This window comes from Pseudophryne corroboree, chromosome 2, assembly GCF_028390025.1.
Source record: "Pseudophryne corroboree isolate aPseCor3 chromosome 2, aPseCor3.hap2, whole genome shotgun sequence".
Classification (NCBI taxonomy): Eukaryota; Metazoa; Chordata; class Amphibia; order Anura; family Myobatrachidae; genus Pseudophryne; species Pseudophryne corroboree.
Genome location: NC_086445.1, coordinates 162,751,337 through 163,039,694, shown reverse-complemented (window position 1 = coordinate 163,039,694; position 288,358 = coordinate 162,751,337). Strand labels below are relative to the sequence as shown.

General features: G+C 46.3%; 1 protein-coding gene and 1 long non-coding RNA gene across 3 annotated transcripts; both read left to right on the top strand.

The window, feature by feature from the left end:
* The first annotated feature begins 68,096 nt into the window (after positions 1-68,096).
* Positions 68,097-92,492, top strand: LOC135050597 (uncharacterized). The gene is made up of 3 exons (XR_010241689.1): positions 68,097-68,185; positions 68,351-68,742; positions 92,001-92,492. It is a non-coding gene; the product is annotated as an uncharacterized LOC135050597 (long non-coding RNA).
* Positions 92,493-105,631: 13,139 nt separating this feature from the next.
* On the top strand, positions 105,632-268,251 carry WDFY2 (WD repeat and FYVE domain containing 2). Of its 2 annotated transcripts, none has more exons than XM_063951956.1 (12): positions 105,632-105,652; positions 192,215-192,282; positions 213,085-213,158; positions 223,805-223,859; positions 226,855-227,005; positions 230,175-230,287; positions 232,744-232,870; positions 238,564-238,669; positions 248,931-249,032; positions 250,359-250,489; positions 250,611-250,719; positions 264,694-268,251. In XM_063951956.1, the coding sequence occupies exons 2-12, from the start codon at positions 192,231-192,233 to the stop codon at positions 264,721-264,723; spliced, it is 1,050 nt and encodes a 349-aa protein (XP_063808026.1). In that variant the 5' UTR covers positions 105,632-105,652; positions 192,215-192,230; the 3' UTR covers positions 264,724-268,251. The 2 variants fall into 2 exon arrangements, with proteins under 2 accessions (XP_063808026.1, XP_063808025.1); XM_063951955.1 differs by lacking the exon at positions 105,632-105,652 and adding an exon at positions 155,865-156,166 and having other exon boundaries at positions 264,694-268,250.
* Positions 268,252-288,358: the final 20,107 nt, after the last annotated feature.

Genomic DNA, 288,358 nt, shown 5'->3' with positions numbered 1-288,358 from the left:
TGGTGAGAGAAAACTATTAGTAGTTTGTCCTGCATCTGAGTAATTAAATGAGGTGTGTGAGGAAGAGTGGTCTTCCCCCGGTAAGAAATTGATAATTTCTACAACGGTTATTGGCAGCGTACCCTTTCCCGCCAGAGGATAGGTCACGCGGGGAAACACCCCATAGGGTAGATACAGCGCTTACACGTTTATCAGAAAAGGTGGCACTACCGTCTCCGGATACAGCCGCCCTGAAGGAACCTGCTGATAGAAAGCAGGAGGTTACCCTATAAGATATGGTCACACACTAGGGCATTATATTGCGACCAGCCGTTGCTTCGGCATGGATGTGCAGTGCTCCCGCTGCGTGGTCAGATTCCCTGTCGGAAAATAACTATGGATAGGGACAATATTTTGCTGAAAATAGAGCATATAAAAGACGTGGTCTTATACATGCGTGATGCACAGAGGGATATTTGCCGGCTGGCATCAAAAAATAAGCGCTAGGTCCATTGCCGCCAGACGGGGGTTATGGACTTGGCAATGGTCAGGCGATGCCGACTCGAATCGGCACATGGAAGTTGCCCTATAAGGGGGTAAAACTATTTGGGGATAGTTTTTCAGACCTCGTTTCCACAGCTACTGCTGGGAAATCGATTTTTTTGCCACAGGCTACCCCACAACAAAAGAAAGCACCGTATCATCAAGTACAGTCCTTTCGGCCCCAGAAAAGCAAGAGGGCTAGAGGCTCATCCTTTCTGCCGAGAGGCAAAGGTAGAGGAAAAAGCTGCAACACACAGCTAGTTCCCAAGAGCAGAAGTCCTCCCTGCGTCCGGTAGGTCCACAGCATGGTGCTGGGGCTGCTCAGGCGGACCCGGGTACGGTGGGGGCCCGTCTCAGATATTTCAGCGGACAGTGGCCTCTCTCACATGGATCCCTGGGTCCTTCAAGTAGTATCTCAGGGGTACAGGCTGGAGTTCGAGACGTTCTTCCCCCCGCCGTTTCCTAAAATCTGCCTCACCGGCACCTCCCTCTGCCAGGGAGACGGTGTTGGTGGATATTCAACACTATAATCACAACAAGTGATTGTCAAGGTGCCCCTCCTTCAGCAAGGAAGGGGTTACTATTCCACAGTGGTTGTGGTACCGAAACGGTTCGGTGAGACCCATCTTGAAATTAAAATACTTGAACTTTTATATCAGAAGATTCAAGTTCAAGATGGAATCGCTCAGGGCGGTTATTACGAGCCTGGACGAGGGGGATTACAGGGTCTCCCTGGACATCAAGGATGCGTACCTGCATGTCCCCATTTACCCCCTCACCAGGAGTACCTCAGATATGTGGTACAGGACTGTCACTATCAGTTCCAGACGCGGCCGTTGGAGTTGTCCACGGCACCGAAGGTCTTTACCTAGGTAATGGCCGAAGTGACGATACTCCTTCGCAAGAAGGAAGTTTTTATTATCCCGTACTTGGACGATCTCCTGATAAAGGCGAGGTCCAAAGAACAGTTGGTAGTGGGGGTAGCACTCTCTCGGGAAGTGCTACAACAGCACGACTGGATTCTCAATATTCCAAAGTCACAGCTGGTCCCGACGACACGTCTTCTGTTCCTGGGAATGTTTCTGAACGCAGACCAGAAAAGAGTGTTTCTTCCTGTGGAAAAAGCCGAGGAGTTGTCATCTCTAGTCAGAGACATCCTAAAACCAGGACAGGTGTCGGTACATCAATGCACACGAGTCCTGGGAAAAATGGTAGCTTCGTACGAAGCATAATTCCATTCGGAAGACTCCACGCAAGGACGTTCCAGTGGGACCTGTGGGACTAATGGTCCGGGTCCCATCTACAGATACAACAGCGGATAACCCTGTCAGCAAGAAACAGGGTGTCGCTGCTGTGGTGGCTGCAGAGGGCTCATCTACTAGAGGGCCGCAGATTCGGAATACAGGACTGGGTCCTGGTGACCACGGATGCCAGCCTTCGGGGCTGGGGTGCAGTCACACAGGGAAGAAATTTCCAAGGAGATTTCGCTTCACATAAATATTCTGCAGCTAAGGGCCATTTACAATGCCCTAAGCCAAGCAAGGCCCCTGCTTCGGAACCAGCCGGTACTGATCCAATCAGACGACATCACGGCGGTCGCCCATGTAAACAGACAGGGCGGCACAAGAAGCAGGATGGCGATGGCAGAAGCCACAAGGATTCTCCGATGGGCGACCTACACCCAGGAGAATGGGGACTTCATCCAGAAGTTTTCCAAATGCGGGTAAACCGTTGGGAATGACCACGGGTGGACATGATGGCGTCCCGCCTCAACAAGAAGTTGAAAAGATATTGCGCCAGGTCAAGGGACCCTCAGGCGATCGCTGGGGACGCTCTAGTGACACCGTGGGTGTACCAGTCGGTTTATGTGTCTCCTCCTCTACCTCTCATACCCATGGTACTGAGAATAATAAGAAGGCGAGGAGTGAAAACCATACTCGGGGTTCCGGATTGGCCATGAAGAGCTTGGTACCCGGAACTTCAAGAGATGCTGGCAGAAGACCCTTGGCCTCTGCCGCTCAGACAAGACCTGCTGCAGCAGGGACCCTGTCTGTTCCAAGACTTACCACGGCTGCGTTTGACGGCATGGCGGTAGAACACCGGATCCTAAAGGAAAAGGGTATTCCGAAGGAAGTCATCCCTACCCTGATCATAGCCAGGAAGGATGTCACCGCAAGACATTATCGCCGCGTTTGGCGAAAATTTGTTGCTTGGTGGGAGGCCATGAAGGCCCCGACGGAGGAATTTCAACTATGTCGATTCCTGCACTTCCTGCAAGCAGGGGTGACGTTTGGGCCTCAAATTGGGGTCCATCAAGGTCCAGATTTCGGCTCTGTCGATTTTCTTCCAGAGAGAACTGGCTTCACTGCCTGAAGTTCAGACTTTGGTTAAAGGAGTACTACATATTCAGCCTCCTTTTGTGCCTCCTGTGACACTTTTTGGATCTCAACGTGGTGTTGGATTTCCTAAAGTCGCATGGGTTGAGCCACTTAAAACCATGGAGCTAAAGTATCTCGCGTGGAAAGTGGTCATGCTGTTGGCCTTGGCCTTGGCCAGGCGTGTGTCAGAATTGGCGGCTTTGTCATGTAAAAGGCCTTATCTGATTTTATATATGGATAGGGCAGAGTTGAGGACTCGTCCTCAGTTTCTCCCGAAGGTGGTCTCAGGTTTTCACTTGAACCAACCTATTGTGGTGCCTGCGGCTACTGGGGACTTGGAGGATTCCAAGTTGCTGGACGTAGTCAGGGCCCTGAAAATTTTATTTTTCCAGGACGGCTGGAGTCAGGAAAACTGACTCGCTGTTTATCCTGATGGCACCCAACAAGCTGGGTGCTCCTGCTTCTAAGCAGTCTATTGCGCGCTGGATTTGTAGCACTATTCAGCTGGCGCATTCTGCGGTAGGATTACCGCAGCCTAAATCAATAAAAGCCCATTCCACAAGGACGGTGGGCTCATCTTGGGCGGCTGCCCGAGGGGTCTCGGCTTTACAACTTTGCCGAGCAGCTACTTGGTCAGGGGCAAACACGTTTGCAAAATTCTATGAATTTGATACCCTGGCTGAGGAGGACCTGGAGTTCTCTCATTCGGTGCTGCAGAGTCATCCGCACTCTCCCGCCCGTTTGGGAGCTTTGGTATAATCCCCATGGTCCTTACGGAGTTCCCAGCATCCACTAGGACGTCAGAGAAAATAAGAATTTACTTACCGATAATTCTATTTCTCGTAGTCCGTAGTGGAGGGATGCTGGGCGCCCATCCCAAGTGCGGATTGTCTGCAATACTTGTACATAGTTATTGTTAACTAATCGGGTTCTTGTTGTGAGCCATCTATTCAGAGGCTCCTCTGTTATCATGCTGTTAACTGGGTTTCATATCACAAGTTGTACGGTGTGATTGGTGTGGCTGGTATGAGTCTTACCCGGGATTCAAAATCCTTCCTTATTGTGTACGCTCGTCCGGGCACAGTATCCTAACTGAGGCTTGGAGGAGGGTCATAGGGGGAGGAGCCAGTGCACACCAGGTAGTCCTAAAGCTTTCTTTTTGTGCCCAGTCTCCTGCTGAGCCGCTATTCCCCATGGTCCTTACGGAGTTCCCAGCATCCACTACGGACTACGAGAAATAGAATTATCGGTAAGTAAATTCTTATTTTTTTTATTTTAAAGAATCCTGTAAACTTTATTTTCGTTTAAGACCTACTTCCTCTGGTACTGAATCTCAGCGGGTTGGGATTATTATTTCTTTACTCCAGGGGGATCCTCAGACCTGGGCATTCGGTTTAAGAGCAGAGGATCCTGCGTTGTTGTCAGACGCTTTCTTTAAATCTTTAGGGCTTTTGTATGATGACCCAGATAGAGAGGCGTCCGCTGAAAGTCAGCTGCGCGCTCTCAAACAAGGTAGAAATCCTGCAGAGGTTTATTGTACTGAGTTTCGCCATTGGTCGAACGACTGTGGCTGGAATGACCCAGCCCTGCGCAGTCAGTTTCGCCTCGGCTTATCAGAGTCTATTAAAGACAGTCTCCTCCAGTACCCCGCTCCTGAGACTCTCGATAAACTCATGGAGCTTTCTATTAAGATTGATCGTCGTCTCAGAGAGCGGAGACAACGGAGTTAGGGTGCCAGGGGCTATTTTCCATTCCCGCTCCCTTCCCCAGCATTACGTTCCAGTGCTCCGGTCCTCGCAATTAGATCTCCTCAGACCAGAGTGCTGGAATCATAACATTCATCGCACAAAACCTCTGTGTGTGAACCGTATTTCTCACACATGATATACCTTGCCGACCCTATTGGCCGGTTTACTAAATCAACCTGAACCAGGGTTGATCGTCCCTTACCTGAACAACTGGCCCCCATCTTTGCATGTGTTGCTTTCACTACCTCTGACCTTCAAATCAGGGTCTTCAGCGAACCCTTACAAAAACCAAGTTGCCCGGGGTAAGCCGACGGTGAAAGTTCGACCGAGTGCTTATACCCACTCTTCGCCCACGTTGGCCAGTACTTCAATCACTGACTCAGAGCTGCTGTACCCAACCTAGGGCCCCTATAAACCTTTATTTACTGGGGCGTGTGGGAGTAGGTTACCCGTCCCCAGCAAGTATCGGTTGTTAGAGAATTCCTGAGTGACCAGCGAACCTCCCTTAAAATAAAAAAATGACACAAATCACGTTAGAATGTACAAATAGCGTTTATGACCCCTCTAGCGTACGCAAATGGTACTGGGTCAAGTTACAAACTAATGCACACAATTACATGTGGTACAATCGTACTGCACATAAGCAACTAATCTTATGTGTGGAACGACCAATGGAATCGAAAATTACGGCTGCGAATTCCTTCAGCCAGAGCTTGATGGCCTATATGGGTACCGCACCAACCCTCCTGTGGTTGTGCTTCTTGACTCTATCTATAGCGGACTTCCTAGTCTGCTGTACCTAGACCTCCTGGTCTGTCTCTCTGGACCTCCTGGTCCGTGACCTCCTGGTCTGCTATACTCTAATGCTCTTATTTCAATATTTAACAAGGGATGCCTCCCAAGCCACCACGCGCTGTCACTTTCACGGATGTACCTCTACGAGAACTCGATTTCTAGGTTCCAACAAAAATGAGAAACTTATATATATATGCACACACTCTTTCACCTCATATACTCTTTACTTTCGTTTCTGTACAGAAATCCCTTTCATTCAGTATCGCAGTCTAGTCCCAAAGGAGTTACAACTAGAGAAGGATGTATTACGCTAAAATTTAGGACACTGAGATTGACTTGCGCTATTATCGCGTTGCTTCCGTATCGCCTACTAAAACAATACTATCGTGTGATTTGTATCATGTGGGCGTACCCATACGCTCCGTTGCGTAATATACGCTACGTGTGTAAGCCCTTGCGTCACGTACGCTTGTCCCGCCCTTTGTTAGGGACACGTGTACACAGGCCAGACACGTCCACAGTAACACAAGTAACACGTTTTTATCAATGCAAATGATATTTAACTGTAATCATTTACTGAGCACCACACAGAACTTCCTTGTATCTTAGGCAAAGCCGTGTGCGTGTTTTACAAATTACTTCCTTACGTATTAATTTTACTTTTAACTACCAATAGCAACAAATCTTTCTCAGCACGTTATCAATGATAAATGGCAAAACAGGAAGGTGAGATGTGAAATTACACAAATGAAAAATGCAGGTGTGTGCGTGTGTTGCGTACGCAATGTGTATCAAACAGAAATAAAACAGTTTTAAAAGACAATAGCGTACTGTTCTTACCTTCCGGTTCCGGATTCCACCGGCACTCCTACAGCATAGCGATGCAGATGCTTATCTAGTCAGCACTACCGTATCCCTCACCACCAACACGGATACAAAGGGATACTACCTTCCCGCCCTTTGCTGACAGATAAAGTCTGCTTGTGTTCGCTAGAGCGGATATGTGGAGGACGGACGAGCAGCCAATTGATAAAGCTAATTATTTATCTTATAACATTCACTATATATTGGTAAGAGACTCAGTACGCAATGGGCGTACGGGGTACCGTAATGGTACGCACTTAGCGTAGCAGACGCTAGGCCGTGGTCGAGACGCACGAGTGGCACGTTCGCTCACGGCTTACGCTGGGTATCGAGCACGCTATAGGCGGCCCGAGCACCGTAATGCTACGCTACTAGCGTAGCGGACGCTGTGTCCACGAGAGGAACACGAGCGGTGCAGACGCTCACAGGATGACACACAGTAAACCTTGTATGCAACACAATGAAAGGCTAAGCCTATACTGTAAACCTTGGTCTTGTAATGTTAACACAATGTAACGCTGATTAACCTCTATTATATAAAAGCTGCTTGAGCGATTGAGACGCTCAGAAACCCTCTATACTAGCTAGTGAAACACAGACACCTTGCTGAGGTTCCAACACCTTTACTAAAGAGATTTAGCTATGTAAAAAGGGGAAAACAGTTAACAGCTTATACACTACAGCACTAACATAAAACACCTAAACAGAATAACTGAAAATATACAATATACAACAGCGTCTTAATCCTAAACAATAACAGTGAGAGAGAGAGTATGGCAAATACAGACAGAGAATAAGATGGTTACAGAGAACTTACACACGTGGGGAATGATCGCTAGCGCAGTCCTGGAACCAGCTCTCTAGTTAGTCAATGATGAAAACTTTTGTGGAGAGAAGACTGAGCTGGCCCAGGCTGGCTGTTCTTATATACACTACATACAGTATACTACAAAGGGCCCTACAATCTCATTGTTCATTGGACACAGGAATCTGTCTTCACATTATAACAAAAGGTCATAGGTTGATTCGAACAGGTGGGCTGTGACCATTTCAAACTGCTCAGGTGGGAGGGAGTCTCAGGTTTCCCGCCGCATGGATAATGAACTGCAAATACAGTAAATGTCCATAAACTTCTTATAAACATAACTATACGCAGGAGCGATTAATCTCTTTCAAACCAACACCGGAATGTTACTAATAATATACTCTACCGTTGCATACTAAACACCACTGCTCAAAACCTGTCTGACCCTTCGTATCATGTAAAGAGGGATCTCTCTGTCCATGAACCAGTTACACTAAACAAACTTACTGATATTATTAAGGGGACCATAACCTATAAAATACACTATTTAGATTAACTATGTAACGATCGTGTCGCCCGCCAGACGCACACAAACTCTACCGTAAATGCGCATACCACGTGCCTGAGCGCACGACCGTGGAGGCGCCGTCACGCAACTGCAAATATGCGCACGCACGGGAGAGAATGTGCACGTGCGGCGGGCAAGCGCATGGGGTTAGTACAAGGCATCATAGGTCGCTATATTTTTCGACTTTGACACCCTCATCTCCCTTTCTCTCTTGCTCCCTGCCACCCTCTCTCAGTTTCTCTCGTTCTCTCTTTTTCCATTAAATCCTCTCTCTCTCCCTCTCTATCTGACCCCTTCTCTCTCTCTCTTATTACTCATCTCTCTCCTTCTCTCTCTCTCTCTCTCTCTCTCTCTCCCACTAACACTCTTTTTGTCTCTCACTCCCCTCACTCTCTCTTCTGCTCTCCTAAGGAGCACTGTAATGACATTGGCAAAGGAGGGGCCCTTTCAAGATTTTGCTATGGGACCCACAAAGTTCTAGTTACTCCCATGGGAATGGGATAAATCAGGAGCAGACTGACATACAGAACAGAAAATCAGTAAAGCTTTCATAATCACTGCAGTTTCAGAAATCACTGCAGAACAGAAATCACTGCCGAGCAGAAATCTCTGCAAACCAACGTTGGAGGCCATGGCTAGTAACTGTCAGTGTAGGTGCAGTGTGACAGTTGATCCTCCAACTCACTGCTCTAGACCTCCGTTGCCCTGACAAGTTGAAACCTAGGCAAAAACGTAATCCTGGTCAAACTGCACCACCATGCTAAATGTATTATTTATTTATTTATTTATTAACAGTTTCTTATGTAATGCACAAATTCCGCTGCGCTTTACAATTGGAAACATTGATAACATAACAAAACAATTTGAAACAACAGTGAAAAAACAAGATTGGGTAACAACAATGACAGTCGAAGAGGTAGAAAGGCCCTGCTTGCAAACCTACAATATATAGGGAAGTAGATAGATAGATAGATAGATAGATAGATAGATAGATAGATAGATAGATAGATAGACACATTAGAAAATGAATGTGCCATTGCAAACCTGCAAACATTTTGCATGTATCATACCTTATGACTACAGACGTGGAAAGTAGTGGACAGGCGTGTTCTCGCATAGGCACTGCTCAGTAAAGGTGTGTTCATGCAGATATGTTGCACACACGCCAGTAGCTATTTATTTATGCGCCCTTCCACTTGTTAGGAGGTGTATCTTTTCCATATGCAGGGCAGGTGCATAAGCTAACCTATGCGGAAGTTTATGAACCTTGAGATGTATATGGCTCTGCATATTGGGGGTAATTCCAAGTTGATCGCAGCAGGAAATTTTTTAGCAGTTGGGCAAAACCATGGGGGTAATTCCAAGTTGATCGCAGCAGGAAATTTTTTAGCAGTTGGGCAAAACCATGTGCACTGCAGGGGAGGCAGATATAACATTTGCAGAGAGAGTTAGATTTGGGTGGGTTATTTTATTTCTGTGCAGGGTAAATACTGGCTGCTTTATTTTTACATTGCAAATTAGATTGCAGATTGAACACACCACACCCAAATCTAACTCTCTCTGCACATGTTATATCTGCCTCCCCTGCAGTGCACATGGTTTTGCCCAACTGCTAACAGAATTCCTGCTGCGATCAACTTGGAATTACCCCCCATGTGCACTGCAGGGGAGGCAGATATAACATTTGCAGAAAGAGTTAGATTTGGATGGGTTATGGGGGGTCATTCCGAGTTGTTCGCTCGCAAGCTGCTTTTAGCAGCTTTGCACACGCTAAGCCGCCGCCTACTGGGAGTGAATCAAGGCTTATCAAAATTGCGAACGAAAGATTCGCAATATTGCGAAAAGACTTCTCTGTGCAGTTTCTGAGTAGCTCGAGACTTACTCTGCCAGTGCGATCAGTTCAGTGCTTGTCGTTCCTGGTTTGACGTCACAAACACACCCAGCGTTCGCCCAGACACTCCTCCGTTTCTCCAGCCACTCCCGCGTTTTTCCCAGAAACGGCAGCGTTTTTTCACACACTCCCATAAAACGGCCTGTTTCCGCCCAGAAACACCCACTTCCTGTCAATCACATTACGATCACCAGAACGAAGAAAAAACCTCGTAATGCCGTGAGTAAAATTCCTAACTGCATAGCAAATTTACTTGGCGCAGTCGCACTGCGGACATTGCGCATGCGCATTAGCGACTAATCGCTCCGTTGCGACAAAAAAATAACGAGCGAACAACTCGGAATGACCCCCATAGTGTTTCTGTGTAGGGTAAATACTGGCTGCTTTATTGTTACACTGCAAATTAGATTGCAGATTGAACACACCACACCCAAATCTAACTCTCTCTGCACATGTTAAATCTGCCTCCCCTGCAGTGCACATGGGCCCTCATTCCGAGTCGTTCGCTCGGTATTTTTCATCGCATCGCAGTGAAAATTCGCTTAGTACGCATGCGCAATATTCGCACTGCGACTGCGCCAAGTAATTTTACAATGAAGATAGTATTTTTACTCACGGCTTTTTCATCGCTCCGGCGATCGTAGTGTGATTGACAGGAAATGGGTGTTACTGGGCGGAAACACTGCGTTTTAGGGGCGTGTGGATGAAAACGCTACCGTTTCCGGAAAAAACGCAGGAGTGGCCGGAGAAACGGGGGAGTGTCTGGGCGAACGCTGGGTGTGTTTGTGACGTCAAACCAGGAACGACAAGCACTGAACTGATCGCAGATGCCGAGTAAGTCCGAAGCTACTCTGAAACTGCTAAGAAGTTTGTTATCGCAATATTGCGAATACATCGTTCGCAATTTTAAGAAGCTAAGATTCACTCCCAGTAGGCGGCGGCTTAGCGTGTGTAACTCTGCTAAAATCGCCTTGCGACCGATCAACTCGGAATGAGGGCCCTGGTTTTGCCCAACTGCTAAAAAATTTCCTGCTGCGATCAACTTGGAATTACCCCCATTGTGGTGAGAGGGCTTGTGTCTCACCACAACTGCCCACATTTCTGTTGGATCAGCTCCCTCCAAGGGAGAGGAAAACAAGAGCTGCACATTATGCACTTGCAGTACAGGTACACCACCGATTTTCCAGCAACCGATAATCCGGAACCGCTTTTAAGCCGGACAGTTTTGCTTTGTCCGGATTAAAGGGGGTTAGGGACGTCTTTTAGTCCGCATCATTTTCTGCGCATGGGCTAACATGCAATACGCGCAAGTGTCAGTGGGTACAGCTTCCACGGACACTGCAAGTGACACAGCAAGCATTGGTGGGGCTGTTATGGCGTCCAAGGTCAAAGCAACTACCGTACATAGGCAGAACACAGCGTGCACAAGTGTTAGTGAGTACAGCTTCTGAGGGCACTGCAGGGGACACAGCAAGCATCGGTGGGGCTGTTATGGCGTCCAAGGTCACAACAAGTACCGCACATGGGCGGAACACACAGCATGAACACAGTGATGTAACTAGATGTTTTAGCGCTATGTGCAAGAAGCAGCATTGCCACCCCCATATTTAAAACAGGGCCAGTGTGCGCAAAAAATATAGGGGAGTGGCTTCACGGGGAAGGGGCATGGCCACAAAAATAATACCAATTCCTATTACGCAGCACAGTAGTCTCCATTATTCAAATTATGCCGCACAGTAGTGCCAATTACACACATTGCACTAGGTAGGGCCCCTTTTACACATTACGCTAGGTAGAGCCCCTGTCACACATTACTGCAGGTAGTCATATTTTGCACATTACGACAGGCAGAGTCCCCTTTTACACATTGCGGCAGGCAGAGCCTCCTTTTACACATTACGGCAGGTAGAGTCCCCCTTTTTACACATTATGGCAGCAGAGTCCCCCTTTTTACACGTTATAGCAGCAGAGTCCCCCTTTTTACACATTACGGCAGCAGAGTCCCCCTTTTTACATGTTACAGCAGCAGAGTCCCCTATTTAAAATTACGGCAGCAGAGTCCCCTCTTTACCCATTACAGCAGCATGGTCCCCTTTTTACACATTACGGCAGCAGAGTCGCCTTTTTACACATTACAGCAGCAGAGTCCCCTTGTTTACACATTACAGCAGCAGAGTCCCCATTTCTCTGACGTCCTAGTGGATGCTGGGGACTCCGTAAGGACCATGGGGAATAGCGGCTCCGCAGGAGACTGGGCACAAAAGTAAAGCTTTAGAACTACCTGGTGTGCACTGGCTCCTCCCCCTATGACCCTCCTCCAAGCCTCAGTTAGATTTTTGTGCCCGAACGAGAAGGGTGCACACTAGGTGGCTCTCCTGAGCTGCTTAGTGAAAAGTTTAGTTTTAGGTTTTTTATGTTCAGTGAGACCTGCTGGCAACAGGCTCACTGCATCGAGGGACTAAGGGGAGAAGAAGCAAACTCACCTGCGTGCAGAGTGGATTGGGCTTCTTAGGCTACTGGACATTAGCTCCAGAGGGACCGATCACAGGCCCAGCCATGGATAGGTCCCAGAGCCGCGCCGCCGGCCCCCTTACAGAGCCAGAAGACAGAAGAGGTCCGGAAAATCGGCGGCAGAAGACGTCCTGTCTTCAACAAGGTAGCGCACAGCACTGCAGCTGTGCGCCATTGCTCTCAGCACACTTCACACTCCGGTCACTGAGGGTGCAGGGCGCTGGTGGGGGGCGCCCTGAGACGCAATAAAAACACCTTGGATGGCAAAAAAAAAAAAAAATACATCACATATAGCTCCTGGGCTATATGGATGAATTTAACCCCTGCCAGAATACACAGAAAAACGGGAGATAAGGCCGCCGAGAAGGGGGCGGAGCCTATCTCCTCAGCACACTGGCGCCATTTTCCCTCACAGCTCCGTTGGAGGGAAGCTCCCTGGCTCTCCCCTGCAGTCACTACACTACAGAAAGGGTTAAAAAAGAGAGGGGGGCACTAATTACGTGCAGTATTAAAAATACAGCAGCTATAAGGGGAAAAACACTTATATAAGGTTATCCCTGTATATATATAGCGCTCTGGTGTGTGCTGGCAAACTCTCCCTCTGTCTCCCCAAAGGGCTAGTGGGGTCCTGTCCTCTATCAGAGCATTCCCTGTGTGTGTGCTGTGTGTCGGTACGTTTGTGTCGACATGTATGAGGAGAAAAATGATGTGGAGACGGAGCAGATTGCCTGTAATAGTGATGTCACCCCCTAGGGGGTCGACACCTGAGTGGATGAACTGTTGGAAGGAATTACGTGACAGTGTCAGCTCTGTATAAAAGACAGTGGTTGACATGAGACAGCCGGCTACTCAGCTTGTGCCTGTCCAGACGTCTCATAGGCCGTCAGGGGCTCTAAAGCGCCCGTTACCTCAGATGGCAGATATAGACGCCGACACGGATACTGACTCCAGTGTCGACGGTGAAGAGACAAATGTGACTTCCAGTAGGGCCACACGTTACATGATTGAGGCAATGAAAAATGTTTTACACATTTCTGAGTACGAGTACCACCAAAAAGGGGTATTATGTTCGGTGAGGAAAAACTACCTGTAGTTTTCCTGAATCTGAGAAATTAAATGAGGTGTGTGATGATGCGTGGGTTTCCCCCGATAACAACTGATAATTTCTAAAATGTTATTGGCATTATATCCTTTCCCGCCAGAGGTTAGGGTGCGTTGGGAAAAACCCCCTAGGGTGGATAAAGCGCTCACACGCTTGTAAGAACAAGGGCTCTACCCTCTCCTGAGATGGCCGCCCTTAAGGATCCTGCTGATAGAAAGCAGGAGGGTATCCTAAAATGTATTTACACACATACTGGTGTTATACTGCGACCAGCAATCGCCTCAGCCTGGATGTGCAGTGCTGGGTTGGCGTGGTCGGATTCCCTGACTGAAAATATTGATACCCTAGATAGGGACAGTATATTATTGCCTATAGAGCATTTAAAAGATGCATTTCTATATATGCGTGATGCACAGCGGAATATTTGCCGACTGGCATCAAGTCTAAGTGCGTTGTCCATTTCTGCCAGTAGAGGGTTATGGACACGACAGTGGTCAGGTGATGCGGATTCCAAACGGCATTTGGAAGTATTGCCTTATTAAGGGGAGGAGTTATTTGGGGTCGGTCTTTCAGACCTGGTGGCCACGGCAACAGCTGGGAAATCCACGTTTGTACCCCAGGTCGCCTCTCAACATAAGAAGACGCCGTATTATCAGGCGCAGTCCTTTCGTGGGCAAGCGGGCAAAAGGTTCCTCTTTTCTGCCCCGGGACAGAGGGAGAGGAAAAAGGCTGCAGAAATCAGCCAGTTCCCAGGAACAGAAGCCCTCTCCCGCCTCTGCCAAGCCCTCAGTATGACGCTGGGGCTTTACAAGCAGAATCAGGCACGGTGGGGGCCCGTCTCAATGAATTTCAGCGCGCAGTGGGCTCACTCGCAATTAGACCCCTGGATCCTTCAGGTGATATCTCAGGGGTACAAATTGGAATTCGAGACGTCTCCCCCTCGCCGTTTCCTAAAGTCGGCTTTACCGATGTCTCCCTCTGACAGGGAGGCAGTTTTGGAAGCCATTCACAAGCTGTATTCCCAGCAGGTGATAATCAAGGTACCCCTCCTGCAACAGGGAACGGGGTATTATTCCACACTGTTGTGGTACCGAAGCCGGACGGCTCGGTGAGACCGATTCTAAATCTAAAATCTTGAACACTTACATACGGAGGTTCAAATTCAAGATTGAGTCACTCAGAGCAGTGATTGCGAACCTGGAAGAAGGGGACTACATGATGTCTCGGGACATCAAGGATGCTTACCTTCATGTCCCAAATTTACCCTTCTCACCAAGGGTACCTCAGGTTTGTGGTACAGAACTGTCACTATCAGTTTCAGACGCTGCCGTATGGATGGTCCACGGCACCCCGGGTCTTTACCAAGGTAATGGCCGAAATGATGATACTCTTTCGAAGGAAGGGAATTTTAGTTATCCCTTACTTGGACGATTCCCTGATAAGGGTAAGATCCAGGGAACAGTTGGAGGTCGGTGTAGCACTATCTCAGGTAGTGTTGCGGCAGCACGATTGGATTCTCAATATTCCAAAATCGCAGCTGATTCCGACGACTCGTCTTCTGTTCCTAGGGATGATCCTGGACACAGTCCAGAAAAAGGTGTTTCTCCCGGAGGAGAAAGTCAGGGAGTTATCCGAGCTAGTCGGGAACCTCCTATAACCGAGCCAAGTCTCAGTACATCAATGAAAGGGTTCTGGGAAAAATGGTGGCTTCCTACGAAGCAATCCCATTCGGCAGATTCCACGCAAGAACTTTCCAGTGGGACCTGCTGGACAAATGGTCCGGGTCGCATCTTCAGATGCATCAGCGGATAACCCTGTCACCAAGCACAAGGGTGTCTCTCCTGTGGTGGTTGCAGAGTGCTCATCTTCTAGAGGGCCGCAGATTCGACATTCAGGACTGGGTCCTGGTGACCACGGATGCCAGCCTGCGAGGCTGGGGAGCAGTCACACAGGGAAGGAATTTCCAGAGCTTATGGTCAAGCCTGGAGACATCACTTCACATAAATATCCTGAAGCTAAGGGCCATTTACAATGCTCTAAGCTCAGCAAGACCTCTGCTTCAAGGTCACCCGGAGTTGATCCATTCGGACAACATCACGGCAGTCACCCACGTAAACAGACAGGGTGACACAAGAAGCAGGAGGGCAAGGCAGAAGCTGCAAGGATTCTTCGCTGGGCGGAAAATCATGTGATAGCACTGTCAGCAGTATTCATTCCGGGAGTGGACAACTGGGAAGCAGACTTCCTCAGCAGACACGACCCCCACCCGGGAGAGTGGGGACTTCACCCAGAAGTCTTCCACATGTTTATAAAACTCGACAAGTATTGCACCAGGTCAAGGGACCCTCAGGCAATAGCTGTAGACGCTCTGGTAACACAGTGGGTGTACCAGTCAGTGTATGTGTTCCCTCCTCTGCCTCTCATACCCAAGGTACTGAGAATTATAAGATGGAGAGGAGTAAGCACTATATTCGTGGCTCCGGATTGGCCAAGAAGGACTTGGTAACCGGAACTTCAAGAGATGCTCACGGAGGATCCGTGGCCTCTACCTCTAAGAAGGGACCTGCTCCAGCAAGGACCCTGTCTGTTCCAAGACTTACCGCGGCTGCGTTTGACGGCATGGCGGTTGAACGCCGGATCCTGAAGGAGAAAGGCATTCCGGATGAAGTCATTCCTATCCTGATCAAAGCCAGGAAAGATATAACCGCAAAACATTATCACCGCATTTGGCGAAAATATGTTGCGTGGTGCGAGGCCAGTAAGGCCCCGACGGAGGAATTTTCAACTAGGTCGATTCCTACATTTCCTGCAAACAGGAGTGTCTATGGGCCTGAAATGGGGGTCCATTAAGGTTCAAATTTCGGCCCTGTCAATTTTCTTCCAAAAAGAACTAGCTTCAGTCCCTGAAGTTCAGACGTTTGTGAAAGGGGTACTGTATATACAGCCTCCTTTTGTGCCTCCAGTGGCACCTTGGGATCTAAATGTAGTTTTTGGGTTCCAAAAGTCACATTGGTTTGAACCACTTAAATATGTGGAGTTAAAATATCTCACATGGAAAGTGGTCATGCTGTTGGCCCTGGCCTGGGCCAGGTGCGTGTCAGAATTGGCGGCTTTATCCTGTAAAAGCCCTCATCTGATTTTCCATTCGGACAGGGCGGAATTGAGGACTTGTCCTCAGTTTCTCCCTAAGGTGGTTTTCAGCGTTTCACCTGAATCAACCTATTGTGGTGCCTGCGGCTACTAGGGACTTGGAGGACTCCAAGTTGCTAGACGTTGTCAGGGCCCTGGAAATATAGGTTTCCAGGACGGCTGGAGTCAGAAAATCTGACTCGTTGTTTATTCTGTATGCACCCAACAAGCTGGGTGCTCCTGCTTCTAAGCAGACTATTGCTCGTTGGATTTGTAGTACAATTCAGCTTGCACATTCTGTGGCAGGCCTGCCACAGCCAAAATCTGTAAAAGCCCATTCCACAAGGAAGGTGGGCTCATCTTGGGCGGCTGCCCGAGGGGTCTCGGCTTTACAACTTTGCCGAGCAGCTACTTGGTCAGGAGCAAATACGGTTGTAAAGTTCTACAAATTTGATACCCTGGCTGAGGAGGACCTGGAGTTCTCTCATTTGGTGCTGCAGAGTCATCCGCACTCTCCCGCCCGTTTGGGAGCTTTGGTATAATCCCCATGGTCCTTACGGAGTCCCCAGCATCCACTAGGACGTCAGAGAAAATAAGAATTTACTCACCGGTAATTCTATTTCTCGTAGTCCGTAGTGGATGCTGGGCGCCCATCCCAAGTGCGGATTGTCTGCAATACTGGTACATAGTTATTGTTACCAAAAAATCGGGTTATTGTTGTAGTGAGCCATCTTTTCTAGAGGCTCCTCTGTTATCATGCTGTTAACTGGGTTCAGATCACAGGTTATACGGTGTGATTGGTGTGGCTGGTATGAGTCTTACCCGGGATTCAAAATCCTTCCTTATTGTGTACGCTCGTCCGGGCACAGTATCCTAACTGAGGCTTGGAGGAGGGTCATAGGGGGAGGAGCCAGTGCACACCAGTTAGTCCTAAAGCTTTCTTTAGATGTGCCCAGTCTCCTGCGGAGCCGCTATTCCCCATGGTCCTTACGGAGTCCCCAGCATCCACTACGGACTACGAGAAATAGAATTATCGGTAAGTAAATTCTTATTTTTTTATGCATTATGGCAGCAGAGCCCGTGGGGTGGGGGTTTAGAGAGAGAATGAGAGTAAGTGTGTGTTGGATCCCGCAGTCAGATCCTCCTCCCCCTAATCCGCCAACCCAGCTACCTGTTTTTGCTGGGATGCCGCTCTGCCGCCGCCAGCTTCTCAAAGTATGCTGCTTGGCCGGCGGCCAGAACAGAGACATTTTGTCAGCATGAGAGGAGGAGGGGGGGATCCTCTCCTCCCCGCCCCTCCCCACCCCTGGCTCCTCCTGATACCTGCAGCAGCCACGGGGGACGAGAGATCGCAGTGTCAGATCCCCAGCAGGGAGCAGGCTGTGACATCAGGCTAAGAGTTAATGTCACAGCCTGCTTCCCGCCGGGGATTTGACACCACAATCTCTCATCCCCGGTGGCTGCTGCAGGTCTCAGGAGAGGGGCAGGGAGGAGAGGATCCCCCCTCCTCCTCTCATGCTGACAAAATGTCTCTGTTCTAGCCGCAGGCTGAACGGCATACTTTGAGAAGCTGGCGGCGGCAGATCAGCAGCCGCAGGGCTTCCTTGCAGAGCGGCGGCTGGCATGAGTGTCAGTGTACCAGCGGCCTTGCAGGTGTGCTGGCAGATGGTGCGCCTTCTGTGCATTTGCACTGTGGGCAAGGCACAATCGGCACACACCTAGTTACGGCCCTGCATGTCAGTGAGTACAGTTTAGTGACTGTTTCATTTACTGTTAATGTTTGTTCAAAATGTACTTGATACCTGTTTTGCTTATAAACAGTTTTGCATACACTACTGTGTTTATTCATTAATTAATATTATACTGTAGCATATATTTTACTAATTGGACAGAAAGAAATACTGGCGCCGGCTGGATCTCAGGAGCTCCTGAGGAAGCTGGCGGCGATACAGACCAGCGAAACGCGTTGAGCCCTTCTCCTTTCTGACCACGGGCACTGCACCTGTTTTTCTGAACCATCTGGCAATCTTTGGACTTTGAATCCTCCAGGATCCTTACAAACAGCATCCATCTGGAGTCTCTGTTTATTCCCCTGCTGCTAATGGACCTCGATCTGCAATTGAGAACCAAGGGGCCTTTCTTCTGAGACCATGGTAATATCTATACCCGAAACTATATGAGGATACCTTGGTGGACTGAGTCCTAGTCAGAATATCAGTGCTTATTGCCTTATTGGAAACTTAAGTGGTCTTAAGATAATTTGAGAGACTCTCAACCTTTATCACTGATTACCCTCTTGATAATACACATGTTCTAATTTCTAGATTGATTTTAATAAATGTATGATTAATTTTTTATTTGATAAAACTGTATCCGTTCTTTATTCTGAGATCCAGCCGGCGCCAGTATTTCTTTCTGTCCTGTATTCAACTTTTTGGGACTAACCATCCCTATACAGGCTGCCGTTGACAGCGCACTCACCTATTGTTTTATATTTTACTAATTATTGCTTTAGAAATGTTCTGAAGGTTCAAAATAAGTAAAAAAAATGTTTCCACCGTTAATCCGGCAAAATCGATAATCCAGCACAGCACCAAGGGAAAGATAGAAGTCCGGGTTTTCCAGCTCACCCAGAGCCAGCAGGAAGTTAGAAGCAGAAGAGGGGTTTAAAACTCTCATACACCCAACGCACATTGCACTGATGCCTGTTAGAGGCCAGCAAGTAGGATGCAGTTTGTAGTGCCAGGGACTGTGGATGGTGGCTGTACCAGGAGAGCATGGCAGATGGTGGCTGCAGGCCGTTGCAGCAGAATGATTATTGAGCATGGGAAGTGCTAAGACCTTTTATGTTCATTTATTTATTTTCTGTATGAACCTGTGTGACCAGGCCCAAGTCTGTGTATGCCATGCACAGTGTCTGCTGCCAGAAAAGACACGGTGTTTCACCAGAAAACCTGCCTACCAAGTCCTTATTTCAAGTACCCATTTTACAGTATGTGCACAAATATGCTATTGCCGCATGAATTTTTCCCCAATAATTCATGTCTATTTTGCTAACAACTCTGCATTAGCCCCAAAGACAGGCATGTTTTATTTTTGCAAGCACAGTGCATCATAGCTAATTGTTACATCATGGCACCGACGGATTTACATCTCTAAATCAGCGCTTTCATGCGCTAATGTTTAGTTGAGCGCAAGTTGTCCATAATCACGCCCTCATTGCATGCATGTGCTGAGTTGTACACAGATAAACTAGCACGCCGTCCATGTCTATACACTTGGCATCATAGCTGTCATAATTATCAGTGCACACATGCACCTTGTGTCAGAGCTATAACTAGAGGCATGCAAGCAGTGTCAGTAAGGAGACACTCCAGACAGGCACCCCACAGTCTCTGCAGGACCTCTGAGTGTCCTGACGACACTCCAGACAGTGCTGCACTTACTGGCACTAGTGACCCCACTCCCTTCGTAATGCCATTGGTCCTGTCGCCAGTGGCTCCACCTCCTTTTTTTACAACTACTGGATATTAGGCATGGTCAGGGCGTGACTGGCACAGGGTGCCGTGCAGCCCCGTTAAAGTACTGATCCTTGGTGCAAGGGATCCATCCAACACAGGTGTATCTATGGGTATGCCCATTTGCTGTATAGCCCACAGTTTCCTTCAGCACACCCTTGATAAATGTAGCATACATGCCAGTAGAAATACTGCTGAATTGCGGCATTGCGCACAACTCTGTAAATGCATGCATTTAGCTATAGTACACACATAGGGGGTAATTCCAAGTTGATCGCAGCAGGAATTTTTTTAGCAGTTGGGCAAAACCATGTGCACTGCAAGGGAGCCAGATATAACATGTGCAGAAAGAATTAGATTTGGGTTGGTTATTTTGTTTCTGTGCAGGGTAAATACTAGCTGCTTTATTTTACACTGCAAATTAGATTGCAGATTGAACACACCACACCCAAATCTAACTCTCTCTGCACATGTTATATCTGCCTCCCCTGCAGTGCACATGGTTTTGCCCAACTGCTATCAAAATTCCTGCTGCGATCAACTTGGAATTACCCCCATAATGCAAAATTACGCAAGATAAGTCTGCAAAATGGCACACATTGGGGGTAATTCCAAGTTGATCGCAGCAGGAAATTTTTTAGCAGTTGGGCAAAACCATGTGCACTGCAGGGGAGGCAGATATAACATGTGCAGAGAGAGTTAGATTTGGGTGTGGTGTGTTCAATCTGCAATCTAAATTGCAGTGTAAAAATAAAGCAGCCAGTATTTACCCTGCACAGAAACAAAATAGCCCACCCAAATCTAACTCTCTCTGCACATGTTATATCTGCCCCCCCTGCAGTGCACATGGTTTTGCCCAACTGCTAAAAAATTTCCTGCTGCGATCAACTTGGAATTACCCCCATTGACTTTCTCATCAGCCCCTTTGAGTTTAATCCATGCCTACTTCATTACTTTTATCCTAATAAATTCCTGTGTGTCCCCTCTGTTGTAACTTGTTATTATATGTTATTCAGGGAGATGAGAGCGCAGATTATAGGGTATTCCCCAGGTGCCTCTTCTGATCTCACTGTGAGATTCATGCTGCTAACACTGCTGCTAACACTGCAGTCAGCAGGTATTACTTGCTGAAATCAGCAGTGTCCTGAGAGGGCGTTAGTAAAAAGTATCACTGCAAACGACTGTTCAGCAAGTTTTGATTATCCTCATTACCTCCAACAGACCTTATTTACTGTAACAAATTTTATTTTCATCATGAACTGGGAAGTATACACTTTATGTCATGTTTCAGAATAGAGCAATACTGACAGCCTGCACTGCTGGGAAATGAGACTACAGTTATATTGTATGACCCATGGCTACATCCACAAATAATACATATACTATGCATATACTATATATACTGTATGTAAACAAGCCATTTATATTACTACAGTAATATGCAAAATATACCAAGTTTATCAACAATAACATTAAAGGGATTGGAAGACACAACAACCAAGGACAGGTCTAAGTAAAATTGTCTTAAACATATTGAAATGGCTATTTATCTGTTTAGTTCTTGGACAACAGCAGGCGATATGCTTTGCCATTCCGCCTTAAGTACAGTGACCAACTGTGACACTGAAGAAGAACATGTCTGTCTAGAATGCACCCGTTGCTCCAATTCGTCCCAGAGGTTCTCAATGGGGTTAAGATCTGGACTCTGAGCTGGCTAGTCAATCCCCAAATTTTCTTTATATCAGCGTCGCCCCGGAAACATGACATTTCACAGCCTACGATGATCCCCTTTTCAAACTCGGTTAGCTCCTTCCGCAGGGGCAGAATTCTCAGAGGCAATGAAGATGCCTGCCCGGCTCCAAGCCCTGAAGGGGCACCTGCATGTACAGGAGCACCTGTGTGGCTCACAGCAGGATGCAGGTGTGACCACTGCTCTTCCAACAGAGCTTTGTGACGCATCCACTGCTGCTGTAGAGTTAATCGTCTCTGTCCCAGGAGCCCTGCTAACACCTGCAATAGGGGACAGGACATCTCCAGCCTGGTACTGCTAAGCCTGTGCAGCAGCAAGCAATGGTGCACCCGTTGCTGCTACTGGACTATGAGATGGGACCCACCAGTGAACGTTGATTCTGCATGCTGCAGACTACTGAAGACCTGGACTTCAGTGAGGGGCACTCTCCTCCCTATCCTCCCCTCAGACAAACAGCAGGCCAGGCAGCACTGGCAGGAGACCTGAGTGCCCGTCGTGGACCAGATCACCCGCCAGAGGCCCGGACTTCAGTGAGGGGCTGGAGAGGCACGCACTGCACTCCCCCGCCCCCTCTCAGACACCCAGAAGTCCAGCAGTAGTGAGCACTACAGGGTGCATTACGTGTATCTTGCACTGCTGGGGCTTTAGTGTAACTGGCACTACAGGGGGCATTACATGTATCTGGTACTATAGGGGCATTATGTGTAACTGACATTAGAGGGGGCATTACATGTAACTGGCATTACAGGGGCCATTACATATATCTGGCACTGCTGGGGGATTACGTGTAACTGGCACTACTTTGGGCATTATGTGTATCTGGCACTAGTTTGGGCATTATGTGAAACTGGCACTATAGGGGCATTATGTGTAACTGGCATTAAAGAGGCATTATATGTAACTGGCACTACTTTGGGCATTATGTGTATCTGGCACTATTTTGTGCATTACATGTATCTAGCACAATATGGGGCATTATAGGTAACTGCCTTTAAAGGGGGCATTATGTGTAACTGCCATTACAGGAGGCATAATGTGTATCTGGCACTGCTGGGGGGATTATGTGTAACTGGCACTACATTGGCCATTATGTGTATCTAGCAATATAGGGGGCATTATATGTATCTGGCATTAGAGGGGGCATTATGTGTAACTGGCATTACAGAGGACATTATGTGCATCTGGCACTGCTGGGGGGTTATGTGTAACTGGCACTACTTTGGGCATTACATGTATCTGGTACCCCTGGATTATGTGTACCTTGCACTACAGGGCATTACGTGTAACTGCCATTACAGGGGGCATTACATGCAACTGGCATTACAGGGGACATTATGTGTATCTGGCACTGCTGGGGGATTACGTGTAACTGATATCACTGGGAGTATTATGTGTAACTGGCGTTACAGGGGGCATTACGTGTATCTGGCAAAGTACTGGTGGCATTACATAAATTTGCCACTGCTGGGGGATTACGTGTAACTGGCATTACAGCTGGCATTACATGTATGTGGCACTGCTGTGGGTATTATGTGTATCTGGCCCTGCTGGGGGCATTATGTGTATATGGCACTGCTGGGGGCATTACGTGTATCTGGCCCTATACTGGGGCATTACGTGTATATGGCACTATACTGGGGCATTACGCATATCTGATACTTTACCTGGGGCATTATGAGTAACTGGCACTATACTGGGGCATTACATTTAACTGGCACTATACTGGGGTTATTATGTGTATCTGGCACTGTACTGAGGGGCATTATGTGTAAGGAGCACTACTGTGGGCATTATGTGTAAGGCTGCCAATTGTGTGTAATATATAGTTGTGAGGCCACACCCACTTTCCCAGGTGCTGGGGGGGGTTACTTCAAAAAATCTCACTCAGGGTGCTAGTAGGCCTGGAGCTGGCCCTGCCAAGGGGGGTCCAATCACTTTTGTTTACATAGTGTAGCTAAAATGTGGGTTGGCTGCAGGTTTACTGTGCAAGGAAACGGACATCTTTTTTCCAATAGCACTTACAGGTGGAATTTGTTTCTACGTAACATGTAGCACTAGTGTTTTTTGTTAATTGGAAAAGCAAGAATCAAAACAAACCTGACATGCAGTTTGGCTATAAAGTCATATGTTCACCTTTTCTGATAGTGTGGTCCCAAAACATTGACATTGCTGCTAGGGCAGAGTACTGTATGTCACATGACGTTATGGAACAGTTTTAGATATGTTTTGTTTCATTGCTATGTGAAATGCAAGTAGCGGGTATTATAATATCACCTGAGCGGCTTTGCTTATTATTGCAATGAAACGTAATCTGTTTATTGTATCTGCGCTTCTCCATAGTAAAGATTACCTTTCTGTATATATTTAATTCTTGGTATATTTTCTGTCTGCTGGTTTTTATAACAACAGAACAACACAGACATATTGGGGCTGTTGCAGTGTTGTATTGCATTTCACTCGCTCTCCACTTGCCGTAAATCTGCGATTGTAAAAACTGTGGTCCATTACATTCCCTCTAAATGTGACACACATCTCCCCTGCCGCTGCTGCTCAGTTTATATCTGAGCAATAGTGTACGCCTTCAATGGGCCATCACAAAGAATTGACTGTTAATAATAACTCTTCAAAACAAGTAATGAAAGCCATGCACAAAGCATCCATTATAAATCTCTCACATACCAGTGGCATACAGCCCCTTGTTGCTCCCATATTTAATCCCTAATTTTCAGTTATGAAAAAATGGAAGTAGTCATAAAAATCTTTTTATATCTATCCTATCATTCCTAGAATATTAAAACATCTGTCTTCACTGTAAAAATCAGTAATCATTCTGCTCACTGCATACTGCCATATTTATGCTAAATTCCATCCCACACACCCTCGGATCAACACAGAAACCACCTTCTTAGTCTCAGTGTATACATCTGCCTTTTGGTAGCTCCTCTACCTGTTCATGTTTTATCCTTTTTTCAAAACACACAATAAGTAAAGTATTTCTATAATCATATACAGTATTTTTCTCATCATACCTCCAGCTTTGTCAGACATCACCATGGCAGCATCTACTGTATATGTAAACAGCATAAAATACCAAACTTGTCACTTTTATGAATTATGAATAAATACTTTTTGTATTCTACACTGCTGTACAGATCATAGGGAGATCTGCATAACAGATTACCATAAAAAATGTGATGAAATAAGTGGTATTTCAGCGTCTACAGCGTGGGTGTATTCATCCTTGTACATTCAGAAGTACAGATGTCAAGCAGCATACCTCCCAACATCTATGTGAGAGATCAACGAGGGCCAAAGGCGTGGCCTCGTGGTAAGGGGGCGTGGACTCGTGGTAAGGGGTTGGGCCTCGTGGCAAGCGCCGCTGTCACAAGCCACACCCCCGTTTTAGTCACTGTCTGGGGGCATGGACAGCGCTCAGTGAGCTCCTGGCCATTCCCTCCTGTCCCTCTCTGTTGGGGAATAGATGATGTGCGCATGCACACAACATCTTTTCACCACTGCTCTGCTTAGAGGGGATCTCTCAACTGCCCCCGCCCACCGTGGGACACTGTGGCCCGCGGGTGGGACAGCGGCACACACCGTGAAAAAAGGACTGTCCGGCCAAAAACAGAACAGTTGGGAGGTATGTTCAGAAGCAGGCCTAGTGAGTGGTTAGGTTAAGGCTGGGTACAGATTAGAATAGAACAAAATGTACCCAGATGATATACCGGCCGATGGGCTGACAAATCGTATGCGTGGTCCACACGAGAACCATGTAATGAAGGACGGAACAACACCTCATTTCGTCCTTCAGTACACTGCACAGTGCTGCATGCAATATCATCCTGTTGGCAGGGCCGTACTTGGGGGGGCCTAAGGGGGCATGCGCTCCGGATGCAGGATTTAAGGGGGCACCAAGGAGTTACAGTGAGACAGCAGACAGCTCCCAGGGCAATGTATCTGACCCACCTGTCTGCTCGCAGCTGGCTCCGACGCTGTGCGAGTGAGCTCCAGTACCTGGGATCGCGCAAAACTACTGCCTTGCCCCGGGTGACGAAAATCCTAGTTTCGGCCCTGCAGTTGGCCATGCAGCACGGCCTGCTGGAAGCTATCGCATGCGACCATGGGAGCGCGCAGATTGGTCGTACACAGTGAAAGATTTGGCCGATATGTCATTCCAATTCAGCCAGAAACTACCTATTGGGCCGATCACTCCAGAAAGCCTTTTCTCAGCTGATATTGTTTCCTAGATAAATTAAATGTTGCAATATTATAAGCATCAAACACAAACACACAAAGGGGAAAATTTAATTCAGCACAATGCACAAAAATTACTGCTCCGGACCGTCACAAATCACATCCACAGTGGTGGCATAGGACAACTTGCGATATAGAAGCTATAGTAACTGGCTGATATGCACGCAGTGGGGCATCTCGATAATACCCGGTGGCACTTAACCAGCATTAATATTCCCTCTTAAAATGTAATTTTAGACGTCACTCTTTGGATCTGAAAAATTTAAAAACTTTTTAACTATTTTTCTATGGTCTTGGTAAGTGAGTAAAACGTATAGGATGCATTATAGTATGGAGATACAGCGCAACAGTTAAAATCTGTGGTTCGGCAAGTATGAGTACCCATTTTACACAATCAAACAGTGGATGAAAGCTAAGTGGCTCCATTTGGATATACCGTAAAAAGTTTTGAAAATGATTTACATTCAGGTCTAGATTCATATTTTACCCACCCCAAGCCCATTGTTATGCTGCGGGGTCAGGGTGCCATTCCAGGCACCCTGCAAGCCTAATGCTGGTGCAGTGGAGCAGCAACATTTCCACCCCGCAGAGCCCTACGTCCTGGGTGATGGCACCCCTCGCATACCCTAAAGTTATGGCGCGGGAGTGTAGGAGTGAAAGTCTTATTAGGGGAAGACCAGTGAGCAGCGAATACATCATTATTATAATGTTATTTATATGCTACCACCAATTACACAATGTCATTTGTAGATCTCAGCAGTCCCCGGCCCATTGATTTTACAAATTAAGGGGGGCATGTACTAAGCAGTGATAAAAGTGGAGACGTGAGCCAGTGGAGAAGCTGCCCATGGCAACCAATCAGCTGCTCTGTATACTTTTATAGTATGCAAATTATAAATGTTACGTCAATGCTGATTGGTTGCCATGGGCAACTTCTCCACTGGCTCACTTCGCCACTTTTATCACTGCTTAGTACATTTCCCCCTTAATTCCATAACACATAAGTAAATAGGGAGAACACCCAGGCCCGAAATATGAACATCGGCACTGTGTGCAACTCTGAATCAGACCCACAGACTCCACACAGCTAAGGCCTTGGCCAGAACTAGAACTCACGACTCCAGTGCTGTGAGTCATCAACGCTAACCTCTGTGCCGCAGTGTTTCCCTGCAGGGATACACAATTCTCTGATGTTACTCTTTTGAGGAAAGTTGAGTAAATGCATTTCTCAGCTTAATGAACAGCCATATAGTGCCTGATTCTGATTTGCATGTAGTCCACACCCAATGCTGGTATTCACATAGCTGAATGATTTCTTAGCAAAAATTAAAATTTCTATAAATCTCAAAATCTCATACATTTACATTTCACAGAATGTAGGCACAAAGGCTCTGCTATGATTGGGATGGATGGTAGCAGAAATGTTGTGGGAAGTGATGGGCAACCCTGTGCACAGAGTGGGAGGTGGCTAGAAATGCATACAATAATGGTCCATTCAGTGGGTGTTTTATGGAAGCGTTGCGAGCATGTGAGACTAAGTGGCTACTTACACAGACGCACTGCTGCAGGCATATGTGGTTGTATTCAGATGGGGAGCCACAGAGAGAGGGTCGGGTACTCTTTACCCGGACCTGGGCCTGTCGGAGGGCCCCCCCAACCTGCACCGGCACTTCGGGCAGGGAGAGAGAAGAGACTGCCGCTTCTGTAGCAGCTTCTCTGTATGCCTGGCACCTGAGACCCAAGACAGAGCCCCCGGCGCTTAGCCGTCTGGACACTGAGGCGGGTCTGGAGTGCTGTCTCTGATCCCTGGAAGCACCAGGTCCATGCTTTGGTGAGTGCCGGGGACAGCAGCAGCACTGAACCAGGGCACACGGACAAGGAGCAGCTTCATGACAAGGGGTCAGGTAGGCTTCAGGGCTTTGTCTCCAGCAGGCTGGAGGTTGCTATCTTGCTTCAGGTCAAGTGATCCAGTTTCAGCCAACCCTGGCCAGTTTGGGAAGCAGCTGACGCTTCAATCCAATCCACAGGCTACCACAGGTATAAAATTCAGAGGTTTGCTGTGCTCAGGTTGCCAGTGTCATAAACCACACAGCTCTGTGTGTGTGAGCTTGTGCCTGTGCTCCCCAGAGAACTAGTTGGCATCCTAGTTGTTTAGACCTCAGCTCTGTTGTTGCTGTTAAAACCATTCATCAGTTCTAGTCCAATAATACCAACCATCGGTTCCAGGCCGATAATACCATTCATCGGTTCCAGTCCGATAATATCATCCCGCACCTCCAGCAAACTCAGACCCTGGGGCAGATGTATTAAGCCTGAAGTGATAAAGCAGTGACAAGTGCAAGGTGATTATAACGCACCAGACAATCATTACAGGTTTGAAAAATGACAGTTAGGAGCTGATTGGCTGGTGCATTATCACCTTGCACTTATCACTGCTTTATCACTTCTCCAGGCTTAATACATCTGCCCCCCTATTACATATACCCCTTAGTTCCTTTCAAGAAACAATTGTGGTAGATCTTTATTCCATGGTATGGACTGGAATTTTTGGGTTGTAAAAAGTAAAAATTTCAGCCACAGGAGGTTAACAGAGAAGAGCACTAGATAGTACTGGAGTCACCTGATACCCGTCCCCATTCACACTGCACCAAAAACTCGGTATTGACCCGGTACTTTGCCTCATCAACACGGGTCACAGTGCAATGTGGAGAGGGTTGTTCCCAGGTAATTACCGGGTCAGGCGCAGTGTGAACCTGGCACCCGTTCACAGCATAGGGAGAGACGGCGCTGGAGATGATGTCAACTCCAGCGCCGCCTCCGCCCGAGCCCCTGATGCCGCCTCTGGCCCTGCCCCCGGATGGCAACCCGACCCGACATATTGTTCACATTACACAAGTCCAATGCCGGGTCACACCCAGGAAGGATCCGGCAATGGCAATGTGGACGGGGCACTAGATAAACACATCCATACATTATGTAATAAATGAACATAAGCAAGGTACAGCCAATCAGTAATCAATCTGAAGTGCTTTCAAACTACCAAAGAACAGATATAAGGGGGCAGAGCCGTCCCTAACCAATATGATGCCCTAGGCAAGATTTTGGCTGGTGCCCCCTGCCTCTGACCTTGCACCTCTTTCCCAGCACCATCACCCTTCACCCATAGCAGTCCTTGTACCCCCTATATTTTAAATAGGAACAGTTCGCACATTTGATGCACAGCCCAAAAAGGGGCATCTTCTTGCTGGGAAGGGGCATGGCCACACAATAGTAACCCCAATTCCAATTACGCCACACAGTACTACAGCTTTATTCACATTTTATCTTGCGATAGTGTCCATAATTCATATTACATCCCACAGTAGCATCACTTTACCTTATAAACGTTACTCCTCACAGTAGAGCCCCTTATTCACATTACATCACACTAAATTGCTCCTTATTCACATTACACCACACCTTATTGCTCTTTATTCACATTAGACGACACAGTGGTGCCCTTTCTATATGCAACGCCAAATAGTAGAGCACCTTATACACATAATGCCACACATTAGTAATTTATTTATACACAATTCCACACAGTAATGCCCCTTACACATATGAGACACATTAATGTCCTTATAAACATAATGCACCTTACACATTATAAAAACCTTTATTAATGCCCTTTTACACATAATGTCCCTTACACATATGCCACACATTATTAATGCCCTTATACACATAATGACACACATAGTGCCCGCTACACATTTGCTGCACATTATTAGTGCCCCTATACACATAATGACACACATACAGTAGTACCCTGTTACACATATGCCGCACATTATTAATGCCCTTATACACATAATGACACACATAGTGGCCCTTTACACATATGTTGCACATTATTAATGCATTTTTACATGACACACATAATGATCGTTACACATATTCTGAACACTACTGCACAACCAACCCACTCACATGCACACAGCGCTCACACTGCCACTAACACTGTGACCTCTGCCTCTGCTTGGATACAGATGTGTCCTCACAAATATTGCATCAATGCTAACGTCGGGCACCTTTTTTTTTTTAATGAAAATGCATCTTATTTGCATTGCTATGTGGCTAGGATGCACAAGCAGCTTCTGCTGATTAAACTGATATGCAGCATGCCAATATACTGTGTGAGACTGTGGCTGTATCTGCATATGAAATGGTACACACAGAATATAGGCATGCCACATATCATTTTAATCAGCAGAAGCTGATGATGCCCTAGGCATATCAAATGCCCTAGGCAATTGCCTAGTTTGCCTATGCCTATGGCCGGCTCTGTAAGGGGGTATATTCAATTGAAGTCGGATCCATTCCGACATTCATTTGTCGGAAAGGATCCGACCTGGGCTATTCAATGCAATCTCAATTTGACTTTTAAAAAAGTCGAATTGAGATGCGGGAGCTGAGACGGGGGAGAGCCGCGGGCAGACGGGGGAGAGCAGCGCTACAGCAGCAGCTATATAGCCACTGCTGTAGCTCTGCTCTCCCCCGTCTGCCCGCGGCTCTCCCCCGTCTCTGCCTCTCCCTGTCGCCGCATCACAGCCGCCGCTCACGGCAGCGTCCACCCGGCTCCAGCAAGCGAGACCTCGCTTGTTGGAGGTGGGTGGATGCTGATGTGAGCGGCGGCTGTGACACATCCTCCGGCGCTGCTCTCCCCGTCTCCGGCGCGGCTCTCCCCGTCTCCGGCGCTGCTCTCCCCGTCTCCGGCGCGGCTCTCCCCGTCACCGGCGCTGCTCTACCCTATCCTGCGCTGCTCTCCCCGTCTCCGGTGCTGCTCTCCTCGTCTCCGGCGCTGCTCTCCCCATCTCCGGCGCGGCTCTCCCCGTTACCGACGCTGCTCTACCCATATCCTGCGCTTCTCTCCCCGTCTCCGGTGCTGCTCTCCCCGTCTCTGGCGCTGCTCTCCCCGTCTCCGGCGCGGCTCTCCCTGTCTCTGCTCCCGCATCTCACTTCTACTTTTTTCAAAGTCGAATTGAGATGGTCGAAAAGGGGGCCAAAATCGGTTTTGGCCCTGTTTTCGACACAATTTCTCAACTTGTCGAATAATTTGGAGTTAGATTGAATAGGTTGGAACCCCTTCCAACCTAAAAAAGTCAAAAACTGCCGTCTTTTCGACAGACGGCAGCTTTCGGCTTCAATTGAATATACCCCAAAGCCTCAAAGGACAAACATTTGTCCATGATAACTTCATAGAATTAAATATTCCAAAAATAATTTGGCTTAGCATTTCTCATATATTTTTTGGGTGTTTTAGAGAATTAACCAGGCTAGAGTTAGAATGGGAAACACATACAGACTTGCCAATATTTAGAAATAACCAGCTTCTGTGCAGACACCACTAAGCACTTTAAAAGCGGTTTAGTATAGGTGGATATCTGAACAGAGGCAGAACTCTGGAAGGCAACGGAGTCAGCTGCAGCCGGGCTCCTGCTTTGAAGGGGGGCACCTCTCCTCTTGTTCCGTGTGTTCAGCGACATTAATCAATTAAGTTAAATGACAGCAGCCGGTATCTCTTCCGTAGCCGACTTCCCCACTAGTCACTACACCTTACAAATCACACCCTCTTTATTATAGATACTCTGGAACCAGACACCTTACTGATGAAACTATTTGCCCCTATAACGGAAGCATGAGTATTCTAACTATATCAAGTTATTTCTCAATTACAAGTAACTTAATGGGGGTCATTCCGAGTTGTTCGCTAGCTGCATTCGTTCGCTGTGCAGCAATGAGGCAAAAAAACGGCACTTCTGCACATGCGTATGCGGCGAAATGCGCACGTGCGGCATAGTATTACAATGAACGATGTAGTTTTACACAGGGTCTAGCGATGCTTTTTAGTTGCACTGGCAGCCTCAGAGTGATTGACAGGAAGAGGGCGTTTCTGGGTGTCAACTGACCGTTTTCAGGGAGTGTTCGGAAAAACGCAGGCGTGGCTGGGCGAACGCAGGGCGTGGTTGTGATGTCAAATCAGGAACTGAATGGTCTGAAGTGATCGCAAGCGCTGAGTAGGTTTGAAGCTACTCTGAAACTGCACAAAATACTTTTGTAGCCACTGTGCATTACAATCGTTCGCACTTCTGCTAAGCTAAAATACACTCCCAGTGGGAGGCGGCATAGCGTTTGCACGGCTGCTAAAAACTGCTAGCGTGCGATCAACTCGGAATAACCACCAATATACTGTAGTTAGAATTCTCATACTTTCTATGCAAGAGCAGATATCTCCATCAGTAAGGTGCATGCTTCTAGTGTAATAGGTTGTGGGTTCTAATCCTGGATATGACACTTGCAAATTAATTGTCAGAAAAATAATAAGCATTGTGAGTGACTGAGCAGATCTATGTGGTGTGTGGCTGGACCCCTACATAGATCTGCCTAGTTGCAACGGTTTTGTAGAAGCTTCATATTGTCAGAATCTGCAGGCTTGCTATGCAGGAGCAAATATGTATATATATATATATATATATATATATATATATACTACCCGGTAAAGCGGCACTCAGAAATTAATCACGTCTTGAAGCAGAAGATTACAACGTTTCGGAGACCTTTATTCACACTCCGTCATCAGGTGAAACAAACATACAAAAGACATACCTTAAATAGAATCCCCACCACGAGTGACGCTAGGCGCGCGGCTCCGGAGAGCGGGCGCCCGCTGATGACGTCCGTACTCCTCACAACCACGGAAAGGCCTCCATGTGACCCAGCATGTGATTTCAGAGAGTGGACGCTCGTAGATGACGTCTGCTCCGGTCCTAGCAACACCATAACGATCACTGTAAACAAAGCAAAAAATACATTACATTTAAAAACAAAGGGATATATCGGAATCTGTGTCAGGGACACTTAGCAAAACACTCCCTTCCATGCAGTAAGGCTGAAAATATCTAACCGGCAGCAAAATACATCTTATACCAAACCCCTTATTAAACAGAGAATCACATTATAATCGATGGGAGTACATACAAACTCCACAAGGATGTAAAAACCATATTGCAATCTACAGAAAGCAATGAAGACCAGGAGTTTCATTTAGACCTCTAGGTGAAAGTGTTCCTAGCTCATGGATCCACCGTGCTTCCTTCTGTAAGAGGCGTAGAGATCGATCCCCACCTCTAAGCCTAGCCGGTTCATGATCTATGATGATATACTTAAGTGATGCCAAACTGTGGCCAGCACTTAAAAAGTGTCGTGCCACAGGTTGGTCACTATTGCCAGAACTAAGAGCATTCCGAATTGCCAATTTATGATTGGCCATGCGCTCTCTAAGAGTACGGTCAGTTTTTCCTATGTAGTTTTTACCACAAGGACATACAATCATATATATTATAAATTTTGTGGTGCATGTAACTCGATGTCTGATCTCGTACTTCCTACCACTATGTGGATGTGAGAAAAATTTTCCCACCATCAACGCACTACACGTGACACAGTTAAGGCACCTAAAGCATCCTTTTTTAAGGGTCATAAAGTTACTTTGCATACTCTGATGGGATTGAAGACCCGTAATGTCCGTTTTCATTACCCAGTCCCTGATGTTACGTCCGCGTGTATAACATGGCATGATAGTTGTGTTACCCAAATTTAGATCTTGATCGGTGGCAACTATAGGCCATAACTTCCTTGCTACATTGATCACAACTCCACTAGCGGTACTATAATGGTTAACCCAGGGCATCCTGCTAGATAAATAATAAAAAATAATAAGCATTGTGAGTGACTGAGCAGATCTATGTGGTGTGTGGCTGGACCCCTACATAGATCTGCCTAGTTGCAACGGTTTTGTAGAAGCTTCATATAGTTAGAATCTGCAGGCTTGCTATGCAGGAGCAAATATGTATATATATATATATATATATATATATATATATATATATATATATATATATATATATATATACATACTTATACATCAGTCGGCACTCCTCGGTACAAAAACAACAATGGGCCTCCGTGCCAGTTCATATAGACAAATACACCCTCCAATGAAGAACGGCACTGAGAGCACTTTTAGCTGGTAGAAAACTTGTATTCACAGCAACAGCTGTTTCAGGGTCTCAGCCCCTTCCTCGGGCAGAAATACAAATTTACAGGACAATTTGTCCTGCACATTTGTATTTCTGCCTGAGGAAGGGGCTGAGAAACTGAAACAGCTGTTGCTGTAAATACAAGTTTTCTACCAGCTAAAAGTGCTCTCAGTGCCGTTCTTCATTGGAGGGTATATATATATATATATATATATATATATATATATATATATATATATATATATATATGGGCACCAATATTTTTCTAACCTCTGGGCAACTGGGACAAACTTACGCCACTGTATCTGAATATTATATTGCCATGGTATTATATTGCGGGATAAGGTGTTAGTAGTAAATTCTAAAGTTACATTATTTGTACACAACATAATAGTGTATTCAATAGAGATGAGCGCCGGAAATTTTTCGGGTTTTGTGTTTTGGTTTTGGGTTCGGTTCCGCGGCCGTGTTTTGGGTTCGAACGCGTTTTGGCAAAACCTCACCGAATTTTTTTTGTCGGATTCGGGTGTGTTTTGGATTCGGGTGTTTTTTTCAAAAAACCCTAAAAAACAGCTTAAATCATAGAATTTGGGGGTAATTTTGATCCCAAAGTATTATTAACCTCAAAAAACATAATTTACACTCATTTTCAGCCTATTCTGAACACATCACACCTCACAATATTATTTTTAGTCCTAAAATTTGCACCGAGGTCGCTGTGTGAGTAAGATAAGCGACCCTAGTGGCCGACAAACACCGGGCCCATCTAGGAGTGGCACTGCAGTGTCACGCAGGATGTCCCTTCCAAAAAACCCTCCCCAAACAGCACATGACGCAAAGAAAAAAAGAGGCGCAATGAGGTAGCTGTGTGAGTAAGATTAGCGACCCTAGTGGCCGACACAAACACCGGGCCCATCTAGGAGTGGCACTGCAGTGTCACGCAGGATGTCCCTTCCAAAAAACCCTCCCCAATCAGCACATGATGCAAAGAAAAAGAAAAGAAAAAAGAGGTGCAAGATGGAATTATCCTTGGGCCCTCCCACCCACCCTTATGTTGTATAAACAAAACAGGACATGCACACTTTAACCAACCCATCATTTCAGTGACAGGGTCTGCCACACGACTGTGACTGATATGACGGGTTGGTTTGGACCCCCCCCAAAAAAGAAGCAATTAATCTCTCCTTGCACAAACTGGCTCTACAGAGGCAAGATGTCCACCTCATCTTCACCCTCCGATATATCACCGTGTACATCCCCCTCCTCACAGATTATCAATTCGTCCCCACTGGAATCCACCATCTCAGCTCCCTGTGTACTTTGTGGAGGCAATTGCTGCTGGTCAATGTCTCCGCGGAGGAATTGATTATAATTCATTTTAATGAACATCATCTTCTCCACATTTTCTGGATGTAACCTCGTACGCCGATTGCTGACAAGGTGAGCGGCGGCACTAAACACTCTTTCGGAGTACACACTTGTGGGAGGGCAACTTAGGTAGAATAAAGCCAGTTTGTGCAAGGGCCTCCAAATTGCCTCTTTTTCCTGCCAGTATAAGTACGGACTGTGTGACGTGCCTACTTGGATGCGGTCACTCATATAATCCTCCACCATTCTATCAATGTTGAGAGAATCATATGCAGTGACAGTAGACGACATGTCCGTAATCGTTGTCAGGTCCTTCAGTCCGGACCAGATGTCAGCATCAGCAGTCGCTCCAGACTGCCCTGCATCACCGCCAGCGGGTGGGCTCGGAATTCTGAGCCTTTTCCTCGCACCCCCAGTTGCGGGAGAATGTGAAGGAGGAGATGTTGACAGGTCGCGTTCCGCTTGACTTGACAATTTTGTCACCAGCAGGTCTTTCAACCCCAGCAGACCTGTGTCTGCCGGAAAGAGAGATCCAAGGTAGGCTTTAAATCTAGGATCGAGCACGGTGGCCAAAATGTAGTGCTCTGATTTCAACAGATTGACCACCCGTGAATCCTTGTTAAGCGAATTAAGGGCTGCATCCACAAGTCCCACATGCCTAGCGGAATCGCTCCGTGTTAGCTCCTTCTTCAATGCCTCCAGCTTCTTCTGCAAAAGCCTGATGAGGGGAATGACCTGACTCAGGCTGGCAGTGTCTGAACTGACTTCACGTGTGGCAAGTTCAAAGGGCATCAGAACCTTGCACAACGTTGAAATCATTCTCCACTGCACTTGAGACAGGTGCATTCCATCTCCTATATCGTGCTCAATTGTATAGGCTTGAATGGCCTTTTGCTGCTCCTCCAACCTCTGAAGCATATAGAGGGTTGAATTCCACCTCGTTACCACTTCTTGCTTCAGATGATGGCAGGGCAGGTTCAGTAGTTTTTGGTGGTGCTCCAGTCTTCTGTACGTGGTGCCTGTACGCCGAAAGTGTCCCGCAATTTTTCTGGCCACCGACAGCATCTCTTGCACGCCCCTGTCGTTTTTTAAAAAATTCTGCACCACCAAATTCAAGGTATGTGCAAAACATGGGACGTGCTGGAATTTGCCCATATTTAATGCACACACAATATTGCTGGCGTTGTCCGATGCCACAAATCCACAGGAGAGTCCAATTGGGGTAAGCCATTCCGCGATGATCTTCCTCAGTTGCCGTAAGAGGTTTTCAGCTGTGTGCGTATTCTGGAAAGCGGTGATACAAAGCGTAGCCTGCCTAGGAAAGAGTTGGCGTTTGCGAGATGCTGCTACTGGTGCCGCCGCTGCTGTTCTTGCGGCGGGAGTCCATACATCTACCCAGTGGGCTGTCACAGTCATATAGTCCTGACCCTGCCCTGCTCCACTTGTCCACATGTCCGTGGTTAAGTGGACATTGGGTACAACTGCATTTTTTAGGACACTGGTGAGTCTTTTTCTGACGTCCGTGTACATTCTCGGTATCGCATGCCTAGAGAAGTGGAACCTAGATGGTATTTGGTAACGGGGGCACACTGCCTCAATAAATTGTCTAGTTCCCTGTGAACTAACGGCGGATACCGGACGCACGTCTAACACCAACATAGTTGTCAAGGACTCAGTTATCCGCTTTGCAGTAGGATGACTGCTGTGATATTTCATCTTCCTCGCAAAGGACTGTTGAACAGTCAATTGCTTACTGGAAGTAGTACAAGTGGGCTTACGACTTCCCCTCTGGGATGACCATCGACTCCCAGCGGCAACAACAGCAGCGCCAGCAGCAGTAGGCGTTACACGCAAGGATGCATCGGAGGAATCCCAGGCAGGAGAGGACTCGTCAGACTTGCCAGTGACATGGCCTGCAGGACTATTGGCATTCCTGGGGAAGGAGGAAATTGACACTGAGGGAGTTGGTGGGGTGGTTTGCGTGAGCTTGGTTACAAGAGGAAGGGATTTACTGGTCAGTGGACTGCTTCCGCTGTCACCCAAAGTTTTTGAACTTGTCACTGACTTATTATGAATGCGCTGCAGGTGACGTATAAGGGAGGATGTTCCGAGGTGGTTAACGTCCTTACCCCTACTTATTACAGCTTGACAAAGGGAACACACGGCTTGACACCTGTTGTCCGCATTTCTGGTGAAATACCTCCACACCGAAGAGCTGATTTTTTTGGTATTTTCACCTGGCATGTCAACGGCCATATTCCTCCCACGGACAACAGGTGTCTCCCCGGGTGCCTGACTTAAACAAACCACCTCACCATCAGAATCCTCCTGGTCAATTTCCTCCCCAGCGCCAGCAACACCCATATCCTCCTCATCCTGGTGTACTTCAACACTGACATCTTCAATCTGACTATCAGGAACTGGACTGCGGGTGCTCCTTCCAGCACTTGCAGGGGGCATGCAAATAGTGGAAGGCGCATGCTCTTCACGTCCAGTGTTGGGAAGGTCAGGCATCGCAAACGACACAATTGGACTCTCCTTGTGGATTTGGGATTTCAAAGAACGCACAGTTCTTTGCGGTGCTTTTGCCAGCTTGAGTCTTTTCAGTTTTCTAGCGAGAGGCTGAGTGCTTCCATCCTCATGTGAAGCTGAACCACTAGCCATGAACATAGGCCAGGGCCTCAGCCGTTCCTTGCCACTCCGTGTGGTAAATGGCATATTGGCAAGTTTACGCTTCTCCTCCGACAATTTTATTTTAGGTTTTGGAGTCCTTTTTTTTCTGATATTTGGTGTTTTGGATTTGACATGCTCTGTACTATGACATTGGGCATCGGCCTTGGCAGACGACGTTGCTGGCATTTCATCGTCTCGGCCATGACTAGTGGCAGCAGCTTCAGCACGAGGTGGAAGTGGATCTTGATCTTTCCCTAATTTTGGAACCTCAACTTTTTTGTTCTCCATATTTTATAGGCAGAACTAAAAGGCACCTCAGGTAAACAATGGAGATGGATGGATTGGATACTAGTATACAATTATGGACGGACTGCCACGGTTAGGTGGTATAAAAAAACCACGGTTAGGTGGTATATATTATAATAATAATACAATTATGGATGGACGGACTGCCTGCCGACTGCCGACACAGAGGTAGCCACAGCCGTGAACTACCGCACTGTACACTGGTTGATAAAGAGATAGTAGTATACTCGTAACAACTAGTATGACACTATGACGACGGTATAAAGAATGAAAAAAAACCACGGTTAGGTGGTATATATTATAATAATAATACAATTATGGATGGACGGACTGCCTGCCGACTGCCGACACAGAGGTAGCCACAGCCGTGAACTACCGCACTGTACACTGGTTGATAAAGAGATAGTAGTATACTCGTAACAACTAGTATGACACTATGACGACGGTATAAAGAAAGAAAAAAAAAATACCACAGTTAGGTGGTATATATTATAATAATAATACAATTATGGATGGACGGACTGCCTGCCGACTGCCGACACAGAGGTAGCCACAGCCGTGAACTACCGCACTGTACACTGGTTGATAAAGAGATAGTAGTATACTCGTAACAACTAGTATGACACTATGACGACGGTATAAAGAATGAAAAAAAAACCACGGTTAGGTGGTATATATTATAATAATAATACAATTATGGATGGACGGACTGCCTGCCGACTGCCGACACAGAGGTAGCCACAGCCGTGAACTACCGCACTGTACACTGGTTGATAAAGAGATAGTAGTATACTCGTAACAACTAGTATGACACTATGACGACGGTATAAAGAATGAAAAAAAAACCACGGTTAGGTGGTATATATTATAATAATAATACAATTATGGATGGACGGACTGCCTGCCGACTGCCGACACAGAGGTAGCCACAGCCGTGAACTACCGCACTGTACACTGGTTGATAAAGAGATAGTAGTATACTCGTAACAACTAGTATGACACTATGACGACGGTATAAAGAATGAAAAAAAAACCACGGTTAGGTGGTATATATTATAATAATAATGCAATTATGGATGGACGGACTGCCTGCCGACTGCCGACACAGAGGTAGCCACAGCCGTGAACTACCGCACTGTACACTGGTTGATAAAGAGATAGTAGTATACTCGTAACAACTAGTATGACACTATGACGACGGTATAAAGAAAGAAAAAAAAATACCACAGTTAGGTGGTATATATTATAATAATAATACAATTATGGATGGACGGACTGCCTGCCGACTGCCGACACAGAGGTAGCCACAGCCGTGAACTACCGCACTGTACACTGGTTGATAAAGAGATAGTAGTATACTCGTAACAACTAGTATGACACTATGACGACGGTATAAAGAATGAAAAAAAAACCACGGTTAGGTGGTATATATTATAATAATAATACAATTATGGATGGACGGACTGCCTGCCGACTGCCGACACAGAGGTAGCCACAGCCGTGAACTACCGCACTGTACACTGGTTGATAAAGAGATAGTAGTATACTCGTAACAACTAGTATGACACTATGACGACGGTATAAAGAATGAAAAAAAAACCACGGTTAGGTGGTATATATTATAATAATAATACAATTATGGATGGACGGACTGCCTGCCGACTGCCGACACAGAGGTAGCCACAGCCGTGAACTACCGCACTGTACACTGGTTGATAAAGAGATAGTAGTATACTCGTAACAACTAGTATGACACTATGACGGTATAAAGAATGAAAAAAAAACCACGGTTAGGTGGTATATATTATAATAATAATACAATTATGGATGGACGGACTGCCTGCCGACTGCCGACACAGAGGTAGCCACAGCCGTGAACTACCGCACTGTACACTGGTTGATAAAGAGATAGTAGTATACTCGTAACAACTAGTATGACACTATGACGACGGTATAAAGAAAGAAAAAAAAATACCACGGTTAGGTGGTATATATTGTAATACAATTATGGATGGACGGACTGCCTGCCGAGTTCCGACTGCCGACACAGAGGTAGCCACAGCCGTGAACTACCGCACTGTACTGTGTCTGCTGCTAATATAGACTGGTTGATAAAGAGATAGTATACAATACATACAACAATATACTACTATACTGGTGGTCAGGCACTGGTCACCACTAGTCACACTGGCAGTGGCACTCCTGCAGCAAAAGTGTGCACTGTTTAATTTTAAATTAATATAATATTATGTACTCCTGGGGGCTCCTGCTATAACAACCTGCAGTGCTCCCCAGTCTCCCCCACAATTATTATAAGCTTTGCCTTTTATACATTGATGTGCAGCACACTGGGCTGAGCTGAGTGCACACAGACTGAGTCACACTGTGTGACTGGCTGCTGCTGTGTATCGTTTTTTTTCAGGCAGAGAACGGATATAGCAGAGAACGGATATATTATATTAAAATAAATAAAAGTTAACTAACAACAACTGCACTGGTCACTGTGGTAAACTCTGTCTGACTCTGCACAATCTCTCTCTCTCTTCTAATCTAATTTCTAATGGAGAGGACGCCAGCCACGTCCTCTCCCTATCAATCTCAATGCACGTGTGAAAATGGCGGCGACGCGCGGCTCCTTATATAGAATCCGAGTCTCGCGAGAATCCGACAGCGTCATGATGACGTTCGGGCGCGCTCGGGTTAACCGAGCAAGGCGGGAGGATCCGAGTCTGCTCGGACCCGTGAAAAAAACATGAAGTTCGTGCGGGTTCGGTTTCAGAGAAACCGAACCCGCTCATCTCTAGTATTCAAGTGTTAAGAATAGAGTCTGCACAGTATTATTAGTAAATGTAAAATTTGCATTTAACATGTAAAATACAATTAAATTCCAACACAAACAGAAATAAAAAAAAAGTACAATTTTAATTAAATAAAATGCAAACATCTTTTTTCTTCCCCATTCAAAATTAAAAGGAATTATCATTAATTTGTACAGTCCAAATGCAAATATCAATTAAGTACTAGGAATAGATGGACACAACTTCATCCGTACTATCACTGGGTTGGTTCAGACGCAATCAGCCAATTAGAAGCAGCTGACTATATTTAACGTCATCAGTGTGTATTTTGCCCCAGGGATCAAGCACATATTAGAGATCCTCTTCCCAACTGATGCATATGCCTCTGTGTCCAGGGGGGTAATTCAGAGTTGATCGCAGCAGCAAATTTGTTAGCAGTCGGGCAAAACCATGTGCACTGCAGGGAGGGGGAGGGGTAGATATAACATGTGCAGAGAGAGTCAGATTTGGGTGGGGTGTGTTCAAACTGAAATCTAAATTGCAGTGTAAAAATAAAGCAGGCAGTTTACCCTGCACAGAAACAAAATAACCCACCCAAATCTAACTCTCTCTCACCTGCAGTACACATGGTTTTGCCCAACTGCTAACAAATTTGCTGCTGCGATCAGATCAAAACCAAATAAAAATAGGCAGAGAGAATAAAATGGCTAGGAACAGAAAAAGCACAAACAAAACTCTAAAACCTATGTGTGCAAATGCTAGGAGCTTAGAAAATAAAATTCCATAACTAACTGCAATAATGACAAGGGATGATCTAGATACTGTGGCAATTACAGAGTCATGGTGCAATGAAAATCTTGACAGGGACATAGCTATACCGGAATATACTGATATACTTTATTTAGGAAGGACAGAATTGGAAAAATCGGAGGAGGGGTATCAATGTATGTAAAAAAAAAAAAGTATAAATACTACCTTAATACAAAGTATTGAAGAAAAAACTGAGGCCCTTTGGGTTACCATAGTAACAGGGAAGAAGTCTATTATTCGGATTGGCGTGATATACAGGCCAACAGGGCAGGAAGAGGAACTGGACAAGAACCTATTGTAGGACATAACTAAAATGGCATTAAAAGGAGAGATAATAATCATTGGAGACTTTAATCTTCCTGATGTAAACTGGGAGGTGTCTGTTGCTAGTTCCACTAGAAGTAGGGACATTTTAAATTCTCTTCAGGGAGCATCCCTCCACCAATTGGTGAGGGAGCCCACTCAGAAAGACGCAATATTAGACCTAATACTTACAAATGGAGACAGAATATTGGGCGTAAAAGTGAAAACTTGGGATCCAGTGATCATCAAGCAGTATGGTTCAGCAAAAAGACAGAGACTGACTCACCCCATACAAAAACAAAGGTGTTGGATTTTAGGAAGGCTGATTTTGTAGGGATGGGAAAATGTGTAAGCGATTCTTTGGCAGAGTGGAGGAACTTGGAAGCAGTGCAGGTGAGGTAGGAAACATTAAAAAGTGCAATATTAAAGGCAACAGACCTTTGTATCAAAAGTGTTAGGAAAAACACAAGGAAAAGGAAGTCAGTGTGGTTTGCGAAAGAAGTAGCAAATATTGTGAAAGCAAAGGAGGATGGCTTTTAGGAAATATAAGCAGACACAAAATAATGAAGACAAATAGATATCTTATTAGACAGAAGGAGACTAAGAAGGTAATCAGATGTGCAAAGGCACAAGCTGAGGAGAAAATGGCCCAGTCAGAGGGTAAAGGAGGCAAAACTTTTTTTAGGTATATAGGCGAAAGGACCAAAACAAAAGGCGGAATAATAAAACTAAAGACAGAGACTGGGAGTCTTGTTGAGGGAGACAATGTAATAGCTGATCATCTTAATCATTTTTGCTCAGTATTCACTACTGAAAGAGAGGGGAAGGGGCCACAGCTAAGTTGCAGGGATATTCAGGAAAATTAAACAAGTACATTTACAGAGGAGAAGGTACTAACAGAACTCTCAAATCTGAAAGTGGACAAATCTATGGGGCCAGATGGGATACATCCATAGATACTAAAAGAACTTAAAGAGGTGCTGGTAGCACCATTGACAGAATTATTCAACCAGTCATTAGCAACAGGAGTAATTCCAGAGGACTGGAAAAGGGCGAACGTAGTCCCACTGCACAAAAGTGGAAGCAAGGAAGAGGCAAACAACTACAGACCAGTGAGTCTTACATCAGTAGTAGGGAAATTGATGGAAACACTCTTAAAAGAAAGAATTGTGGACTATGTCAAATCCAGCAATTTACAGGATCCCAAACAGCATGGATTCACTGGGGAGATCATGTCAAATAAATCTTATTTACTTTTTTGACTGTGTGACTAAAGTGATGGATAAAGGTGGAGCCGTGGATATAGCTTATCTAGACTTTAGTAAGACTTTTGATAATGTTCCACATCGCAGACTGCTAAATAAACTTGAAAGCTTGAGATTGGATACTAGGATTATTGAATGGATAAGATCTTGGTTGCAGGATAGAAAATAGAGAGTGGTAAATGGAGTGCATTCACAGGAGGGAAATGTTACCAGTGGAGTACCCCAGGGATCTGTACTTGGCCCAGTGCTTTTTTTTTTTTTTTTGCTTTTTTTTTTTCTTTATTTATTGAAGCATTTCCTTAAAGAAAATAGCAATAAGTATAGGTACATTGTGAATAATAACAGAAAAAGAGAGAGAAAAAACCCATAATGTAATAGATACAAAACATAGTGCATGGTATAAGGAAGGGCACAAATATGAATAATTTGTACAATATTATAAAATAGCAAATAGCATCTGTAAATACGCCATGAATCTTCTGAGAGATGGGGACACTCCCCAACTACTAACTATCGCTAACAAGAGTGATGGGAGGGTCATTAAGAAAAATCCTAGTTTCACACCAGAGTGTGCTACGAAAACAAGAGCTAATGGCCTCATTAATGTGAGTAGGAAGTGTTTCAATAAAACTTTCCCATGTTGCGAAGAAGGATTCGGTGCGAGATTCTTTTTAAAGTGAGGCCTCCAACCAATCCATATGACAAATATAGAATAGCTTTTCCCTGAACATTTCTAGAGTCGGGACAGAACTATGAACCCACATGTGTAAAACAGCTTTCCTGGCTGCCGATGAGATTGCTAAAAGTAATTTTTTTACAGGTTTGTGAGCTCTAATACCAGGGGGTAGGATACCAAATATAGCCCATTCCGGTGTAAAAGGGATGTAGTTCACTAAATGTTGGGAGGCAAAGCGCCATACTGCTATCCAAAACCGTCTCAAGAGTGGGCAGGCCCAAAAACAGTGGTAGAGATCTGCCAATTGATGGCCACATTTGGGACAGGAAGGATCACTTAATAGGCCTATTAAAAAACCTCTGTGGGGAGAAATATAAGATCTGTGAAAGATATTAAGATACATTTCTGTGTATTTAGCAGCAGGGAACGTAGCTGTTCTAACCGTTGGGCTATGCCAGTTTTATATGCAGAATGGTCTAATATAGTGCGAAGTTGTGTATAGTAAAATGAAATGGCACCTTTGGATTGTTCCGGTCGCAATAGTATTCGGTCCAATTGGCTGTCCCAGTCAGTCGCAGGCAGTAGTCTGGAAATTTTGCTAGCATAATGTTGGGCTTGAAAAAAAGCAAAGTTCTGGGGGCCAATATATGGGTATTTAGATAGGGCCTCCGCGTATGTGAATGGTCTATGGGATCCGGGATTCATGAGCTGTCCTACATTGCAAATTCCTAACGATTTCCAGTCACGGAAAGGGTAGGCGGCCTCTCCATTTTGAAAACTCTGGTTTTGTAGAAAAGGTAAATGGATAGATATGTGTTTATGTAATTTATATTTGTGCCTCAGGGATAGCCAAACTTTCCTCGTAGTCATTAGGAGGGGATTATTAGTTAAGTCAGTGGAAATCTCAGCATCAGTCAGGTGAAGAAAAGCAATCAGAGACATATGAGGAATGAAATTTTGTTTGAGAAGTGAATCAGTGGATGTTTGGGTACTAGACAACCAGTCCTAAATATATCGAACATGGGAAGCGTAACTATACGTCAGAATGTCTGGAAAGTTGACCCCCCCCCCCCATTGTTTTTAGGCTGACTTAATTTAAATAGGCCAATTCTCGCGCGCTTATTGTTCCAAATAAATTTTCTAAAGGCCGATGTTATCTGTAAGAGGTCTTGTCCAGACAACAAAAGGGGGAGAACTTGTAATGGGTATAGGAGTTTTGGGAAATATATATTTTTAATTATATTCGTCCTTCCTAAAAAGGAGAGTTGTAAATGGACCATCGCCTCAAGATCCCTTGTAATTTTGGAAAGTGTTTTCCCAACATTAATATCATAAAGATCTGCGACGTTTTTGGGAAGGAGGACACCCAAATATGGGAGTTTCTTTCTGGCCTAATTCAAAGGTAGCTGTGCCGCCCACAAGGGCCTATAAAAGCCTTGTTTCAGATAAAGCGCACTAGATTTTTCAAAATTAATAAAAAAGCCAGAAAGAGATCCCACCCTATCAAGCAATTCTAGCAGTGTTTTGAGGGAATGTTTAGGATTGGACATGTGAATCAAAACATCATCCGCAAATGCAGTGAGTTTCACTTCCATCGAACCCACCGATATACCCTTCAAGGTTGGCCAGGAATCGATTATACGAAGTAAGGGGTCAAGGGACAAATTAAAAAGTAGGGGGGATAGAGGGCAGCCCTGGCGGGTACCTCTAGACATAACAATAGGGTCGCTTCTCGTGCCGTTTACTAAGAGGAAAGTCGTGGGGGAACTATAAAAGAACTTTATAAGATTAATAAAATTTGGTCCGAATTTTCTAATCGACTTTAAATAAAAAGGACCAGGATACTGTATCAAAAGCTTTCTGAGCGTCAAGGCTCAGAAGCATATTGGGAACGGTAGGATTATTATTGGAAGCAATAATGGAGGCAATAGCTGTGCGAATACCTTTAACTAATTGTCTGCCTCGGGTGAAACCTAGTTGGTGAGATGAGCAAAGGGAGGAGGTGAATGATTGTAATCGAGAGGACATAATCTTGGATAGAATTTTAAAATCCACATTTAGTAGAGTAATGGGACGATAGGAACCCAGTAGTGTAGGGTCACGGTCGGGCTTTGGAATAAGGGTAGTAAAGGCAGCATTAAAAGAGGGATAGTATGGGCATTTTTTATGGATAGTGCAATATAGTTCTAGTAAAGCCGGTACAATGTCAGTGGACAGGATTTTAAAATATTCTCCCACAAATCCATCTGGTCCCGGGGCTTTGCAAGTATGTAGGGAAGAGATTGCCGACCTTATTTCCTCCTCGGTAATTTCCGAGTCTAAAAGATCAATTTGATCTGGGTTTAGACTAGGCAGATTTGCCTCTCTGATGATATCGTCTAAGGACTCTGGGGTCGATGGTCTAGCGGAGTACAGATTACAATAATAGTCATGAAAGGCCCTTGATATATCAGATGTTCGTGTCAGATAAGGGGAAGACCCAGTCCCTTTAATAGAAACCATATGGTTTCGTCGTTTATAGCCTTTAGTTAATGAGGCCAACAAACGTCCCGTCCTGGCACCCCACCTGTAGTATTTATTTTTCCTGAAATCTAGACGCGATTGAGCTTGGGAGAGTAGGAAATTTTCCAGTATAGATTTAGCTTGATTGTAAATAGTGAGTTTTTCCTCCGAAGGATCTGCCACATATCCAGCAAACGCAGTTTGTAGCGTATGGGAGAGGGAGTGATATTGGTCTTTTTGGATTTTATTACGACCAGATACATATGAGATGATACTACCTCGCATCACCGACTTCGATGCTTCCCAGAAAAGGATCGGGTCATCACAGTGGGCGATGTTGTTATCAACATAGTCTAACCAGTTACGCTTTAAGTATTCTCTAAATTTTTCTGATTGGAATAGATATACAGGAAATTTCCAAGTGCGGTGTGTGGGACCCATATGTGGTAGTCTAAACGAAAACTCAATCGGTGCATGATCCGAGACCAAAATTTCAGCAATATTTGCGGAGGTCACCTCGGATATCAGAGACTCCGCTACTAAAAAGTAATCTATGCGGGAGACTGTGCGGTGAACCCCTGAATGGAAAGTGAAAGATTTATCTGATGGGTTAAAGAGTCTCCAGACATCAGTCACTTGGAGCTCTAACATAAATTTCACAAGTGTAGACCAAATAGCAGAATGTCGGTTGGACGGAATCGGAGTCTTATCCAGGGTCGGATCATGCACCGTATTGAAGTCACCCCCGAGCACCAGTGGGAAAACCTCCCGCTGCTGTATCAAAAAGGTCATCTTAGTCAAGAATTCCGACACTTGATTATTGGGAGCGTATATATTCAAAAGGGTGTATGTGGCATCTCTGATCTTGACATCAATCAACAAGTAACGGCCATTAGGGTCTGGGACAGTATTCAAAATGGTGTACGGGAGATGACGTGCAAAAAGGATGGCTACTCCTCTAGTCTTATTGACATATGAGGCCGAAAAGCAATCACCTAACCAACCAACGCGAAGAGAAGAACCCTCACCCTCCCTCCAGTGGGTCTCCTGTAGAAAAATGATGTCTGGGCTAAATTTCTTAAGGTGGGATAGGACCCTTTGACGCTTGATGGGGGAATTGAGCCCGCCCACATTCCATGAAAGACATTTAATTGAATCGTGGGGGGGTGAGTATGGTAAAGTGTGTGTGTTATTCGCTATCATCCAATCCCAACTCTCGCTGCGCAAAGTTCACAATACAATCCCATTAATATATGTCGGGGCCCCCGGTCCCAGCAAGCAGGGAGCAACCCACAAAATATAAACATGGCTAAGTGTCCCCATCTCTCCACCACCAATGCACCAAGATATGACATAGAAAATTGAAATTTTGGTAGGTTAAACATGTCACAAGTACCAAAAGACAGAGAATCATGCTTCAATAACCTTTTCTGAATTTTCTTAAACCAGAAATTCGCTTGGAGGGTCACAGTAACGGTACTGCAACCGACCATGAGAATCAACAAAAAACAAACAGGAAATAAGATAAGGAGAACTGGTCTCCTAAACGATAACATAATAACAGTGAATCATGAAGGGGCGAATGAAAGACAAGGCCCTGTCCCCCGCTGCCAAATGGAAAATAGAACTAAAAAAGAAAATCACTTATTTTGGCATACACATTCAGCGATTGGGGGATCTTAGGGACAATGTTGCTGGTGAACTTTGTGAGGAGGGAGAGGACAAAAAGTGCCTACGGGCCACGTCTGGGTCATCAAAAAATATGGTACGGCCATTATCAGTGACCCTCAACTTGGCAGGGTAGAGCAGGGCAAAACGTTTTTGCGATTCCACTAGGAATTTGCAAACTGGTGGCCCTGCGTTTTTGGGTGACCGCCACTGAGAAATCCTGAAAAATTAAAATGCGGGTACCATCAATGACCAATTTGCCCAATTTCTTATATGCTCGTAATATTATTTCCTTCGTCCTATAGTCAAAGTAGCGGGCCACCACCGGTCTGGGAGGGGGATTAGGACCATCCCTCTCAATTCCCACCCTATGGACCCTTTCAACCTGAGGAAATTCCATCTTGTCAAATATACAAAGAGCAGGGATCAGTTGAGATGTTAGGTAGTCACCTAGTAGGGAGGGTTTGACATGTTCCGGGATACCAATAAAGCGAAGGTTATTCCTCCGATTTCTATTGTCTAGATCATCTAGTTTGTCTTGGAGCTCCTGAATCATGCCAATGGACGAGTCAGCCGAGGACTCCACGGTATGGACCGTGTCCTCCAGGTCACTAACTCTCTGCTCCACCTCTGATATTCTTGAAGTATTTGAGGCCACTTCACGTAGGGTGGACTGAAACGAGTCCCTAAACTCATCTAATTTCCTATCAATATGGGGCATGAGAACCGAAAGAATCTCTCTAGCAGTTTGGGACACTGGGGAGGTCGTGTCAAGTTGGGGCGTAAGGTCGGGGTTCCCAGCCATGTTCGGCATGGGTTGCGACTGAGAAGGGGAAGAACCACCCGTCTTATGTGACTTCCTTCTGACCATGTTTTCTGAAACAGTCTTATTCAAAAACCTCTCCATCAATTATGAAGTGCTTATCAGAAGAGACCCAAAAGGGTCAGACAAAGTTCACCAGTAAATAGAGGTATCAGATGAGATACATCTGAAATCGTAAAGTATAACGCCCCAAAGGGGTATATAAAATGTCACATAACAAAATATGAATCACACACCCCCTAGTTACATAACTACAAATCAACGAACAGCAATCCCTGATACTCTAGTGGAGGGAGTGCTGACACCGAAGTGTTAAATATTACATACAGAGGAACAGTTGTATATAGGATAACTGAGGCAACGGTAAATAATAATGCAAATAATTATGTATATGGTGGGTATAGAGGTATACAATAACAATGTTAACGTATAATAAAATATTATACCTACGGACGCTGCAAATAGTGGATAGGAGCAATAATATCTATGACGGATTTGAGGTAAAAGCAGAACAGATTTAACAAAAGCTGTTAAGAAAATAAAAAGAAAATAATAATACAAAATGGCCACAAGGCGTCAGTATCCACCAAGCCAAACTATAAGGCTATGTGACAAGCCGTGAATGTAAATACCTGTAGCACTGCAGTAATGAGGAGACAGGCACAGCCAGAGCAAGTTCAGGGTGGGGAGGAAGAAGAGAAGGGGTGATAGCAGAGTAGTAGGAAAGGAAACAATAAGAGGGCAAGGTTCGTAACAGAGAAGGGAATAGCTCAAGGGAGAGGCAAGAAAGAGTAGGAGGCAGAAGAATGTAGAAGGAATGGTCAGTGAGCAGCAAGTAGGGAGGGTACTATGGATATCGAATGGAGCCCCTGTGAGGAGCAGTGGATCAGCACCATAGGGTCCCAGAGAGTTTCAGGGCCAGTGACAGCGCTAATGAAAAAGCTCCACAAGTGCCTCCGTGGAGCAGGACACACAGTCACATCAATCAGTAACCTCCCAGGGCAACAAGGAGACAGCACAGCTCCGAAGGTAAGTGTCCAGGACACAACAACGCTATTCCAGGGGTAGAACGTTGGCGTCTCCCGGAACAAAGCAGGTGAAGGGACCGGCTAAAGCCTCCGGCCGCAGCAGCGGGTGTCGCCCAGAGCAGGAGTCCCGCACCTCCGAGGGCATCCAGATGGGGAGTAGCAACCAGTCCTCCAGGGAGATCAGGGCAGCGTCCGCAATGAGGAGAATCTCCGGGGAGCCAGACACACCGAGCGGCGGGACCAACGGGGTGCTGCGGGTGGCCAGACCCACGGAAGTCAGCCCGGCAAGTGAGCAGGGGCGGATGGGAGCAAAGCGACTGCCAGGGTGACGGAGCCCCGATCACCCCAGTCCGCAGGCCGTCAGCACAGTTCCAAGCAATAGGTGTGGGCGCCGACCTCCACACTCACCGGCCCGTCAGCGTATCAGGCGTCCTGGAAGCAGCTCCACAGGCACCCGTACAGGACTCCCGGTCAGCCGGCGGGGAGATGGTGGTCCGAGGGGACGAGACAGCGGCCTCCCCCGAGGCCCGAGCAGGGGAGCGGCAAGCCAGCCGGCAATGGCCACAGGGTAACTCAGACGGGAGGGCGGGGAGCGTGGGCGCCCAGAGCAGGAGTCCCGCACCTCTGAGGGCAGCCGAACAGGGAGTAGCGACCAGTCCTCCAGGGAGATCAGGGCAGCGTCCGCAATGAGGAAGATCTCCGGGGAGCTAGACACACCGAGTGGCGGGACCAACGGATCGCTGCGGGTGGCCAGATAAACGGAAATCAGCCCGGCAAGTGGGTAGGGGCGGGTGGGAGCAATGCGACAACCAGGATGACGGAGCCCCGATCACCCCAGCCCGTAGGCCGTCAGCACAGTTCCAGGCAATAGGTGTGGGCGCCAACTTCCACACTCACCGGCTCGTCCGCGGATCAGGCGTCCCGAAAGCAGCTCCACAGGCACCCGCGCAGGACTCCCGGCCAGCCGGTGGGGAGATGGTGGCCCGGGGGGATAAGACAGCAGTCTCCACTGAGGCCCGGGTAGGGGAGCGGTGATTCAGCCGGTAACGGCCACAGGGTAACTCAGACGGGAGGGTGGGGAGCGTGGGCGCTCACCACGCGGCGGCCCAAGCACGGGCCCGACTCCGGGGAACAGGGCTCCCACCCAATGAATCTTTCCGGAAAAGTCACTAGCAGGTACCCCAAGGCTAGGGGAAGGCAATCCCGCATATATATCCCGAGTTAGTGATTGGGAAATCAACAGATGGTAATGGATGGGGCTATCGTGAGCAGAGCTCAATTAAGATGTGGCCATCTTGGATGCGCCACCCACCGGAAGTCGGCCCAGTGCATTTTAATATCTTTATTGGTGACATTGCTAATGGTATTAAAGGGAAAGTATGCCTGTTTGCAGATGACACAAAGGTATGCAACAGGGTAGACACACCAGGTGGAGTAAAACAAATGATTGAGGATCTAGGTAGACTGGAGGAATGGTCAAGAGTGTGGTAATTACAGTTTAATGCCAAAAAATTTAAAATCATGCACTTGGGTCTCAAAAATCCAAAGGCTAAATATAGTATTAATGGCACTATACTGGAAACTACTGAGAAGGAAAGAGATCTAGGCATCACAGAGGAATCAGCAGCAGAAAGAATGACGTAATAATGCCACTGTATAGGTCATTGGTATGGCCTCATCTAGAATACTGTGTTCAGTTCTGGAAGCCATATCTTCAAAAGGATATTAATACATTAGAGACTGTACAAAGAAGGGCAACTAGAAACATACCTAGAAAGACTAAGAAATTTCAATATGTATAGTTTGGAGCAGAGAAGGGAAAGGGGGATATGATAGAAACTTTCAAATATATAAAAGGTTTTAACAAAGTCCAGGAGGGGAACATTCTCCAAATGAAGAGCAGCAATAGGACACGAGGACATGCACTGAGGCTGGAGGGGAAGAGGTTCAGGGGAAATTTGAGGAAAAATTACTTTACAGAAAGGGCAGTGGACAAGTGGAATAGCTTCCCATCAGAGGTGGTAGAGGCTAAGACAGTATAGCAATTTAAACATGCATGGGATAGACATAAGGATATCCATACAAAGAAATGAGGATCAAATAAGGTTTAAGATAAAAAAAATCTGTTAAAAAAAAAAAGGGGCAGACTAGATGGGCCAAGTGGTTCTTATCTGACGTAAAATTCTGTGTTTCTTTGGGGGTCATTCTGATCTGCTCACACGCCGCCGTTGTGGGGCGCATGTCAGTGTGCCCAATTGTAGCCCTGCAAAATTTTGCGGGGCTATGATCAGGTCTGAATTAGACCCTTTGTTTCAACTCTGAATTACCCCCCAAGTCTTATATTTCCCATCCTCTTCTGCCACTGTAAATGTTGGGATTTGTGCAAGGAATGGGCAACCAATATGTAATAAAGGTGCAAGTGTATGTCTTTTATATGCGGTACAGAAATGGTATATTATATTACAAAAAGTCTGCATACTTCCAACTGTATATGATCGCTAAATCTCTAAGGGGCCTATATATCACCATCTGCATCCTTGGATGCGGATGTCATGTGATAAAATCGTCAAAACTCGCACTGCGATAATTGATTAAATCGCAGGGATGTATCAATTATGCATGCATGTATCAATTATCGCATGCAGGGACAGAGCTTGGGAGCAAACTCTGTCCCTGCGATGACACTCTGCAGCATCATCAGGGTATTTTTCGTAAAAAATACCCCAATGTCCTGCTGCGCATGCGCCACCCCCACCGACTTCACCGCTCGGTTGCAAACTGCTCCAGCTGTCTTAGGTTAGATGGGTGACTTCTCTAGACTGCATGTTTCATCACTTTCCATAGATGTTCCATAGGATTCAGAACATGGCTGTTGTAAGCCACTTCAGAATAGTGCAATGTTTTGTTCTTGTCCATTCTTTATTTTCTTTTTTTGTGTGTTTTGATTCATTATATTGACCTGCAATGGAGACAGAGGTTTCTGACACTGAGCAGTATGTTTCACTCCAAAATGCCTTTATAGACTTGAGATTTCATTGTGCCCTGCACAGATTCAAGGCACCCCGTGCCAGACGCAGCAAAGCAGCCCCAAAACATAACCAAGCCTCCTCCATGTTTCACAGTAGGTATGGTATTTTTTTCTTTGAAAGCTTAATTTTTTTTCATCTGTGAACAAAAAGCTGATGTGACTTGACAAAAAGCTCTAGTTTTCACCCATCTGTTCAAAGGACAGTCTCCTAGAGATTGTGGTTTGTCAGTATGCATTTTAGCAAATTCCACTCTGTCCTTTTAATGTTTTGTTTTGTTTTTTTCAAAAGTGGAATCCTCCTAGGTCTTCCATGGAGTCCGCTGTCACTCAAAATGTGTTGGATGGGGTGATCAGACACTGACATACCGTAACTTTGGATATTTTCCTTGGCTATTTTTCTACCATTCTCACTATCCTTCTGTTTAATCTGGGGTTGATTTTACTATTGCGTCCTTGTCCGGAGAGGTTGGCTACAGTCCCATGGACTTTAAAATTCTTAATGATATTTGCAACTGTAATCAAGCAGATTGGAGATGGTCTCATTGGGGTAAATTTACTAAGATTCGTATTTTCCCGTTTCAGGTCAAAGTTCAATCACGAAAGTGACGTCACCGCTGAGCAGAAAGTTCCCACCATTGGTTACAATGGAGCGCATAGGCGCTACATTGTAACACTGCCGTGTGCCGCCTGTCATACAGTACAGGAGCACACAGCCGATCAGGAGGGTGCTACAACGTAGCGCTCCCTGATTGGCTGAAGAAACCCACTTAGACATCAGTCAGAGTGGGTTTCTGGCATTCGGGGAAAGGAGTCCCATGTGAAAACATGGGGCCCCTTTCAGTTCGTGGCTCGGCTTTCCGTTTTGTTATTTTATGCAAGTACCTGGATTACAAATGGTTGCCCCGAGGACCTGGGACCCGGGATCTGGTGAGTAGAATTTATTCAACAGGTACCCCTTGGATTCTACTGGAGAAGAGGACAGACCCTCGTGTGAACATAAGGTAAGTATGTATGTATGTTTGTGTGCATGTATGTAATAAATCTTTACTTTCACGGTGTGTGTGTCTTGTCTTTTTTTGGGTATTTTTTTAGTAATAGTACTACAGGTACCAGCGGGCCCGTTTGTCCGCCGCATGCTGGTACTTGTGGTTCTCCAAGTACCAGCATGCGGGGGAGGCTTGCTGGGCCTTGTAGTACTGCTACTAAAAACAATAGCTTTTCATTATCACAAAAGGCTATCAGCCCCCCCATCCGCAGCCCATTGGATGGGGGGGGACAGCCTCGGGCTTCACCCCTGGCCCTTGGGTGGCTGGGGGGGGGACCCCTTGATTGAAGGGGTCCCCACTCCCCCAGGGTACCCCGGCCAGGGGTGACTAGTTGGATTTTTGATGCCACGGCCGCAGGGCACTATATAAAAGTGACCCCCGGCTGTGGCATTATCTGTCCAGCTAGTGGAGCCCGGTGCTGGTTTTAAAAATACGGGGGACCCCTACTCTTTTTGTCCCCCGTATTTTTGGAACCAGGACCAGGCGCAGAGCCCGATGCTGGTTGCTTAAATATGGGGGAACCCCTGTCAATTTTTTTCCCATATTTCTGCAACCAGGATCGGCTCAAAGAGCCCGAGGCTGGTTATGCTTAGGAGGGGGGACCCCACGCAATTTTTTTTGAGAAAATAATCACTTTCCCACCCCTTCCCACTGATATACATGCACGGATCTCATGGATCCCTGCATGCCTATACAATCACGGATTAAAAAAGCAGGTCAGTTTTTTTTTAGCACTTTTTTACGAGTTGTAATTTTTCACGGCAGTGTTTGTTTTTTTTTTGCTTTGCACTTCTTAGTAAATTACCGAGATTCATACTTAAACAGCCGCGTTTTGACCGATGGTGTATTCATTTGTATTTTTTTTGTTGGACTTCCAAAAAATTACGAATGCCCTCATCACTGCCGAGATTATTGCTTAGTAAATTACCGAGATGACACTTTGATGAAAAAACGGCATCTCGGTCAAAATCGGGACCTTAGTAAATTTACCCCATAGTCTTTACATTTAACATGCTTGTATAGAATTTTCTTTCTGATCTCCTCAGACACCTCTCTCTTTTGCTTTCTCTGTTCATGTTCAGTATGGTGCAAATGATGATATTAAACAACGGAGTGAACACTTTTTTCCATTTAAATAGGCTGATTAAAAGATTGAAGAATGTGGGGACGTGGCCTGACTGGAGAGGTCTTGCAAGATACAGGTGGAAAGAGCTCCTGTTAAAATCATCTCTTTCCACTGCCTGTGCCAGCTGTTTTGACTCCCTGTGACCCCTCTTTGCCTCTCTGTGTGCCTGGGTACCTTGGTGTAAGGTTGCAGAGCCAGAGGGCCATTATTCTGGTCTTCACGGGTTGCAGCCTGCCAGGGCCGGCCCTAACCAATATGATGCTCTAGGCAAGATTTTGGCTGGTGCCCCCTAGCACCACCACTGGTTGCACCTCTTTCCCAGCACCATCACCCCTCACCCATAGCAGTCCTTATTTTGGTGTTTGTACCCCCTATATTTTAAATAGGAACAGTTCGCACATTTGGCGCACAGCCCAAAAAGGGTGTGTTTTTGCTGGCAAGGGGCATGGCCACACAATAGTACCCCCAATTCCAATTACGCCTCACAGTAGTGCAACTTTATTCACATTTGATCATGCGATAGTGTCCATAATTTATATTACATCCCACAGTAGTATCACTTATAAACGTTATTCCTCACAGTAGAGCCCCTTATTCACATAATATCACATTGAATTGCTCCTTATTCACATTACACCACACCCTATTGCTCTTTATTCATATTAGATGACACAGTAGTGCCCTTTCTATATGCAACGCCACATAGTAGAGCACCCTATACACATAATGCCACACATTAGTAATGCATTTATACACATAATTCCACACAGTAATGCCCCTTACACATTATTAATGTCCTTATAAACAATGTGCCTTACACATTATGACAACCTTTATTAATGCCCTTTTACACATAATGTCCCTTACATATATGCCGCACATTATTAATGCCCTTATACACATAATGACACATAGTGCCCCCTACACATTTGCTGCACATTATTAGTGCCCCTGTACACATAATGACACACATACAGTAGTACCCTGTTACACATATGCCACACATTATTAATGCCCTTATACACATAATGACACACATAGTGCCCCTTACACATGTGTTGCACATTATTAATGCATTTTTACATGACAGGGGAAAAACTATGTGTTCCCTAATGCACACCGAGTGAAAAATATTACTACATAATAGTCAGATAATACGGAGATCTTAGTTGCGTATATCTGCAGATATAGGGTTAAGCCCCCAGGCCGATCGACAAGGCTTCTCCATCACTGGGGGTCCCTAATACTAGGTATGGGTCCGGGGTGCAGGACCCCACGATGTCGGCACAGGTCGGCCACCCCAGGTCAGCACACAGGTGAGAATTAATAGGGGTTAATAAGAAGCACAGAAGTGCTATGTAAGTGGTGTGATTAAAATAATATATACAAAGTGATAGGGAAAATCATAAGTGTTAATAAAGTGTTAGGGTGTGCCGACCCGAAGCAGCCCAGCCATACCGACACAGGGGCCACCGCACCCCACACCCACCCCATAAATAATTACAAATATGTCTGGGTTAAATTCCCAGTGTGAGGCCACATGGTAATGGCTCCTACAGCATCTGAGAGCCAGCTTACCTGGGGATACCCCAGGCTTCCCCTATGGCACTCTGGAGTCAGCAATCCCTCCTAATGCTGACCCATCCATGCCTCTCTAAATACAATGCACAAAATGGAAAGCTGCTCAATCAGATTGTAATGTCACTCAGGTGCTGAAAGGGAGGGGTAATTCTGTGTAGGAAAAAACTATGTGTTCCCTAATGCACACCGAGTGAAAAATATTACTACATAATAGTAGGATAATACGGAGATCTTAGTTGCGTATATCTGCAGATATAGGGTTAAGCCCCCAGGCCGATCGACAAGGCTTCTCCGTCACTGGGGGTCCCTAATACTAGGTATGGGTCCGGGGTGCAGGACCCCACGATGTCGGCACAGGTCGGCCACCCCAGGTCAGCACACAGGTGAGAATTAATAGGGGTTAATAAGAAGCACAGAAGTGCTATGTAAGTGGTGTGATTAAAATAATATATACAAAGTGATAGGGAAAATCATAAGTGTTAATAAAGTGTTAGGGTGTGCCGACCCTACACAGAATTACCCCTCCCTTTTAGCACCTGAGTGACATTACAATCTGATCGAGCAGCTTTCCATTTTGTGCATTTTTACATGACACACATAATGCTCCTTACACATATTCTGAACACTACTGCACAACCAACCCACTCACATGCACACAGCACTCACACTTCCACTAACACTGTGACCTCTGCATCTGCTTGGATACAGATGTGTCCTCATAAATCTTGCTTCAATGCTAACGTCGGGCACCTTTTTTTATGAAAATGCATCTTATTTGCATTGGTATGTGGCTAGGGTGCACAAGCAGATTCTGCTGATTAAAATGATATGCAGCATGTCTATATACTGTGTGAGAGTGTGGCAGTATCTGCATATGAAATGCTATACAGAATATAGGCATGCCGCATATCATTTTAATCAGCCGAAGCTGCAGATGCCCCTAGGCATATCAAATGCCCTAGGCAATTGCCTAGTTTGCCTATAGCTATGGCCGGCTCTGCAGCCTGCACCGGGACCTACGGACGCAGTCTCCAATTTCCCTGCCTGCCTGCCACGGAGCTCCGTTTACCACGAATCCCGCAGTTACTCACCAGGACCTGTGGCAGTCACTCCGCCCACCTAGGGCTCCACATATCTTCCCCCTAGACTACCAGTGATGGGTGGACGAGCGGCGGGGACCCGGGGGCAGTGTCCGGGAGAAGACACAGCGCCGCACTTCCAGAGCTCTGCCTGTGGCTGCCTGCCTGACGGGTGGCTGGTATCATAGCGGATAATACAAGGACAGTGGGCATCCAACCCTTCTCTGCCCTCACCATACCTCCCAGCACACGTTCCTCTATATGTGTTCTATGGGGATGACACAGAGAGACCTGCAGTGACTGTAACTGTGTGCAGCATCTAACTCTGTTCTCAGTATACAATCTGTGGACCTCCAAGTTGTGAGCAATCACCTTCCTACCCGTTAGGCTCGCAGTTCTCCTGGGAATCTGCTCTCTCCTACCCACTCCCCTGTTAGTGTCCTCCTCTTGATTGATATTGCACATCTACTGCTATATAGTGGCACTCCTGGACAATTGTTGATTTTAGGTATCTCTACCTACACCCCGTTTTTTGGAACGCTGCTCGCCCTATACTCCTTTTTACTATAGACTCCTACTCCAGTCCTTCACCACAAAGTGAATTATGGTGGTCATTCCGAGATGATCGCTAGCTGCTTTCGGTCGCTGTGCAGCGATTAGGCAAAAAAACTGCAATTCTGCGCATGCGTATGCGGCGCAATGTGCATGCGCGACGTACTTTCACAACGGCCGTTGCAGTTTCACACAAGGTCTAGCGATGCTGTACAATCGCACTGCTGGCCGCAGAGTGATTGACAAGAAGTGGGTGTTTCTGGGAGGTAACTGACCGTTTTCGGGGAGTGTGTGTTAAAATGCAGGCGTGTCAGATACAAACGCAGGCGTGCCTGGGGAAACGCAGGCGTGGCTGGCCTAACGCAGGGCGTGTTCATGATGTCAAAACAGGAACTAAATAGACTGCAGTGATCGCAAGCTAGGAGTAGGTCTCGAGCTACTCTGAAGCTGCACAAAATTATTTTGTAGCCGCTCTGCGATCCTTTCGTTCGCACTTCTGCTAAGCTAAGATACACTCCCAGAGGGCGGCGGCTTAGCGTTTGCACGGCTGCTAAAAGCAGCTGGCGAGCGAACAACTCGGAATGAGGGCCTATATCTCCTCTACCCCACCATGTCCCCGTATATGAAAGGTGGACTGTGTGCTTTTGGTCACTTGCATTCTCTATATGTTATAGTGTTTCCTTGGTGATGCTGCTGGTCGGATCACCATGACCTTCAAGGAACTCCAACACTATTATTGTTTGTGATGCTCTCTCAATTACATAGTCCAGTCCCCCACACTTACTGGAGGTGTTGCCTGTGACTACGGATACACACAGTTGAAAATTTCGGTCATCCATGTGGATTACAAATGCATTCCATTCTGGCCGCTGATCCTTCATAATTCCATAATGTAAATCTTCACCATCCGCAGCTGTACTAATGGCATCCAATACTAATGGCATCGTTACCTCCCTCATGGTCTCCTGTACCTGTAAATAATATTATGGACAAATTCTTAAACTCCTCTACATCGAAACCTCAACGCTGTAAGAGTGGGAATAAACGAGGTGAGCCGTGCCCGCAATCTGTGTTGTCGTTGCCTGCTTCAGATTGCTTGGATACAGCAGCAGATCTCCAAGTTGCCATGCCTCCGAAAGCACCTCCCACTCCCCCTTCCTACGCAGAAATAGTGAAGGCAATTTAAAAAAAAATGGTGGAGCCTCTTCTACAAACTCAGGTAGACAAATTTATGTCAGCTGTGTCTGACCTGAAATCGGAACTTGGATCCATGTCACGCCGGATTTCGGAGAATGAATATAGGATTGGAGTGAATTTCAAGGAAATCGAAGATCAGGTCACCTCTCTTTCTTCTTCTCGCCAACATATTAGGCTAGATGTAATAGGGTGCGATTTTTTAGGTGTCTAAAAAATCACACCAAATCGCATGTTTGTAATTTGCGATTATTTGACTAAAAGTCGCAAATGTAAAAGGGTGCGAATTTTAAGGTTAAAATGGAATTTGCATGTGGGTGACCTCAATTAACTTTGCGGTTATCCGCAGATCCCAATATTCCCACTATTGACTATAATGGAGTACCGCAATCCTCCATTACAGCCAGTGTGCTCCGCCTGATTGACAGGCCAGGAGCGCACAGACAATCAGGAGAGCACTATGACAGGAGTCACAGGGGGTCCCGGCATTCTGGGAAAGGGGATCCATGTGTAAACATGGATGCCCTTTAGTGGCGTGTGCCGGGTTTTTTGCATTTGTTTTTTAACCCATGGATGCCTACATGGGGAAAGAAGAGGACCGATCTTCACTGAATTATAGGTGAGTATATTGGTTTCTTTTTTACAGGTACCCCAATGGATGCTACTAGACAAGGGGACTGATGGGCTCCGTGGGAAACTAGGTCAGTGTGTGTAAGTGTGCATGTATGTGTAAATAAATGTATACTTTCACAGTGTGTGTTTTTATTTGGGTATTTCTTTTGTTGTGGAACAACAGGTACCAGCAGGTCCGTTATTTCCCCGCATGCTGGTACTTGCTGTTCTCCAAGTACCAGCAAGTGGGGGAGGCTTGCTGGGACTTGTAGTTCCACAACAAAGGACAATATTCTTTATTTTTACACAGTTTTGGCTATCAGCCCCCATCCACCACCCAGGGATGGGGAGGTCAGCTTTGGGCTTCACCCCTGGCCCTTGGGTGCCTGGAAGGGGGGGCCCCTTGATTTCAGGGGTCCCTACTCCACCAGAGAACCCCAGCCCGGGGTAACTAGTTGGGGGTAGTGATGCTTTGGCCGCAGGGACCTATATAAAAGTGTCCCCCAGCTGCGCATCACCTCCCTGGCTAGTGGAGCCCAGTGCTGGTTTCAAAAATATGGGGGACCCGTACTTCTTTCCTCCCTGTATTTTTGGAACCAGGACTGGTCCAAGAGTCCGGTGCTGGTTGTTTAAATAAGGGGAACCCCCAATCAATTTTTTCCCTGTATTTTTGCAGCCAGGACTAGCTCAAAGAGGCCAACGCTGGTTATGCTTTTGGGGGACCTGCACGTCATTTTTTAAAATATATTTTAACACTTTCTTTACTTTCTCTTATGTCCTAGAGGATACTGGGGTCCACATTAGTACCATGGGTATAGACGGGTCCACTAGGAGCCTTGGGCACTTTAAGAAATCAATAGTGTGCACTGGCTCCACCCTCTATGCCCCTCCCACCAGACTCAGTTTAGAAAACGTGCCCGGAGAAGCCGGTTATGCTTAGGGAAGCTCCTGAAGAGTTTTCTGCATTTATTTTCTTTGTTATTTTGAGGCAGGTCTGATTGGCACCAGACTGCCTGCTTCCTGGGACTTAGGGGGGAGAACGACCCAATTTCCTAAAGAGTTATTGGTCCCGTTTCTCCGCTGACAGGACACTGAGCTCCTGAGGGAGTCATTCGCAAGCCCCACCATGGCGAGCGTACCCTCCCGCAGCACGCCGCCACCCCTAACAGAGCCAGAAGATAGAAGAGTGGTGAGTACAGCACCGGCGTTTCGGTTAGCAGATCGCCGGCAGGAATGGCGGCACAAGGGTAGGAGCGCAGCAGTGAGTACAGGTTGCGCTCCAGAGGGCTCAGCAGGACATACAGAGTAGTGTGTCCCGCTGTGAGGGGCGTGCTGAGCCATCACTGATTATCCACACTGGCTAACATGCCTAACAAGGATTTTAACCCTCTGTTAGACACAAAAATACCTCAGGCCTGTATAAAAAAAGCGGGAAGCCGAGCTCCATTAAGGGGGCGAGGCTTCACTATGAGCGGATCCAGCAGCTCTCCAGCACCATTTTCCCTCTGCAGCTTACACTGACAGGATTCACAGGGAAGCGCAGCTCCTCCACCAAGACTCCACATCTCCTCAGGGTACCAGGGGGTCTTAGAAGGGGGGGGGGGGGGGGGGGGAGTGCTGTAAGATACTAATCACTATTAAGGGACTTAGTGTGGTGACCCAGCTAAGTTTTACTTAGCTACAAGGGCGATGTGGGCTAGCTCCATCTTCTGTGTCTCCCTGCAGGCTCTGTGTGGGTTAAACTGTGTTTCACCTTCTGTGTGTGGTGTGGTGTGTGTGTGTCCCTTCACATTACCATGTCCAGGGACAGTGGCGGATTTAGGGGGGGGGGGGCACCAAGGCACGTGCCCCCCCTGTCATTTTTAGTTGATTTTTGTATTTTTATTTTTATTTTATTTTGTGCGCACGCCGCAGCCCTCGCGGTGGCTTGGGGGCGAGGGGCTGCGGGGGCGCCACTGATTTAGTGCAGACTGACATGCGGACGAGCGTCCGCATGTCAGTCTGCGGTCTCGTTTCCTCCCCTGCTGTTAGGAGGGACACGGAGGGCACAGTGCACGCCTCCCTGAGTCCCTCCTGGGTCTCCGGCGGCCGCGGGTCTCATAAAGGAAGTGCCGTTCGTGAGCACTTACTTTATTAGAGTGACCCGCGGCCGCCGGAGACCCAGGAGGGACACAGGGAGGCGTGCGCTGTGCCCTCCGTGTCCCTCCTAACAGCAGGGGAGCGGGGGGAGCGGCGGCGGCGGAGGAAGCGGGGGGGGGGGCGCACTGAGGGGGCATATCTGGCACTGGGGGGGAATATCTGGCACTGGGGGCATATTTGGCAGGGGGGGGGGAGAATATCTGGCACTGGGGACATATATGGCACTGGGGGGAATATCTGGCACTGGGGGCATATATGGCACTGGGGGGGGGATATCTGGCACTGGGGGCATATGTGGCACTGGGGGGGGAATATCTGGCACTGGGGGCATATGTGGCACTGGGGGGGAATATCTGGCACTGGGGCATATGTGGCACTGGGGGCATATATAGCACTGGGGGGGGATATCTGGCACTGGGGGCATATGTGGCACTGTCGGGGAATATCTGGCACTGGGGGCATATGTGGCACTGGGGGGGTATATGTGTACCTGGCACATGGGGGGGGCTATATTTGGCACTGGGGGCATGTGAGTACCTGGCACCGTGGGGGAATATCTGGCACTGGGGACATATGTGGCACTGGGAGCACAGCCCTAGCAACAAGGACTACCTCCTAGCAACGAGCATGACACCCAGTGCATGAAACCCCTGGCAACGAGCATGACACCCAGTGCATGAAACCCCTGGCAACGAGCATGACACCCAGTGCATGAAACCCCTGGCAACGAGCATGACACCCTGAGCATGAAAACCCCTGGCACCGTGCATGGAACCAAGAGCATGAAACCCCTGGCAACGAGCATGACACCCAGTGCATGAAACCCCTGACAACGAGCAGGTATTTGAAAAGTAATTAGAAGCCTTACTGTAGGACTTAAAGTGTAATGGGCATTACGGTGTGTGGCATAATGTATCACGGACATTGCGGTGTGTGTCATAATGTGTCACAGGCATTACGGTGTATGGTATACTATATCGCTGGCATTGTGATATGTGGTATAATGTCTCAGGGTGATTGCAGTGTGTGGCATAATGTATCACGGACATTGCGGTGTGTGACATAATGTGTCAGGCATTACGGTGTGTGGTATACTATATCACGGGCATTGTGGTATGTGGTATAATGTCTCAGGGTCATTGCAGTGTGGCATAATATATAACGGGCACTGCGGTGTGTGGCATAGGGTATAACGGGCATTGCGGTATGTGTCACAGGCATTACGGTGTATGGTATACTATATCACGGGCATTGTGGTATAATGTCTCAAGGTCATTGCAGTGTGTGGCATAATGTGTCACAGGCATTGTATGTGCTATAATGTATCGGGCATTGCAGTGTGTGGTATAATGTATCACGGACATTGCAGTGTGTGTCATAATGTGTCACAGACATTGTATGTGCTATAATGTATCAGGGGCAGTGCAGTGTGTAGCATAATGTATAACGGGCATTGCAATTCCTGTCATAATGTGTCACAGGCATTATAGTGTGTGGCATAATGTGTCGGGGGCATTACGGTGTGTGGCATAATGTGTCGTGGGGCATTACGGTGTGTGCATACTGTGTCATGTGCATTATTGTGTGTGGCATAATGTCTAAGGGCCATTGCAGTATGTGGCATAATGTATACTGGGCATTACTATAAGGAGGAAAAATGACAAATAATGTAAGGGGCATGAATCAGGATTATTTTTCTTTCCTGTGGTGGCCAACGTCTGGGCGTGCAGGTTGCAAAACTGGGGTATAAGGTAGTCTTTTCCTGCAATACCACGCCCATTCCAACGAAGCCACGCCCATTCCAACGAAGCCACGCCCCTTATGGTGCCCCCCCCCCTGTAATTTTTTTCTGGATCCGCCCCTGTCCAGGGACTGTTTCCTGCACAGCAGAGTGTCTATCCTCCCCCAGAGACTCTCTACCATGTACCCAAAATAGTACACATTCTCAGGCTAGTGTGGCAGACCCCCCATTGTTAGATTCCATTAAAGGGATGATATCTAATATTTCTACAAAATTGTCCAATAATGAGAGAGACGCAATTCTTAAGATAGTCTATGGATGAACTGCTGAATAGGGATTCAGTTCCCATACCAGCATCTCAGACCCCTGCCATTTGCCCACAAAAGCGTACTTTGGCCCAGCTCATACAGGCTGATACTGATGACGATACATCAGACCCAGAGGAGGGTGAAGTGGATGCGAGTGGGGGGATGCAGTCCTGTCACAAGGAATACAGGCCCTTATAGGAGCTATTATAGAGGTCCTGCACATTCTTGACAAGGTGGCGGAGGTAGAGGAGGAATCTTATTTTAATGTAAAAAAGAAATCCTCAGCTACTTTTCCTGCATCAAAGGAATTGAATGCTCTCTTTGAAGAAACTTGGGCTAATCCTGACAAAAAGTTTCAGATCCCTAAAAGATTAATTACATCCTTTCCCGTTCCTCTGGAAGATAGAAAGAAATGGGAAAACCCGCCGATTGTGGACACATTGGTGTCCAGGTTGTCGTGTAAGATAGTCTTACCTGTTCCTGGGGCAGCATTCTTAAAGGACACAGCTGACCGCAAGATTGAGACCACTCTCAAATCTTTATACACTGCTGCAAGGGAGGCCCAGAGATCCACTATTGCTTGTGCATGGATCACTAAAGTCAGGTAACCTAATTGACAGATTAGATTCCCTACCCGGGGGGGAGATAATTTTACTCCTACAGCATATTCAAGACTCTGCTAACTTTATGGTGAAGGCCATAAAGGAAATTGGTTTGCTGAACGCACGCACCACTGCCATGGCAGTGGCATGGCAGTGGATGCGGATGCGGATTCCAGGAAAGGTGTGGAAAGCCTGCCATTCACAGGTGAGGCCCTTTTTGGAGATGAACTAGATACGTGGATAGCCAAGGCCACGACGGGTAAGTCTACATACTGTTATGAGCCACGGCAGTGGCTCATTCCTGTTTTACATTTTGGTTATGTATTTTGTGTTATACTTCTGTCTCTGTTCCCCGTAGGTGTCATGGGGTGTCCGGTGTCCACCCTTAAGGAGGGGGTACTGTTATGAACCACAAGCAGTGGTTCATTCCTGTTCATGTATTTTATGTTATAGTTCTCTTGCAGGCCAGGATTTCCTTTGCTCTGGTTTAGAAAGACTCTTGTTGGCCGTCGGTGGTGAGTCTGTGTAATTGCAGCCTGCTTCAATGTGTTTAGCCTCACCTGTCTGTTAATTGCACCTGTCAGTTTGGAGTCATGCAGCTGCACATAATTAATCAGGGTCCCTGCTGTGATTGGAAGAAATCCTTGTTATATTCTGTCTCAGTGCATTACACAGACGCCGGTGATAGTTTCATACCCTCCAACATGACCCGCCCCACTAGGTACAAAATGCTCTGTTTCTGGACTTCCCTCTTAATTTATTATTGCCATCACCTGTGAAGAAACAGCTTTCTTATCATTTAACTAGTTCAACACAGGTGATGGAAATCATAAATTAAGAGGGAAGTCCAGAAACAGAGCATTTTGTACCTAGTGGGGCGGGTCATGTTGGAGGGTCTGTAGTTTCTGTCTATCTGCTTCCAGCCTTGAAGCATTCTGATCCAGTGTCTGATCCAGCTTCTTGCCTTGAAGCGTTCCTGTCCTGAAGTCCAGTGGCTTTGTCTGTTCCTGATCCTGATTCCATATCCTGTTCCTTGGTGTCCACTGCGGTATCCGTTCACATGGTCGACCATGTTATGGTCGACAGTCATTAGGTCAACCACTATTGGTCGACATTGACATGGTCGACATGGACACATGGTCGACACTTGAAAATGGTCGACACATGAAAAGGTCGACATGAGTTTTTTTACTTTTTTGTCTTTTGGGGAACTTTTCCATACTTTACGATCCACGTGGACTACGATTGGAACGGTAATCTGTGCCGAGCGAAGCGGTAGCGGAGTGAAGGCACCATGCCCAAAGCATGGCGAGCGAAGCGGTGCACTAATTGGGGTTCCCAGTCACTTTACGCAAAAAACGACACCAAAAAAAGTTAAAAAACTCATGTCGACCTTTTCATGTGTCGACCTTTCATGTGTCGACCATGTGTCCATGTCGATCATGTCAATGTCGACCAATAGTGGTCGACCTAATGACTGTCGAACATAACATGGTCGACCATTCATACCAGAACCATAATACACAATATGGGGTGGTGTCTATCGATGTACAGGGCGCATATAATAGGTTTTTTAAAACATTGAATACATCCCTCAAGTTACTGAGAAGGTGGTAAATCCTCCATACGAAGACTTGACGGATTTTTCTGAAATCTTCTCCCTCCTCTCATAGAATCATATAGAGATCCACGTGTTCATAAAAAACAGAAGTAAAGAGAAGATGTGTAGGACAGTTTTTCTACCAATAGACTATTTCCACAACTTAGGAAAGAAGGAGGGCGTACCCCACTCACACAGAAACAAGTGAGTGGAAACCCATAAAGGTATCTTTGCACAAATAAGGTTTGACTTGCAGGGGCGTACCCAAAACTCACACAGATGGAATGGTGGATAATCACATAAGGGTATCTTTAGTAAATTTTCAAATTTGTTGGATGCGTACCCCAACTTACACAATCAGCAGTCTGGCCACACACATAAAGGTATCTTTTGAATATTCTACCAACATGCAAGATGCGTACCACAACTCACTGGATATGGAGATGTTCGACTCCTATAATGGTATCTTTTTCCACAGATTGGAGAATTATTTCACACAGGATGCACACGAAAACCAGGAAAAAGATGTTCCTCTTTGTTCGATTTAAAAGGGTTTATTTCCCAAAAACATCAAAAGGTAAAAAATATGATAATACAAATATCACAAAAAATAAACAAAAATAAAATTAAAACTCTAAAAAACCAGTCCAGTTTTTTAAAAAATCCCAGGCTACTCACAGTACTGTTTTGTTCAACGCGTTTCGGTCTTTAAATAGGACCTTTTTCAAGAACTGTCTGTACTGTGGGAAGTCTGGATATTTATATCATAGACATCCAATGGGCGAGTAGTAGGAAATTACATCATTAATTGATTATTTAATTACGTCACTTTAAAACTTCAGAAAAATGCATTAGACCTTATATAGAATGAGACTTCAATATATTAAATGCTGTTTTTTGATATCCGGCATAAATTATGATGCTACAAAAGGTCTTAAATCGACCATAATAAAATCGACCGGTGGGAATTATGGGAAATGTAGGAAAAGAGGGCTAGACTTTCTACCCATATAAGGAGTTCCGCCGGATGTTCTCGATTCCCGCAGTTAAAGGGAAGGGTTATAATGATCCAACAGCATGACCATGTCAACATAGTACCATCACAATACATAAGAGTCTGAGACAAGTGTGTGATATAACAATTTTTTGAGTTCGTTTTTCGGCCGCGATCGGGTGATGCCGCTGAGACTTATGGGGGATGTAGTTCCTTTACGGGGCTTCTGTGTCCTTATATGGAGATCCGCCGGAAGTTGAATGGCGGTTGTTCTAATACATCCTCCATGGTCCCCTCAGATTAGTTCCGTGCTTCTTATGTAGACCGGAAGTGACGTTCCGCATGATCAAAATTGTCCCAAAAGGATCATGGGATATGTAGTTCAGCGGCAAACGTATAGGAACTCCAGAGATGTCAACTAAATGACCAATAGAGTATATAAAACGGGTATTAATAAACATATAACACAAGTAGAAGTTATTCTAAGATGTTTACATGCATAATAGTACAAAAAAGGTTATAATAAATAATGTCATTTTATGTCTTTTTTTTTTTTTTTTTTTTTTTTTTTTTCTTTCTTTTTTTTTCTTACCGGAACCGTCCACTGCTCAGTCGTTGGAACTCTGCCTGTCCTCCGGTCCTGAGAGCCTGTGTCAGCTACATTGGGGGTTCCTGTCCGTTTGCCAGTATTTGTACCGGTTCCGTGAGTAGCGGCTTTGCCACGTCCGTCGGCCAAGGCCGCTGTATTCTTTAAAAATAAGAAAAACCACGCTGTTACCGGGATTTTTTTTGTGTCTGAGCAGCCACACGGTCCGTGCACTCTCAGCCACACAGAGCGCACAGAAGAAGACATCCTCCGTCCGTCCTCACAAGCCGGGGTCCCGAGCGTCCGCAGCCGCACAGCTCGGCACACGGGAGACGCGGCTAAAACGAACAGCTGTTTGCGGAGAATTAACAGCTAGCCGCCAGGAGTGAAGATCCGCCCCACCACTACCAAGTACAAGGTGGGTAGCATAGGGACAGATAGGAATTTCCTTCCACCCTGCACAGAGACTTTAACGGAGCTAAGAGCCGGCAACACATAAATCCGGCAGGACCAATAACAAAAAATCCAAAAGGGGCTGTAAACATTTGCTAACTCCTTTTTATTACAGGTATTGCACTACAGCATTGTAAAAATTAATTGTTGCAACACATTTATACATTGTTACAAGCGCTGTATTCTTTAGTTTCTAGTTACTGGTGTTTTGCAGAAGGTTCTGCATATGCTGTCACCGCCGGTACACAACAGTATTGTGTCGGCGTGTGGACAGCATTTCCTTTGTTGTTTATCCTGGCGGCTGTGCCGCATATACGTTTAGTTTTAGGTCTCTTTGTAGCCCCTAGCTCTCAGTTTGGTTTAGTTAGAGGTCCCCTTGTTATCATCCCGTCTCGGTTTACGCCTTGTCTCACATTAAGACCTGGGGGCATCGGAGTTGGGCAGACCTAATCCGCCCTTCAAACGCGGCTGCCATAGGCCCAAGAAACCACAGTCTTGCAGGCGTAAACTGACCACGTGGGTGAAACAACGGAGGTAGGTTGCTAAGGGTTACCATCACACCTGGCCATTATTTCAGCGTCACGTTCTGGTGCTTTGGAGTTTCTACACTACACCTCTTTGTTCAGAGCACCAAGAACGTAACACATACCTTCCTTCCACAGCAACCCCAGTTAGGAAAACCTACTCTACTCCAACTCTGCAGTCCTTTCAAACAGCGAAATTCAAAGGCAAATCCAAAGATTCTTTTACAGCCTTCAAAGGTAATAGAGGTAAACCCAGAAAACCAGCAGCTGCAGGTTTTCAGGACAGACCTCCGGGTCTGCTTCCTCACAGCCTTCAGCATGACGGTGGTCCGCACTGCCTGAAAGACAGGCAAGTGGAAAGCTCTGTTACGTTATTTCAGTCACGTTTGGGCAACATCTTGCCAGGATCCCTGGGTCACAGACCTTATCACCCAGGGATACAGATTACAGACTGGATTTTCAGGAACTCCCACCTCACAGATTCTTCAAATCAGGCTTACCAGCTTCTCCGGAAGCAAGTATGACTTTACAGGCAGCAATTCAAAAACAGGCAGCAGACAGGAGCTTTGTCTTTCTTTTGGATGCACCTTCTTCCCACCTGGATTCTGGACCCTGGACTCACCAATAAGAACTCCGGAATTTGCATGCTCAGGTGATATACTTCAGGTGTCCAGATCGGGGTGGTTTGATCGTGCACCCATGCTCCTTTTTATTTTTATTGTATATTCCTGCGTGAATATTTTATTGAATTTTATGGAATAAATCCTTTTTGCACTGACTTTTCATCTGGTATTTGAAGAGTGAAAGATACCGTGATAGGATTACACACATCATTTTTACCGTGAGTTGGGGTACGCTGCAATCTGTGGTCTTCATTTAAAGAAACCTTTATGAGTTTAATTTCTCTCCAGTCACTGTGAGTTGGGGTACGCCCTCTAGACTACCCTTTGTGATTTCACATAAAGATACCTTTATACGATTGTCACACCCATTTCTACTGTGAGTTTGGGTACGCTCTTTGTTCTCTGTTCCCTAAAAAATTGGTGGAGGCTCAACACTTACTTACCCTTTGAACTGAGAATCACTAGGGTGAAATGTGACCCGGCTAAGACATACTACACCATTGTATCATATGTTTTTTTGCATGTTATCATTCTGAATGTGGATTGAGAATTGAAACGGTCCCCATAAGAAGTGGAACAGAGGAATAGTGGATTATAATACACTCTCAACACAACCATTCATAAAGGGAAGGTTTGCATTTCATTCCCAGCGCTTGATATATATGTTGCCCAATTTTTGTATTTTCAGTTCCAGGCCCTGCCATTTGGCCTCTCCACGGCACAGAGGGTGTTCACCAAGGTAATGGCAGAGATGATGTTTCTCCTCCGAAGGCAGGGAGTGAACATAATACTGTACCTGGACGACCTTCTGATAAAAGCGCCTTCCAGGGAGAGGTTGTTGGGCAGCATTGCCCTCTCAACCCGACTACTTCAGGATGGATGGATTCTGAACCTACCAAAATCCCACCTGGAACCAACACTGAGACTTCCGTTCCTGGGGATGATGCTGGATACAAAGGAACAGAAGGTATTCCTTCCGTTGGAAAAAGCATTGGTAATCCAGTTAATCGTGCGGGATGTTCTGAAACCAGCCCGAATATCGGTGCATCTATGCATTCGCCTTCTGGGCAAGATGGTCGCCTCTTGCTCTGCAGTACAGAAGGTTTCATGCGAGGCCCTTCCAGCTGGATCTGCTGGACAAATGGTCTGGATCACATCTTCACATGCACCAGAGGATACGTCTATTGCCAAAATCCAGGATTTCTCTTCTGTGGTGGCTTCAGACTTCTCACCTGACCGAGGGTCGAAGGTTCGGGATTCAAAATTGGATTCTGCTAACCACATACGCAAGCCTCAGAGGTTGAGGAGCAGTCACCCAGGGGGAACAGTTCCAAGGAAAATGGTCAAGGCAGGAAACCATTATTCCGATCAACATTCTGTAACTAAGGGCCATATATGATGCCTTTCTATAGGCATCACATCTTCTTCAAGGTCACGCCATTCAAGTTCAGTCGGACAATATAACGTACATAAACCGACAGGGCAGAACGAAGAGCAGAGCAGCAATATCAGAGGTAACAAGAATTTTCCTCTGGGAAGAAAGGCACACTGTGGCGCTGTCGGCAATCTTCATTCCAGGAGTAGACAACTGGGAAGTGGACTTCCTCAGCAGACACGACATCCACTCGGGAGAGTGGGGCTTTCACCCACAGGTGTTCGAGACCTTAACACGTCGGTGGGGAATTCCACAAATAGACATGATGGCCTCTCATCTCAACAAAAAGCGAAAGCAGTATTGTTCCAGGTTGAGGGACCCGCAAGCAGTGGTGGTGGACGTTCTGGTGACTCCATGGGTCTACCAGATGGTTTATGTGTTTCCCCCTCTTCCACTGATCCCAAGAATTCTCAAAAGAATAAAAAGGGAAAAGATTCAAGCAATTCTCATTGCTCCGGATTGGTCAAGAAGGGCCTGGTACGTGGATCTGCTGGAGATGCTCCTAGAGGACCCGTGGCCTCTACCTCTTCGAGAGGATCTTCTACAACAGGGGCCATTCGTCTATCAAGACTTACCACAGCTACGTTTGTTGGAATGGAAGTTGAGCGTCAAATATTAGCCCGGAAAGGCATTCCGGACAAGGTTATTCCAACCCTGATCCAAGCCAGGAAAGGGGTAACGTCTAAACATTACCACCGTATTTGGAAAAAATATGTCTCGTGGTGTGAAAACGGGAAATTTCCTGCAGTAGAATTTCAACTGGGATGTTTTCTCCTTTTTCTACAGTCGGGTGTGGATGTGGGCCTACGTTTGGGCTCCTTGAAGGTCCAGATTTCGGCCTTATCCATTTTTCTTCCAGAAACAATTAGCTTCCCTCCTTGAGGTTCAGACATTCTTGCAGGGAGTTCTGAACATCCAACCGCCCTTTGTGCCTCCCATGGCACCTTGGGATCTTAACGTGGTGTTGCAGCTCCTACAATCGGAACGGTTGGATCCTTTACAGGAGGTTGACGTAAAGTTTCTTACGTGGAAGACCGTTATGCTGTTGGCCTTGGGAACTGGGGGCGTTGTCTCACAAAAGCCCCTATTTGATTTTTCATGAAGATAGAGCTGAACTCAGAACTCGTCAGCAATTTCTTCCTAAGGTGGTGTGTGCATTTCATATCAACCAACCTATTGTAGTTCCGGTGCTTGCTGACACCTCTGCTACCTCAAAGTCCTTGGATGTTGTGAGGGCTTTGAAGATCTATGTGAAGCGGACGGCTTGTCACAGGAAATCTGACTCGCTGTTTGTTCTCTATGATCCCAAGAAAATTGTGTGTCCTGCTTCAAAGCAGTCTATTGCGTGCTGGATCAGGCTTACTATCCAGCATGCTAATTAATCGGCAGGATTGCCGGTTTATAAAGTACAGGCCCACTCTACTAGGTCGGTGGGTTCTTCCTGGGTGGCTGCCTGGGTTGTCTCAGCTTTACAGCTCTGCCAAGCAGCTACTTGGTCGGGTTCGAACACGTTTGCTAAGTTCTACAAGTTCGATACTTTGGTTTTTGAGGACCTTCATTTTGGTCAATCAGTTCTGCAGGAATCTCAGCACTCTCCCACCCGGTTTGGGAGCTTTGGTACATCCCCATGGTACTAATGTGGACCCCAGTATCCTCTAGGACGTAAGAGAAAAATAAGAATTTACTTACCGATAATTCTATTTCTTATAGTCCGTAGTGGATGCTGGGGACTCCGAAAGGACCATGGGGGATAGCGGCTCCGCAGGAGACTGGGCACAAAGTAAAAGCTTTAGGACTAGCTGGTGTGCACTGGCTCCTCCCCCTATGACCCTCCTCCAAGCCTCAGTTAGGATACTGTGCCCGGACGAGCGTACACAATAAGGAAGGATTTTGAATCCCGGGTAAGACTCATACCAGCCACACCAATCACACCGTACAACTTGTGATCTGAACCCAGTTAACAGCATGATAACAGAAGGAGCCTCTGAAAAGATGGCTCACAACAACAATAACCCGATTTTTGTAACAATAACTATGTACAAGTAATGCAGACAATCCGCACTTGGGATGGGCGCCCAGCATCCACTACGGACTATGAGAAATAGAATTATCGGTAAGTAAATTCTTATTTTCTCTAACGTCCTAGTGGATGCTGGGGACTCCGAAAGGACCATGGGGATTATACCAAAGCTCCCAAACGGGCGGGAGAGTGCGGATGACTCTGCAGCACCGAATGAGAGAACTCCAGGTCCTCCTCAGCCAGGGTATCAAATTTGTAGAATTTAGCAAACGTGTTTGCCCCTGACCAAGTAGCAGCTCGGCAAAGTTGTAAAGCCGAGACCCCTCGGGCAGCCGCCCAAGATGAGCCCACTTTCCGTGTGGAATGGGCTTTTATAGATTTTGGCTGTGGCAGGCCTGCCACAGAATGTGCAAGCTGAATTGTACTACAAATCCAACGAGCAATCGTCTGCTTAGAAGCAGGAGCACCCAGCTTGTTGGGTGCATACAGGATAAACAGCGAGTCAGATTTTCTGACTCCAGCCATCCTGGAAACATATATTTTCAGGGCCCTGACTACGTCCAGCAACTTGGAATCCTCCAAGTCCCTAGTAGCCGCAGGCACCACAATAGGTTGGTTTAAGTGAAATGCTGAAAACACCTTAGGGAGAAATTGAGGACGAGTCCTCAATTCTGCCCTGTCCGTATGAAAAATTAGGTAAGGGCTTTTATAGGATAAAGCCGCCAATTCTGATACACGCCTGGCTGAAGCCAGGGCTAACAGCATTACCACTTTCCATGTGAGATATTTCAAGTCCACAGTGGTGAGTGGTTCAAACCAATGTGATTTTAGGAATCCCAACACTACATTGAGATCCCAAGGTGCCACTGGAGGCACAAAAGGAGGCTGTATATGCAGTACTCCCTTGACAAACGTCTGAACTTCAGGAACAGAAGCTAGTTCTTTTTGGAAGAATATCGACAGGGCCGAAATTTGAACCTTAATGGACCCTAATTTGAGGCCCATAGACAATCCTGTTTGCAGGAAATGCAGGAATCGACCCAGTTGAAATTCCTCCGTAGGGGCCTTCCTGGCCTCGCACCACGCAACATATTTACGCCAAATACGGTGATAATATTGTACGGTTACATCCTTCCTGGCTTTGATCAGGGTAGGGATGACTTCATCCGGAATGCCTTTTTCCTTCAGGATCCGGCGTTCAACCGCCATGCCGTCAAACGCAGCTGCGGTAAGTCTTGGAATAGACATGGTCCCTGCTGGAGCAGGTCCTGTCTTAGAGGTAGAGGCCACGGGTCTTCCGTGAGCATCTCTTGAATTTCCGGGTACCAAGTCCTTCTTGGCCAATCCGGAGCCACGAGTATAGTCTTTACTCCTCTCCTTCTTATGATTCTCAGTACTTTTGGTATGAGAGGAAGAGGAGGGAACACATACACTGACCGGTACACCCACGGTGTTACCAGAGCGTCCACAGCTATCTAAGTTGTCAAAACTTCTTCTTTAATCTGTCCCTTGACCTGGAGCAATATCTGTCCAGTTTTTTGTTGAGGCGAGACGCCATCATGTCCACCTTTGGTTTTTCCCAACTGTTTACAATCATGTGGAAGACTTCTGGGTGAAGTCCCCACTCCCCCGGGTGAAGATCGTGTCTGCTGAGGAAGTCTGCTTCCCAGTTGTCCACTCCCGGAATGAACACTGCTGACAGTGCTATCACATGATTTTCCGCCCAGCGAAGAATCCTTGTCACTTCCGTCATTGCCCTCCTGCTTCTTGTGCCGCCCTGTCTGTTTACGTGGGCGACTGCCGTGATGTTGTCCGACTGGATCAATACTGGCTGACCCTGAAGCAGAGGCCTTGCCTGACTTAGGGCATTGTAAATGGCCCTTAGTTCCAGGATATTTATGTGAAGTGACGTTTCCATGCTTGACCACAAGCCCTGGAAATTTTTTCCCTGTGTGACTGCTCCCCAGCCTCTCAGGCTGGCATCCGTGGTCACCAGGACCCAATCCTGAATGCCGAATCTGCGGCCCTCTAGGAGATGAGCACTCTGTAACCACCACAGGAGAGACACCCTTGTCCTTGGAGACAGGGTTATCCGCTGATGCATTTGAAGATGCGATACGGACCATTTGTCTAGCAGATCCAACTGAAAAGTTCTTGCGTGGAATCTGCCGAATGGAATCGCTTCGTAAGAAGCCACCATCTTTCCCAGGACCCTTGTGCACTGATGCACTGACACCTGGCCTGGTCTTAGGAGTTTCCTGATGATAAAGCTAAATATTTATCTTATTTAAAACCCTTTAAGAGGCCTAAGAACACTGTACGCTATTGACGTATGGAGTACCGTAAGGGTACGCACGTTGCGTAACAATCGCTTAGCCGTGGCCAAGAGATCACAGGCAGGCACGCTATTGGCTGCTGACTAACGTAATGGTTCGCTATAGCGTAGCGGACGCTCGGGACCACGAGGAGATCACCAGCGGCGCAGACGCTCACAATGTTAAACCTTTATATCTAAACCATAAACAATGTAATATGCAGTAAAACCTTAGTGTAGAGATAGGGTGTAGATGCAACACAGTGTAACCTTATTAACTTAAAAGCTGTTCGAGCGTCACCGACGCTCTGAGAATACTTAACACTATAATAAATACACAACTACTGGGCTTAGGGTCTAACGCCTTATGAATATGTTATACTTGCAAAAAGAATAATACAGTACAAGTCATACACTACAATATAACATAGACTACCTAACCAGAAAACTACACGTGAAATACAATATCAGTACAATAACTATATAAGAGAAACGAGAGAGAAAGAGAAGAGACAGAGAGAGATATGGCCCACAATAACAAGAAATACAATATGATTGCGGAGAAAACTTACGCACAAAGGGGAACGATCGCATGCGCCTCTGGACATCCAGCTCCCGATTATCAGCAATGAGAACCGTTGAAGAGTGAGAGCTGGATGTGATCGGCTTGTCTATTTATGCCCCACACACAATACAATTCAATGGTCCCTACAATCTCATTGTTCATTGGACACAGGAATTCCTCCTCGCATTATAACAAAAGGTCATAGGTTGATTCATACAGGTGGGCTGTGACAATTTCCAACTGCTCAGGTGGGTGGGAAACTAGGTTTCCCGCCGCATGGATAAGTAAGTGCAAATAATAGTAAATGGACATAAACTTCTTATGTCCATAACTATTCGCACGAGCGATTAATTCGCTTCAAACCAACACCGGAATATTGCTAATTAAATACTCTTCTGATGGATACTAAACACCACTGTATTACTCCTGTCTGACCCTTCGTATCAAACAAAGAGGGATTTCTCTGTCCATGAACATGCTACATTAACTAAACTTTCAGATTCTATCAAAGGGACCATAATCTACAAAATACATTATATGGTGAAAATATGTAACGAACGAGTCGCCCGCTAGACGCATACAATCTCTACCATAAATGCGCATACCGTGCGCCCGCGGGTGCCCGCAACAGCGAGTATGCGCACGCACGGGAGAGCGCACGCATGCGCAGCAGGGACACATATGAGGTGCAAATATGGCAGTGTGCATCGTGATATTTTTCTGACTTTGACAGTCCACCCTTTGGCAGTCAACAATAACTGCCACTTCCTAAAACATTTCAAAAAGAGAAAAATATATGTCAAGTGTAAATACATTTCCATGGTTGGGTAGGGGAGGAGAGGAGAAGGTAGGAAAAGGGTATGACCTAGTGAGATAGCAGAAGCATGTGTGTATGAATCCGTGTTTGGGGGTCATGTATCATCGTGCCGTACGTGTTTTAAATCAAGCTTCGAGGTATTGCGAAGTATACATTTGAATTCCTTCTTATCCCGTGGTACGGGTCTGTGGATGGGCTGTCAAACTTTACCGAGCTCTTTTCGGCTTTTGGTTGCAACAAAATGGGGGAGCACCTTTTAGTTGATGATACATGAATGGGGGAATATGTGATTGCTGATATCTGTGCTGGTATTCTCTATCGACTATGTGTGTAATTACCTGAAGGTTGTAGAGATGAAGAAAAGACATAATTACGGTAAATGCAGTGGTATTCTATGTCAGGTTAATGAACATTTGTCGGTTGAAGTCTTGTTCGGTGTCTGTTGAATGTGGTCTTCTTTGTGCTTTTGCCAAAATGGTGTGGGCAAAAAGCTTTGTCAATGTCCATAGACTTACAAAAGTGTTGGGCTAGCGTAATTTTAAAATTTCTAGGGAAACTGGGGGTCTATGGCATAGTTCATCAAATCTCTGTGTGTAAGGTTGTCAAAACTTCTTCTTTAATCCATCCGTTGTCTGTATACAGGATCATCAAATTCCTCGTCAAAAGTGGGTCTTTTTACCTTGGAAAAACCGGAAAAACAGGTGAAAGAAACGGACCGTAGAAATCGCATTTTCATCACATCATTGTTTCTACAGTTGGGTCATAAATCAAATCCATTGGAATTACAATTTCCTCACTCCTTAAACTCATCACCCTAGTACTTCGTTTGCACTTCATTAAAGCCTGACCGCATCTAAATATCAAGCCAATCGTTATGATAACACCTAAGATACATAGGAGAAACTTCCCTACATTCATTATGACTCCTTGAGCCCATTCTCCTAAACCAGAGAACCAATTTCGCGGGTTCAACCATGACACCCAACCAGTCAGCTCATTACCCACAGCAGCAAGGGTGAGATTGTGTCTCCTGCGAAATTCCCATTTTAATTGGAGAATATCGTCCATCTTTTGGTCTATGACCTCGACCGGGTCCTCGGTGCTATTCGTAATATATGTGCAGCATTTCACGCCGTACTGCGTTGCCAGTGTGACACAATATCCACCTGTCACTGCCATTAGATAATTGAGAACCATTCTATGCTGAACCAGTTCTGTTTTATAAGCTTGAAGCTCTCTTCCAGTATACCTAAACGTGTCATCATAGATTTTCTGTGATATTGTCTAACAAATTTGCGAGCGCAGATATGTATTTATAATTCAACACTCCTCTGGCGGTGCGAGTGATGTCTAACGCAAGTAGAAACTGAATCCCGGTGGATTCATGGATCATGTCAGAGACCGGATGCTCTGTTCTTTCTATCAGGTGCCGTTTAACTACGTGCTCGTAGTGGGTATGAGTATAAGGAGCTTGGGCAACACGGTGTATATCTTTCATTTTGGCATGTGATACAGTCATTACTTCAGGCAGTACTTTTCCAATATAATACAATCCTTCAGAGTTTGGGGCAAGCCACTTATACGCCTTCCTCCCGCATATGAAATATGCATCATCGGGGAGAACATATGGGACGGAGTAGGACATAACCATATTACACATCTTCCATGTGAAATCTCCTAACCCTAATTCTCCCATCTGTCTAGTACACGTATCAGCTTGTACGATATGTGCACAGTATCCTGGTGATACCTCTCCAACTCTCGTAATCCTACTTCCTAGGGTATACCTATATCGGAAAGATTTTCCTCTACTGGCTATGTGGCGTATAAGCTCTGTATCTGTAGGCATTCTATCTGCTCTATATGAAAAGGTCATGGTTTGGTTACTCCATGACACTTCCCAATTTCCCGGCTTTCGGGGATTGGAAATGTTAAAACATATTAGGGCTCTATCCACATGATATTGGTGGAGCTTCAAACTAGGAGGACTGGAGATATTAAACCTCCTGTCCACCGGCCTCCCACCACTTAGCTCAAGTACCTCCCCTATCGTTAAAGGAAATGGTACTAGTCCTGATTTGCTATGACCTTGAGGTACTTGAGAGCATACCCAACAATCTGTTTGATTTAACACACTACCCACTAAGGAGTGATAGTCACTCAATGGATGCCGGTCCATGTGGATATTAAAACTGGATTGGCATTTCTTGATGCACCCATCCTCAACCACATTGTCACAGAGCCTACAGATACAGTTTTCTTCAGCTAACAATCCTTCACAATTCCTTCTATGGTCTATGTTATCGGATCGTTTTCTGATACTCGCCTTTGCTTGTTGATTATGTTGTTCTCGGAAAACTACGCCTCCATCTCTGTCATCAGAACCCATTCCAGAACCTCTCTCGACCTCCATGGTACTCTCGCCGGAACAGACTGCTCTGGTCAACATCATGGTCAACAGGAAAATCCGGATCACAGTCTCTTGGGGCAAGTCCATCTTATAGGAGGAAATGAAGAAGAATGAGAAGGGGGGAAAAATAATTTGAGGGAGAGGGGATGGGAAGTGGAGAAAAACAATAAAAGGAAACAGGGAATCGACAACTGCTTTTGATCTTGTGATTCTCAATGCTCAGGTGCCGCCTCAGTCCTCCTGGAACACACTCCAGTGATACAACTTCCTCTACCGTCTGTTCCTTATCACGGGACCTCTCTGGATCAGCAACCTTCTTACAGTGGGACGAATGAACCCAAGTCTCTCTCTCGGCAACCTTCAAAGCTGTAGTGCTAGTCAATAAGACTTGGTATGGTCCTTCCCACCTGTCAATAAGGCAACCTGAGCGTAGAAAATTCCGTATCATTACATAATCCCCAGGTTCAATGTCATGACAATTACTATCTGGTAAATCAGGAATCACTAACTTCAAATTATCATTTTGATTCCTTAGCTGTTTACTCATGTTAATCAAGTATTTTACAGTCACTTCATTGTTACACTTCAAATCATCCTGAGGGTTAATCATAACATGCGGTTGTCGACCAAACAAGATTTCAAAGGGAGACAGATTAAGAGAGGACCTGGGAGTGGTTCTGATGCTGTACAGTACAATGGGTAAAGCTTCTGGCCATGTCAATCCTGTCTCTGCCATAACTTTGCTCAGTTTATTTTTAATAGTGCTGTTCACTCTTTCCACCTTCGCACTCGCCTGTGGACGGTATGGAGTGTGCAGCTTGCTATCAATTCCCATCAACTTACACATTCCTTGAAAGACATCACCTGTAAAATGGGTACCCCTATCACTTTCAATTATTCTAGGGATACCATATCTACATACAAATTCCTGCACAATTTTCTTAGCAGTAAACATAGCGGTATTTGTGGCCGCAGGAAATGCTTCGACCCAATTTGAGAACACATCTATACAAACAAGTACATATTTCAAATTTCGACAAGGGGGTAATTGGATAAAGTCAATCTGTATTACCTGAAAAGGTCCGCCTGTAGGTGGGATATGAGATGGTTCTGTTGGTATTGCCTTTCCGATATTCTTTCTCAAGCATGTAAGGCATGACATTGCTCTCTTACTTGCATGAGATGAAAATCCTGGGGCGCACCAATATGCTCTTACCAACTTGCACATTCCTTCCTTGCCCAGATGAGTCAGCCCGTGAGCTGCCTCAGCTAAACATGGGAGATATGCTCTGGGGGCCACCGGTTTACATTGTCCATCCGTCCAGAGTCCTGAGGACTCCTGGCCATATCCCTTTGCCTTCCAGACTGCCTTTTCCTGTGTGGAACACAAATTTTGCATCTCACACAACTTCTGTGTGTTGATGGTATTAAATACCATCAGTTGTGTGGTGTCTGTCTGTCTGGGGGTACCAGCTGCTAACTTAGCTGCTTTGTCTGCTCGGCTGTTACCAAGTGATACTGGGTCCTGGCTATATGTGTGTGCTTTACACTTGATAACAGCCACTCTGTCGGGTTCCTGTATCGCTGTTAGAAGCCTTTTTATGTGAGTTGCATGCGCTACCGGTGTACCAGCTGCTGTCATGAAATTTCTGAGGCGCCATAGGGCTCCGAAATCATGGACTACCCCGAATGCGTATCTAGAGTCGGTGTAGATATTGGCTGATTTGCCCTTAGCCAATTCACATGCTCTGGTTAGGGCGACCAGTTCAGCAACCTGGGCTGAGTGAGGTGGGCCTAGCGGTTCTGCTTCTATGGTGCCTTGGTCATCTACGACTGCGTATCCAGTACACAAGTCTCCCGAGTCTGACTGTCTGTGACAACTACCGTCCGTGTAGAAAGTTAGATCTACATCTTCCAGTGGGTTGTCACTGATGTCAGGCCTTGCGGTAAAATTTTGGGTCAAATATTCCATACAATCATGTGTGTCCTCCTTTGTATTAAATCCTCCTTCCCCACCACTCTCATCCTCCACCCTTTGTGCCTGTCCAGGCACACCTGGGAGATATGTTGCAGGATTTAATGCACTGCATCTCCTTATGGTGATGTTTACGGGGGCCATTAGTGCCAATTCCCATCTTGTAAACCGCGCTGATGAGACGTGCCTGGTTTGGGCAGAATTTAGCAAGGCTGACACTGCATGTGGTGTATGAATTGTGAGGTTGTGACCTAGCACTACATCTTCGCTTTTCGTTACTAGCAATGCTATCGCAGCAACGCTTCGCAAGCATGTGGGGAGGGATCGCGCTACCGTATCTAGCTGAGCGCTGTAGTATGCTACTGGCCTGCTGGCATCACCGTGCTTTTGGGTTAAGACGCCTGCCGCGCAACCAGCACTTTCTGTTCCGTACAGCTCAAAGGGTTTCCCATAGTCTGGCATACCTAATGCTGGTGCCTGCGTTAGGCACTGTTTAAGTCTCTCAAATGCCATCTCGGACTCGTCTGTATGTGAAATCCGATCAGGTTTGTTTGAGGAGACCATCTCCTGCAAAGGTAACGCCAGAATGGAAAACCCTGGGATCCAGTTACGGCAATACCCACACATTCCTAAAAATGTTCTGATCTGTTGCTGGGTTTGTGGCAGAGTCATGTCTCTAATTGCTTGAATTCTATCAGCGGTCAGGTGTCTCAGTCCTTGTGTTAGGCAGTGTCCCAAATATTTTACCTTAGTTTGGCATAATTGCAACTTGTCTTTGGAAACCTTGTGTCCTGTGTCTGAAAGATGAAACAGGAGCTGTTTCGTATCCTTCAGGGATGCTTCCACTGAATCAGAACACAGTAGTAGATCATCCACGTACTGTATTAATACTGATCCACTCTCTGGTTGGAAAGACTGTAAACAATCATGCAAAGCCTGGGAAAATATACTTGGACTGTCTATGAAACCTTGTGGTAATCGAGTCCATGTGTATTGGACTCCTCTGTATGTGAATGCAAACAAGTATTGGCTGTCAGGGTGCAGAGGTACCGAAAAGAAAGCGGAGCAGAGGTCAATAACAGTGAAAAATTTCGCAGTGGGAGGGATTTGCATAAGGATGACAGCTGGATTTGGCACTACGGGGAACTGACTCTCAACTATTTTGTTAATCCCCCTTAGATCCTGCACTAGCCGGTAACCCCTCCCCCCACTCTTTTTCACAGGGAAGATGGGACTATTGGCAGTGCTGGACGTTCTTACCAGAATGCCCTGTTGTAGCAAGCGCTCTATTACTGGGTAAACTCCTAACTCCACCTCTGGCTTCAGAGGGTATTGTGGGATTTTTGGAGCTATCCCACCATCTTTTACTTGCACAACTACTGGAGCTACGTTTGCCATCAATCCAGTGTCTTGTCCGTCTTTAGTCCAAAGTGACTCTGGTATCTGGGATGTCATTTCTTCTACTTGGGATGGAGTCCTATTTGTCATAATGGTATGTGACATTAATTTTGATGGGGAGTCTAACATGTCTCGCACTTCCTGAGCGTGATTCTCAGGTATGTCCAAGAATACACCTTCAGGAGTACAATAAATGACGCACCCCATTTTACACAATAAATCTCTTCCCAGGAGATTAGTCGGTGCCGATGCAGCCAGCAAAAAGGAATGCTTGGTATGTAAAGGCCCTACTGTAATCTCGGCTGGTTTGCTAACAGGGTAGTGCTGGACTACTCCCGTTACCCCTATGGCTGGAATTGTCTTACCAGTGGTTCTCATGCCCACTGTCGAATTTATCACTGATTTGGCCGCCCCCGTATCTACAAGAAAGTTTAATGATTTACCAGCTACATTGATTGCAATTTCGGGTTCACTTCCAAGATTTGCAATCAATTTTACTGGCTGCAGATTACAGGTATGGCCACACCCCTATTGGGTATGGTGACCTCCCTGAATCCCGCTGGCAGCAACTACTTGTGAAGGGGTTAAATGGGAACTGCCAGGAGTTTGCCAGTCTCCTTTTGGGGGATATCTTTTTGTTTCCCCTGTATGTGGCTCATAACTCCGTCTCTGTGGACCCTGATCCCAATTTCGTGTGTCATGTCGTTGTCTAGGGGGTTGGTATGATCTTTGTGAATTTTTCGCTCTACAGTCTCGTGCTATGTGTCCCTGTTTATGACAAAAATAACATGTTACCACATTTGACTTACCCACAGGGTTCGGTGATCTATACAAAGGCTGCTTTGTGGTCAGGGCCTGTATACTTACGGCCATTAACTTATCACCTTGTGACTCCCTGTGTCTGGTGATATTCCGGTCGTGATCAATAGCAGCCTCTCTCAAAGTAGCCACCGACAGACCTCGCCAACATGGTTGCGTGGTCTGTACCCTTGTCTTTAATGCTTCTTTTAAACCATCCATTAGCACAGATACTGCTACTTCTTGATGATTTGCATTGGTCCTAATGTCCTCTATGCCAGTGTATTTTGCCATTTCTAATAATGCCCGGTGAAAATAATCAGCAGCTGTTTCTGACTCTTTTTGTTTAATGGAAAAAATTATATTCCATTTGGCTACAGCTGGGAAATACTCCTTTAACTGTAAATTTATTCTTTTTACATTGTCTTTGTTGTACACATCTGTAAGAGGTACATCCTGATCCAATCCACAGTCAGCTTAAAATTGAGCTGCGTCGACATTGGAGGGTAAACATGCCCTCAGCAATATCTGCCAGTCTTTGTTATTGGGCTCTAAAGTGTTCCCTAGGTCTCTGATGTATTTCTGGCTAGCAACTAAGTCTTTTCTAGGATCAGGGAATTCAGACACTATGGTTCTTAATTCCATTCGGGAAAACGGGCTGTACATGGCAATGTTCCTGATAGGAGTGACTCCTGTAGTGTCCGTTTTCCCATTTGGAACAGCTATTACCCTCACGGGAGCAAGTTTAACAACATCATTCTGTGTAGATTCTACAGTCTGTGGTGAAATGGTTTCAGCATAGTGTATGGTGCCGTACTTACCCGTTGATACGACCTCACCTGTCCCTCCGCTAGGGGGCTTTGTTACTAATCTTATGGGTTGGGCCGTGCCTACTGTTGTTTCTGATATGGTGGCTGCTAGAGAGAGCGCAGATATTGTTGCCGATTCGTCCTCTTGATCACACTCCTGGGGAAAGTTCAAAACAGGGTACAACTTGCACGGGTTAATACTTGCATTGGTTAACTTATTAACATTATCCTTAACATTTATACAGTTGCTAAGTGCCTGTTTGTTACCCCCTAATGCGTCATTCTCCGCAACCAATTTCTCTCCTGATATGTATGGTGGCGGCGGGGCCGTGGCTACCAGTTTCCTGATAGGATTAGATCCCGCCGCCAGAGCCAATCCTCTCTGTATTTCACCCTCCTGTTGCCATAACTGCAAATAATCATAATGTTGGATTCGTCTCTTTGTTGATTTAATGAGACATATCCTCCTCCTTAAATTTTGCAACACTTCTGGGCTAAAGCTACCTACTCTTGGGAATTTCTCCCCGTCATGTACAGTCATTCTCTCCCATTCATCACATAAAACCTCTGTGTGTGAACCATATTTTTCACACATTACGTACCTTGCCGACCCGACTGGTCGGTTTACTGAATCAACCCGAACCGAGGTTGATCGCCCCCTTCCTGAACAATTGGCCCCCATAACTTGCAGGCGTTGCTTTCACCACCTCTGACCTTCAATCAGGGTCTTCAGCGAACCCTTACAAAAAACCAAAATGTTCACGATAGGCTGACGGTGGCGGTTTACCGAGTACCCCACTCACTCGCCCAGGCCGACCAATACGACCTACACACTGCCTTAGCGCTGGCGTACTCGACCCAGGGCCCCTATGAACCTTCGTTTACTGGAACATGTGAGTGTGTTCCGCAGAGCATTGACCCTTTCCAGTAACTGTTGGTTGTTGGACAATTCCTGAGTGACCAGCGAACTTCCCTTTTAAAAAATAAAAAATTACACAAATCACGTCAGAATGTACAAATAGTGTTTATGACCGGGTTCGTACACAAATGGTACTGGTCAGACTAACTAATGCACACAATTACGTGCGGTACAATCGTTCAGTACATAAGCAACTAATCTTATGTACGGAGCGACCAGTGGAATCGACATTCAGCAGCTGCGAATTCCTTCAGCCTGAGCTTTATGGCCTATATGGGTTCCGCTCCAACCCTTCTTGGTGTTGGGCTACTTGACTCTATAGCGGACTTCCTTGTCTGCTGTACCTGGACCTCCTGGTCTGTTATGCGACCTCCTGGTCTGACCTCCTGGTCTGTTACAGTATGACCTCCTGGTCTGCTACACTCTAATGCTCTTTATATGTTTAACAAGGGATGCCTCCCTAGCCACCATGTATGTCACTTACACGTATGTACTTCACGAGAACTCGATGATTTCTGTGGTTCAATCCCCAAAATTGTAAAAACTTATATAATTGCAAACACTCACTCACCACATGTACACTTTTGTTTCTATTTCTGCGCAGAAATTTTCTTTAAACCAGATGTGTTGTAAATTTGGAGAAGGATCTGTTAGTCTAAATTTCGGACACTAAAATAAACTTGCGCTATTTATCGCGTTGCCACCTTTTCGCCTGTTAAAATAACACTAGCGCGTGATTTGAGTTACGTGGGCGTACCCGGGTGCTCCGTTGCGTAATATACGCTGCGTGCGTCGGCCTTTGAGTTGCGTACGCGAGTCTCACCCTTTGTTAGAGACACGTGTACGCAAAGCAAATATCCACCGTAACACAATGTACACGTTTATCAATGTAGATGATCCTCGATCATCTACCGAACCCCACACCAATCTCTCCTTGTATGTTTAGGCAGAGCTGCGTGTGTGCTTTTCACTTTATCCCTTAATGCATTACTTTTACACTTTAACTATGAAATAGCGACAAATCTCTCTTAGCACGTTTATCAATTATAAAATGGCAAACAGGAGAGTGATATATGAAAATACACGAATGAAAAGAAATGCAGATATGTGCGTGCGTACGCAAGATAGAAATAAACAGTTTTAAAAGACACTAGCGTGTTGTTCTTACCTCCGGTTCCGGATTCCTTCAGCACCCTTTACTAAGCGAAGCAGACGCTTATCCCGTCAGCACTGCGAAGAATATGATCTCCCGCCCTTTGCTGATGGATAATGTCTGCTGAAATTACCTAGCAGAGATATGTGAAGGACAGGACGAGCCGCCAATTGATAAAGCTAAATATTTATCTTATTTAAAACCCTTTAAGAGGCCTAAGAACACTGTACGCTATTGACGTATGGAGTACCGTAAGGGTACGCACGTTGCGTAACAATCGCTTAGCCGTGGTCGAGACGCTCAAGCGTCACGTTCGCTCACGGCCAAGAGATCACAGGCAGGCACGCTATTGGCTGCTGACTAACGTAATGGTTCGCTATAGCGTAGCGGACGCTCGGGACCACGAGGAGATCACCAGCGGCGCAGACGCTCACAATGTTAAACCTTTATATCTAAACCATAAACAATGTAATATGCAGTAAAACCTTAGTGTAGAGATAGGGTGTAGATGCAACACAGTGTAACCTTATTAACTTAAAAGCTGTTCGAGCGTCACCGACGCTCTGAGAATACTTAACACTATAATAAATACACAACTACCGGGCTTAGGGTCTAACGCCTTATGAATATGTTATACTTGCAAAAAGAATAATACAGTACAAGTCATACACTACAATATAACATAGACTACCTAACCAGAAAACTACACGTGAAATACAATATCAGTACAATAACTATATAAGAGAAACGAGAGAGAAAGAGAAGAGAGAGAGAGAGATATGGCCCACAATAACAAGAAATACAATATGATTGCGGAGAAAACTTACGCACAAAGGGGAACGATCGCATGCGCCTCTGGACATCCAGCTCCCGATTATCAGCAATGAGAACCGTTGAAGAGTGAGAGCTGGATGTGATCGGCTTGTCTATTTATGCCCCACACACAATACAATTCAATGGTCCCTACAATCTCATTGTTCATTGGACACAGGAATTCCTCCTCGCATTATAACAAAAGGTCATAGGTTGATTCATACAGGTGGGCTGTGACAATTTCCAACTGCTCAGGTGGGTGGGAAACTAGGTTTCCCGCCGCATGGATAAGTAAGTGCAAATAATAGTAAATGGACATAAACTTCTTATGTCCATAACTATTCGCACGAGCGATTAATTCGCTTCAAACCAACACCGGAATATTGCTAATTAAATACTCTTCCGATGGATACTAAACACCACTGTATTACTCCTGTCTGACCCTTCATATCAAACAAAGAGGGATTTCTCTGTCCATGAACATGCTACATTAACTAAACTTTCAGATTCTATCAAAGGGACCATAATCTACAAAATACATTATATGGTGAAAATATGTAACGAACGAGTCGCCCGCTAGACGCATACAATCTCTACCATAAATGCGCATACCGTGCGCCCGCGGGTGCCCGCAACAGCGAGTATGCGCACGCACGGGAGAGCGCACGCATGCGCAGCAGGGACACATATGAGGTGCAAATATGGCAGTGTGCATCGTGATATTTTTCTGACTTTGACACTGACTAGGTCGGATAACTCCCTGGCTTTCTCTTCCGGGAGAAACACTTTTTTCTGTACTGTGTCCAGAATCATCCCTAGGAACAGCAGACGTGTCGTCGGAATCAGCTGCGATTTTGGAATATTTAGAATCCATCCGTGCTGTCGTAGTACTATTTGAGATAGTGCTACTCCGACCTCTAACTGTTCTCTGGACCGTGCCCTTATCAGGAGATCGTCCAAGTAAGGGATAATTAAGACGCCTTTTCTTCTAAGAAGAATCATCATTTCGGCCATTACCTTGGTAAAGACCCGGGGTGCCGTGGACAATCCAAACGGCAGCGTCTGAAACTGATAGTGACAGTTCTGTACCACAAACCTGAGGTACCCTTGGTGAGAAGGGCAAATTGGGACATGGAGGTAAGCATCCTTGATGTCCAGAGACACCATGTAGTCCCCTTCTTCCAGGTTCGCTATCACTGCTCTGAGTGACTCCATCTTGAACTTGAACCTTTTTATGTAAGTGTTCAAGGCTTTCAGATTTAAAATGGGTCTCCCCGAGCCGTCCGGCTTCGGTACCACAAACAGCGTGGAGTAATACCCCTTTCCCTGTTGTAGGAGGGGTACTTTGATTATCACTTGCTGGGAATACAGCTTGTGAATGGCTTCCAATACCGCCTCCCTGTCGGGGGTAGACGTTGGTAAAGCAGACTTCAGGAACCGGCGAGGGGGAGACGTCTCGAATTCCAATTTGTACCCCTGAGATACTACCTGCAGGATCCAGGGGTCCACTTGCGAGTGAGCCCACTGCGCGCTGAAATTCTTGAGACGGGCCCCCACCGTGCCTGAGTCCGCTTGTAAGGCCCCAGCGTCATGCTGAGGACTTGGCAGAAGCGGGGGAGGGCTTCTGGTCGTGGGAAGAAGCTGTCTGTTGCAGTCTTTTTCCCCTTCCTCTGCCCCGGGGCAGATATGAGTGGCCTTTTGCCCGCTTGCCCTTATGGGGACGAAAGGACTGAGCCTGAAAAGGCGGTATCTTTTTCTGCTGCGAGGTGACTTGGGGTAAAAAGGTGGATTTCCCAGCCGTTGCCGTGGCCACCAGGTCCGATAGACCGCCCCCAAATAACTCCTCCCCTTTATACGGCAATACTTCCATATGCCGTTTGGAATCCGCATCCCCTGACCACTGTCGCGTCCATAATCCTCTTCTGGCAGAAATGGACATCGCACTTACTCTTGATGCCAGAGTGCAAATGTCTCTCTGTGCATCTCGCATATATAGGAATGCATTCTTTAAATGCTCTATAGTCAATAATATATTGTCCCTGTCCAGGGTATCAATATTTTCAGTCAGGGAATCCGACCAAGCCACCCCAGCACTGCACATCCAGGCTGAGGCTATTGCTGGTCGCAGTATAACATCAGTATGTGTGTATATACTTTTAAGGATATTTTCCAGCCTCCTATCTGCTGGCTCCTTAAGGGCGGCCGTTTCTGGAGACGGTAACGCCACTTGTTTTGATAAGCGTGTGAGCGCCTTATCCACCCTAGGGGGTGTTTCCCAACGAGCCCTAACCTCTGGTGGGAAGGGATATAGTGCCAATAATTTTTTAGAAATTAGCAGTTTTTTGTCGGGGGTAACCCACGCTTCATCACACACTTCATTCAATTCATCTGATTCAGGAAAAACTACGGGTAGTTTTTTCACACCCCACATAATACCCCTTTTTGTGGTACTTGCAGTATCAGAGATGTGCAAAACCTCCTTCATTGCCGTGATCATGTAACGTGTGGCCCTACTGGAAAATACGTTTGTTTCTTCACCGTCGACACTGGAGTCAGTGTCTGTGTCTGGGTCCGTGTCGACCCACTGAGGTAACGGGCGTTTAATAGCCCCTGACGGTGTTTGAGACGCCTGGACAGGCACTAACTGAGCTGCCGGCTGTCTCATGTCGTCAACAGTTTTCTGTAACGTGCCGACACTGTCACGTAATTCCTTAATTACGGCCATCCATTCAGGTGTCGACTCCCTAGGGGGTGACATCACCATTATAGGCAATTGCTCCGCCTCCACATCATTTTCCTCCTCATACATGTCGACACACACGTACCGACACCCAGCACACACACAGGGAATGCTCTGATAGAGGACAGGACCCACTTAGCCCCTTGGGGAGACAGAGGGAGAGTTTGCCAGCACACACCAGAGCGCTATATATGTATAGGGACAACCTTACAATAAGTGTCTATCCCTTATAGCTGCTTATATCTGTTATTTTGCCAAATAAGTGCCCCCCTCTCTTTTTTACCCTGTTTCTGTAGTTGCAGGATGCAGGGGAGATTCTGGGAGCCTTCCTACCAGCGGAGCTGTGTGGGAAAAATGGCGCTGTGTGCTGAGGAGATAGGCCCCGCCCCCTTCACGGCGGGCTCTTCTCCCGCTTTTTTCTGGAAAACTGGCAGGGGTTAAATACATCCATATAGCCCAGGAGCTATATGTGATGTATTTTTTGCCAAATAAGGTAAATTCATTGCTTCCCAGGGCGCCCCCCCCCCCAGCGTCCTGCACCCTCAGTGACCGAAGTGTGAAGTGTGCTGAGAGCAATGGCGCACAGCTGCAGTGCTGTGCGCTACCTTATGAAGACAGGAAAGTCTTCTGCCGCCGATTTATGGACCTCTTCTTGCTTCAGCATCTGTAAGGGGGCCGGCGGCGCGGCTCCGGGACCCATCCATGGCTGGGCCTGTGATCGTCCCTCTGGAGCTAATGTCCAGTAGCCTAAGAAGCCCAATCCACTCTGCACGCAGGTGAGTTCGCTTCTTCTCCCCTTAGTCCCTCGATGCAGTGAGCCTGTTGCCAGCAGGTCTCACTGAAAATAAAAAAACCTATTTAAACTTTTACTCTAAGCAGCTCAGGAGAGCCACCTAGATTGCACCCTTCTCGTTCGGGCACAAAATCTTAACTGAGGCTTGGAGGAGGGTCATAGGGGGAGGAGCCAGTGCACACCAGCTAGTCCTAAAGCTTTTACTTTGTGCCCAGTCTCCTGCGGAGCCGCTATCCCCCATGGTCCTTTCGGAGTCCCCAGCATCCACTAGGACGTTAGAGAAATAGGATTTTAATTACCTACCAGTAAATCCTTTTACCGCAGTCCATAGAAGATACTGGGCACCCGCCCAGTGCTTCGTTTTCCTGCACTGTTACTTTAAGTAATGTTGTTGGTTCAGCTGTTGCTGTTCCAGTTCAAGTTTGGTTAGCATGGCTTTCCTCTTGTTTGTGTGTGCTGGTTCGAATCTCACCACTGTTCTGTTACATCCTTCCTCAGGATATGTCCGTCTCCTTGGGCACAGTTTCTAGACTGAGTCTGGTGGGAGGGGCATAGAGGGAGAAGCCAGTGCACACTATTGATTTCTTAAAGTGCCCAAGGCTCCCAGTGGACCTGTCTATACCCCATGGTACTAATGTGGACCCCAGTATCCTCTACGGACTTCGAGAAAAGAATTTACCGGTAGGTAATCAAAATCCTATTTTCACTGATCTGTGCAAGCTTCTCCAAAAATCGCCAGTCTAAACCTGGTCTATTATTCTGGCGATTTTTGGTAAGGTTTTGTGTGTAAGTGAAATAATTGCATCCTATTACATTAGCGATTTTCATTGTTTTAAATTGGAAAACATCTGGATGTGATTTTTCACTTGCAATTTTTGGTATATGTTCAAAACTTGCGATTTTTAACAAAATTGCAAGCTATTAGATTTGAAATGTTCAAAAAACGTGCAAATTTGCGGTAAAAATCGCACGTTTTCCAAAATCGCACCCTATTACATTTAGCCTATGATGTTAAAAATTGACGATATTGAGAATAGATTGAGGCTTATTAATCTGAGAATAGTGGGCCTTAAGGAGTCGTTGAAAGGTCCTGAACTCTTTAAATTCCTTCTTTCAGATTTACCAGATTTATTGGGCATCCCAGAAGAATCATCTTCTCTTAAAATAGAGAGAGCTCATAGGTTGGGCCCACCACGCGATTCCAACCAATCTAGACCCCGCCCAGTTATCTTTAAGTGTCTGAACTTTCGACATAAGGAACTGATTTGGTCTGCCGCCAGGAGTAAGGGACCTCTTCACTGGGATGGCCAAAGACTGTTCCTATTTCAGGATTATTCCGCAGAGGTTTCAAAGGCCAGAATGGAAATGTCATCAGTTTGCTCCCAACTACTGAAGAATGGCACTAGATTTGCTCTTCTTTATCCTGTGCGGCTGCGCATCTTCACTCCACAAGATCCGAAGGATTTCACGTCAGTGGACTGTGCTAAAGACTTTGTGTCCGAAACTATGGAATCTTCGAGAACGATGTCGGCTTCTTCTTCAGTCTCTGTGGATCATAATGATTGAACTTAGGTCATATGGTTTTGTTACTCTTTCTTAAGCCCAGTACCCACGGGCCGATGCAGGAGAGATGTGTGCTGAGCGAACCGCTCAGCACACATCTCTCCTGCCGCTCAGCACAGCGCGATCTGTGTTGAGCATGCGTGGGGAGACGGGGGGGGGGGCGCTCATTTCACCCAGCGGGTGAAGTGAGCGACCCGCTAGATTGGCCTGCATGCAGGCCAATCTAGCAGCAGCGATAGCGATGTGCGGGGCCGCGCATCGCTATTGCTGAGGGGGCTACACACGGAGCGATCATGCTGATATTCTAAGCAATCTAGTCAGATTGCTTAGAATATCGCTCCGTGAGTACCCCCCTTTATGATTGTTTCTCCCTCCCCAATGGATTGAGATGCTTATAATTTCTCTGTAGCGAGGTTATTGATTGAAGATTACTCCCCCCGCTCAGGGGCATAGTTATTCCCTAGGCTTGCTGATTCTGTATTGCCTGGTTACTGTTTATTATACATCACAACTGCTAGATGTTAGTAGCTTATGTTACTGTGTGTTGATGAAAATATTTTAATCTTTTGCTCTTGTTGTTTTCTCTTTGTCTTCTTTCTGTTCTTCCTTCTTCTCCTTCTCTTTCCCGCTACAACGTCCTTGTTGCATGGGTTGCTGGGTCATATGATTCCTTCCACATTTACTCGCTTATTTATTGTTTTTCAAGTGTTGCTGATGTATACTGTCTTTAGTGCCATGATGATGGATGGAGCTACCATTCGTAGGTTCATTACTGTTTTCGCAATTTCTTTTATAGATTGGATAAATGTTCCGTCTTAATTTGTACTTTTGGAATGTTAGGGGTATTAACTCCCCTATCAAGTGAAGACGCATTCTTACCTATCTAAATAAAATTAAGTCAAATGTTACAGTACTGCAAAAGACCCATTTGACGCCTACTGAACATGCTAAACTTGGTATGCTTAGACATGAGGTTCTTGCTTCCTTCTCTTATACCTCAAAGTGAGGGGTGTTGCGATACTTATCCGTAAGGGTTTTAAGTTTGACATCCATCATCAGGTTATTGACACCTTAGGTAGATACATTATATTGGATATTACCTTAGAGGGTTCCAGGTCTACTTTATGCAATGTTTATGCTCCTGCTGTATATGATAAAAAAAATTATCTGGAGATAAGGAATCTTTTACGGCCTTACTCGCACACCTCCCTTATTTTAGGTGGGGATATGAACCTAGTCTCCTCACTGGTTTTTGATAAAAAGGGCTCCTCTTCTCCGAGTACCCGGATTTCCAAGGTTAATTTGGATTATGTATCTGAACAATTGAGCCTGCTTGACATATGGTGAATACGTAATCCCATCGAGTTGGAATATACTTGTTACTTGTTGTTACTCGACAATTTATAATTCCTTCTTGCGTACTGACTATTTTGTTGTGTCCACTGATCTGTCCCCCAGGGTCATTGAAGCGAATATTAATCCCATCAGCATTTCGGATCATGCTCCTATTTCTCTTCTATTACAGGGTAAATTTACTTTGGGAACTAGCTCCCATTGGAGATTTCCCGCTAAACTGGCACCTTCTCAAAGTTTACAATCTATGCGGATAGTTTCCTGGGATTCCTATTGCTTTAATAGCTCTGATCATGTGTCAGATCCAGCCTTGTTCTGGCTGGCTGCCAAAGCTGTCCTGCGGGGTGATATAATAGCATATATCAGTGCCGTAACTAGGCATTTTAGCACTGTGTGCAAGAAACGGCATTGGCACCCCCCCCCCCCTCTATGGAAGATAGGGGCAGTGTGTGCCATAGGCGCGTTAAAAATATATAGGGGCATGGTTTCATGGGGAAGGGGCATGGCCACAAAATAATACCAATTCATACTACGGTGCTGTAACGATTTCTAGGGTTCTCTGTGTGTGCGTATTTGGAAAGATGTCAGCTGAAGCCAGGTGAAAATTAAGTAAAGTTTATTGTGGAAAAGTAATCGTAAAAATAAATATAAACTGGATTCTTGATTGCATGGAACAAAACACGATAAATGGAATATTTCAGGTTAAACATAGATGCAAAATAAACATGAAGATATCCGGGTTTAAATCAAGCAGGGGAAAAATAACATACCAAAAACGAAGTGATCAGGCAGGAATGGAAACAAACTGCAAATAATAGTCCAGGAATGTAGATGCTGAACCGGCAGGGTAAAAAGTCCAGAAGCAAGGCACATGAGTTAGCAAACTGCAGGGAAGTCTCCAAGATGCATATAAGGCAGAATCTGGACAGGGTTACTGGAGAGAGCCCAGTCTCACTCCATACGGAACCACAATGATCTGCAACTAGGTGCCTGTGAGCTGGAGTTAAATAGCAGCACCAGGTGTTGGGCTGCAGGTGCACACAATCAGGTAATTACCCTGCAGAGGCAGTGTGCAACTGCCATTCAGACCTGAGGCAACAAGTGAGACCCCTAGAGGCAGGAATGAGGTAATGCAAGGCAAAACAAACACAAATATTCCTAACATTATCCCCCCCTTAAACTGGCGGATTCCAGACGCCTCAAAGTTCAACTTCTCTTCTTTTTTCCTCTTTTCTTTTTGGGTTGCCTAGACCTACTAGAAGGTGTCACAAAGACACTACTTGGCAATACAGGTCCATCAATAACAAGTCTAGGATCATACAGAAGCTCACTCTCAGAGTCGGAGCCACAACCCAGCGGTAGAACTGACTTCTTATTTTCCTGTATGGAATCAAGAGCGGATGGTAAATTTGTAGATGCTAAACTTGCCGAGCAATCTGTGTGAACACCTAGAGATACCTGCCCACATCTGAAAAACTGAGGGTGCTCCCCAGACTGCAAAGGCAGGTTCTCAGACGTGCACACCTTAATAGACTCATCTAGGAGAGTGAGGACAGTTGGTGGACAGAATCTTTCGGTCACAGCTTTGAGGAAAGCGGGCAAATCTTGTAACACTGGATCTCCCTTATCAATAAGACCATTTACCCACTTCAAGGCCCTCCCTCTGAATCTCATACATAAGTTAGCAATGATATCAATAGGGGACAAGTCATCAAAACTCAGAAAATATCTGAAGAGAGCTAAACAGTGAGAAATATTTCCGTAAAAGTAAGGCAGTTCCTCAACGACTTGGGTTTCCAAATTAGATTTAACATCAGGGAGGATAGACAACTGTGGCCTCCCAGACAAGACGGACTCTTCTTGCACCTTAGACGGGGAAGTCTCAGATGGCCTCGGCTGGGCAGATACCTCGGGCAAATCTTGGATCTCGGGCATGGCAGGCACCTCTATCTGGTGCTGGACAGGCGGAACCCCCTCCTGGGGCTGGACAGGCGGAACCCCCTCCTGGGGCTGGACAGGCGGAACCCCCTCCTGGGGCTGGACAGGCGGAACCCCCTCCTGGGGCTGGACAGGCGGAACCCCCTCCTGGGGCTGGACAGGCGGAACCCCCTCCTGGGGCTGGGCAGGCAGAACCCCCTCCTGGGGCTGGGCAGGCAGAACCCCCTCCTGGGGCTGGGCAGGCAGGACCCCCTCCTGGGGCTGGGCAGGCAGGACCCCCTCCTGGGGCTGGGCAGGCAGAGCCCCCTCCTGGGACCGGACAGACCTTGGCCGGACCTCTGGCAAGGTGGACACCTCTCAGACCTCTGGCAAGGCGGGCACCTCTCGGACCTCTGGCAAGGCGTGGACCTCTGGCAAGGCGGGCACCTCTCGGACCTCTGGCAAGGCGTGGACCTCTGGCAAGGCGGGCACCTCTCGGACCTCTGGCAAGGCGGGCACCTCTCGGACCTCTGGCAAGGCGTGGACCTCTGGCAAGGCGGGCACCTCTGGCAAGGCGGGCACCTCTGGCAAGGCGGGCACCTCTGGCAAGGCGGGCACCTCTCGGACCTCTGGCAAGGCGGGCACCTCTCGGACCTCTGGCAAGGCGGGCACCTCTCGGACCTCTGGCAAGGCAGGCACCTCTCGGACCTCTGGCAAGGCGGGCACCTCTCGGACCACTGGCGAAGGGGACACCTCTCGGACCACTGGCGAAGGGGACACCTCTCGGACCTCTGGCGAAGCGGACACCTCTCGGACCTCTGGCGAAGCGGACACCTCTAGGACCTCATGCCGTGAGGCAAGGGCAACAGGGACCTCATGCCGTGAGGCAAGGGCAACAGGGACCTCATGCCGTGAGGCAAGGGCAACAGGGACCTCATGCCGTGAGGCAAGGGCAACAGGGACCTCATGCCGTGAGGCAAGGGCAACAGGGACCTCATGCCGTGAGGCAAGGGCAACAGGGACCTCATGCCGTGAGGCAAGGGCAACAGGGACCTCATGCCGTGAGGCAAGGGCAACAGGGACCTCATGCCGTGAAGCAAGGGCAACAGGGACCTCATGCCGTGAAGCAAGGGCAACAGGGACCTCATGCCGTGAAGCAAGGGCAACAGGGACCTCATGCCGTGAGGCAAGGGCAACAGGGACCTCATGCCGTGAGGCAAGGGCAACAGGGACCTCATGCCGTGAGGCAAGGGCAGCAGGGACCTCATGCCGTGAGGCAAGGGCAGCAGGGACCTCATGCCGTGAGGCAAGGGCAGCAGGGACCTCATGCCGTGAGGCAAGGGCAGCAGGGACCTCATGCCCGAAGGCAAGGGCAGCAGGGGCCTCATGCCCGAAGGCAAGGGCAGCAGGGACCTCATGCCCGAAGGCAAGGGCAGCAGGGACCTCATGCCCGAAGGCAAGGGCAGCAGGGACCTCATGCCCGAAGGCAAGGGCAGCAGGGACTTCATGCCCGAAGGCAAGGGCAGCAGGGACCGACACCCCTCCTGGGGTCGCAGGGCCGGACACCCCTCCTGGGGTCGCAGGGCCGGACACCCCTCCTGGGGTCGCAGGGCCGGACACCCCTCCTGGGGTCGCAGGGCCGGACACCCCTCCTGGGGTCGCTTGGCCGGACACCCCTCCTGGGGTCGCTTGGCCGGACACCCCTCCTGGGGTCGCTTGGCCGGACACCCCTCCTTTCGAAATTTGAGCACCACAGTGACATAACTGAGCAGAATTTGGCACTATGGCAGAATGAGGAAAGCTCTTTTTATGTTTGCGAGCAGGACATAACTGAATAAAATGTCCCGACCTGCCGCAATAAAAACAGAGCTTCTTATCCCTTCTATGTCTCCTTTCTTCCTCAGAGAGGCTGGGTCGTGGAAAACTCCAAAACTTGCCTTTGCTTACGCTAGAAAAACAGCAGCCAGAATTGAGAGCACCAGACTGATCTTTTCCCCTTTTTTCCTGCGTCTCCTTAAAGGGAGCAGGTAATCTTACTGAACCTTCAGGCAGAGCAGACAGTATCTCTGAAGACAGGATTTGAATACCCTCCAGTTTCTCTCTGAAATCCACCAGCAATGCAGGACTCAAAAACGGCAAAAACTTGAGAGGCAGGGAACCTTTCTGAAGTGAAGCCATTTTATGAGATTCAGCTGAATCAAAACAAAACTCCTGCACACGTTTATTTTGGCAGATCATTCTGTAACGATTTCTAGGGTTCTCTGTGTGTGCGTATTTGGAAAGATGTCAGCTGAAGCCAGGTGAAAATTAAGTAAAGTTTATTGTGGAAAAAGTAATCGTAAAAATAAATATAAACTGGATTCTTGATTGCATGGAACAAAACACGATAAATGGAATATTTCAGGTTAAACATAGATGCAAAATAAACATGAAGATATCCGGGTTTAAATCAAGCAGGGGAAAAATAACATACCAAAAACGAAGTGATCAGGCAGGAATGGAAACAAACTGCAAATAATAGTCCAGGAATGTAGATGCTGAACCGGCAGGGTAAAAAGTCCAGAAGCAAGGCACATGAGTTAGCAAACTGCAGGGAAGTCTCCAAGATGCATATAAGGCAGAATCTGGACAGGGTTACTGGAGAGAGCCCAGTCTCACTCCATACGGAACCACAATGATCTGCAACTAGGTGCCTGTGAGCTGGAGTTAAATAGCAGCACCAGGTGTTGGGCTGCAGGTGCACACAATCAGGTAATTACCCTGCAGAGGCAGTGTGCAACTGCCATTCAGACCTGAGGCAACAAGTGAGACCCCTAGAGGCAGGAATGAGGTAATGCAAGGCAAAACAAACACAAATATTCCTAACAGGTGCACAGTAGTCTCCATTATTCAATTTACGCTGCACAGTAGCACCACTACACCAGGTAGAGCTCCTTTTACACATTACTGCAGACAGTCCCACTTTTTACACATTACGGCAGACGGCGTCCCTTTTTTACACATTACGGCAGACAGCGTGCCCTTTTTACACATGATGGTGAGAGAGATGTATTGAGCTTAAGCAGCTATCAGCCATTTTGTTAAGTAGCAGCCATGATGTAGTGAATAAGAAGTATGCTTTGCTGGAGAAATCATGATAATGCTGACATTTCATAGTTAGTACGTTCTGTGGGAAGCAAGGTCGTAGCTATAATCTTGAAAATATGTTATTAGACAGTTGCTCTGTGTTTAGACTTCTTGTGAAGGACACGAAGGAGGGTGTCAGAGAGGAGTTATGAGAAGAGATGCATTATTGTTTTAAAATGTGACGTGAATCAAGTGTTCATGCAAGTACCTTTTTGCTATATAACGCCCTGCTGATTAAACGAGCTTGAGTCTCATTTTGCCGACATAACCGTGTGTGTTGTCTGCTTCCTGGGATTCCCAATCGATTGGTAAACAAAAGGTAACAAACAGACAATTGAAGGGACTTGATAAGAGGAGGCTTATCTCTGACAACGGCAGACAGCATCCCTTTTTTACACATTAAGGCAGACAGCGCCTTCTTTTTACACATTACAGCAGACAGCGTGCCCTTTTTACACATTACGGCAGACAGCGTGCCCTTTTTACACATTATGGCAGACAGCGTCCCCCTTTTTTACACATTACGGCAGACAGCGTCCCCTTTGTACACATTACGGCAGACAGCGTCCCCTTTGTACACATTACGGCAGACAGCGTCCCCCTTTTTACACATTACGGCAGACCGCGTCCCCCTTTTTACACATTACGGCAGACAGTGTCCCCCTTTTTACACATTACGGCAGACAGTGTTCCCCTTTTTACACATTACGGCAGACAGTGTTCCCCTTTTTACACATTACGGCAGACAGTGTTCCCCTTTTTACACGTTACGGCAGACAGTGTCCCCCTTTTTACACATTACGGCATACAGCGTCCTCCTTTTTACACATTACGGCAGCCAGTCCCCCTTTTTACACATTGTGGCAGACAGAATAGATAGAGAGAGAGATAGCGATATAGCTAGATAGATAGATACTTACCATCTCTCCCCGCTGGCAGTCAGGCTCCTCTGTGCTGGCAGATCCCGGGCAGGAAGGAGGAGGAGGGAGGGGGACTGGAGCCGCAGCAGCACTATGTATTTGGTGGCGGCGCCGCTGCAGCAGTCCCCTCTCCTTCCACAATGGCTGGCCGCCGCTGTGAATGCTGGGATAAGGGAAGCGCATCCCAGCATTCACAGCAGCACCGGGCAGCCAATGCGGAAGGAGAGGGGACTGCTGCAGCGGCGCTACTACCAATTACAAAGCGCTGCTGTGGCTCCAGTCCCCTTCCCTCCTCCTCCTCCCCTGCTTCCGGCGCTGCTGCTCTCCTCCAGCGTGGCACACGGGCGCACACAGCACAGAACAGGCGGCTTGTAATGAGTCAATTTGACTCATTACAAGCTGCTTGCCGTTGCACCCTCAGGGCAACTGCGCTGTGTGCCAAGCACACCTGGCACACACGTAGTTACAGTGCTGGCATATATGACAATATATAAGAGGGATCAGTACGCTGCTCATAGGGAAGCACAATCCACACTCACCACTTCCTTCCAATCTTTCAACGCTTCACCCACTTTAGACAATAAACAGAAATATAGGGAAGCTAAACAACATTTTGATCACACTTTCACACAAATGGATAATAGGTTTCTTACTGCGGGCAAATATAAGTTTTTTTTCAGTATGGGGATAAACCTAGTCGTTTACTCTCTAATCTTCTTAAATCTGAGGGAGGTCCCCCATCATGTATCGGCTTTAAATGACTCCGATGCGAATATACAGTTTGAGGGGAAAGTGGTAGCTGACATTCTTCATTCTTTCTATAAGGATCTATACTCACAAGGTGACATTGATCTTGACAACAAATGCTCTTTTTGGGAGAATCTCCAGCTGTCACAAGTATCCTCTGATCAGTCGTACTCCCTTACTGCGCCTTTTACTGTTACTGAAATTGTAGAAGCTAATTAGGCCCTCAAAACTCTAAAATTGCTAGGTCCAGATGGTCTGTCAGGTGAATTCTTTAAACTGCTTTCCCCTAAAATAGATGAATCCCTGACCGCCTTCTATAATTCTATTATTTCGAACCATACTATTCCACATTTCAATACAGCTCTGATTCGTGTCTTACCCAAGCCAGGTAAAGATCCTCTTCTCCCTTCCTCGTACAGACCTATTTCCTTACTCAACGTGGATTACAAACTGTTCACCAAGTTTCTGGCTGACAGATTGAAATCTATATTGCCTGGGATAATCCATAAAGACCAAACCGGCTTTATCTGGGGCAGACAATAAGTGACTAATATCCCTAAGGTTTTGACGGTTCTCCAGTTCTTGGTGGGTGCTGAGGTGGGTGATCCCACACTATTGTCATCACTTGATGCCGAAAAAGCCTTCGACCTAGTGACCTGGGATCACCTGTTTGAGATGCTCCGACGATTGGATTCCCCGAACAGTTTGTGAACATTATATGTATCATATACCACAATTCTTCTACCCAAATTTTTACAAATAGATTTCTCTCTCAACCCATAACAATCCATAGAGGAACTAGGCAAGGTTGCCCATTATCTCTATTACTTTTCGCGACTGTGTTAGAACCTCTGGTCATTGCCCTGAGACAGCAATCAGCTTTCTCTGGGATATCGGTGGGAGGGAAGGAGGTTGAGATTGGATTATTTGCAGATGATATGATTTTATTTGTATCCAACCCTCGTACTCCATTCTGGCTATTTTTTACATTATACACTGCTTTAGTGCATTTGCTGGCACCTGAATAAATGTTCATAAATCTGAGCTACTCCCTCCAACTAATTTTACTGACCCCCTTCTTTATGCTGATTTCTCTTCTCAATTTACCTTATCCCCAACCAAAATTAAATATTTAGGAATCTATATCCAACCGTAACTTCATCAGCTGTATTCGATTAATTATACCCCGCTTATTAACAAAAAATTAAAACACGTTTAGAATATTGGAAGGACCTTACACTTTCATTAATGGGTAGGGTCACAGTGATAAAAGCCATTATTTTTCCCAAACTGGCCTATTTGCTTCAAATGCTCCCTATCTCTATTACTAGAAAGGATTCTATTCTCTGCTTGCAACTATTTTCAAGATTTATTTGGAAAAGCGGTAAGCCTCATATGCCCAGAGCCCGAACATATGTCAATAAACGATATGGTGGTCTGAGTATGCCCAGCGTGATGATGTTTGCCAGGTCGGCGCTTTTTAAATTCGCTTCAGATTGGCTTCTCCAATCGGAGTTGTTTACAAATTTGGAGCTGGAAGAAGCCTTGTTCTTTCCATATTCGCCAGCGGCGCTGCTTCACACTTCTCTCTCTAAACTGCCGCATGACATAAAGAGTAATGTTTTATTTTGGTGTACCTATAAAGCTTGGACTTCTATTCATAAAATGTTTGGTAATAATCCTTTTGAATCCTCACATATACCTATATGGGGCAATCCTAATTTACCCTGTCATTGGATAATAGACACTTTTACACATGGAAATGCTGGGGAATTACTGCTATCAAAGATGACTTTGATCTGGTGGACAAATGATCTCTCTTACACAGCTACAAGACAGATTTTCATTGTCTCGCTCTCACTTTTTTTTATGCATCTCCAGCTGCATCATTACATCCGATCCCTCACAGATCAACTAGGTAGATCATTGAACAAACCTATAGTTTGTGATACCATTGAGATTTGTAAATGTAACCCATTCAAGATACGTTATCTTTACAATGACCTCTTAGAGGCGACCATCCCCGCTTGGTCTTCTCTTTCTTTAAGCTGGAAAAAGGAAATTTCGGATGCACCCTTGATGGTGGAGATCTCTGCAAATACTGAGTCAGTCTTGAAAGTTTTGAAATCTGCTAAAGTGCAGGAAATACATTTGCGGATTATAAATAGAATGTAGGTTTCACCCTCTCAAAGGAGGCATTATCATCCTGAGGAACTAGGCCTTTGCCCTAAGGTTGGAGCTAGTGGAGCTTCCTTTGCTCATAACTTTTGGTTTTGTGAGAAAATAAGAAAATTTTGGTATAAAATCCTTCAATATTTGAACCATTCTCTCGGGGTGAAACTTCCTAGGCAGGCTGACCCTCTTCTATTTGCAGACTTCTCGCCTTGGGTGTTGCAGTTTGATCTCTCTCCTGTAGTTCCCTTATTGACAGTTATGTTTACGGTAGCGAAACATGTAGTATTAAGGCATTGGATTTTCAAAACAGCTCCGACAGTCGGAGAGTGGGGATCAGCTCTCTTAGATGTTTTTTTTTTTTGTGAGAGGCGTATGGCCACTTTCCAGATTGACAAAGGAGTGGAACTTTTCCATTAAAAAAATGGTGTGTTTATATAGATAGCCTGCCTTTGGACACTCGAAATGGTATCTGGAAGGTTTTCCAGGGTACCTACCCCATAGTACATGATTAACCGTATTACCGGTGTTATCCCCTAAAGCCCCCTTCTTCGTGATATATGCATCTTACGACATTCCTTCATATATGGGCTATGAACCTCCCCTACACCTGTAATTGTATGTCTTCTCCCAGCTTCTACTTTGTACCTTATCTATTGTGGTATGTATGCTTGACCCTTCTCTACTTGACAATATTTCATGTCCTTAGTCTTCTTCTCTTTCTCTTTTTTCTCTTTCCTTTTTCTTCTTCCTTCCTTTTTCTTTCTCTTTCTTATTGTATTTACTCTTCTCTTAATGTTTAATTTTTGTTATATTCTATTTACTGTTGTAACAATTGATATGTACTTTGTGTTTATTTACTTGTGCCTAATGGGGTGTTTTGACTCTGTTCTTTTATCTTTCATTTGTGCTTGAATTTCTTTCTTTCACAAAAAAGATTTTTTTTTGCCATTACCTCTGTTATCTGATGGCTGTCTAATAAAAAGTTATATTTAAAAAAAAAAAAAGATTGAAGACATGTGTGATGCTGATCTAAGAAAGTAATAAATTTGAAATAATCAAATTATGTATTTTATTTTTAATAAGAGGTACCAACAAATCTGTCCAGGTCATTTTAGAATATCTTTGGAGAATAATCAATAAATTATATTTTATCACAGCTTCTTTGATTTTTTCTATAACATACCAAGAGCATGCAGGTATACATAAGGCAATAGTTTTGTTTTTCTTTTTTTATTTAATCACTTTTCTGGAGGAATGACGCATTATTTCAATGAGTTGTAAGGGTATTAACAAATTTGTCCATGTCTGTATTCATTTAATGTATAGACACAGTGAAAACCATGTTAAAATCCTATATAATAAAAGGCTAAGTGGGTATGCAGTTAGGTCCGTTTTCTTTGCCTTGACAAAAAAACTGGACTTGTCACGATTTTTAGGGCGAATGGGGATTCACCCTATTCAATAACAGGGTTATGTATTTTGCCTAGGTGAAAAATTCAGCAGAAGCAAATCCACGTTTTCTCACCTGCGCTGGTAAAAACACAGGTCGTTTATGCAGATTTTGAGGCATTTTTTGCCAATGCCTTTTCATTAAAAAAAAAAAAGGTGTAAAGGCATTGGTGAAAATTTCCCTAAAAATCGTGTGAAAATGGCCTCAATTGAATAGGCAAGGGGGCAAAATCAATAGCTCTGAGATTACTGGAGCTAATTGAAAACCTCCCCTAAGGCTACTCCTCACCTCTATGGGGGCGTTTTGCACACCAGCAGCCACTACATAGTGCCTGATAGAACAAGTCAAGTGTTGCTTCATTCGGGCGTGCACAGCCACCAGTGGTGACATTACTGATATATTGTTCCTTAATTTTGAAGGGCTGGTAACTAAGGGGATCATTCTGACCCGATCGCACTCTGCAGTTTATTGCAGTGGTGCGATCGGGTCAGAAGTGCACATGCGCCAGCGCCGCAGTGTACCGGTGCATGGCCGAAGGCCGTCGCTGCGCTACGATCGATGGGTGGGGGGGGGGGGGGCGGTCCGGCCAATGCAGGCATGGCCGGACCGTGTGGGGGGGCAGGCCGCACCTGCTGCGTGACGTTACACGCAGCCGCTGCGGGCTGGGGAGCGACGAGTAGCTCTCGGCTAGCACGCTAAAGCTGCACTGGCCGGGAGCTACTCCTAAAGTGCAAAAGCATTGCCGCTGTGCGATGCTTTTACACTTCTGCGGGGGGGGGGGGGCAGCACTGACATGCGGGGCGGACTAGCCCTGTGCTGGGCGTCCCCCCGCATGAGTATGGACATGATCGTAGCTCTGCAAAATTTTGCAGGGCTGCGATCAACTCAGAATGACCCCCTAATTTCATAATATATTATATTTATACAATTATAAGAACAAGTAGCAGATCGGACTTGTGCTGGTTCGCTCTATAGAGTCACAGTAGTAAGAGGTTTATAGCTGTCTCTTTTTGTTCATCAGCTGTAAATGTCACTAGAATCAATTAAAAGGTGATTATTTCAGGAGAGTCAATAAAAAGCTTCTAGGACTTAGTTGTAATGATTTTCTGATGAATTATACACAGCACGTAGTGTGGAAATCAGATAACAAGCAGCAGTATTTACTCTCATATATTCACCTTTCTATGTATGTACTCAGTGGCAGGGCTGGATTAACAATGGGGCTGATGGAGCTGCAGCTCCAGGCCCACTCTCCCAAACAAGCCCACAGCATCTTACAGATTTCTATGATGCTGTAGAGATAGGTTTTTGTTTTCTTCTACTGCTGCACTGCTTGCAATAGTGTGCTAGGCCCCTCCCCCTCCGGCCTCAACAAACACCTCCCCCTTCACCGGCAGTATCAGACAGTTGGCTGCTTGCCTTCTACGAGCCTGCCTCCACTGGTTTACTGGTCCCCCATATTCAGATGCGGTGGTTGATCCCTCCTCCATACACAAGCTGCCCTGCTGCTACATTGTAGTGAGTAAGCATTGATGTCCACATACCCCCTCCCATCTCTAGGAACAGGCCCGCCCCCTCCCCCCCCCCCCCTCCTCCTGCTGCTATATCCCCCAGCTGCCTCCCTCTTTTCTTGTACTCCTCCCATCCCCAGACCCGCCTCTCCTTACCCCCCTGTCCTGTAGGTTGGTTCTAAATCAGAGTGGGAGAAGGGACCTTCTGACGTCACTAGGGGAGGAGACACGCCACCAGGGGGAGGAGCTATGGCCGAACGGGGTACCCGAAAAGTACGCTCGCCACGCTTCGGGCTTGGTGACTCGCTTCACTCGCCACCTGATTACTAAAGGTAAGAGTTGGTGGCGTGGATAGTAGAGGAACTATCCCGCTGGCCTAGCTCCTCCCTCTTATGTCGTGGCTCCTCCTCCTGATGTAAAAGGTCCCTAAGGCCACTTGAATCTAGCATCTACCCTGTCCTGTTTGAGCCTGCCCTCGCTATACTCTGCTTTGAAGGCGGGGCTTCTGTGCACGCAGCCAGGAACCAGAGGAAACTGAAAGAGACACAGGCACAGGGCCATTTCTTCGGGCAGGCGAGCAGTGCAACCGCACTGGGCGCCCGCTGCGGCACTAACTGTGGCTCCCTGCTTCCCCCTCCTATTTCTCTCGGGGGGCGGAGTTTCACGGAATGACGCGGTTGCGCTGTTACGTCACGACGCAACCCCATCACTCCGCGAAACTCCCCCCCACCCAGAGCGGAGTACAGAGGGGGATCCAAGCTAGGAAGAGGGAAAGGCCGGCGCGAGGAGCGACTGTTGAGGCGGGCCGAAGAGCGGTAATCGCCTGTGTAAGTATTCTCTCTCTCTCTCTCTCTCTCTCTCTCTCTCAATGTGTAAAATGGGGACACCTGCCGAAATGTGTGAAATGGGGACTCTTGCCTGCCGTAGTGTGGGGATTTAATGTATCAAGGGCATTGCGGTCTGTGGCATAAAATGGTGCAGGGGGCATTACTGTGTGGGGCTTAATATGGTAGAATTTTTTTTTCCTGTGGTGGTCGTGATCTGTTGGAGCAGGGTCAAAAACTGGATTGTGAGGTAGTCTTTTCAGACGAGGCCATGCCCATTTAAATGAGACCACACCCATTTAGATGAGGCCACGCCCCCTTGTTGGGTGCGCGTGCAAGTTTTTTTTTTTTAACTAGGTGTGTGGGGCATTTTTTTTTTGTATCATGGGGGAGCGCATTTTTTAAATCTCGCACTGGGAGCCAAATTGGCTAGAAACAGCCCTGCACAGGCATCCTCATTAAAAGTAAGTGCATGTGGAGGGTATGATCTCATGTAATGGGAGGGAGGCTTAGTGGAGTGATGTGATGTAGTGTGGGGCATTAGTGCTGTTATTTAGTGTGTGTGTGTGTGTGTGTGTGTGTGTGTGTGTGTGTGTGTGTGTGTGTGTGTGTGTGTGTGTGTGGGGGGGGGGGGGGGGGTTAGTGCAGTGGTGTAGTGTGGACCTAGGATGTTAGTGCTGTTATGTACTGTGTATGTGTGTGGAAGTAGTGCAGTGATGCAGTATGGGTAGGTGGTGTAGTGTAGAGTAGTGCATTAGTGCTGTTATATTCTGTGTGTGTGTGGGGGGGGGGCAGGATAGATATGTAGAATGAGTAGGTGGTGTAGTGTCGGTTGGGGTGTTAGTGCTGTTATGTAGAGTGTTTGTGTGGGGAGGTAGTGTAGTGCTGCTTTGTAGTATGGGTAGGTGATGTACTGTGATGTACAGTGATGTACTGTGGAGAGTCAGTGGGAGCCACGCATAGGCGGATTCGGGGGGGATACTTTTATTTTTATTTTCTGCAGCTGCACACACCTGCTGGTCTGCCCGCCACCAGGAAAGGCTGCTGGCTGCCAGTCAGCCTGTCAGCCCCTACTCTGGACAGCTATGCATGCAGCCCAGTTCTGCCTCCCTCTACTGACTAGTACATCATTGTCTCCCTGCACACACTTGACACTGTGCGGTGAAGATGAGCCTAGCAGCCACCACGCAGACTACGAGACACCATTCACACCCACCAGTGCCAGTCCGGGAGATGGACACCCTGCGCTGATGAGGGACATCACCGACCAGACATACAGCCTAGCCACCGGTCAGAGGAAGCTGCAGTCTCTGGACTACCCGCCAGGTCAGCCACCACCATGAGGACGCCAGTGTCGTGGTCCAGACGCCCAGCAGGACACACCATAAGAAGGATGCTGCACCAGTCGGGACAGGCACACCCCAGCTTTCCACAGTGAGGTGAGCATTACAATGAGTCCAGTCACTTGAGTTCAGCAGCAGCTTCATTCAGTGGTACAACTCCACCGACTCCCCCTGTGTAACCCTGGCCTGTCCCATTACATAGCTGAGCTAGGCCAAGAGGGTGAGAGGAGTGCAAGTGGGTGACTAGGCTGCTAAGGGGAGCGGGTGACTGACTAAACTGAAAGGAGCACAGAAGGCAAAGTTTGACATGAGGGGGAAGAGGAGGAGGATGCTGGCTTAAGGGGATTGGGTGATGCTGAGAGGCAGAGAGTGAAGGGTGGGAGGCTGAAAGACACAGACTAAAGCAGGGGTGGCCAGACTTTTGGAGTCGGTAATCTACTTTGAAAGCTGAAAAGCTTTTGTGATCTAACTACACAAGATAATTGCACGCGCCCCAAAAAGGGGGTGTGGTATAACAAAAAAGGGTGGTAGCCTTGCTGCACAGGGCGTAATGACTGTCTCACATGAATTTACACATTGGCCCCACAGGTAAAAACCTCAAACACATATGCTCCCACAGTGCCATATACACATATGCCGCTACAGTGCCAGATATGCCGCTACAGTGCCACATAGGCCCCCACAGTGCCACATAGGCCCCCACAGTGCCATGTGCCCACAGTGCCAGATACACTTACTTTAGCTGGCTGTTTCCCCACTGGCTGGATCTTGCTCCCGTGCCTGCCTCCGCTTCCCACCGCTGCTGCTGTCCTGCTGCCGCCGGTGCTGACTGGATTAAACCAGATACAGTAGGCGCACACGTCCCATTTTTACACATTACGGCAGACAGAGTCCCCTTTTTTTACACATTACGGCAGACAGCGTCCCATTTTTACACATTACGGCAGACAACGTGCCCTTTTACACATTACAGCAGACAGTGTCCCCCTTTTTACACATTACGGCAGTCAGCGTCCCCTTTTTTACATATTACGGCAGACAGCGTCCCCTTTTTATACATTACAGCAGTCAGCGTCCCCTTTTTACGCATTACGACAGAGTCCCCTTTTTTTACACATTACGGCAGACAGCGTCCCCTTTTTACACATTACCGCAGACAGCGTCCCCTTTTTTATACATTACAGCAGACAGTGTCCCCCTTTTTACACATTATGGCAGACATCGTCCCCTTTTTTATACATTACGGCAGACAGCGTCACCCTTTTTACACATTACGGCAGACAGCGTCCCTTTTTTATACATTACAGCAGACAGTGTCCCCCTTTTGACACATTACGGCAGACAGTCCCCCTTTTTACACATTAAGGTAGGTAGATAGATAGATAGATAGATAGATAGATAGATAGATAGATAGATAGATAGAATAGACATACTTACTGTTTCTGCTGGCTCAGGCTCCTCGTGCAGCTTCTGGCAGATCCCGGGCAGCCAGGGAGAAGAAGGAGGAGGAGGAGGGAGCCGCAGCAGCACTGTGTAATTGGTGGAGGCGCTGCTGCTGCTGGCCCTCTCCTTCACCATAGGCTGCCCTCCGCCGCTGTGAATCCTGGGAAGCACATCTACGATCAGATCTGAATTACCCCCATAGTGCAGTAATGTAAAGGGAGGTGGCGCAGTAATGTAGTGTGAGGATACAACACTGAAATGTGGTGTGGGGCAGTAGTGCAATAATGTGAGATGATAGTCAGGGGTGGTCGCTCAATGCCCTGCTCTCATGAGGTGATGACACCTATCAAGATTGTGTGTGTCTCAGAGAATGTCACTGTAATGTGTCCCATAGAGCTGTTGACACCTTGCAGTACTGTTTTGAGCAAATCTGTATAAGCACTTGCCTGCTTGCTTACGCTCCTAGGACCACTCATTCTCCACAGCAGCGAGCGGCGGTAAAATCACCTGAACCCATAGAAGGCCACCGGCAACTGTGTGGTGAACTCAGACAGCTCCCACCAGTGACCACTGACCTACTACAGTGTAGGAATGGCGCTCCCACAGCTCCAGTGGAGACATCTGGCGAACTACAGTTAGCAGAAACCACGTTACAGTGCAGCTTACTGTTCGGGGCCTCCCCTGCTAGAAGGATGATGTTGGTCGCTCCCTCGACCATGGCACACCCTGTTGGAGCCGTCCCCTGCAGTAAGGATGATGCAGGCGCTCGTCCACTTTGATCCAACCCCACACTGGAGGCAAGCATTGTAGCCTTGCATCCCCTCCCTCTTCTTATATTGATTGGGGCCCCACAGGTTTGTTGCCCAGAGGCCTTACAAACCTTAATCCGGCCCTGAAGGTAGCGCAGTAATGTGGTGTGGGAAGGTAATGCAGTAATGTGGTGTGGGAAGGTAATGCAGTAATGTGGTGTGGGAAGGTAATGCAGTAATGTGGTGTGGGAAGGTATATATATAGTGCAGGAATGTAGTTTGGGGAGGTAGTGCAGTGAAATAGTGTGGAGATGTAGTGTTCCCTCTAGAAATTGAACACTACGGCATCTTTACATGCTGGGAGGGCAGGAAGCGGACAGCTGTTTTAGCTGGGTACCGCAGAAAGGGCAAGACGGATTTTGCCCTTAAAAAATCGGGCAGGGAGCGGCGCCCTGCTAAAACAGCCTAGTGTGAACACTAAGATATAATGTGGGGAGGTAGCATAGTGATATACTGATGGGATGTAGTGTGGTGACGTAGTGTACTAATGTAGTGTGGAAGGTATAGTGTGGAGATGTAGTGAGAGTAGGTAGCATAGTGATGTAGTGTGGGGAAGTAGTTTGGGGAGGTAGATATTGTGAGGGAGTGCAGTGTGGGGAAGTAATGTAGAGGTGTAGTGTGGGGAGGTAGCGAAAGGATGGGGTCTATTTACTTAGCATTGGATGGAGGTAAAGTGGATGGAGATAAAGTGCCAGCCAATCAGCTCCTAACTGTCATTTTTCAAACCCAGCCTGTAACATGGCAGTTAGGAGCTGATTGGCTGGTACTTTACCTTCGTACACTTTATCTCCATCCAAGGCTTAGTAAATAGGCCTCATAGTGCAGAAATGTAGTGTGGGAAGGTAGTATAGTGATGTAGTGTGGAGAGGTAGTGCAGTGAATGGTATGTCACCACACCCCCCTACCCACCTGGAAGAACTTCTCTATGGCACTGATCACACTACCTGCGACAGCTCATAATAGGCCCTTCCAAAATGTCAGCTCCAGGCCCATGTGGACCTTAATCTGGCACTGCTCAGTGGTTGTGTGTGAAGCTTCACAGGAATGAATAGAAAGATCATCTGGAAGATGTTTGTCTGCTCCTGAACTTATCCGTCACTTTCTTACTTAACTAAGTTCAATTAATTATCATTTGTTATATATAATTTTGTGTATTATCCGCATCGCAGGCACAGCGACCACTCACAGTGTACTACAGATGCTGGGCTGTGACTTTAACCACACTGGAATCATACCATTTGTGATTGTGAATTTTGTTTTTGCAGAGTGGGAATGGGAATATCCAGGGCCACAGAGATCTCAGATGGGCCCCAATGCTGGTAACGCCTTGACAGGTTCCCTACAGAAAGGCAATGCTCTATTGCTTTGCAATTAGGGGGCATGTCTGTGCCCCTTGGGGGCAATCTTGGACTCTCAGGCCATGCCCAGATACTTTGTACCTGCCCCACCCACCTCTTGGCATCCCTGGGAAAATGCTTCCTCTCCTCCACTATATCTCATTTCAATAATCCGGGTCAGTAAACACAAATCTTGTTTCTGTACTTCTGCAAACTGTGATGCATTGGTGCACCTACAGTACCTTGTAACTAGGAATATCTTCCCTCAGGCCAACACCTACTCTCTGCCTGTGCAAATTGCTAATTATCCGTAATGTACCCAACTCATTTTGCAGACCTATGCACCTCTCTGGAAATACAGTGTCGAAGTCAAAAATATTACATACAGACAACATACAAACTCCAAACTGAGAGGTCTCTGTTTGTGCACAAACATGCAGTATGCACAGCTATCTATGGTAGCCTATGCATTTGCACAGAGAAGCCACAAAGACATATTCAACACATATTTCATACAACACATAAATTGAACATGTCAAGCACCAGACATTATAATGTATTTATATAAGAGAGTTATAACATCAGATATATATGTATTATTGGAACGGAACAAGATAAACATGTCATGCTTGGTGTCAAAATTATCAAGGGGAAAAGCGTGTTAATTTGATAGCTGTGGTTAGATTGTAGCACATTGCAACGATTAGTTATGATTAAATGTAGGAATATGAAGCCACAAGTCTAAAGTGAACAAAAGAATCTTCCTGGAAGACAGCATGGCTAACCCCTCTTCAAGGCTGGACGTTGCTTGCATATGAACTGACCAATTACACCTCATGAATGAGAGATTTTCCTCCCCTGGACCAATAACAGAAGACTCAGTCCCAGACATGTACTTTCCCCAATACACAGTATATAGGTATTTCACCTCACCCAAGAAGTTCTGTTTTCTGCTGCTGTTGTTTCGTTGCTGTTGGGGCAGATTCTAAAATGGAGACGACTGTTCACTGAGCATGGGACAGGGTGAAGTATACTGGCTGTAATTGATCCTTATGTAACTACAACTGCTTCTTGTGTAATTGTAACTCTGTAACCATATTTATATATAACTATAGATATATATATATATATATATATATATTGTACATGTGTTATATTGTATGCATACCCTTTTAATATCAAATATATACATCTCTGAGCGTTGGACCTCAGCCATTGTTGTGCGATTGCTTGTTTTCTCTTAAGGTATGTAGTGTTTGTGATGTACAGCGCACTTTTATCGTATGTGGTAATAAGATGCGCCTTGCGTCTGCAGTATATATTAACGCTGGCATTTTAAATATTTATAAGAAATAATCTGAACTTCTCAACTGTCATATAGTAGATCCAAAGCTTAATTTGTGTTATGGAAGTAAATGACCTCCAGTGCTCAGGAGCAGACAACTGTCTGTTAGATTGAATGGGTCTAGTGAATTTCCCTGTGAGTGGATATCATCCCTGAAAATGATTTTACTAGACTATAAGGACATTTTTCCAGGCTATATGTTATCACTTTTTTGTTACAATCCAAACTAACATCAAATTAAGTTAAGCAAGTGAAACGAGCGTAGGAGTACCAACAGGGACGCTGAGACGGGAAATAGGAGTGGGTACTAATTACCTGAGCCCATTAAGGGGGCAGGGGCATCTGCTGATGGGGAATAGTGTTTTCTATTATTGTTTTCTGGAGGGAGCATGGCCACGCTATCTGTCCAAATGTCTACAATATAAATGATGCCTCACAACCACACATCTCCTCTTAATTGGAAAAAGACTTCCCAACAAGGAAGAATGAAAAGAACAGTAGAAAATTGCTAGTGTAGCTGGGAAGTAGCAATATTTCACACAATACTAATGGGTAAAATTCATATTTTTAATAAATAATAAACAAATCCACCAAAATAAATAAATAAATAAAATACTTGCATATATTTAAAACTGCATTGCGATTAGTGGTCATATTATCAGGGGACCTGATAAATATGAGAGCCTGGGGGCCCGGCCATGGGTTAATACGGCCTGCCTCCAACATGACCCCTTTCACCAGGTGCAAAATGTCCTGTTACTACATTTCATACTTAATAGGATTGCAGTCATATGTGTTAAATCACTTTTCTAATCAATTAGTTTTACACAGGTGACTGCAATTATAAAATAAGAGGAAAGTTCAGGAGTGGAGCAGAACGTTTTGTGCCTGGCAGATGGGCTTATGTTGGAGAGTTTGGTTCCTGGTATTTGTTAATTATACAGGCTCCACTCTGACAGCACTGCCTGTACATTCTGTCTATCCTACCAGCTCACTTGTTGAGAAGCCAAGAACAATGGGGGTGATTCCAAGTTGATCGCAGCAGGAAATTTTTTAGCAGTTGGGCAAAACCATGTGCACTGCAGGTGTGGCAGATATAAAATTTGCAGAGAGAGTTAGATTTGGGTGGGTTATTTTGTTTCTGTGCAGGGTAAATACTGGCTGCTTTACTTTTACACTGCAATTTAGATTGCAGATTTAACTCACCACACCCAAATCTATCTCTCTCTGCACATGTTATATCTGCCTCCCCTGCACTGCACATGGTTTTGCCCAACTGCTAAAAAATTTCCTGCTGCGATCAACTTGGAATTACCCCCCAATGTTAACCTGCTTTTAGTGACAACCAGACCAGCCACAGAATTGGGTCTAGTGACAGCCAGGCAGCGCTATCAAGTGTAGTGACAGCCATAGCAATGGATTTAAAAGCATCCTGTCCTGATCTGATATAATGTACCCACAGAGAAAGAGCCAAAAAAGGGGGGTCTGTATACGTGGGTCTGGGACTCCGGGTCGACAACAAAAAGGTCGACACACCTTAGGTTGACATGGACAAAAGGTCGACAGGAACAAGGTCGACATGGAAAAAGGTCAACACGAGTTTTTTATGTTTTTTTGGTGTCGTTTTCTCTGTAGAGTTACCGCGAACCCCAATTAGTGCACCGCGTCCCCTCGCATGGCTCGCTTCGCTCACCATGCTTCGGGCATGGTGCCTTCGCCCCGCTACTGCTTCGCTCGGCACAGATTACTGTTCCAATCGTAGTCCATGTGGATCGTTAAGTATGAAAAGGTTCCAAAAAAGAAAAAAAATTGTGAAAAACTCATGTCGACCTTTTTCCATGTCGACCTTGTTCATGTTGACCTTTTGTCCATGTCGACCTTTTGACAATGTCGACCTAAGGTGTGTCGACCAATTGTTGTCGACCTTTTTGTTGTCGACCTGGAGTCCGGATACCGGATACGTAAGATATCGCAATTTCCCACCTACATACCCTCCAATTGCACCTTTTTAGAAGGTACAGTACCTTTTTTTTTATGGTCTGTACCGATTTTTGGCTCTCCAAACTTCCTTTGAAAGCATAGGGAAAAGGATGTGGTCACGCCCCTTTACCCGCGGCCACGCCCCATTTCCTAATTTATACCGATTTTTATGTGTAAAAATGTTGGGGGGTATGCACCTATGTTTACTAAAACTTTATAAATTATGCAGCAACTCCACAACCACTTTGCCAATAATGTAATCCTATGAATGCAATTTAGACGGTTAAAGAAATGCATTGGTTGCTATTAGTTACTGCACCTTTGCACTTTGTTAGGGAGTACTTTACTCCCAATAATGAGCTTTCCCAAAACAATTTAGAAAATGAATAATCTTGTGGTAGGACTGGAGTTCCATTTGCATGGTACAGAGCCAATGGTGACCCCCATGCAAATCATTTAAGGGGCAGGACATAGTAGGATAAATATTTGCCACTTAATGACATTACTCACTGGGTGACAGTTATAAACGCTAAATAACAAGTAGGAGGACTGAAAAACTGGCACTTGTCCTAATCTAACATCAGACCTGGCATAGAATAAACAACAAGCGCACGATGCCATGCGGGAGACATTTATGAATACAGCTGTGGCTGTTGTGCACAGTATATATATATATATATATATATATGTTACCTGTATTCTACCGTATTCAATATAAAATACTTTTACTCACACACAAGCCCCACCAAACCAAACTAACCAACGTACATCATTTCGCTTATCTCAAAATATCTCCCAACCCGACCTCTTCACTCTTCATAAGATCTGCGTCTCTCATCCATACTCATTACTCGCTCCCACCCACGATTGCAGGACCTTCTTCGGGCTGCACCCACTCTGTGGAATCCCCTACCACCCACCATAAGACTCTCCTCTAGTCTCCAAACCTTTAAGCGTTCCCTGAAAACTCACCTCTTCAGGCAAGCATATCAAATTCCAGATCCGCCCACATAACTGTCATAAACTTTCCTATCAAATTGGATCCACTCTGCATAGTCCACACATATCCTCACATGTCTTCTCATTCTTCACTTTCCCTTCCTCCTGACCCCAGTTCATCATTGCTATGTGACCATATCATGCAGCCCCCCAAGTACCTTTGCAATCTGGTGGACAACTATGCAATAGATAGCTCCTATCCTTGTGTATCCATGCCTATTTTCAGATAGATTGTAAGCTTGCGAGCAGGGCCTTCCTACATCTTTGACTGTTTGTTATTACCCAGTTTTGTTTTATCATTGTTGTTTCCAATTGTAGAGAGCAATGGAATTTACTGCGCTATATAAGAAACCAGACCCTCCAATATGACCCGCCCCACTAGGTACAAAATGCTCAGTTCCTGGACTTCCCTCTTAATTTATGATTTCCATCACCTGTGTTGAACCAGTTAAATGATAAGAAAGCTGTTTCTTCACAGGTGATGGCAATAATAAATTAAGAGGGAAGTCCAGAAACAGAGCATTTTGTACCTAGTGGGGCGGGTCATGTTGGAGGGTATGGGAAACTGTTAATAAATAAATATATATAAACATACCTCCCAACATGACCCTCTCCAGGAGGGACAAAATGTTCTGCTCCTGGATTTTTAATTTATAATTGCCGGCACCTGTTTTGAACAGGTTAATGGATAAGAAGGGTGTTTACGCACAGGCGATGGCAATCATACATTAAGAGGGAAGTCCAGAAGCAGAGCATTCTGTCCCTCAAGGAGAGGGTCATGTTGGGAGGTATGTATGTATATATACTAGTGATGAGCGGGTTCGGATCCTCGGAATCCGAACCCCCCGAACTTCAGCCTTTTTACACGGGTCCGAGGCAGATTCGAACCTTCCCGCCTTGCTCGGTTAACCCGAGCGCGCCCGAACATCATCATCCCGCGGTCGGATTCTCGCGAGATTCGTATTCTAAATAAGGAGCCGCGCGTCGCCGCCATTTTTCACTCGTACATTGGAAATGATAGTGAGAGGACGTGGCTGGCGTCCTCTCAGTTTTATTCAGGTGGCTGCAAATATCTGTGCTCACTGCTTTATTGTGGGGACTGGGGACCAGCAGTATTATATAGGAGGAGTACAGTGCAGAGTTTTGCTGACCAGTGATCAGTGACCACCAGTATTATACGTTCTCTGTCTGAAAAACGCTCCATATCTGTGCTCAGTGTGCTGCATATATCTGTGCTCACACTGCTTTATTGTGGGGACTGGGAACCACCAGTATTATATAGGAGGAGTACAGTGCAGAGTTTTGCTGACCAGTGATCAGTGACCACAAGTATTATACGTTCTCTGTCTGAAAAACGCTCCATATCTGTGCTCAGTGTGCTGCATATGTCTGTGCTCACACTGCTTTATTGTGGGGACTGGGAACCACCAGTATTATATAGGAGGAGTACAGTGCAGAGTTTTGCTGACCAGTGACCACCAGTATTATACGTTCTCTGCCTGAAAAATGCTCCATATCTGTGCTCAGTGTGCTGCATATATCTGTGCTCACACTGCTTTATTGTGGGGACTGGGGACCACCAGTATTATATAGGAGGAGTACAGTGCAGAGTTTTGCTGACCACTGATCAGTGACCACCAGTATTATACGTTCTCTGTCTGAAAAACGCTCCATATCTGTGCTCAGTGTGCTGCATATATCTGTGCTCACACTGCTTTATTGTGGGGACTGGGAACCACCAGTATTATATAGGAGGAGTACAGTGCAGAGTTTTGCTGACCAGTGATCAGTGACCACCAGTATTATACGTACTCTGTCTGAAAAACGCTCCATATCTGTGCTCAGTGTGCTGCATATATCTGTGCTCACACTGCTTTATTGTGGGGACTGGGAACCACCAGTATTATATAGGAGGAGTACAGTGCAGAGTTTTGCTGACCAGTGACCACCAGTATTATACGTTCTCTGCCTGAAAAATGCTCCATATCTGTGCTCAGTGTGCTGCATATATCTGTGCTCACACTGCTTTATTGTGGGGACTGGGGACCACCAGTATTATATAGGAGGAGTACAGTGCAGAGTTTTGCTGACCACTGATCAGTGACCACCAGTATTATACGTTCTCTGTCTGAAAAACGCTCCATATCTGTGCTCAGTGTGCTGCATATATCTGTGCTCACACTGCTTTATTGTGGGGACTGGGAACCACCAGTATTATATAGGAGGAGTACAGTGCAGAGTTTTGCTGACCAGTGATCAGTGACCACAAGTATTATACGTTCTCTGTCTGAAAAACGCTCCATATCTGTGCTCAGTGTGCTGCATATGTCTGTGCTCACACTGCTTTATTGTGGGGACTGGGAACCACCAGTATTATATAGGAGGAGTACAGTGCAGAGTTTTGCTGACCAGTGACCACCAGTATTATACGTTCTCTGCCTGAAAAATGCTCCATATCTGTGCTCAGTGTGCTGCATATATCTGTGCTCACACTGCTTTATTGTGGGGACTGGGGACCACCAGTATTATATAGGAGGAGTACAGTGCAGAGTTTTGCTGACCACTGATCAGTGACCACCAGTATTATACGTTCTCTGTCTGAAAAACGCTCCATATCTGTGCTCAGTGTGCTGCATATATCTGTGCTCACACTGCTTTATTGTGGGGACTGGGAACCACCAGTATTATATAGGAGGAGTACAGTGCAGAGTTTTGCTGACCAGTGATCAGTGACCACCAGTATTATACGTACTCTGTCTGAAAAACGCTCCATATCTGTGCTCAGTGTGCTGCATATATCTGTGCTCACACTGCTTTATTGTGGGGACTGGGAACCACCAGTATTATATAGGAGGAGTACAGTGCAGAGTTTTGCTGACCAGTGACCACCAGTATTATACGTTCTCTGCTTGAAAAATGCTCCATATCTGTGCTCAGTGTGCTGCATATATCTGTGCTCACACTGCTTTATTGTGGGGACTGGGGACCACCAGTATTATATAGGAGGAGTACAGTGCAGAGTTTTGCTGACCACTGATCAGTGACCACCAGTATTATACGTTCTCTGTCTGAAAAACGCTCCATATCTGTGCTCAGTGTGCTGCATATATCTGTGCTCACACTGCTTTATTGTGGGGACTGGGAACCACCAGTATTATATAGGAGGAGTACAGTGCAGAGTTTTGCTGACCAGTGATCAGTGACCACCAGTATTATACGTTCTCTGTCTGAAAAACGCTCCATATCTGTGCTCAGTGTGCTGCATATATCTGTGCTCACACTGCTTTATTGTGGGGACTGGGAACCACCAGTATTATATAGGAGGAGTACAGTGCAGAGTTTTGCTGACCAGTGACCACCAGTATTATACGTTCTCTGCCTGAAAAACGCTCCATATCTGTGCTCAGTGTGCTGCATATATCTGTGCTCACACTGCTTTATTGTGGGGACTGCGGACCACCAGTATTATATAGGAGGAGTACAGTGCAGAGTTTTGCTGACCAGTGACCACCAGTATTATACGTTCTCTGTCTGAAAAATGCTCCATATCTGTGCTCAGTGTGCTGCATATATCTGTGCTCACACTGCTTTATTGTGGGGACTGGGGACCAGCAGTATTATATAGGAGGAGTACAGTGCAGAGTTTTGCTGACCAGTGACCACCAGTATTATACGTTCTCTGCCTGAAAAACGCTCCATTTCTGTGCTGCGTTGTAGTATATAGTAGGAGTACAGTGCATAATGTTGCTGACCACCAGTATATAATATATAGCAGTACGGTACAGAAGGCCACTGCTCTACCTACCTCTGTGTCGTCAAGTATACTATCCATCCATACCTGTGGTGCATTTCAGTTTTGCACAGTTTGCTGACCACCAGTATATAGTATATAGCAGTACGGTACAGTAGGCCACTGCTCTACCTACCTCTGTGTCGTCAAGTATACTATCCATCCATACCTGTGGTGCATTTCAGTTTTGCACAGTTTGCTGACCATCAGTATATAATATATAGCAGTACGGTACAGAAGGCCACTGCTCTACCTACCTCTGTGTCGTCAAGTATACTATCCATCCATACCTGTGGTGCATTTCAGTTTTGCACAGTTTGCTGACCACCAGTATATAGTATATAGCAGTACGGTACACAGGCCAATGCTCTACCTACCTCTGTGTCGTCAAGTATACTATCCATCCATACCTGTGGTGCATTTCAGTTGTGCGCAGTATATATAGTAGTAGGCCATTGCTATTGATACTGGCATATAATTCCACACATTAAAAAATGGAGAACAAAAATGTGGAGGGTAAAATAGGGAAAGATCAAGATCCACTTCCACCTCGTGCTGAAGCTGCTGCCACTAGTCATGGCCGAGACGATGAAATGCCATCAACGTCGTCTGCCAAGGCCGATGCCCAATGTCATAGTAGAGAGCATGTAAAATCCAAAAAACAAACGTTCAGTAAAATGACCCAAAAATCAAAATTAAAAGCATCTGAGGAGAAGCGTAAACTTGCCAATATGCCATTTACGACACGGAGTGGCAAGGAACGGCTGAGGCCCTGGCCTATGTTCATGGCTAGTGGTTCAGATTCACATGAGGATGGAAGCACTCATCCTCTCGCTAGAAAACTGCAGTGCCACTCCTAGATGGGCCAGGTGTTTGTGTCGGCCACTTGGGTTGCTTAGCTTAGTCACACAGCTACCTCATTGCGCCTCTTTTTTTCTTTGCATCATGTGCTGTTTGGGGACTATTTTTTTGAAGTGCCATCCTGCCTGACACTGCAGTGCCACTCCTAGATGGGCCAGGTGTTTGTGTCGGCCACTTGTGTCGCTTAGCTTAGCCATCCAGCGACCTTGGTGCACCTCTTTTTTTCTTTGCATCATGTGCTGTTTGGGGACTATTTTTTTGAAGTGTCATCCTGCCTGACACTGCAGTGCCACTCCTAGATGGGCCAGGTGTTTGTGTCGGCTACTTGTGTCGCTTAGCTTAGCCATCCAGCGACCTTGGTGCACCTCTTTTTTTCTTTGCATCATGTGCTGTTTGGGGACTATTTTTTTGAAGTGCCATCCTGCCTGACACTGCAGTGCCACTCCTAGATGGGCCAGGTGTTTGTGTCGGCCACTTGGGTCGCATAGCTTAGTCATCCAGCGACCTCGGTGCAAATTTTAGGACTAAAAATAATATTGTGAGGTGTGAGGTGTTCAGAATAGACTGAAAATGAGTGTAAATTATGGTTATTGAGGTTAATAATACTATGGGATCAAAATGACCCCCAAATTCTATGATTTAAGCTGTTTTTAAGGGTTTTTTGTAAAAAAAACACCCGAATCCAAAACACACCCGAATCCGACAAAAAAATTTTAGGGAGGTTTTGCCAAAACGCGTCCAAATCCAAAACACGGCCGCGGACCCGAATCCAAAACCAAAACACAAAACCCGAAAAATTTCCGGTGCACATCACTAATATATACTGTGTGTGTATATATATATATATATATATATACACAAGTCGAAGGGCGGCACTCACGAGACTTCCAAACACAGAATGAATCAGACGGACAGCGTCACAGTGTTCAACGTTTCAGTCTATTTGCAGACTTTTTTCAAGAACAAGTGTACAACATAAGTGAACATACCTTAAATAGGGTGGTCCGCTCGATAAGCCGTGCCCAGCTCCCGGCCGCCGCCAGTCCCCACTAAGCCGCGTCATCACAAGGCGCGCTCACACCTTCCCGCCCGCCGGACGGGCCGTACGTCATCTGACGTCATCTCCACTTCCGGCATGAATGGTTGGAACGCAGCGCTTGAGACGCGTCGTGCTGGGGAGAGAGACACCTGCTGGTTACCATGGCATCAAGTGAACACACAACACAACAAACTAATACACGTGTTTAAGAAGTGATTGAATCCTAGTCATTCACTAAGGAAAATAAATGTGAAAAAAAATGTAAGAATGTTGCATATTACCACATAGATGAACATGAGCAACATATTAGTGTGGAAGTGGGTGCAATTAAAACCACGCTACCAGAGCGTGCGATATATGATGTATACATAATTATACAACCCAGTGAGGGAATATATAAATTTAAACTACACAAGAATATAAACTAACATGATGCATTCAATATGCTAATATTCTAAACATGGTATATGATAAAACATATAATTGTTGTAATCACTCATTGCCAAGGGCACCAGATGATGATTGGCCCCAAGTTAGAAACTTAATTATCATGGATGGGAAGTACACTTCAACTTATGATATCAGCACCTGCAAAACTGTATTTTACATATGTGCACACATAAAGCCTTATTTAAAGGACCAGTGTGAGTGTCACATATAGGTGGCTGAAATGGCCATCAAAGTGGCCCTATAATCGAATACCTCAACACTCCTAATCAGTGCTGGAAAATACAATACACCTTAAAGAAAACAAGAAAAAGACAAAGACTCATTCAAGCCATACGGTGAAACAGAATTCATGCGATGAATCCATTTGGCCTCTAATTGCAGTAATTTCCTATCACGATCACCTCCTCGTATAGATGGGGGAACATGGTCGATCAACTTGTATACTAAAGAGGATAAGCAATGTTGTTTTTCTTAGAAATGTCTGGCCACCGGTTGGTCGATGGCCTTCCCCTCCAGGGCCATGCGTATGGCAGACCTATGTTGGGTCATTCTCTCCCGTAGAGTACATGATGTTTTCCCAATGTATACGAGACTGCAAGGGCACCGTATCAGGTAAACCACATATCGTGTAGTGCAAGTGAGGACATGATGGATTGCCATCTTCTTGCCTGAATACGGGTGTAAGACATAGCTGCCAGTTTCCAAATATCTGCATGTCGTGCAGCCAATACACTTATAGCTGCCTGCCTTCTTGGTTAGAAAGTGTGCTGGATTATCACCAGTGGGGGTTTCTACATTGTTGTGCACTAACCAGTCTTTAAGATTTCTATTCCTCTTATAGCCCATCATGAGTTTGGACCCTTGTAAAGCTGGCGACGCTGGATCAGTGTTTACAATTGGCCATAATCTTTTAGATGCTGAATTAATGGCCTGAGATTCAGTGTTGTAGTTATTTACAAAGATGGTGTGCCGCCCTTTCATCTTGGGTTTGTGATTTTTCAACTGTTCCCGGCTTAGTTGCAGAACCTTGAATTTGGCCCTGTCCAGTACTTTCTTGGAATAACCTCGAGATAGAAATTTAAGCAGCATCTTGTCGATTTCCTCCGCGGCCAGCCCCTCCTCAGTGGTAATTCTGCGAATACGCAAGAATTGTGAATAAGGAAGGCCCATCTTGAGGGCCACTGGGTGATGACTCTGTGCATGTAATGCATTGTTAACATCAGTGGGCTTGATGTAAATAATAAGAATTTACTCACCGGTAATTCTATTTCTCGTAGTCCGTAGTGGATGCTGGGAACTCCGTAAGGACCATGGGGAATAGACGGGCTCCGCAGGAGACTGGGCACTCTAAAGAAAAGATTAGGTACTATCTGGTGTGCACTGGCTCCTCCCTCTATGCCCCTCCTCCAGACCTCAGTTAGGGAAACTGTGCCCGGAAGAACTGACATTACAAGGAAAGGATTTTTGGAATCCAGGGTAAGACTCATACCAGCCACACCAATCACACCGTACAACCTGTGATAACCTTACCCAGTTAACAGTATGAACAACAACTGAGCCTCACTCAATGGATGGCTCATAACAATAACCCTTATTTAAGCAATAACTATATACACGTATTGCAGAAAGTCCGCACTTGGGACGGGCGCTCAGCATCCACTACGGACTACGAGAAATAGAATTACCGGTGAGTAAATTCTTATTTTCTCTGACATCCTAGTGGATGCTGGGAACTCCGTAAAGGACCATGGGGATTATACCAAAGCTCCCAAACGGGCGGGAGAGTGCGGATGACTCTGCAGCACCGAATGAGCAAACACAAGGTCCTCCTCAGCCAGGGTATCAAACTTGTAGAACTTTGCAAAGGTGTTTGAACCCGACCAAGTAGCCGCTCGGCAAAGCTGTAAAGCCGAGACCCCTCAGGCAGCCCCCCAAGAAGAGCCCACCTTCCTTGTGGAATGGGCTTTTACTGATTTTGGATGCGGCAATCCAGCCGCAGAATGAGCCAGCTGAATCGTGCTACAGATCCAGCGAGCAATAGTTTGCTTTGAAGCAGGAGCACCCAGCTTGTTGGGTGCATGCAGGATAAACAGCGAGTCAGTCTTCCTGACTCCAGCCATTCTGGAAACATATATTTTCAAAGCCCTGACTACGTCCAGCAACTTGGAGTCCTCCAAGTCCCGAGTAGCCGCAGGCACCACAATAGGTTGGTTCAAATGAAACGATGATACCACCTTCGGTAGAAATTGGGGACGAGTCCGCAATTCTGCCTTGTTCATATGGAAGATCAGATAGGGGCTTTTACATGACAAAGCCGCCAATTCTGACACACGCCTAGCCGATGCTAAGGCCAACAGCATGACCACTTTCCACGTGAGATACTTTAGTTCCACGGTCTTAAGTGTCTCAAACTAGTGGGATTTCAGGAAATCCAACACAACGTTAAGATCCCAAGGTGCCACTGGTGGCACAAAAGGGGGCTGAATATGCAGCACTCCCTTAACAAACGTCTGAACCTCAGGCAGTGAAGCCAGTTCTTTTTGAAAGAAAATGGATAGGGACGAAATCTGGACCCTTATGGACCCTAATTTTAGGCCCATAGACACTCCTGACTGTAGGAAGTGCAGGAATCGACCCAGCTGGAATTCCTCTGTAGGGGCTGTCCTGGCCTCACACCAAGCAACATATTTTCGCCATATACGGTGATAATGCTTTGCTGTCACGTCCTTCCTAGCCTTTATCAGCGTAGGAATAACTTCATCCGGAATGCCTTTTTCCGCTAGGATCCGGCGTTCAACCGCCATGCCGTCAAACGCAGCCGCGGTAAGTCTTGGAACAGACAGGGCCCTTGTTGCAGCAGGTCTTGTCTGAGAGGCAGAGGCCATGGGTCCTCTGTGCGCATTTCTTGCAGTTCCGGGTACCAAGTCCTTCTTGGCCAATCCGGAACAATGAGTATTGTTCTCACTCCTCTTTTTCTTACAATTCTCAGCACCTTTGGTATGAGAGGAAGAGGAGGAAACACATATACCGACTGGAACACCCACGGTGTCACTAGCGCGTCCACAGCTATCACCTGAGGGTCCCTTGACCTGGCGCAATATCTTTTTAGCTTTTTGTTGAGGCGGGACACCATCATGTCCACCTGTGGCAGTTCCCATCGATTTGCAATCTGCGTGAAGACTTCTTGATGAAGTCCCCACTCTCCCGGGTGGAGGTCGTGTCTGCTGAGGAAGTCTGCTTCCCAGTTGTCCACTCCCGGAATGAACACTGCTGACAGTGCTTGCACGTGATTCTCCGCCCAACGAAGAACCTTTGTGGCTTCCGCCATTGCCACCCTGCTTCTTGTGCCGCCCTGGCGGTTTACATGGGCGACCGCCGTGATGTTCTCTGACTGAATCAGCACTGGTTGGTCTCGAAGCAGGGGCTCCGCTTGACTCAGGGCGTTGTATATGGCCCTTAGTTCCAGTATATTTATGTGCAGACAAGTCTCCTGACTTGACCACAGCCCTTGGAAGTTTCTTCCCTGAGTGACTGCCCCCCATCCGCGGAGGCTTGCATCCGTGGTCACCAGGACCCAGTCCTGTATGCCGAACCTGCAGCCCTCGAGAAGATGAGCACTCTGCAGCCACCACAGAAGAGACACTCTGGCCCTGGGGGATAGGGTGATTAACTGATGCATCTGAAGATGTGATCCGGACCATTTGTCCAGTAAGTCCCATTGGAAGGACCTCGTATGGAACCTGCCGAAGGGAATGGCCTCGTATGAGGCCACCCTCCTTCCCAGGACTCGAGTGCAGTGATGCACTGACCCCTGTTTTGGTTTTAATAGATTCCTGACCAGTGTCACTAGCTCCTGAGCTCTCTCTATCGGGAGATAATCCTTTTCTGGTCTGTGTCTAGGATCATGCCTAGGAGAAGCAGATGAGATGTAAGAACCCACTGCGACTTTGGAATATATAGAATCCAGCCGTGTTGCCGTTACACTTCCAGAGAAAGTGATACGCTGTTCAGCAACTGCTCTCTCGATCTCGCTTTTATGAGGAGATCGTCCAAGTACATGATAATAGTGATACCTTGCTTCCGCAGGAGCACCATCATTTCCGCCATTACCTTGGTGAACATTCTCAAGGCCGTGGAGAGACCAAACGGCAACCTCTGAAATTGGTAATGACAATCCCGTACCGTAATTCTGAGGTACGCCTGATGAGGTGGATAAATGGGGACCTGAAGGTATGCATCCTTTATGTCCCGAGTCACCTTTCAGGCTTGCAATAACCGCTCTTAGCGATTCCAACTTGAACTTGAACCTTTTCGGGTATATGTTCAGGGATTTTAAATTCAATATGGGTCCCACCGAACCGTCAGGTTACGGGACTACAACATGGTCGAATAATAGCCCCCTCCTTGTTGAAGGAAGGGAACCTTGACCACCACCTGTTGAAGATACAATTTGTGAATTGCAGTTAACACTGTTTCCCTCTCGTGGGGGGAAGCCGGCAAGGCCGTCGGTGAGGGGGCATCTTCTCAAAGTCCAGCTTATATCCCTGAGACACAATATCGATCGCCCAGGGATCTAACAGGGAGTGAACCCACTTGTGGCTGAACTTACGAAGGCGTGCCCCCACCGGGCCTAGCTCCGCCTGTGGAGCCCCAGCGACATGCGGTGGATTTTTGTAGAGGCCGGGGAGGACTTCTGTTCCTGGGAACTAGCTATGTTGTGCAGCTTCTTTCCTCTGCCGCCGCCTCTGGCAAGAAAGGACGCACCTCGGACTTTCTTGTTTCTTTATTCGAAAGGCTGCATTTGATAATGTCGTGCTTTCCTAGGCTGTGCAGGAATATAAGGCAAAATATTAGAATTTACCAGCTAAAGCTGCGGAGACCAGGTCCGAGAACCCTTCTCCACACAATCCTCAGCCTTCCATATGCCTCTTAAGTCGGCATCATCTGTCCAGTGCATATTCTACAGGACACGTCAAGCAGAAATCGACATAGCTTTGACTCCAGGACCCAGTATACTCATGTCTCTTTGGGCATGTTTTATATATATATATCTATCTCTTAAGAGAGCATCTTCAATATGTATATATCTATATATATACATATATATATATATTTATATGCATACTAGGGTCTCAATCTCTGCTGATAAGGTACCTGTCCACGCTGCCACAGCGCTATAAACCCATGCCGACACAATCGCCGGTCTGAGTCGTGTACTAGAATGTGCACGCTATCTGCAGGATCCCTGAGAACAGCTAGTGCTACCGTCTGGGCAAACATGACACCCTAGGGGAAGATTCCCATCACATCCTGGCCCTAGTGGGGAAAGGATACTGCCCGAGAATTCCTTGTGGGAAGCTGCAGTTTCTTGTCTGGAGATTCCCGCCCTTTTTCCTCATGAGAAGAGGGAAATTTACCTCAGCTTTCTTCCCCGTAACATGTGTACCCTTGTGTCAGGGACAAATGAGTCATCAGTGATATGCAAATCATCTTTTATTACAATAATCATATATTGAATACCTTTCAGCCATTTTGGCTGTAACTTTGCATTATCGTAGTCGACACTGGAGTCAAACTCCGTGTCGACATCAGTGTGTATTATTTTGGATAGTGATCATTGTGAGACTCTGAAGGTCTCTGCGACATAGGGACAGACATGGGTAGATTTCCTGTCTGTTCTCTAATCTTTTGTGCAATAAATTCACCTCAGCACTTACACATATCCAAACAGGTGTCGGCGTTGTCGACGGAGACACCCTCTCACACACATATTTTCTCTATCTCCTCCTTAGGGGAGCCTTTTACCTCAGACATGTCGACACACGCGTACCGACACACCACACACACAGGGGATGCTCTATTTGAAGACAGTTCCCCCACAAGGCCCTTTGGAGAGACAGAGAGAGAGTATGCCAGCACACACCCCAGCGCTATATAACCCAGGGATTACACTACAACTCAGTGTTTACCCAGTAGCTGCTGTATATACAAATTTGCGCCTAAATTTATGTGCCCCCCCCCCCCCCCTCTTTTCACCCTTTGTGTATCTGGATACTGCAGGGGAGAGCCTGGGGAGCTTCTTCCAGCGGAGCTGTGAATTGAAAATGGCACTGGTGTGCTGAGGAAGAAGGCCCCGCCCCCTCAGCGGCGGGCTTCTGTCCCGCTTTCTGTGTGAAAAAATGGCGGGGGTTTTTACACATATACAGTGCCAGACTGTATATATGTATTTTTATTGCCAAAAGGTACTTCAATTGCTGCCCAGGAACCCCCCCCCCCCAGCACCCTACAGTGACCGGAGTGTGTAAGTGTGCTGGGAGCAATGGCGCACAGCTGCGGTGCTGTGCGCTACCTTAAATGAAGACAGGAGTCTTCTGCCGCCGATTTCGTCATCTTCAAGCTTCTGTTCTTCTGGCTCTGCGAGGGGGACGGCGGCGCGGCTCCGGGAACGGACGATCGAGGACAGGTGCCTGTGTTCGAACCCTCTGGAGCTAATGGTGTCCAGTAGCCTAAGAAGCACAAGCTAGCTGCAAGCAGGTAGGTTTGCTTCTCTCCCCTTAGTCCCACGTAGCATTGAGTCTGTTGCCAGCAGAAGCTCACTGAAAATAAAAAACCTAATAAATACTTTCTTTACTAGTAAGCTCAGGAGAGCCCACTAGGAGCACCCAGCTCTGGCCGGGCACAGATTCTAACTGAGGTCTGGAGGAGGGGCATAGAGGGAGGAGCCAGTGCACACCAGATAGTACCTAATCTTTTCTTTAGAGTGCCCAGTCTCCTGCGGAGCCCGTCTATTCCCCATGGTCCTTACGGAGTTCCCAGCATCCACTAGGACGTCAGAGAAAGAAGTGCTGAGGTCTGTTCCGTTCCAATGTACATTCACATCCAGGTAATGAATTTGTTGATGATGGCATTCAAATGTAAATTTGATGTGTGGATGAACCCCATTCACCTCCTTCATCAGCTCAATGAAGCTGCTTTCTGGACCTGACCATATCAGAAATAGGTTGTCTATATATCTCGTAAAGAATAGACTATGTTGCTGGAACAACAAGTGCTCAAAAAATAGCTTTTTCTCCATCTGGAACATGTAAATGTTCGCATAAGAGGGTGCCACATGACTTTCCATGGCACAACCTCGAAGTTGGACATAGAATTCCCTGTTAAACAAAAAATAGTTACGGGTGAGAGTCTTTTCCATTAAGTCCATGAACACCTGAATAGGTGGGCCGTTATACTCTGTGCTGTTTATCAAGAAGTCCTTCAGATACCTCAACCCTTCTTCATGCGGGATACTGGTATACAGTGCCACAACATCCACCGTGCACATTAGGATGTTCTCTGGAAGCTTACCTAGATTCTGTAATTTATCAAGAAAAGTGTTAGTATCTTTTAGGTATGTGGCCTCCCGCTGTACCAGTGGTTGTAAGAAGTGATGTTCCCAGAAAGCACACAAGCGGCACTCACCACACAATTTCCTGAGGTATCCCTAATATACAGCCTGCCAAAAATACATAAGTCGCTACAGAACCCACCGGGTCGCCCAATAATCTCTGCCAGAAATTCTCTATACAGTAGAGTTTCAAAATATCTAGACCACTTCTTACAACCACTGGTACAGCGGGAGGCCACATACCTAAAAGATACTAACACTTTTCTTGATAAATTACAGAATCTAGGTAAGCTTCCTGAGAACATCTTACTGTGCACGGTGGATGTTGTGGCACTGTGTACCAGTATCCCGCATGAAGAAGGGTTGAGGTATCTGAAGGACTTCTTGATAAACAGCACAGAGTATAATGGCCCTCCTATTCAGGTGTTCATGGACTTAATGGAAAAGACTCTCACCCATAACTATTTTTTGTTTAACAGGGAATTCTATGTCCAACATCGAGGTTGTGCCATGGGAAGTCATGTGGCACCCTCTTATGCGAACATTTACATGTTCCAGATGGAGAAAAAGCTATTTTTTGAGCACTTGTTGTTCCAGCAACATAGTCTATTCTTTACGAGATATATAGACGACCTATTTCTGATATGGTCAGGTCCAGAAAGCAGCTTCATTGAGCTGATGACGGAGGTGAATGGGGTTCATCCACACATCAAATTTACATTTGAATGCCATCATCAAGAAATTCATTACCTGGATGTGAATGTACATTGGAACGGAACAGACCTCAGCACTTCTATTTACATCAAGCCCACTGATGTTAACAATGCATTACATGCACAGAGTCATCACCCAGTGGCCCTCAAGAGGGGCCTTCCTTATTCACAATTCTTGCGTATTCGCAGAATTACCACTGAGGAGGGGCTGGCCGCGGAGGAAATCGACAAGATGATGCATACATTTCTATCTCGAGGTTATTCCAAGAAAGTACTGGACAGGGCCAAATTCAAGGTTCTGCAACTAAGCCGGGAACAGTTGAAAATTCACAAACCCAAGATGAAAGGGCGGCACACCATCTTTGTACATAACTACAACACTGAATCTCAGGCCATTAATTCAGCATCTAAAAGATTATGGCCAATTGTAAACACTGATCCAGCGTTGCCAGCTTTACAAGGGTCCAAACTCATGATTGGCTATAAGAGGAATAGAAATCTTAAAGACTGGTTAGTGCACAACAATGTGGAAACCCCCACTGGTGATAATTCAGCACACTTTCTAACCAAGAAGGCAGGCAGGTATAAGTGCATTGGCTGCACGACATGCAGATATTTGGAAACTGGCAGCTATGTCCTACACCCGTATTCAGGCAAGAAGATGGCAATCCATCATGTCCTCACTTGCACTACACGATATGTGGTTTACCTGATATGGTGCCCTTGCAGTCTCGTATACATTGGGAAAACATCATGTACTCTACGGGAGAGAATGACCCAACATAGGTCTGCCATACGCATGGCCCTGGAGGGGAAGGCCATCGACCAACCGGTGGCCAGACATTTCAAAGAAAAACAACATTCCTTATCCTCTTTAGTATACAAGTTGATTGACCATGTTCCCCCATCTATACGAGGAGGTGATCGTGATAGGAAATTACTGCAATTAGAGGCCAAATGGATTCATCGCATGAATTCTGTTTCACCGTATGGCTTAAATGAGTCTTTGTCTTTTTCTTGTTTTCTTTAAGGTGTATTGTATTTTCCAGCACTGATTAGGAGTGTTGAGGTATTCGATTATAGGGCCACTTTGATTTTGATGGCCATTTCAGCCACCTATATGTGACACTCACACTGGTCCTTTAAATAAGGCTTTGTGCGTGCACATATGTAAAATACAGTTTTGCAGGTGCTGATATCATAAGTTGAAGTGTACTTCCCATCCATGATAATTAAGTTTCTAACTTGGGGCCAATCATCATCTGGTGCCCTTGGCAATGAGTGATTACAACAATTATATGTTTTATCATATACCATGTTTAGAATATTAGCATATTGAATGCATCATGTTAGTTTATATTCTTGTGTAGTTTAAATTTATATATTCTCTCACTGGGTTGTATAATTATGTATACATCATATATCGCACGCTCTGGTAGCGTGGTTTTAATTGCACCCACTTCCACACTAATATGTTGCTCATGTTCATCTATGTGGTAATATGCAACATTCTTACATTTTTTTTCACATTTTTTTTCCTTAGTGAATGACTAGGATTCAATCACTTCTTAAACACGTGTATTAGTTTGTTGTGTTGTGTGTTCACTTGATGCCATGGTAACCAGCAGGTGTCTCTCTCCCCAGCACGACGCGTCTCAAGCGCTGCGTTCCAACCATTCATGCCAGAAGTGGAGATGACGTCAGATGACGTACGGCCCGTCCGGCGGGCGGGAAGGTGTGAGCGCGCCTTGTGATGACGCGGCTTAGTGGGGACTGGCGGCGGCCGGGAGCTGGGCACGGCTTATCGAGCGGACCACCCTATTTAAGGTATGTTCACTTATGTTGTACACTTGTTCTTGAAAAAAGTCTGCAAATAGACTGAAACGTTGAACACCGTGACGCTGTCCGTCTGATTCATTCTGTGTTTGGAAGTCTCGTGAGTGCCGCCCTTCGACTTGTGTGCATGCTGGAGTTTTTGCTTCATGGAGGGCACCGGAGCGACATACCTTTTGGTCAGTTATGCGAGTGCCGACTTCATTGTTTGATATATATATATATATATATATATTCACACACAGATACATACACAGTATATATACTAGATGAATACCCATGCTCTGCTATGAAATTTCAAGTATTTCCATGTGTATAACCTTAATTTTGAAGGACTTCCTGGTAAACTAGACGTACGACAGGACATGCTCCGCCCACCGCTGCCAGTCTTTGTCAGGCACCTCTGAGAGGTCCTTTCTCGGATTGATCCTGTCAAAAGGCTGGCGCTGAGGAGAAAAATCCGCCACCTTCTCTGCCTCGTCCTGCCTCTGATGCTGCCCTGCTCAGTGCTGTAAATGCTGGGACGACAGGCTAAGCTCCGCTCCCTGTATGTTAAATATGTAAGGCAGTGGTTTCCAAACTTTTTTGAATCACGGTGCCCTAGAATATCAGAATTTTTTTCACTGCATCCCTAGGACAAAAATTTCTTACTGAGAAATTTAGAAAGACATATTACATTAAGAAAGATTGCGTTTATATGTCATCCTTAGGGTCAGTTGTGAGGTGAGGGACATGATTTGCTTCTGTTTGGCCACATATTTTATGACTGGCAGCCACCAGCACTGGTTTTGCCTATTATATTGACTATGAATAATTTGAATTGGTCCTGGACCACCAACCCAGGGCACCCCTGCAGGTCTCCCGAGGCACCCCAGGGAGCCACGGCACACAGTTTGGGAACCTCTGATGTAAGTTTTGCAGGGATAGGCTGTATTCTCCAGGGCCCTAGGTCTCCTTGCTTAGCTTCTCACTCTCATGAGGGCTCCTCCTTTGAGGTAAACAGGTTAAGATTTTGCACAACACTTAAGGTCACTGGGAGAGCAGTCAGTACCCTTTACACAGCAGATAAGCAGTTGCTGACTATGAAGCTTTCCTTTAATGCATTTAAGAGTCAAAATTTTTATGTCTCCTTTCCTCCTATTACATACCCTCCAACTGTACCTTTTTTTTTTCTTTTTAATGCAATATTTTTATTGAAAAGAAGTCGAGTAAATCAATACAGGTCAAACAAGAGATGATGACACCCAATAAATTCAACAGAGCATACATGATATCCCGTAGGATATGTAAAAGCATAAAAAGAAGAGGGGTGCATCAGCAGTACAAAATAAATATCGACAAAAATTTTCTGTAATTTTACGAGTCGAGAAGAGAAAAAGAAAGAGAAGAGCAGGGATGAAAAGAGGAGGAAGGGGAGAAGAGGGGGGATGGTAAGGGAGGGGGAGACCACTAAGGAGGGTATCCATGGTTCACTCGCGGGGTTTGACACCCAACCAATAAGGCTTCGGCAGAGTATATCACACCCGGACAATAATAGGTTTTAGCATAAGTGAACCAGGGTTCCCAAATCCTCATATATTTATCCGATCTATCACGCAAGGATGCTGTAATTTTCTCCATCGTGGAGATATACCATAGTTTGGACAGTAACATGCTCCTAGGAGGGACATTGGGCTTCTTCCAGCACTTAGCTAGCACACATCTAGCTGCGTGAAGAATGTGGAGTACAAGACTATTCGCATAGCTACTAATATTAGACAAAGGAAGGCCCAGCAATGCTGTCCAGGGACCCAATGTGACTTGGGTGCCAAGAACAGATCCAATCCAATTGCTCCACTTGGACCCAGAAGGAGCGGATTTTGGGGCAGGACCACCAGATGTGTTTGATGTCGCCAGTCCGACCACACTCCCGCCAGCACAGTGGGGAGGACCCAGGGAAAATCCCATGCAATGTCGCTGGGACCAGATACCATCTGGTATATACTTTATAGGAGTTTTCCTTAATTAGCGAGGACTGGGCGACATTCTGCCTAATGATTTCCCAGGAATCCTCCCCAGGTGGGGGGCCCAAGTCCTGCTCCCACTTACTTTCATGTGGCAGTGTGTCTGCTGATTTTAGGGAGCGTAACAACCTATACAATATAGAAATAATACCCTGTCGCTTAGGAGAGTAGACACAGAGTCGTTCAAAAGGGGTAAGTTGGCGGATAACCTTGGATTTTGGAAGGGAATTGAAAAAAGAACGGAGTTGTAGAAATTCGTATAGAGCAGGTTGGGGGATATCAAATTAGTCACTTAAAGCGTTTAAAGAGCGCCACGAAGAACCGTCAATAAAATAAAAAACAAGTACCGGACGTGGGTTCAGGTGAAACCACGAATGGGAACATAAAGCGGAGCCAGGGGGGAAATCCTGGTTATCCCAAATAGAGGTGATGGGGGATGGGAACGTAGAGAGACCATAATGTCGAATGCAGAAAGACCATAGGGAGCAAGTGAGTTTTGTAGTGGGAGCGCATGATTGTATCTTCTGATTAGGTTTAACGGGTGCAAGTAAGGAAACCAGGGTAGAGACCTTGGCCGACAGGAGTTCAATTTGTATCCAAGGTAGGTGGGGTGTTTGGGAGAACCAGGTAAGAGCCTGGCTCAAGTGAGTGGCATGATAGTATTTGCGAATATCCGGTAAACCTCTGCCACCCGCCACCGGATCCCTTATCAGGGTGGAGGTCTTAACTCTGGGAGGTTTATTGGCCCATATCAATTTTAGGAAGAGTTTCTGCATTCGACACAGAGCCGGGGATGCGTACCGGTATCGTTTGGATCAGATATAAAAGCCTGGGTAAGATGTTCATTTTCACTGAGACTATACGTCCAAACCAGGTCATTACCTGTTTGTCCCAAGCTCGCAGATCCGATTCAATATACTTAAAAAGGGTTGGGAAATTTTCTGAATACAGAGACCCATAGGAATTCGTGATAAACACACCTAAGTATTTAATTTTCTTGGAGCGCCAAGTGAAGTTAAAATTAGCGGCAAGGAGAGACCTGGTTTCCTCATTAAGATGTAGGGGAAGGGCTTCCGATTTGGAGTAGTTAATGCGGTACCCCGAATAAAAAGAATATGATGACAGAGTTCGGAATAGGTTAGGGATAGATGTATGGGGGGAGGAAAGAGTCAACAAAACATCATCCGCAAATAGTGATAATTTAAACTCCACATCTTCGACTAATATACCCTTAATATCGGGGTTCGCTCCAATCATACACACCAGGGGCTCGATAGTCATAGCAAAGATCAATGGTGACAAAGGACACCCCTGGCGCGTACCACTGGTAATTTGGAACAAACAAGAGTCCTTGCCATTTACCCGAACTCTGGCCGAAGGGTTGGAATAAAGTGCCTGGATGCCCTGGAGTAGGCTTCCTCCCAGGCCGAACCTACGCAGGGTGGCAAACATGAAGGGCCACAGGATTTTATCAAAAGCTTTCTCCGCATCAAGCGAGAGAAGGATAGAAGGCATTTTAACTTTATTAATGAGGTGAACTAAATGAATAGTTCTTCGGGTATTGTCTCTAGCTTGTCGGCCTGGGATGAAGCCCACCTGGTCAGCATGAATCAATTGCGGGAGAACTGAGTTCAGTCTCAAAGCTAGGGTCTTGGCGAAAAGTTTAATATCATTATTTAGCAGGGAGATAAGGCGATAACTAGAACAAGAGTTGGGGTCCTTTACTGGTTTATGGATTAAGACAATCCGAGCCTCCAAAGTACGCGGGGACAAAGGTTCACCCTTAAGGAAACCATTAAAGAGCCTGCAAAGATGGGGCAGAAGAATCCCCTAAAATTTCTTAAAATACATAATAGACATGCCATCGGGTCCCGGGGCCTTGCCTGGCTTCTGGATCTTAAGAGCATTGTCTATTTCTTCAATAGTTATCTCCGATCCCAACTGAGACACCACAGAGCTACTCAGCGACGGTAAATTGCATTTATCTAAAAGGGACTCAATCCCCTCGCTGAATCTCAGTGAAGGTGAGGAAGCCGCATCCGCATTGTATAGCGATTTATAATATTCCTCAAATTCACTAAGAATGTGGTCAGGCTCATGTGTCAATACCCCAGTTTCCTGGCAAGAAGTTTGTCTGCCTTGTCCCCTTTTTCGTAATACATCTGATTGAGGCGCCTAAGGCATTGTTCCGTCTTGTGAGACAACAACATGTTAAGTTCACTCCTAACTTTAAGTAACTTATCAAAGTCAGCTGGGCGCAGGGAAGACTTGTGAGCTTCCTCCAGACGATGGAGTTGGTCAGTCAACTCCAGAATCTTTTGGGAGCGTTGTTTGGTGAGTCGCTGCGATTTGTATGAAGTGGCCCCGAAGGACCGCCTTATGAGCTTCCCACAAGGTCATATCGGACATGCCAGGGGTCTGATTCAAACTAAAGTATCAGTCAGTACCTGAGTGACTTGCGGCAGGACAGCGGTATGCTGGGGAAGAGCGTCATTAAGGGACCAGGAGGGAGGAGAAAGAGTGCGGGATAAACCAGAGAGAGTCAATGATACCGGGGCATGGTCAGACCATGTAATTGGAAGGATAAGACATTTTTGGATCTTGGAGGTTAAGTCTCTCCCGATCATAATCATATCAATCCTAGTATAAAGATTATGCACCGGTGAGAAAAAAGTATAGTCTTTGATTAAGGGATCAAGAGCTCTCCAAGAATCAAAGAGTAGATGGTATTTAAGTAAAGACAACAGGGCTCTAGAATTACGATTGCTGATATGGGACTGGGAAGTTGGGAGGGAATGGGAGCGGTCGAGGCTGTGGTGGAGTATGGTATTGAAATCCCCTGCCATTAAAATATCGCCCTTTATAGATTGGGCTATCTTGGAATCTAAGGAAGTGAAGAATGAAGCCTGATTAACATTAGGGGCATAGACATTAATCAGAGTGATAGGAACATTATTAAGCCTGCCCACAATAATGAGAAAGCGACCCCTTTTGTCTCTGATGATTTTTTATGACTCTAAGTGTAAATGGGCGGGAATCAGTATTGCGACCCCCCGCTTCTTCTGGGTACGATCGCATGCATGTATAACTACCGGGTGGCGTCTAGATCGCAATTTGGGGTGGGAGGTACCTCTGAAATGCGTCTCCTGAAGGAACACCAGATCTCCCCCAACCTGTTTTAGAAAAAGAAATAATTTAGTCCTCTTTTGGGGACTATTAAGGCCCTTCACATTGTAAGTTATAACGTTAACCGACATAACAGTGTATATGAGCGCAGAGCTATAGCATCCCTAGAAACCCATGGTTGGCCTCCTGTGGAAGCAAAGGGAAGGGAAGAGGGGGAAGGCAGGAAAAAGAAGGAGAGAGGAGAAGAAAGACATTGAGAACAATACAAACAGAACAAATATAACAATAAACCGAGCCAAAGACCCACTGTACTCGCCGTGCGGGTCCACATGTTTGAGCTCCCGTATGGGGTATTAAGGGAGAGAATGTCTCCCCGACGCTCAAAACCGGCTATAATGGCTCGGTGGAGGGCGTGGCGTCACACGCCTATGAACCTACGGGAAGACAGAAACAAAAAGAAAGGAGAACGAATGGGGCGACCCTGGGGGGTCGGAGCAACATTTGATAACAATGAAACACATCAGAACCTGAGGAACAGTGACAACATAGGCTCAAACAGAGAAGCTCAGGAGAGAGAAAATAGAGAACTTCTAAAATGCAAAACACAGTAGTATATAGTAATATACAGTAACCCATTAAAGTAGCACATGGAACAAAGTTCACGGAGGGTCACGTCTGGAATAGGCTTTTGCCGGGACTGTCGACCAAAGACGTCGGGGTGCTCGCTGCGGGAGGGGTGAGCTTGGGGTGCGTGGAGGACCCGGTACAGCCTGTAGGGGAGAAGGCTTGTCAAGCGCCGGGGGGGGGGGGCAAGTTCAGTTGCAAAAGAAGCCGGTGGGCATCCTCCTTGGATCGCGCCAGTAGTCGCTACCCATCAAGCTGCACTATCAAGGCAAAAGGATAACCCCACCTATACCTGATTTGATTCTCCCTGAGGATCTGGGTGTATTCCTTCAAGTCGAAGCGCCTCCTGAGAGTAATAGGGGATAAGTCCTGGAACACCAGCAACTTGTGCGTTTCAAACAGACACATGTCCTTGTTACGGGCAGCAGTCAGGACTCTGTCCTTAGTTTTAAAATAATGACAGCGTATCACCACGTGACGCTGAGGGGACGATGAAGAGGGTTTTTGGCGTAGGGAGCGGTGAGCCCTATCCAAGAGGAAGAGCTCAGGCGGAGTGTCCGGCAGGAGATATTGAAAGAAGCGGATGAGGAAATCCTCCAGTTGGGCAGGTTCCACGACTCCGGAATATATTTAATGCAGAGATTATTACGTCTGGCGCGATTATCTGCGTCTTCCTGTTGATCTTGAAGGAGGTAAATGTCCTCCTGTATAGCATAGACAGAGTGCTCCATCTCCTGCTGGAAGTTGATTACCTCGTCAATTTTCTGTTCAACGTCATTAGTACGAGCACCAAGGTCCGATATCTCATCCTTGAGACCAGAGATGGCCTTATGGATCTCCGAGTGGAAAGCCTGTTTCAGCGACTTCATCTCATTAAGGATAGAGGAAATGCAGTCTTTCATGGAAGAGTCAAGCACAGGTGTTTCTTCCTCAGATTCTGAGATCGGAGCAGGCTGTGAAGCGGATGGTGGTTTAGATGAATTAGACTTCATTTTAGAGATAAAGGAGGTCAAATCCGCGGATGGCGCTGATTTTTTGGACCGAGGCATGGCATATGACAGTCCCGGAAAGGAGGGATGAGCAAAATTCAAAACTGAGCAATAGCGTATAAAGTTAGTGTTCCATTATATTATGTGAGATGAGAGTGGACATGAACCCCCAGGGCAGCATCCATTACGCTTTAGCGGAGCATTCCCCTGCGTAGCAGTATCATAGAGGGCTGAAGCATGATTCAGTCGTAGTAGACTGTACTAGCCAGGAGATGGCGCACCCTGACCCTGGAGTATAATGTGAGGAGGTGTAAAGCCTTAATAAGATATTAGGGAGTCTCAGCAAAATATAGCACCACGGAGATGGGGGCCCAGCAGTGACAGCCCATGCAGAAGAAGGTACAGGTGAGCCCAGTGAGAAGGTGCAAACGCTGGTGCAATGAGAGGTGAGGAAAGGCGTCTTACTTGTGGGTGAGGGAAAATGGCCGCCAGCAGGGAGCCCCTCCAGGGGAAGCAGGAGATATCAGGCCTTCCAGTAGCTGTGGAGGGGGGTCTTAAAGCTCAGAAGCACCCCTAGGGGCTGGAGGCCGCCCAGCAGCACGTAGAGGGAAAAGCTGGGGTCCACAGAGCGTTCAGGAGGGCCCGTAGCGGCCGCGATCCGATCCCGGAGCTCACGGCCGGGGTGTCCCCAAACTCGAGGTCCCGGCTGCAGGGAGCGTAGTAGGCCGCCGCGGCCGGAGGCCGCAGGTCCGTCCCGTCAGCCGCACAACCCCGCCGGAGGGACCCACAGGAGGATCGGGGCGGTAGGAGGCTGCAGCAAGCGGTCCGAAGGGGGGGGGGAGGAGTCCCGGCACTCGCGTTCAGCTCCGTCCACCGGCCCCGCAGAGCACCAAAATCGAGGCCCCGGCTTCACAGGAGGGGGAAGGCCGCAATCCGCAAAGGCAGCCGGAGCTACCTCCCGACTCCGCAGCACACTTCCCCGGGTCAGGTAAACAAAAGCAAAGGCTGTGGGGCGATAGCAGGGGGATCCAGGGCACGGAAAGCAGGGTTAGCAGGCTTTTTAGGGACCAGCCAGCAGGAGCCCATATAAAGTGCAGCTTCTCCTACTGCCAGCTAGGCCACGCCCCCCAACTGTACCTTTTTGGCAGGTACAGTACCTTGTTTTTATGGTCTGTACCGATTTTTGGCTCTCCAAACTTCCATTGAAAGTATAGGAAAAGGACCCGTGGCCCGCCCCTTTTCCTAATTTGTACCGATTTTTATGTGTAAAATGTTGGAGGGTATGCTATTGCTCTCTGAGAGGTTTCGGCAATGTTTAGTTCAAGTGACAGGTTAACCTCTGATAATTGAAACACTATTCCCTCCTGACCCCCACCCCTAGGGGTGTCTTACCCCCACAGTATTATTTTCTAGATTGTAAAGGTGCATACACACTATGGCATACCTCCCAACTTTCTAAACACTTAAAGAGGGACACAAGCGCAGTGAAGCCGCTGGCGCTACTGAAAAGGGGTGTGGCTTATTAAAAGGGGGTGTGGCTTTGCAGAGGACCTGCGCTCGTGAGCCACGCCCCGTTTTTGTCACTGAGGGGGCATGCCCAGCGCTCTGTGAGCTGCTGGCATGCCCTCTCTCCTCCTGTCTCCAGTGAATAGACGCTGTGCGCACACGTCTATTCACCGCTGCTCTGCTAAGCAGGGCAGCGATGACAGGAGCCTCCCGACTGTCCCCCCCACCGGTGGGACAGCGGGACAGTCCCAAAAAACCGGGACTGTGCTGCAACAATCGGGACAGTTGGGAGGTATGCTATGGCTAACATCGCTGGGCTGAAAATTGCTCAGTGCTTACACACTGAGCCATTTTCCCCCCTGCCCAGCGATGTCAGCGTGGGCGAATGGCTTTCCATAGCAGGAAGCTATGGAAAGCCGTTCACCCCACCGTTTATCTTCTGGTGATACCAGCAGATGAACGGCTGCCGCCAGCGATAAAGCAGGAGCGCGCATCAGCGCTCATCGCTGGGGCATACACACTGTGCGGCTTTGAGCTGAAAGCAGCCCAACACACCAAAAATTAGCTGCTTTCAGCTAAAAATCGCCCAGTGTGTATGGGCCTTAAGTCATATGTTTACCAAGTTTGGTTTAACTTGCTCCAGGCATTCCAGAGTTATGCTGGAACATCCATCCATCCATTTGTAGATAAATAGATAGATAAACTGCATAGTGTCCAGAGTATTAAACATAGGATTTTAATACCTACCAGTAAATCCTTTTCTCTTAGTCCATAGAGGATACTGGGGATGCTTCAAGAACCATGGGGTATAGACGGGATCCGCAGGAAACATGGGCACACTTTAAGACTTTGAATGGGTGTGAACTAGCTCCTCCCTCTATGCCCCTCCTCCAGACTCCAGTTATAGGAACTGTGCCCAGGGAGACGGACATTTAGAGGAAAAGGATTTATTTAAAATTTTAAACTATGGTGAGACACATACCAGCTCACACCTCAACACGCCGTACAACATGGTATTCAACAACAACGCATGCAACGGCATGACCAACATCAGCCACAGACTGACTGAACTTAACTCAACACGAGTGTAACCATAACCAAACTGCAGAAACAGCCCGCACTGGGACGGGCGCCCAGCATCCTCTACAGACTAAGAGAAAATGATTTATCGGTAGGCAGGGCCGGATTAACAATGGGGCGGATGGAGCTGCAGCTCCAGGCCCCCCATTAAAATAGGCCCATAGCATCTGCTGCAGACAGGAAAAAAAAATATTTTCCTGCTACAGCAGCCTGCCCAATCGCTCGAGGTCCTCCGGACCCCATGCAGTAGGCTGCAAAACCCCCTCCCTCCTCTGGCATCAGCGCCAGCGAACTAAGGCAGGCAAACCCTTTATACACCCGCCGGCGCAGCGGAAGGCTTCACTAGCCCTCCCTGCGCCACATACACAATGACGCCTCGCGGCTCCTCCTCTAAGCCACGTGAGGTCAGGGCGCCCAGCCACCACCGTCCACCGCACCAGGAAGCAAGTGCAGCGCCACTGCACCAGTGAGAACAAGCCGTTCTGTGAAGATAGCCTGGGCATGGCAGACTGGCTGGTCACTGATCCCCCTGTGAGGTGAGGTGTCAGTCCTGTTGGCTGCCAGCATGGCTCCTGCAAAAACTATATAATACTGTATTATGACTGAGACACTAATTATATATATATATACTCCTGCAAAAACTATATAATACTGTATTATGACTGAGACACTAATTATATATATATATATATATATATATATATATATATATTCTGCATAATGTTTTTAAAATAGTAGAAGAGGACCCATCCACAGTGTAAAAGGATTTATCTGACAAACACACAAGTGCAAAAGACAATACTGTATGTAGGATGTGCTTATACCAAGGTTATAACAGTGTGGGCTTAACATGATATTGTTAAAATATTCCACCGGCAACACCGAACATCCCCGTCATCCCCTATGACGGGGATGTTCGGTGTTGCCGGTGGAATATTTTAACAATATCATGTTAAGCCCACACTGTTATAACCTTGGTATAAGCACATCCTACATACAGTATTGTCTTTTGCACTTGTGTGTTTGTCAGATAAATCCTTTTACACTGTGGATGCGTCCTCTTCTACTATTTTAAATAGTGATCCTCCCATGTGATTATGGTGTGTGGAGAGAGGGGGTAGGTTTAGGCCCTACCAGAGAGGGTTAGGGAGGTTTGAGGTGAAGGTGAATATACTTATCAGGACCCTGTCAGGATTCTCACTATCAGGAAGTCTGTCAGTGTTTTGACCACCAGTCTCCTGTATCACACCTGTATATATATATATATATATATATATATATATATATATATCTGTAAAAAGTAATCAGAGGGGGCGCTTCATAGTTCAACACAGTTTATTTAATGAAAAAAGATGTCTGAGATATATAAGTCAAGCAGGTGTTGACTTTATACACAAATCCTCAGATTAGCAGCTATCACTATCGGTCCGTCTGCTGTGGGACCTGCACCACGCGCTTTCAGGTGTTCTCCAGTTTCAGCGCGCCTGGACACAATCGGAGCAAACCATCGGAAGGAGCGGATCGGAGGGAAAAGGCCACGTCACAAGACCACACCCCTATATATACTATGTGTATATATATATATATATATATATGTATGTATGTCTGTCTATATATATATATATATATATATACCACAAAGAAACTCCGGCACTCCTGGCCTCCCCACAAGGGTGTACCTTGCTCAGGTGCCTTCCCCAGGGAACTTGTCCCTAATGCTTAAAGTCCCAAAATCAGAGGCGGCACTCAGAGGCTAGTAAACAGGTGAAAAACTGTATTGAGGACGGGGAGGTGGTCCCCGAAACGTTGACCTCACTTCAATACAGTTTTTCACCTGTTTACTAGCCTCTGAGTGCCGCCTCTGATTTTTGGACACACGGTGCACACACATACATGTATTCTAGATGAGATACACTGTGTCCTTGGACATAGTGCGGGGAATCCAATTGTTTCTGGTGTGTCCATAAGTAATGGCTGCCCGTCAGAGCTATTCGATTGTATTGCAAACGGAAGTGAATGTCGCTGGCGTCCATTACTTATCACGCCCAAATGCACTGGGTTTAGCTGCATAAAGTGACTAAACCCGTCTAAACTATTGGGCATGCTGTCATAACGGCAACTGAATAGTTCCATCAGGAGCCCATTACTTACAGTATAAGTGCACAAAAATTAATTGAATATCCCCAAGTGACTTTCTCCTTTATCTCTCTCTCTCTCCCTCTCTCTCTCTCTCTCTTTCTTGCTATAGATATGTATATAGAGAGAGAGACATTTTTCTATTTTCGAACACACACACACATACTGTACATAAATATTTAAATACAGCATTGGTCCCGCACCCATATCAGTTGCCCCCCATCACACCCTCCACACCCCCTGCGGCAGAACACAACAGGCCCTTCAAAAACGTCAGCTCCAGGCCCATGCGGACCTTAATCTGGCACTGCCGGTAGGTATTAAAATCCTATTTCTGCTGCGGGGTACACTGGGCTCCACAAGGATAGACATTGGCTCCACAAGGATAGACATTGGGGTGTAGAGTAGGATCTTGATCCGAGGCACCAACAGGCTCAAAGCTTTGACTGTTCCCAGAATGCACAGCGCCTCCTCCTCTATAACCCCACCTCCAGAGCCGGCCCTAACCAATATGATGCCCTAGGCAAGTATTTGGCTGGTGCCCCCTAGCACCACCGCTAGTTCCGCCTCTGACCCTGCACCCCTTTCCCAGCACAATCACCCCCCTACCCATAGCAGTCCTGCCCCCTGTAATTTAAATAAGAACAGTGTGCACATTCGGCACACAGCCCAAAAAGGTATGTGTTTTTGCTGGCAAGGGGCATAGCCACACAATAATACCCCCAATTCAAATTATGCCTCCCAGTAGTGCAACTTTATTCACAATTTATCATATGATAGTGTCCCTTATTCACATTACATCACACAGTTGTACCACTTTACCTTAAATACGTTACTCCTCACAGTAGTGCCCCTCATTCACATAACATCATACTGAATTGCTCCTTATTCACATTACACCACACCATATTGCTCTTTATTCTCATTACACCACACCATATTGCTCCTTATTCACATTACACCACACCATATTGCTCATTATTCACATTAGACCACACAGTAGTGCCCTTTCTATACGTTACGCCACACAGTAGAGCACCTTATACACATAATGCCACAGAGCACCTTAGACACATAATGCCACACATTGGTAATGCATTTATACACATAATACCACACAGTAATGCCCCTTAAACATATGACACACATTATTAATGTCTTTATAAACATAATGCACCTTACACATTTATGCCAACCCTTATTAATGCCCTTATACAGATAATTTCCCTTACACATATGCCGCACATTGTTAATGCCCTTATACACATAATGACACACATAGTGGCACTTACACATATACCGCACATTATTAGTGCCCATATACACATAATGACACACATAGTGCCCCTTACACATATGTTACACATTATTAATGCCCTTATACACATAATGACACATATAGTTCCTGGCGTGAGTCAATTGGCAGCTCTGCTAATGTCGGGTGCCTATTTTTTATGAAAATGCATCTTATTTGCATTGCTATGTGGCTAGGATGCACAAGCAGCTTCTGCTGATTAAAATGATATGCGCCATGCCTATATACTGTGTGTGACTGTGGCTGTATCTACATACGAAATGCTACACACAGAATATAGGCATGCCGCATATCATTTTAATCAGCAGAAGCTGCTTGTGCCCATAGGCATACCAGATGCCCTAGGCAATTGCCTAGTTTGCCTATGCCTAGGGCCGGCTCTGCCCACCTCCCTGCACAGGAGCTCAGTTTTGTAGTTGGTGCTGCAGTAAGCAGGCACATAACAGATGGGCTGCTCCAGGCAGCCCTATGAAGAGCTTTTTTTGGAGAAAAAAGTGAAGACTTCAAGGGCAGCAGTGGTGGTAAATGTCAGAACACATTCACTGCTGCAGCTCCAGCTCTCCCCAGCGGCGCTGTACACCCCCGAGCCCTGGTTGCCGGGTAACTACAGCAGGAGGCTCCGGTTTTCTTCACGTCAGGCACACACGACGGGGGCTCTCCGGGATCGCGTGGCCGCGCTTCGGGAGGTGGTGAGTGGGTCCCGCTTGCAGGACCCGGTCTTTATCGCGATCCAGCGCTGTCAGTGGGAGCCGGGCCGGGCGCGCCGGCGGTGGACACTGTGGCAGTACAGGCGATCCTACTAGATCCTCCCCCAGCCCCAGGGCGCCATTTCCTGCAAATGTTCCCGCACTGGAGCTGCATATCTGTCTTTCCCTCACTCCCTGTCAGTGTCTGGGCACCTCTCTCAGCTTCACTGTTCCTGGGACTGCTTGGGCAAATCCTCCTGTGTAAAGCCGCCTGGTTGTCAGTGTTGTGACTTTACATGACACTTAAGTATTCTGCCTGCCTTTTTAGACAGTGTTAGTTAAGAAAGAGTGCATTTAGTCAGGGTTTTCTTCTAGTACAGTTACCCTGTGATATACATCCAGTTCTTACTGTGCAGTGTTATATCTATTGACTATATAGCTATATATATAAACTAGTCCGGTGCATTGCACAAACTGTGACTATCTGTGTGTGCATTAGATATCTGAGTGGTGTCTTTCACTCAACTTGCTCTCCCTATATTCTATAACCTGAGGGGGCTTGGTGCGTCAGGTTTATATTGATATAGGATTTTCACAAAGATATACTTTAATACGTATTTTTCTCTGTGATTTAGTCACCAAATCTCTCCTTTATCTCTGCTAGTGCTGACTACACTGCGCAGGGGTTTGGGTAAGAGGTATTGTGCAGCTGCCAATTGTACTGTGTTACCTGATACTGCAAGTTATATCATGTCTGCTTCTGAGGGTAACGGTTCTGGGGCTGAACACACTGCCGGTGTTGCTGAAGCCACAGATCCCTATGAAGAGAATATAGCAGCTGTGGGCTCTGGTTTTGGGGGCTCCTTGCCCCCCAGTGGGACTGTGGCAACGGAGGTACATAATGACCCACCGTGGGCCACTTTTTCCACGCTTCTACATACGCTAGTTAATAAACTAACACCCCCTATGGGACCCCGAATGCCGGTACAACAGTATGTGGTCCCTGCAGCTAACCCGCAGTGGGCGGACGATTTATCTGCTCAATTGAAGAAGTTGAACCAGTCCCTGACTACTAAAAAGTCTGACCATCGCTCGACTAAGCCCAAGGGGTCCTCTAAGCGAGCGCTTGTCTCCTCACAATCCACTGCTGTCACTGACACCTCGTCTGATGAAGCCGGCACTTACACTGACCCCACAGGTTTTGACTCAGATACTGCTGATGGGGAGGGTAGTTCACATGTGGATGTTCCTGATCTTTTGGAGGCTATTAAGTTAATTCTACAGATTACGGATAATCCCGAGTCATCCGTCCCTCCTAAGAAACCAGATAGGTTCAAGCGTCAGAAGGTGGTTAACCAAGTTTTACCTCACTCTGATCACCTAGTGGATATATGTCAGGAACCCTGGGAAAACCCGGGTATGAAGGTTGTGCCTCAAAAGAAGATGCTGGCTCGCTATCCCCTCGCACCAGAGCTGTCTAAGAATTGGGAAACGCCTCCTCCAGTAGACTCACATGTGGCTAGGATGGTGGTTTCCTCAGCTCTACCTGTCACTACCGTCACGTCTCTAAAAGAGCCTACGGATAAACGTGTGGAGGGTTGTCTTAAAGCGATTTACACCCTCACGGGTGCTGCACAAAGGCCCACTATTGCAGCAACATGTGCTGCAGAGGCTATTGAAGCATGGGCCTTGGAGTTAGAAGCTGAAATCAATTCTGACCATGCAAGACAATGCTTGTCATATATTGTCACAGCTTCTCGCTATATTAAAGAGGCGGCTTCTGATGCCGGTATCCTAGCAGCCAAGGCCTCTACTACGTCAGTCCTGGCTCGCCGGATATTGTGGCTGAGATCCTGGTCTGTGGATCTGGACTCTAGAAAAACCCTGGAGGTACTCCCTTTCAAGGGAGATATTCTGTTTGGGGAGGACTTAAATAAGATAGTGGCTGACTTGGCTACTACCAAAACTGCCTGTCTGCCAAGTACCGCTCCTTCTGTGTCGAAGGCTAAAGGTACTTCCTTTCGCCCCTTTCGTCCTTCAGGTAAAGCAAAAGGTCAGGCGTACAACAAGCAGGCCCGCACTTCCACACCTGGTAAGCCGAAGCCAAAAAGAGCCTGGGTGGCCCGTCAGCCAGCTTCCAAGGCCGATAAGCCTGCCGCATGACGGGGCAGGCCTCCCCTTGGGGATCCCAGGGTGGGGAGCCGGCTTCTAGGGTATACCCAGGAATGGTTGAAGACCACTTCAGATGCCTGGGTACGGGAAGTCGTCACTCGAGGTTACGTCATAGCCTTCAAAAACCGTCCCCCTCATCGATTTTGCCAGAAAGACGTCCCGTTGGACCAGACAAAGGCAAACACTCTGCATTCGGTGGTACAGACCCTCCTGGATACAGGAGTCATAGTACAGGTGCCTCTTGCGCAGAGGGGCTGGGGGTACTATTCTCCGCTGTTTCTAGTCCCGAAACCGAATGGGTCCTCCCGGCCTATTCTCAACCTCAAGGCATTGAACAGGTTTGTGAAGGTTTCCAAGTTCCGTATGGAAACCTTTCGCTCTATAGTTCTGGCCTTGGAACCTGGGGACTACATATTCTCCCTGGACATACAGGATGCTTACCTGCATATTCCTATAGCAGCGTCACATCAGCAATGCTTGAGGTCTGCTATTGGCAACCTCCATTACCAGTTTCGGGCGTTACCTTTGTGGTTTAACAACGGCTCCGTGAGTCTTCACCAAAGTTATGGCGGTGATGACGGTGGTACTCCACCATCAAGGGGTCAGGATACTGCCGTATCTGGACGACTTGTTAATCCTGGCAAATTCCCCAGAACTTCTCCTACGTCATCTAGATATGACGGTCCAGTTTCTACAAGCCCACGGGTGGCTCATCAACTGGAAGAAATCCTCCCTGATCCCTGCTCAGAGCATGGTGCATCTGGGAGCGCTATTGGACACTCACAACCAGAGGTTGTTCTTGTGTCAGGAGAAAGTCCTGAAGCTTCAGAACAGGATTCGTTGCTTCCTTTCTCGTCCGCAAGTGTCGATACATTCGGCGATGCAGGTGCTGGGCCTCATGGTATCAGCATTCGACATGGTGGAGTATGCTCAATTCCATTCTCGCCCCCTCCAGAGGCTGATTCTAGCCAAGTGGGACGGCCTGCCTCACCGGATCAGGTCTCAAATGATCTCATTGACTCCGGAGGTCCGTCTGTTGCTGCTCTGGTGGCTCCAGGACCAACAATTGTGCAGGGGCCGTTCCGGATATCCGACTGGGTCCTGTTGATGACAGATGCCAGTCTAAGAGGTTGGGGCGCGGCGCTGGAGCAACACTCCCTTCAGGGTCGGTGGACCAAGGAGGAGTTCCTCCTCTCAATCAACATTCTGGAATTGAGGGCGGTCTTCAATGCATTGAACCTAGCCCAGCATTTAATTCAGAACCGTCCTGTTCAAGTGCAGTCAGACAACTCCACCACAGCGGCTTACATAAATCATCAAGGCGGCACTCAAAGCCGTCTGGCAATGAAGGAAGTCTCACGGATTCTACATTGGGCGGAACGCCATCTACCGGCCATATCGGCAATCTTCATTCTGGGATTCCTGAATTGGGAAGCGGACTTTCTCAGTCATCAGGACGTACATGCCAGCGAGTGGGACCTCCATTCAGAAGTGTTTCAACTCCTAGTGGAAAAGTGGGGTCTTCCAGACGTAGATCTGATGGCGTCTCGACACAATCACAAGGTTCCGGTCGTCAGAGCAAGGACAAGGGATCCTCTAGCAGCATTCGTGGATGCGCTGGCGATGCCGTGGAGGTTTCAGCTGCCGTACGTGTTCCCTCCGGTGTCACTCCTGGCCAGGGTAATTCGGAAGATCAAGCAAGAGAAAGGAATTCTGCTTCTCATAGCTCCAGCGTGGCCCAGACGGCACTGGTTCTCAGACCTGCAAGACCTATCGTCAGAGCGTCCAATTCTACTTTCACAACGCCCAGACCTCCTCGTTCAGGGCCCCTGTGTCTACCAGGACCTAGCCCGGCTGTCTTTGTCGGCATGGCTCTTGAAGCTTCCATCTTAAGGGCTAAAGGGTTTTCTGAAGAGGTCATTCAAACTATGTTGCGGGCCCGGAAACCGGCTTCGGCTCAGATTTACTATAGGGTCTGGCACTCTTACTTTGTTTGGTGCGCATCTAACGATTATGACGCTTCCAAGTTTAGTATAGCCAAGTTGTTGGCTTTTCTTCAGCAGGGCCTGGACTTAGGCCTACGTCTGGCCTCCCTCAAGGTTCATATTTCTGCTTTGTCGGTGTGGTTTCAGGGAAAAATTGCGACCTTACCTGATGTGCATACCTTTACTCAGGGTGTGTTGCGTATCCAACCTCCCTATGTCCCGCCTGTGGCTCCTTGGGACTTGTCGGTGGTTTTGGAGGCGTTACAAGAGTCTCTGTTTGAACCTCTTGGTTCAGCTGATCTTAAGTGGCTTTCCCTTAAGGTGGTGTTTCTGCTGGCTATTGCTTCAGCTAGAAGAGTGTCGGATTTGGGGGCCTTGTCCTGTAGTTCCCCATATCTGATATTTCACCGTGACTGGGCGGTTCTTAGTACTCGTCCCGGATATTTACCTAAGGTGGTTTCCTCGTTCCACCTTAACCAGGAGATTGTGGTTCCGGCACTTGTTTCTCCTGATCTGTCTCCCAAAGAGAAGTATTTGGATGTGGTACGGGCTCTCCATTAGGAAATCTGATTCTCTCTTTGTACTGTTTGGATTTCACAAACGGTGCTGGCCTGCTCACAAGCAGACTTTGGCCAGATGGATTAGAATGGTGATTGCACATGCTTATGTGAGGGCTGGTCTGTCGGCTCCTGCTCACATTACGGCACATTCTACTCGGTCTGTTGGACCTTCTTGGGCGGCCCGCCGTGGTGCGACCCTTGAACAATTGTGCAAGGCGGCTATGTGGTCCTTAGTGAACACGTTCATAAGGTTCTATGCCTTCGATACTGCCGCTTCCCAGGATGCTTCCTTTGGACGCCGGGTTCTTGTGCCCGCTACAGTGCATCCCCTCCCATAAGGAACTGCTTTAGGACATCCCCAATGTCTATCCTTGTGGAGCCCAGTGTACCACATCCCCAATGTCTATCCTTGTGGAGCCCAGTGTACCCCGCAGCAGAAAACGAGATTTATGGTAAGAACTTACCTTTGTTAAATCTCTTTCTGCGAGGTACACTGGGCTCCACAAGGTGCCCACCCTGATGCACTTAGCTTCTTTGGGTTGGTATGGCATTAGCCGCTGAGACTTCTCCTGTCGTGAGAGTGAGGTGTATGTGGCTACTAACCGTTGTTGTCTCTTTTCCTGCTACTGCATTGGACTGGTTAACTAAAAATTGAGCTCCTGTGCAGGGAGGCTGGGTTATAGAGGAGGCGGCGCTGTGCATTCTGGGAACAGTCAAAGCTTTGAGCCTGTTGGTGCCTCGGATCAAGATCCTGCTCTACACCCCAATGTCTATCCTTGTGGAGCCAATGTCTATCCTTGTGGAGCCCAGTGTACCTCGCAGAAAGAGATTTAACAAAGGTAAGTTCTTACCATAAATCTCATTTTTCTCATACGTCCTAGAGGATGCTGGGATGCTTCAAGAACCATGGGGTTTATACCAAAGCTCTAGAACGGGCGGGAGAGTGCGGATGACTCTGCAGCACCGATTGATCAAACAAGAGGTCCTCCTCAGCCAGGGTATCAAACTTGTAAAACTTTGCAAAGGTGTTTGATCCCGACCAAGTAGCAGCTCGGCAAAGCTGTAATGCAGAGACCCACCGGGCAGCCGCCCAGGAAGAGCCCACCTTTCTGGTAGAATGGGCTTTCACCGATTTCGGTAACGACAATCCTGCCATAGAATGAGCCTGCTGAATCGTATTGCAGATCCAGCGCGCAATAGTCTGTTTGGAAGCAGGAGCCCCAATTTTATTAGGAGCCCAGAGAACAAACAGAGCCTCTGTTTTCCTAATCTGCGCCGTTCTGACGACATAGATTTTCAAAGCTCTGACCACATCGAGAGACTTCGATTCCGCCAAGGCGTCAGTAGCCACTGGCACCACAATAGGCTGGTTTACGTGAAACGATGACACCACTTTTGGCAGAAATTGCTGACGAGTTCTCAACTCCGCTCTATCAGCATGGAAGATTAAATAGGGGCTTTTGTGAGACAAAGTCGCCAATTCAGACACCCGCCTTGCGGATGCCAAGGCCAACAACATGACTACTTTCCAAGTAAGGAATTTTAACTCAACCTTACGTAAAGGTTCAAACCAATGAGATTGCAGGAACTGCAACACCACGTTAAGATCCCATGGTGCCACTGGGGGCAAAAAGGGAGGTTGGATGTGCAGTACGCCCTTCGCGAAGGTCTGAACTTCTGGAAGGGAGGCCAATTCTTTCTGAAAGAAAATTGATATGGCCGAAATTTGTACTTTAATGGAGCCTAACTTTAGGCCCGCATCCACACCTGCTTGCAAAAAATGGAGCAAACGCCCCAGCTGAAAGTCCTCCATAGGAGCCTTCTTGGATTCACACCAAGACACATATTTTCTCTAAATACGGTGGTAATGCTTTGCCGTTACTTCTTTTCTAGCCTGAAGAAGTGTGGGAATGACTTAACTGGGAATACCCTTTCGGGCTAGGATTTGGCATTCAACCGCCATGCCGTAAAACGCAGCCGCGGTAAGTCCTAATACACGCACGGTCCTTGTTGTAACAGGTCCTCTCGTAGAGGAAGAGGCCAGGGATCTTCCATGAGCAACTCCTGAAGATCTGGATACCAGGCCCTCCTTGGCCAGTCCGGAACAATGAGTATCGCCTGAACCCTGGAAGAACTTTCGTGGCCTCTGCTATTGCCGCTCTGCTCTTTGTTCCGCCCTGGCGGTTTATGTACGCCACTGCTGTTATGTTTGTCTGATTGAATCAAGACGGGCAGGCCGCGAAGATGATCTGCTTGCAGAATGCCATTGTAAATGGCCTTTAATTCCAGAATGTGTATGTGCAGACAAGCTTCCTGGCTTGACCACCTTCCCTGAAAATTTCTCCCCTGTGTGACTGCTCCCCAGCCTCGGAGGCTTGCATCTGTGGTCACCAGGATCCAATCCTGAATCCCGAACCTGCGTCCTTCCAAAAGGTGAGAACTGTGCAGCCACCACAGAAGGGAGATCCTGGTCCTGGAAGATAGTATTATTTTCTGATGCATGTCCAGGTGAGACCCGGACCACTTGTCCAATAGGTCCCACTGAAACACCCTGGCATGGAACCTGCCATACGGAATGGCCTCATAGGCCGCCACCATTTTCCCCAGCAACCGAGTGCATTGAAGAATTGACACTCTTGCCGGTTTCAGAATCTGTTTTACCATGTTCTGTATTTCCAGAGCCTTTTCCACTGGAAGAAAGACTCTCTATAATTCTGTATCCAGAATCATACCGAGGAACGACAGCCGTGTCGTCGGAACCAACTGTGATTTTGGCAAGTTTAGGAGCCAACCATGTTGTTGCAGAATCGTCAATAAGAGCGCAACATTTTTCAGCAATTGCTCCTTGGATCTCGCCTTTATGAGGAGATTGTCCAAGTACGGGATAATTGTTTGCGCAGGAGAACCATCATTTCCGTCATAACCTTGGTAAAAATCATCGGAGCCGTGGACAGACCTAACGGCAACGTCTGAAATTGGTAATGACAATCCTGAACAGCAAACCTCAGGTAAGCCTGATGTAGAGGATATATGGGAACGTGTAAGTAGGCATCCTTTATGTCGACCGACACCATAAAATCCCCCTCCTCCAGACTGGAGATCACTGCTCGGAGAGATTCCATCTTGAACTTGATTTTAGGTTCAGAATCGGTCTGACGGAGCCATCCGGCTTCGGGACCACGAACAGACTCGAATAAAAGCCTTCCCCCTGTTGTGGCGGTGGTACCGTGACAATGACTTGATTTTGACACAGCTTCAGTATTGCAGCGCATACTACCTCCCTTTCTAGAAGAGATGCTGGCAAGGCCGATTTGAAAAATCGGTGAGGGGGCACGTCTTGAAACTCTAATTTGTACCCTTGAGTCACTATTTCTAATATCCAAGGATCCAGGTCCGAGTGCACCCAGACCTGACTGAAGAGTTTCAGACGTGCCCCCACCGGTGCGGACTCCCGCATAGGAGCCCCAGCGTCATGCGGTGGATTTGGCAGAAGCCGGAGAGGACTTCTGCTCTTGGGAACTTGCCACAGCCTGTGACCGTTTTCTCCTTCCTCTTCCTCTCGCAGCAAGGAAGGAGGACCCTCGTCCTTTTTTGTATTTATTGGGCCAAAAGGACTGCATCTGATAGTGGGGCATTTTCTTTTGTTGTGCAGGAACATAAGGTAAAAATGATGACTTACCCGCGGTAGCCGTAGATACCAGGTCAGTGAGGCCGTCACCAAACAAGACACTACCGTTAAACGGTAGAGACTCCATAGCCTTCTTAGAGTCAGCATCAGCATTCCATTGATGAATCCACAATGCCCTCCTAGCCGAGACTGCCATGGCATTGGCCCTTGATCCCAAAAGGCCAATATCCCTTGCAGCTTCTTTTAAGTATGCTGCAGCGTCCCTGATATGACCCAGAGTCAAAAGCACGCTATCCCTGTCTAGGGTATCTATCTCAGATGACAAGTTATCTGCCCACTTTTCAATAGCGCTACTCACCCATGCCGAAGCAACAGCAGGCCTGAACAGCGAACCCGTAGTGACATAAATGGATTTTAGTGTATTTTCCTGCTTACGATCCGCAGGATCCTTTAGGGCTGCCGTGTCCGGAGACGGAAGCGCCACCTTCGTGGACAGACGCGATAGAGCTTTGTCCATCGTGGGGGTTGACTCCCACTTTTCCCTGTCCCCAGAGGGAAACGGATATGCCACTGTAATTCTTTTGGGAACCTGAATCTTCTTGTCAGGATTTTCCCAAGCCTTTTCAAAAAGAGCGTTCAGTTCATGAGAGGGAGGAAACGTTACCTCAGGTTTCTTTCCTTTATACATACAGACCCTAGTATCAGGAACAGCAGGGTCCTCTGTGATATTTAATACGTCTTTTATCGCCACAATCATGTACTGAATGCCCTTAGCCAGTTTAGGATTTAATCTGGCATCACTATAGTCGACACTGGAATCAGAGTCCATGTCGGTATCTGTATCTGGGTAAATGCACGTTTCTGTGACCCCGAAGGGGTCTGAGCTTGTGACAATGCATCCTCCATGGATTTCCTCCATGTCTGGTTCTTAGACTCAGATTTATCTAATCTCTTAGTCAACCGAGCCACATTTGCATTCAAAACACCCAACATATTTACCCAATCGTCCGTCGGCGGTGCTAACACGGTCACTCTCACAGTCTTTTCTGTCCCCATTCCAGCCTCCTCCTGGGAAGAGCACTCAGCCTCAGACATATCGACACACGCGTACCGACACCCACAACCACACTGGGGCTATTGGGGACAGACCCACAGCAAAGCCTGTTAGAGAAACAAAGAGGGAGTTCTGCCAGCTCACAACCCAGCGCCTGTCCTGGTTCTGAAGCGACTAATATACTGCCAAGACCTGCTAGCGCTTTTAATTTCCACAAATTAGCACCAAATCTCTTGTGCCCCCCCCCCCCCCCCCCCCCGTTTTGCACCCTGTCACTTGTACAGTAGTGTGGGAGGCCAGGCTCAGCGTCTCTGCAGCTGGTCAGAGCTGTGAGGGCTAAGCCACGCCCCCTTAATGGCACGCTTCAGTCCCGCTTAATTTCACATATTTATACTGGCGGGGGTCTGTAATTAGTGCCCAGGCACTGTATACACTCTTGCCAGTCGCTATTTGAAGATTTATGCTGCCCAGGGCGCCCCCCCCCCCGCGCCCTGCAGTGCCGTTCTGTATGTGGGAGCATGGCGCGCAGCGCGGTACCACAAAAAGCCGTCTTCTGCCGTCACTGAAGTCTTCTGATCTTCTTTTACTCACCGAGCTTCTGTCTTCTGGCTCTGCAAAGGGGTTGACGGCGCGGCTCTGGGAACGAGAATCTAGGCGTACCTAGCGATCAGACCCTCTGGAGCTAATGGTGTCCAGTAGCCTAAGAAGCAGAGCCTTGAAACTCACAGAAGTAGGTCTGCTTCTCTCCCCTCAGTCCCACAATGCAGGGAGCCTGTTGCCAGCAGGTCTCCCTAAAAATAATAAACCTAACATAAAGTCTTTTTCTGAGAAACTCTGGAGAGCTCCTCAGTGTGCATCCAGTCTCACTGGGCACAGAATCTAACTGGAGTCTGGAGGAGGGGCATAGAGGGAGGAGCCAGTTCACACCCATTCAAAGTCTTAAAGTGTGCCCATGTCTCCGGCGGATCCTGTCTATACCCCATGGTTCTTGAAGCATCCCCAGCATCCTCTAGGACGTATGAGAAAATATTATATTTATTAGTAATAAATGCTGGAATTATAACAGTCTATGGAATGCACATCACGACACAGTCATGTCTGTCAGGACCACAAAAACACACACAGCACTCTGTGGGAAAAATAAACTTGTAGCTAATCAATAAAGCTTTATGAAAAAGAAGAAGAAAAACACAAAGTGGGCGGATGTGTTTCCAGAAGTGACGTGTGCCCTCAGCTGACAGGAGCCTTGAAGTGGAGGCTGCTGCTGGTTGGCTCAGTGAGCAAGTTGCTGGTGCAGTGAGCAAGTGCGCGGTACTGCATGAAGGTACGGGCACCTTACCCTGGCACTGACACCCTCCAGACGTAAGATGGCCGCTGAGATCCACCCCAAGCCCCTGACCCGCAAGCCCATTCTGCTGAACAAGGTGGAGGGGTCGCAGGACGTGGTGAACATGGCAGTGATTGTGCCCAAGGAGGACGGGGTGATTAGTGTCTCCGAGGACAGGTACCCAGGCATCGTCCTGTCTCCATGCTGTCATTGTGCAGCTTCTGAGGCCGGCTCTTATTGCATTATTCATCATTGCCAGCCTCTCACCCATCCATTCATTAATGAGCACTGTGCTTAGGTTGCATGCATAGAGACCACTCAGGTGCATGTCAGGGGCACCCTGAGTAACTAGGAATTGCTGCAGAACACTGAATGCATTCATGATTATTTTATATTACTGCTGCAATCATTTGTGTTTGGTGAAGTTCTGTGGCGGTATCTAAACTTTAACATGCATTATTTATTAGCTTAGCACATCCAGCCATTTTCACACACTGGGGGAGATATATCAAAACTTGGAACGAGATAAAGTGATGAAGTTGCTCATAGCAACTCATCAGCCTGTAACTTGTGTTTCTAGAATGGTTCGATGCTGATTGGGTACTATGGGCAACTTCTGCATACTATGTCTCCAAGATTTGGTAAATATCACTCATAGTATGTTCATTCAAAAGTTTATTATTAAAGATTACGGTATTTCTGCTCCATCCTCAGTGTGCGCACCACGGATTATGTAAATCAATCCCCCAGGACCTGGTCCTGTTGGAAGCACTGTTTATGATCCCCAGTATTTAGCCACCTTTGTGTAGCATTTACCTGAGCCATAATAAAGGTATTTGGATGGAACATAAAAGTGACTGCCTAACTGCATCAGTGAGCAGATATAAATAGCCCAAATCTATCACATGTAATTATTAATCTCTCCTAATAGCTGTTCTCCTATCCCGGGTTTATTTTTCATTTTTGCATTGCTCATTGTGTAGTATTATGTCATGCAGCTACTTGGTAGAGCCCACTTAGTAGTGTTGGGTCATGTGACTCCTATTTACCTGCCACAGCGATTCTGTCATTAATGAGCATTTATTGTTATTGGCTGGGTAACAGAAACTGGAGAATGGATGTTTGTTTGAACTGCAAACAATTCTTCCACTGTTTCTGATATGCTCCTAGGTAATGTCAAATACATGGCTGCTCTCTCTTTGTGTCAGTCTGTACTCCAGACTCTCTGTGCATTACATATTATTTACATATACTATGCCTCGTGGCAGGGTGGCGTTTACTGATCAGCCTTGGCAGTGAGAGTCCCACGGTTATGAAGCTAGCTTGTATTACGTAATGCATAATCCATTTAATGCAACATATATCTAGATAAGGTGTTGTAGTTCCCCTCCAGGCTGTATATTGTCTGTCTGTGTGATGTCCTTGTGTGTGCATGTGTTTTGTTGCTGGTATGTGACGATGTTCCTTGATATTTGAATAAATTCCAGAATTCAATTCCTGTACATCCACTGCTGTCATTGTACACTGGACAGGATACAACATAGGAATCGTTGCCGATCTTGCACACTGTAAATCTGCAAACCTTGTAACTTTGTAGCTTTCCATAAGGAAACATTGTAACTTTGTAGCGTGCCAGAAGGGAAGGAAGCTGCTGTAAAGACAGTTACAGACTTGGAGATAACTGGTCCATTAGATGCAAGGGGGTGGATTCAATTGTTTTTGATGTCTAAAAATCCTGACTGTTCAGATGCCAAAACAATTGTCACAATTCAATTGATGTTTGGGCGCAGATGCACATCGTGCATGTTGCCCCCAAACAGACAGACAGGGTTTAGCCACGTAACACTAAAAGTCCTGCTTTGGGCGTCCAAACTCCCATTTGTACATCCAAAGTGCCGACTTAGCGCACATTTCTTCTTGCACCTCATGAGGCTGCAAGAAGTATTGCCACCCCTGCGGCTACTGGGCGTCTAAACAGGAGCAACAATTGAATTGCTCCATTTTTGCGCTCCCAAGTGGTAGCTGCGGGGTAAAACAATTGAATCGGCCGCAATAAAGCATTCTTCCCTTATGACCTGATTTATCTAGTGCCTACAGGTCTCTTGATCAATTAAACAGAATTTTTTTTTTTTTGGGAAGTTGCAGCTGCCTCCTTTTTATTGTATAGTCCATGGAGAATTTTTTTGTTTTCTTTTGCTTTTGTTTTTAATTCTTCCTATAGTTACTGCTGTAGCACCACTGACTGGATTCTGCGGTTTGAAGGGTGAGTTCACAAACCACCAATGACGTAAGGTGGTCTTCAAAAGGTTAAACTGTAGGGCTAGACAAATAAGCCGACAAACTCACCAGAACTATTTGGCCAATTGGCATAAGTAGAGGTACAATACGTTTTGGTTTTAGGAGTGTAATCACTAATGTGTAGGATGGGGAGAAATTTTATAATGTGCCAAAATAATTTAATTAATATATTGGGGAGGAAAATTGACATTATATTATATTAATAGAGCAATATTATGAATTATAGTAATAGAACAATATGAATAGATTGCTAATTATGGCAATATAAACAATTATGACACATTTCTTTTATTATAGCATTAGCTATAGTGCTGCCACGTAAAATAATAATGGTCTTCTTCCTTAAAGGTGGACCACAATGCCAGTAAGTGCACAGGTGGCAGTTGTGGGCTTGTACAGGACATGGTGGGGTGGGGTGGGGGTGGGGGGCAGCTGGATTTTTACTTTGGGGCCTTTATGCTGGCGATATAAAGAGTGGGAGCTCTGTAATACAAAGCGAAACAAAGGTGTGGAAATGGAATTGCACTCTGGCACTTACAATGTGAATTTAGGTGCAAAATGGGGGGTGTTGGGGGATTGTAAGTGTACTGATTACAAAGCATTAGCAGGATAGTAAAGGATCAAAGTAAGGTTGTCTAAAAAAAAAAAGGTTGCTGGTGGCAATGTAATGGAGCAATCCCAGAGTCCTTCAGGTATGCCTATGAGAAGGTAGACATGGTGGGTAATTAGTATTGCGATGGGCATAGTGAGCAGCTGGGATAGGATTTGGAGAGGGAAGTTGCACCTAAAGGTGGGCGCACACTAGGCGATGTGCTCTATGAGTATGAGTGACGTCGCCTAGTGTTTCCCCGGCCGGGCGGTCAGCGGCAGTGAGTACACACTGAACGATATAACATCAGTGACATCACGCTGTGACCGGGCTGTGCATGCAGCTTTTGAATGACAGTCCAAATTGAGCTGCATGCACGGCCGACAGCGAGGGTCGGCCGCGAATCGCTCGGCGGCGGCATACACACTGGCCAGTATAGTAAACGACGTAGCTCAGGAAGGACAATATGGGCAACGTCGTTTTCTATTATCGCCTAGTGTGTATGCACCTTTAGAGTTAGGCAGCTTTATAGATTAAGGATAGTATTTAAATAAAAGATAAAACAGATCAAGTTCTGTCATTGTATAGGCTATATACTGTACATTTATGAATGTGGCCAGTTTACATTAGGTAACAAGTATTGTAGCTTTAGTGCACTTTACACTATGCTCTTCACCTGCTCACAGTAGAGGTAGCAATTTTATAGGCTGAACCATTATGCATGACTGTGCAGCCTCACGCCTCATTTCTCCCCCTAGTTCCTAGTGAATATATACTGTACTGTAGGTTGTTCTTTAGTACTTATCACAAAATATCTGCTTGCACTTTGTGGAGGCGCTGGTTACACTGTAAGATCTGTTTGTGCTGCTAATGTGTCAGCACTGCTGATCTCTGCAAATATCTGTGCCCTGCTATCTGACTTCCTCTGATACACTCACATCTACTAAACAGTAGGAAAGTTCACAACAGTCATGACTACACAAACATGATTTTGGTGCAGAAAATGTAAATTTGAACTCTGGGGCTGATTTTTTGAGTTAGGAGAAGAGCAAAAAAATGGGCGCAAATACATTATTATTTTTGCATGCAGGGTAAATACTGGCTGTTTATGCATGTAGTCCGCAAATGCTGGACCGCAATTAGAATTGAGACTGCTGCTCTAAATCTTTCTGCACATCTTTTATGCCCGCCCCTCCTGCAGTGCAGTATGGTTTTGCCAAGGTGCAAAGTTACTTGCTTGTTTTTGCTTTGTAAAATGTACTATTTCAGAGCACTGTACTACAGGTATAATAGGTTAGCGTTGCTGACTTTAATATGCTGTTCCCCAGTGTCTGTACTGTTATATTTATGAAATTGATTGGCTGACCAGACCTAATTGCCTTTATACAGTAAATGTTATTTAAACCTAAAGAAACGCGACCACATGGTGATTTGCCGCCAAAGACAGCCTGTTTCCTTTTAGAATAGTGTGTTTTAACTTAATGGAAACACCTATGGATAAACATTCCAATTGGTTCCACTGGTGGTCCCCCCCCCCTAAATATGAGGGGGTGTGCAGTAAGTTTCCGGATGCACAAAGTGTTTTAATTACAAACAAAGTGCATATTATTTTGGGATCCCAGTGGTTAGAATCCCGACGCCAGAATCCCGTCACCGGCATCCCGAATAGGGTCTCCAGCCGGAATCCCAACAGCCAGGAAGGATCCTTAACAACCACACACCACCGTGCCAGAAAGGTAAGCTTGGGGGAGGGGAGGGTTAGGCTGCGGGACTGTGTGTGTGTGTGTGTGTGTGTGTGTGTGTGTGTGTGTTCTAGGTTTAGGCTGCGCGGAGGGGGGTTAGGTTTAGACACCCCCCTCAGGGAGGTTAGGGTTCGGCTTGCCTTCTCCTGTTGGGATTCTAATCATCGGGATGCATCGCATCCGCCGGCAAATCAATACCAACCCTAACTACCATAGGTGCAGGGAGTGGGCTCAGAGCTGAGAGGGGCCCATCTTCCCCGTCACAGTTACATATATTATATTCATTTTTCCACATTGGGTGATACATGGAGACACTTACAAACTTTTGCTTTGGGGCCTACAATATATCTAGTTATGCTCCTGGACTTGCTCATTGTAATGTAGTGAAAACTGAACAGGAGAGCACTATACTGTTACATAATATGGAGTGGGACATTGTAATGTGGTACAATATGAAGTGAAGGCACTGTAGTTTGGCATTATATGAACTGGGACACTGTATGTCATGATGTGATTTGGAGGGACTGTATTGCATAAGTGTATTGGAAGCCATATAATGACATCGTATGAACTAGGGCACAACTATGCGTGTGCAAATCACCAGGAAAGTGGCTGTTGCGCAGATTTTTCCAGTGTTCTCTCCAGCATCAGCAGCACTGTTGTGGGACTCCAGAGAGAGAGACAAATAAATAAATATGGGTGCGCTGTGTATGCCTCCCTGGACCCAAGGGCCCGTGTGCACTGCACCATTTATAAAAACGCTTTTGACTATGGGTCTGTTAATAAACCAGAGCACCATTATGGGGCATATAATTAACAACTGCTGCAGAGAGGTGTCTCTAGAAGCACTGGTACAGGAGCCCCTTCAAATTTAGCTATAGGGCCCACAAAGTTCAGGCTACGCCCCTGGAATCAGGTATGTCTTCTACATGCTGGATGAAAGTCTCCACTTCAGCTTCTGGTGGCTCAAAATTAATCCCATGCATCTTGCTCTTGATTTGTGGGAACACAAAGAAGTCGCAGGGACTAGGAGGGTAATTCCAAGTTGATCGCAGCAGGATTTTTTTTAGCAATTGGGCAAAACCATGTGCACTGCAGGGGAGGCAGATATAACATATGCAGAAAGAGTTAGATTTGGGTGGGTTATTTTGTTTCTATGCAGGGTAAATACTGGCTGCTTTATTTTTACACTGCAAATTAGATTGCAGATTGAACACACCACACCCAAATCTAACTCTCTCTGCACATGTTATATCTGCCTCCCCTGCAGTACACATGGCTTTGCCCAATTGCTAACAAAAATCCTGTTGCGATCAACTTGGAATTACCCCCTAGGTCTGGACTGTTTGACGGGTGACCAAGTGCCTGGATGTGTTCATGGGCAAATAATACATCATGTTCATAGACCTGTGGGCAGGTTCATTGTTGTAATGGAGAAGGGCGAGTTCTTGGCGCCTGGAAATGGCTTTCAGCACATGAGGCAGACATTGGTTGGTGTACCAGTCCACAGTGATGGTGTGCTGCTGCATGAGTGGTACGGTAGCTACATGACCAGTCTTGGCCACAAAAACAGCCACCATCTGCTTAGCCACACTGCACTCACGTCAGAACTTCTGTGGCAGAGCACCTCCAACTGGGGTCCACTGGGCCGACTGGTTTCAGGTCAAAACTGTAGATCCAGAATTAATTGCCACTAAGGATCTCCCAGACAGAGTTTAGGCGACTGGCATCAAACCTGGCCAGCATGTTGCGGCACAAAGTCACACGAGCTTCGTTCTGCTCTCTAGTCAGCTGATGGTGCACCCAGTGTGCGAAACCTTTGCTCAGGCCAAGCTTTTCGTGGGTAATCAAGCAGAAAGATCCTGATGAGATGCTTATCTCCTTCTCTAAGTGGGTCACGGTCACCCTGGCATCCAATTCAGCTATGGCACACGGCACCAACATTGTCCGAGACACAGGTCGACTGCAGCCCTCTTAGTCTACCAGGGACCGCATCCAGCATGGAAATTCACTCCAGCACAGTGGCTTGGGATGGGCTTCCTCCCAAAAAGCAGCTCACAGTCATTCAAAACTTTCCTGCTATGACAGACCACTCTTGTAGTCGTAGAAGATCATGGCTCTCCAGTGGCCTCTGCTGAGCTCATAACGAATTTATGAAGGAAGTGAACTTGCTGACTTCTGTGTTGTGCAATGCATCTTTTTTTTTTTTTTTTTTCAAAAAGTTTTTTATTGACCGGTGAGTTAACAATCGGACAAAATGATACAACATGCATTACATAGCATTGTAACATAGACATTTAATGACAATAATTATAATTATACTCCGTGTAAGCCCTAGGTAATACTAGTGTTGGAGCAGTAGAGGAAGTGAATCAACATCAAAATTGTAAAAGATCTAGCTGGCATGTGGAAGTGGTATAGCGCCTTAAGCTCAAAAAGGAGCTACGGAGTCCAGAGTCTCTAGCAAGTACCACTTAGTGTCTTTGAAACATTTTCGTAGGGCTTCCTTTGTAACCTGGGGGAGGGTCTGGACATAGGGTAGCCAAATATGGAAGTATTTCTCGGTTAATTTGTCTTTCTGTAAAGCGGTATTGGTCCAGTCTAGATGGAATAGATGAGAGATCCTAGGGTGTAATAATGAGATGGGGATATGATCAGTGGAGATCCATTGTGAAAGGATCGTCTTTTTGGTAGCGGCCGCCAGTTTAATTAATAAAATACGTTGTCCCTTGGACAGACCAGTGTTGGGTGGTTTCGGGAATATGCCCCAGAATGCCCACGTCTTAGTGATGGTAAATTGTAACTGTAAGTCGGTCGTGATATATGATTGGAGTGCCTGCCAAAGTGTACGTACCTTGGGGCATGACTACAGACAGTGTACAAGGTCTGCTTCTGGAGCAGTGCACTTGAAACAATGCGATGAGGGGGTTGCTCCGATGAGGTATAGTAGCTTGGGAGTGATATATGCTCTATGTAGAATTTTCTGGTGCATTTCTGAGTATGAAACTGAGCCTAGTGTTTTATCTAAGTAGGTGTTGGCCTCTAGAATCAGCTTCATGGTGAGATCTGGGAATTCCAGTTTCCATTTTAGGAGGTCTACTGAGCCGAATTCCACGTTTAATAGAGTGCGGGAGTGTGTGTATATGAGCGCTGTAGAAAAATTACCATTTGGGGTGTGTCGTAGTGTTTTCTCCAAGGTATGGGTGGTGTCTTGTATGGATAGCAAAGATGTGACCTTTTGTGCATAGCTACATGCTTGAAGAAAGGGAAAGAATGGGATTCGTAAGGATGGAAAACGTGCCATAATTTGGGAGTGTGTAAGTATGGTCAGAGTTTCGGTATGCAGAAAATGATGAATGTATTTTAGACCTCCTTCGTACCAAGTCTGAAATATGGGGGATGTAGTGTGAGGCTTGAAGTCTGGGTTACCCCAGAGAGGTAGGAACAGCGATATATATCGTGACATTTTTAGTCTTGAGCGAATCTGTCGCCAGGCAACACAGGTAGAGGAGATAAGTATATTGTCTACCACACAGTGTGGTATGGAAGTAGGAGTGGTGTGTAGCAGAGACACCAAAGTCTGAGAGGGGGTAAAAGATTGTTCCAGGTGTGTGTTGGCATATATGTCTCGACCGCCAATCCAGTCTAAAGCGATCCTGTAGTTGGATGTCAAGGCATATGAGTGAAGGCATGGTAAATTTAAGCCTCCTAGAGAGCGAGGTTGGCGTAATTTGAATAATGAGAATCGAGGGTGCTTATCCGCCCAAATAAATTTTGACAGTGCTTTGTCCAATTGAGCTAGCATGTGTTTAGGTGGGATCAGCGGGAGCATCTGTAATACATAAAGGAAGCGGGGAAAGCTTATCATTTTATACAAGTGACTCCTGCCAGTATATGTGAGAGGAAGGTGGGTCCATCTGGCAAAATCTGTATATGTCCTAGCGAATAGTGGGGGGTAATTGAGTATAGCTTGGATGGGTGATCAGGGAATAAAATCCCTAAGTAGGTAATACAATTGTTTGTGGCCCAGGGAAATGGGAACGTGTCTCCCCAGCCTGTTTTTATTGAGGGAAAGAAAGCCAAGGCTTCCGTTTTTGGAGTGATTAATTTTAAATCCGGAGACTAGTTCAAATGAGTCTAGAATGTCGAGTAAGTGTGGTATGGCTTTTCGGGGGTTGCTAAAATAAAGTAAAATGTCATCTGCAAATGCTGAGAATTTAATTTCATGATCAGCCAGTTTTATGCCGTGCCATCTGTGTTCTCTATAGAAATGGCGAAGTAGAGGGTCCAAGGCCAAGTTAAATAAGAGGGGGGATAAGGGGCATCCCTGTCTAGTACCTCGATATAAGGAGAATAGTCTCGAGTTGTGACCATTTACTGTCAAAAAGGCTTGGGGCGTTTGATAGATGATGTGAAATACCTTAATAAAATCAGGACCGAAATTTTGAAGTCCAAGTAATCTGTCTATGTGGGCCCAAGATACTCAGTCAAAGGCTTTGTCTGCATCACAGCTCAGTACCATATTGTCCTGCTCTAATGAATTATGCGTTTTATACATAGCTGCCAGCAATGAGCGAACATTATGTACTGAGTGTCTATTACGCATGAATCCTGTCTGGGCAGGATGTAGCAGTTTGGGTAAAATCACTTGGAGACGGGTGGCAAGAATCTTTGTGAATATTTTAAAGTCTTGGTTTAGTAGCGAGATTGGCCGGTAGGATGAAACTAATGTATGGTCTTTATTAGGTTTAGGGAGGACTATGACTCGGGCTGTGTTAAAGCCTGTCGGGGCAGGGTGTCCCGTCAAGAGCGCATTATATAGTTGCCTGAGGTGTTCACTTAAATGTGGGAGAAGTAGCTTATAATAGGCCGTCGACATACCGTCGGGACCTGGGGATTTCTCATTTGCTAGAGATTTGATAGTCGATTCCAATTCTGCTGCAGTAACGGGGTTGGTAAGAAATTCTCTATCGCTCTCAGAGAGCGTGGGGAGATTAGCCTGTGTCAAAAAGTCCATGCCAGCCGTAGGGTGGTCGGGTGGTGCGGTGTATAATTTCTCAAAGAAAGTCAGAAAAGTGTCGCTAATCTGTTCCTGTGTCACTGAGGGGGGTCAGCCTGCGTCTCTAATTGAGGAGATATATTTAGGCGTTGCATGGGTTTTTACCATGTTTGCCAATAACTTCCCTGGGCGATTGCCCCAGCGAAAATATTTGTTAGATTGGAAGGAGAGGAATAGCTTGGCCTGTTCAGCACAGAGGGTATCGTGTATCAGTTTGGTGTCTTTATATAATTTCCTGTTAGTCTCAGATGGATCAGTCAACAGTTGGGAGTAGGCCGAAGCGACCTGGAGGGATGCCTCTGCCATCCTTTCTCGAAGTTGCCTCTTTCTGGTGGCAACATATGAAATAATTTGCCCTCTAAGAACGGGTTTAGAGGCCTGCCAGAAGAGATTTATGTCATTAATATGTGCTGCGTTATCATGTGTGTAATTGAGATATGATTGTGACAAAAAGAGTTTGAAGTCCTCAGAAGTGGCGAGGTATTCAGGGAATCTCCAGATGTAGGAGTATTGTCGGGGTGTGGTTAACGTTATTGTGCAATGCATCTTATATACGGTTCTGTGCCTTGATATTTCACAAGTACTTTAGTCAAAGATTGCAGTTCACAGCCAGACAGTCAGATTGTGTACTCTACCTCCTACGCACTGCACATCCGTAAACTTATTGCACACTCATCGTATTATAGCATCGTAAATATGAACTCCACCTGTTTTTTAATTGTAGAGATATGTACCATCAACAATGAACGCACTACATCCATTATGTATGTTAGTGTGGAAATGGTCAGGCTAGGGTATTGCTGGAGGGGGGGGGGGATTTAAGAGGGAATAAAACCTCGCCTATTGACGTTACATTGGCCGACTCTGTGTGTGTGTGTGTGTGTGTGTGTGTGTGTGTGTGTGTGTGTGTGTGTGTGTGCAGGGGGAATGGGGCCAGCGTCTTACCTCTTTAAGGGGTATATGCAATTGCGGTCGAATTCCCGAAATTGTCGAATTTCGGGAAGTTTTCGCCCAAAAAAGAAAATCGTCAATGCAATTCAGTGCTTTCCGTCCAAAAAACGGACATTCAAAATTCGACTTTTTGAAATTCGACTTTTGTCAAATTCGACTTTTCTGCAATGATACAAGTGCTGCAATTCGACCAAAGTGTATTCAATTGAAGTTTGGAAATTCGACAACAGTGCTTTTAGACAGTAAATTCGACATTTTCAATCCGCCACACTTTGGTGGGTGAAACTAATAAAAAAAATGTAAAACATGTTTTGTTTTTTTTGTGTTTTTTTTATTGATAATAGCATATCTATTTATATTAGAAGGGATTAGGTACTTGGTTTGTCTTTTTTGGAGGCACAAGTATTATTTATATATTTTTTAAAATAATATTTTATTTTATTTTATTTTTTAGATGGAATGGTAAAATTCAGAAAAAAAATGGCGTGGGGTCCCCCCTCCAAAGCATAACCAACATCGGGCTCTTCGAGCTGGTCCTGGTTCTAAAAATGCGGGGGGGAAAATTGACAGGGGATCCCCTGTATTTTTAAAACCAGCACCGGGCTCTGCGCCTGGTGCTGGTGCAAAAAATACGGGGGACAAAAAGAGTAGGGGTCCCCCGTATATTTTACACCAGCATCGGGCTCCACTAGCTGGACAGATAATGCCACAGCCGGGGGTCACTTTTATACAGTGCCTTGCGGCCGTGGCATTAAATATCCAACTAGTCACCCCTGGCCGGGGTACCCTGGGGGAGTGGGGACCCCTTCAATCAAGGGGTCATCCCCCCCCAGCCACCCAAGGGCCAGGGGTGAAGCCCGAGGCTGTCCCCCCCCCCCCATCCAAGGGCTGCGGATGGGAGGCTGATAGCCTTGAGTAAAATGACAGAATATTGTTTTTTCCAATAGTACTACAAGTCCCAGCAAGCCTCCCCTGCAAGCTAGTACTTTGAGAACCACAAGTACCAGCATGCGGGAGAAAAACGGGCCCGCTGGTACCTGTAGTACTACTGGGAAAAAAATACCCAAATAAAAACAGGAGACACACACCGTGACAAGTACAACTTTATTACACACTGCCGACACACACATACTTACCTATGTAGACACGCCGACTGCCACAGTCTCCGACGATCCGAGGTACCTGTGAAAAAAATTAGACTCACCTCAATCCAGTGTTCGGGAGATAATCCACGTACTATCCCGTGACAGCACTCCCTTTCTTCATTGTAATTAGCGAATTGTATGTACTACCATGACCACCATGACCGTGTATGATTTTAAATTAAGAACCTAATATAGATTTGTACCTGTACATGTTTGCTTATAATACCAGCCAGATTCCCTGTTTCCTGATTGTATAGTGGTGTCCCCTCTAAATGAAGTACTTTGTAGTCTTTACAGTGTCAATCTGTCTAAATATCCTCTGCAACACCTTCATGTCTATTGATTTGTCTTTGGTTTTAATAATGGGGATTTGACATTTGTTCGGCATCAGTATGATATATCGGCGGCCGGGATGCTGTCCATCAGTATACCGACAGCAGCATCCCGGCCACCAGTATGCTAGCAGCGGGGCGAGCGCTTAGAAAGCCCCTTGCGGGCTCGCTGAGCTTGCGATGCTGCGGGCATGGTGGCTCGGTGCGCTCACCACCAGTTGTATTCTTCCTCTATGGGTGTTGTGGATAGCCACAGAGGGAGAATAGCCTGTGTCGCCGGTATTCTGGCGTCTGTGTTTCACCGCTTGTTGGGGTTCCGGCATCTGTATTGTGTTTGCCAGAATTCAGACCGTATGTATGAGGCTTGTGGTAGCTATGTAGTTGCATGTCAGCCAAAGGAGAACCATTTTTATCTGAAGTTGAAGGAAACATTTTAAAATGTTTTGGCTATTTCTGCAGTGGGGTACACTGGTATTCCACAGGGAATAATATTGGGGTGTAGAGTAGGCTCTTGATCCGAGGCACCAACAGGCTAAAAGCTTTGACTGTTTCCAAGATGCTCAGCGCCGCCGCCTCTATAACCCCGCCTCCGTGCACAGGAGCTGAGTTTGTAAGTTGGTGCCTGCAGTGCAGGCAGCTAACAGCAGCCCTAAGTAGAGCTATTTTTAAGAAGATAGAAGACTTGAAGGGCTGCAGCAGAGGCACTCTAGTGCTAGATATCATTTTGATATCTCCTGCTGCAGCTCCATCACCTCCCCCAGCGGCGCTATATACTCCCTCATCCCTGGTTTCGAGGTACTTACAGCGGAGGCTCCGGTTCTTCACCCAGGGCACACACTAACCGAAGTTCTCCGGGATTGCGTGGCCACACTCAGGGAGCAGGTAAGGGGGTCCCCCAGACGGGACCCGCTGGAAATCGCGATCCGCCGCGGCCATTAGGAGGTGGGCCGCGCGTGCTGGCGTGGACACTGTGGCAGTACAGGGACCCCACTAGACCACCAGGGCAAGGGCACAGGTCGGATTAGGCTACAATCCATTTTATAAAGGCCCGCAGCACCCGGTGGCAAGGGGATAAGGCTCTAACTTGTAGTCCCTCCTCCAGCCCCTGGGCGCCATTTAGAGTAAATGTTCCCGCCCTGGAGCTGCATCTCTCTCACCCTCACTCCCTGTCAGCGTTTGGGCGCCATTACACACAGCTGTGCTGATTCTGGGACTGCTGGGTGGTGCCTCCTCTGTAAAGCCGCCTGCATCATCAGCGCTGTGCATTTACAGGACACTTAAGTATTCTACATGTCATTTAGACAGTGTTAGTTAAGAACAAATGCATACTTCAGGGTTATTTAGTACAAGTACCCTGTGATATTCATCCAGTTTTTACTGTGCATTGATATCTGTTTATATACATAGCTTTACGCAGTAATAGTATTGCTAGTCCAGTGAAGTTTAATTGTTTGTCATAATTCCTGCATTGTACATGTGACTGTGTGTGCATATAGCTGCTGGGTGATTTCTACTCCATGTATCTCACTCCTGCTATCCCTATATTCTGTAACCTGAGGGGTTTCTGTGCTTCAGGGTTATTAGATATATAGGTATTTCACAGGATATACGTGTTTTGTATTTTTCTCTGTTTTTCAGTCACATTTTACCTCAGAAATCCTCTGTTTGTGCTGTGACACTGCACGGGGGGTTTGTGTTAGGTATTTTATCTGCTGATATTGTACTGTGTCGCCCGTGGTTTACGCTTTCATATCATGTCAGCTACAGGGGGCGATGGGTCTGGGGCTGATTCTGCCATGCGCGGTTATGATATCCCAGATACATGGCTGCGTTGGGTTCAGGTTCTGTACCCCCCCAGTCAGTTTGTAACAACGGGGGCACATCAGGGCCCGCCTTGGTCTACCTTTTCTAATTTACTGACTACGCTGGTAACTAGACTTTCACCCCCTATGGGACCTACTGTGCCTTGTCAGCCTTATATGGTCCCTGCAGTTAATCCGCCATGGACAGATGCTCTGTCCACTCAGTTACAGCACTTGAATAACTCTTTGGATAATCGTATTCCTGACCCTCGCCCGCCTAAGACTAAACCTAAGAAGTTCTGATGGGGAATCTCTTTCACAGGTGGATGTTCCTGATCTGTTGAGGGCTATCAGGCTCATTCTTCAGATTGATGATGATCCTGAGCCTGCTACTACATCTAAGAAACAGGACAGGTTCAAACGTCAGAAGGTTATTAAATTGGTTTCACCTCATTCTGACAACTTGGTTGACAGACGTCAGGAATCCTGGGAGAACTTCACCCCGCACAAGAAGATGCTAGCCCGCTATCCGTTTGCGGCAGAATTGAGTAAAAATTGGGAAACGCCACCGCCGGTGGATTCGCAAATTGCTCGGCTGGTGGTGTCATCTGCTCTGCCTGTCACTACTGTCACTTCTCTCAAGGAACCGCTGGATAAGCGTGTGGAGGGCTGCTTAAAAGCTATCTATAACCTTACAGGGGCTGCACACAGGCCCACCATTGCGGCTACTTGGGCTGAGTTTCCTTCCAATTTTTCTGAACATGCCAGACAATGTCTCTCTTATATTGCCACAGCATCTCATTACATTAAAGAAGCAGCTTCAGATGCAGGTGTTCTGGCGGCCAAGGCTGCTACGACTTCCATTTTGGCTCGCCATATTCTCTGGTTGCGGTCCTGGTCGGTGGACTTGGACTCTAAGAAAACCCTGGAGGTGCTCCCGTTTAAAGTAAACATCCTCTTTGGTGAGGATCTCAACAAGATTGTTGCTGACTTGGAGTCTGCTAAGGCTGCATGTCTACCCAGTACTACTACTTCGGCCCCGAATGCTAAGAGTACTTCCTTTCGTTCCTTTCACCCTCCGGGTAAAGCAAAGGGTCAGGCAAACCCGATACAGTCTTGCACTTCCAAAACCACCAAGCCCAAGCCTAAACGTGCCTGGGCTGCCCGTCAGCCGGCTTCCAAATCTGACAAGCCTGCAGCATGATGGGGCGGGCTTCCCCCTGGGGGATCCTGGGGTGGGAGTCTGACTTCTACAGTTCACCCAGGTATGGTTGAACACCACTTCAGACGCTTGGGTACGGGAAGTCGTCACGGATATGCTATATCCTTCGACACGTCCCCCTCCTTGCTGTTGCCTGACGGACATCCCTTCGGATCAGGTGAAGGCAACAACTCTCCGTTTAGTGGTACAATCCCTCCTGGACACCGGAGTGGTAGTGCCGGTGCCTCTGGCTCAGAGGGGCAGGAGGTACTATTCAACGCTGTTCCTAGTCCCCAAACCGAATGGTTCCTCCCGACCCATTCTCAACCTCAAATCTTTAAACAAGTTTGTGAGGGTCTCTAAGTTTCGTATGGAGACCCTTCGCTCTATTGTCCTGGCTTTGGAACCAGGGGACTATATGGTATCCCTGGATATACAGGATGCTTACCTGCATATCCCTATTGCCGTGTCACATCGGCAATACCTGCGATTTGCTAATGGCAATCTCCATTACCAATTCCGGGCCTTGCCGTTTGGTCTGACCACGGCTCCGCGAATTTTCACCAAGGTCATGGCAGTTATGATGGCTTCACTCCGCCGTCGGGGCACAGGATCCTGCCGTATCTGGACCAACTGCTGATCCTGGCCAATTCCCCAGAAGTTCTCCTCCATCATTTGGATCTGACGGTCCAGTTTCTGCAAGCCCACGGGTGGCTCATCAACTGGAAGAAATCATCCCTGGTCCCTGCCCAGAGCATGGTGCATCTGGGAGCATTGTTGGACACACACAACCAGAGGTTGCTTTTTGTCACAGGAGAAAGTCCTGAAGCTTCAGGGCAAGATACGTTGCTTCCTCTCTCGTCCGCGTGTGTCGATACACTCGGCAATGCAAGTATTAGGCTTTCGACATGGTGGAGTATGCTCCATTTCATTCCTGCCCTCTGCAGAAACAGATTCTTGCCAAGTGGGATGGCCTTCCTCACCGGATCAGGTCTCCAATATTCTCCTTGTCTCCGGAGGTCCGTCTGTCACTGAGCTGGTGGCTGCAGGACCAACGATTGAGCAAGGGTCGTCCCTTCTGGATCTCCAACTGGGTCCTTCTGACGACGGATGCCAGTCTGAGGGGGTTGGGGCACTGTGTTGCAGCAACCCTCTCTCTTCAGGGTCGGTGGACCAGGGAGGAGTCGCTCCTCCCAATAAACATTCTGGAATTGTGGGCAGTGTTCAATGCTCTGAAACTGGCCCGGCATCTGGTACTGAACAGGCCTGTTCAAGTACAGTCAGACAGCGCCACCACGGTGGCATACATAAATCATCAAGGTGGCACTCGAAGCCGCATTGGCAATGATGGAAGTGTCAAAGATTCATCAATGGGCGGAACGCCATCTGCCAGCCATATCGGCAGTGTTCATTCCGGGGGTCCTCAACCGGGAAGTGGACTTCCTCAGTCGTCCGGACGTACACGCCGGAGAGTGGAGCTTTCATCCAGAAGTATTTCAACTCCTAGTGGACAAGTGGGGCCTACCAGATGTAGACCTGATAGCGTCTCGACACAATCACAAGTTTCCGGTCTTCAGAGCAAGAACAAGGGATCCTCAAGCGGCATTCGTGGACGCACTGGTAATTCCATGGAACTTTCGGCTGCTGTACGTGTTCACTCCAGTGTCACTTCTGCCCAGAGTAGTGAGGAAGTTCAAGCAAGAAGGAGGAATCCTTCTTCTAATAGCTCCAGCGTGGCCCAGACTGCATTGGTTCTCAGACCTGCAGGGTCTCTCACTACAGCGTCCTCTTCTAGTTCCACAACGACCAGACCTCCTTGTTCAGGGCCCTTGTGTTTACCAGGATTTGGCCTGACTGGCTTTGACGGCGTGGCTCTTGAAGCTTCCGTACTGTAGGCCAAAGGATTTTCTGAGGTGGTCATTCAAACTATGTTGAAGGCCCGTAAGCCGGCTCCAGTTCAGATTTACCATAGGGTCTTGAATGCTTACTTTACTTGGTGCGCATCTAACAATCATGACGTTTACAAGTTTAGTACGGCCAAACTTTTGGCCTTCCTACAACAGGGCCTGGACTTGGGCCTTCGTCTGGCCTCCCTTAAGGTTCATATTTCTGCCTTGGTATGGTTTCATAGGAAAATTGCCTGCTGTTCATACATTCACTCAGGGTGTTTTACGGATTCAACCTCCCTATGTCCCACCTGTGGCTCCTTGGGATTTGTCGGTGGTTCTGGAGGCTTTGCAAGAGTCCCCGTTTGAACCTCTTGAATCTGTGGGCTTTAAGTGGCTTTCCCTCAAGGTCTTGTTTCTGATGGCTATTGCCTCTGCTAGACGGGTATCCCATTTGGGGGCCTTGTCTTGTAGGTCCCCCTATCTGATTTTTCACAGTGACCAGGTGGTTCTTCGGACCCGCCCTGGTTCTCTACCTAAGGTGGTGTCTTCTTTCCACCTTAACCAGGAGATTGTGGTTCCGGCCTTTGTCTCTCCAGATTTATCCTCCATAGAGCGGTCTTTGGATGTGGTACGTGCTCTCCGTATCTATGTGAATAGGACAGCCTCCATTAGGAAGTCTGATTCTCTCTTTGTACTGTTTTGGTTTTCACAAACGTGGCTGTCCTGCGAACAAGCAGACCTTAGCCAGATGGATTAGAATGGGGATTGCACATGCTTATGGACAGGCTGGCCTTCCAACTCCTGCTACCATCAAAGCCCATTCTACTCTGTCTGTTGGACCTTCTTGGGTGGCCCGCCGTGGTGCGACCCTTGGACAATTGCGCAAGGCGACTACGTGGTCCTCAGTGAACACGTTCATAAGGTTCTATGCCTTCGATACTTCCGCCTCCCAGGATGCTTCCTTTGGACGCCGGGTTCTTGTTCCCGCTACAGTGCATCCCCTCCCATGAGGAACTGCTTTAGGACATCCCCGATGTTGTTCCCTGTGGAACCCCAGTGTACCCCGCTGCAGAAAAGCAGATTTATGGTAAGAATTTACCCTTGTTAAATCTTTCTGTGAGGCACACTGGATTCCACAGGGCGCCCACCCTGATGCACTTAGCTTTTTTGGGTTGGTATGGCATTAGCCACTGATGTCTTCTCCTGTCGTGAGAATGTGGTGTATGTGGCTGCTAACTGTTGTCGTCTCTCTTACCTGCTACTGCATTGGACTGGTTAACAAAATTGAGCTCCTGTGCATGGAGGCGGGGTTATAGCGGAGGCGGCGCTGAGCATCTTGGAAACAGTCAAAGCTTTTAGCTTGTTGGTGCCTCTGATCAAGATCCTACTCTACACCCCAATGTTATTCCTTGTGGAATCCAGTGTACTTCGCAGAAAGAAATTTAACAAAGGTAATAGTTCTTACCATAAATCTCCTTTTTCTATTTGTGAAACGATTTGTTCAGTGTTCTCTACAAATTAAATTGAACTACTGCCTGCTAATGCCATATCAGAATTACCTACACTTCCTTTTTAAAAAGTGGTGATATGATTTTGATTCTAGTTTTTAATTTTCTAAATGTAATTCTGTAAAATGAAATTACAAGCTTTCCCAGCAATTTTTAGACCCACAAAAAAAATTATGGAGGAAAATTCAGTTAGCCTTGATTAGTTTTTAGGGAGAAAAAACCTGAGTTTTAACCAAGATTTTTTTCCCTGATGTTTCATTTCGGTAAACAGCCCATTTTTTTTTCTCTACCAAAAAATTAAATAAAACACAATGTTTTCTTGTTGCTAATTGATTCTTCCCCCCCCCCCCCACACCACCTATTCAATTATCCCCGATAAGCCTCACAAGCAGAGAATGGGGTTGTTTCTCCTGAAAACACACAGATTTCACTGAACCTGTGTATTTTTGGGAGAGAATGTATTTTTTGGGGGGCGGTTAAAGTGAATAGCCCGAAAAAAAATAATTGAATCCCCCTATTAGAATCCAAGATAAGTAACATAGAAACATAAGGGTAAACTTACTAAGGTGGGAGGTTTTATTAGAACTGGTGATGTTGCCCATAGCAACCAATCAGATTTTACTTACTATTTAGCTGCTTCTAGACGATAATAGAATCTGATTGGTTGCTATGGGCAACATCACCAGTTCTAAAAAACAAACCTGCCACCTTAGTAAATTTACCCCATAGAATTTGACAGTAGATAAGAACCACTTAGCCCATCTATTCTGCTTCTTGTTTACCTTTTGGTAAACTCAACCCTATTTGATCCTATCGAAACATATAATTTAATGGCAGGTAAGAACCACTTGGCTCACGGACCTATGTGTCCAACACACCAAAAATTGAATAGGTTCTGTCTCTTTAGACGGGAGCTGCTGGCACCCAAAAACTGAATTGAACCCTCCCCCTTATGCCTATTTAATATGTAATAAACCTAAATTAACTGAGCATAATAAAAGTTGTGTATTTACTGCAGTGATTAATAACACAGAACCTGTGACGCTTTACAGTTGTTCTTAAGAGGCATTATTTTTACCCCGGTGTCACATCTCTAAACTACTAAGCCCTTTTGCTTTTAATATTGCAGGGAGTATTTCTGAATAAGTGTCTCTCAGCTTTGCATGCCAGGGCTTTACATAATGTTGTTGGCGATGTTGAGGCTTCACCTCCTTTTTGTCTTTGTTGCTGAGTGAATACAGAGCTAGGGTAACTTAACTTGATTAAAAGTGTTTTCTATATTCCCAATGTTTTCTCTGACGTCCTAAGTGGATGCTGGGACTCCGTAAGGACCATGGGGAATAGCGGCTCCGCAGGAGACTGGGCACAACTATAAAGAAAGCTTTAGGTCTAACTGGTGTGCACTGGCTCCTCCCACCATGACCCTCCTCCAGACTTCAGTTAGAATCTTGTGCCCGGCTGAGCTGGATGCCCACTAGGAGCTCTCCTGAGCTCCTAGAAAGAAAGTATATTTAGGTTTTTTATTTTACAGTGAGATCTGCTGGCAACAGACTCACTGCAGCGAGGGACTAAGGGGAGAAGAAGCGAACCTACCTAACAGGTGGTAGTTTGGGCTTCTTAGGCTACTGGACACCATTAGCTCCAGAGGGATCGACCGCAGGACCCGACCTTGGTGTTCGTTCCCGGAGCGGCGCCGCCGTCCCCCTTACAGAGCCAGAAGCAACGAAGAGGTCCGGAAAATCGGCGGCAGAAGACTTCGGTCTTCACCAAGGTAGCGCACAGCACTGCAGCTGTGCGCCATTGCTCCTCATGTACACCTCACACTCCGGTCACTGATGGGTGCAGGGCACTGGGGGGGGCGCCCTGAGGGCAATATATGACACCTTGGCTGGCAAATCTACATCATATATAGTCCTAGAGGCTATATAGATGTAAAATTACCCCTGCCAGTATTCCAGAAAAAGCGGGAGAAAGTCCGCCGAAAAAGGGGCCGCTACCTCAGATGACAGACACAGATGTCGACACGGATACTGACTCCAGTGTCGACGACGATGAGACTAATGTAACTTCCAGTAGGGCCACACGTTACATGATTGAGGCAATGAAAAATGTGTTGCACATTTCTGATGTTACCCCAGGTACCACAAAAAAGGGTATTATGTTTGGAGAGAAAAAACTACCAGTAGCTTTTCCTCCATCTGAAGAGTTAAATGAAGTGTGTGAAGAAGCGTGGGCTTCCCCTGATAAAAAGCTGGTAATTTCTAAGAGGTTACTAATGGCGTACCCTTTCCCGCCAGAGGATAGGTCACACTGGGAAACATCCCCCAGGGTGGATAAAGCGCTCACACGCTTGTCAAAGAAGGTGGCACTACCGTCTCCGGATACGGCCGCCCTGAAGGAATCTGCGGATAGAAAGCAGGAGGCTATCCTGAAATCTATATATACACACACAGGTGTTATACTGAGACCGGCTATTGCTTCAGCCTGGATGTGCAGTGCTGCTGCTGCGTGGTCAGATTCCCTCTCAGAAAATATAGATACCCTAGACAGGGACACTATATTGCTAAACGTAGAGCATATAAAAGATGCACTTTTATACATGAGGGATGCACAGAGGGATATTTGCCGGCTGGCATCCAAAATTAGTGCAATGTCCATTTCTGCCAGGAGAGGGTTATGGACTCTGCAGTGGACAGGAGATGCAGATTCCAAACGACACATGGAAGTTCTGCCTTATAAGGGTGAGGAGTTGTTCGGGGATGGTCTCTCGGACCTCGTTTCCACAGCAACAGCTGGGAAGTCTACATTTTTACCCCATGTTCCCTCACAACCAAAGAAAGCACCGTATTATCAGGTACAGTCCTTTCGGCCCAATAGGGGCAAGCGGGTTAAAGGCGCGTCCTTTCTGCCCAGAGGCAGAGGTAGGGGAAAGAAGCTGCAGCATACAGCCAGTTCCCAGGAGCAAAAGTCCTCCCCCGCTTCCTCTAAGTCCACAGCATGACGATGGGGCTTCACAGGCGGAGCCAGGTACGGTGGGGGCCCGTCTCAAATATTTCAGCAATCAGTGGGCTCGCTCACGGGTGGATCCCTGGATCCTTCAAGTAGTATCTCAGGGGTACAAGCTGGAATTCGAGACGTCTCTCCCACGCCTTTTCCTCAAATCTGCCTTGCCAACCACTCCCTCAGGCAGGGAGGCAGTGTTACAGGCAATTCACAAGCTGTATTCACAACAAGTGATAGTAAAGGTGCCCCTACTTCAACAAGGAAGGGGTTACTATTCCACAATGTTTGTGGTACCGAAACCGGACGGTTCGGTGAGACCCATTTTAAATTTGAAATCCTTGAACACATATATAATAAAATTCAATTTCAAGATGGAATCGCTCAGGGCGGTTATTGCAAGCCTGGACGAGGGGGATTACATGGTATCACTGGACATCAAGGATACTTACCTGCATGTCCCCATTTACCATCCTCACCAGGAGTACCTCAGATTTGTGGTACAGGATTGTCATTACCAATTCCAGACGTTGCCGTTCGGTCTATCCACGGCTCCGAGGGTCTTTACCAAGGTAATGGCCGAAATGATGATACTCCTTCGAAAGAAGGGAGTTTTAATTATCCCGTACTTGGACGATCTCCTGATAAAGGCGAGGTCCAGAGAGCAGTTGTTGGTCGGGGTAGCACTATCTCGGGAAGTGCTACAACAGCACGACTAGATTCTAAACATTCCAAAGTCACAGTTGGTCCCTACGACACGTCTACTGTTCCTGGGGATGGTTCTGGACACAGAACAGAAAAAAGTGTTTCTCCCGGAGGAGAAGGCCAAGGAGCTGTCATCTCTAGTCAGAGGCCTCCTAAAACCAAAACAGGTGTCGGTGCATCACTGCACGCGGATCCTGGGAAAAATGGTAGCTTCCTACGAAGCGATTCCATTCGGCAGGTTTCATGCAAGAACCTTTCAGTGGGACCTGTTGGACAAGTGGTCCGGATCGCATCTTCAGATGCATCGTCTGATAACCCTGTCTCCAAGGACAAGGGTGTCTCTGCTGTGGTGGCTGCAGAGTGCTCATCTTCAAGAGGGCCGCAGATTCGGCATACAGGACTGGGTCCTGGTGACCACGGATGCCAGTCTTCGAGGCTGGGGGGCAGTCACACAGGGAAGAAACTTCCAAGGACTATGGTCAAGTCAGGAGACTTCCCTGCACATAAATATTCTGGAACTAAGGGCCATTTACAATGCCCTAAGTCAGGCAAAACCCCTGCTTCAAAACCAGCCAAAACTGATCCAGTCAGACAACATCACGGCGGTCGCCCATGTAAACCGACAGGGCGGCACGAGAAGCAGGACGGCGATGGCAGAAGCCACAAGGATTCTCCGATGGGCGGAAAATCACGTGTTAGCACTGTCAGCAGTGTTCATTCCGGGAGTGGACAACTGGGAAGCAGACTTCCTCAGCAGGCACGACCTCCACCCGGGAGAGTGGGGACTTCATCCAGAAGTCTTCCAACTGATTGTAAACCGTTGGGAAAGGCCACAGGTGGACATGATGGCGTCCCGCCTAAACAAAAAGCTAGAAAAGTATTGCTCCAGGTCAAGAGACCTGCAGGCGATAGCTGTGGACGCTCTAGTGACACCATGGATGTACCGGTCGGTTTATGTGTTCCCTCCTCTTCCTCTCATACCAAAGGTACTGAGGATAATAAGGAGAAGAGGAGTAAGAACTATACTCATTGTTCCGGATTGGCCAAGAAGAGCTTGGTACCCGGAACTTCAAGAAATGATCTCAGAGGACCCATGGCCTCTGCCGCTCAGACAGGACCTGCTGCAGCAGGGGCCTTATCTGTTCCAAGACTTACCGCGGCTGCGTTTGACGGCATGGCGGTTGAACACCGGATCCTGAAGGAAAAGGGCATTCCGGAGGAAGTCATTCCTACACTGATTAAAGCTAGGAAAGAAGTAACCGCAAACCATTATCACCGCATATGGCGAAAATATGTTGCATGGTGTGAGGCCAGGAAGGCCCCAACGGAAGAATTTCAGCTGGGCCGTTTCCTGCACTTTCTACAGTCAGGGGTGACTATGGGCCTAAAATTGGGTTCCATTAAGGTCCAGATTTCGGCTCTATCGATTTTCTTCTAGAGAGAACTGGCTTCACTACCTGAAGTTCAAACTTTTGTTAAGGGAGTGCTGCATATTCAGCCCCCTTTTGTGCCTCCAGTGGCACCTTGGGATCTCAACGTGGTGTTGGATTTCCTAAAGTCACATTGGTTTGAGCCACTTAAAACCGTGGATTTGAACTATCTCACGTGGAAAGTGGTCATGTTGTTGGCCTTGGCTTCGGCCAGGCGTGTATCAGAATTGGCGGCTTTGTCATGTAAAAGCCTTTATCTGATTTTCCATATGGATAGGGCAGAATTGAGGACTCGTCCCCAGTTTCTCCCTAAAGTGGTATCAGCGTTTCATCTGAACCAACCTATCGTGGTGCCTGCGGCTACAAAAGACTTGGAGGCTTCCAAGTTGTTGGACGTAGTCAGGGCCCTGAAAATATGTTTCCAGGACAGCTGGAGTCAGAAAGACTGACTCGCTATTTATCCTGTATGCGCCCAACAAGTTGGGTGCACCTGCCTCAAAGCAGTCTATTGCTCGCTGGATCTGTAGTACGATTCAGCTTGCACATTCTGCGGCTGGACTGCCGCATCCTAAATCAGTGAAAGCCCATTCCACGAGGAAGGTGGGCTCTTCTTGGGCGGCTGCCCGAGAGGTCTCGGCTCTTCAACTTTGCCGAGCAGCTACTTGGTCGGGGTCAAACACGTTTGCTAAATTCTACAAGTTTGACACCCTGGCTGAGGAGGACCTAGAGTTTGCCCATTCGGTGCTGCAGAGTCATCCGCACTCTCCCGCCCGTTTGGGAGCTTTGGTATAATCCCCATGGTCCTTACGGAGTCCCAGCATCCACTTAGGACGTCAGAGAAAATAAGAATTTACTCACCGGTAATTCTATTTCTCGTAGTCCGTAGTGGATGCTGGGCGCCCATCCCAAGTGCGGATTGTCTGCAATACTTGTACATAGTTATTGCTTAACTAAAGGGTTATTGTTGAGCCATCTGTTGAGAGGCTCAGTTGTTATCATACTGTTAACTGGGTATAGTATCACGAGTTATACGGTGTGATTGGTGTGGCTGGTATGAGTCTTACCCAGGATTCAAAATCCTTCCTTATTGTGTCAGCTCTTCCGTGCACAGTATCCTAACTGAGGTCTGGAGGAGGGTCATGGTGGGAGGAGCCAGTACACACCAGTTGGACCTAAAGCTTTCTTTATAGTTGTGCCCAGTCTCCCGCGGAGCCGCTATTCCCCATGGTCCTTACGGAGTCCCAGCATCCACTACGGACTACGAGAAATAGAATTACCGGTGAGTAAATTCTTATTTTTTGTCTACAGCTGTGGAATTCCACAGGGTGGATTGTAGTCTTCTGCTTTCTTATGTTTCCAACCGCCTCTCTGTCTCCAGCTGGATTTCACATTGCATCCTCAAACTTTAGCATTTCCAAACTCTCTTATCTTTCCCACTTATTGTCACTATCTGTCCCCACTTCTTGCCCACAAAAGTCAACCCCACCCTTTCCCATCCCCCATCTCCCTGTACTGATTCTACCCTCCACTTCCCTGTCATATCCATTCCTTTATGTAGCCTTGTTGCCACCTCTTCCTCCACAACATTATACACACTCTTTCTCCATCAGGAAGCAAACATAAACCTAATCCACTCACTCATCATTCTCTCACCATCCACTCCCCTCTAAAGTCCATCCTAAACAGCACATGTATATTGGCCTTCTCTTCCTTCGCTCACTCCCCTCAGTTCAAGGTGCTTATTTCCACTTACAAAGCATTCATGAATTCCCCCCACACCCCCTCCAGTGCCACTCTGACCCTGTTGTGAAACACACCCAACCACCACGTCTGCCTCTGATCTTCTCCTCTCTTCCTCTCTCATAACCTCCACCTACTCCAGTCTCCATGACTTTTCCTGCACTGCTTCTCACCTATGGAACTCCTTGAATTGTTTTACCAGACTCTCTCCCAATCTCCAATCCTTCAAACACGCCCACAAAACGTACTTCTTCACACTTACCCTATCCCTTCTAGACCCCTCAAGTCCACTTTGACTACTTTTTCCATGCGCCGTGTTCCACTGATAACCCATTTGTGCCTACTGTCTCTTTACCTTAAGTGTCATGTTAGTCCACTGTCAGACTACCTCCTATGTCCTTTATTTGTGTGTAATTGTATTTATGTGTTTGTTAATGCTTACCGGATTTATTTTTTTCCATAGGTTTAATGATTGTCTGGTACTACGGAATCAGTGGTGCCATATATACTGTTTAAATGTTGATGATGGTGCTGTAAACTCCTATTCATTGATTTTTCAAATGGTCCATCAATGTTTTAAACATCTGATTTCAATTAGCCGTATTTGTCATTCAAACTACTTCACGTATATGAAATATGAATGGTCTTAGTCATTGAAAAGATTATGTCTATATTTACTGACTATTGATGTACAAGCTCTCATTAAAGACAAATTATATAAGATAGAGAATGAGATGATGATGACAAGGATGAAGGATTAAATTATAGTTAATAGAGATCTACAAGACTATAAAGCAGACTAAAAACTGAAAAGGGAAAAATGAATAAAAAAAGAAATAATTTTTTTTATAATCTACAATCAAAAAGATAAACCACCAAAGTATCACCTAAAGTCTACGGAATCAAAGGAAAGAAATCGTTACTATGGAAATGTAAAGTACTCGGCGCTCGCAAACTGAATCCTCTGCACAAAAAAGAAACTCATCAGTGAGCTTCCAAATAGAAACAGCCACGCCTATACATATCTCACAACACCGCTCATTGGGGCTAATTCAGACCTGATCACTGCTGTGCGATCAGATCTGAACTGCGCATGCCAGACTGCCGACGGCTGTCTTAGCCCTGCGATCACCTCTGCCTGATTGACAGGCAGAGGCGGTCGCTGGGCGGGCTGGCGGTGTTTGGCCGCCGTTTAGGGGGGCGCGGTCCGGGCAACACAGGCATGCCTGGACCATTGGGGGAGCGGGCAGTGGCGGCTGCGTGATGTCACACGCAGCTGCTGCGACAAGTAATTCCCGGCCAGCACACGAGCTGCGCTGGCCGGGAGCTACTCTTTTAGTACAAAAGCATCGCCGCTGTGCGATGCTTTTGTACTTGTGCGGTGGGGTAGGGCCTGACATACAGGATTTAAATGCATTGTTAGAGTTGGAACGGTTGTGTCCTAGTGGAACTCTAACTAGTATAAAAATGAGCTGTCTAGTGGTTTCCTTACTGTGCATACATCATTCTTTTGTTTTGTTTGTCTTGTTTCTGAAGCTGTTTACGCACCTGTCAGAAGGTGCAATGGGGCAATGCGATACAATATAATGTTGCATCGGCGTACAACATGAATTGCTGTTTGCTGGCGAGATGCATCAATAAATGATCCATGTAACAACACTGCTTCGGCCGTGGAATCGTCCCACTGGGTGTGCAGCACATAAAAATTGGACGATGTGACCACCCAATTCATCAAACTATGAATTTTGTTAATTTGAGGGTACACACTATATACATTGGTTGATGGATCACAACATCGTTCAATATATTGTATAGTGTCTACCCAGCTTAACTCTCATCTAATGAAAATTTGCAGTATTCTTAATGTCATTCAGTGGATTATAGGAGATCAGGCACGCTCATTTTGGTAACCTTCTGAGCACAGAAACCTAATTACCCATCATTAGGGCATCTTCAACACTGATATTACAGTTTGGCCTACAGCATTCTATCTTCCTCTACCTTATGTAACCACAAAGGCCATGATGAGCCAGGCTCTCATTATCCAACAATTTAAGTCCTTTAAATAGAACAAGATGACAGATCCAATCTGCTAGGTGTCTCTGGAGTGTTGTGGCTAATTCCGCATTAAAACTAATTAACCACAAAACTGAAATAGGCACCACACTAGGTTTCCAGGTATATACCCGTATCTCATGTGGGTTTGAAAAGTATATTTTACTTAAAATAAGAGGCATTGTATACTCCATATTAAGTTGTACACTAAATTGACATACAACATAAATTAAAAGTACATAACCTAAATTACTCAGTTACTGTGCCGTTTTTAGTTCCCTATATACAGGGGAGCCTGATAGTCACTTAAGATATCAGACCATCCATGATGTATCAGCGGCTCAATAGTTTTCTGATGTACAGTATATCACATTCCAGTCGATGGTGGTATAGGGATTTTAATGAGATTAAGACTGTGTTGCCACCATAGCAACAGACAAATCAATTATTACATGAGCCGCCTGTAGTCACTTTCAGAGTTCCCTACAAAAATTATGAACAGCTTCCCTCAATCCGTTACCCGAAGAGATGTAGTGCAGTCCAAAATGAAGACATCAATGTATCAAATGGATGGAAACCTTTCCAATTCGTGGTGGTGCCTACAGTAGTGTATAAGAATTAGGAATAGTGCCAACCAGTTCACACTCAACATCTGTTCTCAATAGCCAACAAAATATGGATACATTTTACAGGTTGAGTATCCTTTATCCAAAATGCTTGGGACCAGAGGAATTTTGGATATCGGATTTTTCCGTATTTTGGAATAATTGCATACCATAATGAGATATTATGGTGATGGGACCTAAATCTAAGCACAGAATGCATTTATGTTTCAGATACACCTTATACACACAGCCTGAAGGTCATTTTAGCCAATATTTTTTATAACTTTGTGCATTAAACAAAGTGTGTGTACATTTACACAATTCATTTATGTTTCATATACACCTTATACACATAGCCTGAAGGTCATTTAATACAATATTTCTCTGACGTCCTAGTGGATGCTGGGAACTCCGTAAGGACCATGGGGAATAGCGGCTCCGCAGGAGACTGGGCACAAAAAGTAAAAGCTTTAGACTAGCTGGTGTGCACTGGCTCCTCCCCCTATGACCCTCCTCCAAGCCTCAGTTAGATTTTTATGCCCGAACGAGAAGGGTGCAAGCTAGGTGGCTCTCCTGAGCTGCTTAGAAGTAAAAGTTTAAATAGGTTTTTTATTTTCAGTGAGTCCTGCTGGCAACAGGCTCACTGCATCGTGGGACTAAGGGGAGAAGAAGCGAACTCACCTGACTGCAGAGTGGATTGGGCTTCTTGGCTACTGGACATTAGCTCCAGAGGGACGATCACAGGTTCAGCCTGGATGGGTCCCGGAGCCGCGCCGCCGGCCCCCTTACAGAGCCAGAAGAGCGAAGAGGTCCGGAGAAAGCGGCGGCAGAAGACGTTCCTGTCTTCAAATAAGGTAGCGCACAGCACTGCAGCTGTGCGCCATTGCTCTCAGCACACTTCACACTCCGGTCACTGAGGGTGCAGGGCGCTGGGGGGGAGCGCCCTGAGACGCAATAAAAACGATATAAAAACCTTATATGGCTAAAAAAAATGCATCACATATAGCTCCTGGGCTATATGGATGCATTTATCCCCTGCCAGTTTCCTGAAAAAAGCGGGAGAAAAGGCTGCCTTGAAGGGGGCGGAGCCTTTCTCCTCAGCACACGAGCGCCATTTTCTTTCACAGCTCCGCTGGAAGGACGGCTCCCTGACTCTCCCCTGCAGTCCTGCACTACAGAAACAGGGTAAAACAGAGAGGGGGGCACTATTGGCAGCTAATATATAAATACAGCAGCTATAACAGGGAGTAACACTTATATAAGGTTATCCCTGTATATATATAGCGCTCTGGTGTGTGCTGGCAAACTCTCCCTCTGTCTCCCCAAAGGGCTAGTGGGGTCCTGTCCTCTATCAGAGCATTCCCTGTGTGTGTGCTGGGTGTCGGTACGATTGTGTCGACATGTATGAGGAGGAAAATGATGTGGAAGCAGAGCAATTGCCTGTGTTAGTGATGTCACCCCCTAGGGAGTCGACACCTGACTGGATGGTAGTAATTAAAGAATTACGTGACAATGTCAGCACTTTGCAAAAAACTGTTGACGACATGAGACAGCCGACAAATCAATTAGTGCCTGTTCAGGCGTCTCAGACACCGTCAGGGGCGCTAAAACGCCCGTTACCTCAGATGGTCGACACAGACCCTGACACGGATACTGAATCCAGTGTCGACGGTGACGAGACAAACGTAATGTCCAGTAGGGCCACACGTTACATGATCACGGCAATGAAGGAGGCATTGAACATTTCTGACACTACAAGTACCACAAAAAAGGGTATTATGTGGGGTGTGAAAAAACTACCAGTGGTTTTTCCTGAGTCAGATGAATTAAATGAGGTGTGTGATAAAGCGTGGGTTTCCCCCGATAAAAAACTGCTGATTTCTAATAAATTATTGGCACTATACCCTTTCCCGCCAGAGGTTAGGGCACGTTGGGAAACACCCCCTAGGGTAGATAAGGCGCTCACACGCTTATCAAAACAAGTGGCGTTACCGTCTCCTGATACGGCCGCTCTCAAGGAACCAGCTGATAGAAGGCTGGAAAATATCTTAAAAGGTATATACACACATACCGGTGTTATACTGCGACCAGCGATCGCCTCAGCCTGGATGTGCAGCGCTGGAGTGGCTTGGTCGGATTCCCTGACTGAAAATATTGATACCCTGGATAGGGACAGTATATTATTAACTATAGAGCATTTAAAGGATGCATTACTATATATGCGAGATGCACAGAGGGATATTTGCACCCTGGCATCTAGAGTAAGTGCGATGTCCATTTCTGCCAGAAGAACGTTATGGACGCGACAGTGGTCAGGTGATGCGGATTCCAAACGACATATGGAAGTATTGCCGTATAAAGGGGAGGAGTTATTTGGGGTCGGTCTATCGGACCTGGTGGCCACAGCAAACGGCTGGAAAATCCACCTTTTTACCCCAGGTCACCTCTCAGCAGAAAAAGACACCGTCTTTTCAAACCCAGTCCTTTCGTCCCTATAAGGGCAAGAGGGAAAAAGGCCGCTCGTTCCTGCCCCGGGGCAGAGGAAGGGGAAAAAGACTGCACCATGCAGCCTCTTCCCAGGAGCAGAAGCCCTCCCCCGCTTCTGCCAAGTCCTCAGCATGACGCTGGGGCTCTGCAAGCAGACTCTGGCACGGTGGGGGGCCGTCTCAAGAATTTCAGCGCGCAGTGGGCTCACTCGCAAGTGGACCCCTGGATCCTGCAGGTAGTATCACAGGGGTACAAATTGGAATTCGAGACGTCTCCCCCTCGCCGGTTCCTGAAGTCTGCTCTACCAACGTCTCCCTCCGACAGAGAGGCAGTATTGGAAGCTATTCACAAGCTGTATTCCCAGATAATCAAGGTACCCCTCCTACAACAGGGAAAGGGGTATTATTCCACGCTGTTTGTGGTACCGAAGCCGGACGGCTCGGTGAGACCGATTTTAAATCTAAAATCTTTGAACACTTACATAAAAAGGTTCAAATTCAAGATGGAGTCACTCAGAGCAGTGATAGCGAACCTGGAAGAAGGGGACTATATGGTATCTCTAGACATCAAGGATGCTTATCTCCATGTCCCAATCTACCCTTCTCACCAAGGGTACCTCATGTTTGTGATACAAAACTGTCATTATCAGTTTCAGACGCTGCCGTTTGGATTGTCCACGGCACCACGGGTCTTTACCAAGGTAATGGCCGAAATGATGATTCTTCTTCGAAGAAAAGGCGTATTAATTATCCCTTACTTGGACGATCTCCTGATAAGGGCAAGGTCCAGGGAACAGTTAGAGGTCGGAGTAGCACTATCTCAGGTAGTGCTACGTCAGCACGGGTGGATTCTAAATATCCCAAAATCACAGCTGATTCCGACAACACGTCTACTGTTCCTAGGGATGATTCTGGACACAGTCCAGAAAAAGGTGTTTCTCCCGGAGGAGAAGGCCAGGGAGTTATCCGAGCTAGTCAGGAACCTCCTAAAACCAGGACAAGTGTCAGTGCATCAGTGCACGAGAGTCCTGGGAAAAATGGTGGCTTCTTACGAAGCGATTCCATTCGGAAGATTCCATGCAAGAACTTTTCAGTGGGATCTGCTGGACAAATGGTCCGGATCGCATCTTCAGATGCATCAGCGGATAACCCTATCTCCAAGGACAAGGGTATCTCTCCTGTGGTGGTTACAGAAGGCTCATCTTTTAGAGGGCCGCAGATTCGGCATTCAGGATTGGATGCTGGTAACCACGGATGCCAGCCTGAGAGGCTGGGGAGCAGTCACACAGGGAAGAAATTTCCAGGGCTTGTGGTCAAGCATGGAAACGTCTCTTCACATAAATATCCTAGAGCTAAGGGCCATTTACAATGCCCTAAGTCAAGCAAGGCCTCTGCTTCAGGGTCAACCGGTATTGATCCAGTCGGACAACATCACGGCTGTCGCCCACGTAAACAGACAGGGCGGCACAAGAAGCAGGAGGGCAATGGCAGAAGCTGCAAGGATTCTCCGCTGGGCGGAAAATCATGTGATAGCACTGTCAGCAGTGTTCATTCCGGGAGTGGACAACTGGGAAGCAGACTTCCTCAGCAGACACGACCTCCACCCGGGGGAGTGGGGACTTCATCCAGAAGTCTTCCAAGTGATTGTAAACCGTTGGGAAAAACCAAAGGTGGACATGATGGCGTCCCGTCTCAACAAGAAACTGGACAGATATTGCGCCAGGTCAAGGGACCCTCAGGCAATAGCGGTGGACGCTCTGGTAACTCCGTGGGTGTTCCAGTCGGTATATGTGTTCCCTCCTCTTCCTCTCATACCAAAAGTACTGAGAATCATAAGAAGGAGAGGAGTAAGAACTATACTCGTGGCTCCGGATTGGCCAAGAAGAACTTGGTACCCGGAGCTGCAAGAGATGCTCACGGAGGACCCGTGGCCTCTACCTCTAAGGAAGGACCTGCTCCAGCAGGGACCTTGTCTGTTCCAAGACTTACCGCGGCTGCGTTTGACGGCATGGCGGTTGAACGCCGGATCCTGAAGGAAAAAGGCATTCCAGATGAGTCATCCCTACCCTGATCAAGGCCAGGAAGGATGTAACTGCAAAACATTATCATCGCATTTGGCGAAAATATGTTGCGTGGTGTGAGGCCAAGAAGGCCCCTACGGAGGAATTTCAACTGGGTCGTTTCCTACATTTCCTGCAAGCAGGATTGTCTATGGGTCTAAAATTAGGATCCATTAAGGTTCAAATTTCGGCCCTGTCGATCTTCTTCCAGAAAGAACTGGCTTCAGTGCCTGAAGTTCAGACGTTTGTCAAAGGGGTACTGCATATACAGCCTCCTTTTGTGCCTCCAGTGGCACCTTGGGATCTCAATGTAGTTTTAGGGTTCCTAAAATCACATTGGTTTGAAACACTTGCCACAGTGGATTTGAAATATCTCACATGGAAAGTGGTAATGCTGTTGGCCCTGGCTTCAGCCAGGCGCGTATCAGAATTGGCGGCTTTATCCTATAAAAGCCCTTACCTGATATTTCATTCGGATAGGGCGGAATTGAGGACTCGTCCTCAATTTCTCCCTAAGGTGGTTTCAGCGTTTCACATGAATCAACCTATTGTGGTACCTGTGGCTACTAGGGACTTGGAGGACTCCAAGTTGCTGGACGTAGTCAGGGCCCTGAAAATATGTTTCCAGGACGGCAGGAGTCAGAAAATCTGACTCGCTGTTTATACTGTATGCACCCAACAAGCTGGGTGCTCCTGCTTCTAAGCAGACGATTGCTCGTTGGATTTGTAGTACAATTCAACTTGCACATTCTGTGGCAGGCCTGCCACAGCCAAAATCTGTGAAAGCCCATTCCACAAGGAAGGTGGGCTCATCTTGGGCGGCTGCCCGAGGGGTCTCGGCTTTACAACTTTGCCGAGCAGCTTCTTGGTCAGGGGCAAACACGTTTGCTAAATTCTACAAATTTGATACCCTGGCTGAGGAGGACCTGGAGTTCTCTCATTCGGTGCTGCAGAGTCATCCGCACTCTCCCGCCCGTTTGGGAGCTTTGGTATAATCCCCATGGTCCTTACGGAGTTCCCAGCATCCACTAGGACGTCAGAGAAAATAAGAATTTACTTACCGATAATTCTATTTCTCATAGTCCGTAGTGGATGCTGGGCGCCCATCCCAAGTGCGGATTGTCTGCAATACTTGTATATAGTTATTGTTACAAACAAATCGGGTTGTTTATTGTTGGAAGCCATCTTTTCAGAGGCTCCTACGGTTATCATACTGTTAACTGGGTTCAGATCACGAGTTGTACGGTGTGATTGGTGTGGCTGGTATGAGTCTTACCCGGGATTCAAGATCCTTCCTTATTATGTACGCTCGTCCGGGCACAGTATCATAACTGAGGCTTGGAGGAGGGTCATAGGGGGAGGAGCCAGTGCACACCAGCTAGTCTAAAGCTTTTACTTTTTGTGCCCAGTCTCCTGCGGAGCCGCTATTCCCCATGGTCCTTACGGAGTTCCCAGCATCCACTACGGACTATGAGAAATAGAATTATCGGTAAGTAAATTCTTATTTTTTAATAACTTTGAGAATTAAACAGAGTTTGTGTACATTGAGTCATCAAAAAACAAAGGTTTCACTATCTCAGTCTCACTCAAAAAAGCCCGTATTTCGGAATATTCCGTATTTCGGAATATTTGGATATGGGATACTCAACCTGTAATATATTCATACTAGGGTAAATCTCAGCGGTATATCCCTGTGAAGTTTTTGACTGCACAATTCTGTTTGATGTATACAGTGGTAAGAATACAAATTTTTGATAGCAATATTAAGGTTTCTATCTAAGGGGTCAATTCAGTTAGCCATTGCCCATTGTTTTTATGAGGCTAAGGGGTGATACATTCATAGACTAAGGGGTGTATTTACTAATCCTTGGAGAGTGATAAAGTGGAGAAAGATAAAGTACCAACCCAACCAGCAACTGTCTTTTTTTTTATACTTTGCCTATAACACGGCAGTTAGCAGCTAATTGGCTGGTACTTTAACTCTATATAGACCTTTAAAAGAGTAAGGGGAAGATGTTACTAAGCCTTAGAGAGTGATAATGGGGGGAGAGATAAAATATCAACCAATCAGCTCCTAACTGTCATTTTGCAAACACAGCCTGTAATATGACAGTTCGGAGCTGTATGGTTGATACTTTATCTCTCCCCACTTTATCACTTAGGCTTAGTACATCTCCCCTTAAGGGTTGTAGTATACGACGGTCACAAATACTGTGTGTAATATATGTAAATCACTGATGCTGTCTGTTGTACACTGCGATCACTGATACTGCCTGTAGTACATTGCGGCCCCTAGTGCTGTCTGTAGTATATGATGGTCATTAGTGCTGTCTGTAGTACCTTGCAGTCACTGATGCAGTCTCTAGTATATGGTGTTCATATATGTAAAGGGTAACTTTGCCAGAAAGGCTAGCTTCACCCCGGTAGAGGAGGAGGATGATGAAGGGCCACCTCCCCTCACTTCCTCTCTCAGGAAATCCTGCTCTTGCCACCAGGGGAGGAGAGAAGCACCCAACTCATGTGCTGCAGTTCAGGCGTGGGCCAAGGTAAGTAAAGACCCTTTAGAATCTCAGCCCACCCCATTCACACTTCTGCTGTGCCATCCAACCCATTCCTACATACACAGCACTCCACACAGGTTGTCAGTATTAGTCATGTGCAATGCAAAATAGTCACCCTGATTTGATTGAACACTAGTTTCCACTGTACGTGAATAATACTGATACCCTATGTGCCGTGAGGCCACCCCCTCTTCTCACTTTGATGCCCTGTGTGCCGAGAGCCCACACCGATTTTCTGGGAGCACGCACCTTCAATTCGATTGAAGGCGCGTGCAAATTTACCTAGCACCACTTACCTCCCCTCTTCCACTTTCATGGTACCCTCCCTGTCATATTTTGTCTGGATCTGCCCCTGGATTGAAGCACGTGTCTTTTCCATTACATCAATGTCTCACTTTTCTCATTAGTTTTAACAAATTTTGATTCTTGGTTTTATGTTTGTGGGTCAACAAAAGGGATTGTAGGTTTTGTAGGCTTTTAAAGAATACCATTACATTTTTTCATTATTTATATATTTATGTTAAGGGGGTATCCAATTAGCCGCGTTAATTTACTGCTGCTAATTAGTTTGCTGGGGGGGGGGCAATCCAATTAACCTTGATGCCGGCACTTATTGGGGTTATGCGCATAATCCGGGTTAAGTACCCCCTAGAGCCACTATAAGTGCCGTGATAATACATAGGTTCTCATTTTTCGCTGAATGTTATTGGATAGGGGGATAAAAATGGAAAAAATACCCATTTTTCGCACCCGTGCACTAAATTGCTTGTGTGAAATTCTACACATACTGCTGTTTATTATCCGTTATAATCTACTCATAAACCAATCCATTATATATTTTCTTCCATATTTGGATTTTTATTTTTGGCATTATTTATTGTTGTTCCACATGGTTTCTTTTTAATATAGCTTACTGTACAATACTGTAACTTGTAGTTTATCCTCAGACTGGAAAGTATTGAAGTGCTCTCCTGTAATCCATTTTAATATCTGAAGAAACAAAATATAATGATCATTGGACAAGGACTTATTTACTGTGTATAAAATAAACCTCTCTTTTGTTTCAGGACTGTACGTGTTTGGATGAAGAGGGACAGTGGTCAGTACTGGCCCAGTATTTATCATGCTATGCCAGGTAAGCGTGTAATATTTAAGACTGCAATGACCGATCCATAGTATTACCACATAGGTTTTGAAATGACTAGTGCACTAACAAATATAATAATCCATACTCTGTGAGTTTGTGTATGACATGATCTGACAGTGACTTTGTAATTTCTTGACTCGCATATATATAACAGTTTGAGTATCTCTTATCTTAAATTATTGGAACTAGAAGAGTTCTGGATTTCGTCTTTTGGAATAATTGCATACACATAATAAGATCTGTTGGGGAAAGGACTGAAATCTAAACATGAAAAGCATTTGTTTTCTATACCCCTTATACACATAGGGACGATTTCAGTTGGCCATGAAATCTCAGTAATTTACCATGATTGCTGTTTTCGTGGCTTTTTTTGTGCAAAATGGGCTTTTTGCAGGTGGGTGATTCTCCAGTAAGTGAACATAAAGTTCTGTGCATCATATGCATTTAATTTTTTTTCCTTTTTAAACTGGGAACTGAGAAATTGTTGTTATATTATTATTATTATCCTTTATTTATATGGCGCCACAAGGGTTCCGCAGCGCCCAATTACAGAGTAGTAATATGAAAACGTACTTGCTTAGTAGTGATACCTTACCCTATAACGTAAGACCCACTAAAATCTTGATATTGAGAAGTAGGTCGTTTAAATTTGTGTCTCTGCCCCGTGCATCACGGAGAATCGCCTGGGTATGCACGCTTCCGCAATTCGCCCATTCAATTGCAAATTCACGAACACAGCATTACAGCGAAAATTGTTGCTGAAGATTAATAGTTAAAAATGGATAAATCTTTCAGTACCCCCCCCCCCCCCCCCCCCCCAAAAAAAAAAAGTTAAACTAACATTGGATAACAGTATAAAAGATTATGGTTCTAATAAAAGTATTTCTGGTACTTAAATTGGGTTAAATGCATATTATATTTTTTATTTTTTTTATTATAGAAAGCTATTTGTTTCTCTGGAAAATATGTGATCAAATTAAATTCGAGGGAACATAAAAATGGGTATCTCCTATATATTAGCCCAGATCTGTGACTTTGTGCCTCATTTGCTAACGCTGGGCGGAGTCACAATGCTGGGCGGAGTTAGTCAAATGAGTCACAGATCTGGGCAAATCTATAGGAGACTAGGATCAGAAGCAGATGGTATGGGCATGGCACAGGCAGGGGTGCATACCTCCCAACTTTCTTCAGGCAGACAGGGGTGCATACCTCACAACTTTCTTCAGGCAGTAGGAGGGACACAGGCGCGCAGCAAAAAAAGGGCGTGGCTTTGCGGAGGACCCGTGGTCGCGAGCCACGCCCCGTTTTCGTCAGTGAGCGCTCGGTGAGCCGCTGGCATGCCCCCTCTTCTCCTGTCTCCACTGAATAGACGCATGCGCACAGCGTCTATTCACCGCTGCTCTGCTAAGCAGAACAGCGAGTACAGGAACCTCCCAACTGCCCCCCCCCACCACCACCACGGGACACTGCGGCCCGCGGGTGGGACTGACCCCAAAAAATGGGAATGTCACGCGAAATTCGGGTGGGGAGTTATGGGGGTATGCCGTACAGACAGACGGGCACCGGCTCAATGTGTGTTTGACCCCCCACATCAGCATACTCAGCAGGGGCTCTCTGGCGCGGAGGAGCGTCACTTTCTGGCACACTCTGCGCTTCTTAGCTGCAGTTTTGTGGGGCACCTGCTGCTGTGCAGGTTCCGTACTGCCTCTGTTATCTCCAGCCCCGGCAACCCCACCGCTAGCTGCAGCGCTGCCACCCGCAGTGAGGTGTGCCCAGCTCCTTCTCACACTTTAGCCGGCGGGCAGCGCTGCAGAAGTCCGTGCTGCTTGCAGGCTCCTACCCCCTTCCCCCTCCAGCCGCAGCGTCTCCTGGGGGCTAACCAGTCGCTCCCAGTCTCCCCTTACCACAGTGCCCAGCAGCCGTCACCCCTGTCCTGGCCTTGTCACCCCTATCCTGTCCCTGTCATTTCTGTCCTGGCTCCGTCGCTCTTGTCCTTGCCCCGTCACCCCTGTCCTTGCCCCGTCACCCTCCAACTACCTGGTACAGTACCCGCAGCGCCTCAAGTCCCCTCCCCAATGCACCACACCTCCGCACCTTCCCCTACACCACATGCGGCACTCCACCCCTCCCCCACGCGCTGTGCCTCCAGACCCCCTACACCACCCGCGGCACCCACTCCCCCGCCATCCACCACCCACAGCACCTCCAGACCCCCTCCACCATCCACCCCCCATATATGTCTCCCCCCACACCTACCCCTCTCCCCCCTCCACCTGCAGCATCTGCAGACACCCTCCTCCATCCGCGGTCCGCCCCCCCCTCACACACCCCTCCCCCAGCCACGGCACCCCTGCACCCGGCCCTCCACCACCTGCAGCTCCTCCGGACCCCCTTCCCCATCCACCTCACCTGCCCCTCCCCCACCCGCAGCACCTCTGGACCCCCTACCTCACCATCCCCGCCCCTTCCCATCCCACAGCACCTCCGGAACCCTTCACCCATCCGCAACATCCACACACCTGCCCCTCCCCCACCCATGGCACCCCTGCCCCTCACCCACCTGCAGTGCCTCTGGACCCCTCCCCCATCTGCAGCCCCCACTCCTCTGCCCCTCCCCCACCCGCAGCACCTCCCGACCCTTCCCTATCTGCCCCCCCTCCACCCGCAGCATCTACAGACACCCTCCCCCATCCGCAGTCCCCCCCGCACCCGCTACATTCTGTACATCGTGCCCTGCAGGCGCTGTTCACGCCGTCTCAAGGGGCTGCGCCTCCTTCACCATCGCACGCCCTTTCAATGTGCAATATTTAACCACTAACAAAGGAATGCAGGTAATGCTCCATATAATAAAAATATTGAACCCCAGAAAGGTGTGCAAGGGTTAAGGGGGCGTAGCCCCTTGCAACGGTGTGAAGAGCGCCCGTAGGGCGCAATGAAGCACCTAGTAAGTATATATTTGGGTCATTTTAGGGGACGTAAAAAAAAAAGTGAATACAGACCGATTACTCCCACCTGCAAGTCTAAAAACACTCCTCCCACTCATAAAGCACCCCAATATACCTATCCCATACCTTGTATTCCAATTTCCATAATTTTGTTCTATTTTTTTTTTTTTTCCACCTCAAAAATGACATGTCATTTTTAATATTGACCAATTAAAAATGCCTAAGTGCCTAATTAGTCAGGGAGGTGTCCCAGGTGTTCGTGTCCCAGGTGTTCTGAACCAAATCCCAACATTTTTCATTTAAAATGGGGGGGGGGGGGGGGGGGGGGGGTTCCAACTTTTCATCTGCTCAGAGTTGGTGAATTGAAATTTGCAGTAAAATTACCACAAATCCATTTTTGCCTACAATTGAATAGGTGCTTTTCGCGATTTGCGGTGAAATCTAATTTTTTATCCTGAAAACGACTTTTTGCAGCTAATTGAATTCGGTTTAGGCTGGAGGTGATTTTATACAATAGTTTTAATAATTTGGTGTATGAAATATAGTTTGCATACATTGTGCCATCAGAAAGCACAGGTATCACCATCTCAGTTGCACTCAAACAAATTGGGGTTCTCCGAGAAAGGATTCTCAACTTCAAGTCAAAATAAACATGTTGCTTCATGACCTAAACCGTATGTATGGTCCTATGCAATGCATTGTTCATCATTATTGACGGCTATCCCTAAAGTTAAGGGTTTGTAGTTTTGTACATGTGTTGAGTGTGTATTTCATTAGCTGCGTAGTACTACTGTTAATCTGTGCAGTTGTGCCAATTCTTCCGTATATATTGCTAAAATACTAAAGTGATGTAAATATACGTTGTATAAATGGTAACTTCTCATGACATCAATTCAGTAGTGTTCATTAGGAATATTTGTGTATTTTAAGTAATATAACATAAATGACACTCTAAATTAGAAATCCCATGAGATTTCTATGAGCTGTACAAATGCACTAAACTCCGTTCTGTTCCATTATCGTAGGACTCTTTGGCGAATAGTATTTTTATAGTTTACAGTAGTGTGGTGGTTATCTTGTATATACATAACCATAGTTGCACTCATAGGGCCGGATGTAATGACTTGCGAGACGGCCGAAGCTCCGACACTCCGGCCGAACCTGTACATTTTTTTTTTTAAAGCCGCAAACGTTTACAAGGCAAAACTAACCAGGTTTTGCCTTGTAAACGTTTGCTGCTTTAAAAAAACCTACGAGTTCGGCCGAAGTCTCGGAGCTCCGGCCGTCTCGCAAGCCATTACATCCGGCCCATAGTGTTGTAGAGGAAAGTATTCCAGTCCAGAAATTATTTATAAATACCGGGATTTTGGAATTACTGGCCACAATCCCAGGATTAATTTTGGGATTGGGATTAAGAAAAAACAAAAAAAACACAATTATGAAACAGCTCAAATCTGTACACTGGAAATTCAAAGCTAGTTACTGGACTGATGATCTAATGCAGACTTTAATATTCTAAAAAATTTTAGAGAGTCCAGGGTGTCATCGCTAATTTATCTTCGGATTTTTCCCCCTATATAGCCGGCTGCAGAGAAAGCATATTCAGGCTCTACGCTGCGTACGGTTAAGTCAATGTCCATATCTTTAGCTGCGATATCACCTGCTAATTCAGCTGTGCGTGTCGGGCTCATCACCATTGTTAGAGTAATTCCATATATCCATTTTAGAGATACAAAGAATGAATGATAATATTGGCTTCTGTAACCTGAAGCCTAATTAACATCCCTACACTGTAGCCTTGGCTGAATAGACAATCCCAGCACATGGCCAGCTCAGCCCACTGATACAGCTAGCCCACATGCTGTGAAAGACACACCCACAGGTAATATACCTGAGCACTTGAAATCAGAGCCCACTCTCTCCCAAAACCACTGAGGCAGATGTACAGTAGCTACACACAGCTACAAAGCTCTCAGAAGCATGGCTTGCTCATCACCAGGACTGATCTCCTTACTAAGGCTAAGTATCATACACAATATCTCATAGATAAATAGCATAGAATAGTTAAATATGTGTTTGTGGTAAAGTAGTTGTGAAATGATTGGCATAGAATAGCTAAATATGTAAATACATTTGACTTTAAGGTTAATAGTACTTGTGCAATTATGTGATTGTTATGTGTTGGTGATAATACTCTATGATATCTGTAATGAATTGGAACAGTAGACAATCTGTAGCATAGCATTCCTGGTATACATTCCTGGTATGGTGATTTATAACAGATTGTAGTGGTTTTGTATGGTGCATCTTGCTGAAGTATAGAAGTCAACACATACTTCCTTTTGTTACTGTAGTCATGTGCTTGTAGCAATGGCATGCTGATACTTGTGGTTACCTGGTGATCTGGTCTTGTGATGGCTCATATGGACAGCATGAGATATGTGGTGCTGGTCCTGGAAGGCTGGAATTAGTTGGTTTTAGGCCTGAAAAGTTAGCATAATGTGGTACAGACTGGGATTGGCATATAATTACAGGCTACATTATATAACATAGCCAGCATACCATATGCTCTGGTTATTGAGATACTGTGTTGGCTTGGAATTGTGAAATGTGATTAGTTGGCTTGGAATTGTGAAAGGTGATTAGTTGGCTTGGAATTGTGAAAGGTGATTAGATGGCTTGGAATTGTAATATAAGTTGGAATATAGTGGAGTCTTATGGCTTCTGCTATGTGATTATGGTGTAGCAAAGAATGCCATGTGTTTGGACTTGCAAATCTAAAATGGCTGCTGGCATTCCCTTTTGAACCATATGTTACAGACTTTGGAATCATGGGAGTTTTCCCAAAATGGAGTCTAGCTTCTGTCCCATGCGGTCTGTGGACAATGCAGCCACATGCTGCCCCTCCCCCACACACACACAAACACACACATACATATACTAAAACCAATCCCCTAAGGTATTTATTTAAGATATATATTGTCCAATATATATCAATAAATCTAGGATTTAGCCGAGTGCTTTGAGTAAATATCTCCCCAGTAATAAATACACACGTACAGTACATACATCTCTCACACTTCTTTCATCCTATTTGTTCCATATATAGTTTAAATCTGTGAAACTATTATATGGTGACTTGCATTGTATTTGACCAATACTGTTTAATGATAAAAGTGAATTCTATGAGTAGCAATTGTTTGTTGAAATACATTCTTATGATTTACATCCTATATGACTGCCGTGCATTCTTATATGAACAGAATATTCCTAATGATTTAAAGATATATATGTCTAGATGCAACCTCTGCGGGTTTGCTTATAAAAGGAAAATTATACATTTGCTTCAAAGATATGAAATATAGTACAGGTTGAGTATCCCATATCCAAATATTCCGAAATACGGAATATTCCGAAATACGGACTTTTTTGAGTGAGAGTGAGATAGTGAAACCTTTGTTTTTTGATGGCTCAATGTACACAAACTTTGTTTAATACACAAAGTTATTAAAAATATTGTATTAAATGACTTTCAGGCTGTGTGTATAAGGTGTATATGAAACATAAATGAATTGTGTGAATGTAGACACACTTTGTTTAATGCACAAAGTTATAAAAAATATTGGCTAAAATTACCTTCAGGCTGTTTGTATAAGGTGTATATGAAACATAAATGCATTCTGTGCTTAGATTTAGGTCCCATCACCATGATATCTCATTATGGTATGCAATTATTCCAAAATACGGAAAAATCCGATATCCAAAATACCTCTGGTCCCAAGCATTTTGGATAAGGGAGACTCAACCTGTAATATAATACAAGCAATAGAATCAGACAGAGAAAAGGAGGGGAATAGAAAAGGAAAAAAGTATACCCCTTAACACGACCCCTTATCACCATCATCACCTGAATTAGGCAGAGTGATGACCATCATCATCATCATCATCATCATCATCATCATCATCATCATTTACATTATCTATTCAAGGGGAAGATGGATCAGCCAAATATGGTGACATTCTGACTGTTGGATCGAGCTACAAACTGCTCTGAATAGGGAAAGTTTAATTATGGCCACAGTGTTCTAGAGCTTTTATTCTCCTTAGTGTGATCTATAACTCTGAAGATCCAACTTCACACTAGGTGGTTATCAGCAGACCCTAAAGATCTGTGGAGCAAACACAGCATGGCATAGGGAACATGAACCCACAGCTGAAAATAACACTGAGGACCTGGTATATACTGCACAACTACTTGCAACTTTAACCTGCGTGTTTAAAAATGGATAGTTTAAATACAATTCTTATTAAAAGTAGACTCTCACCATTAGATCGGATCAGAACAAAGTTGATATATTGAACAAAGTTGCAGCACTCGGCTTGAATAAACACACTGGAGACACTTCAGCAACGTTTCAGTGTATTCACACGATCATCAGGCTAAATAAACTACAAACAACACATACCTTATATATCGTAAATCGACACGTGCAGGGGCCATACTGGAACCGAGACCACACACCGGGCCGGAATCTGAAGCCAGTGACGTCACTCCCAGCAGCCAAGTCGCCGGAACAGTGACGTAGTGCTCACCATCACCATGGCAACAGCATAATGCTACGAAAAACATAAACGGAGACTGCATAGGTAAAGCAAAGAGACAAAAATCTTATAAACAAGAATATAAGATAAATAAATAAAGCATAATAAAAAATGCATAATTAAAAATATGACAGTACTAGGCTTTCATTAAGACCATGGGGCGATAATACTCCTAATCTGTGAATCCACCTAGCTTCACATTTTAAAAGCTGTAAATTTCTATCACCACCACCACGATGAGAAACTGGTATGTGGTCTATCATGCGGTACCGAATGCTGGAGAGGCTATGTTTTGCCTCCACAAAATGTCTGGCCACCGGCTGATCACTGCCACCCGTCTGTAAAGCAGCACGAATGGTTGATCTGTGGCCGGACATTTTCTCTTTAAACTTGCATTGAGTTTTGCCCACATATGACAAGACGCAAGGGCACACGCCTGTACTGCGACCGGGTCTCCTCACGGTAGCTATTTAGTGAATACAGACGCAGCGGCCTATGCTGCGACCGAGACCCCTCGTGGTAGCGTCTGAGACGGAAGTGAGGCAACAGTTCATGGCAGGAGACCGACGGAAACTGGTCATGAACTGGGGGGAGGGGCGACCAGGAGAGCGTCTGACTCCCCACCGCTGACATCAACCCTAGGGATCGCAGCCTCATACTATTCCTGGTGCCTTATGATCCCTATGGCCTAGCGCTGGAGCACCCGTGGTGGCGGCGCGCCAGCTACTGTTTGGTAGTCTCCTCCCAATACAGTGCAGCTGTGTCCGTATTCCCCTTCTAAGCGGAACCTATGCCTTACCTTCTCCCCGTGCTCTGGCCACAGCCTGGTAACATCTGCTGGACCTGCTAGTATATCCGACATAGACGCCCGTCGAGACAGCACTGTACCGTGGGTAAGCGTTGTTTCGACCCGGCGGAGAGTTGTTGAAGCGACTCCAATATGCGTATAAGACGCTGTTAGGAAAGATCACTCAAAAACATAGTAAGACTATAAAAAATAAAATAAGAAAGCTTAGGGCTGCCAAAAACAGCAGCCCACTGACCATGGTCCGGCTCCTGCAGCACCAAACAAAAAAATTATTTGCCTGAGCCAGTGGGCGGGGATATATGGATGGGCCCGTTGCATCCTGGGAGGACTGAAAGCTTGTAATCATTTGGTGCCAATCCGCTATCGCTCCATCATATCCCATTGTTATCATGTGGACCCAGCCGGAGATAGATATATAGATAGATATATGTACGATCCCCCCTACTTTAGAGCCCAGAAATCGTGCACTGCCATGCTGTTTTGAGTTGGTTGCCATGGTAATCCTTTTTTGTAAATTTGGTGCCGCTAAATAAAATGTTCATCTGATTTATTACAGTATTATTGTGTTTTACTGATCCCTGTTTCCCTGACATTTATTAATCTTAATACCTGTAAAACTCCTAAATTATGTAAAGAAAATAGTTGATAAATGTGAAGTTTGCAGTATTCTGTGCAAGCCCCAGGCCAGAAAATGCATTGCATACCATACTGTTGTATGGGAGCCACAGGTTAATAACTGCTGCATTAAGAGAATAAGCTGGTTTATATGTTACAGGCCTCTTACTGCTGCCAGATCTCTTGTGCCCAAGTTCCTATTGTTCAGACCACTCCGTGTCTGTGTATTTATCTGGAGTCGTATTGAGTCTCTATTGTAGTTTACAAAGAGCGGATTTTTAGAGCATTGTAAATGGGTGATTCAGGAATATTTAAAATGTCAGAACCTGCTGTTACCAATGTTCTGTTATGTCATCAAGTGGAACATCCATTATCCCTGCCCATTATGGTAGAGCGCATGGCGTTCTATAATTACATAAGCAGGGTTATACAATGAAACAGGCTGTACTGAAACATTTATAATGGAAAGTCTTAGTGGCTTATTCAGCAACGGGTAAAACCTCCCTACACTTGTTTTCACCCCATTTATCTTGGGATCACTGGCGTCAGAAGAGACCAAAATGTAATCCTTTGCATACTATCTACATTTAGATTTTAAAAGTAACTGTATCCTTAAACATTGTTTGCTTATTTGTGCAGATAGTGGGTAATTGTATTTACTACACACCAATTCATATTACCTGTGAGCAAATTCAGGCGGTTCTGCATGGCACCTCTTTGTGTGCTTAGTGTTCTAGTTTTTTCCTTTATACCCCTCTCGGACCGCTGATGCTGGGTCGCACTGGTGGTTAGTACACGGGTACGTCCTAGGTGCGACCCGGATTATTGCCAGGTTTATGATATCACCATGTCACATGCAGAGGTGGTGCTTGTAGATGACATCTCCAAGCCCAGCCTCTATTCCGTGAACAAGTGCCAGGTCGCATTGTACCAACTTACACGTACACACTGCACCATGACATGAGTTGAAGCCGTGTTCAACCCTGGTCGCAGCCAGAGCTTATCTCATGTTGCCCCCAGTAATGACCTACCCTGCTCCCAATGTCTCATATGCCTTAGCACTAGGTCACTTCCCTAAGCTATTGTATCCAGGGTTTTAGTAGGATTTACTGGCGACCGGGATGCTGGTCGTCAATATACCGACAACGGCATCCCAGCTGCCAGTATGCCAGCAGCGTGGCGAGCACAATTTTTGCGGGTGGGCTCAGTGGCTTGCTGCGTTTGCCACAGGTTCTGTTCCCACTCTATGGGTGTCGTGGACACCCACGAGTGGGAATAGTCCTGTTGCGCCGACATTGCCAGCTGTCAAGATTCCGACGTCTGTATCCTGAATGCCAGGATCCCGACAGCTGGCAAATTATGGGAAGGAGTCTGTGACCTCTGGTGGCTTCTGCACCCTCCTGCAAAGTATTATTATTTCTTTATTATGTAGTGCCAGAATACACCGTATTTAGCATTACAGTGCTGAACAAAACCGTAATAAAATAAGACTGGGGAATAACAGACAGTGAAAATTATAAGTAGGACTGCAACCGTAATTGAATTACATCTAAATATAGGGATATCGGTATTTTATTTTTTTATATTGTGTATAGTTGTTGTTTGCTTTCATGCATTTGTTGGAGGTAGGATGTTTTACATACATATATGAAGTCCCCTAACTATTATTTTTGCTCTTACCTGCCAAATTCATGGACTCTCCAACCAGTGTTCTCTGCAAATGCAGGGCTTCATTCTCCTGGCGTTACTCCTGAAGTGGTCAAGTATTTATGTCTCATAGGATGGGTTTTAAAGGTTGCTGTATTTAGATTTAAATAAAGGGCAACATCTACTACAGTGCTAGACTCATTGACCCTCCCACAAGAAAAGAGCCCTCGACTTGGTGTATTTGCTTGTTCCATTTACGAATAAGGCTCGTATATGACTGAACAAGTGAGGACATAATGTATCTGTGTAGAGGTGATTGTGACCAGCCTCATAAAGTGTTTGAGTAATCCCAACACACATGCATTGACTTGCTCAACCGGTTCTATTGTTCTTTATAAAGGAACAATAAAAGGACATTGTTGCTGCAAGAAGTGTCTGCTGAATCTAACTGATATTAATCTTCCTCGTACAGAGCGCTTCTCACACCAAGTCATTATTCTGCAGCTTCCAAGGCGGCTTTACTGTCTCGTAACTGTATCTAGATTATATATCCTATGGCTCCTTCCATTTAGGAAAAAAGGCTACATGCGTCAGAACATTGGAGTACACTGCAATCGCAGCTCTGCAAAAAACAAAAACTCTAAGACTTACAGTACATGGCCTTATTCTGTTTTTTACAGTAAATTACTGTAAGAACATTGTGTGTTTTTTAAACTGCTGTAACCCCCTGAGCCTCTATACATATTTTGGTGTGGCCTTAAACCGTGTACCTTTTCACATCGTAGAGTGGAGGTGAGCAATATTTTTGAGAGTCCCCTATTGATTCAGTAAAACATGTCTGCTTCACGTATGCTGGCCATACACCTTAGGATAAATCTCACAATCGGACAGAGACCAATTATCTGACATTGCCAAACACTGTCAGTCTGCTTGATGATGAGTGTTGTCAAATCTGAGCAGCAATTACCTGTATCACATCTATTGGGCACGCTGCAATATTTCTTGTGCCTGACAGAGCGATAGTTGCCGCTCGGATGCAGCCATACACTGTACAGTAATTGGCTGATCGGACTGATCATTGCAGAGTGTATGACCGAAACTGAGCACCAATTATTGGTCTGTCAAACATGAAATATCTCCCAGCATGCCCGAAAGATGCAATATAATTTGTGATTGAATAACTTCTCATCAGACACAGAGACCAATTATCTGATGGTGTACGGTCAGGATATTGTATGTTACCAGCATATCGGATAATTGGTCTCTGATGGTGAATTTGATCTGCGAGTGTATTGCTGGAATTATTAGGCAGAACATACAGTAGTTTTGGTGCGCTTCAGTTTCTTTTCTGGAAAATGATTTCTAATGATCCCAATATTCAGTGGTTTTTTTTTTTTTTTTCCCCTGTTAATGTAATTCAGCCTTTTACTTGAAACCTGGTATTAAGAACTTTTTTGAATAATGAAATACTCTAAGATGTACTGCAATAATGGTAGTTGAGGTCAGTGCTATTATGTGTAATTTGTATATGCAAAGAGTAAGGATTCAGCAAGGATTTTCAGCTGAATTTGCAATCCTTAGTCTCGCATGCTGGGGGCCGCCCAAATTATCCCCCTCTTCCCCCCCCTTCCCCCCTTCCCCCCCCGGACCACGCTGAAATTGCGGTCGCATCAGGTGATCGCCGGTCACCGTACCACCGGCTCTTAGCAGGCTACAAAAGTTCTCTTTGCCTTTATTTTACTTTGCAACTCACTGAGTAGTTGAATTCCTAGGTTTCTTGGGCCATGCCATGGCCCCCAGCTACAGCTTCTTTCCATTATGCATTGGAACTGCTCTGAGACATATGACTGATGGGGGAGAATTGATTTGCTGCTGACTTTCTCTATAGTACAAGGTTTTGTATTAATAATGAGTTGCAATTAAGTGTTCAGAAAAGGTAAAAAAATGCAACTAGAAGGATCCCCCCAAACCTGCTGTGTCCTCTCTAGATACTATATTGCAAGTTTCGCCAGGTCCCTCTAAAGCCTCTCATTTGCAAAAATTACATTTAACTTTTGACTATTTTGAATTCCAGTAGGAGAGGGACATAAGCAAGAAGAATAGGAAAACTGGTTATATTCAAGTGTTATCTTATACTGTTCTTTCCCTATGTCTGAGAAATTGCTGCTGTGTAAAGATAATTCTAGACAAAAGCAGATTGTTCTGCCGGCCCTCATCCCATTCTTTATTTTAATGGGTAAGCTTGAGTTGTGTTATCTTTTAACCGAACCTGTAGTGAAAAATTACCCATTGCCGCCTAATTCACTGCCATAAAGGAGGCCTTATTAGCATAGAGTTAAATCAATGTGAATGTGCCTCTGACCAGACAAAATGTGTCCCAGTTATGACTAACAGTATGCCTGAACTTTTTGTTATTGTCCCTCCTGGATAGGAGAAAACCTACATGTACTTACTGCAAGGTACAGGCCAAAGGCCAATGGTAATGCCGTGTGTGATGAGGAAAGTGCCGACTGTTTGTAGATTTACCAGTGGATTTAAATCTACTGGCTTACTCACCCTTCATAGCCTTAAGGTGCATACACACAGTACGACGGGGTGTCGCGGCTGATACGGACTATATTGTGCCCGGAGGCATGTAGTCCGTATCGGCCCTGCCTGCACCCACTATATTCTCTTGCTATGCCTATCCTGCGGGGCCGCGCATCGGCATTGCAAGCTTGTACGCACAGTGCGATATGCACTAATGTTTCCGTGCAATATGGACTATATAGTCCATATGGCATGGAAAATCTCAGTGTGTGTGCACCTTTACTTTCTGCAACCTGCAGGCTATTACATTTGTCACCAAGTCTGTTGAGCAAACATTTGTGCAAACATAGGGCCTGATTGTTGAGTAGACAAAAGACCTCTAAAAGAGAGAAACCAGTAGTGCAGAGACCCCCTTGCAATAGGGATAAGTTTTAAGTAAAGTAAAAACGTAACAGGCATATAATACAATGAGACCGGTCTTCAGTCCCATATGGCTCAAGCTCTTCCACCAGCCGTCTGAGAAGTTGGTAATGGTCAGCAACAAACAGCAAAGCTACGGATTTTCAGCTTGTCAGCTGGGGGATGGTCACAAGGTCACAAAGCAAACCACCGCTTAACGCGGTGCAGATCATTTCCGGTGCGACCGCAATTTCAGCGTGGGGAAGGGGGATGGGGTGGCAGTAAGCATGATGGGCGGCCTTGCTCTGCGATGGGTGGACCCAGCATGCGAGACTAAGGATTGCAAATTCTGATGAAAAGCAGAATTTGCAATCCTTACTGAATAGGGTACATTGTAAATATGTTCGGAAAGATGAATCTTCAAACTTCTGGTCATCTTCCCAACATATATAGTAGGAGTCCACAACTGCATTCCATAACCTAGATAATATTTTTGGAGCACAAGTGATAAATTGATTTGTTTTATCCTAGCTGTAAATTCTTATATATATTATCTCCTATATATTAGCCCAGATCTGTGACTTTGTGCCTCATTTGCTAACGCTGGGCGGAGTCACAATGCTGGGCGGAGTTAGTCAAATGAGTTACAGATCTGGGCAAATCTATAGGAGACTAGGAGCAGAAGCAGATGGTATGGGCATGGCACAGGCAGGGGTGCATACCTCCCAACTTTCTTCAGGCAGACAGGGGTGCATACCTCCCAACTTTCTTCAGGCAGACAGGGGTGCATACCTCAAAACTTTCTTCAGGCAGAAGGAGGGACACACGCGCGCCGTGAAAAAAGGGCGTGGCTTTGCGGATGACCCATGGTCGCGAGCCACGCCCCGTTTTCGTCAGTGAGCGCTCGGTGAGCCGATGGCATGCCCTCTCTTCTCCTATCTCCACTGAATAGACGCATGCGCACAGCGTCTATTCACCGCTGCTCTGCTAAGCAGAACAGCGAGTACAGGAACCTCCCAACTGCCCTCCCCCCCACCATCACCACCACGGGACACTGTGGCCCGCGGGTGGGACAGACGCAAAAAAAGGGACTGTCCCGCGAAAATCGGGTGGGGAGTTATGGGGGTATGCCGTACAGACAGACGGGCACCGGCTCAATGTTTGCTTGACCCCCCCCACATCAGCATACTCAGCAGGGGCTCTCTGGCGCGGAGGAGCGTCACTTTCTGGCACACTCTGCGCTTCTTAGCTGCAGTTTTGTGGGCCGCTGTGCAGGTTCCGTACTGCCTCTGTTATCTCCAGCCCCGGCAACCCCACCGCTAGCTGCAGCGCTGCCGCCCGCAGTGAGGTGTGCCCAGCTCCTTCTCACACTTTAGCCGGCGGGCAGCGCTGCAGAAGTCTGCGCTGCTTGCAGGCTCCTACCATCTCCTTCCTCCAGCCGCAGTGTCTCCTGGGGGCTAACCAGTCGCTCCCAGTCTCCCCTTACCACAGTGCCCAGTAGCCGTCACCCCTGTCCTGGCCCTGTCACCCCTATCCTGTCCCTGTCATTTCTGTCCTGGCTCCGTTGCCCTTGTCCTTGCCCCGTCACCCTCCAACTACCTGGTACAGTACCCGCAGCGCCTCAAGTCCCCTCCCCAATGCACCACACCTCCGCACCTTCCCCTCCACCACATGCGGAACTCCACCCCTCCCCCACACGCTGTGCCTCCAGACCCCCTACACCACCCGCGGCACCCACTCCCCCGCCATCCACCACCCACAGCACCTCCAGGCCCCCTCCACCATCCACCCCCCATATATGTCTCCCCCCACACCTACCTCCACCCGCAGCATCTGCAGACACCCTCCTCCATCCGCGGTCCGCCCCCCCCCCCCTCACACACCCCTCCTCCACTCACGGCACCCCCGCACCCGGCCCTCCACCACCTGCAGCGCCTCCGGACCCCCTTCCTCATCCACCGCACCTGCCCCTCCCCCACCCGCAGCGCCTCTGGACCCCCTACCCCACCATCCCCGCCCCTTCCCATCCCACAGCACCTCCGGAACCCTTCACCCATCCGCAACATCCACACACCTGCCCCTCCCCCACCCATGGCACCCCTGCCCCTCACCCACCTGCAGTGCCTCTGGACCCCTACCCCATCTGCAGCCCCCACTCCTCTGCCCCTCCCCCACCCGCAGCACCTCCCGACCCTTCCCTATCCGCCCCCCCTCCACCCGCAGAATCTACAGACACCCTCCCCCATCCGCAGTCCTCCCCGCACCCGCTACATTCTGTACATCGTGCCCTGCAGGCGCTGTTCACGCCGTCGCAAGGGGCTGCGCCTCCTTCACCATCGCACGCCCTTTCAATGTGCAATATTTAACCACTAACAAAGGAATGCAGGTAATGCTCCATATAATAAAAATATTGAACCCCAGAAAGGCGTGCAAGGGTTAAGGGGGCGTAGCCCCTTGCGACGGTGTGAAGAGCGCCCGTAGGGTGCAATGAAGCACCTAGTAAGTATATATTTTAAAGTTTTGGTTCTAACACCGTTTCGCACACAAGACAAGATAAGAAACCTCTTATGTGCTCACTGTTCCTTTTCCTCCAAGGTGCTTTTAACTAATTTATCTTTCAATGACTTTGATTTCCTAAATGGAGAAATAAGCGATACATTTTTTGTATACACAATGATTTTCTTTTGAAAATTAGGTATCTCACATTCTAATAAACATGCAAGACACTTACATGTAATGCTTGGAAAATTGTGTGAGAACACTTCATTGGTGAGAGGTTCCCAGACCAGAAAAATCTCCCCAACTTTCTGAAGAGTAAAGATTCCATGAAAAGATATGTCTTCATACATCTTTGCTGCAGTCACGCCAAACAGCCCCTCTTGGGAATCTTCCAGCGTCAGGCGTCTTTTTTGCCAAAGATGCATCTTTTTCGCAATGTGAATAAGATGCACAAGCAGACTTTGTGGTTTAAAATGACATGCGGCATGGCTACATTCTGTGTGCGACTGCAGCTGTATCTGCATACGGAATGCTACGTTAGTGTTTTCCATGTGCGTGCTATTCGCATACCAATGCAAATTAGACACATTTGCAGCAACAAAAGACACAGGACAAAAGACAGAGTTGACTGGGACCTGTCTGCTCACTCACACCAGGCATCTCCTGCTGCGTGCCGTATTGAGGAAAGATGTATGAGGACGCACTTGTACGTAACCAGTAGAGAATTTTGAAAACGGGGGGTCATTCCGACCCTATCGCACGCTGCGCGTCTTCGCAGCCGTGCAATTGGGTCGGAACTGCGCTTGCGCGGCAGCCGCATTGCGCAGGCGCGTCGTTGCCAGGCGACGGCCTTTGCCAGGCAGCGACGCCGCTACCGAAGAAAGCGGTCACAGCGGCGATTGCAAGAAGATTGACAGGAGGAAGGCGGATCCGGGCGGCAACTCCATTTTCGGAGAGTGGGGAGTCCAACGCAGGCGTGTCCAGGCGTTTGGAGGGCGGATGTCTGACGTCAATTCCGGGACCTGCATCGCTGGATCGATCGCACAGGGTAGGTAACTCTTATCCTGGTCTTCATTTGCAGGAAACTTTTTTTGCATAGCCGGGCTGCACAAGCGTTCGCAGCCCTGCTATGCAGAAATACACTCCCCCATAGGCAGCGTCTAGTTGATCGAATGGGCAGTAAAAAGTTGCTACGTGCAATCAACTCGGAATGACCCCCATGGACCGATTCAAAGGGTTTGCAATTAATGGTTTCCTTCACCAAGACAAACCGGACAATCTCTTCACTTACCTCTTATTGTTTTATAAAACCCTCAGAAATTGTCAAAATAAATGTCCTCTTTCTTTGCCTGCATATCAGGGGTAATTCTAAGTAATTCCAATGGGACTGCTAAACCAATCACTACAGGTTGTGAGGTGGAGAAAAGCAAAAAGAAAAAAAGCTGTAGGGAGCAAAAAGCTACAATCAGACTATAGGGGGTAATGATATTCATATCTCATTACACAAACTGAGCAAAGTTCTCATTCTGCGATAACATATTGGGGGGTCATTCTGAGTTGATCGCACGTAGCAACTTTTTGCTGCTCGTGCGATCAACTAGACGGCGCCTATGGGGGAGTGTATTTTAGCATAGCAGGGCTGTGATCGCTTGTGCAGCCCTGCTATGCTAAAAAAGTTTAGAACAAGTCTAGAACAAGACTAGTCCTGCAGTTACTTACCCTGTGCGATGGATCCAGCGATGAAGGTCCCGGAATTGATGTCAGACAGCCGCCCTCCAAACGCCTGGACACGCCTGCGTTCGGATCTCCACGCCTGGAAAACAGTGAGTATCCGCCCTGGCACGCCTCCTCGCTGTCAGTCTTCTTGCGATCGCTCTAGCGATCACTTTTCTTCTTTCTTTTGGTTGTTGCCCGGCGACTGCTGCGCATTTCCGACCCGTTCGCACCGCAGCGATGAACCGCAACGTGCGAACGGGTCGGAATGACCCCCATTGTCTGAGTATCTGTGTAAAGCTGGCCATACACTGCATGATAATCCTACACACCAGTCAACCAAACTGGTTTGAATGATGGTTGTGTAGTGTTATAGGCCCTACACACTGGGCGATATTCCAGAAAGATATGAATGATCTCGTTCATTAATGAACGCGATACCGTTCATATCTTTCAGTGTGGAGGCACCAGCGATGAACGATACGCGGCCCCCGCGCGCGTTCATCGCTGGTGCCCTGTCGCATGTGCATGCAGACCAATATGGACGATCTTGTCCATATTTGCATGCACTGCTATGGAGCCGGGTGACGGGGAGGAGTGAAGAAACTTCACTCCCTCCGTCACTGCCCCCCGCCGCCAGGTCGCCCGTCGTCCATATTCGCCGTCGGGCAGCTCGGCGGCGGATCGCATAGTGTGAAGGGCCCTTTAGTGTACGGTATTGAATAATGATTGGTCACTACCTGAAAACGGCTGTTGTGCAATGTGCAATATCTTTTGTTGCGATCCCAAGTTTAGAAACCATAAACTGCAAGAGAAACTTGATAGAGCGTAATGTAAGACGGTGCTAATTAGCAGATATGCATCCAGTAATGATCTCTTACAGGTGAGCTGCCAAACTTTTGGCACCTGTGCACCCAGCACATGACCCCTTGTTGAGAGCCACTGTTGTAGTGCTGTACTTGTGCAGCCGCATTTGGTTTGGGTGACCGGCGGCCGGAATGCCGGCAGGGGGGGCTTGCTGCATTCGCCACAGGTTCTATTCCCACTCTATGGGTGTCGTGGACACCCACGAGTGGGAATAGTCCTCGGCCCCCTGCCGGCATTCTGGTGGTTTGGATCCCGGCATATGTATGCTGACTGCCGGGATGGTGACTACATCCCGTGCAGCCAAAAGACAGATCTCTAACTGTTCATAAATGAATGCTAGAAAGGTAATTAAATCAATACTAAAAGTATTTATCCCTTTACAAAAATAATAAGCATCAAAGCAGCAGAACATGCGGCAAACAAAAAGTCTTCTAATAGAAGGTAAAAAAGCGGTGCCAGCTTGGGTGTGATGTCATCAGACATGCATCTTTTCTTTCCTGTTCCTTTCTTATCTCTATTTAAAATCATGTTATATAGCCCCACAACTGCAGTCATTAAAATATATACAGTAGGCAAATAGCATCATGTACAAAGCACTGCGCGAAATAGGAAGATGCTAAGATAAAATAAATAAATATAATCGGCCTAAGAGATCCCTATTCTACCTGCAAAATTCCGAGAGAAAAAGACTGGAAAGATGACCGTAGGGTTGTTCCTTTACATTCATTAGTCTATTTTCTTTCCTGTCAGCTGATTGGCAGGGGAAGAGCTACACCTGTTTCATGAGAGGTGGCTTTGGAGCTACATATGTGTCCTCATACATATATCCTCAGTATGCTACACAGTGGAAGATTCCTTGCACAACTGAGCTGACCGGTCCCATGCAATTCCGTTAACAATGGGCATTTTTCTTTTTTTGCCGAAATTGTATCTTATCTGTGTGCGACTGAGTCTGCATACAAAGGTAACTTGGCAAGAAAAAATAAATGGCCCCTGCATCGTAGCACTGTATACAGATTCAGTCGCACACAGATATACATGTGTTGCATATCAAATTAATCAGCAGGTTTCTGGTGCATCCTTGTCTCATCGTGTTGCAACGAAGATGCGATATCAGCAAAAAAGACGCCAGACGCTAGCAGAGTCTCACGGGATTAGTCGTGCCAAGAGAGGCTGTTTGGCATGACTGCAGCAGTGATGTAGGAGAACACATCTGTATTCTCGTCCGTTAAAGGGTGTGGGTGGAGTTAACCCCATTGGCAGTTTAAGGTTGGGGGTGGAGCTTAACCCATGCACAGCTAAAGGTTGGGGATGGAGCTTAACCCATGAACATCTAAAGGTTGGGGGTGGAGCTTAAATCTCTAATTTCTGTTAAGAACATGATGCAATATATTTTGCCTATATTTTTGCACTCAAAGCTATTGGCTCTATACGCATACATTAAGCGTTTGTTTTCTATACTGCATAGGATTCTAATACAGTATGCTAAAATTATTTTTGCATACTGTACATGGTTTTTCGGAGTCCTGCAGAAGATCCTAAAAAGTGTAGCTCATTACAGTACAGCGCATGGTGATATACTCACATGTATCATTTTAAAGAAAGTGTCAGTCTTTTTTTGCAAGCTATCATTATATATTCTTGTAGTGAAGGTTTATTCTCCAAGGTAGCAATGTAGATTACTCCTTTACCGATGACCTGGAAAACCTAGCTGCAATTGTGAAGCCAATTAGAATTTTTCAGTTGTAATAGATTATTCTGGAGAGAATAATCAGCAAATCTTTGCCAATGCATAATGCAACCTAGAAGTTGGTGGGAACAGTCCTACACCAGAAAGCCTGTGACACATGTATTGGTCACTACTATGATGCAGATACATCCAAGTGGGGAGGTCTTTATCTCCTCATCACTCACCTGCCCCCCCCCCCCCTTCCCCCATTATCACAGGTGTCATGGACGCTGTAGTTGGAGGATTGTACTGTAAGCGATACACTCCTACAAGCTGCAGCACATAAAACACTGGGATACACTAATGGACCTGCTTAGAAAACTACTCCTATACAATTCATACTTCTGACAGAGACCCTGCATGTTTCTCATCAGTTAGCAGTGGGCATCTGGGGAACCTCTGCAATGTTAACATCACCACATGTTCATATCTTTCAGCTCCATGTTCATGCATGTCTTTTAACCCGGAAACCCGGAGGCTGTCCGTAGGTCTAGACAATGGTACAATCTCAGTAAGTACGATGTTTCTTCGTTTACGCTATATGTAGTTTCCATGTAAGATGATCAATGTTAATGTCACGTTATTGGGGAATGTGTAGAAAAATAGGGAAACGCAAACATGGATGCCTCAATTATTGTACATAAACCTATCAGGGTGTGGTATAATTTGTCAACAATCATAATGTCGACATGCTTGGTATGACGACATTGACCTTCATCTTGTCAACACTGATGCAATATCAACATGATTATTATCACAGCAAAACATCCCTGGTGGTCTAGTGGTGATTTACCTGGTACAGGGGATGAGGACTACCGGCGGATACAGCGGCACTTCCGTCTGTGTATATTACTACTCCTAGCCCTAACCTCTACCGTAGTCACTCCCCATGGCACCTAACCCTACCCCTCCCTAGTGCCTAACTTTAACCCTACCCCTAGTTCATAACCCTAACCTCCCACCCCCTCTCAGTGCCTAACCTTAACCCTCACCCTAGTGCCTAACACTAATACCGAAACAACCCCCCCCCCCCACAGTGTCTAACCCTAATCTCCCCTCACATTGATTTACCCTAATCCTCCTAACTAGTGCCTAACTCTAACCCTCACCCCTAGCGCCTAACATCCCCTCCCGTAGCCTTATCCTAACCCTTGTACCTACCCCTAACCTTCCCTCTAGTACTTTACCCTCCCCATCCTATAGCCTAACCTCAACCTTAGCCCTTCCTGCAGAATGTCAGCATTTCATATGTTGCCATTCTGAACTTGCAGACCTGTTCAATGTCAAAATTTCAACAATCTCCACATCATGACTGTTGATATTGTGATGTTTACATTGACATCCCACCTTATACATAACAGATTAACAAATGATGCAGATAATTACCAATAAAACCAGTACTAGTGTGTATTGTCCAACAAAAGATGCAGATAATTACCTCCAGCATAGAGAACAATGAAAGCAGCATTGAGTCCTGTCCGTACATAAAGGATAAGAAGGAATATACAGTGCATCCGGAAAGTATTCACAGCGCTTCACTTTTTTCACATTTCGTTATGTTACAGCCTTATTCCAAACTGGAATAAATTCGTTTTTTTTCCCTCAGAATTCTACACACAATACCCCATAATGACAACGTGAAAAAAGTTTTTGGGGGTTTTTTTTTGTGCAAATTTATTACTAATAGTATTCATAGCCTTTGCTCAATACTTTGTTGATGCACCTTTGGCAGCAATTACAGCCTCAAGTCTTTTTGAATATGATGCCACAAGCTTGGCACACCTATCTTTGGCCAGTTTCGCCCATTCCTCTTTGCAGCACCACTCAAGCTCCATCAGGTTGGATGGGAAGCGTCGGTGCACAGCCATTTTCAGATCTAGAGATGTTCAATTGGATTCAAGTCTGGGCTCTGGCTAGGCCACTCAAGGACATTCACAGAGTTGTCTTTAAGCCACTCCTTTGATATCTTGGCTGTGTGCTTAGGGTCACAGTCCTGTTGAAAGATGTTCCGTAGCCCCAGCCTGAGGTCAACAGCGCACTGGAGCAGGTTTCCATCCAGGATGTCTCTGTACATTGTTGCGTTCATCTTTCCCACTATCCTGACTAGTCTCCCAGTTCCTGCCACTGAAAAACATCCCCACAGCATGATGCTGCCACCACCATGCTTCACTGTATGGATGGTATTGGCCTGGTGATGAGCTGTGCATGGTTTCCTCCAAACATGACGCCTGGCAGTCACGCCAAAGAGTTCAATCTTTGTCTCATCAGAGAATTCTCATGGTCTGAGAGTTCTTCAGGTGCAGTGTAACAAACTCCAGGCGGGCTGCCAAGTGCTTTTTACTAAGAAGTGGCTTCCATCTGGCCACTCTACCATACAGGCCTGATTGGTGAAACGCTGCAGAGATGGTTGTACTTCTGGAAGCTCTGACAGCTGTAGCTCTGACAAAGTGACCATCGGGTTCTTGGTCACCTCCCTGACTAGGGCGCTTCTTTCCAGATTGCTCCGTTTAGACGGCTGGCCAGCTCTAGGAAGAGTCCTGGTGGTTCCAAACTTCTTCCATTTACGGATGATGGAAGCCACTGTGCTCATTGGGACCTTCAAAGCAGCAGATCATTTTCTGTACCCTTCCCCAGATTTGTACCTTGAGACAATCCTGTTTCTGAGGTCTACAGACCATTAATTTGATTTCATGCTTGGTTTGTGCTCAGACATGCGCTGTCAAGTATGAGACCTTATATAGACAGGTGTGTGCCATGTCCAATTAACTGAATTTACCACAGGTGGACTCCAATTAAGCTGTAGGAACATCTCAAGGATAATCGGTGGAAACAGGATGCACCTGAGCTCAATTTTGAGCTTCATGGCAAAGACTGTGAATACTTATGTACGTGTGATTTCTTTTTTTATTTTTAATAAATTTGCAAAGATCACAAAAACTTTTCACGTTGTCATTATGGGATATTATGTGTAGAATTTTGAGGGGAAAAAAAGAATTGATTACTTTTTCCACATTTTATGTTATGTTACAGCCTCATTCCAAAATGGAAAGCGCTGTGAATACTTTCCGGGTGCACTGTACAGAAGTTTCTCAGGTTACACACAGCCTATCATAGTGCAAACTGCTTTTATTAGGAGAACAGAATAACAACAAATTGTACTTGTAATGTTTGCCCAATGTCACTTGATTTCCATGGGGCAGATGTATTAACCTGGAGAAGGCATAAGGAAGTGATAAACCAGTGATGAGTGCAAGGTGATACACGCACCAGCCAATCAGCTCCAATATGTAAATTAACAGTTAGGAGCTGATTGGCTGGTGCGTGTATCACCTTGCACTCATCACTGGTTTATCACTTCCTTATGCCTTCTCCAGGTTAATACATCTGCCCCCATGTCCCTTATTGGCCTTGGTTAGGGATAGGTTTTGTACAGTGGAATAGTCAGGGAAACAAAGATGCAAACAGACATGAAAACAGTGCAGGCAGCCTTTTGTTGCAGCGTGAGCTACATGGGAAAGTAACCCTCCTTCTCTGTGTTCCGTCTATATTAATGCATGGAACACTGAGACTGCTTTTAAACATTGTTTCTCTACTCTCTTGGCAAAAAAGGTTCCTTGAGTAGGCATCAAAGACCAGTCATATGGCTGATCTTAAAGGGTAGATGGTTTTGTACAAAAATATCAATTACTAAGCCAACACAGAATCATATGATAAAGATGTAGCAAACCTTCTAAACAATGGAGAAGTTTCCCATAGCAACCAATCAGATTCTACCTATCATTTTATAAAATGTATTTTCTAAATGCTAGTTGCTATGGGTAACTTCTCCACTTGTCCACTTTTTAGAAGGTTTAATGCATTTCCCACCATTGTGAGCGCTGATCTGCTGCCTTGTGTCTGCTTATCTGTCTATCTATAGATGTGTCCTCATACACCCCTTTTAATCACTACTATGTGATCAAAACACAGATTCAAGAGACTGCATTGATTAATTTGATATGCATCACTTGTATACAGTATGTTGCACACAGATATACAAGTGTCACATTTCTATCTATCTGTTTGTTTTTTATTTTTAAATATATACGGGGCGGAGATGTATCGAACCTTTTAAAGAGGACAAGTGAAAAAGTTGCCCATAGCAACCACATAGGTTTGATGCATCTCCTCCTTCTTTCTTTCACCAATGTTTTAACTCCATTCAATCCTTTGTTTTGCTAATGCTAGTCCACTGTTGCATAACCATTGAGAGCAATGGCCAACCTTCCATGTGTCATTGCTACTTTTCAGCTTTCACATGACCTTGACCTTTAAACCCTTAATGTCACTCAATGCTGCTGTACCACAGATCCCCCCCCTCTCCAGTGCTGCGTTTGGTACCTCCCTGTTTTGTGCTCCTGGCCTGAAGGGCTATACATGTTCTGAGAAAGTGGATTGCAAACGCATGAAAACCATATGCGCTCTGTGCGCCTTATTCAGGTTTGTTAGCAAACCAAAAAAGCAAGCAACTGGGCAACACCATGTGCACTGCAGGATAGGCAGATGTAACATGTGCAGAGAGAGTTAGATTTGGTTTGTGTGTGTTCAAACTGAAATCTAAATTGGAGTGTAAAAATAAAGCAGCCAGTACTTACCCTGTACAGAAACAGTGCAACCCATCCAATTCTAATTCTCTCTGCACATGTTACAATTGCCACACTTGCAGTGCACATGGGTGGTCATTCCGAGTTGTTCGCTCGCTAGCAGTTTTTATCAGCTGTGCAAACGCTATGCCACCTTCCACTGGGAGTGTATTTTAGCTTAGCAGAAGTGTGAACGAAAGGATCGCAGAGCGGCGGCCAAGTTTTTTTTTGTGCAGTTTTAGAGTAGCTCAAAACCTACTCAGCGCTTGCGATCACTTCAGACTGTTCAGTTCCGGATTTGACGTGAAAAACACGCCCTGCGTTCGCCCAGCCACGCCTGCGTTTTTCGTGGCACGCCTGCGTTTTTTCGAACACTCCCTGAAAACGGTCAGTTGACACCCAGAAACGCCCACTTCATGTCAATCACTCTACGGCCAGCAGTGCGACTGAAAAGCTTCACTAGACCTTGTGTGAAACGACATAGTTCGTTGTAAAATTACTTTGCTCGTGCGCATTGCGCCGCATACGCATGCGCAGAACTGCCATTTTTTTGCCTCATCGAATGCAGCTAGCGATCAACTCGGAATGACCACCACGGTTTTGCCCTTTAGTGTGCTTTTTTTGGTTTGCTGACAAACCTGAACAACTCCCTATATGCTTTCTTGGGAGATTTGTCCATGCTCTTTCATACATTGCATTTTTACCAGCATAATCTATGGTACTAGTAGCGTACATTAATGAATGAGAAGTACAGTATGTTGTGATGTGTTGTCAACCATTGCATTTGCCATCTGTGAGTACATTTCCTCAGTTTAATTAATAGATTTAAAAAAATATATTTGTAATTACTAACAAACCCTCAGGACTCTGCCGCTTTGCAGGCAGCAGACAACAGACTTCAATGATAGCGGTAACTCGAAGTTAATGTTTTATGGAGGGAGGTGTGACGGCAGCTGCGACAACTGATTGGACAAATGTGACAACCAACCTGTAAGGCTCCACTTTTTCTGATCTCCTCTTCTCTATCTGTAAATGAACAAAATGGAGAGCCTGTGCCATAGTGTCCTCTATCGCTGGCCTCCCTAATGATAGCACACAGTGACGTCATGCCGCAGCCGGCCGGAGCATGCAGTTTTGGATAAGGAGTCGAAAATTGAGCTGCATGCATGGCCGACACCGAGGGTCATTAACAACCCATGACGCTGCGCATCGCTTGTCGGTGGCGGAGCGGCATACACACTGGGCGATTATTGTAAGTGACATCACTCAGGTAAGGTCAAAATGAGCAACGTCGTGTTGCTTATTTTGTGTGTACCCACCTATAGATTCCTGGACAAGCTAACCAGAGTAGTGAAAAAAAAATATTTGGTTTCACACCTGACCTGATGTCCACCATTGATCACTAGTTCTGTTGTAAAACGTGAGCAGGCTAGTGTATTCTTATGGGCCCTACACACATGCCGATATCACTGCACGATATGAACGATCTCGTTCATTAATGAACGAGATAACGTTCATATCGTGCAGTGTGGAGACTCCAGCGATGAACGATGCGCGGCCCCGCGCTCGTTCATCGCTAGGGCCTTGTCGGCTGTGCATGCAGGCCAATATGGACGAGATCGTCCATATTTGCCTGCAAGTCTACGGAGCCGGGTGACGGGGGGAGTGAAGAAACTTCACTGCCCCCCCGCCGCCGGGTCGCCCGTATCGGCGGTCGGGCAGCTCGGCGGCACATCGCCGAGTATGTAGGGCCTATTACACTTTTACTGCAGATTCCTTCCCCAAAAAAATATCCTGCCAGCAAAACAAGGTTAAATGTGCACTAAACTTGGGACTGTGCAGATGTTATGTATAGCCTCCCTCAGATTTCACATCATATGCGTCTGTCAGTCCGATTTCTTACAGATCCTGAGTATGTCATCCTCTAAATACCTCACTCCTACACTCATTTGCTTCTGTATTAAGCCGTTAAGGAATTTCCTCCTTTAGTTTCTGTTACTTAATTAGGAAAGACCAGGGACTGCTGTACAATGGGGGCTATTTAGAGTTGATCGCAGCAGCAAATTTGTTAGCAGTTGGGAAAAACCATGTGCACTGCAGGGGAGGGGGGGGCAGATATTTCCTGTGCAGAGAGAGTTAGATTTGGGTGGGGTGTGTTCAAACTTAAATCTCCAAAATTCAGTGTAAAAATAAAGCAGCCAGTATTTACCCTGCACAGAAACACTATAACCCACCAAAATTTAACTCTCTCTGCAACTGTTATACCTGTGTGGGGTAGGAAGGAGAGACATATATATGATTTATATATGTGTTTAACATATATGACGAAACATGTTGTTATAACATTGAAACGTTGACAGCAGAAACAAGACTTCTTCCATTTTTTCATTAGCCGTGAGTGACTACAATTTGGGCCATGTTTAAATATATACTGTATATGTTTAACAGTTTCTTATATAGCACAGCTGCTCCTATAAGCATGTGTCAGTTGTGTAAGGCATCCCATTGATAATGATCATTGATTGATTTGGTGTCCTAGGATGACTCTTGTTGTTGTCATTCTATCCCTATGTTGCACAGGCCAGTAATATTCTGTAATGTTGGTTTGAAGACTCTTTTAATCGTACATCGTTTAGAATGTTGGTCAGTGATAATTTTATTTGCTGAAAGTATGTAAAATGTGGACATGTCACTAATGGAAGCATTTACAGTGTCATTTAAATCGCCCCTGCACAGTCTGAAGGTGATCTCCACCCAGAAATATTGCTGATCACAGTGCTGAGTAGATTGTGAGGTGTGACTATCACAAAGGCACATCATTGGAAGTTGCCATGGCTGCACAGTCACATGCTTCCTACACTTGAGACTTTGGGGTAGATTATCAAACCTTGGAGAGAGACACTATAATGGATTGTCTACATCATTCCTGGCCAACCTGTCGCTCTCCAGCTGTTGTGAAACTACAAGTCCCAGCATACCCTCATACCAGTCAGCTGGTAAAGCTGGTAGTTTGTAGTTTCACAAAATCTGGAGAGCTACAGATTAGCCAGGCCTACATTATCACAATGTCAACAACTGAATTTTGCCATTCAGACATGTCGAGATTTGATGTTGACATTCTGTTGACATACTGGGGGGGGATTCAAAGCTTATCGCCCCTCCTGATCTCTCGTCTAAAGTAACGGGAGATCGCAGGGCGATTATTCAAATACCCCCACTTATTGCACTGATCGCACCCATTACAGTCGTGTTTAGGCGTGCAAAGCACCTAAACCCGACTAAATTAATGGGCGCACATTTCAGCTCGCTACCCCCTTGTTGCACCCGTCCACAGCAACATTAGAATAGCTGCGGGTGGGCATGATTGCAGGAGGGAGCGGGGGGAACATTTGAATCCGTCCCAATGACTGCATGCCCAGTAGACTTGTATGGAATACAGTCGTTAGGTCGATACAACTTAGGTCGACATGTCAAAAGGTCGACATGAGTGTTTCACTTTTTTTTTTTTTTTTTTTTACTCTTTGGACTTTTTCATACTTTACGGTCCACGTGGACTACAATTAGGAACGGTAACCTGTGCTGAGCGCGGCGGTAGCGGAGTGAGGCACCTCTCCCTAAGCATGACGAGCCATGCGAGGGGACACGGTGCACTAATTGGGCTTCCCCGTCACTTTACGAAGAAAACGACACAAAAAAAGTCCAAAAACTCATGTTGACCTTTTCACCTGTCGATCTAGTACATGTCGACCTAATGCTCATGTCTACCTTCAGTGGTCGACCTAATGACTGTCGACCGATGTTGAGTCGACCCAATGACCCATTCCCACTTATGTTATCATCTGACAGGGTATTCTGCAGTAATGATTCACGCACGAGATCTGCGAGAGTATGGCTCTCTCCTTCCTCTATTTATATTACTGTATTTGCCACTATGTGCCCTTTAGTCACTATGCAGAGTTTATAGTCTTTGTGTTGTTGTTTTTTCCATTAATTTTAAACCTTTGTTTGATTTTATTGGTTTGCCCTCTGTAGCGTCTGGTTCAGTTCTTTTTCTTTCCCATACATGTCCTGTCCATTCTAGTTAAAAATTTGTTCTTCAGAGATGCTTATTAGGGGTATATTTACTAAAGTCCCGATTTTGACCGAGTTGGTGTTTTTTCTTCAAAGTGTCATTAGAGCCTCTGCCTGTGTATCTAACCATACTTTCTTTCCATGCAAAAATTTTGTAACGATAAACAGATATGGTCTATAGTGAAGTGAAATGATACATGCATAAATATTACTGATCTTGCTATTTCATAAAAATTAAAATAAAACTGCTGAGTTAATTGTTTTCCATTGACAGACAGAAACCATTGTGTAAATTCTTATATTCTGGAGAAATTGGCAATCTGTAAACAAATTTGTTTTGCAGACATAAGGTGTTTCCTATATAGTTCCTTCTCAAGTTATGCTGTAATAAGCAGCTCTGTAACTATGGTTTCTCAGAATGTCTGTCTCAACTAAAACGCTGGACCAGTCCAACTGTGGCTGACTAGGACACACAGAAAAAGGTGGCAATACGCCTGCATTTACCTTCCCCAAACAGTCACTACCTGTCACTCACTTTGCAAATAATTACCGTATTTTTCGGACCATAAGACGCACCTGACCATAAGACGCACCTAGCTTTTAGAGGAGGAAAACAGGGAAAAAAATATTCTGAACCAAATAGTGTAATATAATATTTAATTAACTGAGGGGGGGTGGGAGTCACTTTATTATGGCAAATATTTAAGAGTAAACCTTGGCATTTGCTGAAATTGCAGTAGATCTTTACACACACACACACACACACACACACTCTCACTGTAAACACAGGTTCCCCGCATTCAGCCTGCATTAAACACACACACACACACACACACACACACACACACTGTAAACACAGGTTCCCCGCGTCCAGCCTGCGTTAACCACTCTGAGAAAGGAAGAGGTGAGGGAGGAGGAGAGCGGGGGGACTCACTTTATTGCCTGTCACAGCCTGTCAGTTTACGCTGCCCAAAGCACTCTACTCTGAGGAAGGAATCGGAGGAGGGAGCGGGGGAGTCACGTGATGCCGGCGCTTTGCTGCCGCGCTCTCAGATGCCGGGCTCTGAGATGACGGCAAAGCAGCAGCAGACAGGACCCGCCGCTACCCGCACCCGATAACTGCTGCCTCTCCCACCCAGTGCGCTCCCACCCAGCGCATTGAGAGCGCTCCATAAGGTTTTTATTGCTCTGCATATGTATTATTCGGACCATAAGACGCATGTACTTTTCCCCCCACATTTTTGGGGAGAAAAAGTGCGTCTTATGGTCCGAAAAATACGGTACTCGCTGCATCCGTCATTGCTCATAATTCACCGCGTACGCAGTTGTCAAAAATCACTCCGCTGCTTCTGACATCGACATTGCGTCTGTCTTTGAATCAGGCCCAGTGTCTGGTCTTGTCTTATCAGCGAGGTTGTACAGGTCTGTGAGCTCTGAGAAAGAGACTGTGGGTGATACTTGGAAAGTTGGAGGCAGTTAGTCCGTGTGAGCAGCTGTCGTGAGGTGTTTGCGGTTGACTGACCTATGTGTGACTTGTAATGGATGTAACTAATTTTACTGTATATACTGTAATTAATGGACAGTGAGATTACTTCCTCCTAGAAACCTCCTGGAAATGTAAAATTTGCTAGTTTAATGTTGTTTTTGAAACTGCCTTAAGTTACCTCAGGTGCTGTATCCGCCCAAAGGTGGTACAGCCATTAATTACAGATTTCTCACACCATGTAAATCATGGTGAGTGTTGGGTGTCAGCTCATACAGTAGTTTTAGATACTAGTGTATAGCATATGTCTCTTATGGTGATGGTGTTAGGAATGTTAGGGACCCATGTGATGAAATCACCTGGTCGTGGTACTTGAGCCCGCATATTTACACAAATGTGTGCTAAAAACTTCAATTATACTCCATGTTAATTGTGAAGGTTTATTGAACTTATTTTTACTATCAGTGTTCTCAGTGCTAGGAGTGCGCATCTGCATCTCTCTTCCTCCAGTAGCCAGATCCTACAGCTGACAAGGGGATATCTACTGTAGGGAATATACTGTTTTACTTCTTATTTACTTATAAAGGGTTCTTCACTGTAAGTGTAGTCAGGCAACGGGGTTTTTAATGGAATAACTAAATAGGTTCACAATTGTCTGGATGCTTTCCTTGTAAGAAATAATATTTTACTTTTAATAATGGGATTAATTGATCCAGGGAGTTTATCATATTGTTCTTTTCGGGTCAGGAAAGATTTTTATTTTCTCTGTGTGGATAAATTGGTTAATTTGGTCACGTTGCTTGTAGGTTTTGTTTATCTGAAATATGATTTGGATTGTAAAAATGATAAGTGGGAGCCATTTCTGATAAGACCAGGAGTAGCACATGCAGAGGATTGTGAGAAGACTGGTTCTGGTGTTACTGTATATAGTGCTTCACAGATTTGCAACGTCATTTCACTACTTTCTTATTCTTTCCCCAGGAATTTATTTTGTCTGAAGATTATAACAAAATGAACCCATCAAGAACGTACCTTGGTAAGACATTGATAATATTACAGCTATATTTGCAGTGAATGATTGGGCAGATATGTTTTATACATGGAAGACCACAGATCATATTAAAGTTGAACAATCCATTACTGTCGGTCTCGGCTTCTTTAGAAGCGCTGGCTGAATGGGCTTATCGTTTTCTTTGCCTCTTTCAGCCTCTGATTGTTTCTTTATATTCTGGTGTGCTTATTTAGAGTGACCTGCTCTCTCGTGTCTCTAATGCCAATTTCTACACATGTATAGTCAGGGGCGGATTGGGATTGAAAACCAGCCCGGGAAATGTATGGAAGCAGCCCTAATAGGGGGGGTGGGGGTGGGGGGGGTGTTGAGGGGGTGGAGTCTGTCAAGTGGGAGGGATTGCTGGTCAGAAGGACCGACTACAGGTAGGAAAGGAAAGTGCGCGCCGTAGGCGCGCCAAATTTTTTAAGCCCGTGGCTTCATGGGGCAGTGATCGCGCTGAGTGAAAAATTATGTGGGTCCCAGGGACCCCTTACTGTAAAAAATTGGGGTCCTATTTCACGGTTTCTGGGTCCTATCTCAGTATATACTTTTGAGGTTCCCATGTGCCTTCCTACATGCCCTTAAATGCCTATCTGATCCCACTACATAGCATCAGACCACTCAACATGCCTCTTAAATGAATATTTAATGCTTTCATAATCCTACATTTTTTAGGTGTTTGTGAGCAGTCAGACACAATCCCACATTTATCAGCATCGGTACCGGCACAGACAAAACCCACATTCCATTCCCTCAGCTCTCCCTCCATTAATACCCCTTTTCCACTAGCTCAAAAAACACGGGTAAATGCACGGGGGCGCGCATTTAACCGTGTTTTTTGCAAGTGGAAAAGGGTAAACCCGGATCAAGTGATCCGGGAATCCTACCCTGGTAGCTAGCCGGGTTGAACACGTGTTCAACCCGGCTAGCTGTCTACTGTGAACGGGAGCCGTGTCAAGTTGACACGGCTCCCGTTCACAGTGCATAGGGAAGGCGGCGCTGGGAGATCATGTTATCTCCCTGCGCCGCCCCTGCCGTGTCACTAGAAGCGTCACCAACCCGGCATTTGCCGGGTTGTGACTGCTAATGGGAAAGGGACCGAGCACGGGTCGCAGCAGGGAGCAGCTCCCGTGTCAGGCTCCCGGCTGCGACCCGTGCTCGTTAGTGGAAAAGGGGTATTGGGGGCACACAGCTACGGGTACTGACATTATTGTTAGATTGTTCTGTCATTTTGCAGGGCTGGTAACTAGGTGTTAGATAGGTTGGTGGGCTGGCCAGGTGTGTACCTAGCTTTACAGAACATCTTTTCCAGAAACACTTCCCTATGGGATGTAATCACGATTCCGGTGATCGGGATCCCGGCGGTCAGCATACCGGTAGGTGGTTGAGGGCTATTCCCACTCATGGGTGTCCCATAGAGTGGGAATATAACCTGTGGCGAGTCAGTGAGCCCGAAAGGGGCTGCGCTGCGCTCACCCCCTGCCGGCATTCTGGTGGCCGGGATCCCAGCATCGGCATGCTGACCGTCAGGATCCCAACGGACGGTATCCTGAGCCCAACCCCTTCCCCATACCCTGTAAATAACATCATTTTATGTGCTGGCTGCACAGACAGCTTTAGTAAATATACAGCACGCCCCATCTGCTGTAAGTAACGTTATATAACTATCTGCTGGCTGCACAGAAAGGATCACTAGTGCAGTTTTGCTGGCTTGGACAATACACATTAGTGTTTTATTGCCCTGCTAGCCCAAGTGGTATTATGCCATTGTGCAAATATGCTAGGGCAGTGAAGGGTACTGCATACCTGAATGGCCAAATATAGATAATGGGAGCCCACTTCTTAGTAACTAGGTTATAAGTTGGGCACCTCTAACTTAGTGTAAAAATACTCCACACAAACACATGTACACATGCATACAGCTACATGCATACTCATATGTACATATACATACTCATATTTTCAGACAGATACATGTACATACTGTATGCATACAGCCACATACATAAACACACATACTTAGCTTACTTTATAAAGCTGCCACCGCCGCCCATGAAGTTTTCCGGGCTGAACAGCACACTGGGAGACTAGAGGCGGAGCCGTGAGACGTCACTCACGACGAGCTCCGCAAAGGCCCTTGGGAGGAGCTGCTGCGGCCGCACATGCGCAGCAGCACTCTCGCGGCCATTTTGACTAAGGGCGTAATGCCCGTTTGCGCATGCGCACAAGCGGCTGCTGCCGCTGACCGTGCGATCGCGGTAGCGGCGGCCCCAGAAGCACTGTGAGCGGCCTTGTTCTGGGCCAAATGGGCGGGCCGGCCGTCCGGGAACTTGCCCGGTCTCCCGCCATACCAATCCGCCCCTGTGTATAGTAATCACTTTTGAAAAATGTAATTCCGCTCCAGGCCATGTTTTCCTTTTTCCTTTTGGACATACTGTAAAAAAAAATCCACATTGTTTGTTCCACACTTTGTCACTGCAGATTCTACCAGTGCAGCAGCGCAGATCACACACTGCATGGGGAAGGCTGATGGTACATACATACAATATTACGTGTATGTTTATATTATATGTGCTGGCTGCCTTACCCTGGGGATCAGCAGCGCCGCTGTATTTCACTGACCTGCCACAGGACACACCACAGCACTCTGCTTGTCTTTCCTATATAAGCCTACCCCCGAACTCCCATTGGCTAGTTTCACAGGAGTCTGGGGCAGGCTTATAGAGGAAAGATGAGCTGAGTGCTGTGAAGTTTGTCCTGGATAGCGGCGCTGCTGATCCCGGGGTAAGGCAGCCGGCACATTTATTACATACAACATTACACTTATGTTTATATAAGCTAACCGTGACCCCCCCATGCAGAGTGTGGCAGCAGCCGCAGTGACACAGTAGGTATAGTTTATTCGGCAACATAGCGGCTCTTCTGTCTTCCAGAAAGTGTAGTGAAGTGCTGATTAACTGGCAGTTGTGTTACCATGCAGCGCACCAAAGCAGAGTTACCATGGTTCTGTTCATCCTGGAGATGGAGTGGATGTTGAGCACAGGTCAGGACAAGCAGTTCACCTGGCACTGCTCAGAGACTGGAGAGCGCCTAGGGAACTACCGCACGGCAGCCTGCGCTTCATGTCTACAGTATCCTTTCACATTCCTACTAGAGTGCCGTCTGTCACTGAATTCCCATCTTGTTTCCATGTGTGTGGTGTCAATTTTGTAGCTTGTGTCCTAATAGGATTGTGGACAAGTCGAACCGAAACTAGAGAGTAGTGTAAACTGCACAAATAGGTCATTTTATTGAAGAATAGTTTTTAAGAGAACTCAAATCTCTAAAAAGTTGTTATTGTGGCTAGTGTAAAAAAAAAACGAATTCCCCCAGCACATTGCAAACATACTAGCAAATGAGACATACACCCTACATCATAACAGAAATGCAGAGATCTCTGTTACATACATTTGCAAACACATACAGTAGTAAGCCACTAGCTACTCTGCTGGTGGCTAGGGAGGTTTTTCTGCATTTGACTCTTTAAACCTTTGCCATAACTCCGAACAAGGAGATCCTTGCAGGATTCATACTGATGGTGGCTTTCCCGCTTTTGCTTAACCCTTTTTGACCCTTTGTCCATTTGAATGAAAATTGTTAAAACATTTATTACATAGACTGTATTGTGATGACGATTGCTATTCAAATCCCAGTGTCCATTTAAATGTATGAAAATACTGTGAAAATTTGGCAGCGTTGACTACTGCGAGTTTGAAAAAAGTCTGCGCCCATAAAGATCGCCATGAGGGGAGTATCTCACTTTACAAATAAAACATATTTTATGAATCGCACTTCATTGAAAATGTTATGTGAACAGTTATTGGAGTTGCAGGAGTATCAAAATATGGTGTACGGTCTACAACGCTAGCAAATCATCCATTAGAATGTACATTGGGTCTATGACCAAACCGTTGTTTTTTTGTTTTTTGTTACTGTGTGCCTTAATCATAGACTTTGCCAGTGTCATCACTGGGATACACCGGAAACATGCAATGGTTTATAAAGGGCTAACTACAACACCTAGCATACTCCACTTACTATGCTGAGAGTTACATTCACAGATCATCTGGAGTTGCAGAGCATTCTGACTGAGCTTCCGCTTACAGCAGTTATACAGGGCTTAGGTTATTCCCATATGTTCTAAGCAGTACTTTAGATATATGCTTCTCTATAAAGCTCAAACAGTAAACGTATTGGAGTAACTACTAGTATTTAAAATGACCGTGCAATGAATTTATGATGTACCACTAATACTTGAAGGTGGGATTAAAGACTTCAGAAATTAGATTCGGAGAAATAAGAGTTAACATATAGCCATAACCTAACCATTTTAATGTAATCTGTGTTGTAGATGGAAAGAATGTTTTTGATTTGGTTCACAGTTTGATGTGGGGCCCAGAGTTTATTGTGGGAATGAAATTCATGTGGTGACCGGGTGTAAACATTTAGCCTGAAGTTTTACTTCTTAGAAACTCCTCCTATAATGTTAATATTGCATTGAGAAGTGCTCCAATTAACTCTGGAGCTGCCGGCGTCAGTCTGCAGTTGTGTGGGACTGTAGAAGTAGTTTGATATGAAAAGTGAATAAAGTGACTTCATACATTACTTTTTTTTTTTTTTACTTTCTGTTCAATGTTTAAATCCTGGAACTAAAGAATAAATGTTACATACGCCTGGTGCTTTCAGGTAACGCTGCTGGGCATTTAAAGTATGGGCGGTAATATATGAAGGGTAGAATGGCTCCTCTACAGCACAAATTCAAGTTTGTGCCTTAAGTTTTGTCCCGGGACAGATAGATTGATGGAGCAGGATGGACGCATATTAAGGTTAGCAGCTGTTTCTCACAGGCAGGGAGGTGATGGGTTTATTGAACACATTCGTAGTGATAGATGGAGTAACTGTCCCTGGTTCTACTCATTTTCAGGAGGAGTTCTCCAAATAAATTTCATTTTGTGGCTTGAAACTATTATAGAATGAAGGGGGTATTGGTGGGGACTTGACTTGCCATGCTATTTTCAAAGGTATTTGAATTATGTACTATCTCTCAATAGTACTATCTCAATACTACAGACGGGGCCCCCGTCCCAATGCTACTAGAGAGACACTTCTCTGCAGCAGTTGTATTTGCCCTATAATAGTGCCCTAGTTCATTTTCTGAACCATAGTAGAGCCTTATTTAATGTTGTTCCCTATAGTAGTGCCCTAGTTTCTTTTGTGAATCGTAGTAGTGCTTAAGTTCACCCCATGTCACATTTCAGAGCTGCCAGTACACATTATGCCGCACAGTATCCCCAATTCACATTATGATATATAGTGCTCCCCGTTCATATTGTACCTCATTACAGTGCCCCGGTTCATGGGGGTAATTCCAAGTTGATCGCAGCAGGAAATTTTTTAGCAGTTGAGCAAAACCATGTGCACTGCAGGGGAGGCAGATATAACATGTGCAGAGAGAGTTAGATTTGGGTGTGTTCAATCTGCAATCTAATTTGCAGTGTAAAAATAAAGCAGCCAGTATTTACCCTGCACAGAAATAAAATAACCCACCCAAATCTAATTCTTTCTGCACATGTTATATCTGCCTCCCCTGCAGTTCACGTGGTTTTGCCCAATTGCTATCAAAAATCCTGCTGCGATCAACTTGGAATTACCCCCCATATTATGTAACAAAATGCCATCCGGTTAATTTTATGCCACACTACAATGAGCAAGTCCAGGGGCATACCTAGATATATTGCTGGCCCCAAGGAAAACGTTTGAAAGGGCCCGTATGTACCACCCAATGGCGAAAATGTATATAACACATGTAACTTTTGACAGGCAAGGTGGGCTCCTCTCTGCTCTGGGCCCCATAGCAGCTGCACTTCCCGCACCTATGGTAGCTACGCTCCTTGAGAATAGTGCACCCTGAGAAAATGGAGTACCGATGCGCGTTTTGATGCGAGCTTGTTGCACTGTTGAAGAGCACTGTTGTAAAACCAGGGTATTTTGCATTGCTCTTAGTAAATTGCCTCTGCTCGGTGCTAAAGTCCACTGCCAGGAGATCTGCTGAAGCTGAGGCACCCGCTCATCTACTACAACCATCCATTAGGATGTTACGTTGGCTGTTAACCCAAGTAGCTCACAGCTGACATCTGATAATCTGATCTTCTGGGTGCTGTCATGTAAGGGAAATGTTATAGATAATTGAAGAAAACACATTTAGAATAAAGGCAGCATCTGGCTTTCATGATTTTGTGTTTCTTGACATTGGCCTGATAGATTTGACGTGGAGACAAGACATGTATTTGTTGGAGACCATTCCGGACAGGTTACAATACTTAAACTTGAACAAGACAACTGCAGCCTCATTACCACATTTAAGGGACACACAGGTAAGCTGAGCAGGCAGGTGTGCGGAGTTCCTATAACTGTGGCAGGATGGTCTCTTGGCTCCTGCACTGCAAATTGTTTACTTTGATGCAAGTTGCACATTAGGGGGGGTATTCAATTGAAGTCGGACACTGCCGTCTTGTCGGAAAGATGGCAGTTTCCGACTGTTTTAGGTCAGAAGGGGTTCCGACCTATTCACCGCGGCCCCATTTTTTCCTACAAGTCGGGAAATCCAACTTGTCGGAAGCCTGACGGAAAGCAAGCGGCCGCCGATCCACGTGTATTGTCTGAAGCGCAGCCAAACCCGACAGGTTTTAGCCCTGTTTCCGACAATCCGACTTAAAAAAAGAAAGTCGTATTGGCATTGTCGGGAACGGGCCAAACCTGTCGGGTTTGGCCGGGCATTGAATACTTACATGTCGGATCCTTTTTCCGTTGGAAAGGATCCGACCTGAATTGAATACACCCCTAAATCATCAGTCCGGGCAATTAGTGTGTAACCAAACTGGCCCAACATCCCTCTGTGTGGGTTAAAGTAAACCTGTTACCATAAAAAAAAGCCAATCGATATAAATCTGTTTTCCGCTCATTAAGCCCACTCGCTTATAAATATTTTGGCAAGCATGCTTATATTGGCCAACTATGTTGTATGAGGCCCCATTTATTCAATCTATGTTGTATTTGTGTAGTAATAGCAATTCATTATTTTGATGCTTTGAAACACACATGATGTGCGGAAATGTCAAGTTCACCTTTAAAGCTGCACTACCGTATATAATTCTTATCCTAAACTGCCCCCTTCACCTAGCCAGAGCCCTGGGGGCTTCCCTATACAGCTCTGTTTTCTGTGCTGTTGAATGAAAAAAGGTCCGAGAACCGGTCACAAGATTGTGATTAGTCCTTTCCATGCCCCTTCTACTGACGTTTACAAAACATTGCTAGGTGGCAATTTAACCTTTAACCACTTGCCTGGCATGGTCGCATCGTTTGATCACACAAGGCAGTGCGTTATCTGATCTCATCACAAATGATGCCACCAGTCAGATGCAGAGTGGCCGGCTGCCGGAAGCTAGTGTTCTAGCAGCCACCAATCACAGTAGGACCTCCTGGTCCCTCTGCCTTCCAGTACCCTCCCACAGTGTCTGCCATGCTGCCTATCACTGCTGATCGGTCAGCACAGCAGGACCCCCCCACCCGGCAGCTGCCAAGAGGAACAGCCGCCTGGGAAATGTAAATTAACCCCCACATGTGTACCTGGCTAATGCTCATATGAGCAGTTTGTGGAGAAATCAAAGTTACAATGGGTTCCGATGTTCTGATGCTGGTGATCTGATGTTTGAAAAAATTATATATATTTTCCAAAACAAAATTTTTTTTTAAACCACCTTCAGTAAAAATGGATATGTTTTAATACGTCCTTCACCTAATACACTAAAAAGAAGAAAAAGACAACAATTTCTTAACTGTTTTTGTAAAAAAACAATTAGGCAGCTAAGTAGCTATATGGGGAAATATTTATCAAACCTCCCTAAAAAGGAAGTATTACCCACAGCAACCAATCAGATGTTAGCTATCATTTTTCTAGTACATTTCTAAAATAATAGTTAGAATCCGATAGGTTGCTATAGGCTACGCCTCCATTTTTTTCCTGTTTTTGAATGTTTGAGAAATCTAATCCTAAAGTATTGGTTAGATTTATCAGATCCTGGAGAAAAAGTACCAACCAGTCCGCTTCTCACTGTCATTGTACAGGCTGTACATTAGGAAGCTGGTTGCTGTGAGAAACGTCTGTACTTTATCTCTGCAAGATTTGATAAATCTTCCCCTGTGGGTCTCTCTGACATAATAAATAGTTAGATAAAGTTGAAATAGTTTTTGCCTTCATGTTAACATCGGTTTTAAAAATTGTGATTTATATTACTGCAGTAATTGGATGATATGGTTGTCTACTTGCATGAGTGTAGCAAACAATAGAACATGGACATCTATCCGCTGTACAAGGTTCTGTAGGGCATGGTGAGCCCGAACACTTGGTAGGAATTAATTTTAAAATAAATATGGGGGGAAATCAATTGCGCCCGTTATATTTTCGTGAGAAAAAAATGGGCTTTACCAAAGTGTTTTGGCCCAGTGTTTTTTTTTTTCAGGCAATTCAGTTACTGACCAAAGTGTGCTAGAAGCACCAGAGCAGAGAGCGACTCCTCAGGCAGGAAAGAGGAACTGCACTGGTTGTGACGGGTACAGGGTGCTACAATGCAAACTGTTTTTCCTAAATTATTGGCGAAATCTGCTTTTCTTCTCATAGGAATTAAGCTGTGCCTTTTGTGTTGTCTTGTTTTCTTAGCACTGTATTACATGCATGTAATGTAATATATAAATTGTTCATGTGTAGGATGCATGCAAGGTTTAGGCATCATTGCTGACTTTATAAATCTGTGTCCGTTGTTTCCCTTCACAGCTGGAGTCACTGCTTTGTGTTGGGACCCAGTACAGCGACTTCTGTTTTCAGGCAGTTCTGATCATTCCATCATCATATGGGACATCGGGGGACGAAAAGGAACTGCACTAGAACTGCAAGGTCACAAGTAGGAATGCGTTTCAGTAATTGCTACATCATTTGTGGCTAAAAATATTGGCGCCCTTGCACTTGAAAAGTTTGATTTTGATAGAGTTTAAAGCTGTTTATCGGTATCCAAGCATAAAAATAAATCCCAGTGGCTATTATTGATGTCCTAGATTTAATATTTGGTAGTGCAGCCTGTGGTTAATGGAACTGTAGTTAATTGCTACCTATAGCCTTGGGTGAGCCTCCAGCACCCATCTGCTGGCAGTTTCACCCACTTCTCCCAGATTTGTAGCTGCATTCTCCCAGCTGCTGGTCTTAGATCTCACTACAGGTTTTCTATAGGATTTAGATCTGGACTCATTGATAGCTACTTCAGAACAGTCCAGTGTCTTGACTTGAACCATTCCTTCATACTTTGAAGTGTTTGGGGTCATTGTCCTCCCAGAAAACTTGTTATTTTGATGGTGAACCATCTTTCTTCAGTACAGCCTGGTAATGTGGTGGTCTTTTCTTCAGTTTGTTTTCTGTAAACATAGGTATGATGGGTTTTTCCAAAAAGTTCTAATTTGTTCTCATTTGTCCTCGGGACATTCTTCCAGAAGGATTTTGAGTAGTTCAGGCGTGCTTTGGTGAGTTCCAGTAGGATTTTCTAATGTCCATTTCTCAGCAGTGGGGCCCTCCTAACATACAACCCCTACTTACTGAGTGGCAATCGATAGTGCAACATGTGTCTCATGGTCCGCTTAATCTGTTTGGAAGTTTATTCAGGGGCTTTCTCCATAATTTTAGCAATTCTGCAGAAGAGTCTTCTATAAAGTTTTCCTCTGTGGCCACATCCCGTGAGGTTGCCTACAGTGCCATGATCTTAAAACTTCCTCATAAAGTTACATATTGTCGAAATGGGAACATCAAGGTCTTTGGAGGAAGATGTGTAGACTTGAGGTTGTCCAAGCTTTGCTACAATCTTCTATCTGACCTCCCTAAACAATTTTTTGGTTGACCAAGCGTTTGGTGATCAGGCGCAGATTAGGGTTATTGTTCTAATGCTGCTGCTAAAGGAATAGGTCTAGTAAGTCCTCTTAACAGAAATACCATATTTCCAAGACAAATAATAGCAGCACTAATCGTATTTTAAAATGAATATAAGATGGATTGTAAGAAAAAGTACAATAGTAATTTTTAATAAAACATTTAAAAATGACAATTCATAAAAGACAATTGTGGAGATCACAATAACTAGTGCTCGTTCCTATTATTAGACCTGGACTGTAGGCAATTATGAAATGGGCAATCAATACACACAATATGTTTGTGATCTCCAGAACTGGTGACTAGGAAATTATTTTATGAATTGTCATTTTTAAATGTTTTATTAAAAATTACTATTGTACTTGTTCTTACAATCCATCTTATATTCATTTTAAAATACGATTAGCGCTGCTATTGTTTGTCTTATAATGTACTCCTTAAACAATTGCCTAGTATTTCTTGTTTTGTCTATGGTGATTGCTATAAACATAGTGACCCAAAGCAGGAGAATGAGTCCTATTCTCTGTGCACTCATTGTGCGGGATTCAATTCTTTTCACCCCTTTCCACACCCATTCTGTTTCTGCCCTCGGGGTGTATGGTATCATTATTTCAGCTTGCTATCCTTGGAGTAGCGAGGTACCCAACCATTTACACGGCTAAACCTGATTACTATGGGCGCGATATGCACGATAACGGAGATCATTTTAGACTGGAGATTGGGCGTGATATATCATTTGAATTCCACCCATTGGGTGGAATTCAAATGTTTGAAAAGTCGGTTGGCTGTCAGTTTTTTCCTGTCTTAAAGACTCCCAACTGACTTTTCAAACATTTGAATCTCCCCCATTGAATGAGTGACTTTTATATTGCAATTTTATACTCGCCACAGGTGAGATCATTTCCAAAGTGAAGGAGAATCACCAGCCTTTGAACTACTTCTGAAAGGTGCCAATACTTTTCCCCATGTCATTTTAAAGATTTCTGTATGGACCGGGCAAAACCTTTGTACATTTTTCAGCATTTTGTTCTGCTGCAAATCGAGGAAATACATACAATATATGGATAACAGAATATTATTAGGAGGAACTGCAAGGGCACCAGTATTTTTGGTTGTGACTCTCGAATGCTTCTATTTCTGTACAGCTTAGTACACAGGTTCTCAGACTCGGTCCTCAGGACCCCACACAGTGCATGTTTTCAAGGTCTCCTCACAGAAGTGAAATAATTAGCTCCACCTGTGGACCTTTTAAAATGTGACAGTGAGTAATGAATACGCCTGTGGGGTTACCTGTACAACATGCACTGTGCGGGGTCCTGAGGACAGAGTTTGAGAACCTGTGGCTTAAGGTGCATACACACTGGGCGTTTTTGCCCAGCATGTATGCACAGCGATGATCACTGACCTCGCTGGGCTGAAACACTGAGTGCTTTTCCCCCCTGCCCAGTGATGTCAGCAAGGGTGAACGGCTTTCCATAGCAGGACGCTATGGAAAGCCGCTCACCCCGCCGTTCATCTACTGGTAGTACCAGTAGATGAACGGCGGCCGCCAGCGATGAAGCAGAAGCGCGCATCAGCGCTCATCGCTGGGGCATACACACTGGGCGGCTTTGAGCTGCTCAACACACCAAAAGTGACCTGCTTTCACTCAAAATCGCCCAGTGTGTATGGGCCTTTAGTGCATATAGAATTGCACAGACATTAGTGTGCAATCTAATCTTTGTCGTGTAACATGGTATAGTTTGCATATTCTGTTCATGTGTGTATACGGAATGTCATGCCAGTTACTGATTAATCCAGGACTGCAGGTGCTGTTATATTTAAGTAAAATAAAATGTCCAATGATGTTTGCTATCTGTACACAATCCCACAGAGAAGCATTCTTATACACAGGGAGGCCCAATAGTGACTGTTGCTGGGAAACTGGCTATGCGGCATTGACACTACTGTGAAAACAAATGTCTAGCAAGGATTTATTTTTGTAGCAGTGTTTCCACACTTCTTCAATTTACCATGATTGCTCACTGTCTCGCAGAGAGTCCAACACACACTGCAGTGTCTCAAGGCTACAAGATGTCAAGTTTAAACTGCACAGAGACTGAGTTAAAGTGGTGTGTCATATAGTCCTGCATTTTCTTTGCCTGTGGCTGAAGTGTCATATGGGGAGGAGATTTCGGTACGGCAGTATTTAAAGTGGAAGCCCCCTTTAATGCAGTCGGCACAACTGTATTTGATTTATAGATTACTTTGATTTGTTCATTGATTGTGCCACATTTGAGCAGATGTCACTTTGTGCACCTGTGAGGTGGAGGCAGCCATTTTGTTCACTGATGCAATATCTGTGCGATTAATGTCTAATGATTGGAACCAGTGACATTACTATGGTTACTATTGAATTGATAGATGAGATTATCAGTAATGCTACTTGTTCCTGGTGAATTAAAATAATATCCGGAATATCCTGTGTGAATTGTATAACAAAATGGCTGCCCTCCTCATCTGTGGGCCATGTTGCACAATTGAATATTAGGTCAACAATGTCTAGGTCGACCACTATTGGTCGACAGTAAGTAGGTCGACATGGTTTCTAGGTCGACATGTTCTAGGCCGACATGACAGAAGGTCGACATGAGTTCTTCACATTTTTTTATTTTTTGAACTTTTATGCTTTACAATCCACGTGGACTACAATTGGGAACGGTAACCTGTGCCGAGCAAGCCATGCGAGGGAACACGATGCACTAATTGGGGGTCCTGGTCACTCTACGGATAAAACGACACCAATTATTTTTTTTAAACTCATGTCGACCTTGTACATGTCGACCCTCTAGACCATGTTGACCTAGAAACCATGTCGACAAATAGTGGTCGACCCTATGATCCACACCAATATTTTGTACCTATCCAACAATATAGGCAAATTATCGCAGCAAACAGATGCACTTTGTTTTACTCTTGCGCAGTGCTTATTAACTATTAAATATATGCAGTCTTTTCTGACTTTAGGTGTATTTCCTTAATTTAAGATAGTGGTTCCTATACTCTGTCATTAAAGCATTCTAATGCTCCAGGTTTTAAGGATATCCATGATGGAGCACAGGTGAATTAATTAGTACCTCAGTCATTTTAAATTCACCATCTGTACTTGGCCATAGATGGCATTAAAACCGGGACTGTTAATGTGCCTTGAGAACCACTGATCAAAGGCCTTAAGGTCATTAGGTTGACAAGACTTAGGTCGACAGTCATTAGGTCGACCACTATTGGTCGACATTCACTACGTCGACATGGCCATTAGGGTCAGCATGAGTTTTTCACATTTTTTATTTATTTTAACTTTTTCATACTTTACGATCCACGTGGACTACAATTGGGAACAGTAACCTTGTCCAAAGCATGGCGAGCGAAGCGGTGCACTAATTGGGGTTCCACGTCACTTTCCAGAGAAAACGACACCAACAAAAGTAAAAAACAACAACCTTGTTCATGTCGACCTAATGACCATGTCGACCTAGTCACCCTATCGACTTAGTGCATGTCGACCAATAGTGGTAGACCTAATGTCTGTTGACCTAAATCTTGTCGACCTAATGACCCATACTCGATCAAAGACCTTTTCTTTATGTTTTGAGCAATGCATTGTGTGACACAAGTTTGGTGAATAGACGCACAGTGAGAAAACCTGATGGGTGATAAAATGTCCATCAGAGGGCACACACCCTAAATTACACATCTTATCTGTCCTATACTGCTCGTCTTATTCTCTGATCTGTTTACATTTCTCACAGAGTAGTAATTAACCAGTGTGCTGGATACTTAATACGCTTGATATTGTATTTACGTTATGTTATTTTATGTCTTTTTATTGTAAGTTATTTCTATAGCGTGCACGGGTGGTATTCAGTATGCCGGCTGTTGGGATCCCGGCGCTCAGTATACCGGCGCCGGAATCCAGACACCTGGCATACCAACAACTAGTCTCCCTCTTGGGGGTCCACGACTCCCCTGGAGGGAGAATAAATTAGTGTGGCACGCCACCGTGCCTGCAAGGGGCTTATTTGTGCTCGCCCAGCTGCCGGTATGCCAACGGTTGGGATCCCGGCACCAGTATGCTGGCTGCCGGCATACCATACTAAACCCGCATGCACACACCACCAGAGGAAACACATGCAAACACAAGGAGAACTCCACACAGATTAGGCTTTAGTTGAAACCAAGCCCTCAGTGCTGTGAGGCAGAAAGCTAACCATTGTGTCACTGTGCTGCCGCTGTTTAGATTAATGGGCCTAATTCAGAGTTGATCGCAGCAGCAAATTTGTTAGCAGTTGGGCAAAACGATGTGCACTGCAGTGGGTTGCAGATATAACATGTGCAGAGAGAGTTACATTTGGGTGTGGTGTGTTCAAACTGAAATCTAAATTGCAGTGTAAAAATAAAGCAGCCAGTATTTACCCTGCCCAGAAACAAAATAACCCACCCAAATCTAACTCTCTGCACATGTTACATCTGACCCTCCTGCACTGCACATGGTTTTGCCCAACTGCTAACAAATTTTCTGCTGCGATCAACTCTGAAATACCCCCAATGTACAACATACACAATTTATTTCCTCACTCAAAATCGGCTAAACTGTAAAAATGTCTGATCAAATAAGATTTTTTTTATTTCTTTTTTCCCCTCCAGTGATAAGATTCAGTCCATCGCCTACGCACAGCACTCCCGGCAGCTCATCTCATGCAGTGCCGATGGTGGGATTGTTGTGTGGAACATGGATGTTGAAAGACAGGAGGTTAGTGTTATTGAATTTATATACATTTAATGGATACAATACATAAGTTATTATTCTGCTTTTCTCCCTCTTATTGTTGCCAATAAATGAGCAGCTTGGAGAGCTTCTTCCTATATCTAGCCAATCTCCAGCAGGAAATTTTTTTTTAATTTTTTTTTTGTAATTGCAATTTTTACATTGACACGTTGTTTTCTGTTGGCCGTGTCGGGCCCTTCAAATGACCTTCTGTGCATAGAGGTGACAGTTCCGTTAAGAACCGCTGTATTCCTGCAGTTGTCCTTTAATTTGTACCATACATCTACACGCAGTGAAGGGCATATTGTGACACTGACCTCATTCATGTTCTCTCACAGAAAGTAATTTGAGATAATATACCTTTCGAGACTGCGCGGCACATACATCAGGTGGCAGAATTCCCGATTCCACAGTGCCCATCCGATTTGCACATTGGTGGACTCTGAGATTTGTCCGACATGTTGGATTTTGCCGATCGGCCAACCTAAGCATCAACAGAACAGAGAATTGTCCCGATACACTCTTGATGTTTGGGCTACATTATGTACAATGAATTTGCCTGATCTTTTTTATATATTTGCAATAACAATGTTTAGAAATGTTTGTGTTAATGGGGGTAATTCCAAGTTGATCGCAGCAGGACATTTTTTAGCAGTTGGGCAAAACCATGTGCACTGCAGGGGAGGCAGATGTAACATGTGCAGAGAGAGTTAGATTTGGGTGTGGTGTGTTCAATATGCAATCTAATTTGCGGTGTAAAAATAAAGCAGCCAATATTTACTCTGCACAGAAATAAAATAACCCACCCAAATCTAACTCTCTCTGCACATGTTATATCTGCCTCCCCTGCAGTGCACATGGTTTTGCCCAACTGCTAACAAAGATCCTGCTGCGATCAACTCAGAATTACCCCCAATGTTCGATTGTTTTTGCTTTGATCTATTTTGATATTTGTATCCACAACACTAACAGGGTTTTACAAGTCTTATTTATCAAAAATAATGTAGGAAAAAGAGGCGTGCACACTACTTGCTCAATAGTATGTGGCCTCCCCTAATAATTTGTGTTTGGCCATTTCAGCCACCCCATTGCCAATCAGTGCATATAATCTAGCATACAGCATAGCAGACTTCATAGCTAAACATTGGAAGTGCTAAAGAGCTCGGTGACATTAAACAAGGCACGGCCATAAGTGGCAGCTATCCAGCAAGTCTTATTATTTATACAGATGTGTCATCCACCCAGCCCTAAAACGCTTGGCTTAAAGTGAGCTGCGCCGAGTATCTTTTCATGCGTCTGTGTCTTAATTGCGATGCAATGCAACAAAACCGCTTTACAGGACAGCACTTTATTCGATATGCAACCCTTGTATATCTGTGTGCCAATGAGGGGGGGACATTCAGTTAGCCGTTGTAGATTATCACGAGCTAATTGATCCCCCATCTGGGATTTGTTTTTCACCTGCCTAACCGGATAAAATCCCCGGTAGTTCGGGACCGCATTAACAAACGAATCTGTGAACTTTTCACGGATTCTGTGCATTAACACCTGCTAACCCATGTTAACCCCCATTAACACAGTACTTTAAGGTGGTAACAGGGCTATCGGGGCAATTCAGGAGTCCAAGTGAAGAGCTTCTGGTGTTAAAGCCCAAGGCTCCCTCCCATTTTTACCCGCAGTAATTTACTGAGGGTAATTGAATGGAGTCTGAATCCATATACAAAGCACAACAGAACTTTGCATGAACAATGAAATTTGGCATTGTACAGGTTCATGTACAGATTCAGACTCGGTCACACACAGGTGTATATAAGTGCTGCATATCCAATTAATCAGTAAAGTGTTTTTCTAGCATCCATAAGGGATATTGGGGGGGAAACTAGTACGATGGGGTATAGACGGGGTTCAAAGGAGCCAGTGCACTTAAAATTTCTTGAACTGGGTGTGATGGCTCCTCCCCTCTATGCCCCCTCCCACAGGCAGTTTAGAAAAAAGTGCCCTCAGGAGAGGATGCACATCTCTGCAGCTCCATAGAGTTTTCTTCAATTTCTTTTAAAACTTTTATTATTTTCGGTATGCTGTCTGGGCAAAAGTATACCTGCACCGTGGGAGTTAGAGGAGGGGGGGGGAGTTGGTCACCGGCCTTACGAGGTGCAGAGCCGCTTCCCCGCTGCAGGACTACCGTCTTGAGGGGTTGTTTGTTCAGTGGGCCACTGCGCCTTAGCTGTCACAGCCGCAGCACGCCGCAAACCCCTAACGCTGCCTGAAGGTGACATCGGTGGTGAGTACAAACCGGAGACCCCGCTAGGGGGGGTACCCCGGTTCAAAGTGCGGCTGACCACGGACGGGGTGTATGGGACCCTCCCTGGGGGGTCCCACCAGGATCCCCCATGTGTAAACTGGCAAAAAACTGCTTGACTAGCACTTGTGTGATGTTTTAAGCTGTTTTGGAGACTTTGCCAGTATAAAAAATATGTACAGCTCTGGCGCCATTGGAGGGGGCGGAGCTTCCTCAGAGCGGGACTTGGGGCGTTTTGGCGCCTTCATCTGCTTAAAGCAGCCATTACAGCACACACTCAGTGCTTCCTGCCTCACAGACACACTGGAAACTGGTACAGGGTGTAGAAAAGGGGGAGAGACGCTTGTGTACACTATCCTGAGCCTATTTAGGACTGTGTTTGTTAGTGTTTACTGTGATTTACATTGCTGACAGTATCACTGTGGCTGTGCAGCTCGGGGTGTGCTGGCATTATTCCTCTCTCTGTGTCTCCTCTCACATACAGTAGGTCAGGCTTGCATTATAACTGTCTGTGTGTACAGTATGTGTATGTTTTTGTACTTACTGTGAAAATGGCTAAGCACAAGCTGTGCAGTATATTTCACACCAGATTCTCTCCATTATATAATGACTCTTGTTTCCTGTGAGCAATGCAGTCAATCTTCACAAATTAGTGAAGAGGTTGGGTGGAGAGGGTCCAGAGCCCCACTGGTTAGGGTCTCTTAAAACTATGATGTCAGATATGTCATCCCAGCTCACTGCTAATGTGCAGAAAACTCGGCTACTGCAACAAGCTTTTGCACATTTAGCTGCTAGGGCTGATTCACAGCCCCCCCTCTCTCATGCAGGTCCCCAGAAGCGTGGTTTACCTGCGCTGCTCTCTGATACAGATGATGATATACAAGATGATGGGGATGACCTGGATCCCGTTAGTGGGGATCCTGATTCCACTCAGGGTATTGAACCCCTTATTTTGGCTATAAGGAATGTGTTAAAGCTCCCTCTAGAGGACACTGCGTCACAGCAGTCGTTTTTCTTTGTGCAAAACAAGCCCAATGTCACTTTCCCTAATTCTCTAGAGTCATTCAAACAGGCCTGGAAAAATCCAGACAAAAAATTCCAAGTGTCCAAAAAGTTTTTGCGCACTTTCCCGTTTGCTCCTGAAGGTAAACATTTTTGGCAGGAACCCCCTGGCGTGGATGTCTGTCTCTCGCCTGTCTAAAAAGGCGGTGCTACCCAGAGGCGGATCCAGAAAAAATTGACAGGGGGGGCACCACGACAGGGGATGGGGAAAATGTCTGTGGTACCAGTTGTATTTGCACGCACCTTCTGCGCGCGTGCTCACAGAAAAGGGGGGTGGACTCACTACAAGGGGCATGGCCTCACAAGATATGCCATCCCCATGAACCACACCTCTCATTATAGTCACACTGGTAAGGAATATACAAAAAACAAGGCCATTCCACTTACCTGCTTGCCATGCAGTGGGTCTTTTGTCTCCTAGTGGATGACCAATCCTTCCGGATGACTGTTCCAAGTGATGACAGCCTGGCTCCTCTCCACAGCCTGTGCATTATAGTCAGTTGTAAAAATAAAACAGAGACAGCATAGTTAAAAAGAAATGTCCAGCTCACAGCACTCCCCCTTCAATAACCACAACACCCCCTCCTGCACCAGTCCCTTCAATGTCCACACCACAGCACTCTCACAGCCCCTTCAATGTCTTCAGTACAGTACTCCCCTAACCACAATGCCTTCAGTGTTCACTCCACAGCACAGCACTCTCCCACCCCGCGGCACCTTCCAAGGTCAAACAGATTTTTTAAGGGGGTTTCCGTATAAGTATGTCTATATATCGATCTATATATCGATCTATATATATATATAATACTGTGTGTGTGTGTGTGTGTGTGTATGTATGTATGTATGTATGTATGTGTATATATATATATATATATATATATATATATATATATATATATATATATTTAATATGCACATATACACACATATACACACACAGGTTGAGTATCCCATATCCAAATATTCCGAAATACGGAATATTTCGAAATACAGAATTTTTTGAGTGAGATAGAAAAACCTTTGTTTTCTGATGGCTCAATGTACACAAACTTTGTTTAATACACATTGGTGGTCATTCCGAGTTGTTCGCTCGCTAGCCGTTTTTAGCAGCCGTGCAAACGCTATGCCGCCTCCCATTGGGAGTGTATATTAGCTTAGCAGAAGTGCGAACGAAAGGATCGCAGAGCGGCTACAAAGTTTTTTTTTTGTGCAGTTTTAGAGTAGCTCAATACCTACTCAGCGCTTGCGATCACTTCAGACTATTCAGTCCCTGTTTTGACGTCACAAACACGCCCTGCATTCGCCCAGCCACGCTTGCCTTTTTTCTGTCACGCCTGCGTTTTTCCGAACACTCCCTGAAAGCGGTCAGTTGACACCCAGAAACGCCCACTTCATGTCAATCACTCTGCGGCCAGCAGTGCGACTGAAAAGCTTCGCTAGACCCTGTGTGAAACTATAGTTCGTTGTAATAGTACATTGCGTGTGTGCATTGCGCCGCATACGGATGCGCAGAAGTGCCGTATTTTTGCCTCATCGCTGCATAGCGACCGAAAGCAGCTAGCGATCAACTCGGAATGAACACCATAGTTATTAAAGATATTGTATTAAATAACCTTCAGGGACCCCCTACTTAGTACAGATTCTCTGCTCACCATTCAACCCCTCCTAAGCAGCACAGCAGCCTAGCTTCCAGCTACTTCTCCCTCCAATAGACAGTCACACACAGCTCCTCGGTTCTCCCTCCCCAGCAGCACCCGGCCTCTGTCCTCACCACCTGTGAGAGACTCCCCACCTCACTCACAAGCAGGCTTTTAACTTCCTTCCTTTTACCCTTACCCAGCAACACAGCATGCCGCTCACCAGACACACTGACCATAGAAAGCAGGGCCAGCCAGGCTTCTTCTTGCTTGCTGGACCAGGCTGGGCGTCCTCGTGGTGTCTGCCCTGGCTGGGAGGAGGAGTACGTTGTCCCGGACCCCGGCGGCACGTTGTTCCTCAGCGAGGGATGTCCCGGATTCGGACCCTCAGCGGCGGTGCGCAGCGGTGTGATGTCCGGACCCTCAGCGGTGGTGCGATGTCCGGACCCTGGGCGGCGGTGCGCTCTGTAACTTGGTGGGTGCGCTGTCCCATGTTGGCGGCGGTGCGCTGTCCGTCAGCGGTGGCGCTGAGATGCTCCTGCTCGGCTGCTCTTCGCTGGCTGTAGTCCGAGTCCTGTCACATGTCTCCAGTGAGCCAATCACTGGCCTGGCAAGGTGGAGCAGCTGACAGGGGGGGAGGGATACCAGTGGCTCTGACTGACATCCAGCAGCGGCAGCAGCCTCATAATTGTGTCGGGTGGGAGGGCAGCCATTATTTAACTGCACGATTTTAAAAACACCTAAACGAAGGGGGGGGGGGGGGGGGGCACGTGCCTTGGTGGCCCCCCCCCCCTAAATCCGCCACTGGTGCTACCTGCTCCGGGCTCCTTTACCATGAAGGATCCTGGGGATCAGAAGATAGTGACTACCCTAAAGTCTATATACACTGCAGATGGCCTCTCACAAAGACCAGTTATTGCGGGTGGTTGGATGACCCATGCTATTCATTCTTGGGCCATTCAAATTCAGGGGGGTCTCTTGGGGTATATGCCCTTAGGTACTATGGTAACCCTACTGAAGCACATTCAGGACACTACACGTGTCCTCTGTGATTCCCTCAAGGAGATGGGGAACATTAAAGCTTGGATGTCTGCCATGGCAGTGTCGGCACGCAGGGCGTTGTGGTTGCGTCAGTGGATTGCGGACGCAGAATCCAAACTTAGTGTGGAATCTCTCCCCTTTTCTGGAGAATGGTTTTTTGGGGTGGAATTGGATACCTGGATTTCCAAAGTTACGGGTGGAAAATCCACGTTTCTCCCCTCTGAGGCTCCGTTGGCAAGACGCTCCTATCCGGGGCCGTCTGTCCAGTCCTTTCGGTCTCACAGACTTCGATCGAAGGCCAGAGGTGCCTCCAATGCGGTCAGAGGCACCAGAGGTAAGTCCAGAAAACCTGCAAGCACCAGTTCTCGGGAACAGTCCACCGGTTCTGCTTCCACTAAGGCCTCCGCATGATGGTGCCCACCCACCCCGATGGAATCTGGAGGTGGAAGCTCGATTGCGTCACTTCAGCAGCGTCTTGGAGACTTCCTGCCAGGATGCCTGGGTCAGAGGGCTTGTTTCTCAGGGCTACAAGCTGGAGTTCGACAGTACTACTCCCCCCCCCCCCCCCAACGATTTTTCATATCAAGCTTACCAGCTTTGAAGGATATGTAAGTTAAGTTACAACAGGCTATCCGAAAGTTGGTCCAGGCCCACGTCATTGTTCCAGTACCAATACCGCAATGTGGCAAGGGGTTTTACTCAAACCTGTTCGTGGTGCCGAAACCAGACTGTTTGGTAAGGCCCATTTTGAATCTGAAATCCCTGAATCCGTATTTGAAGGTGTTCAAAATGGAATCCCTGTGAGCAGGGATTGCGGGCCTGGAGGAACAGAAATTTATGGTATCCTTGGATATCAAGGATGCCTATCTCCATACTCCAATTAGGACGCCTCATCAGGCGTACCTGCGGTTTGCCCTGCTGGACAATCGCTTCCAATTCCAGGCCCTACCCTTCGGTCTGTTTACAGCCCGAGGGTGCTCACAATGGTGATGGCGGAGATGATGTTCCAGCTCCGGGTCCAGGGGGTCAATGTGGTCCCTTATCTGGACGATCTGATAAAGGCAAGATCCAGGGAGCTTTTGTTGCTCCATATCAACAACACCATCATCTTCTGTCAGACCACGGGTGGATCCTCAACTTACAAAAGTCCCACCTGGTGCCAACTCAGAGGCTCCTGTTCCTGGGGATGTTGCTGGATACTGTGGCCCAGAAGGTTTTTCTACCAGAGGAAAAAGCGAAAACACTTCAGGAAATGGTCCGCATGGTGCTCCGACCTGCTCGAGTGTCCATCCATCTTTGCATAGGATTGTTGGGAAAGATGGTCGCCTCCTACGAGGCGATCCAGTATAGGAGGTTCCGTGCCAGAATGGTTCTGCTGGATCTCCTGAGCAAGTGATCCGGATTACATCTGCAGATGCACCGGATGATTCGGCTGTCACCTCAGGCAAGGATTTCCCTCCTGTGGTGGCTACAGTCTTCCAATCTCCTGGAAGGCCAGAGTTTGGGGATTCAGGATTGGACCCTCCTCACGACGGATGCCAGTCTGCGAGGATGGAGAGCTGTAACCCAAGGGGCGCAGTTTCAGGGTAGGTGGTCAGCCCACAAGGCCCTCCTTCCGATCAACATTCTGGAACTTTGGACAATCTACAATGCTCTGCTTCAGGCCTCTCCTCTGCTCAGGGATCAAGCGATCCATTTACAGTCTGACAACGCCATGGCGGTGGCATATATCAATCGACAAGGAGGGACAAAAAGCAGAGCCTGCATGCGAGAGATGTCAAGGATACTCCTCTGGGCGGAAAGAAATGCAAGAGCTATGTCAGCAATCTTCATTCCGGGTGTGGACAACTGAGAGGTGGACTTCCTCAGTCGTCACGATCTCCACCCGGGGGAGTGGGGGCTCCACCAACTGGTGTTCCAACAGATCATCGGTCGGTGGGGTTGCCCACAAATAGACTTGATGGCTTCTCGTCTCAACAAGAAGCTTCCCTGGTATTGCTCACGGACCAGGGACCCTCAGGCGAGGGCAGTGGACGCTCTGGCGTCGCCGTGGCCGTACCGGCTGGTCCACCTGTTTCCTCTGATTCCATTGCTCCCAAGGGTGCTAAAGCGAATCAGGAATCAGGGGGTCCAGGCAATTCTGATTGCCCCGGATTGGTCTCGGAGCGCGTGGTACACGGATCTTCTGGGCATGTCCGTCGAAGACCCTTGGACTCTACCACTAAGAAGCGATCTTCTGCAACAAGGACCGTTCATCTACCCGGACTTACGGCAACTTCGTTTGATGGCATGGAGGTTGAGCGGAACATCCTAACTCACAAGGGTCTTTCCAAAAAGGTTATTGCTACCATGGTTCAGGCCAGGAAACCTGTGACGTCAAAACACTATCATCATATCTGGAGGAGATATGTATCTTGGTGCGAGGAACGCATGTATCTGCCAGCTGAGTTTCACTTGGGACGGTTCCTATGTTTCCTGCAGGCTGGTGTAGATAAGGGCTTATGTCTGGGTTCTATTGAGGTCCAGATTTCAGCCCTCTCCATTTTCTTCCAGAAGAAATTGGCAGTGTTGCCAGAAGTTCAGACCTTCTTGCAAGGAGTACTCCACATACAACCACCTTTTGTGCCGCCTACGGCACCCTGGGATTTGGATGCAGTGTTGGCATTTCTACAGTCCTCCTGGTTTGAACCTCTGATGACGGTAGAAGATAACTACCTCACGTGGAAGACTGTGGAATACTGTGATGTTACTGGCCCTGGCTTCTGCTCAACATGTCTCAGAATTGGGGGCCTTATCGTGTAAAAGTCTGCACTTGGTCTTTTACGAAGACAGAGCGGAGCGCCGGACTAGACAGCAGTTCCTGCCGAAGGTTGTCTCTGCGTTTCATCTGAATCAACCTATTGTGGTTCCGTCCAGTTCTGACGCTTCTGCTCCTCCGGAGGCATTGGATGCTGTGCGTGCCTTGAAGATCTATGTCAAGCGCACAGCTCGGGACAGAATAACGGATTCCTTGTTCGTGTGCTCTATGATGCACAGAAAAAGGGTTGCCCTGCTTCAAAGCATTCCATTGCTCTTTGGATTAGGCTTACTATCCAACAAGCCGATGTGTTGGCAGCCTTACCTGTTCCTAGGTCTCTGAAGGCCCACTCTAAAAGATTGGTGGGCTCTTCCTGGGTGGCTGCCTGTAGCGTCTCGGCCTTGCAACAATGCCGAACGGCCACCTGGTCAGGGAAGAACACCTTTGTGAAGTTCTACAAGTTTGATACCCTGGCCAAAGAGGATACCAGTTTGGGCAGGTGGTGCTGCAGCATTCTCCGCACGTTCTGGAAGCTTTGGGACGTCCCCATCCTACTAGTTTCCCCCAATATCCCTTATAGATGATAGAGAAAATGGGATTTTAATACCTACTAGTAAATCCTTTTCTCGTAGTCCATAAGGGATATTGGGTGCCCGCCTCAGTGCGTTGACTTTACTGCAGGTTCTTGTTCTGTGGTTACATGTTCAGCTGTTTCTGTTATTGTTACCAGCCGTTGCTGGTTGTTTTATGTTGGTTGTGTGCTGGTGTGTTAATCTCGCCACCTTTTGTTATCATGTTTTTTCTCTCATATATGTCCTTTCTCCTTCGGGCAGGTTTTTACCTATAACTGCCTGTGGGAGGGGGCATAGAGGGGACGAGCCAGCACACCCAGTTGGAGAAATTAAAGTGCACTGGCTCCTTTGGACCCCGTCTATACCCCATTGTACTAGTTTCCCCCAATATCCCTTATGGACTACGAGCAAAGGATTTACCGGTAGGTATTAAAATCCTATTTTTTCACATCCGACCTGGCGCGCTGAGAAGGGATAAGGATACATCTGTTTTCTGTCCTCCTAGTGCTGCCCCTGCAAGAGCTGTTATTGTGGAGTGGAAACATCTAGGAGTGACAACAGCTTAGCCCGTGGAGTGGTAGGCCATGTGAGCACGTAGAACGGGGTCAATGAGTGTTAATTATCATACCATGTAAAGATGGTCTGTCATCGGTGAAGCGATCACAGCAAAGTCCCAGACTTCCTTTGGAAGAACAGTTTATCTGAAGTCTCATAGCTTTGATTTCCACTCCCAGATACTATTGGCCATGTAGTGTGCATACCCAGCATAATGCCTAGGGAGATGCCTCCTGAATTCTTTGTTAGGTTATTAACTGATATTACTGTGTCTGTTTACCAGACTCCAGAATGGCTGGACAGTGACTCCTGCCAGAAGTGTGATCAGCCTTTCTTCTGGAACTTCAAGCAGATGTGGGACAGCAAAAAGATTGGCCTCAGGCAGGTGTGTATGTACTCCTGGCAGTGTGTGTTTTTTCCTGTCTTTTAGATAGAAAAGTCAGTTGGGTGTCTGTGTTTTTTCCTAACATTTGAATTCCCCCAAAAATGTGGAATAGTCATTCGGTGAGATTAAGGTCTACCGGTGGCTCTTTAACCATTGCAGCTTTTTATGCTCCATTTTTAAGTTTTGCATTTGTGTCATTATTGCATTTGTTATTTCTTTGTGAATTTTCTGTTCTTTAACACTTTAATAACTGGACATGGTAAAATCTAATTTTGCTGCTTTATGAATGCATGTCCTATAACTCAGAAGTGCTGGAAGCCTAAGATACTATTAATGCACATATTAACGACAACAATTGTTGTGTCTGCGTATAAATATCGCGTGATTACGGCTTGCTTCAGGTTCTGTAATCGGAGTGATCAGCGATCACTAGGACTATCAATGTTGCTCATACATTCACAGTTCAGTAAACACATTGTATTGCCGTGGGAATTTATACTGTTCATGGGTTGGGTATAAAATGCTGACAGATCCCAGTAAGTTTTCTAACTCTGACCACCCCCTCCCACAGCCTAAACCTAACCTCCTCCTCATGCCTAACCCTAACCCCACTACTTACTGGTGATATCGGTCGGGATTGCACTGCTGGAATCCAGACTGTTGGGATTTTCAACACATCCCCCTGTTCACAATACACCAAGAATTAAACCAAGTTAAAAAATGAAACCAAGTTGCAGGCCTTTATGAAAACCATTGCACAGGAAAATGGAATAATACAAGAGAATTTTACTGAATTAGATTCATTTTATAAAACCCCACAAGACCATGGGGTCAGCACCATTCTGGATTGTGCAATCTGCATGGGTATTCTGTTAATCTGTAAAGACTTTTATATAGACCTTATATTGTTGTCAACTTTTCCAAAAAGGCTTCAAAAATAGAACATTCTCGCACTGATCATTTTTAACTGCACCAATAATGAATAGGCCTTGGACACTTTTGTAGGCTAATATTTTTAATGAAGACAAAACACAGACTGTAGGACGGACCTCGGTATTACAAAGGAGATACAAATCGTAATGTTGGACTATTTCACTGGTTTTCACTAACAACTTTAATCAAACCTAAGACCGTTTGATCTTCCAGTGCTGCTGTTTTGCCATCGCAGAGGTGTGTCTGATATAGCATTTAGCCTACCACATCCAGTCACACTGAAGATAAGGTTTCCTTTCATTCTCTTATTTGCACCAGAACCATGACCAAATCTGAACTGATGAGCTCCATCTTTTCAGAGGTGACTCAGAATATCCTGTTTTACCATTTCAGCATCATTGCAGGAAATGCGGGAAAGCGGTTTGTGGTAAATGCAGCTCCAAGAGGTCCACCATTCCCCTCATGGGCTTTGAGTTTGAAGTACGTGTATGTGACAGTTGCATCGAGACCATCACAGATGATCAGTAAGTGATCGAGGACACAGATATGAATATATATTTGTATGTTATCAATGAAACGCGTTGGAACATGAGCACCACACTTCACCTGTTTAATTTTTTTCTTCTGCTGTGTTCTTCTTACCAGGCGTGCACCAACAGCATCTTTCCACGATAGTAAGCACAATATAATACATGTCCACTTTGACCCAACAAGAATATGGTTACTGACATCGGGAACAGATAAGATCATTAAGGTTAGTAACGTTGCCCCAGGCAGGAAGTGGCTGTAGAACATCTAATTGATAATCGTATCTATATTTCTTTTTCATCCACTAGGGGTCACTGGAGTACTCTAGGGATATGGATGGTTCCACAGGACACAGGACCTAGGCACTGAATAAGTTAAAATTTGAGACTACTTCTCCCCTCCATATTCCAGAGTACCTCAGTGTTTTTTCCGTGCTCACCGAGCAACTAGGCCTGTGGAGTTTCTCCACAGTTATTGGATTTATTTTTTGATTTTTCAATGTTCCACATCCCTTCCCCCCTTCCAGAAAGGCGAGGGTTCGGGATAGTGGAAGCTGCTGAAGCAGCTGTGGGTGTCGGACCTCTGTAAAAAGAGCTCCCTCACTGCCACGGGCAGGTCTAAAACCTGCAGTAAAGGCTGGACGAAACTTATAGAGAAGCCCCGTCATAGCCCTCACCACAGGGTCCAGGTATGTTGAACGGGGCGGTCAGCTCACGCTGCCGCCCCGCTGTGTGGGATACTGTGTGTGTGTGTGGCCGCCAGCCGCTGCCTTCAGCCGCCGGCCGCCGTTTCCAGCGCCGCTGTCTATGCTGTGTGCCCCGCCGCTCTGAGCCGCGCCGGCCACGTTGATTTATGCATAGGCCGCTCCACGGCTCTATGCAGCGCGCTCCCCGGCCCTCGATGCCGCTTCCGGCTCCCTCTCCACCATTGCCCGGCTCCGTGTATAGAGAACGATACACGGAGCACGGGGGGGGGGGCACACAAATGAGAGTTTATGTAAAAGGCAGGCTCCATAGCCTAGTGAGTAACTTTGATGCCACAGTGATGTTCCCTGCACACAGAAATGTTAGGGTCACTGGATAAAATCTCATGATTCAACTCTTGTTGATAAAAGAAAGTATGTTTACTGGAATACAGCAGCGCTGCATATGTATTACAATAGGCTATTAAGTCTTTGTTAAACAGGATACATGCTGCTCATATATGTGCAGGTTTGAATGCAACATAGTATGTTTATTAAATCTGCTTACATAATTATAAGTCTGCATATTTAACCATTTTTCCTGTTCTTTTTCCAGAATTTCCTGTATTACATCTCTCCTTCATTGAAGGCGCAGGGGTGTTAAAGGGAAATTTGGAATCAGGCATATTGCTCGCGCAAGTTGTTTTTGTATTGTCTGTCTGTATAATGAGTAACACCAGCAAAGACTATTATTCTTATCATAACTGTTTATAATGATATTATCCCAAAGACTGCAAATCTGAATCATGGCTGTGGTCAGCCAAATACTGGCTTTGTTCACTGTTGTAAAGTAAGACGTGTTATACAATTGGTCAGCACATGGTGATTATAAAACAGTATCTGTGGAGCACTGCAAGCATTGTGAGTTCAGGCTCACCTGCAGCAGCTTTGCTTAATTCACTTAGCCACACCACAATTGGATACGCCCGATCTCATCTGATCTTGGAAGCTGAGCAGTGTTGGGCCTGGTTACCCACCTGGGAATACAAGGTGCTGTAGGTACTTTTAAATCTACAGCCACACCACACTGGATACGGGACCCATTAACTAAGCTGCTGTTAAGCAGCAGACATCTCCGTTTTTTTAAGCCTGTGAGTGGTCACATTTCGTTTCAGACTTCTTAAAATTATTATATCTCTGAATCAGGATATATCTGGATATATGGGTATATAATATATATGTGTATGTATGCATATATGAAATATATATATATATTATAAGGTCTGAGTATGTGTGAATATACATTGTTGTATATATGTGTGTGTGTGTGTGTGTGTGTGTATATATATGTGTGTATGTATATATATATATATATATATATATATATATATATATATATATATATATATATATATTTCTCTATCGTCCTAAGTGGATGCTGGGGTTCCTGAAAGGACCATGGGGAATAGCGGCTCCGCAGGAGACAGGGCACAAAAGTAAAGCTTTTACAGGTCAGGTGGTGTGTACTGGCTCCTCCCCCTATGACCCTCCTCCAGACTCCAGTTAGATTTTTGTGCCCGGCCGAGAAGGGTGCAATTCTAGGTGGCTCTCATAAAGAGCTGCTTAGAGAGTTTAGCTTAGGTTTTTTATTTTACAGTGATTCCTGCTGGCAACAGGATCACTGCAACGAGGGACAGAGGGGAGAAGAAGTGAACTCACCTGCGTGCAGGATGGATTGGCTTCTTGGCTACTGGACATGAAGCTCCAGAGGGACGATCACAGGTACAGCCTGGATGGTCACCGGAGCCACGCCGCCGGCCCCCTCACAGATGCTGAAGCAAGAAGAGGTCCAGAATCGGCGGCTGAAGACTCCTGCAGTCTTCTTAAGGTAGCGCACAGCACTGCAGCTGTGCGCCATTTTCCTCTCAGCACACTTCACACGGCAGTCACTGAGGGTGCAGGGCGCTGGGGGGGGGGCGCCCTGGGAGGCAAATGAAAACCTTTAAAAAGGCTAAAAATACCTCACATATAGCCCCAGAGGCTATATGGAGATATTTACCCCTGCCTAAATGTACTAAATAGCGGGAGACGAGCCCGCCGAAAAAGGGGCGGGGCCTATCTCCTCAGCACACGGCGCCATTTTCTGTCACAGCTCCGCTGGTCAGGAAGGCTCCCAGGTCTCTCCCCTGCACTGCACTACAGAAACAGGGTATAACAGAGAGGGGGGGCAAAATAAATGGCAATATATTAATATAAAAGCAGCTATAAGGGAGCACTTAATCATAAGGCTATCCCTGTCATATATAGCGCTTTTTGGTGTGTGCTGGCAGACTCTCCCTCTGTCTCCCCAAAGGGCTAGTGGGTCCTGTCTTCGTATAGAGCATTCCCTGTGTGTCTGCTGTGTGTCGGTACGTGTGTGTCGACATGTATGAGGACGTTATTGGTGTGGAGGCGGAGCAATTGCCAAATATGAGGATGTCACCTCCTAGGGGGTCGACACCAGAATGGATGCCTTTATTTGTGGAATTACGGGATAGCGTCAACTCGCTTAAGCAGTCGTTTGCCGACATGAGGCGGCCGGACACTCAATTAGTGCCTGTCCAGGCGCCTCAAACACCGTCAGGGGCTGTAAAACGCCCCTTGCCTCAGTCGGTCGACACAGACCCAGACACAGGCACTGATTCCGGTGGTGAAGGTGACGAATCAACCGTATTTCCCAGTAGGGCCACACGTTATATGATTTTGGCAATAAAGGAGATGTTACATTTACCTGATACTACAGGTACCACTAAACAGGGTATTATGTGGGGTGTGAAAAAACTACCAGTAGTTTTTACCGAATCAGAAGAATTAAATGACGTGTGTGATGAAGCGTGGGGTGCCCCGATAAAAAACTGCTAATTTCAAAGAAGTTATTGGCTTTATACCCTTTCCCGCCAGAGGTTAGGGAGCGCTGGGAAACACCTCCTAGGGTGGACAAAGCGCTAACACGCTTATCAAAACAAGTGGCGTTACCCTCTCCTGAGACGGCCGCACTTAAAGATCCATCAGATAGGAGGATGGAAAATATCCAAAAAGGTATATACACACATGCAGGTGTTATACTACGACCAGCTATTGCGACTGCCTGGATGTGCAGTGCTGGGGTAGTTTGGTCAGAGTCCCTGATCGAAAATATTGATACCCTGGACAGGGACAATATTTTACTGTCGTTAGAACAAATAAAGGATGCATTTCTTTATATGCGTGATGCACAGAGAGATATCTGCACACTGGCATCACGGGTAAGTGCTATGTCCATTTCGGCCAGAAGAGCTTTATGGACACGACAGTGGACAGGCGATGCGTAGAGGAGTTATTTGGGGTCGGTCTATCGGATTTGGTGGCCACGGCTACGGCCGGGAAATCCACCTTTCTACCTCAAGTCACTCCCCAACAGAAAAAGGCACCGACCTTTCAACCGCAGCCCTTTCGTTCCTTTAAAAATAAGAGAGCAAAGGGCTATTCATATCTGCCACGAGGCAGAGGACGAGGGAAGAGACGGCAACAGGCAGCTCCTTCCCAGGAACAGAAGCCCTCCCCGGCTTCTACAAAAGCCTCAGCATGACGCTGGGGCTTCGCAAGCGGACTCGGGGGCGGTAGGCGGTCGTCTCAAGAATTACAGCGCGCAGTGGGCTCACTCGCAGGTAAATCCCTGGATCCTGCAGATAATATCTCAGGGGTACAGGTTGAAATTAGAGACAGAGCCACCTCGCCGTTTCCTGAAGTCTGCTTTACCAACGTCCCCCTCAGAAAGGGAGACGGTTTTGGAAGCCATTCACAAGCTGTATTCTCAGCAGGTGATAGTCAAGGTACCTCTTCTACAACAAGGGAAGGGGTATTATTCCACTCTTTTTGTGGTACCGAAGCCGGATGGCTCGGTAAGGCCTATTCTAAATCTGAAGTCCTTGAACCTGTACATAAAGAAGTTCAAGTTCAAGATGGAGTCACTCAGAGCAGTGATAGCGAACCTGGAAGAAGGGGACTTTATGGTATCCTTGGACATCAAGGATGCGTATCTCCACGTTCCAATTACCCCTCACACCAGGGGTACCTCAGGTTCGTTGTACAAAACTGTCACTATCAGTTTCAGACGCTGCCGTTTGGTTTGTCCACGGCACCTCGGGTCTTTACAAAGGTAATGGCAGAGATAATATTTCTTCTTCGAAGAAAAGGCGTATTAATTATCCCATACTTGGACGATCTCCTAATAAGGGCAAGGTCCAGAGAACAGCTAGAGATGGGTTTAGCACTATCTCAAGAGGTGCTAAAGCAGCACGGATGGATTCTGAATATTCCAAAATCCCAATTAATGCCGACAACTCGTCTGCTGTTCCTGGGGATGATTCTGGACACAGTTCAGAAAAAGGTTTTTCTTCCCGAAGAAAAAGCCAAGGAGTTATCTGACCTGGTCAGGAACCTCCTAAAACCAGGAAAGGTGTCTGTACATCAATGCACAAGAGTCCTGGGAAAAAATGGTAGCTTCTTACGAAGCAATCCCTTTCGGCAGATTCCATGCAAAGGGATCTGTTGGACAAAGTCAGGGTCGCATCTTCAGATGCACCTGCGGATAACCCTGTCGCCGAGGACAAGGGTATCCCTTCTGTGGTGGTTGCAGGAGGCTCATCTATTGGAGGGCCGCAGATTCGGCATGCAGGATTGGATCCTGGTGACCACGGATGCCAGCCTGAGAGGCTGGGGAGCAGTCACACAGGGAAGAAATTTCCAGGGAGTGTGGTCGAGCCTGAAAAAGTCTCTTCACATAAGCATTCTGGAACTAAGAGCAATCTACAATGCTCTAAGCCAGGCGGAACCTCTGCTTCAAGGAAGACCGGTGTTGATCCAGTCGGACAACATCACGGCAGTCGCCCATGTAAACAGACAGGGCGGCACAAGAAGCAGGAGGGCAATGGCAGAAGCTGCCAGGATCCTTCGCTGGGCGGAGAATCACGTGATAGCACTGTCAGCAGTATTCATCCCGGGCGTGGACAACTGGGAAGCAGACTTCCTCAGCAGACACGACCTTCACCCGGGAGAGTGGGGACTTCATCCAGAAGTTTTCCACATGCTATTAAACCGTTGGGTAAAACCAATGGTGGACATGATGGCGTCTCGCCTCAACAAAACACTGGACAGGTATTGCGCCAGGTCAAGAGATCCGCAGGCAATAGCTGTGGACGCGCTGGTAACACCTTGGGTGTACCAGTCGGTATATGTGTTTCCTCCTCTGCCTCTCATACCAAAGGTATTGAGGATTATACGGCAAAGAGGAGTAAGACTAGTGGCTCCGGATTGGCCAAGAAGGACTTGGTACCCGGAACTTCAAGAGATGGTCACGGACGATCCGTGGCCTCTACTTCTGAGAAGGGACCTGCTTCAGCAGGGTCCTTGTCTTTTTTCAAGACTTACCGTGGCTGCGTTTGACGGCATGGCGTTTGAATGCCAGATCCTAAAAGGAAAAGGCATTCCAGAAGAAGTCATTCCTACCTTGATAAAGGCAAGGAAGGAAGTCACCGCGAAGCATTATCGCCGTATTTGGCGAAAATATGTTGCGTGGTGCGAGCAGCGGAGTGCTCCGATGGAGGAATTTCAACTGGGTCGTTTTCCTACATTTCCTGCAATCAGGATTGTCTATGGGTCTCAAATTGGGATCTATTAAGGTTCAAATTTCGGCCCTATCAATATTCTTCCAAAAAGAATTGGCCTCAGTCCCTGAGGTCCAGATTTTTATCAAAGGAGTACTGCATATACAGCCTCCTGTGGTGCCTAAGGTGGCACCGTGGGATCTAAATGTAGTTTTAGATTTCCTCAAATCCAATTGGTTTGAACCACTAAAGAATGTGGATTTGAAATATCTCACATGGAAAGTGACTATGTTACTGGCCCTGGCTTCGGCCGGGAGAGTATCTGAACTGGCGGCTTTGTTTTATAAAAGCCCTTATTTAATTTTCCATTCGACATAGGGCAGAGCTGCGGACGCGTCCGCATTTTCTCCCTAAGGTGGTATCAGCGTTTCACCTGAACCAGCCTATTGTAGTGCCTGCGGCTACAGACGACTTGAAGGACTCCAAGTTGTTGGACGTTGTCAGAGCCTTAAAAATATACATTTAAAGGACGGCTGGAGTCAGAAAATCTGACTCGCTGTTTATACTGTATGCACCCAACAAGTTGGGTGCACCTGCTTCTAAGCAGTCGATTGCTCGTTGGATTTGTAACAAAATTCAACTTGTACATTCTGTGGCAGGCCTGCCACAGCCTAAATCTGTTAAGGCCCATTCCGCAAGGAAGGTGGGCTCATCTTGGGCGGCTGCCCGAGGGGTCTCGGCATTACAACTCTGCCGAGCAGCTACGTGGTCAGGGGAGAACACGTTTGTAAATTTTTACAAATTTGATACCCTGGCAAAGGAGGACCTGGAGTTCTCTCATTCGGTGCTGCAGAGTCATCCGCACTCTCCCGCCCGTTTGGGAGCTTTGGTATAATCCCCATGGTCCTTTCAGGAACCCCAGCATCCACTTAGGACGATAGAGAAAATAAGAATTTACTTACCGATAATTCTATTTCTCGGAGTCCGTAGTGGATGCTGGGCGCCCATCCCAAGTGCGGATTATCTGCAATACTTGTACATAGTTATTGTTAACTAATTCGGGTTATTGTTTAGGAAGCCATCTTTCAGAGGCTCCTCTGTTATCATACTGTTAACTGGGTTTAGATCACAAGTTGTACGGTGTGATTGGTGTGGCTGGTATGAGTCTTACCCGGGATTCAAAATCCTCCCTTATTGTGTACGCTCGTCCGGGCACAGTACCTAACTGGAGTCTGGAGGAGGGTCATAGGGGGAGGAGCCAGTACACACCACCTGACCTGTAAAAGCTTTACTTTTGTGCCCTGTCTCCTGCGGAGCCGCTATTCCCCATGGTCCTTTCAGGAACCCCAGCATCCACTACGGACTCCGAGAAATAGAATTATCGGTAAGTAAATTCTTATTATAATATGCAATATGCTGACATTAAAAATCTATTTTTCAATAAGCAAGACTACAGTGACGCAGTTGGTCGGCACACAGTGCTTATTAAACAGTATCTGTTGAGCACTGCAAACATTGTGAGTTCAGGCCTCACCTCCCCAGATCCCCAGTGGCCTAATGGATAGGACTCTGCCCTCCTAAACCAGGGATTGTGGGTTCAGGTCCCATCTGGATTGCAAGTCACTACAGCAACCATTTCATCACCAGAGTTGATGTTTAAACAGCAGCTTTGCTTATTATTTTTACAGGTGGCTCTGTAGCCAAGTGGTTAGGCTTCCCGCCCACAGTGAACTTTGTGATTACATGGACACTGGTTCAGATCCTGGTTTAACAGGTGTAATATATATAAAAAAAAAAGAAAAGAAAACATGGTAGGACACCATTTTTAACATTACTTCCTGGTTCTTTGCAGGAGGTTGCTGCCCTACAACACTCAGCCTCTGGGGGAGCAGGGGGTTGTTAGGAATTTAATTTATTAATTTATTAATTGTTTTTGACAGCATGTCTCTACAGGAAGATTCACTATTGCTGGTAACCACATGCACGGTAATGCAGGTTTATACACAGATTACTTCCGTGGTGTACTCACTGGTCGGGGTACATGATCACTAAGTCTAATGCATAATCAAACAAGCAGCTTCGCTGCAGAGTCGGTCACACAGTGTGTCGGACAAATACGACTGCACAGACAGACCCTTACCGGTCCTCTTTGGGGGGAAATGCGGGCGCATGTACTGCCTGAGGGGGGAAAAAATAAAAAATAAAATTATTTTTTTTTACGGTTTTTAGTTAAATTGTTGCGGTCGATTCGCCACCAGGCCAGTACGTTAGGTTCTCAGCGAAGGCTGAACAATTTCCAATGAGAGACAATTGCAATTATTGGGCGTTTAACTACCTATCGGAGTGTACCCTACACGGCTGTTGCTTCGCCCTGCTTTGGTAAGGGTTTGAGGTAACAAGGCTGTAGTGGCAGGGCACTCCAGTTCAGGTTTACCCTAAATAAAGACCACCTTACACTTCTTGCTGCCTACAGCTTCTGTGACGTTGGCAGTTGGTTCTTGCGTTTCAGCTTCGCTAGTGGCACACAACGTCCACTTTGGCTACGTTCCAGACGAGAATAGATCACAGACCAGGTGGGGGAGGAGGGGGGGGGGGTTAGAGAGAGAATCTGTTTTCCTACCATTGTCTACGCGAATTCCTGAATGATTCCGTCTCATCGACTTCAATTCCTAGGTATGATTCTCGATACGGTAAATCAAAGAATTTACCTACCCGAACAGAAGTACAGGTAATTCGTCATCTGGTACAATTAGTGCTTAAGCCACGCACAGTCTCGGTTCATTTGTGCATTCGCCTATTAGACACAATGGTGGCGGCTTTCGAAGCGCTTCAGTTAGGAAGACTTCACTCACGTCCTTTTTAACTGGATGTGCTCGCACAATGGTCGGGCTCGTTTCTGCAGATTCACCGCAGGGTGAGGTTGTCTCTAAAGGCCAGAGTGTCGCTACTCTGGTGGCTCAAGGTACAGAATCTAACCGCAGGGAAACGGTTTGGCGCCTGGAATTGGATAATTCTCACGGCGGACGCGAGTCTGAGGTTGGAGAGCTGTAGTTCAAAATTTTCAGCTCCAGGGTCTCTGGGCGGATCACGAAAGATTGCTGTCTATAAATGTCCTGGAACTCCGGGCAATTTACAATGCGCTACAACAAGCAGTGCACATGCTGCAGGCTCAGGCTGTTCAGGTGCAGTCAGACAACGCAACGGCGGTCGCATACATCCACAAACAAGGAGGAATGAAAAGCCGCATGGCCATGCGGGAAGAAGCTCGAATCCTCAATTGGGCCGAGGTGATTTTGTCGGCAGTATTCATTCCGGGAGTGGACAACTGGGAGGCGGATTATCTCAGCTGTCGGGATTTTTTATCCAGGATGTGCATTAAATCCAGAAGTGTTTCACATGTTGGTCCAGAGGTGGGGGTGGACCGGATGGCATCTCGCCACAATTATCAAACGCCCCAGTACGCGTCCAGAACGAGAGATCCAAAGGCAGTGGCGGTGGATGCTCTCACAATCACGTGGCCATACAGTCTCGTGTATCTGTTCCACCGTTTTCCGCTGCTCCCTCTGTTGCTAAAACGGATCAAAAGAGAGTCCGCCACAGTCATACTAGTGGCACCTCATTGGCCTCGGAGAGCTTGGTTTCGGATCTTCGCGGTCTACTCGCGGACGTTCCTTGGCCGCTCCCACTGCGTCCGGACCTGTTACAACAGGGTCCGTTCTTTTTCTCCGATTTAGCGCGGCGGCGTTGACGGAGTGGCTGAGACAGCCCTCTTAAAAAGAGAGGGCATTCCAGAATAGGTTATACCAACCATGTTACATGCTAGTAAGCCAGTTACGGCAGCTCATTATTACAGAATTTGGCGTGCCTATATAGGTTGGTGTAAAGTTCGGAAGTTCCGACATCATCTTTTTTGTTATGTCTACAGATGGGGTTAGATGGAGGTCGGCGTTTATCCACACTAAAGGTGCAGATATCTGCGTTGTCCATTTATTTTCAAAGAAGATTGGCTCTATTGCCGTCGGTACACACCTTTATGCAGGGTGTCCTCAAAGTACAGCCTCCATTTCACTCCACTTACTGCGCCATGGGACTTGAATCTGGTTTTAGATTGCTTTATAGTCATTTTATTTCGAACCCTTACAACAAGTGGATATTAAGTTTCTCACTTGGAAAACAATTTCTCTCCTAGCCTTAGCTTCGGCAGGGCGGGTTTCAGATTTGGGTGCCTTGTCATGCAAGCCACCGTATTTAGTGTTTCATAATGACAGAGCGGAACTTTGGACGAATCCCGCTTTCCTACCAAAAGTAGGGTCCTCTTTTCACATCAATCATCCAATAGTAGTTCCTGTGTTAACAGGAGATTCTGGAATTTTGGTTGGGGTACGCGCATTACGCGTTTATGTATTTCGAACGTCTACAGTTCCTAAGACTGATACGTTGTTATCCTCTATGATGCGGCCAAGAGGGGTTGGCCACCTTCTAAGCAGACCTTATCCAGATGGATAAAACTGACCATACGTCAGGCTTACCTTCATGCTAGGTTACAGCCGCCTACATCAGTAACAGCTTATTCCACATGTTCTCCGGGAATGTCATGGGCAGCTGGTCGTGGAGTTCTCCGACACAGCTTTTGCAGTGCGGCTACATAGTCTTCAGTGCACATGTTTGTGCGCTTTTACAAGTTTGATACTTTTGCGGCATCAGCATCTAGCTTTGGCCGTCTAGTGTTACAGGTGCCAAACAGCTCTCCCGCCCAGGGGGAAACTTTGGTACGTCCCTAGAGTACTCCAGTGACCCCTAGTGGATGAAAAAGAAAATAGGATTTTGGTACTTACCAGGTAAATCCTTTTCTTTGAATCCATAGGGGGCACTGGACGCCCACCCAGAGCAGTTTTCCTGGTTTGTGGTAAGTTCAGGGGATCTTATGGTAACACTCTCTCACCAACTGGTTCAAATTAGCAAGTTTATTGGGTTGGTGTCAACTGATAGTTGTCAGTAACGTTATGTGTCAATTTTATTGTTGTCCGTTTGTTATATGTAATTCTCCATTAACCTCTATAGCTCCTGTTCGGCTCAGTAAAAAAAACACTGAGGTACTCTGGGATATGGAGGGGAGAAGTAGTCTCAAATTTTAACATATTCAGTGCCTAGTTCCTGTGGAACCGTCCATATCCCTAGAGTACTCCAGTGCCCCCTATGGATTCAAAGAAAAGGATTTACCTGGTAAGTACCAAAATCCTATTATTTCTGTATGTAAATATATTATACTTTTATTTTTTTTGTATGTATGTGTGCGTATGTATATATGTATGTGTATATGTGTGTGTGTGTGTATGTATATGTATATATATATATATATATATATATATATATGTATGTGTGTATATATATATATATATATAACGAGACAGTTCTGCACTCTCATCAAGATTCCAATGGTGGGTGCTCCCAACAGACAAAGGTCCGCAAATGTAGACGAGAATTCCACGTGGTGTAGGGTGCACTCTCACTAAATACAAAGTCCAAACATTACTTCACGACAAAATTATTTATTGTAGCCTCATGGGTTTCGACGTTTCGATCCAAAACCAGGATCTTTTTCAAGAAAGGCCATACATAAATCATCAAATCCAATCTTGATAAAGTGATTCACAATGGTTAAAAGTATATATCTAGAAAAAATGAAACAAAACATGACTAAGCCTCCCAGGTCCCAATAAGTAACAATAATAGTAACACTGATTGTTACAGAAATTACTACTACTCATGCAGCAAATTATCAAATAAGTAAGTAATGTATTTAGTGAGAGTGCACCCTCCACCACGTGGAATTCTCGTCTCTCTCTCTATATCTATATATATCTATATATATATATCTATCTATATATAGATATATATATATATATATATATATATATCTCTATCTATATATAGATATATATATATATATAAAGAGCAAGTTCAGGCGGCACTCCACGGACTTTCAAAACCAAATAAGACGGCTACACCAGCTTGATTGTCAACGTTTCAGGTGCTATTTAATTACACCTTTCGTCGTATCCTGACGAAAGGTGTAATTAAATAGCACCTGAAACGTTGACAATTAAGCTGGTGTAGCTGTCTTATTTGGTTTTGAAAATCCGTGGAGTGCCGCCTGAACTTGCTCTTTGTATCTGCTCTGTTTGGACCGTGGGAGGGCACCCAGGTAATTAACTAGTTGTTTGGAGTGCCGGTCATTTGGGAACTATATATATATATATATATATATATATATATATATATATATATATATATATATATATATATATATATATATATATATCTACATCTATATCTCTATATCTCTCTCTCTCTCATATATATATATATATATATATATATATATATATATATATATAATGTGTTATGTCTTTGTGGCCACACACCATTTGGCATATATACTCTTTTGTTAACCCTGTACAATGTTATGTTGTAATTTTATGTTTGGTGAGATATCTGTGTACATTTGTAACCAGTGGAACCAGATTTTTTGATACTTTGTAATGTTAATACAGTACAGCAGAAAGCGCTATAGCGGCATGATACTCCGCCTGACCCCTCCAAGCGTCCTGACTTCTCTTATTTGTCAGATTTGTAAAGATTCAGACTATATTGTATTTATCAATGTTGACAGGTAGGTAAGATCTATGGTGGACCTACTGTATAGCTGTCGGGGTTTCTTAAACGCTTATCATATACTGTTGGTATTCAGAAATAAATTACTTTATTTTTTTTACAAAGTTCACTCCCAATTCCCTCTGTTGGCATTTATTGTCCAGTCTTTCTGGGCTTGGAATTGGTGTTATGCCCAGTCAATAGGTTGACACCAAATGGTCTACATCAGTGGTGGGTTTTACCTATGGGCTGCAGCCCCTGCAGGTAAACTCTGCCACCCCGCTCAGTGTCAGTGAGCCAGATGCAGTACGTGACTGCACTGACTTCACTGTGACTGGCAGTGACATCCTATTGGAAGTACTAACTGTCAGTCACAGACAAACAAGGCGGTCCCATTGAGAGGTTTTTGCTCTTTCTGGGACTGACAGACCAGGCTGTGATTTAACAGCGAGCTGGCTTCCGGTGGGAAGCCACTACCTGCCTTTCGCACAGCCCAGTCCGGCTTCTATGTGGACAGCCGATGCAGTCCATAGAAGTCAGGGCTTTGAGCAGTCGCACCATGGCATCTGCGCATGCGCCGGTCTCTGCACCTACCAGATCCATTGTGCAGGTGCCGGGACCCCAGGCTGGCTGTCACTTCTCTGGCCATGGGGTTAGCAGCAGCAGCAGCCCCCCACTACAATTAGGTAGGAGCCGCCTCTGATTGACATGGTCAAATGGTCGACATTTTTTGGGGGAATGTTTTTCATTTTTATTTCAACTTTTTCAAACTTTACCATCCACGTGGACTACAATTGGAAACGGTAACCTGTGCTGGGCACAGCAGTTGCAGAGCGAGGCACCTTGCCTGAAGCATGGCTTGTGAAGCTAAAATTTGACACCAAAAAAACATGAAAAACTCATGTCGTTCACTTGTTGACCATTTGGTGTCGACCTTTTGATTGTTGACCAATTATACCATAACAGGGCTGGGGAGGGAGGCTGCTGTTACTGAGCAGTAGCGGTCTCTGCTCTCCCTGCCTGTTGTGCCACTCCGGTGCAATATAGTGGCCATCGGTAGCGGGCTGGATCGTCCACCCCTCTCCTCACCCCACCCTCCCCCAGATCTGCCCATAGTATTCAGTTATTAATTTCATGTTCTTTCTCCCTTATGTCTTAAGTATGTTTAGTTTTGTATTTCCGTGCATAAGCATATTTATATAGTGATGATATGGTTTGTTATGTGTCTATTATGCAACAGCTCTGGGATATGACACCAGTTGTATCTTGATGATCTCCTACGGATGGGTCATGAAACCAGTAACACGCGGAGTAGAAGAATCATTCTGGATTCTGGAAAGGAGCACAGTAGCCGGAGGACCTGGAAAGGCGTAACTGTCATTTTTGTAATTGCTACTTTAAATGGAAAGTATTATTAACTAATCTGAGCCAGGCATACGACAGCTCCTCCCCTTGTTTGTACTTCCTACTTGGGTGTATTGATTTGTTTGGTTTGGCGTTTACTATGCAGAAGTTTTCTGTGCTATATACTGGACTTCGTAATTTGTAGTTGGTGTCCTCCACTGGGATTACTTGGGGACCCTTCTAGTTTTAACCCTTCTCATTCTGTCTTGCTTTCTCTGCATTACATCTTTCTGCAGGGTCAGTACCTGTAAAGGAGAAAACCCAAATCGCTTATATATTTATTGGCAGCTAATTAATTCTTTCCCTACTTCTGCTCTTGACAAATCTTTACAAGGAGCGTAACTGGTTGACAGAATGATAGCATGATATGAAAAATAGTAGTGATCGTCCTTAAATGAAGATGGCAAATTGGGGATAGGCTCAAAAATGTGTTCTTAAAATTCTGCATTCATTTTTCTTGTGCAGTAGATTTTGCTCATACTTTTTCCAGGAATCTGGATATAACAAAAAATGGCTTATGTGATCTGTATTGTGAGTTGGTGGGAAAATGTTAACATTTTAAAACAGGGTTGTATCCCAGGTCCTACTCGCTGGTTTGACATACTGTATGGTTATTACTGTCTAGTTTTGATGCGTAAATAACCCTAGGACAGTTTAAGGAAGAGATGTAGGATGTAATAGGATTGGGGTCCCCAGGTTGTTCATTGCTCTGTACAAACAGAATTGCGGGGTATATCCAGGTTCTTACATAACGGTAACGCACTATTTACTTGACATTTTACAGCAGTAATCCACAACTTTTTCATGATGCAGTACTAATAATATAATTGACATATTATGTTTTGTCACACAACTGTATTTAATTGATACAGTGAATAATCCTGCAATCTTGAAAAAAGATCAATACATTTACATACAAAGTCAATCATAGCAAAATTTTATTTGGTGTAATTGACCTAATTTCTCATTTTATGACCAAACCAATCTCTCACCTCCTACCTGGCGCTGTGAGACTGTACAGAGGAGAGATGGGAAGCTGTGGCTTATTACTTGTTATAGAAAAATCTGAGTAGGTGGGCATGCTAAGATTTGTAGTTCCACAAGTTTACAGTTTACCTGTGCCTGCTTTACATCCAATCTCACCACATTCTAGCTTCTGTCACACAAGCTGGGGTGAGCTATATAATGCTAATAAATGGCTTTGTGGTTGGATAAGTGACCATGGGATGAACTACAGCATTTTATTAGAGCTGTAGAGATTTAGGGAGAATTCAATTGAGGGTGAACTGATTTGCCCAGCTGAATTAGCACGACACCCACTTCACTTTGCGGCAGTGGGATCTTGCTTAAAATTTTTTGCTACCCTGTAGGGCAGCTTGCACGTTTGAGCGAATAGGGGTGCAAATTGGCTAGACAAAGAGTGCGAGTCAGGCTGTCGTTTAAACCCCGTGGCAACAGCAATTCACCCCCTTCACCAACAATTAAATTCCCACATATATAATATCAACACGCACATGTAAACGGCACTATACCACTACAGCAAGACATTAAACTAAATAATAAATCTATCCAGTAGAATTCACGCACACACACAGAATGAGCTGAACTGTACAGTAATTAAGTCTGAGTATAGGTACAATATGACAGTGACTTATTTTCTCATTCTTTGCAGAAACTCCTGACAATGTTTTTATCATGAAATACTTTATTTATATTATAATATGACTGGAACACAAAATAACAATGGTAATTGTGCAGAATATTATGTAAGCTTTTCTGTTGTTGCTGAGTGTTATTGTGCCCTGCGTACATCTGATCTCTCATAGCAACACATGTTTCTGAGGAGTTTCCTAACTGAGCAGTTCATTGGAGACAGACTATAAACCATTATTACATGTTTTCATATTTGATAAATTAGTATTATCTTTACAAGGTCTTCTGTTGCAGAGCTGTCTTAGCTGGTGGACTATCCCTGTAAGAGGCTTTGGCCCCTGTTCTATATAATGCATACCTGGCCAGATACGGGGAAGAGAAGGAAGGTTCTATAGCAACCGTGCCTTGCTACATTGTCTCTTTCCCTATTTATAAAGTGCTATTACTGGTTAGGGGTAGATTTAGTAAAACTGAGAAAGAAAGGTGCAGCTGTTGCCCTTAGCAACTAATCAGACGATGGATACAATAGGTAGAATCTGCCAGAGCCAACATCTCCACGTTTTCTTTCTAGAAGCTTTAGTAAATCTACCCCTTTAAACGAGGAATGTGTTTATAGTTCAGGCAGCCGTTTTGTAGGAGGAACCAAAGTTCAACATGCCATCATTAATGGGAGAGGTTTCAAATTGGGTCCTTTATCCAAAGAGAAGAATTAGTATCTTGTCATTGATTACTGGACTGGAGACAGTTCTGTTCAGTGACAAAGATGCATTGATCGGTGTGTCATTCTTCACGCCAATCCCCATAATGGACATGTGGCATCCAGAATAAAGATGCCATATGGAACAAGGCTACAATAATCCCAGGTGCCAGTGTGCCTAAAGTCCTTCCTGATTAGTTTAACGGTTTGGAGTAGTTCCTGTTGATGTTGGTGTATTTACATCTCCCCCATCCCACAACATACTGCTGCTGTAGGTGAGACTCGAGACTGTGTACTCATTTATTTTGTGTAGCATGGAATGTAAAAAGAAATTGCATAAGACTTAGGAGATGACCCTACACTTGGCTGCTGAAGGATGCCAAAGGTGGACCAATATGTAGACTGCTATTCGGCATGCAGAATGGGAGACGTGGCACTGTGCATTTGTGTTCTGCATTTATTATGACCACAGCCAGGTACTCCATATTAGGACCTCTCCTACCCCAAAGTCAGAATCCGCTTTACTGCTCCCTGCGTAGCCTTATTGTCCCCACTCACCCAGCTGTTCATCGTTCATGTTCACCGACTCCAGCCTGCAAACCCCATTATTAAATGAGATTAAATGATTCACACTAAGGAGATGGCACTGAGCGGCCGACTAACTCCAGCTCCGATAACATTGTCTGTCCATATCTATGTTCTGTAGTTGGACACCATTCTAGCTGTAACCCGTCCCACTAGCCACATTAGTATGACTATAGTCAGTGCATCATTTGGCCCAGCCTATTTGTGCTAGTTTCTTCGTGTTATTACATATAAGATCATTCCTTACATTCATGTATCCCAACCTCTGTCCTCAAGGCACACTAACAGTCCAGGTGTTAAGGATATCCATGGTTGAAATGTTCAATCAAAATAACTGATCTACCAATGAAGTCACCTGTGCTCAAGTATGGTTACCATTAAAACCTGGACTGTATGTGTGCCTTGAGGATTAAGGCATACTTGCCTACCTGACCCTCTCCATGAGGGAGAAAATGCTCTGTTCCTGGACTTTCCTGGTAATGTATGATTGCCATCACCTGTGGTGAAACACCTTTCTTATCAATTAACTAGCTCACCACAGGTGATGGCAATCATACATTACCAGGAAAGTCCAGGAGCAGAGCATTTTCTCCCTCATGGAGAGGGTCAGGTAGGCAAGTATGGATTAAGGTTAGGAACCACTCAGCTCATGACAGTGACTATCCAGTAACTCAGTGAGCCCACACATTGCATGTTTTGCAGGTAACCCAGCAAGTGCACAGGTGTATTAATTACACACTGACACATTTTAAAAGGCCCACAGGTGGAGCTAATTATGTCAAGTGTGATTCTGTGAAGAGACCTGCACAACATGCACCGTGTGGGGTCCTGAGGACCGAGTTTGAGAACCTGTGCAATAGCTATTGCAGTCAGTGTCGCTACGTTTTTAGGGTACCCACTGGTGTTAACATAACTTGTGTTAAAAAAAAAAAAAATTCATATAAAACGAGTTAGGTGCATGTAAATGAATGTTATTGTTCCATAGGAGACCACATATACTGTGTTAGTGTTTTTACCATGCTGGATTGTTAATGTTTTTTGCCCCATTGCAGTGTTTTACGCCTGCCAAAGCAGGTAAACTTCAATGACATAATATAATTACAAATGCAATGTGGCTTATGTGCTTAGTGGTTGTTTTTTGTATGTTCAGTAATGCATTTCACACACCAAGATACGCATTGTCTTCTAGCTCAGGAAGGTGAGTAACATAAGACAAGCCAGTCTACGTATGGCACTAAGAATTTTATATATGGAAATATTTCCTGCTGGATGATGGCAGAGCTCAGGCCACAGGTTATCAGGAACGCTCAGAGGGTGAGAATAAACCACAGGGAAACCGCTCATCTTTTGCCTAGGCTTTGAACTAAACTTCCAACTGAGAAGTTTGATTTTGTTTAATATTCCTGACTGTACAATATATTGCTGATGGACTTGGCGTGTATTCCTAATGAGGAGCAAGCAAGGTGCTTGCAGACTGCGGAGCCTTTGGGTACAAACAGAAACGCCCAGTGACCAGCAGCCGGCAGGCTATCTCCATCCTGGACATCTATTAAAATACACTGTCTATAATGTCAAAACTGACTAAATCCCAGTGTCACTGTGGTTATTATGGACCAGTTACTCTTAATGGTTTCATGGCCTCTATTTGTCATTATGACATCATTGCTGCTATGTACTTTCTTTTTGTTTTTTTTGCATAAAATGATTAATGAACTATGAGGGACCAGATTTTAATTGATTGATCTATGTAACGTCTAATTTTAATATTGTTGTGCTTCTAATTGGTTGCACTTACATTGTAATTTACTGATTTCTGTATATTCTGATTTAAAACCGTTTTGTTAATTTAAAAAAAAAACTGTTTCTAAGCGATAAACATTCTTTTGGTTTGTAGTGTTCTCCTGTGTTTATTTTTGACTGCTCAATCACTGAAGCCCAGGACTTACAAGGAACTCTGCTTGGAGATGACCAGTGCTGATAAGGCTGAATTGTCTTTGCTAGGTAACTTGTACAACAATAAATGTGCATGGCTAACCATCCAGCTCGTCACATACAGAATTCACACCAATTAGGCTCTCCCTAACAAGAGCAACACACTCTCTGTATATGGGAGTCTGTTCCTGCAAGACTCCTACACCCACTGTGGTTTCAGAGAATAACTGGTTGGTGCAGACACAGCAGAATCATTAGTAGCTACAGTAGATATGTATTGCTCAGAATCCCGTATACGGAAACTGCAGAAAAGCCAAATAACCATGATTCTGACTTTCCTATATAATAAAAGGCTAAGGGGTATATGCAATTCACGGCGAATCGCGGCAATTTTTCGCCGTTTTTTAATTCGACTCAATTCGACAGGTGAATTCCGGCAGGTGGCTGCCGGAATTCACCATATTCAATGAAAAACGGATTCGACAGACCCGCGGGCGAAAATCGGCCGATTTGGCGGATTTTGCCGCGATTTTAAAAAACGGGAAAAACGGGAAAAACCCGGAAAAAAAAATGGCGTGGGGTCCCCCCTCCAAAGCATAACCAGCCTTGGGCTCTTCGAGCTGGTCCTGGTTCTAAAAATGCGGGGAAAAATTGGGCAGGGATCCCCCGTATTTTTAAAACCAGCACCGGGCTCTGCGCCTGGTGCTGGTGCCAAAAATACGGGGGACAAAAAGAGTAGGGGTCACCCGTATTTTTAACACCAGCATCGGGCTCCACTAGCTGGACAGATAATGCCACAGCTGGGGGTCACTTTTATGCCGTGCCCTGCGGCCGTGGCATTAACTACCCAACTAGTCACCCCTGGCCGGGGTACCCTGGGGGAGTGGGGACCCCTACAATCAAGGGGTCCCCCCCCCAGCCACCCAAGGGCCAGGGGTGAAGCCCGAGGCTGTCCCCCCCCCCCCCCCCATCCAATGGGCTGCGGATGGGGGGGCTGATAGCCTTTTGTGATAATAAAAAGATATAGGGGTATATGCAATTGCAGTCGAATTCCCGAAATTGTCGAATTTCGGGTCATTTTCGCCCAAAAAAAAAATTTGCCTATGCAATTCAGTGCTTTCCGACCAAAAAACGGACTTTCAAAATTCGACTTTTTGAAATTCGACTTTTTGAAATTCGACTTTTTGCAAATTCGACTTTTCTGCAATGATACAAGTGCTGCAATTCGACAAAAGCATATTCAATTCAAGTTTGGAAATTCGACAGCAGTGCTTTTAGACAGCAAATTCGTCATTTTCAATCCGCCACACTTTGGAGGGTGAAAACAATAAAAAAAAATTTAAACATGTTTTTTTTGGTGTTTTTTTTTTTAGGAATAGCATATCTATTTATATTAGAAGGGATTAGGTACTTTTTTTTTTTTTTTTGGAGGCACAAATATTATTTATATATTTTTTAAAATATTATTTTTTTTATAATTTTTTTTTATAGCTGGAACGGTAAAATCCTTAAAAAAAATGGCGTGGGGTCCCCCCTCCAAAGCATAACCAGCCTCGGGCTCTTCGAGCTGGTCCTGGTTCTAAAAATGCGGGGGGAAAATTGACAGGGGAGCCCCCGTATTTTTAAAACCAGCACCGGGCTCTGCGCCTGGTGCTGGTGCCAAAAATACGGGGGACAAAACGAGCAGGGGTCCCCCGTATTTTTCACACCAGCATCGGGCTCCACTAGCTGGACAGATAATGCCACAGCCGGGGGTCACTTTTATGCCGTGCCATTAAATATCCAACTAGTCACCCCTGGCCGGGGTACCCTGGGGGAGTGGGGACCCCTTCAATCAAGGGGTCCCCCCCCCCAGCCACCCAAGGGCCAGGGGTGAAGCCCGAGGCTGTCCCCCCCCCCATCCAATGGGCTGCGGATGGGGGGGCTGATAGCCTTTTGTGATAATGAAAAGAATATTGTTTTTTCCAGCAGTACTACAAGTCCCTGCAAGCCTCCCCCGCAAGCTGGTACTTGGAGAACCACAAGTACCAGCATGCGGGAGAAAAACGGGCCCGCTGGTACCTGTAGTACTACTGGGGGAAAAATACCCAAATAAAAACAGGACACACACACCGTGACAGTAAAACTTTATTCCATACGTCGACACACACATACTTACCTATGTTCACACGCCGACATCGGTCCTCTTCTCCATGTAGAATCCACGGATACCTGAAAAGAAAAGTTCAATATACTCACCTCAGCCATGGTCCAGAGATAAATCCACGGACTTGGCAAAATAACAAATCGCAAATACCCGACCAGCGGACTGAAAGGGGTCCCATGCTGACACATGAGACCCCTTTCCACGAATGAGACCTGTCAGTGACAGCTGTCACACAAAGGTCTCTAAAGCCAATCAGGAAGCGCAACTTCGTTGCGCTCACCTGATTGGCTGTGCGCTGTCTGTGCTGCGACAGCGCATCGCACAGCCCCGTCCATTATATTCAATGGTGGGAACTTAGCGGCTAGCGGTGAGGTCACCCGCCGGTCAGCGGCTGACCGCGGGTTAACCCCCCCGCTAGCCGCTAAGTTCCCACCATTGAAACTAATGGAGCGGCTTTGCAATGCGCTGTCACAGCACAGACAGCGCACAGCCAATCAGGTGAGCGCCACGGAAGTAGCGCTTCCTGATTGGCTGAAGGGACTTCAGTGACAGGAGTCACGTGATGTCCCGGCATTCGGGAGAAAGGGGTCTGATGTGAAAGCATGGGACCCCTTTCAGTCCGGTATGGAGCGGGTGTTCGGTTTTTTTTTTTTAACAAGTACGAGGACTATCTCTGGACGTGGATGTACCTCTGGACGCTGGAAGGTGAGTATGATTTTTTCACAGGTACCCTCGGATCGTCGGAGACCGTGGCAGTCGGCGTGTCAACATAGGTAAGTATGTGTGTGTCGGTAGTGTGTAATAAAGTTTTACTATCAAGGTGTCTGTGTACTGTTTTTATTTGGGTATTTTTTTTCCAGTAGTACTACAGGTACCAGCGGGCCCGTTTTTCTCCCGCATGCTGGTACTTGTGGTTCTCCAAGTACCAGCTTGCGGGGGAGGCTTGCTGGGACTTGTAGTACTACTGGAAAAAACAATATCTTTTTATTATCACAAAAGGCTATCAGCCCCCCCATCCGCAGCCCATTGGATGGGGGGGGGGGACAGCCTCGGGCTTCACCCCTGGCCCTTGGGTGGCTGGGGGGGGGGACCCCTTGATTGTGGGGGTCCCCACTCCCCCAGGGTACCCCGGCCAGGGGTGACTAGTTGGGTAGTTAATGCCACGGCCGCAGGGCACTGTATAAAAGTGACCCCCGGCTGTGGCATTATCTGTCCAGCTAGTGGAGCCCGATGCTGGTGTTAAAAATACGGGGGACCCCTACTCTTTTTGTCCCCCGTATTTTTGGCACCAGCACCAGGCGCAGAGCCCGGTGCTGGTTTAAAAAATACGGGGGATCCCTGCCCAATTTTTCCCCGCATTTTTAGAACCAGGACCAGCTCGAAGAGCCCGAGGCTGGTTATGCTTTGGAGGGGGGACCCCACGCCATTTTTTTTCCGGGTTTTTCCCGTTTTTTAAAATCGCAGCAAAATCGTCCGATTTTCGCCCGCGGGTCTGTCGAATCCGTTTTTCATTGAATATGGTGAATTCCGGCAGCCACCTGCCGGAATTCACCTGTCGAATTGAGTCGAATTAAAAAACGGCGAAAAATTGCCGCGATTCGCCGTGAATTGCATATACCCAATTGGTTTTTCCAGTAGTACTACAAGTCCCAGCAAGCCTCCCCCGCAAGCTGGTACTTGGAGAACCACAAGTACCAGCATGCGGGAGAAAAACGGGCCCGCTGGTACCTGTAGTACTACTGGAAAAAAAATACCCAAATAAAAACAGTACACAGACACCTTGATAGTAAAACTTTATTACACACTACCGACACACACATACTTACCTATGTTGACACGCCGATTGCCACGGTCTCCGACGATCCGAGGGTACCTGTGAAAAAATTATACTCACCTTCCAGCGTCCAGAGGTACATCCACGTCCAGATATAAATCCACGTACTTGTTAAAAAAAAAAAACCGAACACCCGCTCCATACCGGACTGAAAGGGGTCCCATGCTTTCACATCAGACCCCTTTCTCCCGAATGCCGGGACATCACGTGACTCCTGTCACTGAAGTCCCTTAAGCCAATCAGGAAGCGCTACTTCCGTGGCGCTCACCTGATTGGCTGTGCGCTGTCTGTGCTGTGACAGCGCATCGCAAAGCCGCTCCATTAGTTTCAATGGTGGGAACTTAGCGGCTAGTGGGGGGGTTAACCCGCGGTCAGCCGCTGACCGGCGGGTGACCTCACCGCTAGCCGCTAAGTTCCCACCACTGAATATAATGGACGGGGCTGTGCGATGCGCTGTCGCAGCACAGACAGCGCACAGCCAATCAGGTGAGCGCAACGAAGTTGCGCTTCCTGATTGGCTTTAGAGACCTTTCTGTGACAGCTGTCACTGACAGGTCTCATTCGTGGAAAGGGGTCTCATGTGTCAGCATGGGACCCCTTTCAGTCCGCTGGTCGGGTATTTGCGATTTGTTATTTTGCCAAGTCCGTGGATTTATCTCTGGACCATGGCTGAGGTGAGTATATTGAACTTTTCTTTTCAGGTATCCGTGGATTCTACATGGAGAAGAGGACCGATGTCGGCGTGTGAACATAGGTAAGTATGTGTGTGTCGACGTATGAAATAAAGTTTTACTGTCACGGTGTGTGTGTCCTGTTTTTATTTGGGTATTTTTTTCCCAGTAGTACTACAGGTACCAGCGGGCCCGTTTTTCTCCCGCATGCTGGTACTTGCGGTTCTCCAAGTACCAGCTTGCGGGGGAGGCTTGCTGGGACTTGTAGTACTGCTGGAAAAAACAATATTCTTTTCATTATCACAAAAGGCTATCAGCCCCCCCATCCGCAGCCCATTGGATGGGGGGGGGACAGCCTCGGGCTTCACCCCTGGCCCTTGGGTGGCTGGGGGGGGGGGACCCCTTGATTGAAGGGGTCCCCACTCCCCCAGGGTACCCCGGCCAGGGGTGACTAGTTGGATATTTAATGCCACGGCCGCAGGGCACGGCATAAAAGTGACCCCCGGCTGTGGCATTATCTGTCCAGCTAGTGGAGCCCGATGCTGGTGTGAAAAATACGGGGGACCCCTGCTCGTTTTGTCCCCCGTATTTTTGGCACCAGCACCAAGCGCAGAGCCCGGTGCTGGTTTTAAAAATACGGGGGATCCCCTGTCAATTTTTCCCCCGCATTTTTAGAACCAGGACCAGCTCGAAGAGCCCGAGGCTGGTTATGCTTTGGAGGGGGGACCCCACGCCATTTTTTTTAAGGATTTTACCGTTCCAGCTATAAAAAAAAATTATAAAAAAAATAATATTTTAAAAAATATATAAATAATATTTGTGCCTCCAAAAAAAAAAAAAAAAGTACCTAATCCCTTCTAATATAAATAGATATGCTATTCCTAAAAAAAAAAAACACCAAAAAAAACATGTTTACATTTTTTTTTATTGTTTTCACCCTCCAAAGTGTGGCGGATTGAAAATGACGAATTTGCTGTCTAAAAGCACTGCTGTCGAATTTCCAAACTTGAATTGAATATGCTTTTGTCGAATTGCAGCACTTGTATCATTGCAGAAAAGTCGAATTTGCAAAAATTCGAATTTCAAAAAGTCGAATTTTGAAAGTCCGTTTTTTGGTCGGAAAGCACTGAATTGCATAGGCGAATTTTTTTTTTGGGCGAAAATGACCCGAAATTCAACAATTTCGGGAATTCGACCGCAATTGCATATACCTCTGCTTCTTACCTGTGGGAGGAATTCAAGTGTTGTTTGTGCACCAGCGGCCACTATATGCCGCCTGACATTCAAGTGTTGCTCTGTTCGGGTGCGCACACATGCTGACATTATTCTTATGATGATCCGTCATTTTGATGGGCTGGTAACTAGTACACATATATAGTCCAATATGCAAACCATTTGTATTGCTGTTTCTGCAAGGATAAAATCCACCCAAATAGTACAGTACTTTTTTGTTGCTCTGTCTTTGATCGTGGCTAACTTGTGATGGCTAGACAACTGGGCATCTCCAAACTGGCAGGTATTGTGGGGGTGGTCCTGGTATGCAGTAGTCGGTACCTACCAAAAGCGGTCCAAAGAAGGAGAACCAGCTACAGGATCCTGGGTGACCAAGGCTTATTGATACACGTGGGGAGTGAAGTCCAGCCTGCCTGTCATATCCTACAGACAAGCTACTGTAGCACAAATTGCTGAAAAAGTTAATGCTGTCTTTGATGGAAAGGTGTCAGAACACACAGTGCATCGCAGCTTGCTGGGCATGGGGCTGCATAGCCGCAGACCGGTCAGAGTGCCTTTGCTGACCCCTCTCCAGTTCCAAAAAATACAGTGAGCATTGGAACTGGACCATGGAGCAATGAAAGAAGGTGATTTGACAGATCAAATTTTCTCTTACGTCCTAGAGGATACTGGGGTCCACATTAGTACCATGGGGTTTAGACGGGTCCACTAGGAGCCTTGGGCACTTTAAGAAATCAATAGTGTGCACTGGCTCCTCCCTCTATGCCCCTCCTATACAACAACATAGCTCCTGGGGAGCGGTCACTCCCTGTGGCCTGGTCTCAGGTGGTCATCGGGTGACCTCGAGAAGGGAATCAGAGGACATGAGCCCACGGAGATGCATTCCTTTGAAAAGTGGTAACGCTGGCAACGTGTGGTAGGACTATGGGGAGCACTGAGAGAGAATGGAGCGCAGATCTGGGAGGAGAGAGGCGAGGATGGTAGGGGGTCTCCTTAGAAGGGAAGGGATCTGGCAGCAGGGTGTGAGAGGAAGCAGCCCGTGCGAGACCTCAGCAGCAGCGAGAACTCCCAGCCAGGCAGGGATACAATAGAAACCAGGAAGGTGCCTAAGAGGACTCTGACAGGTGGAAACAGGGCTTTATTGTCTCAACGAGCATCGCGCTGCGGGGGTCATCCACAAATCGAGGCCCCGGCTTGTAGGCAGCGAGTAGGCCGCAATCAGTGGGAGCCAGAAAACCGGCTTCCCGACTCTGCTGCACTGACCCACCACCAGCCCAGCTGTTTAATGCTGCAGAACTGGGCAGGTTGAACAGAGAACAGATGTGTAGGAGCTAATTAAAGCCACGAAAACTCCCAGTTTCATGGGAGCTCATGCAGGATGCTGCCAGCCAGATCAGCCTCCAGGCCACCCCCCGGAATCCTTTTTTTAATGTAAAAAATAAATCCTCAGCTACTTTTCCTGCATCAAAGGAATTGAATGCCCTGTCTGAAGAAACTTGGGCTAACCCTGAAAAGAAATTTCAGATCCCTAAAAGGTTGATTACATCCTTTCGCTTTCCCCTGGATGATAGAAGGAAATGGGAAAACCTGCCGATGGTAGACGCACGGTATCTAGGTTGTCACGTAAGATTGTTTTACTGGTGCTTGTGGCAGCATCCTTAAAGGACACAGCTGACCGCAAAATTGAGAACACTCTCAAATCACTGTACATGTCGGCGGGGGTGGTCCAGAGACCCACTATTGCTTGCGCATGGATCACTAGAGCCATCGCAAAATGGTCAGGTAACCTAATTGACAGTTTTGGATACCTTACCCAGGGGGGACATTGTTTTACTCCTGCAGCATATCCAAGATTCTTCTAATTTTATGGTGGAGGCCTTAAAGGAAATTGGTTTGCTCAACGCACGCACCACGGCCATCGCAGTGTCAGCACGCAGGGGAATGTGGCTACGCCGGTGGACTCCGGATGCGGACTCCAGGAAAGGAGTGGAAAATCTGCTTTTCACAGGAGAGGTCCTGTTCGGGGGATGAAATGTATAAGCTAATATCCAAGGCTACGGCGGGTAAGTCTACGTACCTTCCTTCCGCTACACCCCCAGCTAGGAAAACCTACACAGCTCCAACTCTGCAGTCCTTTCGGACAGCAATGTTCAAAGGCAAGTCCAAGGGTTCCTCTTCTACCGTCAAAGGTAATAGAGGTAAAACCAGGAAATCAGCAGCTGCAGGTTCTCAGGAACAGACCTGTGGGTCTGCTTCCTCAAAACCTTCAGCATGACGGTAGACCGCACTGCCTGGAAGACAGGCAGGTGGGAGCACTGTTAAGTTATTTCAGCCACGTTTGGGCAATGTCTTGCCAGGACCCCTGGGTAACAGACCTTATTGCCCAGGGATACAGACTGGAGTTTCAGGAACTCCCACCTCGCAGATTCTTCAAATCAGGCTTGCCAGCTTCTCCGGAAGCAAGTGTGACTTTACAGGCGGCAATTCAGAAACTGGTGCTGACTCAGGTCATTATCCCAGTTCCTCTTCAACTACAAAACAAGGGTTATTCCTCCAACCTTTTTGTGGTACAGAAACCGGACGGTTTGGTGAGACCCATTCTCAACCTCAACTCTCTGAACCTGTATTTAAGGGTGTTCAAATTCAAGATGGAGTCTCTGAGAGCTGTGATCTCAGGTCTGGAAGAGGGGGAATTCCTGGTGTCTCTGGACATCAAGGATGCTTACCTTCACATTCCGATTTCTTGTGAAAAGCAGTGGATGTGGTCTTCCTAGATATTGCAAAAGCCTTCGATACAGTTCCTCACAGGAGACTGATGATCAAATTAAAGGAGCTTGGCCTAGGAAAAACTATTTGCACATGGATAAGCAGCTGGTTGGATAGCAGGGTACAGCGAGTAGTGGTCAACGGGAAGTCCTCAACCTGGTCCCCAGTAGTCAGCGGAATACCAGAAGTGTCCGTACTCGGACCACTACTGTTCAACATATTTATCAATGACCTAGAAATAGGCCTGGAAAGCACAGTGTCAATCTTTGCAGATGATACTAAACTGTTTAAGGTAATTAATTCAGAATTGGATGTGGAGTCCTTGCAGAATGATCTATCTAAACTTGAACTCTGGGCGTCTAAATGGAAAATGAGGTTCAATAGACAAATGCAAGGTTATGCATTTTGGGACTAAAAACAAACTTGCATCCTACATATTAAATGGGGAACGCCTAGGGCAAACAGAGTTGGGAAAAGATTTGGGGGTATTCATTGATAATAGGCTTAATAACCATACACAGAGGGGGGGAGGGTCACCCAATGGGAACAGTTCCAAGGACAATTGTCAAGTCAGGAAGCCATTCTTCTGATCAACATGGATCTGGAGCTAAGGGCCATATACAACGCCCTTCTACAGGCATCGCGTCTTCTTCAAGATCAAGCCATTCAGGTTCAGTTGGACAATGTAATGGCAGTAACGTACATAAACTGACAGGGCGGAACGAAGAGCAGAGCTGCAATGTCAGAGGTAACAAACCTCTGGGCAGAAAGACACGCAGTCGGTGGGGAATTCCACAGATAGACAAGATGGCCTCTTGTCTCAATAAGAAGCTAAAGCGCTATTGTTCCAGGTCGAGGGACCCACAAGCAGTGGCGGTGGACGCTCTGGTGACTCCATGGGTCTACCAGATGGTTTACATGTTCCCACCTCTTCCACTGATCCCAAGAATCCTCAAAAGATTAAAAAGGGAAGAGATTCAAGCAATTCTCATTGCTCCAGATTGGCCGAGAAGGGCCTGGTACGCGGATCTACGGGAGTTGCTCCTGGAGGACCTGTGGCCTCTGCGAGAGGATCTTCTGCAGCAGGGGCCGTTCGTCTATCAAGACTTGCCACGGCTACATTTGACGGCATGGAAGTTGAGCGTCAGATTTTAGCCCGGAAAGGCATTCCAAACAAAGTTATTCTGACCCAGATCCAAGCTAGGAAGGGGGTAACGTCTAAACAGTACGACCGTATTTGGAAAAAATATGTCTCGTGGTGTGAGAACAGGAAATTCCCTGCAGTGGACTCTCAACTGGGATGTTTTCTCCTTTTTCTACAGTCAGGTGTGGATGTGAGCCTACGTTTGGCCTCCTTGAAAGTCCAGATTTCGTCCTTGTCCATTTTCTTCCAGAAACAGTTGGCTTCCCTTCCTAAGGTTCAGACGTTCTTTAAGGGTGTTATGCACATCCAGTCGCCTTTTGTGCCTCCCACGGCACCTTGGGATCTTAACGTGGTGTTGCAGTTTCTGCAATCGGACTGATTTGAACCTTTACAGGAGGTTGACGTTAAGTTTCTTACGTGGAAGACTGTTACACTGTTGCCTTTGGCTTCTGCAAGGTGTGTGTCCGAACTAGGGGCGTTGTCTCATAAAAGCCCCTATTTGATTTTTCATGAGGATAGAGCTGAACTCAGAACTTGTCAGCAATTTCTTCCTAAGGTGGTGTCTGCGTTTCATATCAACCAACCTATTGTGGTTCCGATGCTTACTAACACCTCTGCTGCCTCAAAGTGCCTGGATGTTGTGGGAGCTTTGAAGATCTATGTGAAGAGGACAGCTTGTCACAGTAAATCTGACTTGTTTGTTCTCTATGATCCCAAGAAAATTGGGTGTCCTGCTTCAAAACAGTCTATTGCTCGCTGGATCAGATTTACTATCAAGCATGCTTATTCCATGGCAGGATTGCCGGTTCCTAAAGTACAGGCCCACTCTACTAGGTCAGTGGGTTCTTCCTGGACAGCTGCCTGGGGTGTCTCGGCTTTACAGCTGTGCCGAGCAGCTACTTGGTCTAGATCGAACATGTTTGCCAAGTTCTACAAGTTCGATACTTTGGCCTCTGAGGACCTTCAGTTAGTTCTGCAGGAACCTCAGCACTCTCCAACCCGTTTTGGGAAATTTGGTACAGCCCCATGGTAATAATATGGACCCCAGTATCCTCTAGGATGTAGGAGAAAATAAGAATTTACTTACCGATAATTCTATTTCTCGTAGTCCGTAGTGGATGCTGGGAACTCCGTAAGGACCATGGGGAATAGCGGCTCCGCAGGAGTCTGGGCACAAAAGTAAAGCTTTAGGACTACCTGGTGTGCACTGGTTCCTCCCCCTATGACCCTCCTCCAAGCCTCAGTTAGGATACTGTGCCCGGACGAGCGTACACAATAAGGAAGGATTTTGAATCCCGGGTAAGACTCATACCAGCCACACCAATCACACCGTACAACCTGTGATCTGAACCCAGTTAACAGCATGATAACAGAGGAGCCTCTGGAAAGATGGCTCACAACAACAATAACCCGATTTAGTTAACAATAACTATGTACAAGTATTGCAGACAATCCGCACTTGGGATGGGCGCCCAGCATCCACTACGGACTACGAGAAATAGAATTATCGGTAAGTAAATTCTTATTTTCTCTGACGTCCTAGTGGATGCTGGGAATTCCGTAAGGACCATGGGGATTATACCAAAGCTCCCAAACGGGCGGGAGAGTGCGGATGACTCTGCAGCACTGAATGAGAGAACTCCAGGCCCTCCTCAGCCAGGGTATCAAATTTGTAGAATTTAGCAAACGTGTTTGCCCCTGACCAAGTAGCTGCTCGGCAAAGTTGTAAAGCCGAGACCCCTCGGGCAGCCGCCCAAGATGAGCCCACCTTCCTTGTGGAATGGGCTTTTACAGATTTTGGCTGTGGCAGGCCTGCCACAGAATGTGCAAGCTGAATTGTACTACAAATCCAACGAGCAATGGTCTGCTTAGAAGCAGGAGCACCCAGCTTGTTGGGTGCATACAGGATAAACAGGGAGTCAGATTTTCTGACTCCAGCCGTCCTGGAAACATATATTTTCAGGGCCCTGACAACGTCCAACAACTTGGAGTCCTCCAAGTCCCTAGTAGCCGCAGGCACCACAATAGGCTGGTTCAGGTGAAACGCTGACACCACCTTAGGGAGAAACTGAGGACGAGTCCTCAATTCCGCCCTGTCCGAATGGAAAATCAGATAAAGGCTTTTACAGGATAAAGCCGCCAATTCTGACACGCGTCTGGCCGAAGCCAGGGCCAACAGCATGACCACTTTCCATGTGAGATATTTTAAATCCACAGATTTAAGTGGTTCAAACCAATGTGATTTGAGGAATCCCAAAACTACATTGAGATCCCAAGGTGCCACTGGAGGCACAAAAGGAGGCTGTATATGCAGCACCCCCTTGACAAACGTCTGAACTTCAGGAACTGAAGCCAGTTCTTTCTGGAAGAAAATCGACAGGGCCGAAATTTGAACCTTAATGGACCCCAATTTTAGGCCCATAGACACTCCTGTTTGCAGGAAATGCAGGAATCGCCCCAGTTGAAATTCCTCCGTTGGGGCCTTCCTGGCCTCGCACCACGCAACATATTTTCGCCAAATGCGGTGATAATGTTTTGCGGTCACATCCTTCCTGGCCTTGATCAGGGTAGGGATGACTTCCTCCGGAATGCCTTTTTCCTTCAGGATCCGGCGTTCAACCGCCATGCCGTCAAACGCAGCCGCGGTAAGTCTTGGAACAGACAGGGTCCTTGCTGGAGCAGGTCCCTTCTTAGAGGTAGAGGTCACGGGTCCTCTGTGAGCATCTCTTGAAGTTCCGGGTACCAAGTCCTTCTTGGCCAATCCGGAGCCACGAGCATAGTTCTTACTCCTCTCCGTCTTATAATTCTCAGTACCTTGGGTATGAGAGGCAGAGGAGGGAACACATACACTGACTGGTACACCCACGGTGTTACCAGAGCGTCCACAGCTATTGCCTGAGGGTCCCTTGACCTGGCGCAATACCTGTCCAGTTTTTTGTTGAGGCGGGACGCTATCATGTCCACCTTTTGGTTTTTCCCAACGGTTTACAATCATGTGGAAGACTTCTGGGTGAAGTCCCCACTCTCCCGGGTGGAGGTCGTGCCTGCTGAGGAAGTCTGCTTCCCAGTTATCCACTCCCGGAATGAACACTGCTGACAGTGCTATCACATGATTTTCCGCCCAGCGAAGAATCCTTGCAGCTTCTGCCATTGCCCTCCTGCTTCTTGTGCCGCCCTGTCTGTTTACGTGGGGGACTGCCGTGATGTTGTCCGACTGGATCAGCACCGGCTGACCCTGAAGCAGAGGTCTTGCTTGGCTTAGAGCATTGTAAATGGCCCTTAACTCCAGGATATTTATGTGAAGTGATGTCTCCAGGCTTGACCACAAGCCCTGGAAATTTCTTCCCTGTGTGACTGCTCCCCAGCCTCGCAGGCTGGCATCTGTGGTCACCAGGACCCAGTCCTGAATGCCGAATCTGCGGCCCTCTAGAAGATGAGCACTCTGCAACCACCACAGGAGAGACACCCTTGTCTTTGGTGACAGGGTTATCCGCTGATGCATCTGAAGATGCGATCCGGACCATTTGTCCAGCAGGTCCCACTGGAAAGTTCTTGCGTGGAATCTGCCGAATGGGATTGCTTCGTAGGAAGCCACCATTTTTCCCAGGACCCTTGTGCATTGATGCACTGACACTTGGCCTGGTTTGAGGAGGTTTCTGACTAGCTCGGATAACTCCCTGGCTTTCTCCTCCGGGAGAAACACCTTTTTCTGGACTGTGTCCAGGATCATCCCTAGGAATAGAAGACGTGTCGTCGGGATCTGCTGCGATTTTGGAATATTGAGAATCCAACCGTGCTGCCGCAACACTACTTGAGATAGTGCTACCCCGACTACCAACTGTTCCCTGGATCTTGCCCTTATCAGGAGATCGTCCAAGTAAGGGATAATTAAAACTCCCTTCCTTCGAAGGAGTATCATCATTTCGGCCATTACTTTGGTAAAGACCCGGGGTGCCGTGGACAATCCAAACGGCAGCGTCTGAAACTGATAGTGACAGTTCTGTACCACAAACCTGAGGTACCCTTGGTGAGAAGGGTAAATTGGGACATGGAGGTAAGCATCCTTGATGTCCAGAAACACCATATAATTACCTTCTTCCAGGTTCGCAATCACCGCTCTGAGTGACTCCATCTTGAATCTGAACCTCTGTATGTAAGTGTTCAAGGATTTCAGATTTAAAATAGGTCTTACCGAGCCGTTCGGCTTCGGTACCACAAACAGCGTGGAGTAATACCCCTTTCCCTGTTGCAGGAGGGGTACCTTGATTATCACCTGCTGGGAATACAGCTTGTGAATGGCTTCCAATACCGCCTCCCTGTCGGAGGGAGACGTCGGTAAAGCAGACTTTAGGAAACGGCGAGGGGGAAACGTCTCGAATTCCAATTTGTACCCCTGAGATACCACCTGAAGGATCCAGGGGTCCACTTGTGAGTGAGCCCACTGTGCGCTGAAATTCTTGAGACGGGCCCCCACCGTGCCTGAGTCCGCTTGTAAAGCCCCAGCGTCATGCTGAGGACTTGGCAGAAGCGGGAGAGGGCTTCTGTTCCTGGGAACTGGCTGTTTGCTGCAGCCTTTTTCCTCTCCCTCTGCCACGGGGCAGAAATGAGGAGCCTTTTGCCCGCTTTCCCTTCTGGGGCCAAAAGGACTGCGCCTGATAATACGGCGTCTTCTTATGTTGAGAGGCTACCTGGGGTAAAAATGTGGATTTCCCAGCAGTTGCCGTGGCCACTAGGTCTGATAGACCTACCCCAAATAACTCCTCCCCTTTATAAGGCAATACTTCCATATGCCTTTTGGAATCCGCATCACCTGACCACTGCCGCGTCCATAACCCTCTTCTGGCAGAGATGGACAGCGCACTTACTCTTGATGCCAGTCGGCAAATATCCCTCTGTGCATCACGCATATATAAAAATGCATCTTTTAAATGTTCTATAGTCGGTAATATACTGTCCCTATCTAGGGTATCAATATTCTCAGTCAGGGAATCCGACCAAGCCACCCCAGCACTGCACATCCAGGCTGAGGCGATTGCTGGTCGCAGTATAACACCCGTGTGAGTGTATATACATTTTAGGATATTCTCCTGCTTTCTGTCAGCAGGTTCCTTAAGGGCGGCCGTATCAGGAGACGGTAGTGCCACCTGTTTTGACAAGCGTGTGAGCGCTTTATCCACCTTAGGGGGTGTTTCCCAACTTCATCACACACTTCATTTAATTCCTCAGATGCAGGAAAAACTACAGGCAGTTTTTTCTCACCAAACATAATACCCTTTTTAGTGGTACTTGTATCATCAGAAATATGTAAAACATTTTTCATTGCCTCAATCATGTAACGTGTGGCCCTACTGGAAGTCACATTCGTCTCTTCATTGTCGACACTGGAGTCAGTATCCATGTCGGCGTCTGTATCTGCCATCTGAGGTAACGGGCGTTTTAGAGCCCCTGATGGCCTTTGAGACGCCTGGACAGGCACAAGCTGAGTAGCCGGCTGTCTCATGTCATCAACCGTCTTTTGTAAAGAGCTGACACTGTCACGTAATTCCTTCCATAAGCCCATCCACTCAGGTGTCGACTCCCTAGGGGGTGACATCTCTAATACAGGCAATTGCTCCGCCTCCACATCATTTTCCTCCTCATACATGTCGACACAATCGTACCGACACACTGCACACACACAGGGAATGCTCTGATAGAGGACAGGACTCCACTAGCCCTTTGGGGAGACAGAGGGAGAGTATGCCAGCACACACCAGAGTGCTATATATATACTGGGATAACCCTATAAAGAGTGTTTTTCCCTTATAGCTGCTGTTTTTATGATTACTGCGCCAAATTAGTGCCCCCCCCCCCTCTTGTTTTACCCTTTTCTGTAGTGCAGGACTGCAGGGGAGAGTCAAGGAGACGTCCTTCCAGCGGAGCTGTGAGGGAAAATGGCGCCAGTGTGCTGAGGAGATAGGCTCCGCCCCTTCTCGGCGGACTTTTCTCCCGCGTTTTGCTGTATTCTGGCAGGGGTTAAAATACATCCATATAGCCCTGGGGGTTATATGTGGTGTATTTTCGCCAGCCAAGGTGTTTTTATTGCTGCTCAGGGCGCCCCCCCCTAGCGCCCTGCACCATCAGTGACCGGAGTGTGAAGTGTGCCTGAGGAGCAATGGCGCACAGCTGCAGTGCTGTGCGCTACCTTGTTGAAGACTGATGTCTTCTGCCGCCGATTTTCCGGACCTCTTCTTGCTTCTGGCTCTGTAAGGGGGCCGGCGGCGCAGCTCTGGGACCGGACTCCGAGGCTGGGCCTGTGTTCGGTCCCTCTGGAGCTAATGGTGTCCAGTAGCCTAAGAAGCCCAAGCTGGCTGCAAGCAGGCAGGTTCGCTTCTTCTCCCCTTAGTCCCTCGATGCAGTGAGCCTGTTGCCAGCAGGTCTCACTGAAAATAAAAAACCTAAAACTAAACTTTTACTAAGAAACTCAGGAGAGCCTCCTAGAATGCACCCTTCTCGGCCGGGCACAAAAATCTAACTGAGGCTTGGAGGAGGGTCATAGGGGGAGGAGCCAGTGCACACCAGGTAGTCCTAAAGCTTTACTTTTGTGCCCAGACTCCTGCGGAGCCGCTATACCCCATGGTCCTTACGGAGTTCCCAGCATCCACTAGGACGTCAGAGAAAATAGGATTTTAATTACCTACCAGTAAATCCTTTTCTCGTAGTCCGTAGAGGATACTGGGCTCCCGCCCGCCCAGTGCTTTGTGTTTCCTGCTCTGTTACTTGGTTAAGTAATGTTGCTGGTTCAGTGGTTGCTGTTCCTGTTCAGTTTTGGTTAGCATGGCTTTCCTCTTGTTTGTGTGTGCTGGTTCGAATCTCACCACTGTTCTGTAACATCCTTCCTACGGATATGTCAGTCTCCTCGGGCACAGTTTTTAGACAGAGTCTGGTAGGAGCGGCATAGAGGGAGGAGCTAGTGCACACTATTGATTTCTTAACGTGCCTAAGGCTCCTAGTGGACCCGTCTATACCCCATGGTACTAATGTGGACCCCAGCATCCTCTACGCACTATGAGAAAATAAGAATTTACTTACCGATAATTCTATTTCTCATAGTCCGTAGTGGATGCTGGGGACTCCGTCAGGACCATGGGGAATAGCGGCTCCGCAGGAGACAGGGCACAAAAAGTAAGCTTTTAGGATCACATGGTGTGTACTGGCTCCTCCCCCTATGACCCTCCTCCAAGCCTCAGTTAGGTACTGTGCCCGGACGAGCGTACACAATAAGGAAGGATCTTGAATCCCGGGTAAGACTCATACCAGCCACACCAATCACACCGTACAACTTGTGATTTGAACCCAGTTAACAGTATGATAACAACGAAGAAGCCTCTGAAAAGATGGCTCACAACAATAATAACCCGATTTTTGTAACAATAACTATGTACAAGTATTGCAGACAATCCGCACTTGGGATGGGCGCCCAGCATCCACTACGGACTATGAGAAATAGAATTATCGGTAAGTAAATTCTTATTTTCTCTAACGTCCTAGTGGATGCTGGGGACTCCGTCAGGACCATGGGGATTATACCAAAGCTCCCAAACGGGCGGGAGAGTGCGGATGACTCTGCAGCACCGAATGAGAGAACTCCAGGTCCTCCTTAGCCAGAGTATCAAATTTGTAAAATTTTACAAACGTGTTCTCCCCTGACCAAGTAGCTGCTTGGCAAAGTTGTAATGCCGAGACCCCTCGGGCAGCCGCCCAAGATGAGCCCACCTTCCTTGTGGAGTGGGCATTTACAGATTTAGGCTGTGGCAGGCCTGCCACAGAATGTGCAAGTTGGATTGTGCTACAGATCCAACGAGCAATCGTCTGCTTAGACGCAGGAGCACCCATCTTGTTGGGTGCATACAGGATAAACAGCGAGTCAGATTTTCTGACTCCAGCCGTCCTTGAAATATATATTTTCAATGCTCTGACAACGTCCAGCAACTTGGAGTCCTCCAAGTCGCTAGTAGCCGCAGGCACCACAATAGGCTGGTTCAAGTGAAAAGCCGAAACCACCTTAGGCAGAAACTGAGGACGCGTCCGCAGTTCTGCCCTGTCCGAATGGAAAATCAGATATGGGCTTTTGTACGATAAAGCCGCCAACTCTGATACTCTCCTGGCTGAAGCCAGGGCGAGTAGCATGGTTACTTTCCATGTAAGATACTTCAAATCTACCGATTTGAGCGGCTCAAACCAATGGGATTTGAGAAAATACAAAACTACGTTGAGATCCCACGGTGCCACTGGAGGCACAATCGGGGGCTGTATATGTAGTACACCTTTGACAAAGGTTTGTACTTCAGGCACTGAAGCCAATTCTTTCTGGAAGAAAATCGATAAGGCCGAAATTTGAACCTTAATAGACCCCAATTTGAGGCCCATAGACAATCCTGCCTGCAGGAAATGTAGGAATCGACCCAATTGAAATTCCTCCGTTGGGGCCTTCTTGGCCTCACACCACGCAACATATTTTCTCCAAATGCGGTGATAATGTTGTGCGGTCACTTCCTTCCTGGCTTTAATCAAGGTAGGAATAACTTCCTCTGGAAGGCCCTTTTCTTTTAGAATCCGGCGTTCAACCGCCATGCCGTCAAACGCAGTCGCGGTAAGTCTTGGAACATACAAGGTCCCTGCTGAAGCAGATCCCTTCTTAACGGTAGAGGCCACGGCTCTTCCGTGAGCATCTCTTGAAGTTCCGGGTACCAAGTCCTTCTCGGCCAATCCGGAGCCACGAGTATTGTTCTTACTCCCCGTAGCCGTATAATTCTCAGTACCTTTGGTATGAGAGGCAGAGGAGGAAACACGGACTGGTA

Coding starts and splice junctions, on each gene's coding strand:
- WDFY2 (XM_063951955.1), top strand. CDS start 156,030: ATGGCCGCTGAGATCCACCCCAAGCCCCTGACCCGCAAGCCCATTCTG. Junction 230,288..232,743: donor CACATTTAAGGGACACACAG/GTAAGCTGAGCA, acceptor TTCCCTTCACAG/CTGGAGTCACTGCTTTGTGT. Junction 250,720..264,693: donor GAACAGATAAGATCATTAAG/GTTAGTAACGTT, acceptor ATTATGCAACAG/CTCTGGGATATGACACCAGT.